This window comes from Trichosurus vulpecula, chromosome 2, assembly GCF_011100635.1.
Source record: "Trichosurus vulpecula isolate mTriVul1 chromosome 2, mTriVul1.pri, whole genome shotgun sequence".
NCBI lineage: Eukaryota > Metazoa > Chordata > Mammalia > Diprotodontia > Phalangeridae > Trichosurus > Trichosurus vulpecula.
The window spans coordinates 31,997,458-32,244,034 of record NC_050574.1 but is presented as its reverse complement, the minus strand read 5'-3'; the positions used below and the strand labels follow the sequence as shown (position 1 = coordinate 32,244,034).

The following is a 246,577-nucleotide window of genomic DNA, read 5'->3' as shown; positions in this document are numbered from 1 at the left end:
GATGCATGGGTCCCTGGAGGGAAACCAAAGGGACCCAAGGTCACAAGTGCCTCTCTGCTAGACTGTGAACTACTCTTTTATCTGAATCTCCACCCAAGTCAACTGGATCAGCTTCAGTAATAATTATAATACAGCATTTATCACTTCATACTTACTCTTCCCTCATTCCTTATTCCTGCCTTATACCCACCATATGCCTTTCCATGGCCCTATGAGTGATGCTTATTTTTAATTTTCAAAGACCTGGCATTAAACCATGTAAACCATGAAACAGAATGTTGATACTACAAAGAACAAGCTATGAAAAGACACTTCCCCTATTCCTTTGAAGGGGGGAGGAGTGCAGTACACAAGCATGGAACATTGTAAGATTTTCTAATGAATTGATTAGTTTTGCTGGGGTCGGGAAAGGTTCTTCCTCTTTTCCTTTTTATAAAAATTCTTTGTTCTAAAGAAGGGAGGAAGAAGGATACTAGCCCTAACACATCTTTCCAGCCTCACTGGACTTTACTGCCTCTTCCTAGCTCACACACACACACACACACTCACTCACTCACTTGCCCAAGCCTTTGCACAGACTTACTCCTCTCCTCCCCCACCCCATCCCCCATCCGTGGAATACATTCCTGCTTCATTTCTGCCTCCTAGAATCCATCTCTTCCTTCTGGAAAGAATTTTCTGAGTCCCTCAGCTGCTGGTGCCCTCCCTCTCAAACTGCTTTAACTACTTTGAATACATTTCTTTTTGTGCATTTGAATGTACATCTCATTTCCTACCTGGCTGCACTCATTATGGACTTCTTAGACTTCTCTGACAGCAGTCTAATTGGATGGTGGAGCCATAGGCTTCTCCATTGCACATAGCTGGTAATAATAACCAACATTCACATAGCACTTACTATATGCTAAGCATTTTACAAGTATTATTTCATTTAATCCTTACAAATACCTCAGGATGTTCCATTATTATCTTCATTTTACAGTTGAGGAAACTGAGGCAAACAGGTTCAGTGACTTGCCCAAGGTCACACAGCTATTAGGTGCCTGAAGTCAGATTTGATCTCGGGAAAATGAGTTTTCCTGATTCCAGGCCTGATGCTGTATCCGCTGCAGCGCCACCTAGCTGCAGGTGCTGACTTGGATGCTGCTGTGGCTTTTCATCCTTCATTCTCAAAATTTGTTGTTGTTGTGTTTGTCCTTCAGTTTGAAGAGGGCCATGACATCAGCGAGATGATGACATAACTTGCAGTTGACTTTGATTTGAGTGAGGGAGGGCTGTGCAAGGTCACCAGCCTCACTTTCTCCTCCAGAGCCATCTGGGTCCAGTGGCCAGATTTCATCAGGATGACTGGAGATGGCCCAGGATGCAATAGGAGACCTTGGCCCTTTTAGGCTAAGGTCTTTTCAGGTTCTCACTCTGAGTGAGGTAATGCTCATTAAAGTGAATAGGTCTCTTAGGAGTCAAGGGATGGCCCCTTTAATTTAAAAAAAAAAATCCAACTCAGAAGGGAAGATCCTCAGGGTTCTGGCCAAAAAGAGAAAGTTACTATTTACATTCACTGAGCCAGGAGGGCCCAAAGAATAGCCATTAAGTGGTGCTTGGGCAGGGACCTAGATGGGACTTCCTCAGAGAGGACCCCGATTGAAGTGCATAAATGAATTAGTCATGTAATCTAAGTCTCCAGACCCACTGGTATGGGACTTTCTCCTCATTGGAAGAGATCAGTGCCTTGTACTTATGTGATAGGCAGGGTGGAATTGCTGAGAGGAGAAAAGAGATGGGCTCTGCTCCCTATGAATTGGCTTTGAGATTCTTCTAGTTTCTTTGGTCTTTGTATTGGCTTCAAGTATTTCAGGCTTCTGGCTTCAAGAGAGCAGAGGGATGATGGCAATCCCACTCCAGACTGCTGAAGGGAGAATAGGGCTGGGAAGACATTGACATGAGAGGAGCTAACAGTCTCCATCATGTCTTGCAGCTTGCTACACGAGAGACTTTGGTAAACTTCCCCTTGGGTGAGATCTGGGACCATCTGTAACTCTGCTCAACTCTTGGTTCCAATGGGAGAACTCTGGCACTCTGTATTGTCTAGTATGTTCTCCTATGTATAATTTCTCTGATTTTTGTTTTGACTTGAATAAATGGGTTTCTTTGTTACCTGCTATGCATGTTCATTGGGGATCTAGCATTTGGTGGGAAAGGAGCCAAACCTAACAGTATCTAAGGGAAAAAATAGATGTAATTCTAATCCAATACCACCTTTCTCTTTGGAGAGTAGAGTAGTAACCAAGCCTTGGAGCCCAACCTTCTGCTTTCCTTTCTGGCAGGAATGAAAGTCTTCCTTGGAGAAGGGTAGGGGGAGAAAAGACTAGAGATGATGTCTATCCTTTCTCCCTTCAAGCCACACAACACCCCCATGCTACATGTAGGCAACAACTGTCACTGCAAAGGTACAAAGTCAACACCATTCTTCCTCTCTTCCTCTCTCTCTTCTTCCCTCCCTTTCCTCTCCTCCCCTCTGAGCCATTTATTCAGTCCACTCCAACCGGCATTTATTAAGCCAGGCTCTGTGTTAGGAACTAGGGATACAAAAACAGGAGGCTGGAGGGATAATTTGAAGGGAGCTGGGATTCCGAGGCAGACCATGAAGAGGGAGAGAATGGCAAGCCCAAGGGCAACCTGGGCAAAGGCGGGAAGGTTGGAGACAGAAGGTTACAGGGAGTTGAGTGGCAGGCTGGCCAAGTCAGTTTAGCTAAAACAGAGTGCCTGAATGGGCAGATGGAATGGGAATAAGTGTTTTCCTGTGTTATCCTTTCATGTTTCTTCAATTCCATTTTTATCACTTGGGGCCCATTTTGTAACTCTGATGTGTGATGCTCTTTTAATTTGCTTTGGAAACTCATCTGGCTTCCTGCCACCACCCTCCACTCATGCACCCCTATAAATGCACACACCTTGGCTTCCCTGACTGTTCTCTGACAGCCTCCCATCCCTGCAACAAAGCCATTGCCATTCAGTTGGCCCACAGTTGCAACACTGGGGAACCCTTCGCTTACACTGCATCCAGACATAAGGCCTATTACCACTCAGATGTTCTGGGGGGAACCTCCCATCCTCTCTTAGAGGTTAAGGAGGAATGTCCCTTCCTCCCTTTGAAGCTGAAGGAATACCCTAGAAAAATCCTAGAAACCTCTCCCTCCACCCCCCCAACAAATCCCCAGCCAGCTGACAATCATTGACAGTCTCTGGGCTGTTTGATGGTCCCCCAGTCTCTGCTCATGTCTAGAGATCCACTGCCCCCTCTCAAAGGGGATCACCTAATCAGTCCCTTATGGGGAATGCCCTCTCTGCCTTCCTATCCCTTGCTTCCAGGACACTGCAGCACCAGCAGACCAGTGCAGCCAGGCCACCCACTTCCAAGGAAGCTTCCTGTAAGGGCTCCTGGACAGAATCCAACCAAACCAGCTGAATGGGTGATAAACTAAGCCTAGATCATAGGTTCATGAACTTTAAGTTCATGAGCCACTGACCAATGTTGAGACTAGGTATTCTGCTGGTCATGAGAGGCTTCAGGAATAGGGAAGTCTCACCCAAACTCCCCTTTTAGCTCATAAGCCATTGTCCAAACCTGGCACTGCTCAGCCAGGCAGCCGTACAGTTACCCTGATAAGCATGAAGCCATGATTCAAAGAGTTTGCTGGGGAATGCTGTGGATCAGCGAGAGGGCCTCTTCTATCCTACTAGATCCATAAGTTACGACCAAACCTTGGGCCAGAACCCCCTGGCTGCCTCCTCAAATCTCACGACATGGCACTATGATCCAGGACTCAAAGATCTTAGGGTTCCAACAGCAATATGGAGCACCTTTACTCTTAGATGTAGGAGGGCTTACCAAGGCTGTGACTAGGGCCCCTGGCAGCCACACTTTCTCAAACATGATTCTTCCTCCTCTCTGAAGAGAGAAGAGGCCAAAACCTGAACCACATGCCTCAGCAAGAGAGAACTTCCCTTCCATTCTACCATTTACATTCATGAGCCACTGTCTAGGGCCAGAACTTTGGGTCCAGTGGTAGGGAACCCTTCCCCTATTACGGTCAAGGCGAGGCTTGCAGCCACTATCAATAGAAAGAACATGAAATAAATCATGCAAGTTAGGTTAGAGTTTGAAGAGCTTTGAATATTGAGTTTGGATTTTTGAGGGGCCTGACTGCATGGAATTTTCTTGAACAGGGTGTGGCGTGATTGTTGTTCCTATGATATCAGGAGTATGCTGTCTTGACTTGAAGTTGAATTGCAAAGTCATTAGCCTCACCCTTTCCTCCAGAGTCATCAGAGTCCGGCGGCAAGACATAACTCAGGATGACTGGTGATGGCGCTGGATGCAGTGGGAGACCTTGGCCTTTTTAAGCTAAGGTCTTCCCAGGTTTCATTTTATCATAAGGCAACACCCATATCATAAGGCTAGGTGAGAATTGAGGCAAAAGTTATCCTAGTTTGGCTAACTCAGCGTTTCTGGCCAGAACAGAAACAATTGCTAATTTCTATGTACACACACTGTGAGCCATCAAAACTCAAATCAGACCTATGCTTTAGGGGGATTACTTTGACATCATAGTAGAGAAATGGCCTAGAGAGAGACCCGAGGACCTGCAGGAGGTTACTGCAGCAGTCCAGGTTTAGAAATGGGTGATGAGGCCTCAACTAGGGTGATGTGGTATGAGTAGAAAGAAAGGGAGGGATGCAAGACATCTTGAAAAGGTCAAATTGACAAGTGTGGCAATTGATTGGTTATGGGGAATGTGGCTGAGGGGAGACTCAGAGATGACTCTGAGATTGCAAATCTGGGAGACTGGAAGGAGGGTGGTGCCCTCTACAGACAAAGGGAAGTTGGGAAGAAAGACAATGAGTTCCATGTTGAATTTGAGATACCTATGGGACATTCAGGGAGAGATGGTTGGTTGGTTGTTGTCCTTCACTCTCAAAGAGGACCAAAAAGACATCATTATGCTTGAACCAAGATTCAGTGTATCTGACTGTGGCTGATCAGGCCAATATGAGCTTGGAATGCTCTACCACAGGTCGAGCACAAATATATTTAGTTGGTGTTTGGCGATGCAGGGCTGGAGCTCAGGAGAGAGACTAGGACTGGATATGACTGGGTTATTGAACAATGACTGTATGTCTTTATATGACTGCTTTGGGAGTCATCTGCATAGAGATGATAACCTATTAATTAAGGGGATTATCGAGAAAGAGTGGTCCAGACTCAGGTGAGATTATGCATGTACATATATATGTGTATATACATATGTGTGTGTATGTGTATATGTGCATATATATGGGTGTATATATATATATGTATACACACACACACACACACACACACACACACATACACAAATCTGGCACATAGTAGGTACTACCCAAATGCTAAATATGATGATGATGAAGAAGAAGAAGAGGAGGAGGAGGAGGAAGACAATGATAGAGCCCTAGAAAACACTCACACATAGAGAGTAGGTCATGAGGGATGTTTCCACAAAGGAAACCCCCGAGCAGTCAGAACCAAAGAGAGAGCAATGTCCAGAAAAGCCAGAGAGGAGAGGAGATACGAGAGCAGATGGCCTTCCAGTGGAGCCTACATAATTATTGGGTATACTAGAGCAGGGAATTTCTTTGAGGTATGAGCTGGACTAGGTGGCCACTGAGATCCTTTCCAACAGAAAAGTACTGTGATTCTATGATTATGTCAACAGTGTTGACAACAGTAAATATGTCCCCTACTCTCCCTGACACTGGTCCCACCCTGGTGCAGGCCCTCATCACCTCATTCCTGGACTATAGAAATAGCTGCTGGTCGGTCTGCCTGCCTCAAGTCTCTCCCCACTCCAATCCATTCTCCACTCAGCCACTAAGGTGATTTTCCTAAATTGAAGGTTGGATCATTTCACCCTCCACCCCTTCATGAAGTCAACTCTAGTACCTTTCTCTTATCTCAAGTATCAAATACAAAATATTTTTGGTATTCAAAGCCCTTCATGACTTGGCCCCCTCCTACCTTTCCAGTCTTCTCACACCTTACTGCCTACGCATAGTCTTTGATTCAGTGACGCTGTCCCCCTGACTGTTCCACAAACAAGACTGTCCAAATTTCCCTCCCAGCATTTTCTCTGAGGGTACCCAGTCTCTGGAATGCTTCCCCTCCTCATCTGTGCCTCCTGGCTTCCTTCAAGTCCCAGCTAAAGTCCTAACTTGTACAATCTCTCTTCCTTTCTATTAGTTTCTTCCCCAATCCCTCTTAATTCCAGTGCCTTCCTTCTGTTGATTATTTCTATTTATCTTGCATTTAGCTTGTTAATACATAGTTGTTTGCATGTTTTACTCTTTCCCACCCCAATTAGATTGTAAGCTTTTGGAGGGCAGGGATTGTCTTTTGCCTTTCTTTATTGTATCCCCAGTGCCTGGCACGTAGCAAGAACTCAATAAATCATTATTGACTGACTGATTGACTGACAGAGATAAAGGATATGGACTAAGAAAAGGTCAAATGATTTAGAGATCATTGGCATTGAGCACCAACTGTGTGTAAGACACCTGGTGCAAGCACTAAAGCCACAAGGAAAGCTCATAGTTCATAGAATTCTTCACTATCAAGTAAGTGGGGTCCCCTTACTGACCTCCCCGGCTTCCTTTAAGTCCCAGCTAAAATCTCATGTCCTACAGGAAGCCTCCCCCAACCCCTCTTCACCCCAGGGCCTTCTTTCTTCTCCCTACTCATACCACATCACCCTAGTTCAGTATTTCCTATTTGTCCTGTATGTATTTGTTTGCTTGTTGTCTCCCCCTTTAGATGGTAAGCGCCTTGAGGGCAGGGACTGTCTTTCGCCTCTTTTTCAATCCCCAGCACTTGGCGCAGTGCCTGGCACATAGTAGGCATTTAATAAATGTTTATTGAGTTGAATTGAATGAGTGCCAGTGGGACAGGGTGGGCTGGAGTAGAGGGAGATAAGGAAAGGCTGAGTAGAGAGATGGTAGCTGAGTTGGACTTTAAAGGCTACAGAGGAATCCATGGAAGAGTATATTTAAACACAACTGATGTGGAGAGCTGAGAGCAACCCAAAAGGCCATTTAGTCTACCCAGCCCCATCCAATCCCATCCAATCCCATCCAGATGAGGTCTTTGGAGCCCAGCCAGGGGAAGTGACTTAAAGTCATATAGGGCCAGGATGAGGGTGAGAGCTCAGCATACTTTCTCTCTCTCTCTCTCTCTCTCTCTCTCTCTCTCTCTCTCTCCCTCTCTCTCCCTCTCTCTCTCCCGTTCTCTTTGTCTCTTTCTCTTTCTCCCTCCCTCCTTCTCTCTACCTTTCTCTTTGTCTCTCTCTTTCTCTCTGTCTCAGTCTCTCTGTCTCTCCTCTCTCTTTCCGCTCTCTATCTCTGTCTTTGTCTCTTCTCTCTCTCTCCCCCCTCCACCTTTTTCTCTGTCTCTCTCTTTGTCTGTCTCTCCTCTCTCTTTTTTCCCCTCTGTCTCTTTGTCTCTCTCTCTCTCTCTTCTCATCTCTCTCTGTCTCTCTCAGTTTCTCTGTCTCTCCTGTCTCTGTCTCTCTGTCTTCTGTCTCTGTCCTCTTATCTTTTCATTTCTTCTTCTCCCCTTACATCCTCTTCCTCTCTTCTCCTTTTTCCTTTGCCTCCGCTCTCTCCTCTCTCTGTCCTCCAGTCCCTCCCCTCAGGTGTTTCTTCCTGCGGGCTGGGCTCAGAAGACCTGGGAGATGGGGTATGAGCTCGTCCCAGTGGATCCCAAGCCATTCTTCTAACAGTCTTCAGGAAGGAGAAGGTGGGAAAGCCTCAGAGCTGCTTGCTTACCTGCTTTCCTGAGTGCTGGAAGCCTGATTTGCTCCCACCTTGTTCCCCAAGGTCTTCCACCACGGCATCCCCCAAGCTGCAGAGCTATCTGACACCTAGGGAAGGGCTGGACAGCCTCATGAAGGAATGTCAAAGTTCCTTCCCCTTTTGGCCTTTCCTGTACCCCTCCCCCAGCGTTCACTCACTCACTCTCCCTCCTCCTTTCTGACCAAACTGTTCTCTTTAAAGACTCTAGCATTTCTAATTCAACAAATGTTTATTAAGCACCTACTATGTGCAAAAACCCGATGATGGATGCTAGGGATATGACAAATATGCCTTCAGAGGGCTTACAATCTAATGGTAGTGGTGAAACATTGAGTATACTCCTGCTACTTTTGGATTTTCTCTTCTTAGATTCTCCCAAATGAACCACGACCTCATAAGGTCCTCTGGGACAGGGAATGCTATTCACTCTGAAGTTGTGTCTCCAATACCTAGCATGGCGCCTTGGCCCTCCAGGGAGAATGGAACAAGCCTGAACCTATGGAGAACTCCCAGGGAGGAAACTCCCTCTACCAATTCATGTGTTCTGCAACTTGTAGTTTTAAGAGAATTAATGATCTGCAGCCCAGAGAATTTCCAGGATTTGCTTAGGGTCACACAGCAAGTAGGCACCAGATTGCAACCATAGATCCTGAGAGATGATTTTTTTGAGCCTTAATAATTATCTTGTGGAAATGCCAGTGTTTCTGGGTTCTAGCATCAGTGCAGCTGCCAGTTTGAGACAGGTCTGATTCCCTGGTTGGCACCCAGGTAAGAATCCATCAATCATAAATGGTCAAAGGATATGAACAGGCAATTTTTGATAAATTAAAGCTATGTATAGTCATATGAAAAAAATGCTCTAAATCACTATTGATTAGAGAAATGCAGATTAAAACAACTCTGATGTATCACTTTGTACCTATCAGATTGGTTAATATGACAAAAAAGGAAAATGATAAATATTGGAGAAGGTGTGGGAAAATTGGGACACTAATGCATTGTTGGTGGAGTTGTGAACTGATCCAAACATTCTAGAGAGCAGTCAAACTCTGTATACCCTTTGATCCATCAATACCACTACTAGATCTGTATCCCAAAGAGATCACAAAAAAGGAAAAAGAACCTACATGTATAAAAATATTTATAGCACCCCTTTTGTGGTGGCAAAGAATTGAAAATTGAGGAGATGCCCATTAATTGGGGAATGGCTGAACAAGTTGTGGCATATAAATATAATGGAATACTATTGTGCTATGAGAAAAGATGAGCAAGCAGATTTCAGAAAAATCTGGAAAGATTTATATGAACTGATGCTGAGTGCAGTGAGCAGAACCAGGAGAACATTGTATACAGTAACAGCAATATTGTTCAATGATCAACTTTGACTCAGCTCTTTTCAGCAATGCAATGATGAAAAATTCTATCCACAACCAGAGAAAGAACTATGGAGTCTGAATGCAGATCAAAGCATAGTATTTTCTCTCTTTTTTTCTTTCTTGTGATTTTTCCCTTTTGTTCTGATTCTTGTTTCACAACATGACTAATGTGGAAAGTTGTTTAATATTGTACATGTATAACCTATATCAGATTACTTGCCGTCTTAGGGAGGGGTAAGGGGAGGGAGAGAGAAAAAATAATTTAGAGCTTAAAATCTTATAAATGTGAATGTTAAAAAAAAACAAAAAAAGAAAAGAAAGAAAAAAAAGAATAAATGAATCAACAAGCATTAATTAAGCTCTCATTTTATATTGGCATACAAAGACAAAAACTGAACCAGCCCCCTGACCTCAGGGAGTTGACATTCTATGTAAGGAGACAATGCCTGATTAATTCTCAAGATGAATTGGAAGGGTTGGATTTGCCCCTTGATGCCTCTTGAGGGATAGGCTTCAGTGATGGCCTCCAACATGATTAGATTGGCTCTGAGAGGAACCACTCTTGGCCGGACCAGTACAAACTCTGGAGAACTAAACATTCAAAACCAGAATCCCTACCCATACCAATGGCTGTTGCATCAATGGCATACTATGCGCAGGCCCCAGCTACAGTTACCACAGACTTACCAAGTCATACCTTGGACTCTCTTCACTAGCCACCATGGTGCCCCACCCCCACTTTCTTCCAATTATACAGCTATAATCAAATTAATTCCATTACTGTACCTGAAGGGGTTTGTCAAGCTATGACTTTGGGGCTCCATTCACCAGCCCTAGAATTTTCCAAGGCAGAATAACACCCACCCCCACCCCCACTCTGTGCTAGGTACTAGCAAAAAAGCAGGTTTGGGGATCACCTTTTTTCTTTTCTGATAAAAGTTCAAAGAATTGAGAGGGAATTTTACTGTTCCAACAGATGGAAGCAGCCAGGGTAATTGTGGATTACCCTGGAAAAAGCCAAATGTTTTTTGTGCTCTCCTATGTGTCCCTAATTAGAAAGAAGTCCATGGACAAAGTCATTCCTGAACATTTGTCACTTAACTTCTCTTTGCCTCAGTTTCCTCAAATGTAAAATGGGGGTAATAATCATATATACCTCCTAGGGTTGTTGTGAGGGCTAAATGAGATAATAATTGCAAAGCCCTTAGCATAGTGCCTAGCACATAGTCAGCACTATATGTTAGCTATTATTATTGGTATTTGCCCCCTTTCGATAGGAAAAAGATTTCCTAGGCCATGTGATCTTGGCTGGAATCAGTATCAGATGGAATCATCTCATTTCTCTCTTGCCTGTTTTATTTCTCCACAAAGCCCTAGCCTTCCTCTTTCCTCCCCACCCTCCATCCCCATGAGCTTTTTGTGTTTTGTCTTCTATTAAATTGGAAGCTCCTTGAGGGCAGGAAATGTCTTTCTTTGGGGGGAGGGAAGTATTTCTATCTGCTGCACTTAACACTGTGTCTGGCACATAGTAGGCACTCAATAAATGTTTATTGATTTGATCTCTGACTTGCAGGCATAGAAGATTGATCTCTTGGGCAAGGCAGTGCCAACCTTGGGGGTGGGATGGGGTATGGTTAGCCCAAAAGTAATTCCAAATTCAAGCATTCTGAGACTTGACCCTAATATATAAGTGGAGGGGGTGGGGGGAGAGTTTGTGGGTCCTCCTTCAGTTTAAGGACTCATGACATGAGGGAGCAGAATACCTATACTTTGCCTTCTCCTATTACAGTAATTTATTTGTACAGTAAAGATCTAATAGGAAGGGGGTTACCTCTCCAGAATCTCCAAAGACTGTTCACCTTTTAGAAAAGTCTAAACCATAGGGTGAACTTACAAGTCACCAAGGAATATTATCAGAGTCTTTGTTAGTGTGTGGGACAGTGACTTTATGCAAAATTAAAATCAGAAGCTTCTCAAGGTAGAAAGTAGGAAGGAATTTTATTATGATCCCACAGGAAAGGGCAACTCGTGCACCAAGAATTCTCTCAGTGTCAGAGCATGCTGAACACAGAAAATTCAACTTCTTTTATAGATCCTAACCACAACTCCCTCTCCTGACCCCCTTCCTCTCTGCTCTAAATCGCAAGCCTTGAGGGTACAATCTGGAACACAATAAATCTACCCAAGTAACAATGACAAACAACAAAAGGTTTGGTTATTTTGACAAGCAGATGATGGTTGTTTTTGACAAACTTCGTCTCCCAATAATTCTTGCATCTACGACACATGACAAAACTAGTCTTTCCCACCATTCTTACATCTGCAATGGATGACGGACTTAGTCTCCCACCATTCTTACATATAGCTGGTCTTCTGCATGACCAGGTTTGCATCTGGCTTTCCAGCATTTATTCTCTTCTCTTTTGGGCCCCTCACCCTTAGGTAAGTATGTGGATGTAAGCATCCTGTGTCCTATTCTCATTCCCAGGGGATCTCATGGTCACTAACTTGTCTTCCTACGGTCACTAACTTGTCTTCGCACGGTCACTAACTTCTCTTACAGAAAAACTGAGCAGAAAGCTGAGATTTAGATTTTATGAGAGGTTTTTCACTATCCCACTCTTTAGTAAGAAGATTCAGTAGAATATCATCCTGTCCCCTGGTAACCCCAAATTCAGTTTCCTTCCAAGAAGAGTCTACAGGGTGATGATAAATTGAAAGAACTCGAGACTCTGGTGGAAAAGTTTTGTTTGGTTGTTGTCTTTCATTCTGGAAGAGAACCAAAATGACATCACTATGCTAGAGTCAAGTTACAGAGTGTCCCATTGTGGCTGATCAGACCAATGTGAGCTCAAAGTGTTCTACCACAAGGCCAGCACAAATAGGCCATGTCAACATTTAGGATGGATTCTCTAAATTTGCAAGTAGAATTAGCTAGAGAGGGGATTATATGGATTACCTATTGCCATTATGAGTAATTTACATATTGTTTTATATAATATTTGTTTATAGACTCCATAGAGTCCTTTGAATCTTCTGCATTTGTTGTGTGGGTGGGGAAAGAAGTGGTGATGTGAAATAAAAGCTATCCTTTTCTAGATATGCATTGGTTACCTTGAGTGCTTGTATAGGAGCTAAAGACTTTGTAACTCACTTTTTAAAAAACCTGGACAAGGGATACACACACACACACACACACGCATACATACACACAAAAAAAGTATATGTGTATGTGTGTATGGATATATGGATATATGTATACATGCATACATATACATATATCCATAAATACACACACACACACATATTCAGATATTTCCCAGAGTAAACCTTACTTGGTTTACTTGGTGGGGACATAAGCCAATTGATTGTTGATCTTAAGGAACTGGTGGAACTGATCCCACATTAGCCCAAAAGTGTGGGAATGGGGCATGGGTTACAGTGTACCATACATAATATTACAGGATTACACCATCAGAGGAGCAGGGGATGGAGATGGTATCTATTTTAGGAAGGTACAATAATAATAATTATTACAATTACATAACAGCAAATAATTCCAGGTCCAGGAGACCCAGAGGTTACATGCACAGAGATACAGAGAGGTCAAGAGGAGAGCAGGGGATGGAGCGGGGTCCTCTTTGGCCAGAGCATCGGTGAAGATGAGTTGTATGAGATAAAGCTGGAACAGTGGGTTTCTACCAGACTGTGGCATGCTTTCAATACTTCAATACTCCATTTAGTAGGTGATAGGGAGTTATCAAAACTTATTGAGTGATATAATAAGAGATGTGCCTCAGCAATACAACATGGCCACAGTGGCCCTATGTGAAGAAGGCAGGGCCCTCTCCCCACCCCCACCCCCATATGCCTGGTGTTCAAGGTCCTGGGAGAAGACTAGGGCACAGGGCCCCATCCATCCTGTGAGCTCTACTTCCGTGGCTGGAAGTCCAGGACACCAACACCCTTTGCGGGGGACAGATCTGGCCTTGTGTGTCCCTCCCCCTCACTGTCTGACCAGTTCAGGCCACACTGACTCAGGGCCTCCCCTCATCCTTGGGCTGAGCATGAGGGAGGGTGGTAGGTTTGGCTAGAGTCCAAACCCCAAGCCTCCTACACATCCTACTCCCTACTCCTGATTCCAGAGGGAATAAAGGGGAGTGAGGGAGAAAAGTACCCAGCTATCATACACATTACTATCAGCTGAAAGGTATGTGGGTAACCTGTGCTCCCTGAAATCACTGGAGAAACCCTAGGCATAACAATAATATTTATTACAATGATAATGCATATATAACAACAAATAATTTCAGGCCTGATGGGAGTCAGGAGCCTTGGGTTCAAATTACAGCTCTCCCATTTAATGAGTCAAGTGACCTGTTGAGTAAGCCCATTCCCTTCTTAGAACTTAGGGCCCATGCTTATAAAATGAGGCTAATAATAGCTGCCATTTAAATAGCATTTAAGGATTGTGAAAACATTTTACAAACATTATCTTATTTGATCCTCCTAATGTCCTGGTGAAAGAGGAAGTGGAGATATATTATCTTTGCTTTGCAGAATTAGAAAGATCTCCCACAAGGCTGCCAAACCCATATTCCAAAACCAGAGATCTTACCCAGCAAGTCACTTGACTGCTCAAAAATCTTTAATGACTCCTTTCTTCCCCTAAGAGAAACAGTAGGTGGTCTGGCCTGGTATGTGAAGCTCTACAACATGGCACCCACCTACCTTTTAAGACCCAAACTCTGCGCCCATTTTCATGGGTCACTGGTAGGTAGCCCTTTACTACATGCTTTTTACTACACCTGCTTTGAGGGTACTCCTAGACATAAAGGTGCTAAAGAGGGAGGCTATGCCGAGAATTTGGACTACATGGCAAAAGGAAAAGACTACTCCCAACCCCCAGGTAGGCCAATGGCCAATGTCTATGTGGGCACCAGTTGTCCCTTCTCCAAGAAGCATTTTCCACAAGGGTGACTTCAATGGCCTACAGCCATTATACCTGGAATGTACTCCCTCCTCACTTCTGACCTGTAGAATACATAACTTCCTGCTAGTTACTGCTTCCTGCTTTATTCCCCTCCAGGTGTCTTGGCTCTCCCGTCTTTTTAAAAATGTTAATAGTATTTTATTTTTTTAAATTACATGTAAAGATAATTTTCAAAATTCATTTTAATAAGATTTTGAGTTTCAAATTTTTCTACCTTTGTCTATCCCCTCCCCTCTCCCCAAGATGACAAGCAATCACATATAGATTATACATAATACAACCACATAAAACATGTTTCTACATTAGTCATGTTGTGAAAGAAAAAATAGAACAAAGGGAAAAGAAAACTATGAAAACCCTCAAAGGAAAACAGTATGTTTCAGTCTGCATTCCAACTCCATCAATTCTTTCTCTGGGTGTGGATAGAATTTTCCATCATGAGTCTTTTGGAATTGTCTTAGATCATTGTATTACTGAGAAGAGCTAAGTCAATCATAGCTGATCATGATGCTGCTGTTACTGTGTACAATGTTCTCCTGGTTCTGCTCACTTCACTCAGCATCAGTTCATATAAGTCTTTCCAGGTTTTTCTGAAATCTGCCTGCTCATCATTTCTTATAGCATAATACATTCATATACTACAGCTTGTTCAGCCATTCCCCAGCTGATGGGCATCCCCTCAATTTCCAATTTTTTGCCACCACAAAAAGAGGTACTATGAATATTTTTGTACATATGGGTCCTTTTCCCTTTTTTGTGATCTCTTTGAGATACAGACCTAGTAGTGGTATTGCTGGATCAAAGGGTATGCAGAGTTTGATTGCTTTTTGGGCATAGTTCCACGTTGCTCTCTAGAATGGTTGGATTAGTTCACAACTCCACCAACAATGCATTAGTGTCCCAATTTTTCCACACCTTCTCTAACATTTATCATTTTCCTTTTTTGTCATATTAGCCAATCTGATAGGTGTGAAGTGGTACCTTAGAGTTGTTTTAATATGCATTTCTCTAATCAATAATAATTTAGAATTGCTCTTCCCTCTTGAAATAACTTGACACTTAATTTATTTAAATATACACTCTGTCTCCTCTTCCCCCCAATAGAACATAAGCTCCGTGAAAGCAGAGACTTATTTTTTCCTTTACGTCTCTGGTGCCTAGCACAGTGTCACTTATCTAAGATCACATAGTTAGTAGGTGATGAAGGTGAGCTCTGAACCTAGCTCATTTCTGGCTCTGGGTCCTGTCACTCTCACAGCTCTGCTGTAAGGTTTAAATAAAATAATGTCAGTGATGGTGGAAGTGGCCTCTCTGTCACTCAGTGTCTGTATTCTCTGCTTGCCAGCATTTATCAGGTGCTGACTATATGTTTTTTTTTTCATTCATTTCTTTCTTTCATTCATTGAACTGAGATGGCATATATACAAAGGGCTTTGCAAACTTCAAAATGCTCTATAAATGTCAGTTATTATTACTGAGTCTCAGTTGGCTTGGGCTGGTTGTGGGCTGAAGCCAAGCCTTGCTCTGGATCTATAAAAGGCAGTAGCTGGAACCTTTGCGGAGACAGCCAGAAACTAGAGACCTAAGAGTGGATCTTGGACCTGCACTGAGTTGGGGGCGGGGGGGGGGATGGGCGAGACAATAACAGCAAATCTGGGGCGGAAGCACAGTGCAATTACGCATGATCTAAGGCCCCAAGAGAGGGTGGCTGGCACTACATGGATGGAGGAGGGGAGAATCACCGTAGTCACCCCTGAGTTCCTAGACCCATCTGTAGAGAGGATTTGTAATAGCCTCTTACCATGAAAGATTTCAGTCAAGTGGTGGGAATTCCTGAACCCCAGCCTTCTGAAGGAGCATCAAGGAGAGATGTTCTGAAGCCCTCCGATAGGGTCCCAGGGCTAGAGATGCAGCAAGGCTCAGAATCCCAGGACAGAGAAGCCAAAACCTAGGCTAGGCCCAGGTTATTCTGAAGGCTCAAGCCTTCAGGAAAATGAGTTGCTTTTCTAGCGACCTCAAGTAGATTTCCTTATGGGGCCAGACCCAAGATTGCCCTCTCCGTGTGAGATCCTTGAGATCAAGGACCCTAGTGTTAATCACAGCTCGTGGAAGGCACAGATCCCTCCTGATTGATTGACTGATTTCTCTTACTCAGTGATTTTGAGTATATTTTCCCGGGTTCATTTATTGTTTGCTATTCTTCTTTTGATAATTACTCATATTTTTATATACAGTGGAGTGGTTCCTAATGTTATACGTTTTCTTAGCCATGTTGGATGTAAATTGTTCCTGTCTTTCTGTGACTCTGCCATAGAATCCACCCAGAGCACTGGAGAACTTTATATTTCTCAATGTTCCATGGGTATCAGGGTAGTGCTGGGGCCATTTGTCTATTGGTTAACCTTCTCTGTTTCCCCTCTCACCAACCTCCTTTTCCAGTCCCACATTCTCCGTACAAGAGCTTTAACAGCAATCTCTGTAAGTGTCAATTTTGGCAATATGCCGAAGACCCTGTAGGCCCATCACACACATCCCCATTGCCTTTTGGGTCACCTGAAATTCTTTTGAGATTGTGGCAGTCCATCCATGACCCACACACAGCCATGCCACACCAAGCAAAGAATCCAGGGGTTAAATCAATCAATCAACATTTATTAAGCTATCCTCTTTCATGCCTTGTTTGATGACAATCACAAGGTCTGGAAACAAAGGAATTGATATGATGCATCTTTCAAAGAACCTGGTATGATTTTAACGTACTTGAGGGAGATAACCTTGTTCAAGGAAAGGTTTAAGGACAGTTTTACGCAACCAAATTAAATGCTTTAAAAAACAAACAATTCGAAGAATACAATCTTGTGTTCTCTGTACCTTGTGATCTACTGTGAGTCTGGGAAGATGTGGACTGCAGGAGAGAATTATTGTGGGGTCATGTGGGGTGTAATATTCATCTTATTTGATAGATAAAGAAACTCAAACTCAGAGATGAGAGTTGACTCACTCTGGATCACAAAGCAGGGAAATACCAGAGGCACCAGGAAAACCCCATTGGGGTCACTAAGGCATGGCTGAACAACAGCGAAGTCCAGATGTTATCATGTCCTCACCGTTAATCCTTTGCTTCATATAGATTGGAGAGATGCTACAAATAGACAATGAGCTTGGACCAGAACTGGAGGAGGAGAATGGGAGAAAGGTCTCAGGCCCTCTCTCACCTAAAGCTGCCACAATGACAAGAGCATGGCTGTGGGAGGTAATGGAGGGAGGGCAATAGCTCTCCTCTGCCAGCTGCTTATCTCCCCAGTGGGCTGCCAGTATGGCACACATGAATGGGGACCTGTCTCTCTGTTGCTTCTTTGAATTTTTCTTTCCTGTTTTTGGATGAAGAAATATTTGATAAGGCTGCAGCCTTATGTACTCAGAAAGGACAGAAGAATGAGCCCCCATGAATATGGGAGCCAGAGGCCATGCCAGACTTTGTGGTGAGCCAAGTGAGTGACAGTAAGGTATAATCTGCCCCAGGGGTGGGGAACCTGTGACTTCGAGGCCAAATGTGGCCCTCTGGGTCCTCAAGTGCACCCCTTTGAATCCACACTTCACAGAACAAATGCCCTCTAGGTCCTCAAGTGCCCTATGATTGAATCCAAACTTCACATAAATCACCTTAAGAAAAGGATTTGTTCTGTGAAACTTGGACTCAGTCAAAAGGCCAAACCCAAGGACCTAGAAGGTCACATGTGGCCTCAGGTTCCCACCCTTGGTCTGCCCAATCACATATGAAATGGAATTAAAGCCCGCCAAGAGGGAATGACAGAATCTCATTCATTGGCTTAGCCTCATTTGGAAGTTAGTCAACCAACATTTATTAAGCACCTATTATGTTCCAAGGGGCAAAGTGGATAGACTGAGGGGCCTGGAGTCAGGAAGATCTGAGTTCAAATCCTACCTCAGATGTGTGACCCTAGGTAAGTCACTTCTGCCTGTTTGCCTCAGTTTCCTCATCTGTAAAATGAGCTGGAGAAGGAAATGGCAAACCACCGCAGTGTCTTTGCCAGGAAAAACCTCAGATGGGGTCACAGAGAGTTGGACATGACTGAAAAAGACTGAACAACACTATGTACCAGGCTCTGAGCTAAATGCCTGGGAGACAAAGAAAGGCAAGAGATAGTCTTTTTAAGCTTTTAATGCCTAGAATGCCCTCCCTTCTCTCCTCTGACTACTGGCCTCCCTGGCTTCTTTGAAATCCCACCTTCTCCAAGAAGGCTTCCCCAGCCCCTCTTCATTCCAGTCTCTTCCCGCCGTGAATTCTTTCCTATTTATCCTATATAGAGCTTGCTTTGTTTATATTTATTTTCATATTGTCTCCCCTGTTAGACCATAAGCTCCTTGAGGGCAGAGACTGTCTTTTGCCTCTTTTTATATGCCTGGTGCTTAGCCCAGTGCCTGGCACCTAGTAGGTGCTTTGTAAATGTTTGATTGGTGTTGGCCTGGAGGCACCGTGCTCCATGCTCAGATGGAGGCCGGGTCAGCTGAGATGTGGTACATGATTTCACTGCTCTTTGTTTCCTTCCTGTCCACTCAGAGCTTCCATTCTCCTTGAGGGAGGTTACATGTCCACAGATGACTGGAAGAACAAAGTTGAACCCTCTTCTTGGTCCTCTCTGCCCTGAGGGGCTGAGCCTGCTCGTGGGCTCATGGTGTTTGCGACATTGTCTGGATTCTCCACCAGGATAGGGCTTGGAGTAGGACCAGAGCAGCCGGCATCTCTCACCTTCCCCCTACCTGTAAGGGATGATTGAATTTTGTTTCCACAGAAATCCTAATGTAAGAGAGAAACTGATTCTGTAGGGGGCGCCCCCCCCCCCCCCCCCCCCCCGCCGTGTTGGCCACCTGTTAATTAGCATATGTAAAAGCAGATTCCCCTTCTTTCGTTCTGAGAAGGCCGCCAGACCAGGTGTGGCCCACCAAGGATGAGGTCCTTTGATTCAGACTTGGTCTTAGATAATGTCTTTCTTTTGGATAGCCTGGGTCCCAATAAAGAAAATGCTGATGGGGCGGGGGTGGGGTGGGGTGGGGTGTGAAATGTGGAAATGAGAGATATAAGCTGGGGTGCAGACCTGCTTGGGGATGCAGTTTAGGTGTTTTCAGATAGGCTCTCAACTCTGAAATGCCTGACCAATGGGGTGCAGGGAGGGAGATTCGAATCCGGATGGGTTATAGAAAGCTTTGTAATTGGCTGGAAGGGCGTGTCTCCTTATGGGTCACCAGCTCCAGCCATCTCTGGCAGGAGAATGATTAATAAAATCTTTCCTTAATTCACTGAGGGCCATGTGGAATTTTTTGGTAAGATGATTATTTCTCACATACCCTCCTCCTCCAGCCCACAGCCTACTCTGCGGGAAGTTGCTCTCAGCCTCTGTACTTCCCCCTGGACGTTGCTTAAGGGTGGATTGTGTAAGAAACTTCCCCACTCCCATCAAACCAGCCTCAGGCAAAAGGAGAAATAGATTGACTCTGATGTAAAGCTTTGGGTCCTGGTCTTCTTATCTAAAAGTAAGGGGGTTGGATTAGATAACCCCTAGCAGCTCTTCTCCCTTTAAACCTCTGATTCTGTGATACAGTATCAATTAATTAATAAACATTTATTAAATGCCTACTGTGTGTCAGACACTGTGCTGAGCACTGGAGATACAAAAAGAGGCAAAAGACAGTCCCTGCCCTCCAGATGCCTACAATCTAATGGGCCTGCTTGCTCCTAAGACCCCAGAACACTTGCCTCCTCTTCCCCGGATGCCGGGGTCCAAGGTACCCCCATATACAAAACAAGCTATATGTAGGATAAATAAGAAACAATTAACAGAGGAAGGCACTGGAATTAAGAGAGCTATAATTAGCATAAGGCAACAGGGGCTTTCTCCCCAGGGTGGGGACCCTCAGCAAAGTGCCCTCCCTCCCTTCCCACTGCAATCGCTCATTCCCATACTTGGCTTCATAGTTTTCTGCGAGTCTTTATCCTGCACAGCCCAAAGACCTCCAGGGTTCTCCTGTCCTGTTGGCTGGCTTTCTCCCTCCAGTTCCTTCTGGGGCACATATATGGGCCTGACCCTCCAGGATGGGCCACCTTCTCTCCTAGGATAATTGTTCCCTATTCAGATTCATGGTCTCGCTGTGCAGTTTTACTAAATCTAAAAGTTGGGAAATGCTCCCTGAAGTATGATGGAAATCAGATTCTCCAGCCCTGAGTCCTAAGGGATGCTGGCTTCATGGCCTGTCCTCGGGCATTTAAAAGACTTGGATTGAGGAAGAAGATGCATAGGCTCCAGGACCAGCTTAGCTAGTTGTGTTTCTCTGGGCAAGTCTTAACCTCATTGAGTACCTTGGGCCTATAACAGTTGAAGGGAGGTTTGGCCCCATAAGGCAGAGCCCAGAGTACATGGGAGAAGGTGTAAGGAGGCTCAAATTCAGGCACCGAATCTGAGAAAACTTCCTAGCAATGAGTTCGTCTTAAAGTGACATATATAGTCTGTGGCCTTGGGTTTCCCCCTCCTTGGGGGTCTTTTAGCAGAGGCTAGTCCACCACTTGTCAGGCATGTTATAATGGAATTCCTTTCAGACAAGGGTTGGCTTAGATGGCAGCTGAGGTTCCTTGCCACTCTCCCGCTCTGTGAGCCTATGATTCCAGGGAAGTAGAGATCTGGACTGGGTGGGAGTCAGGAGAGTTGGGCTGCTTTGATCTGAAGCTGAGCTAGACTCTTTTGGCTAGTTTTGTGTGGAACGAGTGAAGACCTCTCATAAAAAGGACAAATTAAATAAATAGAAATAAGTAGGATAGTGAGTCCCATTTCTCTACTTTTAGATATTTTCCTTTCTATAAGCCAAGCTAGTGACCATAAGGCCCCCAAGGATAAGAATAGGACACAGGATGCCATCCTGTGTATTTACCTAAGGGCAAGAGGCCTGAAAGAAAGAAGGGTTGAGGTGAATAAGTCAGCAACCATAAAATCCTCTGAGAGTAAGGATAGGACACAGGATGCTCACCTCCTGTGTACTGACCCCAGGATAAGGGACCCCCAGCTCGGGAGAAGAATGGATGAAAAGCCGGAAAGCCAGGTGCAATGTAGACGTGCAAGACCAGTTAGGTATAAGAATGATGGGAGACAAGGTGTAAGGTACTGGGGGATATCTGTCACAGATGGAAGGGTGATGGGAGGCATCCGTTGCAGAAGCAAGGGTGGTGGGAAAGGCTAGTCTGCCACAGATGTGAAGATGAGGTAACCAACAACTGGCTTCTGCCTGTCACAGATAACCAAACCATTTGTTCATCGTCATTGTCATTAAGATAGATTTATCACTTCAGATTGATGGGAGAATGGGATAAGAATGGTGGGAAGGTTATGTCTGTCACCTGCTTGTCAAAAATAACCATACTATTTGTTCTTTGCCATTGTCCCTGGGATAGATTTATTGCATCCAGATTGTACCCTCAAAGCTTACATCTTCAAGCCGAGAGGAAGGAGGTTGGGAGGGGGTGTTGTGGGTAGAGACCTATATAAACACCCCAATTCTCTGTGTCCAGTGCACTCTGACACTGAGAGGTACCTGGAGTTGCCCTTTCCCGTGGGATCGTAATAAATTTTCCTTTCTACTTTCACCTTGAGACACCTCTGTTTTAATTCTTTGATTCGTAAATTCGTATCCCACACAGTTATATCCTGTGTGTTTTTCCCCCTTTAGGGTTGGAAGAGAGTAATGCTATATCCCCTAAAAGGCAGTGTCCCGTAATGGATGGAATGCTTCACCTGGAATCAGAAAGGCCTGGGTTCAAATTCTACCTTCAATACATATGAGCTGTGAGACAATGGACAAATAATTTTACCTTCCTGAGCTTTGGTTTTCTCATCTGCCAAACTGAAATAATGATACCTGTACTACCTACCTCACAGAACTATTATGGGGCTAAAATAAGACTAATATATATGATCAGCTGACTGGCCCAGTGGATGGAGCGTTGGGCCTGGAGTCAGGAAGATCTGAGTTCAAATCCAGCCTCAGACACTTACCAGCTGTGCGACCCTGGGCAAGTCATTTAACCCTGTTTGCCTCAGTTTCCTTATCTGTAAAATGAGCTGGAGAAGGAAATGGCAAACCACCCAGCATCTTTGCCAAGAAAACCCCCCAAAATTGGTTATGAAGGTTGGACAAGACTGAAACAACTGAACAACAAGAACAACATAATGCTGGCTATTATTATTATTATTATTATTATTATTATTATTATTATTATTATTATCATTACTTTCCGTGGTCTCACATAGCTATAAGTGTCTGAGGTTGAACCCAGGTCATGAAGAGTTGGACAAGACTGAAGTGGTTCAACAATGTGTCTAGTAGCTGAATTGAGGTAGGTAGGTCTATAATGCTTGTAAGAAGAGAATCATTTCCCCCAAGTGGGTAGTGGTGTTCTCTTAGACTTTAACTCTAGTCACTTCCCTAGGCTCTGACCCTTGGGTGTGGCTTGGTTTTCTTTTCAAGCTGGTAGAAGGAAACAATAGGAACAGTCTAGTTTCTGCTTCTCCCAGCCTCCCATCCACAGAAGTACTAAACTCACGCATCTAGAGGAATCCAGATCTATGTATCAAGATATAACTCAATCAACAATTCTCCTCTGCTTAGCTCTGAGCCCCCATACCAGGAAAGGTCTTAACAGTAGTAAAATCTCTCTGTGTGTGCTTTGCCACCTATAGTTTTCCCCATTTGCACCTTAGATATGAAACACGCACAGATCATTGATGTGGCGAACCACTTTGTCTTAGAAAAAACAGCAACAAAACAAACTCAAAGAAAACAGAGAGATGAGGGGACAAAGGGAGTGAGAGAGTAGAGGTGAAGCTGAGGACGGGAAGGTGAGGAATCACCGGTTCTGTTCTCAGCAATGTTGTCCAGATCTGCCACATGTGCCTCCTATGAAACAACTCAGTCATGGCTCTTGCTATGATGTTTCAGCTTTTGCTTCCTTGCCAGCAACCCTGCCTGCTTGCCTCCCAAGACCCCACCTAGAACACTTGCCTCCTCTTCCCCAGATGCCAGGGTCCAAGGTATCCCCATGTCCATGTGGTGTGCTCACCTCCAGCTCCACATTCTCCTGTTTGGCTTCTCCTTCCTCTCTTCCTCCCCCTCTCTTAGGAATTGGAGCGTCTAGGTCATCAGTCACAGGGTCCCAATGACTGCCCAGGAACTTGAAGAGAGGAACATTGAGGAATTTCCTACCTGCTAACTGGCATTGGTTTCCAACTTATGTAACGCACTATATGAATGTTTGTTTCTGGTCTTCTCTGATAATTTCATTGAAACTTCAGAGAAAGGAAGAAAGAAGGAAAAGGGAGAAGGGAATAAGCATTTGTATAATGCCTACTGTGTACCAGGCCCTATGTAAGTGCCTTATAATTTTTATTCTCATTTAAATCCTCACAACAACCTGGAAGGTAGGTACTGTTATTATCTCCATCTTACAATTGAGGAAACTGAGGCAAACAGAGGTTTAAGTGACTTGCCCAGGGTCACAACAGCTAGTGTCGACCCCTAAACCCCAAACCAGACTTTGTTCTAATAAAGAGACAAATGATTAGGTTGGGTGCATGTTTTTATTTCTCTTACAAGCTGGTGCCATGCATTGCATGGAAATTACAGTCCAGAACTAAGCTCCCTGGAGGGGTCCAGTCTAGAATTGGCTCATCTTAGGGGTTGGGGGTACAGAGCTATATGCAGTGGTGGTGGTGGGTTTCAAATAAATTAACAACCGGTTCTCCACGGAACCTAGCTGAGGCACCACTGCTGGCCACTGATGTGGTGGAGGCTGGCTCCCCCCCACCCCAACAATGGGTTCCCTGAACTCAACCTAAAATTAGGTGCTGGTTCTACTGAACCAGTGTGAACCTGCTGAATCCCACCACTGGTTGTATGCCCTTCGAAGGGTAGGTGTTCCCAAGGGATGGCAATCAACACAGGGGAGGTGGACTATATTAAAAAGAAGGTCCTGGATAAGTGACTTGGTTAGGTCACTTAATCTTGGTCAAAGAGACACCAATTTCCATATCACCTGTCTTGACCATAGAGGGGAATGAATATTCTCCCAGACCTGTCCGGGCAACTCAATGAGCAGGAATAGACCCATTTAGATTAGATCTTAATGTCCTCCTGAAGAAGAAACTAGACTTACTAAGAAAGGGGGATGGGAGAAGCTCTGAGTCTCCCTGATAATGAACACTAAGAAAAATCATTTTTCACACTATTAAGTATCTGAGGCAGGATTTGCACTCCCTGACTCCAAGTCTAGCCTTCTATTCACTGAGCCATCCGGCTACCTCTGTTATATTGAATAACCAACTCAATCTTACTTTATGGAGAAAATGGCGGCCGTTTGCCGCTGTTCATTTCAGAACCCTTTGCTCTCACTTCCATTCTTTCCTCTCTCCCTTAGTCTCCAACAATGAAGTGGGACACTTCTCCATGTTCAGGTCCAGTCCTCTACAAATAGTCATGTTCCTATCTCCTCCTGCCCCTGCAAACTTCCCTTTCTCCCTCCCAAACCTACAACTTTTCCTTATTTACTGGATCCAGAGGCAGCTAGGTGGCATAGTGGATAGAACTCTGGACCTGGAGTCAACAAGACCCTAGTTCAAATTCTGTTTCTGATGCGTATTATCTGTGTGACCCTGGGTAAATCATTTTACCTCCATCCCCCATAAAATGGGGGAAGATGGTGTGGAACATTTTATACCATTTTATATCATTTTTGTAATTTCAATCAAGGGCCAGGGCCTGATTAATGATCAGCTGGACCTGGGCTTCTTTGTTCTCTCAAGTTTGCTCAGAGAATATCTTTTCTCTGCCAACAAGACCAGATCCGGCTGACCTAAGAACATTCTCTCCCCTGTTAGCTGTTAAAGGATGAGACCCTAATCCTGAGAGACTACCTCACTTAATATTCTACGGGTATATACTTCAACTGCCCCTTGTCAACACTCTTATCTTATTGTATTTACAAATCTATTCCATTGAGGAAAATCCTCTTCTTGTATCATGGTTAAACATACATGGGGATCATAAAAGTGAGGTAACACAGGCTTGTTGAGTCCACTGAAAATAATGTATATAAGTTTCCTCATTCCTTTGCTCAGCAGCCAGAGCTTATGCTCTGACTCCTTGTACCTACAAGTAAGCTAGCTTAGCTATGCTTTAAGGGAAACAATAAACAACATGGATTTTTCTATCACCTAGCTTGTTTGCCTCCTTCAACCAAACTTTCAGGTTTAACAATAGTAACACCTTTGTTGTTGTTGAGTCATGTCTGACTCTCCATGAACCCATTTGGGGTTTTCTTGGCAGGGATACTGGAGGGGTTTGCCACTTTTTTTGCCACTTGGTACCAGATAGTTTTGATAATTACCACCTTATAATACAGTTTAAGATCTGGTACTGCTAAATCTCCCTCCTTTTACATTTTTAAAAATTAATTCCTTTGATATTCTTGACCTCTTCTTCTTCCAAATGAATTATGGTAGGCACTTAATAAATATTTATTGACTGAGTGAATCTCTTAATCACCATGTTGGATGATCTTCTCTCTAGACTTCTCAATCTCCTAGAATTCTCTGCAGCTTTTGACACTGTTAATCGCTCTTTCCTTTTGGATACTCTGGGTTCTCCAGATTTTTGGGATACTATGACTCCAGCTGTCTGACCATCCCTCATTTATCCTCACTAGGTTCTGCTCCAGAACACTCCCCCTAACTGTGACTGTCAAGGCTCTGTCCTAAGCTCTTTCTCTCTCTCCAGGCTCACTCTTTGAGACTTCCTCAGCTCCCTTGGGTTTAATTATCATCTTGTCTCTCTCTGCACAAGACTCTTAGATGTATATAGCTGGCCCCAGGCTCTCTCCTAAACTCCAGTCCCCACATCACAAACTGCCAATTGGAGGCTTTGTGCTGAATATCCGACAAGCTTTTCAAAATCCGTATGTCTAAACCGGAACCAATTGCTTTTCACACCCCACAAACCCACTTGTCTACCAAACTTCCCCTTTTCTGTTGAGGGCACCACCAAGGTCTGCCTGGCCTCGGAGCCAGTACCTGCCTGTCTTCCTTCCCTCTCAGGTGCCTTCCAGATTCCCTTGGTGCTTTGCTTCCCCTTATTAGAATGTAATCTCCTTGAGGGCAGGGACTATCTGCTCTTTATCTCTTATCTGTATTCTCCGGTTTAGCATAGTACCTAGAACACCGCTACTACTCACTAAATGCTCTTTTTCTATTTAAGAGAGGCTTGTTGATTGACTGATAGATTGAGATCTGGAGAATTATAATACTGAGCCCTACACATTCAATCCCTGAATTGGCTTGCCGTCTTTTTGGGGAAGCCAGTTATGTCCTCTCTCCACTTAGCCCATCATCACTAAGGGATGAAGAACACTGAACTTGGGGAGGCGGGTTCTGGGGACACTCAGCAGCATGGGGGTGATGGGAGAGAAGAAAACTGGAAGTAGTGGAGAGAGCCCTGACTTGAGATTTGGGAGATTGGAATTCATGGGTTCATAGACTGTTGATCACTGGAAGGGACCAACTAGACCAAGCCCTTCATCTTCCTGGTGGGAAGTCTGAGCCCTACCCCACCCCCAAGACGGTGACTGCCTCAGTGCTGGTATTGGATGTGTGTCTAGTCTGGGTCCTTCCACCCACCCCTGGTTGGGGCTCAGCCTAGAGAGTGTCCAGGGCTGGAATCCGGTCCTGAACTGTTGCATGACCCTAATCTTGGGCAAACCCCTTTCTCTTTCTGAACCTGTTTGTTTATTGTGGCTCTTGAGGCTGCTGGGTAACTGACCCAGGGAGGAACATTTACATTCTGGACAGAAAGGGGGAAGGGGGGGGGGAAGGGAAGAATTGGCCCAGAGTAAGTTTTGTTCCTCGCAGATCCTGCCCCGCTGGGGGATGGCTTGAGTTCCAGAGTCTGAGCTGCAGTAGGTGTAGACAAGATCAGGTAGCCATTCTCTGGTGGGGGGGATGAGGGGAACACCAGGCTGTCTAAGGAGGTACAAAGCACGGGAGGCCAGAAAAACAGAACAGGTCGGTCAAACCTTCTGTGCTGGTCAGCAGCTCGCTTCCAGTTTGGGTGAGGAGACGGGGACTCCCAAGCCTCACCAAAAAAAAAAAAAAAAAAAAAAAAAAAAAGGCGCCATCTCAGATAGTTGCTAGCTGCGTGACCCTGACCAGGTCTCTTTAAACCCCACTTTCCTCATCTATACAATGGAGAGAATAGCATCTACTTCAGAGGGTTGTCAATGAGATAATATCCATAATGCACACTGCAAACCTTAGCTCTATGAATACAGCCCTCTGTATGCTCCTCTATCAGCGGGGAACAGTGTGGCGTGACCGAAAGAACCCTGGTCTTGGAGTTAGGAGACCTGGTTTGTTTTTTTAATTGTTAGCTGTGCATTCATTACCGAATGCCCTCGCCTCTCTGGGCCTCAGTTTCCACAAGACAATGGCCGGACCTTAGGGGCCATTCCGTTCCATTTACAGATGAGGAGAATGCGACCCAGGGGGCATAATTGAGTTTCCTGAGGTTGTGCAGATGGCAGAGCTGGAAAATTTGAGTTCAGGTTCTTAGAGTTCCAATCCAGGCAGTAATCCCTGAGGCTCTTTCCAATCCTAGCAGTCTATTAAAAATGTGACATTTATTTTGCACCTACTGTGTGCGCAGCATCATTTTCTACGGTCTCTCTGAAACTGGAGCTCCGGGTCCTGAAGTTGGACCAAGCTGATGCTGAGACTAACCTGTTCCGAGCCTGTGCTGCCCTCTGGTGGCCAAGACGGGAAGAGCATCTCGTGGCTAGCTGGGCAGCGGGCTGTTTTGGGCACTGCGATGGCATGGGGCTTGGGGATCTGTTATCTCCCCTCGCCACGCTCTCCCAATTTTGCAACGGAACAAACCGAGGCCGGTAGAAAGCAAATTGCACGGTGAGATCATCACTTTAGGTTAATTGGAAAAGGGGAAAAAGGATTCTGTGGAACCAGGGTCTGCCGTTCTGGAGTGTGAGTCAGGAATGCAAAGAAATTGTAGCTCCAGGGGTGGGACAGTCAGGGTCCCCTTGTCCTGCCTCAAGCTTGGGGTCCCTTCTTGGCTACGTAGCTTTTGCAACATCTTTTTTTTCCCTTCCTTCCTTCCCTTCTTCCTCCTTCCTTCCTTCCATCTTTCTTTTCTTCCTTCCTTTCTTTCTGGCAAGGCAATTAGGTTTAAGTGACTTGCCCAAGGTCACACAGCTGGTAAGTGTCAAGTGTCTGAGACCAGATTTGAACTCAGGTAGGTCCTCCCGACTCCAGGACCCTATCCACTGCACCACCAGCTGTCCCCATAACATCTCTCTAATACACCCCCTTTTCTCCTCTGACACTGTGTGCCACCCCCTGGTGCAGACCCTCCCTCACCTCGTGTCTGGACTATTGCATTAGCCTGCTGGGGGGGTCTCTCCCCACTCTGATCCAAACTCCATTCAGCCCCTAAAGTGATTTTCCACAGGTCTGATCATGTCAACCCAACCCGACTCAATCACCGTCCCTGGCTCCCCATCACCACCAGGATCGGCCTCTTTACTGCTCCTCCAGTAAGACCCTCCTCCTCCCAAATCGAGGCATTTGCATTGATTGTCCCTCAAGGCTGGAATGCCCCCCTCCGTCTCTGCATCCTTCAGCCAAAGCCTCACCTTTCCCAGTCCTCCTTAGTCCTTCCCCTCTGAACCGCCCCCCCCCCCATTTATCCTGTCCTATATATACAATACTACATATGTAGTCTATACATTGTATATACTCACTGGTCTGATGTTGCCCCATTAGGGTGTCAGATTCTTGAGGGCAGGGATTGTATTTTTTCCTTTCCCTCTCCATCATTTAACATATTAACATGTTACTATGCCTGGCACATAGAAGGAGTTGCATAAATGCCTCTTGACTTGATAGTAGAGACAGAGGGTCCTGAGAGTCTGGCCTGGGGCAGCCCGGGACCTGGAAGAGCTCTGCCGTTGTGGGAGTGCTCCCCTCACCTGTGCTCAATTTCCTGGGGCGCCCAGGCCTTCACGTAACTACTTTTTGGAAGATGGAGCTGGGGTCCCTCTGTACTTCCTGGTTCGGCCCAAAAATAGACTTGAGAGAGGGCTGGGCCCAGAGTCAGGATGTTGTTGTTCAGTTGGGTCTGACTCTCTGTGACCCCATTTGGGTTTCTTTTTTTTTTTTGGCAAAGATTTTAGAGTGGTTTGCCCTTTCTTTCTCCAGTTCATTTAACAAATGAGGAAACTGAGGCAAACAGGGCGAAGTGACTTGTCACTCAACTAGTAAATGTCTGAGGTCAGATTTGAACTCAGGTTTTCCTGACTTCAGGCCCAGTGCTCTGTCCACTGTGCCACCTAGCTGCCATGGAGTAAGGATGACCTGAGTTCCAATCCAACCTTAGAGACTTAGCTGTGTGACCTTGGGCAAGTCACTTCGCCTTGTTTGCCTCTTCTGTAAAATGGGGATGATAATGGTACCCACCTCCCAGAGTTGTTGTGAGGAGCCAATAAGATAGCATTTGTAAAGCTTTTAGCACAGCGCCTGGCATAGATTAAGTGCTATGTAAATGCTAGGGCAGCTAGGGGGCGCCATAGTGCCCATGGTACTGGGCTTTGAGTCAGGAAGACTAATCTTCCTGAGTTCAAATCTGGCCTCAGAATGTTACTAGCTGTGTGACCCTGGGCAAGTCCCTTTCCCGGTCTGCCTCAGTTTCCTCATCTGTCAAACGAGCGGGAGAAGGAAATGGAAAACCCCTCCAGTATCTCTGCCAAGAAAACCCCAAATGGGGTCGCAGAGAGCCGGACAAGACGGAAACAACTGGACGAGAACAATAACACTGGCTGTTATTAATTACTTCCCCCAGTGTCATGCAGCTTGTAAGTGTCTGAGGCAGGATTTCAACCCAGGCCCTCCTGACGCCAAGTTCAACCCTCTTACACTGCACCATCTAGCGGCCACCAGCCTGCCACACACTGTGGGAGAAAATAGTCAATGCCAATAAAGTAGTCAATGATTGGTTAATAGCAAACTAGTAAAATAATTAATACTGATACTCGGCTCTGCTTTAGTCTCAAATCTGCCAGAAGTGATTTTATTTAAGTTAGTGGGAATCCCTTTCCAGATTGGTCCAGTCCCCCCATGCCTGCCAATAGGACCTGGCCCCAGTGAAGATTTTAGGTAACATTTCTAGGAATCTTGAACAGGGAAAAGATCTCTTAAAATATTGTCTGGATTATTCTTAAACTGAGTAACCAAGTCACTATCCCATGCCTCCTGGACCAGTTCAGTGAAGGGACCTCATCCCTTCTATGGATCAATTCTATCTCAAACAAAACAATTCTTTTCTCTGTGGATCCCAGATCAAGCAGTTCAGGTGGGTGGGGGGTTAATTTTGTTTATCACCTTTAATCCATTCACCTGATGAAGGGCCTTTCTGTCCTGGACCAAAGGGCTTTTCCTAGGAGTACTGAAAAAGATTTAGAAGAAAAAAATTACTTAATATTTTCAGTTTTACTAAAAGCAAGGTTTTAAATATGCTTCCCCAGTTGGCTGAGGGAGTGCCTTATTCCAGTGAAATCACAGGACCCATCTTCATAAAAAAAATAAGTGCTTGGCTCTGGAGAGAGATGCATCCCAGGTCCTGCTGAGCTGGATGGGCCAGGGCAGGCACATAAGTAACTGCTGCTTCTATGATGCAAGGAAGAGCCAGAACCGGGGACCAGCCAGAAGCGAGCCTCCATCTACCATTCTGTGCTCAGCAACCACTTTCCCGATTCCCTCTCCACATCCCTCTGCCTCAGGTGTAGCAAGACTGTGGCTTCATCTCTACCATCCTGGGGCTGACCTTTATCACACACAGACCACTGGACCTTAACTGAGGAACAGAGACCAGCTCCCTCATTTTACAGAAGTGAGATCATGGGCGCAGAGACATCAGTGGACTTGCTCACAGTCACAGAGAGGGTAAATGTCTGAAATGTGATCTGAACCCAGGTCTTCTTGACTCCAGCTTAGGGGCGTTTAAAAGCATTCCATGGTACAGGCCTAGTTCAGTCTCCTCTGGCCATTGTTTATAACAATAGCAATTTATAGTAGTAGCATTTATATAGTCTTAAGTTTTGCTATTAATGGTAGTAATACTATTTATATAGTTTTAAATTTTGCTAATAATGGTAATTTATAGCACTCTTAAAATTTATTATTTATTTATAACATTCATTTAAACTTTTAAATTTCAATTGTTTTATTTTTCTTAATTGTAAAAAAATTTTAAACTTTTTTTCCCCAGATTCTCTCCCTCCCTTCCTCCCCTCTCCTTCCTTAAGAAGATAAGCAATTTGATATAGATCATACCTGTACAGTCACGTAAAACATTTCCATTATATAGAGTTTTAAGGTTTGCTAAATGTTTCATGTTTAATTTTCTGTTCTCACAACAACCCTGGGAAACAGATGCTATCATTACCCGCTCCCGCCCCGCCCCTTTTTTTTTGCAGACAAGAAAACTGAGGCAAGACAGAGGTTAAGTGACTTGTCCAGGGTCACACAGCTCATAAGCAAATGAGGCTAGATTTGAACTTGGGTCTTTTCTGACTTCAGTTCCAGCCCTCTATTACACCAGCCCCCTCTGGTGATGAACCTCCTCTGCCTTAGCTAGGCTGGCCCTAGCATACACAATGTCAGCTGCCAGGCTCACACTCAAAGCCTTCTTAGGTCTTGGGTTCCACTGAGAATCTTGCTGCTACAAAGGACCAGAGGCTAGTGGTTCTGAAGCGTGGTATATAGCGGATAGAATGCTCCTCTCCATGTGGTAAATAGGATTTCTGTGATTTTCTCCTAAGGGAGAGGATCAAATGAAAAAATGTGCCTGGAGAGAAGACAAACAGATCCATGGCAGATCAAGTCACCAAGTATTAAGTGCCTACTGTGTGCTGGGCACTCTGTCCAATACTAGAGATACAAAGAAAAAGCAAGAACGTGGTCTGTGGCCATAAGTCAGGTCTCCTCGACAGGGTGGCAGGGAGAGTACAGCCCCAAGAACACAAATCCAGGCTTGGAAGGCATGGGACCAGGTACCCAGGCATCTGCCCCAGGGATGGCACATGTCTAGGCTGGAGGCAGCTAATGGCAACGGGGTCAGGTGGGGGAAGAGAGCAAATTTGGGGAAATGGCTGGAGCCTCCAGCTGTGTATCCTGAGCTCAGGGGATGCCCCGGCAGCCTGCTCCCTGGTGATCCTGCTGGCAGTGGCAGTGGTGGGCTGCCGGAGGGGCGGTCGAAAGCAGCCCACCACCTTCATCTGCTCTGGCAAGAACCCAGTTTGCTCCTCTGTGCATTTTGTGTTATTTAAAATCCACCACTTCAAATGCGCCTCCTGCTCTCCCCTGGGTGCTGGGCCCAGCAGTTATAGAAGCAGCCCAGCCATTAACCAAAAGATTCATAAATAATTAAAGCTGGGGAAAAAGAAACCAAACACGCTTCTCCTTTGTTCTAAATTGAGGCCTCCAAAAAAAAAAAAAGGAAGAGAGGAGAAAAGGGAGAAAGTTGGCATGAAGGCATCTAGGGTCAGGGAGACGCTGGGCAGGGTACTCACCTATTAGGAGTGGAGATGTCACAACAGCCAGATTCCCTGTCCACCACAGGGGTGAGCACCTCCAGCATAGATGGATGCCATCATCTTACCATGGGACCTCATCCGAGTTCGTCTCTTCGTGCCTGGGTCTATGGATTTGTAAAATGAATAATGGATCTTTTGTGCCTAATTCTGCTTCTAGGAGTCAGTTTGTACATTGGCAAAACGAGTGGGGTCAGGCTAAATTAACCCGTTTCTTCATTGATAAAGAGTATTGAATCAGATACCTCTGAATCCCTTTCAGCTCTGCATCTCCCATGAGTGTCATGGTTAGGTGGGAAAATAGTCCCTTTTCTCTGTGTTCTGGTCAAACAGTGCTGGGAGAAGACTATGGGAATTGGGTTGGCCATGTTAAGAATATCTTGCAAAGATCCCAGTAGGATTGGTCACTTCTGTAGCCAGTGGGCAGTAGATTGGAATTCTGACTCTGCAACTTATTCATGGGACTTTAGGCTTAGACATTTCCACTCTTAATTAGAAAATAAGGGAATTGGGCTAGATCAGGCGGTCTTAACCTGGAATCTGTAAACTTTTCTAAAAATATATTTTGAATACAATTGGTTTCCTTTGTAATGCCACATTATTTTATACATCTAAAAACACAATTCTGAGGAGTCTGAGACACCAAATAGATGAAGAACCCCTGGATTCTATGATCTCTGGGGTGTCTGAGTTAAAATCCTTTGATCATACTGAGTGTTAGTGGCACAGAGACTTTAAGTGGGTCCTTGGTCCCACTCTTTCATCCACCCCCTCAATCATCCCAAATGCTTTATCTGTGCTCTTTGAGCAACAGGAGGAGTGGAAGGAAGCAATTCACAGAGCTATCCTCAGAGGCCACACAATGCAGCCCAAGACTCTCCAGCATGACAGCTGGCACTGCTTTGAGACCAGAGACCTCCAGGGAAGGGGAATTCACAATCTTTAGAGGTAACACTGGAACAGGTCTCATCATTAACAGGTTTTTCCTGACATCAAGGCCTCTGACACTTCCACTCCTGGTTTTGCTCTCTGGGGGTAAGCATCATGTCCGTGATAATTGAGAGGGGAAAGTGAGACAAGGGTGACATAAACTAGTGATCCAACTTGGACTGGCTTATCTTATTCCAAATTTATTTTCCTCCCAGTTGTGGCTTTCTAATTTTTTCTTAAAGTGCTCACTTAATGCAAAGAAATCAGCTTGGGGGCTGACTTTGTTCTACTGGCCACGATTTAGCAACCCCACAGAATTTGGACAGAGATCTGGACCATACATAGCTAGCAGGTGAACCTTTGATCCAGTTCAGGCACTGGATCCTTGGGCCCCTCTTCCCATCCATACACATTCTGAAGGGCAAATGAAAGACAAGTCTGGCCATTCATCACTGGAGCCAAATGCTCTGCATTCTTCCTGGTGCTCAGACTTCTACCCAAACTTGGACTCATAGATGTAGATAGAGCTGAATCAGGGGCCTCAGAAGTCATGGGGTCCAATCCCATCAGATGAAGAGGGAAATGAGGCTGAGAGTAGGTCATTCACCTCAAATGCAGAAACAGGATTGATCTGTTAAAGGAGACCAGCAGAATCCTATCCAGATGATGAGGTAATTCTGAGTGTCCATTTATAGATGAAGAAATTCCATTTGAACAGGGATGTAGCACTTAACTATGTGTGCGCCGGCACGGTACGTGAACCTGGCTAGTTATGGGACACGAGTCTCTGCTGCTGCAAGGGTAGGGTCTGTTTTGCAACATTTGCAGTAACATCCTTTCCTCCTAAACCTGCCCATTCTCCCAACTTCCCTGTGACTGCCATGGGCCCCAGCTATTCTTCCCTGGGCTGACACTAGCTCTATCACCAATCTTGTCACTTCTACCTTCTTGGCATCTCTCTGGATGCCTGCTCACATGACCACAGGGCCAGCTTGGGCTGTTGCTACTGACTCTTTCCTATCTCTGTCTTCTCCTCCACAGGGCTCCACCTCTGTGTCCCACCCACTGCCCTCAGAGGTACTGCTCTACCCCGTCGCCTCCATTTCTTGATTCTAGACACCATTCAAATCCCTTCCAATCTAGAGACCTTTCCCTATTCCACCAGCTGCCAATGCTGATTCCCTCTTGGAGTTCCTTACACCTGTTGTCAATCTTCCACTGCTTTGCTGTTCATCTGTTCTATTAGAAATGAAGCTCCCTCTGAGCAGGGCCTGCTTTTGTCCTTCTTCCTTTCCTTAGTTCTTAGCACAGCAGGAAGCACTGACTGACTTGAATTACCTCACCCCCTTCCCATCCATCACCCAAGGTCCCTCAAGGACTGGGCCAAAAAAAAAAAAAAAAGCCCACTTCCCAAACGTCTTCAAAAGCAGACAACCAGAGGATCTCAGATTAAAAGGCAGAACGGGCCTTAGAAGTGAGGAGAATAAGGCAGCTTAGCTTCCTGAGTGACCTAATGTCACACAGAGAGTGGCAGAGCCAGCATCTGAACTCGGATCCTTAGATCACATCCCTTTCCACTGTACTCAAGTCCTGGGGGCCTCAAATCTTCCAGATACTCCCAGCTTCCAAGAGTGGTTTAGGCTTAGCTTCCAGAAGCAGCGCCATTCCTCACAAGGTGGGAGAGGTACATACCTTGATCACGGGGGAATCTGTGCCGAGGGAGAGGGTGAGATGTGTGTGCACAGAGCTGCTCGGGCTCAGGCTGTCAACCCCAGGAAGGGGCCAAGGGGGCTGTCAATCATCTGCACAGCCCCAGGTATTCTATTTGCCCCACCAAAATCGAAACTTCCCCCAGCCCCCTGGAAGGAAGGCTCTTTTCTGGGGTGGGGTCTCCTCCATGGAAACAGTCATGAAGTTCTGGTTTTTCTGCTGCACGTTTCTAATCCCATCTGGCATGTCAATTTTCCCTTGGATGACCTGCAATTCCAGGAGAACCCCCTGCCAGCATACCCTTTTGTGGTATTTTGAAAATGAATGGGCACCTTGCAGGCAGACCCAGCCGCCGGCCAGCTTCCCGGACTGCAACAATCCAGGCACGGACACGTGGACATTCGCCCCTATTGAGCACATCCCTCATTTCCGGATCAATTATTTAAGTCCCAACATGAGCCTCAAGATGACTTAGCAAAGTCACTTTGTCTAGTCTGTTTAGTGTGCTGGGAGGGGTTACTGCCCTTTCCCCATCTTCCTTTTTTTGCAGAACTATTTTTATTTCCACATTTTCAAGCTGCCTTTGGCACAGACACTTGTGTCCCTTTACATGGGGTTTTAGTCCCAGCTAAATCAATAGAAACTTACCCTCAGGAATGGGGAAAGCCTGAGTTCCGTTTCTTCGTAGATATTCTAGGGGCAAGGGGGAGAAAGGAAATGGGGAAAAAGTCAAGGGGCAGAAGCCTACCAGAGTGTGCTCGGCTGGTGTGGCCTGGCCTTCTCCTGAACCGTGGCTCCCATCTCCCACCTTAGTAACCGCTGACTACCCTTCCCTTTTCAGGGGTATACAAGACAACCATTGCCAGTCCAGCAGCCCGGCCAGGCTGTTGCACTCCCAACCTGAGGCTGTGGGATGGGGAGGGCAGCAGACTCACAAATAACCAGTCACATCCCAAACCCCCTCATGTCAAACTGCTTTATTACATCTTAAATAACAGTACATTTTAATATAGTATCTATCTTGCATCCAGCTTCCTTGCAGTACACTGACTTTAAAATTAAATACAAAAGGTGAAAAGGGGCACGGGGTGTGGAGAGCTCTACCAGGGATTCATGGAGAAAGAACGGGGGCTGGGGGCGGGTGGGGGACAAAGAGAGGTTTCTTTTTTTTTCTTTTTGCCAAGTCCAGGCCTAACGCACGATTACAGCACATTTTTGTACAGAATGTTGCAGAAAAAACAGAATGGAGAGAAGCCACTACAGCTGCTAAGGAGGAGCACTTCTGGATACATGAGAAGGGAGGAGAGTTAACAGAACGATCTACTGTCCAGACGCTGCTGCGTAATATTTTATTATTTGAAAAGAAAACCAGGAAAGCCTGGTCATTACAAAAAGGACCATTCGCTGCCAAGGACTCCTTCTACCAGGGGGTGGGGCTCTGAAGGGCTAACTGATAGAGGGTGGTCCCCAGGAACCTCCGCCAGCAACCGTCCGGATGGGCCGAAAACCGACGGTGGGAGTCGGCTGGCGGAGGGAGTTACGGCTACTCCCGAGCGATCCCTCAGGGGCTTGTGCACAGAGTAGCAACAAGAAGTAAGTAGAGCGGCAATGGTTACAACTTTAAACAGGTTATTTCTGAAAAGAAAAAAAAACACCTAAGGACTTAGTCCTATATGCATTTTTTTGTTTTGTTTTTTTGTTTTTAGCATTTCTACAGCATGCGATTCTAAGAGTAAACCCACCCAAAATGGCAAACAATCAAAAATTGGTTTTAACTTAGAAAGTTCAAGATCATTATTTTCAAAACATTGATTTGTACATCATTTCATACACAAAGAATTGACTGACTATCCAAGCACAGGACAGGCATCTCTCTTGAAAATCGAGGTTCCTGATAGTTGGGGGTGCTGGGTAGTGTTAGGGTATATGAACCGCCCTCCAACTGCACAAAGAAACCCAAAGGAGATAAAAACTGAACTGACGGGGAGAGAGGAGCAGAAGGGTAAAGAAACAGGGGGACGGGCCGGAGTGAACTACTCACAAAAGGGGAAAGGTTCTCGAAACAAGCGTTCAATACCATTAACAGCAGGTGTGTGCTTGGTTGCCTTACTTCTCTATACGCCATATTTTTGTGCAGCAACAATTATCTGAGACGCCAGACAAAAAATAATAAAAAAATCAGGGACTAAATTTACATCATTAACAATCCCAGAGAGGCTGGGCAGGACCCTCTTGTTTGCTTCATAATTGACCGTAAAGTAATCTAGTTAAAAAAGGAAATCAGAAGGTTTTCAAAACCCTGCTACAAACACGACGTTAAATTTTGAAACCGTTATGAGATAAAACAAAGTCCTCAACTTGGTGTGTTCACAAAACAGGATCACTGGTCTAAACTTTAAATAAAAGACAGTGAGAATCAGCTGTGGGCCTGTTTCCTAATTACTCAGGCTTCCCTTCCGGCGAACGTTTTTATTAATAGTATTTCCTTTTTATATTCGTTCAAGACAAAAAAAAAAAAAAAAGAAAGCGATGACAATGGTCCCAAAGGAATGCACAATTTGTTTGTTTACAACCACAGAGATTCTTCTTGTAGAGGGGATTGTGCTCTTTGTTTCAGCAATAGGTGAGGGGAAAAAGATCTTGCCCTTTGGAAGTTCTGAGGGAGACGTGGGGGTGTCCGAGTTAGTATAATTGGGCTGGATATGCCATCACGGTGACTCTTCCAAGGTCGGAATGGTCTTCCAGTCATGGTGGAGTCCATCTGTTATCTTAGAAAAGGAGTTCAGAGAAGCATTACAAACCTGAGACTTACTCTACAGTCAGCAATTTTACTGCCTAGGTGGAAAGACAAAAATCTTCCTGGGGGTAAAAAAACCAAACCCACCTACATGCACCTGTCTGCCCCTCTACAGATTTCTGGTCTACTGCTAAGTTATTTTCAAGTAACTTTACTATTACACGGTCAAATCACCAGTTATAACTTAAAAACAAATCAACAACTAGGAGAATGAGATGGTGTCCTGTGCTGGCTGAAGTCAGTGAAGCTGTAGTACCTAGAGGTGTTAGTTCCATATCTTGAGGAAACTATCCCAGGATCCTGTGGCCACTGCCATGCCATCATCGGTCACCCCCAGGCAGCTGACACGATTATCATGTCCAGCCAAAACACCTAGAAAGCAAACAGAGCTTCATTAATAGGAACCTCTAGGAAGCACACAGCTCATGCTCACGTGCTGGTACAGACCTGCCAGCTTATACATTTGACATTCCATATTCATCTCCATAAAAATCCCATCCCCTTAGAAAAGAGACAGATAGAAACGAACCCTCAAGGCACACGGCACAAGCAGGGATGACTTCATTGGTTAGGGTACATCAGATCCCGGAGGCACCTGTGGCCTTGACTTAGAGGCTTCGCAGATGAAGTCTCAGGTGAATTATACTGGTTTCACATGTCACAGAACTGTGTGTTTTACATTTACCAATCTTCAAATCGTCTACACTATTGCCCACATCCACTACCACAGGCTCATCTTGGGGGTACAAAAAGAGGGCTCTGGAAAGCCAAAAACTTTCACTATAAAGATAGAGCAGAAACTCCACTAAATAACAATCTAGTTCAAGAGGACTCAGGAGTAATTGTCTGCTCCATTTACAAAAACTCACACCTGCAGTGAGTAGGAGGAAGAATTCTGAAATAACAAAAAGTTGCCCTCAAGGTCACTGACATCACAATGATGGCTGGACTCAGTAAACTGCTACAAATATGGTGCTAGGGAGGAAATCATCATTCAAAGTAAAAAAAGATATTTGAAAAAATTAATAAAAACAACCCTTTGATTATCAAGTTATATAAACAAATTCAGGTGCAAACATCCTTTATTTGACAGTATCTCAGGAGTACTACATGTAAAAAGGAGAGCCAAGAATCCATTTATTTGTACTTGAACAAAATCTATTGGGACCGATAAATTCCAGATCAGTTAAATCTGGAGACTGACAGGCGGGTGATTAGGGGAAGCAGACCCCGCTCCCCAACCCCCACCGCCCCTCCGCCCCATTCCCCAACATGAGTCATTGGCAGAAGCAGCCGAGGGTGGTAATTGTTTCCCAGAAGCCTCAGAGACAGGCCTCTGAGCTCAGGCCTGTGGTTCCCTCTCAAGCCTCCTGCAGGCCCAGAAATGCTGTCTGTGGCTGAGCCAGTGGGGACTGGGGACAGCTGACTTTTTAAACACTCCTTATGTTTCAGGGAGTCTGAGAAATGACAGGATGGAATTTTTACTTCGATGTGGGGAACCTCATGGTGGTCGGGCCTTAGGATTCACCTTCCAACCTGGTAACAAGTTCACATTTTGGATATAAAATGTTCTTGTAATGCAAGGAAACATGAAATAGGACACCTTCCATTGGGAGCTCAGATTCACATCTTCACCATCTTTTAGAAGATGGTGTGTAGATTCAATCAGGTATTATTACCAATGAGAAGGGGATTTTAACAGAAGCTGACATGGGAGAAAGGAGGTCTGTCCTCTCCAACCCTGAGAAGACCGGGCTGGAGAGGACAGGAGAGGAGCAGATTTCTACAATCGTGTTGGGCCAGTCCGTGTCCACTCTTAGTGGTGAGGGAGTACAATGGAAGGTTACACTGTTGCCCCACCATGAATTTTATACTAAGACATTTCTATAGTAGCCCTGCAGCGGGGGTCACCTCCGCTTTCCTGGTTTTGCCTCTGACCCAACAAACCACACAACTGGAAATGTGCGTCTTAAATAAAGCAGTGCTCTGGGCACATCTTTCTTTTGCCAAGAATGGCTGCAGGCGCAGATAAGCGTGTGCTGCTGTTAACTGAGCGATACTTTTAGGCCAAAACAACCCAGACAGAGCCTTGTCTAACGTTTTAGAGCCTAATGGTACAGAATGCACATCTGGTCACACTGTGGCAATCACCAAGTGGGGTTGACAAGAACCAGAGCCCAGGGGAGGAGCTGTACATCTCCAGGGCACCTGCAAAGCCCACCTGCTCTGTCGGCTTTGAGTGCGTCCCAGACATTGCAATTGAAGTCATCGTATCCAGCCAGCAGGAGGCGGCCACTCTTGGAGAAGGACACCGACGTGATCCCACAGATGATGTTGTCATGGGAATACACCATCAGCTCCTGGTCAGCTCGGAGGTCAAAGAGCCTACAGGTGGCATCATCTGAACCTGTGGCAAATGCATTGCCATTTGGAAAGAACTAGAGAGACAAATGAGAGCCTGATTAGGTGGTGTGTTCGTCCAGAGATGATGTAAGCAAGTACTCAAAAGGAGACCCTAACTGTGCTTCATGCTGGGACTGTGGTGGGACTGAAATATTCTCCTGTAGCCCTAAGACATCTATGAATCAATCTGATACCTCCCAACATAACTTCTCCTATGATGAACAAGCCAGTGGAAAGGGGCTCAGTGAAGCTGCCGGGCATCTTGTTATAAAGTACGGTCCTACAACTGGAGAGGTTTCCTATTTAAATAGGACACTCTCCCCTCATAAAATGGAACACACTGGAATAAACTTTTTTTTTCCCCTCGAAGCATGTAAGAAGGAACAAGTGAGTCCTCTCACTGTAAAGGCTCTTACGAACAGATTACTAAAATAAGTTGTTGAAACTGGTTCCTTGGAGAAAAAAATACAACAAATGGCTACTTCAACATTTAAATATTAAAATTTTCCATACAGTTATGGTAAGAGATACAATTAAATTCCTTTAACATAACCATCACTAAATTAGATGGCTTTGGAAATGCTAGATAAAAGTGCCATTTTGGCAATTATTGGTGAAAGTGTCTAAAATGGGAGTTGTTTTCCATGACCAAAAAAGTAAAAAGTAATTTCTGAACTTCTAGTTTATTTCCCTCTGCAGCTTTCTAGGTAGTAACAGCTGACACGTTTAAAATTAAGCTGCATATTTTACTAAGAGCAAATGTGGTTAAAAGCTTTAGTGAAAAACTGAAACACACTAATAATAAATTTAGAAAATGTGGCCATTGACAGAGGGTAAAACTAAAAAGATGGAAATGTGCCACGTTCTTACAGCTGATGAATGAGTTTTCAAAAACTGGATTTCTTATTCTGAACCCTTAAACAAAAACCATTGCATTCTCTACAGGCATCCACCCCGTTTATACATTGTGTCAGCAAATCTGGTCTCTTACAGTAAAAAACAGATGACCTAATACAGAAAACACTTCAAAGATGAATCAATGACGTTCCCTAAGACTTCCAAGAACTCATCCTAATTGCTAACAGAGCTGGCTACGAATGACCTCATGAATACAAAGTACATTTCCCCAAACCTAAGCCCACACGTACACAGATGGCGTTGATGTCAGACTCGTGGCCGGTGAAAGTTTGCCGACACATTCCTTCTCGAACGTCCCACAGTTTGGCTGAAGCGTCACAAGCCCCAGAAACAAATAATCTGGTGTCAGGGGCAAGAGAAAGACTCATGACATCCCCAGTGTGCCCAGTGAAGGTGGTTGTCTGTTGGCCAGTTTCTATGTCCCACAAAGCACTGCAAGAGGAGGAGAGAACAGGGCAGACGTTAGTTTCCACCGCTACGCTAAATCACTTAGTACAGCCCATCAGATCTTACTTAAAGCAGACATGTTTTCTATTATTCCCTTTTGAAAATTGTTACTGGCCAGTAACAGATGGACAGCCACAGCTCCAATGAGAACCCAGGGGGTCCTCTGGCCTTGGGAAACTGTCCTTTCTGCTTCTGGCAAGCTCTGATAATAGGCTCCTACTGCTGCCTGTCGGGGGCAGGGGGTGCCCGGGGCGCAAGCCCTTTTCCACATGTTGTTCAGTTTTTCAATCATGCCTGACCCTTCATACCCCCATTTGTGGTTTTCTTGGCAGAAGTATTGGAATGGTTTGCCATTTCCTCTTCTAGCTTATTTTGTAGATGAGGAAACTGAGGCCAACAGGGAGCAGTGACTTGCCCAGGGTCATAAAGCTAGCGTCTGAAGCCAGATTTGAACTCAGGATGGGGCATGGATGGCTCATAGCCAACATTTTTCAAACAGCTATCTCTCCCACCTCACACTTGTGTGGCTGATTTTTTGGACCCAAGCATAAGCCTCAAGATGAAATTCAACAGGAATCACTATGATCAGATTCAGCCCAAAGTTCTGCTCCATCAAGGCTGTCAGATCTCCAATCTGTCACCCAGCAAGCTAGCTCACTGTCATCCACATACAACCTCCTCCACACTGCTGATAAAACTACCCCGCAGCACAGGTCCAAGGCACTCTAGCAGCATTGTCTCTTCAGGGCTCTCAATGAACCATAAACTGCCCAGTCTGCATCTCCACCTTTTCCACAAGAGGAGTATAAGATACTTCATAGGTAAGCAAGATCACAGCAATCCCTGAATCTAACAGTGTAGTAATTTCATTTAAACAAAAAACTGGGATGTTCGCCCTCCAATTCTATGGTACCTTTCTTATTTTCTGAAATCTATGGATTAGGGATGAGACTGTGATGATGAGGATTATTACAGGCCTCTAAAAAACCTCCATAGTTAGTGCTTCTCTGGGCACACACACTGGACTCTTCAGAAAACCATCTTTCTTCCTCAATATCGCTTCCCTTTGTGTCTTCAGTAGTCTTCTGAGTCTGTTTCCTGTCTGTCCTGGAGAATCTGAGCTCACGGGCCTTTCTCCCCCTTCCTCTGACCATCTGCAATCGATTCTTCCCACCGGTAGCTCCCCTCCTCACCCCCTAAGGCTTCCACCCTAGCAGCCAGCTTCTTCCTGACAGGGAGAATCAGAATAGAATTTGGACTAAGTAGATTCTCTACTTAGACTTGGTAGATTCTCTGTGCTGGACTGGTGAGCTGTTTCCCAAACTTCTCACCTATTTCTCCGTTGTCCAAGTGGTTTCAAGTATACTCTGATGCCACCCTCCCCGCCCCGATCTTCACCCACGTTCTACTGACCAGGTTTGAGCTTTAAGGTTTTCTCCCATGTATATACCTTCCTAATATACAATGCCACCCACTACCCCCAGCCTCTCTTACTTATCCTGTTTCTTTTGATCCAGTCTCCTTCAGTCTCATCCGTTATAACAAGATGAGTCTAATTATCTCCTTGCATTAGGACCTATAGTTAACTTTGCTTGTCACCTAAAATTGATGAATATGTGTATAAACATGAGAGGCTGTGCATTTTGCTAGTGGACCCTTTCTTGGATTTGGTCTCCTATGGACTTTGGGGTACCTGCTGCTTTTCTTCTCACACGGCAGATCTACATATGCAGTTTTCCCCTTTCTGATCATTTTTGGGTTAAAGCCCCTTTAATCAGATTTGTAGGGTACCAGGCTGAGACTGTCTCACCAGCCCTGCACAGGGGCCTGTCATCCCCATCTTTTATGATGTAATCCAGAAATCCAAATCCGATTCTCAGAAGCCTGAGAACATCTTTCTAGCCAGATGTTCACTTTCCAAATCAGCTTTTCTCCATGACATTCCTTGTTTCCAATAGGTGGCAGAGATGAAAAGACTACCCAAGCCTTCACAGTCTCTGGCTTCTTGTTCAAGACCTGATAACCTTTGGCAATGCTTTCCAGGCTGCTCCTGGCAACATCATTTTCTGCTCATGTCAAATTCCAGAAATGGGGAGTCATCTGGTTTTGACCCCCACCCTCCAGAAGAAGTGAACTTATATTTCTGTCTTTGTTGGGTTAACACATGGCTGCTTCGGCATTCTCCAGGCACCCCTGACCACTACTTTACTCTTCTCTTCCGACCCTCAGCGGGTGAACTCTTGTCTGACGGTCTCTGTGGAGCTCCAATGGCCCCCCTTCCCTCTTGGCTATACAGGATAGTCTTCCCCACCCTAACCTCCTATGTTGGGCAATTTTTTCCTTTGCCTCTTCAGGTCCTTATTATACTTAACCCCTTACCCCTCTTCTAGTTTCAGGGTCAAACTGTTCCACTGTCTCTGATAACCTGAAGCATGGAGAGGCAGCCCCTGAGCTCCCTTATCATCTCTCCTAGGGATACCGCCCCTGCACTCTGAAAATAGGAGGAAACAATCACTTGGTTGTGGCAGAAAGACAAATATCACATGTTTGATCCAAGCCATGGGAACTTCTACCCACTGTTCACACTGAAACTGAGGTCACCCTGGAAATCTCTCAAACTGCTCCTGAGTTTTTACAACCTCCTAACGTAACATCTTCATACCCTTTCATCAATGGTGAACAACTTGGTCATTACTGAACATTCTTTGGGAACTATTAATGACTGTATCTATGCTGTGAAGAGTTGGCTGGGTGCTAGGGGGTGCCACAATGCATAGAGAACTGGGCCTAGAGTCAGGAAGACCTGGGTTCAAATCCAGCCTCAGACACTTCCTCACTGTGTGACCCTGGGCAAGTCACAAATGGAGATCGTAACAGCACCTATCTTTCAGGATTGTTGTGGGGAACAAATGAGATATTTGTGGACTTCTTCCTTTTTTTTCCCCCAAAGTAAAAGGAAAATGTGTAATTTGGAATCCTTTCAGTAACATAAGTACAGACATGTGCACTAACAAAGAAGTGACATGTTGTCAATATGGGGCTTTAAGGCCACATCCAAGTGTTTGTTTTCTCATGGGTCTGATCATGTAGACACCTATACCTCCCTTCCTCCCTGTCTTACTCTACCACAGCTCATAAAATCCTTACCAACTTCTGACAGCCTATGGCTAAGACTTCCCTAAAGAACAAGCACAGGAGGTAGGCCTTGTGCGACAGTGCCCATGTCGCCAGGCCTTTCACGATAGGCACAGGAGACAAGCAGATGTGCACACTCCAGGTCACTTTCATCTGTCTCACAAAGAACAGTCTCGCTAAGCAAGCTGCCCCAAATTTAGTCACCTCCACAGAATCAGTGACTTTGTCCATTACCCAGGCAGGTTCTTTCTTAGGTTCCCTTCTACAGGAACTGATTTTAATAATAAAACAAGTTTTCTTAGACTGAGTTCTTTTGCCCCTTCCCCCAAAGGACTTACTGATGCATTCTGTTTCTATATCAATAACTTCTGGATAAACCTTTCCCACCTGACCCTGAACTGAACTGCCCCCCCAACCCCAACCCCTGCCCAGTAACAACAAAACTCAGTAAAGTAAAGCTGGCAGTGAGCCCACCATTATGCTCCTGTGCCTACAACCTGGCCCTCCGCCTTGCCCCTTTCTCCTCACTAAGATGAGGAAGGCACGTATGATAATTTGTTCCCTGCAACCAAGACTGGTCATTGCTCTTCTGCCATTTAAGAGAAACCAAAGGTAATATACAGCTTTTAAAATACTATAGCAAAAATTCATTTTCACAAAATCTGATCTTAAAGAATTTTAGTGAAGTTATTTCCCAAGTTGTACTGTGGTAAAGAAAAATACTCAAAAGGCCACTTCATTTTAAGGGCAAAGAAATTTGTGTTAACATTAATTTTGCTACCTAATTGTGTTACTTGGTACAAGTGAATGAAAAAAATGTGTCTCCTTCCCAAGCCAGCTTCAGTACCTCCACAAGGCTCAACGATTCTGATACAGCCTCATCTCAAGCTGTGGCCTGATGGCACTCGGTTCTTGAGCTCTCAGTGGGCACGGACAAGAGGGACAAGATTATGCCAAGCGGTTTCTTGAATTTCTTTTACCCCTCAGCCCTTGGTTACCATAAAGGGCCGGGATCAGGCCCGCACAGTAGGTGGTCTCTCCTGCCACACTTCCAGAGGACTCTACCTATTTACTGCAGTGACTCATGGGTGAAAATAAAGGAGATTTTTGCATTGACATGTCCCAGGTTTCATTACTATTTATATACATCAAGCTGTAGATTTCAAAATCAGAAAAAATGAATGCAGAAAAGCTGATTTCACTTGCACTATTCCATCCTGAATACTTTCATGTCCATTTTCTTTTCTGGTTCTGTGGCCCTGCCTACAATGCCTGGAGCTCCACGTCGCACACAGAAGAGGCAGAGGAGAAGTGCCTCCTCAGGGCCCGTCACTCACCAAGTGGTGTCTCCAGAGCTGGTGACAATTTGATTATCATCCAGGAAGCGGCAGCATGACAAGTAACCTGGAAAACAGAGCACAAAGGCCGAGAGTCAGAGCAGAAACCACACCTCTGGAATGGGCCAGGCCTTCTAAATGTTTATAAAGATTTTCTATGCAATGGCTCTAGTCTGTAGCTGCTCACAGTCTTAAGGTTATTATTATATGACTATAGCCAGGATTTCTAGTTTGGTTTTTTGTATCCCCAAGGCAGAGTTAAAAAAACAAAACAGCCCCCCCGCCCCCCCAACAAACACACACACAACACGATATAGTTGAATGTTTATATATATAGTGTTCCTGGGGCAGAAGCTAGCTTGATCTAGGCAAATGGTGATCTGCCAAGTTAAGATAAGAGAAGTAAGATTACCCGCGATCTGCTGAATACCAGGATAAAATAAAATTTAATTTATCCAAGAAAAAAATAAAATACTTTATGTATACACATACTTTGGAATGTAATATACACACACTGTCCTTTGATTTTAACCACACAAAAAGGATTAAATGCATTCACAAACACACTGAGATGTCCTGACCCAAGAAATGGGCACCAATTCTGGAGCCGTCCTAAACTCTGTTACCCACTGGCCAAGTCTTGTGGATTCTCCCCCACCTTCCTCCACACCATTTCTCCCTCTGTGCCCCTTTTTCCACTCATGTAGCCCCTTTCCTACTGTACACAGGTCCTCAGTACCTGGACCACTAACCGCTGCTCTAGCCCCAACACTGTCACTCTGCTTCCAGCCATCCCCCCGCCCCCGCCTCTAAACATCCTCCACACTGCTTCCTGTGAGATGTTCCTAAAACTCAGCTTGGACCAGGTCACTCCCTTGGCTTCAGAAACTCCAGTGGCTTAGCCCTTAGGATCAAATACAAACTTTTCTATTGGCTTTTAAATTCCATCCCAACCTGGTTTTGATACATTAGTCCCCTTCATGCCCAGTTCTTGGCATCCCTAACCTTACGCTTCCTGTCTTCCCTCCAAGCTTTTGCCTGGAATATACATCCTTCTGGATCTGGCCTCTTATATTTCCTGACTTTCTTCAAAACTCTGCTGAAGTCCCACCTTTTGAGCAGGCAATGTAAAGTCTACTCTGATCCTCCCCTTCAAATGTTATTACCTTGTATTTTTTTGCATCGTGTGTGTGTGTGCATGCATGTGCGTGTGCACTTCTTTAAGCTCCTTGAGGATAAGTACTATTGTATCTTCAGAGCTTTGCACTTATTAGGCTCTTAATAAATGTGTGTCAACTGACCATAAGAACCAGCTAGCCACACTGCTGTGACACTACTCAGGGAAAATGATTTTGAAGGAAGGGCAAAATGCTATATTCTCATATGAATGAACTAGTTTCCAATGCGCAAAAATTCCTATATATTAAAGCCATGAAATTTTTGAAGCGTGTGATCAAAACCCTTCTGAAAATGGTTTCTCCAGACTACTTCCACATTCTGTAACCAGAAACCTCCTCTCCAGGAAGACACACATTCATACTGTTCACTTCAGGACAGCACTTCCTTCAAAATCCTACCCAGATTCTTCAGCTCTTCACCCAGTTACCACTCTTTCCAGGTTTATGATGAAACAAGGAAAAGTGAAAATTTCAAATTACTAAATTTAAATGGACCATCTCAGTCGCAGGTCATAGCATGCAGTGAGCATGACTGAAGTTCGACCCAAGGGTCCCTTCTTACTTTTAGTGACTTATTCTGGAGAGGCTTGCTTAGAAGGATTGAACTAACGGCAGCTTTAGGGATCAAATCCTGACTCGGACACTGTGAAATTGTGGTGGGAAGACCAATGCCGATGGGAATTTCCTTAGAAAAAGGAAAATAAGGGTAGGAAAGATGTAGATATGGTGGTGACCCCAGGGATGGATTTGAGGCTGGGACCTGACTGAACATCATCCTAAATCACGTAGAGCCAAACTGCAGGCCTCCAGATATCCCTAGTGAAAAGCCAAGTGAGGAGGCAGGACCAGGCACAGGAGAACTTACGACCAAAGATCCTAGGGGGGAAAAGCAGGTCGAGCCGTACTGATGGATCAGACTTCACCCTCCCCAATTGGGCCCAGGCAAGGCCAAAGAGGCAGCCGGGTCAGAACCCACGAGAGCAGAGGCCAAGCCCCACCACTGGAATGCTCCAGGCAGGTCCGGAGGGTGGCCTCCAAAGGAGCTCATCAAACCAGGGAAGGCTTAGATGGCGGCTGTCAAGGGGACCCAGGGAGTGCGCTCCTGCACTCTGCAAGCCAAGTTCACTGAGCAGAGCCTGGAACAAACCTCAGAGCAGTTCACAACAAGAAGCTGACTCTTCAGTAACAGGCTGCTGAAGGGAATCAGCCACTTTACAAAGGTGAGCGCGGAGTCAATGTGAGTTTAAATCCTTATGCTGAACTCTCTAGCTCTATGACACTGGGTAACTCGATTGATCTTTCTGAGTGTCACTTTCTGAAAGAGAAGCATGCTGACAATAATCATGATGACGATGAGGAGGATAACGGCAGCAGTGTGCATTCTAGACTGCTTTACAGTTTGCAAAGTCTTTACATGGATCATCTTATTGGATCTCACAACAAGCCTAGGAAGTAGATTCTATGACTATCCCCCTTTACAGATGAACAAACTGAGGCAGGATTTGAACTCAGCCCTCTCTGCTGTACCCCCTCACTGATGCTGCACAGCTTCTGGAAACCCCAATCTGATCTGAGGTCCAAAGAGGGCTGGGCTGCCCATGGTCAGGATGCCCTCCTGCCCCTGCTCCCCGGCCGTCTCGCTATATCTGAACAATGGAAGTTAATGAGGTGATTTCTGCGGGGCCATGGATATTTATTTGTGGACTGAAACTGAGGTACGAGGAGACATTTCTTCAACTCATGGGAAAACAGGGATTTTCCAGGGAAGGCTTCACAACAATTTGGAAATAGAACAAGCTTTTAAAATGTCCTTGAAGTGATAAATACTAACTTAACCTGGCTCTACCTTCCCTTTCTAAGGTCTTTATGTTAAGGTGAAGGTTGCTGCTCACCTTCATGGTCTATATGGGACTTCAGCCAAACAGACTTGACCTGCTTTTTTTCTCTTCTGACTTCCTCAGTAACGTCTGCACTTTCTAAACCATTCCATTCAATTAACCTAAACCACAGACCAACACTTGATGGGTTTACTGAAACTGGCAATGGACCCTGAACAAGGGGGAAACAGAAACTAATGTTGATTAGGAAAACTATTCTCTCCTTCTCCAAGGAAAGTAACATGTCATGAGGCGTGTGCAGAAATTCTGGAACAAATTACCACTAATTTCACTGCTCTCGCGTCAATGTGGATATTGGTGGTTTATTGCAAATGTTAAACATGATTAAGTAATTAAATATTATACTTAAATTATCAATGACAGTATTAAATAGATGTTGAAGCCACCAGCTTGCAGACAGAAAAGGGCACAGGAATGTTGGAGATGTGGGTAGAAAAGAATGCTGTTTAACAGTCCACTGTTTCCCAGGGACCCCCAGGTAGATTTCAGAATGATTTTAACCAAGATGACAGAAGGTGATAGGAACAGAGGTGTTCAGAGCGGGCCAGAGCCCACGGATAGCATCAAGAGGACTGGCATCTCTGTGCCAACCCAATGGTACCTTCGCTCAATTCCTTGTACCTGAACACACTATCAGGAAACCAATGGCAAAAGCAACGCCCTAAGAGTGAAATGCACCAAAGGCAAACAGCAATGATTACTCAGCCCTAGGGTGGGATAAAAATAAAGACCCCTCACCTGTGTGTCCAGCCAGCTCACGACTAACGCGCACGTTTCCCTCACGGGTTTTCAGATTGTAAATGGAGCAGATGTTGTCAAGCCCACCACAGGCCACGTAGTTGCCAGAAGGTGCATATGCGCAGGTCATGACCCAAGATGAACGCAGAGGAATGGCATGGACCTTAGAATGACAGGGACAGATTTTAAGTCTCCCTATCAGCTTTTACTTTATAGGAGGCAGCAGAAAAGAAATGTGTAAGTGTGCACATCATAAGGATCAAAATTACCTTGACAATTATCTGCACACACAGCCAAATTAAGCAATGATTTGATTTACATTTCAGTGTGGTCTATACGTTAGTGGAGAAACCAATTTAGATCCAGAGGTCTACAAAACACCAAATTAAAGCTCAAAAAGAGTGCCCTTGACTACTGTTTCTTTGGTGCATCAACATGATGCTCAATCTCAATATATCACTTGAACAATCACTTTCAAGAAAAACGAATGTTACCAAAATGAGGAATTAAGCGGCACTGAATTCTGGTTGCAATTTAATGTTCTGTTACAAAATACTGCACTTGTACTTAAGAGCTCTTATAAAAGTTGGATCAGACTAAATAAAAGCTTAACTTCTGGTGGTATTACATGTCAATTTTATGACATGTTAAAAGATCCAGAAATTTCAACTTTGTATTAAATTTTGGAATTAGATATGGTCCTTGTCCCTCACTTCCAGCATTTATCAAGAATAAAAACTGTCTTGTGAATTTTAATTTTTGGTCCTTATGGTCTTCTGCCTGCTTTTGTAAACCCAGCCCAAAAAATGTTTCCCACTTCCTTTGGTCAGAATAGCTCTGGGAAGGTGTGCTGGTCAGTCTAATCTCTGTGATATGCTCCTGCAGGGGACTGCCTATGCGGCTAAAAGCAATTTTTAAAAATCTCACCACCTTCACGGCTCCAGTGACTCTACCACTGGATGGCATGTAGGAGGAGTCAAAGACAAGATTTAACTTGCACAGAGGGTTCAGGAATAAACATTCAGTCTATTTTGCACTGCAGAGAATTGAGTCGTCCCATTGTCTCGGTCTCTCTCACCTTGTTTGTGGTGTAGCTATCCCAAATGATGAGTTTGCCATCTTGGGAGGCACTAACTAGAAGCCTGGAGGAAAAATACAAGGTAAATACACATGAGTGCCACAGTAACCAAGAAAGGGTAGTTCGTTCTTACCTAAGGAAAAAAAAACTGCAACTAGAACATTCTATGCATCTATTATAACATCTGAATCATAGGAACCTTTATGAATTGGACAAGCTATCCTACACCAAAGGACAGAGAGATCTTCACAAGTCATCGTACACCATGTAATTCGGGCCCACTATGCAATGTAATTTGTTTTTTTTTCCTTTTAAAAGTTCCTACTGACATCTTTTGGTTGTCAGTTGCTGACATTTCTCTATATCACACACTTCCCCCTTCCTCTTTCAGAATTATTTTCTATGACAGAATTTTTTTTTTTTTGGGAGGGGATACGGAAGTCGTCATAATTCAGTCAGAATGGGCAAAGTTTTGAACATTTCTAATGTTTTTGTGCACTTGGGAAATAGCCTTGTTGTTTTGAAAGACATATTCTATATAGGTAAAACATTTGAAATAATTACTTTTAAAGATAGAAATAGTTTTCCTTTACTTTGTGCTAATCTCCAGGAAAATGAAGGCAAATGGCTATACTGTTGGTGGACCTATGAAATGGTTCAAGCATTCTGGAAAGCAGTTTAGAATTATACTAAAAGAGTTAAACATCTATAGTCTGAGACAGAGGTCCCACTTCTAGCCATAGAAGGTCAAAGCCTAAAAGAAAGGTCATATATATCTCTCTCAAAACATTCATAGCATCACTTTGTGTGGCAGCAAACTGGAAACAGAATATACATCTATTCCCCCAGGGAATAGCCGAACCAATTGTAGTACGTGATGAAAATGTGGGATTCAGAGAAGCCTGGAAAGGCTTCTGTGAGTTGGGGCAGTCCAGGAGGCAGACCTGTGGGATCACGGGATCACACATGTGCAGTGCAGAGGGCCTCAAGGGCATTGAATTCAGAGCAAGAAGTCTGAGGACCAGGAATGTTCAGCGATTTGCCCAAGTGGTAGCTTACTGGCAGAGAGCAGGAGAGGCAGGTAGGATTCGAACCCCAGTCCTCCACAGACCCAGGGCTCCTCCTGCTGTTACAACGCACACAGAAAACACACACACACAGACAGCAACTACAATGCTGATGGCAAGAACAGGAAGCTGAACCCCCACCTGTAGTTTTAGCAACCATGCCTGGCCCTGGAGAAGCCCCAAGAAAACACCCTTCCCTCCTTTCATCACCAAAGTGAAGAATTACAGGTAAGAGGAATATTGAATAACCTCTCAGACATGGCTAATATAGTGATCACTTTTGCTAAGCTGCCTTTTCCTTCTTTCTAAAGCTTTGCTATAATCAATGGCTTGCTGGGGAGAGGAAGAAGTCAGGCTATATCCAGAAAGCAATGTGATCCAAAGACAAAAGACACCCCTAGATGCTGCACTGTTGGTTGAATACAGATGACCAGATGAGAACCCTGGACTGTGAATACCCAAGTAGAATCAATTCTGACCTGGGCATTTCTTTCCACAGAGTTATGGGGGAAAGTTCGTATGAATTACTATTACTCAGAACTGCTGGGGTCAGACATCTTCGGAGAACCAGTAAACTAGATATCAACCAAAATTCATTAAAGTTTTGAGACCTATATACATACTTCCAAGGCCACAGGCAATAGAAAATCCCTAGTGCTTAATTCTCTGTCCCATTCTGACACAGTTAAAGACTAGATACAAAAGGAGCAAGCTTTTAGACTCCCAAATTTCTCCTAACAATAAGATTTTTCTGAGAACGATTTTAATCATGCTCTTTTCCTCCCTCTGGGTAATTGTGCTAATTACCAATGTGACTTTCTTGATGAACAGTTCAGTTATACAAGTCTGGGACTCACATGCTCAAAGATCTGTAGCACCCTCGTTGAGCAATGAATTTTGAACTGAAACTGTAATTTACTTAAAAAAATTTTAGGTATTAGACAAGACCCTTTAACACAATGTCCATCTAGTTCAGAAGAAATCCCTACTTCAGCATTCTTTTAATAAATATGTGCGTCTTTTAAGGAATACTGAAAAGGATTCGATGTCAGGTTTCTTCAGAGTGCTTATCTAGAGATGACCACAAGATTTTGTCACTTAAGTCACAAGAGCCATTTGCCTATCTGCATACTGACTTTGGCAGATGTCTGATTAGGAACAAGAGAAAAATCTGTTATGATTAACCTTAAAATGAACCTAAAAGTTATTTGGACCTTTTTGTACAAGATGAAATTTACTGATTTATTATAGTGTGCAAATTTTAGATCATTTCCCAAAGTTGTTGGGTAGAGATCATATTTCAATGCTAAACATCTGAAAAACCAGCTCTTAAGATAAACTCTGAGTCAAGAGAAAGTCATCTATGCATCACTCATGTAACAAGATAAAACCAAGGGTCTAGTTTTCAAAGTTACATTATAGACTTTAAGCTGTTACTAGTCCATAGAATGACCGAACTTCAGAGCTGGAAGGGACTTTAGTGGTTATCTAGTTTGCCTTATAACCAAAAAAGAAGTCCACACTACAATACAATGGGATTCATCCTTGGCGTGAGCAACTCCTAGGAGAGAGGAAAATCTACTCTTTTGGAGACCCCTAATTATTAGGAATTAGTCTTGTTCTAGTTGGTATTTGTGCAATTTCTACTTACTGCTCTTGGTTATGCTGTTCAGCCCCTGCCACCTCTCCCCAAAATTACTACAATGGTGGCGTACTTGGCGTCCCTGCCTCTCCAGCCCAGCCCCCTCCGTCATCACTCAGCGGCCAGGAGGTTTCCTTGAGTAGGCATCCCCTACTCAATAATTGTCTCAGGGATAAAATATAATGTCTGCCTAGCATTTAAACCCCTTCACAATTGGGTCCTAACCATCCCTATTGGACATTCCTCTCTCACTTTCACTCTTCCAGCCAAACTGGCCTTCTCACTTTTCCCATCTCTGACTCAGAGAACAATCATCACAACAGCTAACATTTAAGTAGCACTTACAAACATTTCATCTTCACAATCCTGTGAGCTAGGCTAGGTGCTGCTATTATCCCCATTTTACAGCTGAGGAAACTGAGGCAAGCAGAGGTTAAGTGACTTGCCCAGGGTCACCCATCTAGTGACTATCTGAGGCCAGATTTAAATTCAGGTCTTCCTGACTCCAAGCACAGCGCTCTGTGCACTGTGCCCACCCCCCTGCTCTTCTTCATGCTGCAGCTCGAACACCTCCTTCCTCACTAGGCTTTTCCTAACCTCCAGATGCTGGCACTCCCTCTGACTACCTGGCATTTGTCTTCTCTGTATTCATTCTCCTGTGTCCGTCATCTCCTCCATCAGAACAGAAGCTCCTTGAGGAGAGACTGCTGCCTCTTCAGGGCACACCTGGCACCTCCCCTCTCCCCATGACCCATCTTTCTTCTTCCTGTCCATCTCTGGCCTTCTCTTCCTCCCCTCAAAGTTCCTCCAAAGGAGCCACTTCTGCAGTTCTTTCAACTCATCTTCATGTGAGGCCCTTTCCTATTAGTTATCATATTAATAAGACAAAGTATATGTCTCCACCAAATAAATTTTTAACATAATTTTTCCTTAGCTCAGGCACAAAAATACCAAACATATTTCTATGTACAAGCATAATACTATCACTCTGCCCTTTTAAAATTAATCTTCTCTTGTGGCTGATAAAATTCTATACTATCTTACTTATAAGATGACCTAAAGAGAGAAAATCAGCTCCTTTTCATCAGATCAGGAAGGTTACCTTTCGTACTGTCTACTAATTAGAAATACCCTTAATACCTTACTGACTGACTGAGTAGAAGACGCTAATCTCTTTATTCTTCTTGAAGGTGAGGAAAGACAATCCTGCTCATCTCCAATCAGAATGTAGCCCTTTTGGGCCTCAGTTTCCTCATCTGTAAAGTAATAAGCCTGGATGAACTCCACATCTCAATTCATGAGCCTAAAAGCTCCAACCAGCTTCAATGGGCGTTACCAAAACCAGTCGCACCTCACACATCCAGAATTCTGTGTATCTGGAAGCCCTAACAGAAACATAGTAGGCAAATAAAAAAAGGCTTATCAGGCAAAACTGAGGTCTGAACTCTTGTACTTACTGATTGGAGAGCTTCCTCACAGCCTACTTATTCTTCATTCATACATAATTCTAAAAGGCCTGATTATTAGACAATGAAAAATAACTAGTACTTTCCTTGCCCTGTGGGGTAAGTCAAGTATGATTACACCCATTCTTTAGAAGCTCTCAAGAGGATGTGATCTTGCATACGATCGCAGTGGTTAAGGCAGAATTTGAACCCAGCTCTCCTCATCTGAAGTCTAGTGCTCCTATCCAGCATCCTTCACAATTACTTCCAGACAAGCACCAAACTTTGGGTCCCACTGCTGCTGCTTCAGCCGGGCCTGCTTTGTTCATGGTCTGCCCCTCTTCTAGGTCCAGCTCCAAAACCACCTACTCCATGAACCCTCCCTTCCCTGACAGCTCCAAACCACAGTGACCTCTCCTTTCTCAGAATGGTATTCCCCAACTGCTGCACTGTTTGGTATCTGGATACTATACACATTTTCTACCTTGAATCAGAAGGGTCCTGAAGAAGGAGGCTGTGTTTATTTTATTCTCCCCCACCGTCCTTAACCCACCACCCAACCAGAGAGATAAAAATAAGAAATTAAGAGAGCAATCACTACCCTGCCACACAAGCAGTAAGTATATACCAATATATCAAAGGGAGGGAAAAAAACCAGTGAGCCAGGTGTGTTTAATTTAAGGACCAGAGCCCTGATTCCATCAATGCGTGTGTAAGATCACTGGCTCCTATGCTCACCATTCTAGCTCATGCTCTCTCAACCTGGGGGCCATGGATAGATTTCAACAACTGTGAACTCGGATGGAGAAATTTTTTTTACATGCTTATTTCAATACATTGGTTTCCTTTGTAATTCTCTCTATTTTATGCATTTTCATTATTACTGAGATGAGGTCCAGAGGCTTCATCGGACTGCCAAAATGTTCCATGACACAAAATAGGTTAAGAACCTCTGGCTTAACTTCTAACTTCTAATTTGCTATTTCTAACCTGCCCTGGGGTTGGCTGAATTGCTAACCCATGAACCAGCCTGACAATTTTTGGTGGATGACCCTACTTCCATTCCATTTATTCAAGATTTTGAAAATGCCAAGGGTAATTTATGCTCAAGTCATGCTGCCAGATGTGAAAGGTTATACTTAAAGGCAATGTATTAAGTTCAGGTCTAAAAGCTAAGCTTTTTCACCTTGATTTCAGAGCATTATTATAAAATAGTAGATGTAAATGCAACCATAGTGCAGGCCTGATAAATTCTAAATGACTTTCCTAAAAACATTTAATATCAGTATCAAATATTACCTGTGTAGTGAAATCCCATGGATAAAAACGAACATCAATAGATTAAAACTTTGTTCTGGTACAAGATGATTATATACTTTTTTTTTTTTGGAGGGGGAAGGCAAGACAATTGGGGTTAAGTGACTTGCCCAAGGTCACACAGTAAGTGTCAAGTGTCTGAGGCCAAACTTAGGGCCGGTGCTCTACTCACCGCACAACCTAGCTGCTCCAGATTATACACTTTGGATAGGAATTTTTCTCAAATTCATGATTCCTGTCCTCATTTTAGTGACTCTACTGAACAGGTTTTAATTTTTCTTTTAGTGAATATCGTGATGAATCGCAATTCTTAAACTATCCGAGTAATATTCTAGGATTCTCAGGGATCTGGTAGAGTTCACTCCTGGATTGTAACAAATTTAACAACAACAACAACAACAAAAAACAAACTCAGATTTTATTATAGATGAGAAGTGTAGACAAACTCATGGGTGGCAAATCTATCAGAAGTTACGGGAAATCAGGATGTTTCAGGGAAATGTCCTAAACCTCTGAGCTTAACATTAAGAATGCTGATCCTAGGAATACAAATGTGGATGGACTATAAGGGTTAGAAATCACAAGAATAATGCTTAGGATTTTGAAATAACAGCAGAATTAAGACCAACTCTAATGATGTAAATGTACTCAAATCAATTCTTGATACCCCTACCGAGTTCCCTCTTCACTTTGACTTTTGAATCCCTTGTCTTAATTACGGGATCAATTAGCATGCAGGAGAATAAAAAATATGCTGTATAAATGGACAAAATGCCACATATTGAGATTACCACAGAAAAGATTTTATGCAGCTAAACAGTGAGACAGATCACTGTAGAACATACACTGACAAATGCAAGGTAAGGACCACCAAGCACAGTACAATGTTTAGAGAACAGTGTAAACCTCAGAATCACTTCACTGGGAAAGGTAGGTGAGATGGAACTTCAAGAAGCCTCAAAAATGGAAGGAAGGGGGGAAGGGAGAAGAACTTACTAAACTCCTATTATGTGCCTGGCATTGTGCCACGAGCTTTACAAATATTATCTCATCTGATCCCTACAAAAACCCTGAGAGGCAGGGGCTGACCTTCATTTTACAATTGAGGAAACTGAGGCAGACAGGTTACGTGACTTGCCCAGGGTCACACAGCTAACCATGTGAGACTCAATTTGAACTCAGACCTTTCTGACTCCAAGCCCAACACTCTATCCACTGCACTAAACAAGCTGCAGAGACCTGATAGATTTGGATAGCATAGACAGGAACCTGAAAGAAAGGATCTGAGGACAAAAGGTTAATGAACGGGCCAGTATGGGATAAATAAAAGATAAAAAATATGTATGTAATGCAATGTATTAATGAAAGTTCCTTCTCATGGGAAGAAAAAGAGAAGATGAACATGGAATATTAATTAGGATTCTGAGTGGCCATCTAGTCCAACCTATACCCAAGCATTATTTCTATAGCATCTGACAAGAATCTTAGCATCACCTTGGATTCTTAGGCTGAGGAAGATACATACTGAAATTGCCTCAAATCACAGAGAATTTGGCAGGAGCTGATCATTCATTATTTCTTGGTCCTGGAGTCGAGAGACTAAGTGGGGTGAAGTGATCAGACCTGCACTTGAAGGAAGTTAGATCAGACAGTCGAGTGGAGAGGAAGGACAGGAGAGGGGAGAGACTTGAGGCACCAAGGTGATGGCAGTGCCAGAGGGGGGAAGGGCATAGATGAGAGATGTTGGGAAGGTAGACCTGATGGGACATGGAAACCCACTAGATGTGGTGGCCGGTGGGAGTGCAGAGGCAGTTAGAGAGATCACAGCCATACATACCTGGAATCAGTGCCCCAATGCATTGCATAAATTTTAGCCAAGTGCCCCCTCAGCGTTCTTCTGGTGCGCATTTGGATCCGACCCACTGGATCAATGTTGGCTGTGATCTATAAAAGAAAATGGCTCTAGATTACACCTGGGAGTGTATAAGACTTCTATGACCTAATCACAACTTCACTCTATAAATGCCCCTTGGCCTGGGGCTGGCAGCTGATTGGCTGCCTCTGAGGTTCTTGTCAAGTCACCGTAGGATCTGCCCTGCCCTGGAATCCTCTCTCTCAGTCATCTCTGCACTGGCTCTGCAGCTGCCACGCTTTCCAGGTCCTTCTTACAGACTCTGGAGCAGTCTCCCAGGTTGTGGGACCTGAAGCTCCCTCTCCTTTGACCATGTTCATCATTTCATTCCTTGCTCTAAAACCTCTCAAGAGTTCTCTTTTAGGACTCCAAATTTAAACTCCTAGGTCTGGCCTTCAAAGCCCTTCACAGCCCCTTACTTATTCAAAACCTACAATGAATATTCAAGGTTCTTTCCTCTGTCTGTGCTCTTTGGTCACCTTTTGCCCTCTGGCAACATTCAACTAATGGCCAAGTCTTGTTAATCCTACCTTCATGATATTTCTCGCTTCCTCCCCTGTCTCTACTTAACACAGTAGTTGAGGTCCTGACATCTCACCAGAAATACGGCAACAGTATCCAAACTGTTCTCCTTGTTTCTAAACTCTCTCTTCTCCAATTAATCATTCACATTGATCACAAAATCATCTTAAGGCACAAGTCTGACCTTGCCAATCCTCTGCTGAAAAAATGAAACAACAAAAACAAAACAAAAAACAATCCCTTCTACCCCCTAGGATAAATTCTCACATCTCAGCTTGGCTGACATTCTCCACAACCCAGCACCAACCTGTCTTTCTGGGTTTTTTTTCCCCTTCAAATTCCTCCTCCATGCATACTACACTCCAGCCGAACTGGACTACTAGTTATTTCCAGAACCAATATTCCACCTTCTGCCCATGTGTATTTGCACAAACTCCTCCATCCTGGGATTATACTCTGCTCATCTGTTTCTGAGAATGGAGACTAACCACTAATGCTCTTTCCCCACCTACAATCACCTAGCATTCACACATCTATGTTAATGTTGTACCATTAGCAGAGAAATGCTCCTCCACTAGACCGGAAACTCCTCCAGGGCAGGGATTGTTTCATGTTAGTCTATCTCCAGTGAGCAGCCCTCTGTGCAGCACAGAGCAGGCACCCCATAACTGCTTGTTGGTTCAGGGTAGGGAGTTTGTAGTTCGTATGTCTGTGCTCTCAGAACCTCAATCAAGCAAGGTCCTGGCACACAGCAGCTGCATCAGTGGGAATGAATTGGCCTGTGCTTGCCCTCTAATCCCCCACCTCCGTCAAAACTGAGCTCAGTCCCTGCCATTTCCATTAGACTTCGGAATTCCAGTATAATATCTTATATGTTATTCTATATTACTCAAACAACATTATTATATCTTATATATTAATAAAAAGGATTTGCTCCTTAAAACTTGGACTCAGTCAAAAGGCTGCACCTAAGGACCTAGAAGGCCACAGGTGGCCTGGAGGCAGCAGGTTCTCCACCCCTGATACAGTCTGTTAATGAGTCCACCTGTGTTAATCTCTCACCTCAACTAGACTGTAAGTTTCTAGAAAGCAAGCACCTCCCACCACTAACACTCAGTGAGCAGACCAAATATGCTGACCCTATATCACCCCTAGCTTAGCAATCTTTTTACAAGTTTACTACCAATTAGAAAAAAAGAATGAAAGTGTGCAGTTGATAACTTTGATTAGTCTCTGTAATGTACATCTGTTATCTCTTCCTACTGCTCAACTTTATTTAAAGGAATTCCCCAAATGCACTAAGACAATTTAAAATCTATCAGCCACACTCTAGGGAATCATGAATATATTTTTTTCTTCATATTTTGGATGAGTTCTTTGGGCCTTTGATAGAAGTTTTAAAGACTCAGCCTTGAAAAGATCTACTAAGACTGCTACAACTTTTCATGACTATTTCTATGACAGGGAAATACTTTTTATAAATTATTTTTATGGGAATAAAAATCTGTTAAAAGTCTCGTCTTACTGCTTTTGAGTATACAAAAGTAACTTTAACTGAGCTTTTCAGCAGAATATTGAGGGAACTTGCATTTAAGTACTAGCTAGGAACAACTTACAATTAGTTTGTTAAGTACACACACACATAAATGGAATTTCTAAAGTTGCACTGCTTGACACATAATAGGCATCAAATGCTTCAATCAGCAAGCATTTCCAGTTTCTACACTGTGCTAGAGACTAGGGATACAAATACAAAATGCCTGTTCAATATTCTGCTGAAAGTTCTGTTCACGTTACATTTGTACCCAAATGTCTTTTTCATGATTAGTATAATGGTAAATTTCAGTTCTGAAATGAATTCGCATAAGTTCAAAGTTAATAAGATTTAAACTTTGCAGTTAGAAGATGACCTTTAGATATTCAAGATTTTAAGTGAGAAAATGATCAACATTTCAACTACATGTTCACCTCTGACTAGTCCACGGACTACCAGTTAGCCAAAGCCAGAGCATCATTACATTTCCAGTAATGTACTAAATAAAGTCAGTCTGTCAGTCTAAAGTGCTGATTTCAGTACAATTTATAATTCAGCTTTTACAGATAACATTTGATAGCTTGCTGTCTCCATGTAGCACAATTATTCAACAAAAATGTTTGGGTAACAAATTCTGCTTTCTTTCTGAACTGTCAAGAGGTTAGCTTAGTGATCAAGAAACATATAAAGTCATATTCCAGATTTAGAAAAAAACTAAACACATTGATATAAATGTGGAGCCTATTTACTGAGGAGTATGTATCAAAGATGTATAAATATTAGCGTTATAAGGGGTACATTTCTAAACTGCCAATGATTTTTAAAGTAGGTGCCATCTTTCACTTCACATGAACAATGCAGCCTCTTTGAAATACCACCTCAAGGACATGGGGAACGTTAAAACAAAACCACTATGTTTTATCCCCAAATCCCCTCTTTGAAAACTAACCTCTCACTCAATTAGCAGATTCTCATACAAAAAAGGAATCCCACGACATCTTGGAAAATATATTTTTGGATAAACCTAATAGTAACAGGCCCAAAACATCACCTGCGCTATCTGAAAGACATGCATCAATCTCCAAGTACTAAAGCAGTTCTCTGTGTAGGTAAAAAGACTTAAACAAATTCTTACCTGAGACAAAGTTGCATCTGCACATGCTTTTCTAGCATCCTGCAAGGGAGAAAGGGGTGGGGAGGGGGAGGGGAGGGAAGAGAAGAGAAAAGAAAATGCACAAGTTTAATTGAAATCCTGGATCCTCAAGCCAACTTCAAAAAGGGCCCCTTAGTCTTCATTTCAATAAAAGCTGATCTCTAGCAGAGGCCCCAACTCTAAGCTCCTGTGATGTTGAGGCTGCTTATGCACCAACCAAGCCTGGCAGACACCATGCTGTAACAGGTCACTTGGACCTTTTTAAAAGCACTTTCACATCTATGTCCACCAGACTCTCAAGACCATACCATGGAGTCTGTAGGGTCAGCCTATTTTATAGGTGAGCAAACTGAGTACCAGAGAGGCACACACAGCTAGTGAATGGCAGAACATCTCAGCTTGAAGATTTTTTCACTGAACTATATTCTCTAAAAGGACAATAGATTTAATTCCCTATTGCTGTTAATTGAACTGCTACCTATCACCCTGTTTCTACTGCAGCGAGTCTTCTCCTGTCGGTCCCTGTGGGTGGGCAGCTCCCCCTGAAGACCTGAGCCCCACCAGGCCCGCGCGGCAGGAGCCTCTCTGAACGGGCTTAACTGGTTCTCAGGTGACACACAGCCCGTCTGTCCATCACTGAGTTCTGTAGAAGCCTTTGTGGTCTGGGAGGAGCAGCAAGGATCTGCACACAATCTTGTGCTCCCACCTGAGGAAGCCTCAGCTCCTGGGTTCGGGGCCCAGCCCTCAAGTCAGTCGGTTCTTCATTTCCTACCAGGCTGCACCCCTTGGACTTTTCTGCCTGCTACCTTCTCTACACTGTTCCCCATCTCCCGCCCCTCTCAGCTTTCTTTCCCCATCAAACTGTAAGCCCCTTGAGGGAAGGTACTGTCTTTCTTTTTCATGGCTGTCAGTGCTTAACAAAGTGCTTGGCAAACAGTAGGTAGGCACTTGATGAATGCTTACTGACTGAAACTCAAAATAACTCCATAACAAAATAAGGCACCAAAGTAGAAATTGTGTATTTTAAGACACTAGTTTTCTGTAATAATTTTATCAGTAGCAAGGCTGTCCTGTTAAATAATTCTGCTTGATAATTGCTTCAAATATGCTCTGGCTGACATTTTGTATCTTTTAAAACTGAGCTGAACTCTGAAAGGAACCCAGTATTTTGGTAAAATAAGAAATGGAGAATAGGAGAGTTTATTTAATATATGAAATGTCTGCAAACTAAAAGGACTATAAGGGACATACTTGAGACAAACTGATGATTCTATGCAGGGCAATTCTATTATTAAAAAAATTAAAATAACCAATTTATATATACAAAATGAGATTGTTTCAAATACTTTCATTTCAAACAATGAATCTAAGCTAATATTTTACTGACTTTTTGAAGGCTCTATAGTATACAATTCTCAGAACAGATACCACAAACCTAAAAATGCAGGAAGCAGGATTTTTATTGGAGCCAGGCTTTGATAATTGTTTAAAAGAATTTAAAATTAATGAAGCCAGGAAGAAATAGTATCCATTTTAAAGCTATTTACACAAGCTAGTACTGTACTTCCATAACTGGATAATATGTAGATAAATGGAGTATTCCTGTATATGAATATATTAGCCAAGAAGGATCTAGTCACTAGCATTTTATTCACAGACCTAGATTCTAAGTTGTGTTTAAAGCACTGCTGATTATACTGGTTTAGAATTTAAATTACAGCAGAATGAAAACATTTAGACCATTAAGTTGCATGTTCACCACTTCTTTATCCTTCTTGGCTGCTCCCTGCCAAACCTGCTAGGCTGACCCGTGTGAGCCATCATTTAAATATGGACGCTGAACTCTGCTCGACTCTAGCGAGGACAGAAATGAGCCCCAAGAGTTCAGAGCAGTTCATCTCTTGTGCTGTCAATGATGTCCCTTTTCCATTTCGGCAGGCACTCAGATCATATTGTCTCAATACACAACTAAGCTTTTTCAAGTTTTCCTAATTTACCAGGTTTTCTTTATTCACAGTAATTGAAGTTACAAGATTTTAAATTAATTTTACACTGAGATTAGCGTGGTATGGTGGCAAGGAAACATGATGAGAGCAAGGGAGTCAAGACAGTTCTGGCTTTGCCATTAACTCATTGCAAATCTGGGCAAATAATCTCTGCATGCCTCAGCTGGATCTTCTGGATAACCAAGGTGTCAAATGATGGTGATTTCTAGGGTCCTTTTTGTTTTTAAAGAGAGATGTCATTCAAAGTTCTAAATGGTTCTCATGACCTCTTCTGACTTAATTCACTAAAAAGGCTGATGTCTATTTGAAGTCTAACTTTGTCTTCTGGGCAATCTAAGAGCCATTTTTACAGTTTGGAAGAAAGAATTCATCTCATGTGTACTTAACTTCTCCCATTATCTCCCCCCAGTCCCATGGTCAAAAATGAGAAGAAATGCAAAATTTCCAGCTGCAGTTTCTACAACAGACATCTGTTAAGCTCTTGTATAACATCTGTGCCTTTTATGAAATTTGATTTAAAATCTAATTTTGTATTTTTGTTGGTTGATGTAAATATAACATGAAAAGGACAGCAAAGCCAAACCATATTCTATCACTACCAGGTAAGGTTTGAGTTTTCAATTTAACACAACACTTACTGGTAAACTTGACACTAAAGCCAGTCGTTACCGGTAAATGTTTAAGATGGCCCTAAACGCCCCCCAAATTCCAATTTCCAAGTTTTCATTGTAAGTTTTGAGATAATTCCCTGTCAGTTTTACCATAAAGGGGTGGGTGGCTGGCAGCTGAATACTTATGACAAGAAGGGGGAAAAACCCTCGCACAAAGCTAATTAAATTAGTATGAAGTAGTATCATTACAGTTCTGGATAAGATTCTAGACTGCCAAAATATAATGGCTGGTGCTTTAAACAGAACTGAAATGTAGCTTAATTTGTCAGGTCAGGGAAAATTTGAGAAAGACAGGGTTTTTAAAATCACATTTTTGTCAAGGGCTGAATGGATTTGTGTACCTAGAAACAAATGAATTCTTTGACCATTTGAAAAACAGATTTTAAACCAAAGACATGACAGTACATATTCTGGACATTAATCAGCATGTGTAAGAGCAGAAAAGAAGGGTTTGAAAAACAAATATTGAACTGGGAGCATATGTGAGCAGAGGCCTCATCACTATAGGCTATAGCATATAAATGCATCCATTTTGTTTTCCTTACTTTACTGAGCTATATTCTGATGTAGTTTCATTTTCAGGTTTTAATACACTTGTTATCAGAAGCAAAGGAATTTTTAAAAGTCTCATCTACAATGACCAAAGTGGTCAAATGACCAGCTTTCCTCCCTGGTTCTCTACTCTACCCTTCCCAGCCTGGATCTGTCCCCTTGCAGTTTCTCTGCATTGGGCTGTAACACCAATAAAGAGGACCGCTGAAGAGAAATGACTTGGAATGTGAAGGGAGCTTACAAAAGTCATCTAGTCTGAGCGCATGGAATGAACTGATGTGCCCCAATCAGAAGAAGTGGGGTTCAGTGACTTATCATGCAGAAAGGAGCAGAGTGGGATTGGAACCCAGTTCCTTTAACTCCAAATCTTGCATGCTTTCCATAATACCATGGATCATTCCTCCCAACCTCATGTCTTATTTTGATAATGTAGATTTCATTATGAACATAGTGTAAAATGACATTCAGTGGATCTACATGAACCAAATAGATGGTTCAGATAAATTCAAGAGACCTGAAGGCTAGCAAACATTTCAGTTTCAGCAAATTTACATGCCCTGATGCTATTTCTATTACTTACTATTACTTACATGCTATTTCTATTACTTACACTAAGATAATAACATCTACTTATAGTGTAAATACCCCTACAAATACAGGGATAGGAGTGAGAAGTGAAGGAAGCCCTAAGTCAACATTTTAGGCCTACTGCCTTTTTTTAAACTTAGCTTAACATTTTTTATATCAGAGGCAAATGTCATGTGAACACAACTACTTTAAAAAGAGGTAATTTTCATTAAGGATTTTAAAAACTACTGTTCAGGCTAAATTTGAGTTTATTTTATAAGATAATATAGTGTCTATGTATCTCTCACTTTATACAACAGATCCTTGAAAAGAGTTGTGAAAATCAATTTATCTGATCTTCAACTGGAAATGACTCCTAATTCCAGGGCTTTAATATTCTTAATCTCTGGCAATCTCTTTAAGTAGGAAATTATACATATGGAAATTCTTTAATAAAGCCCCTCTGATTTATCTGGTTATTTAGGTTTGAAAATGTAAAATCAAACAGATATTAAAATGCTGCATCCAACTGCAAAATATTTTCATCTACATTTTGTTCCTTCCACCATCATAAGATCCCTCGGATAGGTGGATCCAGCTGGTAGTTTGTTGTTGTTCACTTATGTCTGACTCTGTGTGACCCCATTTGGGTTCTCTTGGCAAAGACACTGGAGTGGTTTTGCCATTTCCTTCAGCTCATTTTGCAGATGAGGAAAATGAGGTAAAGGGGGTTCAGTGGCTCACCCACCATCACACGGCTAGCGTGTGTCTGAGGCTAGATTTGAGTTCAGGAAGACCAGAGTTCAAATCTGAGCTCAGACACTTTCTATGTGGTCTTGGGCAAATCACTTCACTCCTGCCTGAAAATGTGGAAGGAAATGGCAAACCACTCCAATATCTTCGCCAAGAAAACTCAATGGACAGTTGGTCCACAGGGTCATAAAGAGTCAGACATGACTAATCAACAACTGGGGAAAGTAGGTGGCACAATGGATAGAGTGAATGCATTTTCCTGAGTTCAAAATCCTGCTTTAGACACTTACTAGTTGTGTGACCCCAGGCAAGCCACCTGACCTGTTTACCTCAATTCCTCATCTGCAAAATGAGCTGAAGAAGGAAATGGCAAACCACTCCAGTATCTGTGCCAAGGAAATCTGAAATGGGGTCCATAAAGAACTGGCTGGTAGCAATATAGAATAAAAAAGCTACGTTCAGGATTGAACAACACAAGGAAGTACTTTTAAATGTTAAAGAAATAAGATCTATGTTTACTCAGGTTATCTAATTCATGAGAAAAGAGATTCTCTAACATCCTAGGAAATTATCTGAGGCCAGTATCCATCCTTGCTTTCTTTTTCTATGCAAACAATCACAAAACTTTGCTGGAAAAGATAAAAATGGCACCAATATCTGAATGATGAACAAGTCTGAAGAGATGCTTAGTTACGTACTCTAATTTGGTTTTTCAGTTGTTCGGCCTCCTGCCGTAACTGGTCAAGCTCACTCATTTTCTGATCTTAAAGATTTGCTTTGCAGACACCTCCAAGACTCACAGATCTGAAAAAAGAAATATGGACACAAAGGATTAATGAATATAAATACTGAATGGCTTAACGAAGGACAAGCAAATGTTCTAACAAGGCTGAGCACAATTCAACACTTTTACGGTTTGGGCTTCATAACCAGCCTGAGTATATGCATGCCAACATATACTATGCCATTGCTCATGGACATGTTACAAAACAGTAACTTAGTTAATAGTCCTGTTGATTAAAAAATGTGGTTATGACTATACATGCTTTCTTTTCACTCATTTTTATTTTATTTAAGAATACTTTCTGGATTTGTATTGCTGAACTTGTGGTAGTTGGTTGACTAGCTTCAAAATGTTCCTGATTTCACTCGTATGAATACTTGTTTGTAATCTCAAGCCCTTATCAGACTATCCATAAGTTGCTGCGGCCGAAAAACAAATTAACTGCCTTGTTAATGAGTTTGTCTGCAAGTAGCTAAACTAATGTTCAGATGGCAGCTTGTTGCCAGGCTCAGATGAAACCTCTCTAGCTTGGAAGAATCTGCCAGAGCTTACAATCATTGGGAACGATTACTAAGAACCCAGAGATGGTGAGACATCAGAGGGGCACTTTAGAAGAGGGCAAAGGATTAAACACAAAAAATAATGAACTCAAGAATAGCATTTACATGGAGTGATGTGGAAATAATTAAACTCTGTTATACATGCATTTAAATGAAACTGAAAGTAACAGGTAAACTATATAGGACAATGTTCATTGGATAACATACAAACACATATATGGGTACTTATAGTCACACACCGGAATATGTACTTGTCTCCCCACTGGAACATCAGCTCCTTGTAAACAGCATGTCTGTCTCATACTGTGTACTTGTATCTTAATACTACACCTGGTACATGGTAGGCACTGACTGAGAATGCTTTTTCATGTCTTGAAATCTTGCACAATGGGTGGGAATAAAAACTGAGAGTCATCATGGGAAATTTGGTGGAGTACCATTACTTCTTCGGAAAATTCAACTTTCTGGAATGTCACCAAGAGATGAAGATAGCACTTAGTTTTGGAATCAAGAGTGATGCAAAAAACAAAAACAAAACAAAAACAAAAACCCACCCCAAAACAAAAAAAGTTCCCGGCAGCCAAAACAGACATGGAATTGGACTAGATATAGATGACTTGAAGATCTTCCAGCTCCAATCACACATTCTGCGTCAAGTCCAAGAACAGCTTTTACCCTTTTTGCACAGGTGAACCTCTCAGGCCCTCTACTTAAATTCTTATTAACTTCATTGCCTGACATATAATAGGCTGTTAAGTAAAACTAAACTAAACCTCCTTATTCTAATTCTAGCATCTGGGGTCCTCTACAATCTGGCTCCCCTTATGTTTCCAGCTCTGTTCCCATTCATATAATACGTTGCAGCTGAACTGGACTGTTAACTATTTCCTAGTTTTATTCTCTCTCATTCTCGTCCATGCATTTGCACGTCCCCCTTTCCAGGGCAGAACCAAGAACATTGAACCCAGATGTGAATCCTGGCTCTGCTGCTTAATGTCTGTTTGACTTTGATAACCTCTATAAATCTTGGTTTTTCATATATATAAAATGAAAGGGCTTGGATGAGATGACTTCTAATCTGAGGTCCCTTTCAATTCCGTCTGTGATTCCGAGATCTAACCGTTAAAATCTTTCCCATTCTTCAGTCCAGCTATCACCAAGTCATTCCTCTTATCTCCACCCCCACACTCATGTCTCTTTTTGATTTCTATGTATTTTCTGCCTCGAATACATGTTCTTTTTCTCCTCCTAGGTGGTAAGCTCCTCGATCTGTTTTTATCATATTCTCAGGGTCTAGGATTTTTGGATATGAGAATTTTAAAGTTCTTTTTTGAGTGCAGGACTGTTGTCCGCAGATGAGTACACTTGAGTTCCCAGGTCTTTTAAAGCCAGCTAAAGAAGTCTGACTAGATGCCTTCTTTTTCCCCCTTACCATGCCCAGTTATTCAAGAACATCTAAATGACTGTTAACATTTCTTCCATCGAGAAGAATTCTTAAAAAAGAATGCAATATCTAGCTTTCAGCACTATCTTCTCAGTTTAATCAAAGATACGAGTGAAATGATTCAGTAAGTTACCAGGGAACAATAAGTTCCTAAGCCATACAACCTAAATATTTTGTTGCTAGCAATCAGAGCACTTTCTACTGTACAAAACGATCCGTTTCTGAGGCTTCATTATCTTGACATCCACTAGCCCCTCCCTCCATAGAGCTAACCCCTCCCTTGGTTTCAAGGACATCAAGCTCTCTCAGTTCTGTCCTAACTTTTCTAACAACTCTGTTGGTTCCTCTTCCTGAATTATTAATGGCTTACTTCAAAGAAAAGGGTTAGCAATGCAACCCACAACCAAAGAGATCTATACCATAATATGTGGTGAACTAGAAAACCTAACATAAGTTGGCAAATTTGGACTCATCAGTATCACGGAGGCTTAGTGGATTAAAGCTCACAATTACAATATGGCCCTGTATAGTTATTCTATATACAAAAGAAAACCTCAGAGGTAAAAAGGAGGATGAGGATATAAGGATGGTGAAGTAGTATTGTTCACTGAGAAGACATACCTGTGAGAAGAAATTCAGAACAAGAATAGAAAACCTATGGGTAAAGATCAACAGAGGCAGAAACAGGAGGAGTATTGTCATTAGAGTTGACTACAGACTGCCTGGACAGAAAGAGGAAACAGATGCAAAATTTGGGAAATCACAAACCTAGCACAGAGGCATGATATCAGCAATGGGGGACTTCAATTATATAAGACTTCTGTTGAGGCTTTCTCCAAAGGAAAGCAGCTAAGAACTTGAACCTACAAAAACTGAAGGAAGCAATGAGGAGATTGAGTCAACAAGAAGAAACTAGTTGCTGGGGTGAAAGTGAAGGGAGAGGCTATGAGGGTAGCTCTTACAACATGTGATAAGGAAGAAGAGGAAAGATGAACATATGTATGACAATGACATATATCCTAGATTTTGGAATATTTCAGGAGAGGAAGCTGGACTACCTTTGAGAAACTGAACACTTCTCTAAATGAGCCCAAGCTTCTCTTTGAATAAAAAGCATATTTTAAAATGATAATAGTCTTCTGGTGACATTATGACTGCAAATCAAGGAATATTAGTTTCCAAAAAAGTGAATTTAAGGCTGACCCTTCAGAGAGGCACATGGGTAAACAAGGAACAGCTGGCTACAACAAAAGATGAATTATACAAGAGAAGCATTGTAGAGGATGGCATCAATAAAACACGACTAGAAAAGGTGAGCCAGTCTCATACTGAGGATAAACTGGTGTCTACCCTATTTTAACAGACCTAGAGGAAAATCCCCTTGGATTCAGGAGGAATCTCACTTGATCTCTTGGAACCTCATTTCCCCCATATGGACAATGTGAACGACACCTGTAGTATGCTTTTTGATGGAATAGGAGACTGGCAAAAATGTTTTGGAAATCAATATGATACTAAAAAAATCATAAGGACTTACTTATCTGCTCAAAATATTCACAATAAGATATACTTGTAATGGTAAAAAAAAAAAGCAAACAGATGCCTAGTAAGAGAAGGATGAATAAATTATAATTTATCAATGAGACATAACAATAGAGAAAAATGGTAAACACAAAGCTTATGAGAAAGTGTTGAAGGAGCTACCGGGAATGTGGCTAAGTGACTTTGAAATCAAAGCTGAACTACATGTGCATTGACTACAACAATCTCTCCAAAAATAATTTAGACACACCTGGAAAGCCTGGGGGGGGGGGGCGGGGAGAAGAAAGCAGCACTATTTCACTATATTGTTTTCTCAATAACATGCCAGGGTTTTATGTCAGATTTTATTATTTACTTTTCATTGTTATTAAGTTTATAATAAAAAAAATTCTACAGTGCCTATGCTGAATCTTATATAGCAATGCAAAAAACACCGATACAAAAATTATGTTTTAGGAAAAGATAATGAGTTTGGTTTTGGACAAGCTGAGTTTGAGGCATCAGAGGGAACTCCAGGAATGAGATGAAAGCACCTTACAAGCCTCCAACAGTACAAGGTACAACAGAGATGTCAGCTGTTAGCGCTATCATCTTCTAGCCTCATGTGTTCAAAGCCTTAGTGGTGCATGCTGGCCAAGTCCTGTTAATTGTGCCTCATACAATTCCCCCCAGTGCCTACTGCCCACATCCTAGTACAGGCCCTTATTACGACTCATTTGGATTATTCCAGAACCTCTTCTCTTCTTACTCCCCTCCAATCTAGTCACACACCACGGTGAGATTTACCTTCCTTAAGCACATCTTATGCATAACAGGATTCCGCAAAAAACTTTCAGTAGCTCTACTACTCACCAAATAAAGTGAAAGTCATTATGATTAATAACTCATGAGCTCTAAAGGTGTGCAAAGCACTTTTTCGAAACAACCACATGGGGCAGGTAGTACAAGCATTATTGTGCACATTTTATAGACAAGAAACAAACTCTGAAAGGTTACCTCAATGAAGTCAACAAGTGTAAAGCCTACTTTTATTAAGGGCCAAGCCCTGAGATACAAAGAAAAGCAAAAACAGTTTCTGCCTTCAAAAAGTTCCTAGTCCAATGTGGGAGACAAGGTACAAACAAGATATATACCGGATAAACTGCGGGTAATCCAAGAAGGAAAGCACTAATAACCAGTAACAGGGACAGAGAGAGGCATCTTGCAGAAGTGAAACTTTCAACTCGGATGAAGGAAGATCAGCCAGGGAAAGAAAGTGCCTGGAGTCACAAGATGGAGGATCTTGTGCAAGACAAGAGAGTAAGGTATAAGAAGACTGGAAAGGTAAGAAAGGTCTGAGTTATAAAGAGCTTTAAAGGCCACCCAAAGATTTATGGATGAACGTGGATGAAGATGGCATGATTTGTCTATGGTCACCCACTTGGTAAAGTCTATGTAATACAATATTGCCTTTCTCACTGCCTCAGATGCTGCACCATCCATTCCCGTCTTACATTTCCAATCTTATTTCACACTATTTACTGGACAAATTGGATGACCTGTAGTCCCCTTTTACATGCCCTGTTTTCTCAATTCTGTCCTTGCTCACATTGTCTCCTATGCCTAGAAGCCTCTCCCTCTCCCCTTCCCAAACCTACGCCACTGAAACTGTTTTGTAGAACTCAGCTCAGATGCCCTTCTTCATGAAGCATTCCTTGATCTAAGTCAATGATCCTTCCCTCCTTGTTCAAACAAACTGTACTTGCTTTTATTTTTCTAACAGAGCTGGGTATGTGTCACAACCTCCTACCAGATAGTAAGCTTCATAAGAGCTGGGACTTAGGTTTTATTCAATCTTTGTATCTCCCTCAGCATCTGGCATAGTACTAGATGACCATAAAGTCCAAAGTGCTTACACACCAAATCTTGAATCTGTGCGTGTGCAATAAATATTAATGGAATAAGTAAGAGTGTGGTTGTTAATGAAAGAAGCATGGAAAGGTAGGTACTGCTGGTGTATTCTATTTAAGAAAGTATCTTCAAACTTAAAGGCACCAGGATTCTAAACATGACCTCTTGTTAAGAATTTTTACCCCCACCATAATAAAACTAACCATCGTCCACTTTACTGCATGAGGCTGTGTATGAATTATGAAATACCATCTGTTCTTTACAATCATCTATTTGAACTTTATAAACTTAACATATATTTAATAGGATTTTTCATACGGTAGAGAAGCTCCATTTCAGGAGCTACTTGTCTTTCTGTCCAAAGCCTAGAGACCAAAACCAACATTTTCCTTGCATGATAGAGCATTAATAAGAGCTATTCACATGTGGGCATCTAATAAATGCAATGTGACATCACAGCTCATCAATGGAACCTCAAAAACTTCCTCTTAAAAACATCAATTTCCCCACCATTGCAGAGTGGTTTTTAAATCACATTGAGCTGAGACTAGGTCTTTTTCTTCTATCAGCTAATGAGGATGTTGAGGAAGAATCTATTGCCAGTCTTTATTTTGAAGTTCAGAACTATGTACAAGCTTACCCTGCTTTGTGCTAAAGGATATACCTTCAAATAATAAAAAAAAACCCAACAAAAAACCAGGACCATGCTTTCCAATGTCCCAGTGCTTACCACAGAGGTTAAAGCATAAAATGTAATGGTTTTATCTTCAGGAATGATGGTGTTGGGAATAATTCTAATCAGGATTATTTTAAGGTCAGGGATAATCTCTTAAAAAGACATATGTGTGCCTGGATGGTTAGCTGAGTTGATTAGAGCATGACTGTAATGAGGTCAAGGTCACAGGTTTGATCACTCTCGTAGGCAGATAATTTTGGGGGGCTACAGATTACACTCTAACTCTGGACAACCTTGTTTCCGCGCTGAGGCAAGGGTAATCATAGAGCACCATGAATGCTGGGGTAGTCTGTCACTACCCCCAAAATTAATGTAATGTCAATATTATATTGAAAGTCAGGTTTTCACCTTCATATGAAGGGCAGTACACAACCACAAAACGGAATTCAATTAAGAAATTGGCCATGACCATTTACAGTTCCCATAAGCTATCACTCACCCTCCACATTCAATCAGGTGCCAATATCCACAACGTCTTTAGCATTCATGCTCTCCTTTCCACTCGTGGTCACCACCTTTCCTCACCTCTTGCCTAGACTACTACACTACTGACCTTGGTCTCCTGCCTACATACTATTGGCCTTTCCAATCTATCTTCCACCCAGCTACCAAATGGTTTTCCCAAAGCAGAGATCTCAAGTGTAATTTGGGAATACTAAGGTCTGACCTAGAAGCCTGGCTTTACTACTCTCTCTTGAGCCTCAATTTTCTTATCTCTAAAACAAATAAGGGAGTTTGGGCTAGATGATCTCTAAAGGTCCCATACAGATCCAGAACAACAATTCTATAAACCATATCATTCTTCAACTCAAAACTCTTCGGTGGTTTCCTACTGTCTCTGATAAGACAGAAAATCTTTAAGCTGGCATTTAAAGCCTTCCTACAATCTGGTTCCTACCTACCCTTCCAGTCTTGTTTGACCAGACTTTCTTCCCTTATTATACTCCCTACTCCAGCTGACTTAGTTTGTTCACGGTCCACTCTAAAACACATTCTTTCTCGATCCTTGGCTCTTCTGTGTGTGGAAAGCACTGGCTGCTCTCTCCTCAGCTGCCTTGTAGAATCCCCAGGGTCCTTCAAGGCACACCTGGGCTGCCACCCTCCTATTCTGCCCCCTTTAAGGTACTTTGTATTACATGTGTATGTGCGTGCTATGCCTCTCCATTAAAATATAAACTTCTTGAAGACAGAATACTCTTTCTTTGCATACTCATTGCACACATAGGAGGCCCTTAACAAATGTTTGTTGTATTAAATTCAAAGGGTTTGCTTCTTACTATATGACCTTATCTTGAAGGAACTTAAACTGTAATGAGGGGAAGGCTATCATCCACCAAGATTTTCTTTTACTGTGGTGTTAAAAAACAAACAAACCCAAAGCTCCATCAATATACATTTCCAAATAGGCTCGCTACAGGAAACTGGCGAGATTAGCATTTTCTATTCCTATAACAAAATGATTTCACTTAGATAAATAGTTTCATATAGGAAAACACCTGTTTTGAAATCTAAAAATACAGCTAAATTATTTAAGCCTAGGTACTCAATAAATAGCAATTTATGATATTTTCACAATGCCCTCAAATAAGCAAGCCAACCTCCAAACCTCTCACAAGCCCTTCAGGTAAAGATAACATTGTACCACAAACAACTATGGATGAGTTCACCTTGCCCCTAGGAGTAAGGAGTTCAACGTATATATACACACTTGGATTTTACTCACTTTCAGTCTGTTCTATTTCTCGTCACCATCCCTTGTCCTCCAAAGCCTTAGGAAAGCTGGACTATCACGTTTATGTAGATGTAGATTTCTTCTCTCTTCCAGTTCCAATGTCATTGTTAAGCTCTAAGAGTGATGAATCAGCGCACTTAGACGGTCAAATCCACTAAGACAAATTCTGCTGAGAGTCTTAGTCTGCTCTCCTTTCTGACCCATATTTATCATCATGTTTTATTTATCATTGCTTTTAAAATATTTTCCATTAGAAACTTCATTCAGCAGTCCATCAGCAAGCCATGGGAATGAAGTGCTTTGCCTCTCCTTGGGCTGTGGTGATGCTCATCCTTACAGTACAAAACATGAAAGTGGCTTGAGAACTGCGTCTGTGAGCCATGCCATATTAATTGTCAGTGTAGTGAAGCTCTAGACAAGACCAAGGGGAACCCCTAATGGCGCTGCATTCAGTGATCAGCTGAGCTTGCACCCCACTCTGGCTCTGTGGGACCTCCTTGTTTTCAGAATCTATAGATTGGAGTTAGTGGGACCAGATGGTTTCCAGATCCAAGTCAGATCCAAGTATTATGATCCTATCTTTTCCTCAGCCACTTCATAGGAAATTCAGACTCTTCTGTAGTTTATTTATTGTCCTAACAAGCAATATTCTCTCTCAGAACCATCCCCCCCTCTCTCTGTCAGCAGTCATGACCATCATAACTATCATCTCTCACTTCATTTCCTGAAATAACTTCCTAATTGGTCTTCCAAGTCATCCCATTCCAATCCATTCTCTATCTTGCTGCCAAAGTGATTTCGAAAATGCAGGTCTAACCACGTCACACCCTCTACTCAATATTCTCCAATGGTTCCTTATTACCCCTGGGGCTGAATACAATTCCTGGGTTTGACACAGAATGCCCTTCAACAATCTAGCCTCATCCTATCTTTCTGGCCTCATTAGCTATCGCTCTTCTTCACACATATCCGAATCCAGCCCCTCTGGCCTTCATCCTGCCCCTACCTCCCATCTCCATGCCTTTGTGCTGGTTATTTCCCATGCCTGAAATGCACTGTCACCTCCCTTCTGCCTCAGAATCCCCAGTTTCCTTCAAGATTCAACTCAAGCACCTCCTTCTACAAGAAGCATGTCCTGATCTCACTAGTTGCTAAGGGCCTTTCCTTCAGATCATCTTGTACCCATTTTATACCTATTTATCTACCACCTGCTGTCCTTCCTTGCTAGATGGTAGCTCCTGAAGTGGAGAGACTATTTTACTTTGTCTGCATCCTTAGCACTGAACAAAGTACCTGGCACATGAGTAGGCAGTGAATAAATGCCTGCTGAGTGATATTCCCAGGAGGTATTCTAGTGCTATTCACAAAATAGGGTGCACCCCAATTTTAGATTATGAATTACTAGTATGAGTTAAAAATTAAGCAAAAAGCATATACCTGCCAAAACAGACACAGGAACTATATGAACATAAGCATAAGACACTTTTTATACAAATAAACTCAGATCTAAGTAAATGAATATTTATTGTTCATGGGTAGGTAAAGACAATATAATTTTTAAAACGACAATTTTATCTAGCCTATTTACTCAACGTTATCCTAATTAAATTACTAAAACATCACTTTACAGAGTTAGAAAAAACAATGACAAAATTCATTTGGAAGAACAGAAGGTCAGGAACTTCAAAGAAATCAGGGAAAAAAGACATAAAGGAAGGAGATTCTGCAGTATCAGACCTTAAACTATACTATGAGGTGATAGTATTGAAGTTAGGAAATAATTTTTGATTATTTTAAATTAAAATTTTCTTGTATAAATAAAACCTGTGTAGCCAAGAATAGAAGGAACACAAAAAATTGGGGAAAAAATTTTCCTAGACAATCTCTCAGCTACGATGTGACTGGGTTGGAATACTGCTGTGGTGTAGGAAATGATGAGGTGCTTGATTTAGAAAAACAAGGAATGATTGGACCTATCAGGGAAATCGCTAAACACCTTAAGAGAAACAGACGATAGGAGGAAACAAACACAGTACAGTCTTACATATGTGTACGTTTATAGACATCTATGCATGTGTGTGTGTATATACATGTATATGTGTATCTATGTATGTATATGCCTATCTACGTTTAACTGTAGCCTTTTTTAGGGCAGGGGTGGGAGAAAGGGGAAAACATAAGTAAAAAATAAGTAAAAAATGCACAGCAGAGAACCAAAGAAAACCTGGGCAGCTTTGAAAACAACATGTAGCATTTATTATGTAGGTTTTCTTTAAATGGAAATTTATTGTTTTATACTGAATCCTCTCTTATGGTCTGCTGTGTTCTCATTTTGTGAGAGTTTAAAATTTTAAAAATTTGCAAAAAAACCAAAATTAATTGAAAATATAAGGAAGCTAATCAAAATGAGGACAACTAAAATAACAGCCAAAAGAACAGAAATGGAATACAGTGAGCCAATATAACTGATTTTCTTAGTTTTTTCTAATATGATAAATCAAAATTATGAATGATATAAATAACATTTATTAGCAAAATCTTAACCTTGCTAGAAAGGTGATTTTCTCAAAGCAGGAACATTTAAAAATTATATGTCATTTAGATAAATTTACCTTTCAATTAACTTTGGCAGAAATTTTCTATACTTATAAGATTGTATGTACTCTAACATACAAACTTGATACTTACTGACCCAATCTATCAATTGTTCTCTTCTATTGATTCTCATTTGCCTATTCTTCACTGTAAAAGATGGCATTCTGAGAAAACTAATCAGAGCTGAAGATACAGTAAGATCAATCAACAGGACTTTTTTTGTTGCTCAGTTAACTGGATAATTTAAAGATGGAATAGACTGTTTTGGCCATTCTGCTGTTACGCTCTAATGCTGGGGTTCATAACCTTTTTTATGTCATGGATGCTTTTGGCAGCTTAGCAAGGCTTAGGGACTTCTTCTCAGAATGTTGTTAAATGCATAAAATACGCAGAATTAGGAAGGAAATTAATTATATCAAAATACATTTATAAAAAGTTTGGTTTTTTTAAAAACCCAGAACAAAAATAAGCGTACAGGCCTTAAGTTAAGAACTTTTGATCTAACCAAAAAATCAGCTAGGCCAGAAATAAATGGGGATGCAGACCCCCCCTCCCCAACAAAACTCTCAGGATACACTTTTTTCCTATTAACTAATGAATTCATCTGTTCAATAGAATGCTCTTATTCCTAAAAACAACAACAACAATCAAATCTTTAATATGTTTAAGCCTCAAGACTTAACAAGTACCAGATAGCATACTACTTAATTCAGTAAAAGGGGAGGAAATAGTCAAACTTTTAATAATATTTATTAGATCACATATTTTAATAATACTGACATTTTTGAAATAGTCTACCCCTAAGAGCTATTACGTCATTATTTCTGAACAGTCTTATGTACACTTGAAGAAGTTACTGTGTTAATATACATCACCTATCCTATAATTATTGTGAGCCTGCAGTTTACTTTAGTTCAATACATATATTTCAAAGGTTTGTGCGCTTTTAAAATCAATCAGAAAACACACACAATCACTCTAATAAATTACTTGATGGACACCAGAACTGCAATTTTACTTACATTTAAGTTATCCAAGTGTAGGTTATTTATAACAACTTTGGTTAGACAATTAACATTTAACCTACTCAATTTTATAAACACAAAGGCTTTTTTTAAAAAGTTAACTTTTCATACTGGTTGTCCTAAAGTTTTTGTAGCTTATAAACTTCTCTTAACTTAAATTCCTGGGCCAGACAGGAAAGGATCTTTTATGATATGTTACTGAGGTTTTGTTTTTTGTTTATATCTGATAACATTAGTAGAAAAGTTATCCTATGAATTTTATTGGCCTAGATATGGGCCTATAAAATGGCACTCATAAAATCTGCACAAATAAGGAGTGATGATTTGAAAGGTTAGGCAGTAAAGTGTTGGCAGTCTGAATACAAATGCAGAAACAATTTTGCTTTAGGGCAAGTCAAACTTGAATCAGCATACTAGCTCCAAGTTTATAAGCCTACCATGAATTTTAATATTAGAAACAAAGATTTCTCATAGGCCTTTATCATCACATCAATGTCACACTTACCTCAGTTTCCCCTGAATCTGGTCCTAGGTCTTCTCAAAACAGATTTCTTGAATATATGAATAAAGAACTATGAATCTATGAATAAATAACAACAGCTTGTTCACCAGGCTCAAATGAAATGGTTGCCACCAGACTGAATATACTAATTGGGTCTCTGCCTCAAGTCTAAATCCTCTTAATCTTGTTGACCAAGATAAAAATCTGGTCATTAATTCTTACTTGCAAAGACATCCAAATGTAAGCCTGGTGGGGGTAGACTGTACTTCAATGACCTGAACTTCTAATTTCGTTTACTTAAAAAGCATAAATTCAGTGCAAGTTAGAAATACAGTATCATGTTACTCATTGCTTTAAACGGGTAACACTTAAAGAAAAACAAAATTATATTTAAACAATGGCTCTTTTATCAGAAAAGGGAAGCAATACAATATACAACTGAAAGAACAGTTGAGTCTAAAGATCAAAGTTCTGAATGTGAGCTCTGACAATTACTAGTCATGTGTCACAGGGCCAGTAATTTTCCCTGTGTCTTCTGCATGCTCAAAAATACTGAGGTGGCTCAGCCTGAGCCTAAAATGTCTGAGTTTTAAACCTCCACAATTCAATCCAACTCTGAGGTCTTTCTGAACCTCTCATACTAGCTACAAGTGCAGGCAGGAAGGAGAGAGGGCAGTTCATTTTGGCTTCCTGCCCTAAGGCTGAACACTGAGTGTGTGCTGGTGTACTTTTGGTCTGGGCTGCATTAGATCCTCTCTGGCGAGGTTTTGCTATTACTTCTGCACAGTTTGAGGTGGTTCTGGTAGAGGAATGGAAAGAAATGGAAAAGGCACACAGGTGTGTCTTTGTGTGGAGTTGTCTACCAGCTGCCTGACTGTTGTGGCTACCGTTCACCTGTAAAGAAGCTCCAACGAGCCTATGCCTCCCTCCGTGGCAATGGGCACTGTGCCTCCAACCTGACCTGCCTTGTTGATGTTAACAAACGTACAGACAGCAGTGGAAGTAACTCTCCCAATTTCTCATCCAAACACTGGCCTGTCTAAAACATCTGCCATGGCTCTCCCCAGCTCCCTTCCCCACTGTTTCCTCTTGGCCCCCAAACTCATCTTCTCCACCCCATGTCCTCACCTTGGTGGGTCATCTTCTATCCTTCTCCAGTTTACCATAGTACCTATGACCCAGCTCCTCCTCCTTATTATCCAATTTTGTAGCCTCCCTCTCTCCCAGTGGATTCCTTTTGCCTGCTTCTCAGCCCAGTAATTCTTATTTATCCTCAATCTCTCACCTTTTATTATATACCTCTACATCATTTCCTCCAGGCCTCTATCCAACTTCTCTTCATCTTGAAGGATACATACCCTTAACTTCTTTACTGATTCACCCTGAGTAGGTACTCAAGCCTTTGTTGGTTGATTCATTCTATTACCATGCTATATGAGAAGAACAGTTTCCCCCTGTAATATGCCTCCCACGAAAAGGCTCAATTCAGACTTCCTTGGAGCAAAATAGCTCATGTATCACAGTATGAACCTAAATTCACCTCCTCTAGGAAGTCTTCCTTGGTTAACATGTGAATATATCAAGCAACTATGATTTCATCCAGTATGGGCTCACACTCTGTGTTTAACTCAAGAAATAAATGCCAGGAGGGTGCTTGAGGTAGAATCTGACCTCAAGTTCAGACCTCTTTCCTACTCTCCAAAGCAGCACTTTCTCCACTGTGCCGTACTGCATTTCCTGTGTTCATCTATCTCTCTACTGGTGAAATCTATAAGCATCCATTCATCCCTCTGAGGGAGGGCATACTGTATGTGACAGTGCGCCTCAGCTAATGGGGGAGAGGTTTCAGTTACTGTTCAGACAAGGTCATTTCAGTGACTATCTTTGTTCTCTGCTAATGCTGTCTTCTGTCCAAAAACAAAACAAAACCAAAAACCAAACTCCAGTAGTGGGGCCCCGTTAACTACAGTTTTAAGAGTGAGGACTCACAGAGTGCAGACACAGGAGTCATTGTCCCCCTGAGAGACAGGGGTGGGGTAAGAGGAAGAGAAGATAATCCAAAGAGATGTCATACTGTGGTATGTTAATTATTCTCTGATTAATATAATTTTAATAACTTATTGAGTCCTCCTTTATTCTTCCCAAGCAGTTATACATTCAATTATTACAAATTATTAATATCTTTTGTCTGTGTATATCTTTCGTTTCCAAACACAACTCTCTTCAATGAACCATCTCTTATATGAAGGAATAAAAGATGTACAGATATATAAGCACTTCAGCAAAACTAACCAACACATGAACTGAGTCTGATGGCATATGTGATGCTCTACATTAGCTGACCCCACCCTGGGGAAGGAGGGGTACATTTCCTATCTCTCTGCTAGGAATATGTTCAGCTATTACAATTACACTGTTCATTTCCATTTTTCTATTGTTTCCATTTGCACGTCTGTAGCCTGCTGGGGCAGCTAGGCCGTATGGTGGATAGAGCACTGGCCCTGTTATAGGAGGAACTGTGTTTAAATCCAGCCTCATATACTTAGTAGCCATATGACCCTCACTTCTGTTTGCCTCAGTTCCCCCATCTGTAAATGAGGGTAACAAGAGCACCTACCTCCCAGGGCTGTTGTGAAGGTCAAACAGGATAATAATTGTATAACAGTGCCTGGCACACAGAAAGAGCTAGATAAATGTTAGCTATTGTTATTCTTATATTGTTTACCTGGTTCTGTTTACTCCACTTAGTTCAAAGTATTCCCAAGCACTGCTGAATTTTTCATATTCTTCATTTCTAATGATGAATAATTATGATGTAATACTCAATTATATTCATGCACCACAATTTATTTATCCTTTCCCCAGTCAATAGGTTAAACTGTATTCAATTCTGCACTCTATTATATAAGCACTTGCATGTAAGTACTTTTTAATGGAACTAATCTCAAGATTTGTTTTGGCTCTAAGTTGTCACTTTTAAAATTTCAAAATATGAGCAACCAAGACTTTAAGGTTGTAGGAAATCTATTCCTTAAAAATAGTCACAACAGAGGTAGGAGAAACTAGTTTAAAACGTTCAGAAGAAGACAGGCTAGTGAGTTCTAGTGGCTTTCCTAGTGGAGGCGAACCTTTTTTTTTTACCCAGGGGGAAAGGTAGGGCAATATTCCTAGGAGTTTTCTTTTTGGGATCTTTTTCAAGAGGCGATTGGTGGATTCTTTCAATTTCTATTTTACCCTCTGGCTCTAGAACATCAGGGCAGTTTTCCTTGATAATTTCTTGAAAGATGTCGTCTAGGCTCTTTTTTTGATCATGGCTTTCAGGTAGTCCAATAATTTTTAAATGATCTCTCCTGGACCTATTCTCCAGGTCAGTCATTTTTCCAATGAGATATTTCACATTGTCTTCCATTTTTTCATTCCTTTGGTTCTGTTTTATAATTTCTTGATTTCTCACAAAGTCACTAGTCTCCACTTGCTCCAATCTAATTTTTAAGGTGATATTTTCTTCAGTGGTCTTTTGGACCTCCTTTTCCATTTGGCTAATTCTGCCTTTTAAGGTATTCTTCTCCTCATTGGCTTTTTGGAACTCTTTTGCCAGTTGGGTTAGTCTATTTTTAAGTTGTTGTTATTTTCTTCAGTATTTTTGTTTTTCATGATTTTCTTGCATCACTCTGATTTCTCTTCCCAATTTTTCCTCTATTTCTCTTACTTGCTTTTCCAAATCCTTTTTGAGCTCTTCCATGGCCTGAGACCAACTTGTATTTTTCTTGGAGGCTTCTGATGTAGGCTCTTTGACTTTGTTGACTTCTTCTGGCTGTATGTTTTGATCTTCTTTGTCACCAAAAAAAGATTCTGTAGTCTGAATCTGTGTCTGCATCCTTTTTCGCTGCCTGGTATTGTTCCCAGCCAACTAAGTGACCTTTGTGTGAGGGTATAACTGCTCGTAGAGACTACTTTGTCCCAAGCTTTACAGGCTATGCTGCTGTTTTCACAGCTACTTCTACACAGTAAGCTCTGCCACAGCAGCGCTCACCCCCTCTCCCCCGCAAGAATTGCCAACCAGGACCGTGACCCAGATCCAAACAGGGCAAAGCTGCCTCTGTGCCAGCAAAGCACTCCTTGTACTCCTGCTCTGATCTGCTGCTTGATTCCTCCCACTGTGTGAGCCAGGGACTCTGGAAGCAGCCTTTAGAGCTTCCTGCTGCTGCTGCTGCCACTGCTGCGCCACCTCCACCACCCCCAAGGGCTGGGGCCGGACTGATCTCACCCCAATTCAGTAGTTTTCCCACTAACCTGCTCTGTGGTCTTTGGCGTTTGTGGGTTGAGAAGCCTGGTAACTGCCACAGCTCAGTGTTTCATGGCCCTAAGGCCTGCTCCATCCAACTCCGGGTCTGGTTGGTCCTGGTGCCACCCACACTGGGCTATACTCCACTCCCAGCACTGTGGGATAGACCCTTCCCAGCAACCATCCAGGCTATCCTGGGCTGGAGATCTGCTTCCCTCTGCTATTTCATGGGTTCCGCAGCTCTAGAATTTGTTCAGAGCCATTTTTTACAGCTGTTTGGAGGGATCTGGAGGAGAGCTTAAGCTAGTTCCTGCTTTCCAGCTGCCATCTTGGCTCCGCCCCTTGAGACCTGTGTTTTAAAGACCATTCTATCCAAGAAATTTCACATTAAGTACTGAATTTGATTTCATTTCTGTGTCTATTATGGATGCCACTGGAAAGGAATGTTGAGATTTTCTGCAATTCACAGAAGACAGAAGCTCCTGACTTTGAGCAAAGTCAAATTAGAAAAGCAGGCTCAACTACCTCAATAGACATTGGGAAAACTCATATCTGGAGAATTTCATTATACCTCAGCTAACTACTGGGGAAAGTCAAAGCAAATTAAAGTTGTATTTTCTGCTCATTTTCTAGAACATTCCCAGAACTGATTTAAGATGCTAATTCCATTCCCTTTTCCCTTATTACCACCCACTTTGCTTTAAGTCATATAGTTGTTGTCATATATATGGGAAGATGCTGTAAATAACTTACTGTGCCAGGAAGAAAGGAACTTTCTGAGCTCCTCCACCTCCATGAGTTGTGACAGATTTGTAGAAATACACAAACTTTTTATACCTTCATCCCTACTTCTTGGGGGCAACCGAGTAACACATATTTACTTAGAGGACTGTACTGAGCTTAGGCTGAAAGGGAAGCACCGGAAGAGAATAAGATCGAATTCCTTTATTCAAAAAGTTGGCACTTAAAATAATGATTTGACAATTCCAAAAGACCATAAGGAAAATGCTATCCGCATGCAGAGAAGGAACTATGGAGTCTGAATGCAAATCAAAGCATACTATTTTCACTTTTTTTTGTTTTTTCTTTCTCATCATTTTCCCCTTTTGTTCTCTTTCTTCTTTCACAACATGAGTAATGTGGAAATACGTTTAATATGATTGTACACGTATAAGCTATATCAGATTGCTTGCCGTCTTGTTCAGTGGGAGAGGAGGGAGAAAAAAATTTGGAACTCAAATATATAAAAGTGAATGTTGAAAACTATCTTTACATATAATTGGAAAAAATAAAATACTATAAAATAAAAGTGGGGGAAAAAAAAAGTTGGTACTTTATTTGGTAAAACTAGCACAAAGGAAAAGGATACCACAGGACAGTGGAAGCAATCTCTACTTTGGCCATACAACCACACTGCACTTCCCGTCATTTTTACCTATTCATTGGATAGGTATCCTTGATTTTACACACACACACACACACACACACACACACACACACACACACACACGGAGATGTGTATATGTATGTGTATATCTATGTATATGTGTGTGTGTGTATCTACACATATAAATAAATAGATATACATATGAATAAAAAAATAAAAGTTTATTGAGGTCTTTTGTTTTTACATCACCTACATTTTCCTACTGGGCCTGGAGACAGAAGGCCCTGACTTCAAATGTGGTCTCAGACACTCGCTAGCTTTGTGACCCTGGGCAAGTCACTTCATCCTGTTTGCCTCAATTTCCTCATCTGTCAAATGAGCTGGAGAAGGAAATGGCAAACTACTCCACTATCTCTGCCAAGAAAACCCCAAACGGGGTCACAGACAGTCGGACACGACTGAAACAGCTCAATGCCAACAATATTATTTTCCCAACAACCTACACTCCACCATAGGGAGGCATTCCTGCTTAAACATTTCTTCCAGAAGCGGTCTGTAGTTCCTCTGTGCAGGCAGAGGTAGCGTGGCTGGCCTCCCTTCTGACACCCACCGGCCATAGGCGAGTTCACTAAACCTTTCAGTACTTGTGAGCAGTGAAATCAACTCAACTAGAAACAGCGACCGTGAGAACGTTAAGATTCCTGCGGGCTGCATGTTGACTTGTTTTCAAAACGTAACGTGATCTACGTTTTACGGTATTTTTACTTATTTTGTTAACTATTTCCCAATGACATTTTACTCTATTTCAGGAGCAGTACAGTGTGCAAGCAGGGCAGTGTGTTTGACAGGAGCTGATATGCTCTAAGAGGGAGTTTACTACACACTGACGACATAAATAGACCCTATTCCTATCTCGCTCTCTATAGTAGGTAAACTGACTTCTCAAGAGTTTATGCATTTTGTAGTTATTTTGAATGGACCTCTGTTCCTATTTCCTCCTGGATTTTGTTATTGCTGTATAGAAATACTATTGATTTTTGTGGACCTAACTTTATACACTCTTACTTAATGAGGTTATAAATTGTCTTCGTTTCTTTGCTGATTTTCCAAGTAAATATTCATGTTATGAGCAAAGAGGGAGAGTTTTGTAGAAAGCCTTTTCTCAATTTCGGAGAAATAATTTGAGAACAATTTGTATAGTACAGATACCAGTTCTTTTAAAAATTTTGTAACAATTAAAAAAATCCACACAGAGTAGGATTTTTTTTCTTTGCTCATTTATAATTTGTTCAATTTACTTTTCTGAAAATAGATTATGTAAGATTTCTTAACTAATGGCATTTTGTTAATTTAGGCACTGTAAGAGTTTGCTGATGACATGAATACCAAAGGGATATCTTAAATTTTTGTAGACAATTCATTAATTCTTTCGAATTCTTGAAATTCAAATTATTGGTAGAAAATTTTTAAAGAATCAATTTTTAATTTTACTAGTTCCAAAATATTTTTTTGCTTCCAATTTATCTGTATTATTTCCAATTGTCAACATTTCCTCTTTTGTGTTTATTTGGGGTTTGTTAGTTTTCTCATTTTAAAAACTGGGTATCCATTCATTAATCATCTCTTTTTATTTTGTTAGTGTTTGTTTTTAGGGCTATAATCCATGAACTTATTTTAAAAACATTTTGTTAACTGTATTTCAATATAATCTATTTCTTTTGTAATTCTATGTATTTTATTTCATGCATTTAAAAATTATTCTGACAAAGATGGCCAGACTGCCAAAGAGATCTCTGATACAAAAAAAGTTTTACGAACTGCTCTAAGGATTGCTTTAGCTAAATTCCAGAAATTCTAGCATGTTTTCTCATCGTTTCTGTTATCTGACTTATTTTGAGGAGTGTGTTAATAACTCTCCATTTTCGTTTGTGCTCCCTGTATTAACTATTTTATTGTGTTATGGTCTATAAAGGAAGCATTTAATATTTTTGCCTTTTTTTAAACACTTCTTTGTAAATTCTTTATGCCTTAGGATGCAGTATATGACAAAACAATAGGCACCAAAATATTTATAGCAAAACTGTTCTGTTGTAGCAAATGGAAACAAAGCAAATCACCACTGACCGGGAGAATGGCTAAATTGTGGTACCTAAATAACAAAATATGACTGTGCTACATCAAAGCATATACAGAGACAGACCCCAAAGAAGAGCTAGGAAAGGGTACCTCCCTAACACTTCTTTGCAAAGGTGAAGGACTGTGCTTGTGGAATACTGCATATGATGCCAGAGTCCTTTTTTGGCTGAAGTTTTTACCCCCCTTTTAATTCTTCATCATAGAAATGGTTGGGGGACAGGAAGAATACCCTGGTAAATGTAGGTGACACAAGAATTTCATTACTATCTTACACCTGAGTCTCTTTTCTCCCTTTTTCTATTAAGATATTTGTGTTTACTGAGGATTGTTCAGTTCACTATAAAAAAGGAAATTAGAAACAAAAAACCCAAAGAATTAAAGGGGGAAAAGCTCAGAAACATTAAGCAGCATATACACTCAGCAGGATATCATGTATACCGCTCCACACTCATAGCACTCCACTACTGTACAGAAGAGACATGCATTCTTTCTTCCAGGCTGGTCATCTGGAAAAGCTAACTAACTGCAGAAAAGTCTGGCTTGCTGAAGAAGCAAGGTACAAGAGAAAGGAGGCATTTGCTGGGAAAGGCAAACTACCACCCCTTTCACCATCACCTTTTAGCCAGCCTTTCACCTCCTGATCTGTATCTGGCTACTGGACCCAGATGGTTCCAGAGGTGAAAGTGAGGCTGGTGACTTTGCACAGCCCTCCCTCACTGAAGTCCAACTCACCTACATGTCATGGCATCATCTCCCTGATGTCATGGTCATCTTTGAAAACGAGTATCAAACAGCAGCGAGCAACCCCTCCAAGCTCAATGGAGACAGCCCAGGACCCTGAGACTACCCTTGCTTCTAAGGTCTGAGTCCCTGTAGCCACCACTGAAATGAGCAATCTCTAAAGAAATGGTCCACCACCAACTGCTGACCAGCTGTGGCCAAAGGGCAGGCAGCACTTCTCCAAACCACTGGTCCTGGGAAGCAAATTCTCTGGAGATGAAACCTGGTAACAGTCTTTGTAGGCACTGAAGCCCTGCCTTCTGGGAAGGAACAGCTACTGAAGACCCAGCAAGAAAATTCTCACCACCAATGTCCCTGGGCTCAACAAAGGGTAAAAAAAAAAAATCAGAAACAGATATAATGATATCAGTGGAAATGGCATAAAAGAAGATACATCACTACTTGCTTTGTCATTGCACCCTAAAGATTGCGGGATCTTCTCATCTGACCTGCAGCTGAAACTTTCTATACATCTGGGATTCACGAAGGCAGCACTAACAGAGTAGGAACTAGCTTAGTATTACCCATTCATGGTAAAGAAATCCTGAGATTGATATCTACACCATTAAGCCACACACAATCCCTATCATTATCTGTGGCAAAGGAGGCCAGCTTGCCTTTACACATATCCTCAGGGTGCCTTTTATGTAATTTGCCAGCAGGAGAAGTAGCAGAGATAGCAATGATAACGCAAGGACCATATTCAAGAGATACCTTCAATATTTAAAATGCTTCTATGTCTATTCTAAAAAAGAACAATCCTACCTTTGAGGTCATGCTAGCATATTTTGAATGCCTCAGCTGTAAGAAAACATGTTGAGAAGAAAAAGGCCTCAGTTTAAAAAGCTATATATATAGAAAAGTCTGAAGAGACCAGAGCCTAAAAATCACCTAAAAAAATTCCTAAATCCTTAGAAAGCAAGCAAAATCATTAATCCGATGTTCAATGTCTATTCTAGTTAGCACCTTCTTCTATACACGTCAGGTTTCTGATATGATTGCGTTCCATTTTTCAAAAATGTTTTGTCATGAAAAATTAGGGGTAGCCTCTCTAAGACCAAATGGCGTGATATAAACAACGTTCCAGGAGTTCAGAAGACAGACATCACTGTGGGGTGGAGTATCAGAGAATGGAAGGCGCTGCATCCCTTCTGAAGTCAAACTAATGAGTCATGTTAAGCAGTCAGCCTGCACAGAGACCGGCTTATCATAACACTTTAAATCAAGGTGCTGAGCAGAGACTTTAGACCACTTGATGATTTTCTAGTCAAACAGTAACTTGTTACCTCCCTTCACAGAGCCAACAGAGCATATTGTCCTGAGAGTGAACTACTATTCAGTAAGAAATTGTCTCAAGAGACACAAAGTGATCTGAACTTCTTGCTCATATGGAAGCATGAAAACAGTGTTATGACAAAGAAAAATTTTTACTTTAAAAAATACTAGTTAACAATTATATTAAATTTACCTGAAATCAGAAGTGCTTCTGGTCTGGTCTGCAATACATGTAAACTTATCTGTAACAAATTAAAAAAGAAAGATTTGTATCTCACTTACAGGGAACACATTACTTTTAATCTTAATATCATTTAAATCTCAAAAACAGAACAGACTTAAGTCATGTAATTGATTGCCCATCTCCCCCCTGCAACTGTTTTGTTCTTCACAATCTAAACACTGGGGGAAATATACAAGACTGGCCTGATACTTTCTTTGGGAAAACTGTTGTGATGTACTTAGATTTTATTTTCACACAGCAGTTATTAAGTCACTGCTTTATAAAGAGAAAAGAAATACTACAGAAAAAAATGCTTAATGGGAAGTCTTGTTAATTGAAAATAAAGATACACTACATTTAAACAAGTTTCTATATAATAAGGCATTTGAAATCTTTCAATCCCTGAATTTAATGGGGTCATCTTACAATCTAAACCTTTTCCCCCAACTCCAAGTCAATGACAACAATCTATAAAACAAAACATAAAAAATAGGACTTAATGTGCCTCACTTCATCAAATTATGGGGGGGGATTAATTTAGCAAAATAAGTCATCATAGAATTTCTTTTATCTAGGAAATTTTCCTTAACCTATTTAACATGACAATTTATGTGTAACTTTTCTGGAACCTGTTATATAAAGTGATCTATATTTACCAACATCTAGCTCTTTCAAGTTAAAAGCATAGCTGCAGACAGAAACCAAAAGATTTTCCTGCAGAAGAGATCTTATTATATATCATCAGTGAAAGTAATTCTTCAAATTAAGTGTATTTCATTGTTCTTGGTAGTATTAAATAGCTAAATCATGATAGTGGATTTTCCTGTCTGTTCTACTAACCTTCATTCTTACCCCCACCAAAACCCCTTTAGAGTACAAACCCCACAAATAACAAAGTGAAAACCATTTCACACAGCTGAATTTTCAATGCTTTATCCTGGCCATCCACAGAATAAAGAAGCATAACGTGCACATTCAAACATCATTATATTATTGCACAAGTGTTAAGGAATTATTAAAAAAACCAAACTACTTATGTACAAATGGAAGAAAAGCTCCAGATATATTAGAAAATTCAAAGTTAGGTTTGCTTTATGTTTGGATTTGTGTATGAGAAATAATCTACCTGCTAATCAGCTATGGCAATGTGGACCAATATGGAAAAAGACATTTTGGGCCATTTCCCAGGTAAAGTATTAATTCTGTGTATACGCATAAAAGGAAGATAGGAATAAATGACTGCTGAACTAAAATACAACAGTGAATTCTCTAGATTTAATTTAGAATTATTCTACTCACATATAAGTAAGCACAGGCTTTTTGGTAATAGTGGGAATGGGTGAAGGTCTGGGAAATTGCAGAATATACTAATTGAACGAAAAATACTACTAGATCTTTTAAAAATTCCATGGAAAAGTAATAATAATAAAGAGAAAAGTAATCATGGGACAATTCTTAAAACTTAAAATTACTTCACTGTGAGTGGGCAGTCAAACCCCAGTTGTAAATAAACTCTAACTCTTAGTTCGAAAGAAAAACTGGATTTTACAAGTAAAGAATGAAACTTCATAATAAGCTGGAGAGTGATATGGTCAGATTAAAATTTTAGGTATATAAATAAATGGGAAAACAAGGCAAACAGTGGTGATGACCTAAACAAAGGTGGCAGCTGAGAGAATAAGACAGACACATTACAGGGAAAAATCAGTAAGACCTAGAATCTTACTGGTTATGGGGGATCAGTTAGGGGTGGTGCTGAGTTTATGAAACTGGGTGACCAGAAGGACAGTGGCTCTATAGAAGGAGTAACACCAAGCTAAAAAAATACTATTACAGAAGGTAAAAGCCCCAGGGTAACACTGCTAAGAATCCTGGGATGCTCCAAGTAGAAACAACTTGCTGAGGGCGAACAAATGCTGTTAGTATCCCTGACATTTCTGGGCCCTCGTATAAGCTCATATTGCCTCATTCCAGTTATGCCTTTGATTATATGGACAGTGATGAACTAAGGACTGCAACAAATGTCTAGACAAGAAGGCTTAAATTTGAGTGTTTATTGTGGTAACAATAAAACAAGGGAAAGACTATTAAAAATATCAGTGAAGTAGATTTGGCAAAAAGATTACATGTTGGAAGTGAGGGAGAGTGAAGAATCAAGACAACTCCAAGGTTTTGATCCTGGATGTCATGATCACTTAAAAGGTAGATTTGGGGGGAAGGAAGGAGAGAAGACATTAGAGATATTTTGGGGATAAAGGAAGCTCAGCACACTTGAGGAGTCAAGCAGAGAGATCCAGCAGGGAGCTAGAAATGGGGACTGGGCCCTAATTTAAACCTGAAGCTCCCACCACCCCGTCACAAGAAGGGATGTGCTTGCAGCACCTCGGAATGCATTCCTGGATCAAATACTAAAAGAAGTTCTCTAACATTAAACATTCTCTTCTGAACATTATGTCTTGATCATATTGTTGTTTTGCAATCTAGTCAAATGCAATAGCAATGCCGTCGTTATTTATGTTTTCATTTTCAAGTAATCTGAGATTTACATCAGCACGCGCTGAAAATAAAATTCTTGTTTCCTTTTTCACTTTACTTTTTCCCCCTAAAGCTGAAGTGTATTTTGATTTTCATTCCAGTTACTTTGTCAGGACCATTTGGTAAGGAATGGTAATGTCTAAAAAAATTTTTTTTTTATCAGACTGACAGGCATGCATACAATCTCTCAAAATATTGGTAGTCTTTGTTATTAAAGTCTGTATTTTTAAAATGATTGCCAATTTCAAAGAAAAATTAAAGTTTTAGTTTCATTTGATGGATAAAAATGTCCATTATGAATAAATATTCAATAAATGTTAACCTTGGAAAAAAATTAAATTCTCTGGGTAATGAACTAATGAAATGAACTGCACAGACCTATGAAGTGATTCAACTGCAGTCATTTAAAAAAACAAAACTAGGTTTTACACTAAAATGTTACTACTGTATAGACTGTAGAAATTTTTTTTTATGAAGGGCAGGTAGCATTCTTTAAAACACACACACACACACACGCCATAGAAACACATGTGAAATCATTGCTGCTATATTTATACAATAATCCTAAACGGCAGGCATTGAGAACCATAAGCCTGGAACCTATTTTCTTGTATTTAAAAGCCTCCCCTCCCCCAGACCTGGCTTAGAGCAATTTTCTTTTCTTTTCTTTTTTTTTTTTTTTTTTTGCAGAGGGGAAGGCAGAGCAATTGGGGTTAAGTGACTTGCCCAAGGTCACACAGCTAGTTAAGTGTGTCAAGTGTCTGAGGTCGCATTTGAACTCAGGTCTTCCTGACTCCAGGGCCAGTGCTCTACTCACTGCGCCACCTAGCTGCCCCCTAGCAATTTTATTTTCAAAACAAATGTAACATTACAAAATAGGGGTGGACCCCTGAAGAAGCTACAAGGATCCTAGTACATACAAGACTCACATTGAACTTGCAGCCCATTAAGTCTCCCTCCCCCATCTGTTATCTAGAGAGGAAGAACTGTATATGTAGGAAGAACACTGGGCTTGGGATTCAGCAGTGAATGGGGTTTGAATAAAGGCTCCTCTGAGATTCCACTTCCTCATCCATAAAAGCGAGATGATAATTCTCGAAGTACTTAACCTCATCAGTTCATTGAGAGGATCAAATGGAATCATGTTTGTGCCCCAGGCAATTTCCTAAGCCTAAACTGATGATCTATCTGCCAATCTTTATTAGTAGAGAGTCTCTATAGCAGGAGTTCCACTAACAAAGTCAAAGAGACTCACAAAAGGAAAACAAAACCAAAACTCACATCTTTAGATAAATATTCTAACCTCTCGGGATCTTTCTGGATACAGACTCAACCAATTTACTAATTGCCTCTCCTTGCTTTTTATTGTCTCCAAATCAGATAAACATTATGTTTTAAAATATGACAAAAAGGAAGGATCAACTCTTTATTAAATTAAAAAATTTCACTGAAGTTCTATAGTATTATAGTATAACTTTGTTCTCAAAAGCTTTATTATAATGAAATGCTACTCATATTGATAATTGTCCGTGCACAGATAAGCTAAACTGTAACCACAGTAGTTAAAGAATTTACTTTTATAGTGAGTACAAACTAAAATGTTAAAAGCAACCAAGACAAGGAAAGTAGAGTGTCTGATGGTTTCAATTTTAGATAAAATATAGTCGATAAAATATAGTCTTGTGAAAGCAATGTTGAAATATTAGACAAAATCCCTTTGAACCATACCATGCCTTAGTATGCTAGAGGATACCTCCTTGAGATTTTGCTGCCAGGGTACTCTCTCCAACAATACTCCAGCTCAAACCTCAGGGTCTCAAAACTACAAGATGATTTTTAAAGGCTAAGTAAAGAAAACAAATTCACAGAAATTAAATTAATTTATTTAAATGCTTGCATTTAAAAAGATTTTGGCTTTCAGTCACTAAGAAGGTGCTAGGAATGCTCTTCCCCCTTGAACTCAATAATTTCCCCTACCAGGAATAAACAAATAGGTTGTAGAGACCTCCTTACAATGGATTACAAAAATACGTTGAATATTTTGTTATAAAAGAGCCTTTCCATCATGAGAAAATGACAAAAAATGCAACAAGGCAGACCTAGGAAAGCAATAAAATAAAATTAAGAGTAGGTGATAATCTGATGATCTTTCATTCAAAATACAAAATGATAGCTCTATGAGGCAAGATGTCAAATAACCTCTACTATCAAAATAGGAAATGAAAGTTGAAAAGCATACATTTTTATGTCCTAATCTTAACTAATTAAGTCAAGGCTCCATTTTCTCCATTCAGTTTTGCCTTGTCTTAAATAGCACCTATTCTGGACCTAAGTTGTCCTTTACTTATATTTGGAACTCTTTTTTCTTGTAAATCCTCAAGAAGGTCTTCAGTGTGGCTTGACTACTTTAAATATGAAACTTGCATATCAGACCTACTTTTCAATTTAAATACAAAAAAAAAAAAACACAACTATAAAGCCAAGTTATATGTTGGGTTTTTTAACTTCATTAACACAGATAATCTAAGGAGCAGCAACTTTCACTAACAATTCCAACTGCTCCTTGCTATGTTTCTGCAATGTAGCTCTCATGTTCCCCTTTACAAAAGGTAGATTGTATCTTGATTACTTAGCATCTATGTTCTTGAGAGAACAGGTATTTTTAAAGTTGCTTATGTTTTTATGTAACTTCATACTAGGGTGGGTGACAGTTCTAAAAACCAAAATCTACAATAGATACATGGGGAAAATGTTCTAAAAAGATTACATCACAAGGTAATCTTTACCAGGTAAGCCAAAATTTTAATCAAAGGCCAAATCTTTTTTAAAAAATCAACCTTCTTGTAAGGATAAATTAAAAACATTGCATGCAACAGATTTCTCTTAAGCTTCATGCTTGTAACTGTCACAAACATGATGTAATAGAAGCATAAACTGATGAGGGCCAACAATTGTCAGTATCACATGAATTAAAATCCCACACCCCTTTCCTGGGATTGTTCTAAGTTTATTCTGGCTAGACTCCAAGAACTGGTCTCTGAATTTTATCAAGATCAACTGCACCCTGATGCCAGGGATATGTCAAATTTTCAAATACTGCATAAGTCACAACATAGGTAAATCCAATTTCAACTTGAATGAGGCTACAGTTGAGTCCATTGGCTAAACTTTTTTTTCCTTAATTTTTAAGCAGCTTAGGTGAACAAGTGCTGGACCTGAGAGTCAAGAAGATCCCAGTGCAAGTCCTGATACATACACTAGCTGTATGGTCTGAAGCAAGTCACTTAACCTGTCTGCCTCAGTTTCTTCATTTGTAAATGGGGAAAAAATTTTAAAACGTAAAAGTCATTTTGTGAAACTTAAACTATTATTATAAATTCTAGCTATTTTTTGAATAAAAATTTCCAGAGGTCACATCCTCAACACACATATTTCGCCTAGTTGGGGAGAAAGGGACAAAACCTCAAAAACTCATTTTTAATTGATATTCATTTTTTATCTCACCTACATTTCTTAATGTATTGCCCACCCCTTTCCAAGAGTGGTCACTTCTAATAGTAAAGAAAAAATTAAAATGTTCCTCATAACTGAACACATCAAAAATGTCTGGAGATACAGAATCTCCCAGTTGTGCAAAGGAAATGAAGAGGGGGGCTTTTCATTTCTTCATAATTCGACAGTTTTCAGTTTTGGTCACTTCATTATTGGCACCAGTCTTTCTATTGATATTGTTGTGATCACTGTGTATAATCTTCCTGGTTTTATTCATTCCACCATATACCAGTTCATGTAAGTATTTCCATGCTTCTCTGGAGTCATAGTCAATTTCTGACACGTAGTACAGTAATATTGTTCCATTTATATACTAAAATTTATTTATCCTGTCCCCATTTTTTGGATGTTTACTTTGTTCCCAGTTCTTTGCTACTAAAACAACATTGCTTTAAATATTTTGTCGTATATGGAGCCTTTCTTTTTGTCACTGTCTGCCTAGAGGTAAATGGCTAAAAATCTCTGGGTCAAAGGGTATCACTATTTTAGTCTCTCCTTTTCCATAATTTCAGACGGCTTTCCAGAATGGCTGGACCAATTAAATTCACAGATCTACCAACAAAGTATACATTTTTTCACAATCCCTCCAATACTGACTATCCCTGTCTTTTGTCAACATTGCTAATTTGCTGGGTATGAAGTAGAACCTCACAGTTGCTTTGATGTTCATTTGTTATTAGTGATTTGGATCATTCTTTCATAGTGCAAACATGTGTGTGTTGGATATCAGACTTTATCGGAGTTTTCAGATATAAAGATTTTTTTCTCCTTTGCTTTTCTCCCTTCTCATCAAAGTTTTGTTCATTTGTTTATGTAAAAGTCTTTCAATTTCATATAATCAAAATACCTTTTATCAATTAAATAAACACTTAATGTTTATTTTATGTTTATTATTTTGTGCCAGGCACTGTGCTACAGGCTAGCGAAACAAACAAAAAAAAAGACAGTTCCTGCATTCAAGGAGTTTACAATCTAATAGAGCAGACAACATGCAAACAACTATATAGAGAAGAAACAGGAAATAATAACCAGAGGGCGGGTATTGGGAAAGGCTTCCTGTAGGTGAGATTTTTAGTTGAGACTTAAAGGAAGCCAGGAAGATCAGTAGTTGGAGCAGAGGAGGGAGAGTGCTATAGGCATGGGGGACATCCAGAGAGAATGCCCATAATGGAGAGATAGAGGGTCATAGTTGTAGAACAGTTAGAAAGAAGGCCAGTGTCATTGGACTGAAGAGTAAGTGCTGAGGTGTAAGGTATAAGAAGACTGGGAAGGTAGGAGGGGGCCAAGCTATGAAGGGCTCTGAATGCCCAACAGAGCATTTTGTATTTGTCCTGGAGGCAATAGAAAGTCACTGAAATTTACTGAGTAGGGGGTGACATGGTCAGATGTGACCTTTAGGAAAATGACTTTGATGGCTGAATGGAGGATGGATTGGAGTGGGGAGGGACCTGTGGCAGGCAGGTCTCCCAACAGCTACTGCAACAATCCAGGAATAAGGTGATGTGGGCCTGCACCACGATGAAGGCAGTGTCAAAGGGCAGGAGGGGGCATATTTGAGAGATGATGAAGAGATGTAAGTGACAGGCCTTGGCAACAACTTGGATTTGCAGGGTGAAAGATGGTGAAGAGTCCAGGATGACTCCTGGATTGTGAGTGTGAGGCACCCTAAATACTCTCCACAGTAACAGGGAAGGTAAAAAGGTTGGAAGGTTTAGGAGGAAAGAGAATGATCTCAGTCCCTCGTCTGGCTAAATATTCATGCGCCCCCTCCCCTGCCCCCCACCATAGCTGTGACAGGCATATGATCCGCTTCTCTAGTTGTTTTTATGACCTGATGGTAACATTCAGCTTCTATATCCATTTGGTTTCCTGTGCATTAGTCTAAGCCTAATGTCTAGGACTGTTTTTCAGGCCCCAGCTTTTTATCAAGTGACAAGTTCTTTCCTAAGTAATTTGTGGTTTTAGATATATAAAACACTGGTTTACTGGATTCAGTTATTTTTGATTCTTGCTTGTCTAGTTTGTTCCATTGATCATCTTTTCTAATTTTTAAGCAGCACCAAATGGTTTTGATGACTTGCTTTACAATGTAGTCTTGACATCTGGAAGTGCTACTTACCATTAATTTACCTTTTAAAAAAAATTTCGCTTAAAATTCTAGATGCTTTGTTCCTCCAAATGAATTGTTTTTATTTTTATCTACCTCTGTAAGATATCTTTTTTTTGGTAATCTAAAATATCTTTAAACAATCTAAAAAACCTAAAATAATTAAGCATAGCATTAAATTTGAAAACTAACTTATGTGATTTAATTTATTGGCATGACCCAGGCATGAACATGGCTAATTAAGCTATTCTTCAGGGAATAATTATCTGATATAATTATTGAGTGTGCTTTAATATTTTATGCATTGTATAGTTCTTTTGAATTTAATTATTTCATTGCCACCTAGATTTTATTATGACACAGAAGAAATGCTGTTGTTTTTTTGTGGGTTTATTTTGTAATCTGCTACTTCACCTGAATCGACTGCCTCAATTAGTTTCTTCACTGATTCCCTAGGATTTTCTAAGTAAATAATCATGCCATGCTCAAATAGTTTTGTCTCCTTTTTGCCTATCATTATGTCTTTATTTTTTTCTCTTGCTTTAGTACTATTGCTAGCATTTCTAGACCTATGTCAAATAACAGCAGTACAAGGAGGTGTCCTTTATGCTTTTTTGTTGGGAAAGTTTCTAATATTTCTCCTATATATAATGCTAGCTTTTGATTTTTCTTACAAATCCAACTTGGTTTAAAAAAAAAGTTTTTTGATAGGTTGTTGGTCTTTTTGCCAAGAATTTTAAAAATTAGTTATATTGGTCTATAGTTTCTTTCTTTATCTTTCCATGGTTTATACATAAGAGCTCTATTTACCTCATAAGAGGGGTTTGCTAAAGAGTGCTTATTTAATTTTTGAGAATAATTCATGTGGTACTGGTATCAATTATTCTTTACAAATATGAAAAAATTCTTCTGTAAATCCATCTGGACCAGGAGCTCCATTTCTTTTCATTTCTTTGCTTAGCATTTTTTTTGATATCTATCTGTCTAATAGTTCTATTTTTTCCAAGTTTGTTGTGATATAACATCCTGGTTAGGACAGACTGGTAGTATTCATGACCTAATCCCCAGAATGGAACCAGCAGGCAGAAATCAATGGCCCACTACCAGGTTGTTGTTGTTGAATTCCCTTCCAAGGCCTATGTCTAAATTTATACCTAAATTTACCTGAGTACAAGTGAACTACTTTAGATCAAATGGGACAAAAAGAATTTCCTAGAATATTCATGGAATCATAGATCAAGGGCTACAAGGGACCTTACAGGTAGGTCATCTAACACCCTCGTGTTAGAAATATGTAAACTGAGGTCCAGATAAATTAATAACTTGCCCAAGAACACAGGTAACAAAATGTTTTCTACTTCACCACAGTGCATTCACCTGGGATTTATTTAAAAGACTTAGAATTTATTAATATTTCATATTGGTAAAATGCTACAAATTTAATAAATTATCCAAAAGGAGTTTTTAAATTAAAAACTGAGATTCATAAGGTGTTGTTTTTTTAAAAAATAAAATACTGACAGGAATAGCTTCTAAATATAAAATAGCTGCTCATTTTTCAAGAAGTTCCCAAGTTTAAAAAAAAATTTAGAGCAAATGCCTAAACCAAAACAGCAATAAACAGGAACTACAGTAGTAGCTATCACAATGACTGGCATGTAGTAGGTACTTAATATTTACTATAGATAAAGCTCTAGTGTGGTCTTAAGGATTATTATGATATTTCTAATAAAAAAAGTTTTTCAATACTTCCATTTAAAAAAAACTATCAAATCTGATAACTGAAAGCCTCCACACTACAAGTCTATCTTCAAGTATGAAAGCAGGGATGTTCAATGGTTTTGACATTATGTACTAACAGAACATTTATGATCTAGTCTATTCAAGTAAGTCTTATTTGAAAAGCTAATAACAAAACTTCACAGTTCAGTTCAATTTAGTGTACTTACATGTCTACTAAATACTAAATTAAAGATACTGTGCAATATACAAAGATGAAGATGAAAAAGTCTCTGTCCTCAAAAAGCTTAGATTTTCCTGAGGGAGAGTTTACCTCTCTAAACAGCTAAGTCAGTCAATACCTCTTCTCTAGGTTTTCAGGACGCTCTCTCCTGGCTTTCTTGCTATCCGACCACTCCTTCTCTGTCTTCCTTTGCTAGATCCTCCTCCAGATCATGCTGCCTAATCATAGGTGTCCCCTAGGGTCCTTCTGGCTCTCTTCTCTTCTCACTCTATACTACTTCCCTTGGTGATGATTCTCAAATCTACCTTTCCTGCCCCAATCTCTCTGCTGACCTCCAATCTTGCATCACTAATTGCCTTTTGGACATCTTGAACCAGATGTCTAAGAGATATTTTCTAAACTCAATATATCCAAAACAGATTTCACTCTATTTCCCACTAAACTTGCCCTGATCCCTACCTTCCCTATTACTGTAGAAGGCAATACTATCCTCCTAGTCCCCCGGCTTTCGATCTGGGAGTCAGCCTGTACTCCTCACTCTCTCATCCCCCCACATCCAAACTGCTGCCAAGGCCTGTCTAGTTCACCTTTGCAGCATCTCTCCTCCAACGCTGCCCTGACTCTGGTATAGGTCCTTATCATTTTACACTTGGATTACTGCAATAGCTGCTGGGGGTGGGAGGTGTCTGCCTGTCTCAAGTTACTCCGCTGGCCAGCTCACCTTCCACTTAGCTATCAAACTGATTTTCCTGAAGTACAGGTGTGATTAACACCCCACCTCCAATCCTACCCCAACCCCCAACTCAATAATTTCCAGTGGCTCCTTCAAAAGCCTCTGTTTGGCCTTTACAGCTATTCCACAAACAAGACACTCCATACCTCTCAGCTTCAGGCATTCTATTCTGCTCCAACTATTGATCTGTCTTCCTTTAAGTCCCCAACTAAAATCTCACCTTCTACAGGAAACTTTCCCCAACCTCTTTTCATCCCAGTGACTTACCCTTTTAACTGTTTCCTTATCTACCTTGTATATAGCTGTTTACATGTGGTCTCCCCACTAGATTGTAAGCTCCTTGAGTATAGGGCCTGTCCCTGGGCTCTTTCTGTATAGGCACTTCATAAATGATCACTGACTGAATGATAGAAAAGTTTTCCTGTAGAAGGTGGGAGTTAAAGTGGAAGTTTAAGACAGGAAAGGTATGTGGGGCAGATAAGGTTATGAAGGGCTTGAAATGCCAGAGAATTTTGTATTTGCTCCTGGAGGACAACAGGAAGCCACTGGAGTTTAGCAGGACAGTGATACCATCAGACCTATCATTAGGTGGCTGAATGAGGTTGAATTGGAGCGGGAAGAGACTTGAAGCAAGCCTAGGTGGGAGTCAATAAGAGTCAGCACAGGGAAGGGTAGCATCAGAGGAGAGATGTGAACTAGATAGGCTTTGGCAACAGCTTGGATCCTGGGGCAGGGGAGGTGGGGAAAGCTAGTGAGGAATAGAAGATGATCCGTAGGCTTGTGAGCCTGGGGGAATGACAAGATGGTGGTACTCAAGAGTAACAGAGAAAGCTGGAAGGGAGAGAAGAGTTTGGGGGTGGGAGGGTAATGAATTCAGTTTTGTTCTTCTTCTTTTTTTTTTGTCAGGGCAATTGGGGTTAAGCGACTTGCCCAAGGTCACACAGCTAGTACATGTGTCAAGTGTCTGAGGCTGAATTTGAACTCAGGTCCTCCTGACTCCAGGGCCAGTGCTCTACTCACTGCGCCACCTAGCTGCCCATGAGTTCAGTTTTGGACATGCTGAATTTAAGATTACTGGACATCCAGGCTGAGATGTCTGAAAGGCAGTTGAAGATGTGAGACTGGGGCAGGACAGAAAGATCTGAGAACGATCTGCACAGAGATGGTAATTAAATCATGAAACTAATAGGATCAACAAGTGAAGCAGTATAGAAGGAGAAGAGAAAAAAGGCTAGGACAGTGCTCAGGAACAACCATTGTTAGTAGGTGTGACCTCGACAAAGATCCAGCAAAGGAGACGAGGAGGGTAGTCAGACAGGTAGGAGAACCAGGAGAAGGCGGGGTCTTGAAAGCCCAGGGAGAAGAGAAGTACCAATAGTGTCAAAGCTGCAGAGAGGCCAAGAAGAATGAGGATCGAGAAAAGACCATTAGATAAGGCAATTAAGAGAGCAGTTGAAGAGAGCAGTTTTGGTGAAATCGTGAGGCCAGAAGTCAGACTGTAGAGAGTCAAAAGGAAGTGAGGAGAGAAGTGGAGGCACCTATTGTAGATGGCCACCTCAAAAACTTTAGCCCTAAAATGCAGAAGAGGTATGGGACAGAAGGATCAAGTGAAAGTTTTTTGAGGATGGGGGAGACTTGGGCATATTTGTAACCAGTAGGAAATAAGCCAGTAGATAGGGAGAGATTGAATATAAGTGAGAGAGTGGGGATGATAGAGGGGCAGACTGTTGGAGAAAATGAGATGGAATGGGATCACTTGTGCAGGCAGAGGAGGGGCCACCTCTTAATGTGAGGAAGGGGTGAAGGAGATATTGGGGAAAGGCATCTGAGTGATGTGGGAAGAGAGAAAAGGAAGCTCTTGGTGAATGGCCTCAATTTTTTCAGTAAATTGTAAAGCCAGGTTCTCAGCTGAGAGCAAGGTGAGTCATGAAATCTGAAGAATGGACACAACGTTAACAACTAGGGCAATCAGGAATTCCCTGATCCCTGCTAGAAGGCGCCACCTGAGTTGAGTCTTGGAGGAAGCAGTTTTCTTTCTGCCAGGCCACAGAGGGATCAATCCATATCACAGCATAGGCAGAGAGGACAGAATGCTGTGTTTGGGGAACATCAAGCTGGCCTTTTGGGATGGAACTGCTGTTGTTGTTTGTCCATTATTCTCGAGGAGGACCAAGACATTCAAGTGAACTGGGTTACAGTGAGGCAGGACTGTGCAAGTCACCAGCCTCATTTTCTCCTCTGGAGTCAGCTGGGTCCAGATATAGGACTGGAGATGGGCCAAGATGCAGTGGGGGGACCCTGGCCTTTTCAAACTGAGGTCTTTAACAGGTCTCAGTTTGACTGAGGCAATGTCCATTGGGCAATTAAGACTTATTAAAAATTAAGGCAGAGAATGGCTTCTTTACCTAGCTAATATATGAATGAATAAATAAAAGTTTTTGAAAGTCAATTTGGGAGGGGAAGACCCTCAGGGTTTCTGGCCAAAACAGAAACAACTGCTACTTACATTCATTCTGAGCCAATCAGTGGCCAAACAATTACCAAGTGGGGCTTGGCCTATGACCTACTGTTGGCCAATCAATGAGAGCCAGAGTGATTTGAGGTTAAGGGTGGTCTTTAAGGAAAAAAAATGGCAAGATGAGAAAACAAATTCTAGATAGGTCGTCCATCACACCACTTCCTAAAAAATAAAAGCTAAACAGAGGAATTTGCACTTTATGCTGTAGGCAAAAGGGAGCCAAAGCAGTTTATTGAGAAGGGAGTGATATGGTCAGACCTGTGCCTCAGGAATATGATTTTTGCATTTTTGTGGATAGGGGATGGTGGCCATGTGAGTGGAAAAAAAGAGAACATAATTTAGCACAGCTGTGGAGGCAGAATCAGTAAGATTTGGAAACTGATTAGACACATGAGGTGAGTGAGAATAAACAGTCTATACCCCTCATGTAGATACCTTAGAAAGAAACAGGAAGTTGTAGTCAGGAGAGAGTGGTGATGAATGAGTTCTATTTCAGACAGGGTGAGTCTGACACGTTTACATGGTTATCCAGTTGAAATGTCCAATAGAGGGCTGACTATGTGGAACTGAAACCCAGGAGAAAAGACAGGCCTGGATATGAGATAGCAGGGCCCAAGACGGTGCTTTCCGGTATACTCACAAATAGGGAGTGGGATACAGATTCTGATACAGTGTCATGAAAATCCGAAGAGAAGAGACTATCCAGAAAGAAAGGGTGGTCATTGTGTCAAATGCTAACGAGGATGAGAACTGAGAAGTCCACCCGATCTTGCAACTGAGACCAGTGCTAAACTCAGGAGTCACTTCAGTTGAGTGATGAAATTGAAAGCCAGACTGCACTGGGTTGAAAATTGAGTGAGAGGAAGTAGAGACAAGTGTAGGTATCTTTTTTCCCTACAAGTTTGGCTGTGAAAGGAATGACAGATATCAATATATAAAATCTACACTTAAATTAAGGAGGTTCCTTAATCTTTTTTAAAAGAGGGAACTCTAGTCCATAAAAGTACACCTTCAGGCATATAACTGGACATAAGGCAAAGAATACAGGATCTCCATTCTCCATTATTTGATTGACTTGATAACACAAAATGCAACCTCTTAAAGGCTTTACTCTGTCAAGGTGCCTCTCACAAACATACCCAAGATCTCCTGACAGAAGTAACTACTGAATTAACTGTGTTTAACTTTTCACTGAGCAGCACTGTCATGGGAAGCATAAAGCAAGGCTATGCGTGTGTGCGTGTGTGTCACACACCAGTGACATCAAGCCATCATTCATCCCCTATAAAAGCATTCTATCTAGCACTGTAAGGCAACAAAGACCCCTGCAATGAGATCCATGAGCACTCAAGACACTGGCTTAGCCATTGTTTTTAAAACAACAAGCCAGAATAGATGAATAATAAACACTGTTTAGATGATGATGTGTGTGACTGGACAAGAAGTCTATCGAACTAGTCTATAAATGTCTTATTCATGTTCAACAGATGAACAAGCTAGTCCCAGAACTAAGTAAGAAGTGCCCAGGCTGGATTGCATTTGGGACACTGTGCAGTGCTCTCAATAATCTCAAGCCACTCCACCACAAATTCATCAAAAATAACAACAGCACATCAATATTCCCCTCAACGATGCCATCTGGCTTCAAATCATGGAATCACACCATTGCTGATGAACAACAAAGGACGATGGAAATGGTGAGTTTTAGTAGGCTACATAATATGAATAATAATAATAAATAACAGAAGCTGACATTTATGTAGGGCTATAAGGTTTGCAAAGCACTTGACAAATATCTTGTTTGATCCTCAACAACCCTGGGAGGTAGGTGCTAGTATTATCCCCACTTTACAGATAAGGAAACTGAGGCAGACAGCAGTGAAGTGACTTGTCCAGGGTCACAGAGGTGACAAGTGTCTGAGGCCAGCTCTGAATCAGGTTTTCCCGACTCCAGGTCTAGTGCTCTCTCCGCTGTACCACATTCCTATCACTGCATGAATGTTGGAGGCATGTGGTAAATGGCATAAAAGACACCAAGGGCATGTGTGATTTAAAAAATGACAAGTCATGGAGAAAGTAAAGGATAAGAGATGGATAGCCTGGCAATACTAAAACCACCAGTAAATAGAAACTCTGAAGAATTTAAGACACAGAAGAATGGCAGTAGATGAAAGGCCGTGGATATGCTGTGATACTCATAGCGCAGAGACTGACCAAACTAATGAGGTCACAGATTCAGTCTTAAGTATTTAAATGTCACTTTATGAAGGGTCAGAAAGATTTTCCCAAGGAATAATATGAATTCTCCCCTCTTTCATCTAGGAGGATACCAATTATGCAATACCAGCTGGGAAAATCTTCCATCTCCCTTCCCAAGTTACACTAGTTACTATATCGAAGAGTATTTCCAATTTAGCAGGTCCAAATATTTTCCTAGGTATGTATCAGTGGCTGCCCTCATAATCTGACACCTTTTGGGAAATTAATGTTTATTTGGTATGGGGATGTAGAAAGGCACTAATGTATGACACCTATGGTTCAATATGTTCAGAAATCACCTTCATGATGTGTATGTATACATACATATATATATGTGTGTGTATATATATATATGTATGTATGTATGTATTTGTAAGTATTTTAAAGGAACCCAACAAAAACAAATTATAACAACATCCTATCAGAAAGTGTATATAATAACTGCAGTATATCTCACTACAAGTGGACTTCTTAAGTAGCTGCTAACTCTGTTCTAATTCAAATATTGAGCACATTCTACTGTACATACATGTGATATATGTGGCCCCAGAATTCATATTTTTGCTATCTCCTTTAAAAATTTTCATAATCAAATGCTCTAAATCACTATTGATTAGAGAAATGCAAATCAAAACAACTCTGAGGTGCCACATCACACCGATCAGATTGGCTAACATGACAAAACGGGACAATGATAAATGTTGGAGAAGATGTGGGAAATGGGAACATGAATTCATTGTTGGCAGAGCTGTGAACTGATCCAACTATTTTGGAGAGCAATTTGGAACTATGCCCAAAGGGTTATAAAACTGCATACTCTTTGATCCAGAAATACCACTTCTAGGTCTGTATTCCAAAGAGATAATAAAAACGAGAAAAGGACCCACATGTACAAAAATATTTATAGCAGCTCTTTTTGTGGTGGCCAAGAATTGGAAATTGAGAGGATGTCCATCAACTGGAGAATGGCTGAACAAGTTGTGGTAGATGAATGTAAAGGAATACTACTGTGCTATAAAAAATGAGCAGGCAGCCTTCAGAAAAACCTGGAAAGACTTATATGAACTGATGCTGAGTGAAGTGAGCAGAACCAGGGGAACACTGTACACAGTAACAGTGACATTGTGCAATGACTGATCTTGACAGACGTCTCTTCTCAGCAATGCAAGGATCTAAGACAACTCCAAAAGACTGTGGATGGAAAATGCTGTCCATATCCAGAGAAAGAAACATGGAGTGTGAATGCAGATGGAAGCAGACTATTTGCTCTCCTTTTGTTGTTTTGTTTCTTCTTCCTCGTGGTTTCTCCCATTAGTTCTAATTCTTCTTTACATCATAACTAATGTGAAAATGTATTTAATATGAATGTATAAGTAGAGCCTATAACAGATTGCACACCATCTTGGGAAGGAGAGAGGAAAGGGAGGGGAAGAAAATTTAAAACTCAAAATCATGTGGAAGTGAATGTTGAAAATGAAAAATAAATTAATTATAAAAAAAACCCAAACCCCAAAACAAAACAAAAAATTGTTTATCATCAGTGTATATGTTCAGTAATGTTTCCTTTTATTTATCTTGCTGTTCTAAGGTACTCCTTCCCCTCCATTTAATTGTAATTATTAAGAAAAAAAAGATAAGGAAATAGCTTTGAGGCACAAAATCTCTTTAAAAATTTCTTTTTCAAAAAAAAAATAAAAAAAACAAAAAAAAAATTAAAAAAAAATAAAAAAAATTTCTTTTTCATTCAATTATACTGTTGAGCTAAAATACAGAGATTCTGCTAAGAATGAGATTATGGTATTCTTCCCAGTCTGGTTCCAAATGAAGCCTATGCATACATTCATAGCGACAGAAGAAAAAAAAATATTGGTATTTAACCCATGAAGTAAGTTCACCAGGTGTGCCATTAAGAATAAAATTAAACAAAAGCGAATGGTGAAACTAACATCTTTTGTTTACCTGATACTAATCCTCTTGACTTTGTTTCCACTAATGTTATTTTTTAACAAAAAAAAAAAAAAAAGAACACAACAGCTATAAAATTTATCAAGGTTGACAGATGGTGCATCTCAATTATTCTTATATTCTTTTAACATTTAACTAAAAATAGATGGACCATTACTTAAATGGCAGTTAACATTCATTAATTTTAAAACCTCAGTTAACTACCTTAGTCAAGTACATCCAAAATACAGCAGTTTCAATTTTCAGGTAATTTCCCTCCTACAGCATACCTCAATCCCCATCCCCCACCCATAACCCCTCCTTCACTCCAGCCTGACCTCGTTTCATCCTTTCTCCTCTGTTTCATCCTTTCTCCTCTAGGAGCTTTTCCCGATTATCATTTCATCTCTTCGTCATCTTTAGTCTCTCACTACCTACCAGTTATTTTGTCATGTCTAGAAATATCTCAGGTTGGCCTCACCCTTGAAAAAGCCTCTCCTGACCCATCCCATCCCCTAAGTTGCCATTTACCCATAGCCCTCCTCCTCCTTTCACTGCTGCCTCCTAGAAAGAACAGTCTAACCATATTCACTGCCTCCACTATCTTCCCACCCACGTACAATCTGGCATTTGATCCAACTCCTCAACAAACTACTCTCTCCAGGTTACCAATCTCTCTCCCTTTTGAAGCTCAATGGTCTTTTCTCAGTCCTTCCAGCTCCACCTCTTTACGACTTGGATACTGTAGACCACCACTTTGCTCAGAGATACTCTCCTTTCTTAAATTTCCTCACACTCTATCGTGGTCCTCTTACAAATCTGACTATTCTTCAGTCTCCTTCGCTTGATTATTTATCCATTTCTTGCTCCCTTAGCATAGGTGTTCCCAGGGCTCCTTCAGAATTAAGTGCTTGTCAGGAGGCATTTTAATGTATTACATAATACGTACCGTATACAATACAGTAGCTATTATATCAATTTAATACACACATTATATGTCAGTACAATGTATTATATTGAGAGAGGCTATTACCGTAAGCGCTCACTTGTCCTGGAACTCATGACTCCCAGAGAAATAGTGAGGATCTTCCCAGGAGATATCCTTTCTTTGGAAATAAAGAGAAACTGCCTATGTTCAGTTTACTGGTTGACCTCCTTCCCAAACTACTTTGCATATTCTCTTCATATGGATTTACATACATGTTTTCTCTCCACTTTTAGAACATAAGGTCCTTGGGAGCAGGGATTATTTTATTCTTTGTACTTGAGTTGCCAATGCCTAATACAGCGCCTGGCCAATAGCAGAACTTAGCACAACACTTTGCAGCTGTCTCCATGACACGTGGTCTTCACTTGGGCCATTACTTTACCTTCTCACCACCAGGAAGTTCCACTCTGTTCCTGGATCTACCCTGGGCTTTGCAAGGCCAGCGTGAACCATTTCTTGCCTGGATGCAGGCAGTACTTCTGGGCTATCCAAGATGTGCTACCCTTTGCAGCTCCCTGACTACTTGTATTCCTGTCCCCAGACATGCAAATTACTCCAATACCAATATATCCAAGCCTAATTTTTTCTTTATCCTTGATCATATATTGTCAGCTGCCTCCTAGTTATCATTTCTTGGAAGTACCAAAGGCATCTCTCACCTTCAAATGTCTGTAACAAAATGTATTGTCTTCCCTCAAACTGGTCCCTCCTCTAACCTTCCTCATTTCTTTGGAGGATATTCTCCCATCTTGCCAGTCACTCAGGATCATATAATTGCCTAGTTGCCATCTCCTCATTTTTTCCACAAGAATATCATGAGATGCTTTAGCAAAAGTTGTGCTAAAATCTAGGTAAACTATAACCACAGTATTTACTGCATGTACTAGTTTAGAAACCCTGTTTAAACGGGAGATCAGGTGAGTCTGACACACACTGTTCTTGATGAAGCCAGGGCAGCTCATTGTGCTCACGGCTTCCCTTTCTAGATGCTCACTGGTCACCTCTATTCGTGATCTGTGGCAGAATTTTCCCAGCAATCCACCAAGTTGGGCTCACAGTCTATAGTTTGCTTCCTATGTTCTTCCTTTTTTTGGAAATCAGGACATTTGTCCTTTTCTGATCTTGTAACACAGTTCCCACTTTCCATGCTCTCTCAGATAACACTGACAGTGGCTCAGCATTGCTTGCTACCTAGTACTTCAGGATGCAGAGGATGCAGTTTATCTGGGGCATGTGGCCTGAATTCAAAGGCAAGGAGCAGTCCCTTACTTTGTCTTTAATCATCTTGGATATTGACTTATTGTTGGTCATTTTGTTGTTATTTTCAGTGCAAAGATCATTATCCATGACAGAGAAAGAAAGAAGAGAATTGAGAAGCTGTTTTTAAGTGTCATCATGCCACCCTGCCCAAGTAAAGGTCCTAGGCATTTCTTTTACCCTCCCTTTTCTGCCAATGTAGCCAAAAACAGTAACAAAAAACCATTCGTTTTTGTAGGTCTTAGCTTCTCCTGACAGCCTCCGCTCATTCTCAGCTTTGACATTCCTGACACTTTTACAAAAATCATGCCATATTCTCATATTCATCCTCTGTTACTTGGCCTTGTTTCCATCTTATGTACTTAAAAAAAAAAAAAAAGAGTATGCAAACACACCCACAAATCTTAAGCATGCGAGTGCTACATGTGTTAACCCCTCTCATGTCACAGGAAGATGAACAGATAGTTTGGGGCTCTGCTCATGTCTTTCTGTCCAAGAATATGAAAATTATTTCAAATATGTCACAAAGACTTTGCCTCAGAAAGACTACAAACTTGGGAAATGGTGGCAAGATAAGCAATTAAAAAAAGATTACTGATACAAAAGTCTCTCACAGAAGTCCTCCTCAGACGCCTTCAGGTACCTGTGCATCCATATCAGACTGTTCCCATTTCTTCCCTTCATTGAAATTGTTTTCCTTTATCTTGAGAATTTCATTCTTGAGCCCCTTTCATATCTCCTGAGTTGGGGGGCATGTCACACTTTGCCAGAATATCTTCTCCTCTGCCCTCAACCTTAGGGGAGAGTAATCGATTCTTCTCAGTGTTCTCATCATTCCCACATCAGAAACCAGTTCCTCCCAGTTAGTGAAAATTGGAAACAAAATAGAATTTTCCATTGCAGAGCATTTTTCTCCACTTTTTTCAAAGATGAAACTATCTTTAAAGCAAGTCAAGAAGTCATTAGCTACTTCTGGGTGAGAGAGAATTCCAACAGATGTTCAGCTAACTGAAATCCCTCATCACAACTCTTCCATGCCTCTGGGCCAAACTTGTGCTGTTTCCCAAATGTACTTATTTCCTTCTCTTTGTCCAGGTGATAAAAAAAAAAAATCACTTTTGTGATTCCATTGATCTCCACTCAAATATTCTTACCACCGTGCTTCCTTCTGGTTCCCAAATTTTCTCACACAAGTATACCTTCTGAACACATAATACAGTTCACCCCACCAAGTCTCATTGATAGTTCTACTTTTCCTCCCTGCTTCAGGATCTCAGACTCCTTGTTTGTTGTTTAGGACATTTTGGGTATTTGTGTATAAACACTTGAAACTAAGGGCTACTGACTCTTTTCCTCTGTTTTGTTTCCCATACACTTCTGGGCATCTCAAATGCTAGCCTTCCTTCATCATAATTACTCTCTACGGCAGGGATTCTTAACTATTTTTGGTCCCACCCCCAGTAGTCTGATGAGGCCTATGGACTTCTCAGAATAAGAGACACATAAAATGCATTAAATGCATAAAAGGCATAGGATTATAAAGGAAAACAATTATACTTAAGTAGGATTATCAAGATGTTAAAAATAAAAAGCAAAAAAACCCCTCAAGTTCACACACACCAGGTTAGGCAGCCCTTCTCTATGGCATCTAGCTTGAGGGAGATACATAAACATTCTTCTCCCCCTCCTTTACAATTTAAAATTCTTTCTGGTTAGATTTGCAAGACACCTGGCTGGCCACATAATAGCTTTTGTTAGATATTCTCTATCTCTGGCCAGGAATATTTAATCTCTGTATTCTAAGCTAGGTCCATAAATTTAAATTCCATTATTAGACACAACCCTCTTTTTAGCCAAGTGTTCATTTCCCAAATCAGATTTTCTCTTTTTTTTCCCCTCTTCCCTTACCTTCAATGGGCAACAGTAAAAAACAAATAAAACAACAAAACCAACCTGTGCCCTTAAGGTCTTCAGTTTCTTACCTAACACTTGCTAATTTTAAGCAATACCCTTTAGGTTCCTTTTTGCCAGTATCATTTGTGTCTATGTGAATCACAGAAGTAGGTGATTATCATACATTCTGAGAAGTTTTGGAAGGTTCTCTGTTATGTCTTGGACAAATGCCCCAAGAAGACGACAGACCCCGGTTGTTAGCAGGCTACTTCAATATCCCTGGGCAGAGAATGACGACCACCTCCCTCCTCTTTTCTTCTGCAGACACAATCTGGATGATGTCTCATCTATTTAGTTACTGTGGCTCTACCATATCATTTTTTGGAGGACAAGCAGTTGTTTCCTTCTCAGAGCATCAAACTCCTCCTTTAGGAAGAACTTCTAAGCTGTTGTGGGGCTCTAAACGTAGAGCTTTCCTTTTCTTTCCCTTTCTTCACTGGGTTAACAATCTTTCAACTCTCCCAATTCATGACAAGGTCAAGTCTCTTTTTCTCTTCCACCTCAGACCCTGCCCCATGTGGAAATGAGCCTACAGCAATGTCTTGGTCCCAGCAGAAATACAAACATTTCACACTTAATACAAATTGTACAATTCCTCATAATCTCCCCTCTGGTTGAAATTTTCAACAGCATTGTATTTAACTGTCTGTGGGTGTTTACATCCCAACCCTAAGCACTTGATTAAAATTTTACAAAACTTTAAAGACTGTTAAAGACTGAAACAGGACAAAACTCCTCTATCACAGACCCTTACATGAACTGAAGAGCAACAGACTTGGAGGAAGACAGCCTGGGTTCACAACCTCACTCTGCCACTGACTACTGACATGACATTTACTCATCTATTAAATGAGGTTGGCTGGGATGACGTATATCCATCCTCTGACGTATGTACATCACTCATGGAAGCCTACTGTACACCTGGAAACCTAGGATTAATTTGACAGTTGAAAAGCAATTCTCTGAGTCTTTTTGACTTAGGGACTCTGAAGGTCATCTGTGCATAACAGGAGCAACTTCTAGCTTGCCAGCATGGACTACTATGGTACTACAGATCTAAGGCTACACTTACTATCTTAATATTGAAAAGAACAAGCGCTCAGTCTTGTACTGGTCTTAGGAATCTCAGTTTCAGTCTGTATGAAGTTTATGTTACTGGCAAGGCAAAAAGAGAGAGGTGTTAAGAACCAATGCACAGCCTCAGCAACACCAAGTATGATAAAATCAGAAGGTACAGGCCCCAAACAGATGAAACATTTGTATTGAACAAACAGGGTTTCCAAAGAAATTGGGCTCACTACCCACTCACTGGTGTTAGTAATAGTGGTCAAGAAAAACCCAGTACCATCAAACCATCGGCTCCGTAACAGTCTACTGCAACCTGAAGTGTAACTGTGGGCAGGACTTGCAATAAGACTCGGGGAGGGACTACGAACACTCGCCCACAAATCTTAAGCATGTGAGTTCTACACGTGCTAACTCCTCTTGAATAGACAGTTTGAAGCTCTGTTCAGGTCTTTCTGTCCAAGAATATGAAAAGTATTTCAAATATGTTATAAAGACTTTGCCTTAGAAGAATACAGGCTCGGAAAATGGAAGAAAAGTATACAACTGAAAAAAGATGACTGATACAAGTCTTTCACAGAAGCTGTCTTTAGATGATTCGCAGAAAGATGAGGAGTGACCCTGAAATCTCAAAGGCTTTATTAGCTGAGGACAAGCTCTGGCCAAGTCCCATCAAAGTGTAAGAGCTTCTTCTGTTAGAGACTTTATAACCCACTCTGCTGCCTGATGACTATTGTAGCTAAGTACAGAAAGGCTCATCATCAGAAGGTGAACCATTAGGAAATGAATTCTTTGTACACGGCAAAGCTCCAAACAGGTAAACGATCCTCTATCTGATGAGACACCATTCTGCTTCTAGACACGGTGGCTGATAGCTGCAAAGGGAGACTTATGACACTAAGGATGAATAACTCTACAAGCTTTAACTTCAGTGTTTGGTACCTTATTTGAACTGCCAAGCATTCAAACCTTACTGCAGAGAATGCAATGCTGGCCATGTTGTTTGAATGTCAAACATAATTGGGAAGGGTGGCTAGAAGATCTCATGTGATAGACAGTACTATAGAAAAAGACATCTAGGACCACTGACATAAACATCTCTCATCTCTATAAAATTCTTAAAAGAATGGGTTTATGTATGCATGGTACCAAGAGTATACTTGGTTAAAACATCATGAAGGGACCAGGAAAGGTTTCATGGATGATCCTTCTACAGAAAACTGTATTTTCACAGTAAGACAACTGAGCATCTGATTGTTAAAGTTTTGCCTATTAATGTTTTGTGCTTCAGTTTGTCCAATGCTTTCTGCTTGAATGGCAAGATAGATTTACGGGCTTAATTCTTGGTCAGGCAGAACTCCAGATGAGATATTTTGCATCCCTTGCACACTTTTCTTAAGGGCAATCAGATAATGAATATGTTTTACGTAATTAAGAGTTCACTGTAGTGGCTTTCATTTAATATGGCTGTCTGAGAACAGGGGTTTCATGACCCTGTAAAATATAATTCAAATTTATGGCATTTTTACTGTGTATAACATGGTGTCTTCTATGCCAGTTTTGTACCTTATAATAGAGGCAGATTGCCTCAGACCACTGTGGTTCTTATTATCAAAATTACGTTTACTTGTATATGAAACAACCACAAGAAATTTGATTCTGTAAAGAACCCTCTTTAGTTGTGGCCCAGCAGTACATATATGGTGCTTATTTAGCAGAATACTTGTGGAGAAAATAAAGCACACTTGATATAAAAATAATTCTTTTATTTTTATTGACATGACCAATGCTATTTTGTGTACCTCATTAAACTGTGAAAACTAGAAAAAAAAAAGAATCATTTGGTAGGAAAAAATGTAGTCTTAAAGCTTTTGCTCAAAGTATCTTCCATGAATGTTAAAATAGATACAACCATAGAGACATTTCTCTGGCAAAGGGTGCTGGTGGTGCCATGGAGGAAGGCCTGTACCATTCCAAAAAGGGCAGCCATCTGATAAGATAATGAGGTTTTGCAGATGTTAACTATTAGCTCATCACAACCCAGAATGCTCCAAGGTCTCCCTCCTCACATAAGACCCCTGGATACAAAAATGTGATCGGTGCAGGGGAAAAAAAAGTGGATAAAGTGTGCACATTGGCCAGATTAAGACGTACAGCTGGAGGGGTGAGTCAGTGCGTTAGGATGTGACCTTGGACTCACAGGCACCAGACCCAAAGTTGAATTGATAGAGAAGAGCAGGCTACATAGCTGGGAAATTCTTTCAATTAATTCCAAGTTGATCCCTGAAGCAAAAGTTTATCTTTATCACCAATATTATCCTAATTGTATATGCAAATCATGCAAAACCACAGCCTCAGAAGAGTCAAAATTTTAGGTGAGTAAAAGTCTACTGCAAACATGGGAGGACTAAAACCACGTAGCAACTCTTTCCCAATGAGGATTTGTGTGCAGGGCCATAACAGGAGGTAGGCTGTTACATAGTGAAGGCAGTTAATAACAGATAAAGAGCATGTCATGTGGGTGTGCGTGTGCCCATGCATGTGTGTGTGCATCCACACACACACACACACACGCACACACGCACACAAGAGGCAGGTATTCTAGTAAGTCAGGTGGGTCCTCCACAAAAGATGAACATGGACAAGGTTGGAGAGGATAGGCTGTGAGCTACTAGAGTAGAGGAAGTGCTCATGAGTCTACTGATGGATGCATCAAAACATGAAAAGATAAGTTAATCCCAGCCGTGCATCAGAGCCTTTTTCGTTATCAAGTCTAATAAGCCCTTCTCACATAGCCCTTAGAGAGCATTAAAATGATCTAGAAAAGTGCTGGAGTCAGCCTTCTGGCATTTCCTCACACTCAATGAGCCCATCTCCCCACTCCATTTATTTGCACTGGTAACATGTTCCCCTTGCCTGGAATTCTGTTTTTTTTTTTTTAAATTTGCAATACCTATCACAGTACCTGGAACCTAGTAAATACTTTAGGGGGAAAAAAAGCAAACATGCTAGTGACCAAACTTATTATACAAATGTCAGAGAAGGTGAGCATAGGGCCAGGCAGAAGACAGATTTATGAATTCTGGAAAGGGAAATAACTTTTTAAGACAGTTTTTTTTAAACAAAGTATGTCCCCCCCACTTTTTTTAAACTTACTCTTTATTTTAAGATAATGGACATTCATTTTCTAGCAACCTAAAGTATATGTTAATAAAAGCTCAAATGAAAGTCATAATTATATACCACTCATTATGTACAAAACCCTTAAGATCCTCCCCAAGTCTCTAGACACCCTTTTCTAAACACACATTCCAATCCACTAGACAAAAGCTATTAACTAACTAGTGGATGAACACCTGCTAACCACTGGCTACAAAAGATAAACAAGCAATTTCAAAAACAGGGACTATGAACCTCGAGAAGAAATTTCTGGTTCAATCCAGATCCAGACTAACTGATTTTCATCTCTACAACACAATTCTAGTAAACTGGATAAAACGATCAAAAGGAAAGGGCTTGCCTATCTGTAGCAGTATATCAGCTAATGTCCAATGCTGAATACCCTAGAAGAAGCATCATGAGAAATCCTCAAAGTTATCTGGTATCACTTAACAGGAAGACTTATACTTGTTTATCTGTATAAGGGCAAACCATTAAACAAAAACCTCTCACGCTTACAACTTGCTTATTGACTGGGGTTTACATCATGATGTACAACTGCTCATGATAAAAGTCCATCCCCTTACCATACGGCATTGCAAAAATGCCCTAATTTCTAATTGGGTATCATGTAGCTATGTAACTGTTTTTTAATCTAAAGTGATCAGAAGCAGCTTTAAAGGCAACTTTTAAATTCAAGAAAATATACTAGTTCTAAACTCATTGCTTTAAGTATAGTTCTTATTTAAAAAAAAAACCCGACATCATGAATTGATTGTTTATCACCCTTTGTTTTTCCTAAAACATGTTAACATTCATGAGTTAAAGAATATTTATGATTACTAATGGAAACTGAAAAGGAATCAGAATAATGCAAGCAATTCTACATTGTTGCTTTTTATATAAAAACTGATTACTGATATATATGGTGATAAAAAGTTGCAAAGTCCTTTCATCACAAACTCCTCTGACTCCAATTTCAGTACTTTCTCCACTGCATCAATGGCCTCTCTAAAAACTGAAGTTGTCAACCACTATGTATTAACTATTTTCTGCATTTTAAAAAAGTATACCATAATTTCACATTATAGCCACAGATTATTTTTTCATACATTGTATCATTTTTGCTTAGAGTTAAATAGAGCCATAGTACAAAACAGTGTTAAAACAGATTTAAGAAGGGAAACAGTGAAAAGGTAACTTAAAATAGTTTCAAAGGATATCCAAATCAAGTGTCTCGTTCCATCTCAGGTACATGAAAGGCAGGTATCAATAGTAAACAAGTACAAAATTACTCAGCAGTAAGCAAAGAAGCCAGAAAGGGTAGGAACACAAGAATATGAATTAATGCTCCCAAGTACAGAAGCAACACACACACAAACACACACGGAAAATGAGTGATTTTATTAAGTAAATACTGCACTCAAAAAATAGGGTAAAAAAAACCTTCTAGGTTTGTTTTTTTTTTTTAAAATTTATTTATTTATTTTTAGTTTACCACACCCGGTTCTACATAATTTTGAGTTCCAGATTTTCTCCCCTCCCTCCCCCCTCCCTCCCCAAGATGGAATGGAATCTCATATAACTATCATGTATAACTTCGCAATGAATTAATTTATACACTAGTCAAGTTGTGGAGAAGAATTATGACCAATGGAATTAATCATGAGAAAGAAGAAACAGAACCAAAAAAAAAAAAAAAAAAAACATTCTAGGTTTGTTTTTGCTTCACGCAACTATCGAAATAAAAATACCCAGAGGGTAATTTTCTAAGTCTCACACCAAGCAGACATTCTTTATGAAAACTGACTGAAAATCCAAACATGTATAGGCCCATACCCAATGGGGAATTAGGGGGCCTCACACTTCTTTGTATATAAAGTCTACCAAGGACCCTTGTATCAAGAACAAAGGGGAGGGTCAATAAATATTTGTTGAATAAATGATTGAAAAATAACACTAAGAGAAATATTGCTAAGATGTACCAGTCACATAATCATGTCCAAAAAGGATGAAAGATGATAAGATCAGCTGACAATCTGCACAGCACTTTGTGGTTTGCAAAGTGTATCATGTACTTTATATCTCACTTGAGACTCACAATTAACTTCAGAAGTAGGTGCTATAGGGCTGGGTAAGGTTATCTTTACTTTACAGCCAAATACATGTGTTCAGAGAGAAGAGACTTGCACGAGATCAATCACACAGTTAGTGAGTGGCAGAGTTAACACTGAAACCTGTTTCCTAGCTCTCTGCTAATGCCCCACTTGCCACAATAAACATCATACCCCATCTCCTGGGTTCCCTCTTGCAGATCTTGATTAGGGACTAGTTAAACTGGATTAGCTATGTCACCCTGGGCAAGTCACCGTACCTGGGAGCCTCAGGCAATTCTCCTAGAGTTACTGATACCATTCTTCTACACCAAACAAAATTACAGGACCCTGGTGTTTTGATGTTAAATTGTGGTTGAGACCAAAACCTATTTTCCAAACCACATTCTGAAAATCAGGAACGGTTTTATTACCTCATTGTTGATATGCTTGAAAAATTTCCATCCCTGACCTATAAGCAGATAGCAAATTAGATTTCCCCCCTTTACTTGAATAATATTAGGTCCACTCTGCACCTCAAAATCAAATGAAAGTCTCATTGCACAAATCATTTGGAGACGCAACAAAAAGTATAACAAAAGAATCTAAACATAATTAAGGAAGTGGTAACCCAATGAAATCGCTTTAATAATATGAAATCTGTTTTAAGAGTAAATAACTAGAAAATCTTTTTAAAGGTTAATTTACCTCACATAGGTTTTTACATCAATGATGTACTCAGTTCTAGACTATCAAAGTCCTCGAGGCGAGCAGAGGTTAACTCCCAAATCATTCATGTCTAGTTTGGAAATATTTCATTAACTTTTTTCTGGAAAAGGGACAGAAGGGAGTAGAGATTCATGATAGCTTTTACAAAGTCAAATGTGAAAATAAATATACACTAACTATACACATACCAACTGGTGATATAGGTGGACTGCAAGAACAGTGAAATGGGCTGTGTTAACATTGAATTTCCTTCCAATACTGCATATACTATTAATCAAGGGTCAAATACCATGTTTTCTCCTAGAAAAGCCTGGGAACTAATAATACATGGGCATGTATGCATATATATGGGTATCTAGTTATGCATACATACAAAATAAAATTAATCTAAATTCCAAAGACAGTTAATAATTAAAAGAAAAGTAGTTTATTTGGATGTACCTTACCCTTGAAAAGAAAAGTATATGGCTCTCCAACATAAATCTCTTTCACAATCATGAGAAAACTTCAAATAAAAAAGTTGTGAGAATGGTAAATTTTAATTACATTAGATAGAATGATACAATGCCTCATTTCTTCCAGAAAAAAAAAAAGGCACTAAATTCAATACAGGGTAAATAGGCTTTGTTGTTATGCCATATGCTTAAGACCATTGTAACAAAATATATGATAACTCTCCCATGATTAGTCTCAAAACAAGCTAATTTTGCTTATTGATAATAAGCCTGATTAAAATTATTAAAATAATTATTAAAATTCAGTAGTTTCTTTCAAATCACCTAAAGCAAACCACAAACTGAGCTCTACATGGGTACTCAGAAAGATCACCAACCATTTTTCTTCTACTTCAGCAGCACCATTCCCAAGTCTACAAAACACTCAATGTTAGATCTTATTGATGTTGATAAACAGAAGGAAAAAACCAACACAAATGTGTGTAATGTCAATTAAGTTGGGACTTTTTTTACTGTTTTAGAATGATAAATTAAGTATCTTTGATTGAGCCTTACTAGGTGCAAAGCACCAGGCCCAAACCCCTAAATACTAGGTGCTAAGCCTATGTGGGCATGAAGCCCTCAGGGTCCTAAGGGGACTTGCTAAGATCAGAGCCAACAGTAGGAGCCTAAGTTCTGGTCACTCAGATGATGTTTGAAGCCTTCCAAAGACTGCATAAAAAGAGAGAACGGAGCTATTTGCTAGGGGCTCTCACTCTTGGAGGAGTGCTGATGTGGAGACTCTGGGCAGCTGTAGTTAAGAGCCCTCCAGCTTGTGAACCCAGATGTTGAGGCCTTCTTGGTAACTATGAATTGTATTTGGTCTGTTTATAATGTATGTTTGTAATTTGTTTGTATTTGCTCCGAAGTTCAGGGTGCTGGCTTTTCCAAACCCTGAACCAAGTGAATGATATTTGTATGTTGGACTGAAATAAGACTGTTAACCCCTTAACATTACTTTCCTTAGTAATGCAGAACAAAAGAACCTGTGCTGGCAGTGTCCTTTTTGTTGGGCCTGTGTTGGTCTTTCACCCCCACAGCAACTGCTAGCCAAATTGTTGCAACAATGTGCCATAAATCTGTGGAAGTAACATATTGTAATGGAAAGAATTGTGAACTTGGGATTGGTTCAAGTCTAAAAATAGCTCTACAGTGGTGACAGTGACCAAATCACTTAAGCTATCTAGCCCTAAGTCCAGTGCCCTCATCTAGGAAAGGGGCATGATTGTAGGACTTGCTTGTAGGAGTGCTGCAGGTAATTTGCACATGTCTAATATTTAGTTTTTAAAGTTAAATGTTGGCTAAATTGTGCCTCAAGCTATATGAATCATTTAACTTAAAGACCAGAAAAAAAAATCCTTTCTATCTCACATTTCTGTAGTCAATACACACACTGTTTGTCTGGTTCTGCCCACTTGACCAAGAATCAATGTATCCAAGTCTTCCGATATTTCTCCAAATTCCTCATATTCACTATTTCTTAGGGTTCAATATCTCCTTTACTTCACACTCCAATTTATTCAGCCATTTCCCAACTGATGGGTACACATTTTGGCTCTAGTTTTTTGCTAGCAAAAGAAGCACTACTACTAATGCTGGTATATCTAAGTAGTTATAAAGTTTTACTTAGTGACTTTCATAAAGTTCAATTCAAAAATTGTTTAAGTGCCTATTATGGGCATGGGAGTGGTGACACAAATATCTAACAAGACTGCAAGGAATAAACATTCCACTTGGGTGATATGAATGACACATTCCTCTCCAACAGCATTAACCAAAACCAAAATAAAACAATAATGCTGAAACAAAACACATCCACACACTATAAGAGAATCTACATTTTAAGAAATTCGTGTCCCCTTACATATAGGAAAAAAAATTAAGAGGAAAAAATGTAATGAATACCTCAAATGACATGACTTTTTGGACAATCTCAATTTTCTATGAATAGCTTTTATTCCCCAGGTGACGGATAATATATACACACTGTGCATGGTAAATTGGTATGGCAAACTCTTTATGAATCTGCATTTTGTGGAAAAAGATATTAAAAGCAAGTGTGCCTTTGAAGAATCATGTAATAAGTGAATATCACTACCTGTTAATTACAAGTGAAAGGTAAGAAGATAGTCCTAGTACAATTTTTAAAAAAATTATCAGCATGTATTTAATTATTATAATTCAATATTGTAGAGGATTCAAGAGGCTTACAAACAGATACAAGCCTAGTATAATACTAATGCTATCCTAATACTAATATAATAATAATAATAATACTAGCAATAATAACAATACCAGTATATTTATGAGAAAGACAAAGCTGGGGAGAGATAATATTTTGATAGGGTATAAAAGTATAGACAAAAGCTTATTAAATCTTTCAAGACTTCTATAAAGATCCCACCTTCTATAAGAAACTTCTTGTTTAAGGTAGTCTCATAGTTGTTTTTATGTTCTCTCTCCCATTATACTGCAACTAACTCCTTGAGAGCACAGGGCCGGTCTCTGAAAGGAAGGGAGGGAGAAAAGGAGGGAAGAAAGAAAGAAGGAAACAAAGCATTTAAAAACACCTACTATGTGCCAGCTGCTGTGCTAAGTGCTTTACAAGTATTAACCTCATTTGATCTTCAAACTGGGAGGCAAATAGTATTATCTCCATTTTACATTTGAGGACACTGAGGCAAACAGCAGTTAAGTGACTTAAAGTCAGGTCTTCTTGACTCCAGGCTCAGTGCTCTTGCCTTTCTTTGTATCCCTAGACCTTAGCACAGTGCAGGCACACAGTAACCACTTACTAAGTGTTTACTGAATTATTGATTAAATTCCAAATCTTGTATTTGAGTTAAAAAAAAAACTATGCAAATACAAGATGGGGAGACATGGGTAGAAAAGCATTCAAACAGAAAAGCTCTGAGTGTTTTAACAGCTTTCAAGGTTCAAGTTAAGGTTGCGATCATTATGGAGCATAAGTTGCATTAAAGGAAGTACTATGTCCAGAACAAGGTAGCTGATGATCTCACTGTACCCCACCTTAGTCATTCCATATGATGTTCTGTTCTGGGCACCAATGTTAAGAAGAACATTAACAAGCAGCCGCACATGTAAAAGAAGATGAGGATGGTGAAGGAATCTGAAATAGTTTAAGATAAATAGAGAATGTTTATGTTCAGCAAAAGAAGACAAGGTAACTGTTGTCTTTAAGCAGAGTGCCTCCAGAGGGTAGACTTGGTACATGAAAGTAAAAATTAGGAGCAAACTTCCTAAAAATTAGAGCTCTCCAGAAAACAGAATGGACTGGCTAAAGAAGTCTCATCCCTGTTGGGTGTTTCACTTGCCTGTCAGCAGCACTGCAGAAAGGATTGGTAAGACTTATTTAAAACAAATTCAGGGTGCAGTAAAAAGAACAAGTGAGGGGGGAGAATGGATACAATTGACATTACCATAAAGATGAACAACTTTGGAAAGATTCAGGCTGCAGAATGAGACATCTATTTTTTGGACATGACCAAGGCAGGAATTTGTTTTGCTTGAGTATGCAAATTTGTTATGGGAGATCTGTTTTTCTTTCCTTTTTTTAAAAATGGGGATTTAGGGAGCTGGGAAGGAGAGAAAATAGATTTATGATTTGTAAAAAATAAGGCTAAATTTTAAAAAGGGAAGGACTGATATTTTCTGATGAGAGCTAGCCTGATGACTTCTGAGGTTCCTTCTAGTTCTAAAAATTCTACAGTTCTATGAAATATCCTAACTTCTCTTAAGAATTCAAGAATTTTTCTCCATAGGAACAAAACTTTACAAGTGAACAGACAGAAGGGCTCAGGTGACAGATCAAATAAATTGTCACATTATTGTGTTAAAATATGTATTTTAAAAATTAAAACATGATTTTAAGAGGGGTTCAATTAAGAATAGCTAGCAATAAAAGCCACCATTTATATAGTGCTTTGTAAAGCACTGCATATGTGATCTCCATTAATTCTCCCAACAACTCTTGGTGAGGTAAGTGCTATCATCTTCATAATTGCCCCAGGTCATACCACTAAAGTTTGAGCTAGGCTTTGACTTCACGTCTTCCTCACACCATTCTTAGATGCTGTGCCACCTACCTGACTTTATTACATTTTGAATATTAATTGGAATTTGTCGTGTTAAATTTATAATGAAAAATTATTTTGAAAAAGAAAAAGTTAAAGAGGTAGTTAACCCTATTCAAAAATTTGGCAGCCAACCTTCATCTTAAACGTTCAAGTTGTGGAGTGTGCTTTCCTCAACAATCTCGTACAGAACCCACATCTTACAGATATCAGAACCCACATCTTACTGCTCAGCAAACTCATGTTCCCAAGTTAAATGATGTGCCCACTCACACCCCAATGTTCTGACTTCCAAGTTCAGCGGCCTCTTCTCTACATCAGAATACCTCACTAATATACACAGGTAACAAGCTAACAAATAAATACAAAACATCAAAAAAGCCCTCTCCTCCTGGATTTGCAGGAACTAACTCCCCTGCAGCTACATTCTGACCAACTAACCACAAATTGGGGGGGGGGGGGGGGAGAAGAGAGGAAGAGAAGAAAGATGGCTCAACAGCAGTTCAACTAGAGACTAGAGGAGTAAGAGTGGGATAGACTAGGCATGAAATTTTAATCTCGCCATTCAGGTTTGGTCCAAGGGCTTGAGGACAAACCTTTAATCACTAAAAGGAAGAGAACTAAGAGGAAGAGACTGCTGAGCACTTTAAACTTGTGTAGAGAAATATTGTGAAACAAAGAACTCGCAAGTGACTGGATAGGGGTGCAGGGTGAGGAACAAGAAGACCAGTGTCACCATCAGCAGAAATAGGGAAGTTAGGAGGAGGAGGTTTTTTTTTTTTTGGGGGGGGGGGCAGAGTTCACATTTCAGAATGAATTTAAAGCAGAACATTTAAATAGGAAATATACAGCAGGCATTTGGAGACTCCAGTGAAACACAGAAAAAGGTCAGGTATACATATGAGGCAACAGGGTATACAACTGACCAGCCTGTTTAAAGATAACTCTCCTAGGGTGCTGAAAAAAAAATCAACACACAGCCAAGACAGCACCCAGAATGTGCAAGGAGGGATTGTTTTGCAATTTTAGGAGCTTGCTCTGAGAATTCTGGACAGTTCAAAAACTGAGTTTTAAGACCAATTAAAAATGCTGGAGATGTGGGAAAATTGAACACTAAAGCATTGTTGGTGGAGTTGTGAGGCGATCACAAGAGCAATTTGGAACTATGCCCAGAGGGCAATCAAACTGCATACCTTTTGACTCAGCAATACCACCACTAGGTCTGGATCCCAAAGAGATCACAAAAAAAGGAAAAGGACTCACAGGTACAAAAATATTTATAGCACCTCTTTTTGTGGTGGCAAAGAATTGGAAATTGAGGGGATGCCCATCAATTGGGAAACAGCTGAGTAAGCTGTGGTATATGAATGTAATGGAATACTATTGTGCTATAAGAAATGATGAACAGGCAATTTCAGAAAAACCCAGAAGGACTTACATGAACTAATGCTGAGTGAAGTGAGCAGAACCAGGACAACATTGTACACAGTCACAGCAACACTGTGTGATGATCAACCATGATTTACTTAGCTCTTCTCAGAAATACAATGCTCCATGATAATTCCTAAAGACTCATGATGGAAAATGCCATGCATATCCAGAGAAAGAGCCATGGAGTCTGAGGGCAGATAGAAGCAGACTACTTTCACTTTTCTTTTTGTTTTTCTGTGGCTTTTCCCTTTTAATCTGTATTTTCTTTTACAACATGACTAATATGGAAATATGTTTACAAGATTGCACATGTATAAACCATTATCAGATTGCTTGCCCATCTTGAGGTGAGGAGAAGAAAAAATATGAAACTCAAAATCTTATAAAAAAATGAATGTTGAAAACTATCTTTACCTGTAATTGGAAAAAATAAAATACTATTTACAAAAAAAAGATCAATTAACACTTACTAAATACCTACTATGTGACATTCCCTGTTAAGACATTTGAGAGATAAAGGAAAAGCAAAACACTTCTTGACCTCAAGGAGTTTCAATTTTAAACAAGGAAACAATATGTATACATGAGTAAATGCAAAATACAGCAAATATATGATAATTATTTTTTTGAGGGGAAGGTTTTGGGGAGAATCAGGAAAGGCTTCAGGTAGAGGTAGTGTTTGAGGTAATACATCATTATTATTCCTAATTGGTTAAAAAAAATGTATTCTGCCTTGTTAAAGGCTGAAGATTGAAAATAAGATGTTTCTATTGTTTTATATCTGATGGCTTTTGCTGACTTCTGTTAAGTTTATCATAAAAGTTTTTTTAAAAACTATGTTATAGATCGAAAATAGCAAACTAAGCCTATTAATCATAAATCAAGGCCTGGGTCCTAAGTCAAATTATGGCTACCGAATTTTAGAGCTAGAAGTCCCTTAGAGATCATTTAGTCTGAAGCCCTCACTGGTCTAAGAGGCAGAAGACCTGGATTCTGATTCTAGTTTTTGATACTAGTTGGCTGACTCATCCTTTTTGGGCCTCTACTATCCCAATAAAATAGGGTAATTATACTCAGAGCCTGGGTCATATATTCATGAGAATCAAATAAAATACATGAAAGAGGTTTGAAAATTGTAAAGTGAAGTACAGATGTAAAGTAGTATTTTATAGATGGGAAAGCTGAAGAGAGGTTAACCAACTTGTCCAAGGTCACACGTGGTTAGTGGCAGGGCCTGACTGATTCTCCTAACTTGTAGGGCACATCTGCTTTTTCTATCACGCTGCGTAACCAACGAAGCACAACCTGTAGAGCTGGGCCTCAACTGGTCAGGGAGTACAAACTTGCATAAAGGATTACTTCCTCCTAGCCCTATGCCATGCTTCAAGTCTATCTACCTCAGAAATCTGTGCCGCTCCCACCCCCCATAGTAATTACATCAAAACCACCCTATGGCTCCGCTCCACTCAATGCTCCGGTGACTTCACAGGCCACCTTTTACTTGGAACAGAAGCTCAATGTGGCCTTGCTGTTGTTGTTCAGTCATTTCAATTGTGTCTTACTCCTCATGACCCCATTTAGAATTTTCTTGGCCAAGATCCTGGAAGGGTTTGGCATTTCCTTCTCCAGTTCATTTGACAGATGAGGAAACTGAGGCAAACAGGGTCAAGTGACTTGCCCAGGGTCACACAGCTACTAAGTGTCTGAGGTCAGATTGAAGTTAGGCTGTTATACTTTGGTTTCTGTATTCTCAGGGCCTAGTACAGTTCTTGGCACATAGTAGGTGCTACATAAATGCTTTTTAACTTCCTCATTTATAAAATAAGAAGTTTGGAGTAGGTAAGTCTGTTTTCACTCAGATTCAATGGTTCTGTGAAATTAAATTCATGATGTTTTCCAAAACATTACTAAAGTAGAAACAGGGTTAATATTTTATTTTGGCAGTGCCACCCATCATACTAACCTTATTACATATGTCAATGGCAATTTTATCTAAATTTAAAAGCTTAAAATAAGCCCCCGTTGCAGTTAATCACCAGTGAGAAGTATTAAGGCAAATGAACAAAAACCAGGCAATATGTAAGAGGCCCAACCACTTGTGATCAAATGTAAGACACACCAAAGCGGAGGAAGGTCGATTCAAGGTTTTAAAAACCTGTGGATTTAAGAAATCTTGACTGAATTTGATTCAATAGGAAAATCAGCACATTGTTAAGTGCTTAACAAATATATTTTCATTCATAACAATTCAAATGCTTAAAAGTCAGTAGAATCTTGTCTTATCTATAACTTTTAGTCGACTCTGTGATGTTCACATGTGGTTTAAGGTGTCAGAACAGCAGAATGGATACAGAGTAGCAGTTCAATTTCTGCTGGACCTATAGTAGGCTGCGACCCCATGCAGGCAAGTCACTTAATCTCTCAATGCCCTAAGATTATAAATTGAAGAGCAGGTACAAATCTGCACTAGAAGAAAACTGTAGGGATTCTTCACTGGGAGTTCCCTATACCAATGAAATCATAGGTCCAGTCCCACCAATCCTCCAAGAAGAGGTGGTCTAATGTGGGACATTGCTACTATAAGCCCTCCCTGGTTCTTTTGCCAATCCCCTTATCGAAGAAGCCCTCAGAGAGAGAGAGAGAGAGAGAGAGAGAGAGAGAGTGTGTGTGTGTGTAGATTTTCTTCATAAAAAGTTATGTTCTTTAGGCATCCTTTTTTAGTATTAAAGTCTAAAACTCCCCCATCCTCCTCTACTTAATGCAGTGAGGACTGATCCATTAATGTTTTCACAATCGTCTCCTCTAAGTATACTCAGTCCAGTCTGGCAGCTCCCATCTCTGTCATCATCGGGGTGATGCCAATTTTCTCTTTAAGCACATCCGGGACTATGGTAACAGTCAGACTCTACTGTCCACGACAGTAAAGAGTATGCTATAAAAACCTACAGATTTTCTCCATCTTTCTTCCCTTTGGTGTTCTCTTTCCAATTGCATCCACAAATGTTCTCTGGACTGACTTTTCATAGTTCGATGATCTTTCCATCCTTTTCATTGTTTTATGAGGCAATCTGGCTCCACTACCCTTTCCTCTAAGACTTTACAAACTGACTTCATATTCTATACCAGTGTTGTTGTTGGCTACCCTAGCTTTCCCTTTTAGGATCTTCAGCTGCCTTTCGAAACTCAGCTCAAGTGCTACTTCTCTCTAGTATGAGGCCTCTCCTGATTCCCCTAGCTACAAATGTCCTCATGTTGCATTTTATCTACCATGTGTACATGTTATATTTACTTATGTGAGTACATGCTGTTTCCCATTCTAGAATGTTCTAGAATGTATTCCTAGAGGTAGAAGCCATTTCATTTGTCTCCATGTCCCTAGTACCCAGTACAGTACCTGACACAGCAGTAGATCCTGACTACAATCTTGATTTTTAGAATCCTTGGGTCCCTTTGTTATGACATTTGATTAATATCAATCTATATGAAATGATAATAGGTGTCAATGTATAGAGGGGTAAGAGGAAGAATAATGTGAAATCACCTAGAGAGAAAGTGTAAAAGGCTTACTATCCTGAGTAAAAGGGGAGCCACGACAGTATCTTGAACAAGAACGTGACATGGTCAGATGCATACTTTAATTTGTGGAACATTGTTACATTGCTGGTGGAGTTGTGAACTGATCCAGCCATTCTGGAGAGCAATTTGGAACTATGCCCAAAGGGCTATAAAAATGTTCATACCCTTTTGACCCAGCAATACCACTTCTAGGGTTGTATTCCAAAGAGATCACACAAGTGGGAAAAGGACCCATATGTACAAAAATATTTATAGCAGCTCTTTTTTGTAGTAGTGGCTCTTTTTGCAGTAGCTAAGATTTGGAAATCAAGGGGATGCCCATCAATTGGGGAATGGCTGAATAAGTTGTGGTATATGAAGGTAATGGAATATTACCGTGCTATAAGAAATGGGGATGATACGAACTTCACAACAACCTGGAAAAAAACCTACACGATATAATGCTGAGTGAGCAGAGCAGAACCAGGAGAACATTATACACAACCACAGATGTATGGATTCTGCGAAAACTAACCCTGATAGACTTTGCTCTTCTCAGCAACACAAGGTGCAAAGGACTCACGATGCAGAATGCTATCTACATCCAGAGAAAGAACTATGAAGTATGAATGCAGATTGAGGCACCCTTTAAGCTCGCCTTTTTTTTCCCTTTTTTTCCTCTCTTGTTTTTGTGGGTTTTTTTGGTTCTGTTTCTTCTTTCTTGTGATTCATTCCACTGGTCATAGTTCTTCACAACTTGACTAGTGTGTAAATAAGTTCAATGCGAAGTTATATGTACAAGATATATCGTATTCCATGCCACTTGGGGAAGGAGGCGGGGAGGGAGGGAAGAAAATCTGGAACTCAAAATTATGTAGAACTGAGTGTTGTAAACTAAAAATTAAAAAAAAAAAGAGTATTAATTTGGCTGGGATACTGGAAAGTAGTTTGGCAGAAATTAGATTTCCCAATATTTTACACCACATAGCACAGTGTTCTAAATGGATATATGAACTGAACCAGAATAGGTAGCTTTCACAGCTACACATAGGGAGGCGCTCCTAACCAAACAGGATACAGAGGTAAGCACAAAGGATAAAAGATAATTTCAATTACATGAGATTGAAAAGTTTTTCCAGTAACAAAAATCAGTGGCACTAGGATGGAAAAAATGTTTGCATCAAATGTTTCTGATAAATGGCTGATATCCAAGATAAATCAGGAACACAAATATGTAAGACCAAAAGCTATTCCCCAATGGATAAGTCGTCAAAAGAACTTCAGGCTATTACAACTGCAACAGTGCAAACAAGAACCACTACAAAGCATCAAAACCGACTGCTGAGAAAGTGTGGAACACGAGCCTGGCTCCCCAAAAAGATCCAAGAAGACCAGTCTCTTGTCCCCCCACTCTCTCCTTTGCAGAAATTGTGGGAGAGGTGTTCACAAGTGTCAGGCTCTGTATGTAACAGACTTTTTCAATGGGCAAATCTTTTTTCCTGAGTATTTTCTCTCCCCCCTCAACCCCCAAAATTCTTTTTTAAAAGGGATAGTAGGGGGAGGGAAGGAATACAACGGGGAATCTGAGCACCACTAAAAAAAGTATCAATAAAAATCTTTTGTTAAGAAAATATATGAAGGTTTGTTCTACATCACTAATAAACAGATGAATACTTGAGGATTATTAATATCACTAAATAATACTATCTTACTCAGCAAGTGGCAAAAGATTAATGAATGAAAAATGCTTACTATATACCAGTAATTGTGTTAAACACTGGGGATACAAACAGAAAAGTGACAGCCCCTGCTCGAAGAGCTCACATTCTAATTAGGGGACACAAAACCTTCAAGAGAGTTCTGCTGCAGGGTGGATGGAAAGACCCACAAGTCCTAAGGGTATAGCAGTAGAGCAGATGGCAAAGCAAGGGTCTTTAGGGAACTATTAGCAGATTAGATGGCAATGCCCAGGAGGTTTGGAGAACGGAGTGGCAGGTAGATAGCAAGGCCTAAAGACCTTTGGGCAGCAGTAGCAGGGCAAATGATAAGAGCCTAGATGTCTTTCGTCTTACTGGAAGAATTAACTGCTTGCTCATTCAAGCAGTGGGAATAGCTATGTGTATAGGGAGTAGAGGTGGGGGTAGAGGCCTTCCCTACTTTAAGGGAGGGTAGGTCTCAGATCTGAATATTAACAAGGATTCCAGATTTTCTCCAAAAGTAGTAAGGACAGGGACACTGGGAGAAAAGCTGGGGGCGAAGTGTGCCCTGTGGCCCTTGACCAGGTTCACTGGCACTCCAATGGGAAAGAGAGGAAGGTGTGCCACCCCTACCCTGGCTGCATGATAGGAATAATCAATGTTAAGAGTAACTATAGTCCAACCATTCTCTAAAGTAACTATGATAAGAAAGTGACTAAAATAACCCAGAAATCCCACTGTTAGGCATATACCCAAGGAGGTCAAGACGAAAGAAGAGAAGCACTTTTTGTGGTAGCAAAGAACTGGAAACAAGCCCACTGACTGAGGAATGGTTCATGAATGTAATAGAATGTTACTAGACCTTAAAGAAGAGATAGAATTCAGAAGGCTGGTAAGACTTCCATGAATGGAGAGAGACTGTAAATATACAGGCTGTAGCAATGTAAATGAGCACAACTCCAAAATGAGCCCTGTATGATTCTAACCAAACTTTTCCTTAAAGAAAATGAGACAATGGACCTCCTTTCTTCCTTTGCTGGGGTGGGAGGCTATTGGTGTGGTACATCACTTATACAGTCAGGTGAAGTTAATGTGTTAAGTTTTCCTAAAGCATGTCTTCCAGAAGTTTCAGTGACTCCCTCCCTACTGTCTCTAGTTAATACATAAACTCATCATCATAATTTGGTTCTAACCCATCTTAGCCCCCTCAGGCATTCTCCATTCCAGCCACACTGCCATACTGGATGTTTATCTATGCTTGAATTGATTTCCACCTTTTCATATTGACAATCATTTACCTGACATTTTCCAATTTTGCTCTTATGTTCACTCTAAAAATTCTATTGTTAGAGCACTTCACTTGGTGCTCTAAATACCTTTCTTAGCTTGATGTACTTCTACAATTGGCACTCCTATTACTTTTGCTTAACTTTGGGGACAACACTACTGTTATGTTTTGGCAGTAACAACCCATCCTGCACAAGTCTCGTCCATATTCGACCATACGACTGGCTGCAGGGAGGGGACCTTCATTCTCACCATGTGATCAGCCCACTTCTCTTCCAATCATATAATTCCTTAATGATAATTTTCGTTTTTGTTCTTCAGATTACCTCACCGCTTTTTTTTGTTGCAGCTTGCTCATATCTCCCATGTGCCACTCTACTGTTCTCTATGATCCTCACTTTTAATTCTCTGGAAGCCACTGTATTCATCTCAATGTCATAGGGCAAAGCCAACAGAAATTAGTATTACAAAGATGTGCCTTTAATTCCATGGAAGGTTTAGGGAAAGTTGATTGCAACTTCCTGAAGAGAATCTAGTCCATTTTCCTCCATGTGTCCAAATCTCAGCCCAATCCACGTTCCATCTATACTATTTGTCCTACATATACTACTGTCTGTCTATACCAGGGATAGGCCATATGTGGCCCTCTAGGTCTTCAAGTGCAGCCCTTTGCATCCAAACTTCACATAACAAATCACCCTAATAAAAGGAAGTGTTCTGTAAAACTTGAACTTAGTCAAAAGGCCACACCCAAGACCTAGAAGGCCACATGTGGCCTTGAGGCTGCAAGTTCCCCACCCCTAGTCTATACTGTTTGTCCTAAATATACAAAATGATGGACAAGCTCTATGGGCTGTCCATCCAAGTGAATGTTGAAATCAGTGAAATCAGCATTTTTCATCGATTTGATTTTTCCCATGTGGATGATCAGGTTGAACTTCTTTGAACGATTATCAATCTTTTCCAGAAGATTCTGCAATGTTTTGAGGCTTCATGTAATCCACAGGAGTATCTGCAGGACTTCACATTCCACAGTGGCAAACACCCACTTTAACAACCTGAAATTGGTGGAATGTTATCAGACATACTGACTACATGTTTTTATGCACCTTCATCTTTTATCAAAACACTGGAAGGTAGTTGATAAAGCAGTTGTGTGGCCTGCATATTCACTCATACCATAAAAAAAATTAGAAAAGATCATATACTTTTCACACCTCTGGCTAGGCAATGAATTCTTAGCCAAACAAGGGAAAAGAAGTTAATTACAAAAGATAAAATAGGTAATTTCAATTACATACAAATGAAATGCTTTTACATGAACAAAATTAATGCAACTAGGATATGAGGGGAATTGGCTGAATAGGAAAAAATCTTTCTACCAAAATCTCTTGACTTCTTGTTTAGTCATGTCTGACTCTTCAAGACCCTATGAACCACAGCACGCCAACACTGTCCATGAAGTTTTCTTGGTAAAGATACTAGAATGGTTTGCCTTTTCCTTCTCCAGTGGATTAAGGCAAACAAGAATGAAGTGACTTGCCCAGGGTCACACAAGTGAGTGTCTGAGGCTAAATCTGAACTCAGCTCTTCCTGAACTCCAACTCCCAAGCAGCCTCAAAATCTCAGTTAAGGGTCAGATATATACACAACTAACAAAACACTTAAGAACAAAAGCTATTCTCCAATAGATGTCAAAGGATATGAACAGTTAGTTTGCAATTCTTTTGAGTACTGCTAACAACAGTAGGAAAGAAAGCTTCAAATCATTACCAACAAGTAAAACACATATCAAAATACCCTTAAGGTTTCACCACTTACATAAATTGGCTAACGTTATAAAAGATCAGACTAGCTAGTGTCAGATGGGTGGTGGCAAGATGAGCACACTAAAGCTGACTGGAGTTATGAATTGGTCCAATCACTTTGGAGATATAGGAAGAAAGTGACTAAAGATCTCCATCTTCTGACCCTGAGATTTCATTGCTAGGCATATGCCCCAAGGAAGTTAAAAACAAGAAATACACCAAAATATTTGGAAGCCTATAAATGAATGTGGAAAATGGCCTATAAGGTCATTATTTTTTTGATTAGTTTGAAAACAAATTATTTTAAGAGATAAAGCAGACATACAAATAGGAAGGAGCTCATTAGACCAAAAGCTGAAATAAAGTTTTTTAGACATAACTGATTTATATGTCAGTAAATATTAAATGCTTAAAAAAAAACACAAAAATTCAACTCATACCACTGTTGTTGTAGCTTATTTGACATAGTTAAAAAAAAGAGAGAGGATAAGAGTCTAGAAGACATTAGTTAAAATTCTGCCTAAGACACTATTATTAGCTGTGTTATGGTAGGGAAATCACTTAACCTTTCTGCCTCAGTTATTCCATTTGAAAAATGGGGATAATAACAGCATCCACCTCCTAGGGTTGCTGTGAGGGTCCAATGAGATAATATTAAGTTCTGTTAACCTTAAAGTGTTATATAAATGTCAGCTATTATCACTAGATGATTCAACATTCTAATGCCAGCTCTCATCATGAAGTTACCTAATATATAGAATTTTGTAATCAAAGAACTAGCAAATCTATTTTAGCTGAGAAATCAAACTCAACACTTATAGAGCAAATATCATGGAGGTAGAAACAACACAATTTGCCACTGAATGGATATGTAGGGTAAAGAGTGAAGAATTGAGGATAATACCAAGGTTGTGAACCTGGGGGTGGTGGTGCCCTTAGAATAACAGGGAAGTCTGGAAGCAGGGTAAGTTTGTGGGAAAAGATAAGGTAATAGGATGTGGCACACAATTCATCCATGCCTGCTGAAGTTGTGCTACTTACTCCTTCCCAGTGAAATAGGAAGGGTTAGGAGAAGAAAAGGGGGAGTGGCAGGCCTCTAGTCTCAGACAAGGCAGGAATTCACCTAAGCTAGTTAGGTTATAAACCTGAGAGGTCAATACCTCCCCCCCCCCCCATCTCCCTACTCCTCCACCAGTAGTCAGGGTAGGGTGAATGGAGAGTTGAACTATAATGAGTGATGGGGGAGGCACGATCATACTGAAGACAAACCTATACTTGGCTGTCTCAGGAAAGCTGGGTGGGCCCATGGTTGATCACATACTTCTTGGGATAAGGAAATGATGAGACCCTGGGGGAACATGCCTCCTCCTTTGGAGACCACTGAGTTCAAGTACGGTGTTAATATATATGTTATAGATTTGACTCCAAAAGGGTTAGAAACAGTACCCAAACTTGGCCAGCCACCTTACATTCTTGCCAGTGGTCTCAAGGGACCTAGGTTCAAGTGTAGACAGCTTGGCCAGCATAAAACTACCATCACTAAAAAATTAATTCAAAGGACCTAATGATAGTAGCATTACCTTCAAATACAAATCCCCCTGACACTGTGAACGGTACATATCTTTTTTTTGTTCTTTTTCATTTTAGTACATATCCTTTTCAAAGCTGATGAAACATCACACAGCAATTTTTCTCAAGTAATAAATGAACTAGCACCTACATATTGGTGCCTGGTATAAAACAAACTATATGGATATTACAACTGAAGAAAGTTTAAAGGTTCTTTTGCCATCCAAGTTGACTGTCCTATTAAAATGCATATTAAGAAAAATAACATACATATCCTCAACACAAAACAAAATTTATATTTAAATCCTATAGTAAATTCAAGCTAATTTACTTCATATCAAACTTCCTGTGGACATTGTCACTTTAAGGATCTAAATCCAATACAGGAAAAGTTCACTAAAACATTCAGGATGATTCTAGTTGAGTCTGTCAATTCCCAATAGGAGTCATACAATGCCATACTATAACACATCACGTTATACTAAGGTGCCAATTACAGGACAATGATATGGGTGTGGATGCACAGAAGTGCGATCCCCCTCACACTGCCAATAACCATATGGAGAAATTCTCCTTATGACCCACCTAGAGCCCTAGACAATCACACTGAAATAGCCTATCCATCTCCCCCCACAACCAATCCAGCTTTCATAGATACTGTTTCTGGTGGCAGATCACACCACTGCTCTGCTCCAAGCCTGTTGATGCCACTCCAAATGCCTAGAGAAAAGCTCAAACTTCTCAGAGTGGTCACTCAGGGTCCGCCAGGATGCAGTAGACCACTCCCCACTTTACTTACTCTCACATTGCTTCCCTTTGCACTCTGTGATTCAGCCTAACTGGACTCAACCCCTAGACACAACCTATTCTCTCCACTTCTTGCTTGTCCTTGTGCAACTCCCTATGAATGCAGAGACTGCTCCCCCTTCCCCCCCATGGCCACGTGATGACATCCTATCCCACAGTGCAAAGGTTATTCTCCTCCATAAAAACCTTTGATCTTCTCATTCCTGCCCCCCCCACATTAGAAATGCCTTCTCCCTCCATACCTCTATTATACATTTATGTTCTAATCTGTTCTGTAGTTTTATGTCACATGCCTGTATAAAACAGGGCATTAAGTCAATTCCTTAATCTTTTTCTTCCCCAGGACATCCTACATGATAGACATTTAGTGTCTGTTGAATTTGAAATCTGTAATTTTCTTTTAAAATAAAGCCTTTAAACTTTGTGTTAATGCAGCACTGGGAATTTCTCAAATTTGTCTCTCAAGAAATCTACATCTCGATATACTATATAATTGTACTAGATTGTATTGGGTGGCAAAGAAGCACAGGGGACCAAAATGGAGACTGAACTGAAAAAAATGGAAATACCCATAAAAAAGAACAGCAAAACTCAAGACTGAACAATATTGTGATCATACCTGTTCAATCCATTATTACCACCATTTTTTCTTAGCTTGAACAAATAAGAACTTGGATTAATGAAATTTATCACTATAGCAACCAATGCCCGGGGGGGGGGGGGGGGGAAGGGAAGAGAACAAGAACGGGAAAGGGTCTCCTACAGAAGGTGGCATTTGGGCTGAGCCTTGAAGGAAGCCAGAGATCCAATCTCTGAACGTGTTGCAGAAGATATATAAACAAGTAGCATTCTAGAAAACCTTGCTACGGAAGGACAAACAATAGATGACTGTAACACTTGATAAACAAGTTTTCACTCTCTAGCAAATATATCAACTGGGCCTCCAACTCTCAATATGAAATTGGCCTGCACTAATTTTCTACATATCCCAAGTGTTGTTTCAAGAATTAATGACAAGTGTGAAGGCCCAAAGAGTAAATGTAATTGGAGGGTAGAGGGGTTATGTATATAGAACTTTTGGTAGAGGGGTGACTTGCTTTTCCTAAAACACTGAAGAGTTTGAGAATTATAATTTTAAAAGAATAAAATTTAAAACTGTTATGTATTAATAAATTGCTATTAGGTTTTCTCTCAATAATCTGATCTCAATGCTTATCTCCTTTGCCAACAGTATAGAAGGCATGATTCATGCCCTTCCATCCCATGTGATCATCGTTTCTGTCCTCCCATCAATTCTCCATGGGCGTCCACCCAGCGTTTGGGATCTTCCTCTAGAACTCTGTGTATGTAAGACAGGGCAAAAAAAAAAAAAAGTCATTACAGAGATGTATGACCAGAAAAGATGGGCTGTTCATATGGGCTAGAAGAAATGATAATTGATGGACAGAGAGGCTGCATGCTCTGACAGAACCCACCTAATGTCAGTCAGTCTGATGTAAAAGTTGTGACTCAAGGCATCAGAATTTCTCTACAATGAAAACTAACATCCCACACCTCTCAAAGGAGAAAGTGAAAGTAATGCTTTGCTTCTGTCATTTTCACTGTTCTTTACCTGAGCATTTCCACCTAAGACTTTCGATCATGTTGAGGGACACAGTTCTGTCTTCCTGAATAGGCCTGAGAGGACCAGGAAAGCAATGACCACTGGCCCCATTATCCTTTTATTCCTGTAAAGCAGGGGGGACCAACTCAAGTAGAAACAGGGGCCAATCAAGAGTGCATAAGGATCCCGTTGGGCTGCATATTGACTTAAGTTTTAAAATGTAACATTATCTACATTTTATTGCATATTTGTTTAGTTTGTTAAATGTTTCCCAATTCAATTTTAACTTGGTTTGGTCAGCACCTGGGAGTGTAGTGGGCCTCTGGCCTGGAGTTTGATACCTCTGCTGCACAGTTTAAAAACGAGAAACTCATTGCTTTGATTGCTCAAAAGGTCAAAGATAGAGGAATCTAAATTGAACATGGGAAATAGAAGTGAAAGTCTGGTTTAAATTGTCAGAACTTAAAACATGCTCTATTTCTTAAAATTCAATAGATTATAGTTGTATTTATAACAAAACAGTAAATTAAATTAGCAAACTTATAGTTGCTGTAGAAATAAATTGTGTTTAAATAAATTACAGCAAATAGTATAACTTTATCAGCTAGCTTGGGTGATGGAAAGAACAGTGACCTAGTAGTCTGAAGCCCTGGACTCTGGTCCTGACTAGCCACATACTAGCTGCTTGACCTACAATATTCACTAACAGGATAATAAGATTTGGAAGTGGAAGGGACCTTTGCAATCATCCTGATGAAGAGTTCTTAACCTTTTTTGGAACAAGAACCCCATTTTTTTTGTTTGTGTGGTGAGGCCTATGGATGCCATCTCAGAATGTTTTAAATAAAACACATTGGATTACAAAAGAAACAAGTTCTACTGAAATAGAAGTAATCACTACTATTTTAAAAAACAAGTTCAGATTCCCCAGGTTAAGAATCTTTGATCCAGACTGCTGTAATCCACAAACACTCCTCAAGCACTCACCATATCTGCTAGGTGCATCATCTCTGCCTTCTGGCTTCCCGGGCTTCCTCCAAATCTCAGCCAAAACTCCACCTTCTACAAGAAGTCTCTTCCAGGTCACCTCACTGCTACTACTGCCTTTTCTACGAGGTTGTCTCCAGTTTATCCTAGAGTGTATCTTGTGTGTATAAACTTGTTGGCATGCTGTTTCCCCCATTACACCTTCCAACTCCTTGAGAACAGGAACAGATTTTTTTAACTGTCATTTGTATCACCAACACTTGGCACAGCACCTGGCACACAGCAGGCACTAAATAAATGTTTGCTGACTTGACAACAACAAAAAACTGTCCCTGCCCTCAAAAAGCTTATTTTCTCATTTTACAGCAAAGGAAACTGAGGCCCAGAGAACAGCACTGGCTTGCCTAAGGTCCCACAGCTAGTGAATTAACAGGCCAAGCTGCCAGGAAAGCCCAGCTCTTCTGATCACCAATCTTGTGTTTCTTCTATAGAATGTGACGCTGCCTCACCTATACCGCTGAACCTGAGAATGAGTTTCTCAACCTGGAAAAAGGAATTATACTAAGCATTCTGCTTAGAAGGCTGGGCGGATGGATTGAGAAATGTGAAACCACCCTGATATCTAAGTGCTACACAACACATGGCATCTTATTATTTGACTAAGCTAAGAAAATGATTTTAGTATGAGATACTGTTAAATGTTAAATGCTACCTATAAAATTTCAATCCCTCTTTACTATCCTTACTCTTCCCTCCACCCCCGCCCCCATGCCTTCAAAATTTCTGGAAATTTTACACTGTAATGGGAGGTTAGGGTGACAAAAGGCAAACTTTCTGTAGGCACTCTTTCTATAGCAAAAAATTAGCATTTTCTCCTCCAAATACAGGGCACTCACTTTTACACTAGAATAGGAAAATGAAATAAAAAAAATTTTTTCCATCCTCTTCCTTTTTAAATAAAGTAATGTGAACACTATTTTATAAAGCTTCAATGTGTATATTGTTGCTTTAAAAGTAACACAGGTTTAACTCACTATAAGCAGTCTCTCCTCTAAAACTATCCCTCAACAGAATAATGTTCCTACTGATACAAAATATAATTTTAAAGATGCTTTGCTTTCATTTCTCTTAATACTTCAACTTATAAATTTATTGGTTCCTCATTTCCAAAAAGAGAGGGTTTTTTGTTTTTTTACTGATTTGTAAAAAATGCTTACATACACTAGGGGAGCTAACATTTAATGGACCATAATATGTAATATTATTTTAGCATAGTTGGTGTAATTCAGGAAGCTTTTCTTAAAATGAAATATGCTGCTAAAATAGGAACCACTTAAAACTATTTTTGTTTTATTTTTTCAATTAAGAGGTATATTTGTATTGGGCAATTTCTACCTAAAATTTTTTTAGACTAAGTGAGACAAAATGTCCATCCGTGAGTCCGTCCATCCATCCATCCAGCCAGCATTTGCTAAGTGTCTTCTCTATTTCAGTAAATGGCACTGCCTTTTGTTTAGTCCACTTGACCCATGCTCCAAATTCCAGTCATCTTTAACTCTTTCTCCCTCATCTCCTTTCATCAATTAGTCACTAGGTCTTGTCCATTCTTCCTCTGTAACATCTCTCTCCCCTACCTCTTCTTTTCCTGATAACACCACCACCTTCCCCACTTTCAGCCGAACCAGCTAACTTGCTATATTCCCTCCCTTCTGCACTCACAAGCTCTCCCCCAATCTTGCCTTGAATAGATAGGCTTCTCTCTGAGCTTCCTCCAAAAGTTCAGCTGTTTATGCGACAAATATAATAATGGAGAATGCTAAATTCAAAAACTCAATAAGGAACCTACATAAGTAAACATTCAACAACTGCAGAAAAAAATGAGGAAGAATAAGAAAATTAGGGAGGACAGGATTAGAAGTAATGATGGGTAAACCTCGGGCTGTGGAAGTGGAAATCACATGACTTTATTTACATTTGGAATGGGCCTTTTGAGACCATCTAGTCCAGTTCCATCATTTTAAAGATAAAGAAACTGAGGCTTAGACTAACACAGAAGGAAAAGTGTATACACGAGCTCACGTAACTGCATTAAACTTCCTAATTATGAGGAATTTTTTAAAAAGCTTTCAATTAATCACCAAATATAAAACAGATGTCCAGCGAAACAAAGGGTGACGTACACTAGCACTGTTATTTTTATGAAATTATAGGAAACTTTTCTACTTTCCCTAAAATTAGAAGTTATACTGGAGTTACCACACAGATAGTTTTTGGTATACCCAATAGGCATATATTTTATAGTCTCCTTATCCTTTTGCCAGACATGCCAGGACAAAGATACGAAAACACACCTATATACACGTGTATAGGCCAAAAAAAACAAGGCACGCGATGTAAGCAAGTACATCATGACATAAAAAACCTTACAACCCTGAGTGTTCTAGGTTTGGAATGCTGAAGACTTCCCACTCTGAGTATTTCTTCAACTTGAACTAATTCATTTTTAAGCCAGAATAACTCTTATTAATGGTAAGGCAATTTCAGACATACAATCTGTTCAATAATGCTTCAGAGAAACCTGATTTTGTCTTTTAAATCAATAAGATTCTACAAATAAGTCTTACTGAAAATGAGTAATATTTTAGCTGCTTATAAGGAAAAAAATTAAGAACACTGACTTGATCACTGTGGCACCTAATGGTGAAGACATTGCTTACAGGATAGCTCAAAGCTTTTTAAAAAAGCTTTTAATATTCTACTAATTCATGGCTGACTCAAATTTCTACAAACTCTCTGTATCTCTAAAATGAGGCAGTAGCAAACTCAGCTCTTAAATCCTATCCCTTGTCCAAAACCAGTTAATGTGAAGCTGTACTTTGGAGATTTTAATTTCAGTGACTTTTAAAACCAGAAAGTTCTCTCCAGTGTTACAGACACCTCTGAGCTCCATTTTGGCAGAGGTCCGTCATGACTTTTTTCTAGCCTAGAATCACTGACATAAATACCTGATAATTCATTATCAGCATATTTTACACTTTCTGACCTGTCAATGCCCCATGTCTACCTGAAGCAATATCAAAAGAAACCAACACCAGTTTTTCTAAGAGTAACAAGCCCAAAGATGATGTGGTTATCTAATACTAATTCAGCTGTATGACCACAGGATTTTTGCTTTTAGTCTTGTCAAAATTTAACTAGTGCTAAAGGCTTTAAAATAATATGGTATGCCATATGGCCAAACCTAGATATTAGTACTGAGAATATCAATTACCAATCCACTAAAGCTGAAAAGCTAAGAGTCCACTGTCAGTAAGAATTTAATCCAATTTAGAGGCCAACATGAGCCAAGCTCATCAGGGGAAAAAAAACCAATTATTTGAAGACGAACATATAATGCCAATACTGCAATACTAAAATAAAGTATCAGCATTACTCATTGAGATATATACTGTTTTAAAAGTCAACCTAATTAGATAATTCAGACAAATATGGGCTCATTCTGTAAAGCATTTTGGAGCTACCTTTTACAGAGGGAAAATGATACTCATTAAGAGAAGTGAAAAGAGTAACTTTAAAAATATCTAATTTTACAATGCTTGAGAAGCTACAAATAAATGTTACTAACAATTTATAAATTCAGATGAAAGTTTTAAAAACATTAAATACCTACTAAACGCAAGGCACGGTGACATATGACCAATGTAACGTGAAGTTACGTTGTTCAGACAGAACAATCCGAACAATTTGAATTTATCACACAGGCTCAGACTTGCCATTCAGCAAGAACCTGTGATCATGAGAAAAGACTGAAAAAAGTTGTAAAATCAGATACTGCATGAACAGGGATACTTGCTTCAAGCATCTATCATTTCATCAGTGTGTACCTAAGCAGACCACAACCTGTCTATACCTTAGCAGATAGTCCCCCAAAATCATCACTTGGTAACCAATCTTCTAGGGATGAGCCTCCAAAACTTAGTGAGGCTGGTCCTCAGATGACAGACAGATGGTCCACTGCTGGACTCAAAGCCTTTTTAGGCTGGTACACCCGGCACAGCTTATACTCTGCTGGCATAAACACATATAGTTTTGCTAAATAGGTATGTACACATAAGAGGGCAGCTAGGTGGTGCAGTGGATAGAGCACTGGGCCTGGAGTCAGGAAGATTCTTGTGCAAATCAGGCCTCAGGCACCTCCTAGCTGTGTGACCCTGGGCAAGTCATTTCACCCTGTTTGTCTCAGTTTCCTTATCTGTGAAATGATCAGGAGGACATGGCCAACCACTCCAGTATCTTTGCCAAGAAAACCCCAAATGGAGTCACAAAGAATCAGAGATGACACAAAGGATACAACAATTACTAAGAAACTGTGAATTCTTCAAGCCTTAAACTGAAGGGTCAAGACCAATTTCCTTAACAAAAAAAGGCAGTGATTTGATTCCAGCAAAATGTCAACGAACTTGTACCGCTGGGTATTAGACTTCAAAAACAGGATGCTACATACTAATCTATGAGTTGGTACTAGTAAGCAAGGATAAATAAAGCGGTTTTAGTCACAAATACAGAACGCCACTTGGCTTTTCCAAAGTCTTACCTTCAAAGAATTCCTGTGTAACTAGAATCACAATCATCTTGGCAGGAAGAGATCTTGGAAACCGTCTAGATGAGAAGAATCAAACTCATAGTGGGCAAGATCTGCCCCAAACTCCCAAGTCTGACCAGAACCAGATTAAAATGTAATTGGGAAATGTTTAACAATAAATAAAAAATACACATAATGTTAATTTGCGGTTTTCTAAACCAACAAGCTGCTGCAGTGATCCATTGAGTTTGATACCATGGATTGGATTGAGTTCAGCCCCCTGTCTAATTCATGAATCTCTCTTGTAACAAGCACCAGATTTTTGAACTTCAGAGGGAACATTAGAGATCCTCCGATATAACCCCTTCATTTTAGAGAGAAAGATCTAAGAAGGTGGAGACTTGCCCAAGGTTCTCGGTCCCTGAACAATGGGAGCCTAAGACTGAAAAGGAAAACTCTTGCTGATTGGCCTCCCTTACAGACAGCCCCCCTTCTATTTGGGGGATGCTCTAATTTATTGGAAAATTCTTATACTGAGTCAAAATCTGGCTGCCTAGAGCTTTCTACCCATTGATCCTGATTCTGTCCTTTGGAGCAATACAGCCCAAATCAATCTCATCCCCATCAACACACAAAATGCTAGTGTTAAAACTGAATGACCCCTCCCTCCAAAAAGATTTACTCAAAAAACACTATTTCATCTTAGAGACTCCTAGACCTCACCGCATCCCCTAGCTCCCTTTCCTAAGTTGCACCCAAAATCCTTACTCTCAAACGAGGGGCTGTCCCACCCCCCATGCCAGAAAAGATTCAGCACTCTATTATGCACTATGTACTAATGTAATGTATGCAATGAAAATAAAAAGAATAACAGATAGTAGGGGTCAACCTTAATTGTGAAAATATTTAAAACTACTATTGGCTACTTTAATAATAAAGTTGATAAGCAATGCTGTTTTACCATGCAACACTACTTCAGACTATTGAATGTCACATTCCTTGCTGTGTATACAACAAATTCAAAATACAAAAACTATACTAACTCCCCCCCAAACTATCAGTAATACACATTACTTCTATAGAAGATTTATGATGTGCTATTTCACTATGACTTTTCCCACCTCCCTTTCCAAAACAAAATATAAACGATTGCCATTTTCCTTTACTAAATGAAAACTATCCACAGAAACATGTTAGCTCAAGCACAATTTCAAAGCTTTTATAAAGTTTCCCAAAAGATGAGTAGCAAAGATCTAGCAACAAGTAGATTAGGTGGAAAAATTCTATATTTGTATTGTTAATAAATTCAGTATGTTTAATCTGAGCTAATAAAGTATTTTAAGAGCTAACGTGAACAAAATAATCAGATATTATATAAACAGTCTACACGATACAGCAAGAGGTAAAAATTCACATTATCAGCTGTTCTAGTTACCATCTAGGTGGAATTTTCAATTGAACTATTTACTCCTCCCACTGGTCTTCAGTTTGAAGAGAAGCCCTTCAAAAAAAATAGGAAGAAACCTAGTCACTTGAGTCACTTCCCTTCTTCCCTCCCGCCTTTGAAGTCTTCTCAAATAATGGAAATGAAAACTAACAAATGCAAAATACAAACAAAACCCCAGAATGTAATTCAGTAAAGCTGTGATGAGAAGGGAGCTTTCTGAAAAAAGAGAAAGCTCCTGCCTTGGTGGAAACGCCATCTTGTTGCAGTTATTGGGCCCAGGCACAGAAGGACCCATTCATTCACAGCAAGGGTGAGGGGAAACTCTCCCACATACACCCGGCCTGGGCAATCCGCACTGGGCCCAACGACTGCCCCCCAGACTAACCCTGGTGTCTATCAGTTAGTGTGGAGAACGAGATCTAAACCCTTCTCAAGTGTTTATAGGTCTATCATTTTAAACCTCAGACCTCAAGACAAAATTGTATTCTGAATCGGCTCTACACTTGGCAGAAAAACCAAGATGTGGGTTAAATCTTTCACGAGGTTAAAAAGACTACCGCTGTAAAAACTGTTATGTCTTGACTTATCCTAGTTCTTTGTTTCTGTTTTAAATCCCCTCCCTCATTTTAGTCAGCTGCCTAATAAGAAAAAAAAAAAACCCAACAGTTTACTAGGTTCTCAGCTTCCTCATTTTATTCTTCCTCTCTTCTTTAAATATGCATTCAGTACCTAAAATTGTAATGTGGAAGTCATTGGTAAAGGAAAAATGCATTTTAAAGTCAGTGTTCTGTGTCCCGAGTGATTTTTCTTACAAAAATTTTAAAGCCACATCTGCTAAAATCTCAACGGATCCCGTACAAGTGACAAACTGGCATCCTGAAATAACCTCTATTAAAAAAAATCCAAAAAAGGAGGGGGAGTTGGGGAGAAGATAAGGTCTGGTCAAAGAAATCCTATTACCCTTCTCACATTGCAAAGTATTTACCGCTTCCTATTCCTTTGTTTACTGGCTTAAAATCAGAGTAACATTTTTTGTCATAGAAAAACCTCACTTTCTAAAAAGAATCTTGAACTTTTCACAATAAGCTGTTTGGGTATTTTTAACTCCATATTCTAGCAATGATTTCCATGGAGACTCGCTCCCTTACTCTGTTCTGGCACACATCCTCCATGATCTTACATATTCCAGTTCCATGCACCCAGAAGGAAAATGCACCACCCTTAACAGATGCAGAAGGCAGAAACTCACAGAAATCCATACGGTGCCCAGAGCTGCAAGCGTGCTTTCTGCTCAAATACCGTCACCTCCCCGTTCGGGTAAACACCCGCTTCATCCCCAATCTGGGTGCTTCTCTTCGGGTGAGGGTTTGCCAACAGCGGACGCCTCCTCTCTTATTAATCAGCTCTCCACCATCACACTACACACCACAGCATTCTTGAAAATCCCCTCTAACTCTCCTCTCTCTGGGGCTGATTTCTGGTTCACAATTAACAACACTACACGCCGCTGCCCGTTTCAGAGTCTAAATGACATTATGATCCAGAACGGAGCCACGATATTAAATGTGCCCAAGAAACACTCCCTCTTCCAATTCTCCTCCTTCCCCCCCCCAGCCGCGTAAGCACAAACCCACCCACTTTTTAGGGGGTACAGAGATGGGGGGCAGAAGTGCTGAAATTGAATTCTACCTCTGTGTGTCTATTTTTACCGAGACAGAGGCAAAAGCGAGCTCCAGCCCCGTGCAGGCGCGGCCCCCCGCGACCCCTCCCCGGCTACAGCCCCGGGCAGCGGGGGAGCCCGGGGAGGGCGCCTGCGGCCACGGGGCTGGGAGGAGGAAGGAAGGAAGAAACCGGGGGGACGTGGGGGAAGGATGCTGGGGGCAGGGAGGCGGGAGGAGGAAACATGGAGACGGGGATGCTGGGCCCCGAGGAGAGGGACGACTCCAGGAAGACGAGACACGGTTGGGGTGGGGGGTGGGGGGGTGGAATCGAGGGCCTGGATGGAAAAGAGAACGTGTGTGTATGTGTGTTGGGGGGGGGGGGTGTCCGGGGATGCTGAGTCCAGAGGGAGGGGCCAGCCCGGCAGGAGAGGCGCCCAGGCGGGGCTGGCCTGGGGGTCGGGGAGCCCCGAGCTTAGGGGCCACGGTGGGGGCTGGGGCCCGATCGAGGGGAGCCCACGAGGCTGGGAGAGCGCGGGGCCTGCGCGAGCGTTCGAGGCAGAGAAGGGGGTTCCGGGGGGGGCGAGCCCGAGCACAGCAGGGGTGCGGGGGGGGGCGCGGGAGAGGGGAGCCTGAGCAGAGCAGGGAACCTGGGGGGGCTCGGAAACAAAGTAGGGTGCAGAACGAGGAGCGTGGGGGGAAGGGAGGGGGCGGCCAAGGTGGGGGGGCGGGGTGGGGGGCTTAGCGGGAGGGAAGCCGAGCAGACAAGGGGTGGCGATGGGGGGTGCAGGGACGAGGCGGGGTGCGGGCTGGGGGGAAGGGACCCGGGAGGGGGGCAGAGCAGACTGGGCGGGGTGCAGGGCGGGGGGGCCGGGGGGAGGGGGTCGGGCGGGGCGCTCACCTCGGCGGGGCCGCTCATGAACGGGCGGGGGCCTCGTCCCGGTCCTGGGGCTCCGGCCGCCGCTGCGGGGGCCTGGGCCTCCTCCTCCTCCGCTGCCACCGGGGCTGGGCTGGGCTGGGCCGGGCCGGCCGGGCTCCCGCGGGCCGTCGGCGTCGGTCGGTCCGTCGGTCGGTCGGTCCGTCGGTCCGCCGGCCGGCCGGAGGGTCCTGGGCGGGCGTGTCGAGGCCGCTGCTGCTGCTCCCCCGCCCCGGCTCGCGCCGCTGCCCCGGCCCTCGCGCTCCCGCTGCCGCTCGCGCTCCCGCTCTCGCGCTCGTCCTCTCGCGTCCGCCCTCGCGCCCCCGGCCTCGCGCGCCCGGCCTGGCTCCCGCCGCTGCAGCCGCCGCCTCCGTCCGCCCCTCAGATCCCTCCAGCCATCGGCGATGGGCGCGGCGGGGGCCCCTGCCCGCAGCCTCGGGAAACCCCACGCACCGCCCTGCCCGCCCCCGCCCACCGGCCCCCTCCCCCTCCGCGCGCCACCACCCCCGCCCGCCCGCCCCGCCGCAGGGCGCATGCGCCGCGCGCCAGCCAGCCAGGCTGCCTGCGGGCGAGCGGAGCTGGGACTGCTGCTCCTTCTCTATTGTACGTCCTCAGCCCGCCTGGGAGCCCCGCCGGCCACCGCCCCGGGCTCAGGAAGGGGGAGGGGAGGGCGCCTGTCGGGGCACCCAGCCCCTCCTCACTTCCGCTCCTTACCGTGCAATCCAACCGGCATTTATTAAGCACCTGCCCTTTTCTGTCCCATACAATGCAATCCAGCAGGCATTTATTAAGCGCCTACTCTCTTCTGTCCCATACAATGAAATCCAACAGGCATTTATTGAGCACCCGTTCTCTGTCCCATACAATGCAACCCTACAGGTATTTATTAAGCACCTGCTTTCTTCAGTGCCACACAATGCAATCCAACAGGCATTTATTAAGCACCTACTCTTTTCTGTCCCATACAATTCAATCCAACAGGCATTTATTAAGCGCCTGCTCTCTTCTGTCCCATACCATGCAATCCAACAGGCATTTATTAAGTGCCTGCTCTCTTCTGTCCCATACAATGCTATCCAACAGGAATTTATTAAACGCCTACTTTCTTCTGTCCCATAGGATACAATCCAATAGGCATTTCTTAAGCACCCATTCTTTTGGGCTCTATACAAGCCAACCAGCTTTTATTAAACACCTGCTCCCTTCTGTCCCATACAATGCAATCCAACAGGCATTTATTAAGCACCTACTCTCTTCAGTCCCATTCAATACAGCACATTTATTAAAGTCCTATTATATGCCAGGCTCTATTATAAGCTGGGGATACAAAGATAGACAAAAACAGTCCCTTCTCTCAAGGAGCTCCCAGTCTCTCCTAATGGGGGAGACAGACAAGATGTCAACAGCTCTGGAAAAACAGAACATACATGCAGGATAATATGAAGGTGATCATTAGAGGGAACACACACACACACACACACACACACACACACACACACACACACACACACACTAAGGATGACCAAGAAAGGCTCCTTGTAGAGGTTGGGATTTGAGCTGAGACTGGAAGGGAGCCAGGAGGCAGAGAAGAGGAGGCAGAGAATTCTGGGCATGGGAAGGACAGCCAGGGAAAATGCCCTGAGAATGGTATTTCTTTTTGTTGTTCAGTCGAGTCAGACTCTTTCTGAAAGTCAATGTTGCAAAAGTACAAAGAACAAAGGCCAACAGGGAAGAAGAGGTAGGAGAAAAGATCTATCCCCACCTTTTTGCACAGGTGTAGTCCACAGGTATGGAAACATGGCATATGTTTTCATACTTTTTTAATATGTTAATTAGTTTTTGCTGATTTTTTTTTCTTCTTCATCTTTAAAAAAATTATGTGGTGGCTCTGAAGGAGGAAAAGAAGAAATAAAGGGACAAATTTAGGCAAAGTAAAAACAAAATATAGCAATAAAAATTTATCTATTTGGTTTTTTTTTAAGATAGGTTGGAACCAGATTCTGAAGTCTTTAAATACTAAACAAGAGTCAGGATTTTCTTCGAGGTAGGTAGGTAGAACTGCTGGGCCTGGAGTCAGAAAAACCTGAGTTCAGTCTGGCCTCAGACACTAGCTAGCCGTGTGACCCTGGGCAAGTCACTTTACTTCTGCCTCAGTTTCTTCAACTGTAAAGTAGAGATTATAATGGCACTTGCCATCTAGGGTTGTTCTGAGGATCAAATGAGATAATATTGTAAAGTGCTTACACGGTACCTGATCCATATGTAAATGCCAGATATTTTTATTATTATTATTATTATATTATATATTATATTTACTATTATTATTATTATCATTTGTTGTTGTTACCCTAGAGGCAGTGGGGAGCCCCTGAAGCTTCTTAAGCAGGTGAATGACACAGTCAAGCTTGTTCTTTAGAAATATTGATTTGGCAGTCATTGGGGAGGACGGAGAGAGACCAATGGAGATGCTACTACAATAGGCCTGGCAATGAAGGGCTGAATCAGGGTATCTATAATGTGAGTGGACAGAAGGGGAACAGATGTGACAGATGTTGAAAAGGTAGAATCAATAAGACTTGCTGTATTGGCAACCAAAAATGGGCTCCTTAGCACTTAGTCAACAAGTGCCCTTGACTAGTTTGGCTTTTTCCCCTGAACTGAATGCTGTTTGTATGTTGGACTGGAGTAAGCTTGTCGGCCCCTTCACCTTGCTTCCCTTGCTTAAGCTGATGGAAAGAACCTGTGCTTTCCCGGTCAACCCCTTCACCTTGCTTAAGCAGATTGAAAGAACCTGTGCTTTCCCCGGCGTACCTTACACCCCCGCAGAAGCTGGATGGTTAAAAGTAGCTCCCGTTGGAGCCAGAGGCTACAGCCACAGCCACAGCTGAAGCAGGAGCTGCCAGTAGCAGAGCTGACCTACGGGAGGAAGCTGAACAAAGACTTCAGGCCAGTGGGTAATCTTTTTACCATAGAGGGGGAAGCATGATTTTGCTTTACGCAATCATGCTTCTCTGTAGCCTCCTGGTTACTCTTTCAAGGCGTACTTATTGGGCCTGGAAGCTTTTGATCAATATATCAAAATGGGGTTGCTGGTTCATGGGTTGGTTACTGTGGAGCCTAAATATATGTTTTGATTCTTCTACCTTCTACTTTGAGAGTTTCTTATATCCGGCGGTTCCGAACCTTTCAGACATGTTTATGATCCTCTTTGAGATTATAAACTCTGCCCTCCTATTACACTTGCCAAACTAATCAGCTGTGGGAATTAATAAGAGTTCCCCATGTCTGGAACAGTCTCCCTCCCCATTTCCACCTCCTGGCTTCCTGGGCTTCTTTCAAGTCTCAGCTAAAGTGGCATCTCCTACAGAAAGCCTTTCCTAGTCCTCCTTAATCTTAGCATCTTTCTTCAGAGGTTACCCCCAATTTGTCCGATCTGTATCTTACTTGTAAATAGTTGTCTTCCCAGTTAGACTATATGACAACAATGTGGCTTGCCACTACTGCTACTGTGACTTTGTAAGACCAATAACACCAGAAGGTCTGCCAATACAGGTTCTTTGATCTGCTTTTCTAAGGAAAGCAACTTTAAGGGGTTAACAATCTCACTTTAATCAAATGTACATATATCATTTACTTAATTCAGAGGGAGAAGCCAGCACCCTGAACTTCAGAGCAAATACAAATAGAAATTACAAACAGAAAATATCAGCAGATCAAAAAACACAATTCAACAGGCAGGCTTTGTCTGATCAAGACATCATGTACATAGTTACCAAAAAGAGAAGCACCAACATCTGGGTTTTCTTCAAAGCCGGAGGGTTCCAGTGGGTACTCAGAGTCTCCACACCAACACTCTTCCAGTGAGTGAGAGACCCAAACAAAGCACTAACCTCTGAGTTTATATGCCCTGTTTAGGGTCAAAGGGCATCACAACCATTCAACTCAAAACCTATGTGAACTAGGCTTTCCCTTGATGTTAGCAGTTCATCAAAGACTCCCGATTTAATCAAAGGCCAGGCTCATCAAAAGCACTTGATTACCTAAGAGCTCTGAAAGAGAAAACAGTGAAAAAAAAGTCCTACCTTAATTGTCAGTACAGACTATGAGCTCCTTGAGAGAAGGAACTGTGTTTTTTTTTGGTGAGTTTTTGTGAGTTGTGTGTGTGTGTGTGTTGGCTTTTTCATTTTTGGCCCTTTTTTGTAACTTCAGTACTTAGCACAGTGTCTGGTATACAGCAGTCACTTAATAAATGTTGATTGATCAATTGATGTCTGAACGGAAGTATAGCTGATAGATGGAGTCACTCCTTTCATCGCAGGTCTTTCAGGGAATATCAATTCTATTGGAGCTATGTCTCTCTGCAACTGATGGCTTGCAACATTCAGTACCTCCTTCATCACCACCAGGAAAAGAAGAGCTCACTTTGGTCAGTTGGTGCCTTTTATATGCATGCCCAGTTTCTGCTCCTTAGCCAATCAACAGGCTCCTTTTTGTTACGCAGTAATCACCAAGAAACAGTCATAGAATGCCCAGAACTGAGTCCTCCATTATTCGTGGCCAGAAGTAGTTTCTCCAAACATCATCTGGACAAGTGGAGGGTTTTATCAGGTAGCACTCACTCTGCAATTCTCCCTAAGAATTGGAAATCAATGCTGAAAACTAAAAATATTAAGTAAATAATAATAAAAAATAAAAAAAATTAAAAAATAGAATTAGCTTTTCATCCTTGCCCAGTTCTCACTTGATCAACTTGGGAAGACCACTTTATTCTCTGTCAAGTATGTACTAGTTCCTAAAGGCACAAAAACAAAAACAAAAGTCATATGATTCTAGGTGATGGAGCTGAGAGGGGCCTTGGAGAATATTCCAAATTTCTCATTTTACAGAGGAGAAGACTGAATCCCAGAGAAGAGAAAGAACTGAACCAAGGCAAGAACACAGGTCTCTGACCCCAGCCCTGGATTTTTCCAGTTCCATGGGACTATATTTTCTGGGCCTTTGTCCTGGACTTAGAAGAAAGATTTTTCTTACTGAGTGGACAAGAAAGGGCCAGGCTTTTGTGCATTGAGCACATTCTTCAGGTGCTCAGGGCACATTCAGGCGCCTTGAGCCCTCGTGGCCTAAGAAAGGATTTGCTTGAAATGTACCGGCTAAGGGCAGCTAGGTGGTACAGTGAACAGAGCACCAGCCCTGGAGTCAGGAGAACCTGAGTTCAAATCTGGCCTCAGATACTTGAGCCTTACATGTGTGACCTTGGGAAAGTAACTTAACCCCAATTGCCTTGCTTTCCCCCCTTGTGTTGGTAAGCAAAAATGGGCTCCTTAGCACTTAGTTCAACAAGTGCCCTTGAATAGTTTGGCTTTTGTTCCCTTTGAGTAATTCATTGAGCTTTACTAGGTGCCAAGCCCCAGGCCCAAACCCCTATTAGGTGTAAAACCTTAGTGGGTGTGGATTGGCAACCAAGGTGGGGCCCAAGGTGGGGCTAACTCCAGGGAGGGCCTAGTTTACATGTCTGGGAGAGCAGAGGCTTTTAGACCACGTGGGTTTAAGTCCGCCTCTTTGTGATGATTCTAGGTCACGTGGGTGAGTCGCATGTGTGACTCACCCCTGACGCTTAAAAAAGATATAAAAACCAGGGGTTGGCTGTCTGTTCTTTGGAGCTCTTTGCCGCAGCAGTGGTGGCGCGTGACTCTGGGCCAGCCCTTGTTCTGAGCTCCTGGGCTGAACCTAGATGTTGGTAACTATAAATTGTATTGGGTCTGTCTGTTGATATTTGTAATTTGTTTGTATTTTGTTCTGAAGTTCAGGGTGCTGGCTTTTTCCTCTGAACTAAGTGAATGATATTTGTATCCTGAATTAAAGTAAGTTTGCCAACCCCTTTACCTTGCTTTCCTTAGTTAAGCAGATCAAAAGAACCTGTGCTGTTGGCAGCTTTCCGGGTGCTGGCTGTGGGTGGATCTTGCGCCCCCACAGAAGCTGCTAGCCAGATTGTTGAAACACCCCTCCAAAAACAAACAAACAAACAAACAAAAAGCAATATACCCCCTGTAAGGCAGTCTAGCTTATCAGATCTCAAACTGTATTGTAAAGTGGTAATTATCAGAACAACCCCATGCTGGCTAAGAAAAGAGTATGGATCAGTGGAATAGATTAGGAACAAACTACATTATAGTAAAATGACCATAGTAATCTAGCATATGATAAACCCAAAGATCCAAGCTTTTGGAAGAAAAAACTCATTTTTTCACAAAAACTGCTGGGAAAACTGGAAAACAGTATGGCAGAAAACAGGTATATAGACCAGCATCTCATACCATATACCAAGATAAGGTCAAAATGGGTACACAATTTACACATAAAGAGTAATACCATAAGCAAATTAAGAGAGCAAGAAATAGTTTATCTGTCAGATCTATGAATAAGGGAAGAATTTATGACCAAACAAGAGATAGCATTATAAAATATAAAATAAACAATTTTGATTATATAAAACTAAAAAGCTTTTGCACAAACAAAACCAATGCAATCAAAATTATAAAGAAAGCAGAAAACGGGGGGAAAAATTTTTGCAACAAATATGTCTGATAAAGGCCTCATTTCCCAAATATATAGAGAGCTAAGTCTAATTTTTAAAAATGCAATTCATTCCCCAATTGTTAAATGGTCAAAGGATATGAACAGGCAGTTTTCAAATAAAGAGATCAAAGCTATCTATAGTCTTATAAAAAAAATGCTCTGAATCACTATTGATTAGAGAAATGCAAATTAAAATAGCTTTGAGGTACCACCTCATATCTGTCAGACTGGCTAATATGACAAAAAAGGAAAATGATGGATGTCGGAGGGGATATGGGAAAACTGGGACACTAATGTACTGTTGGTGGAGTTGTAAACTGATCCAACCATTCTGGAGAGCAATTTGGAACTATGCCCAAAGGGTTATAAAACTGTGTATACCCTTTGATCCAGCAGTGTCACTGCTAGATTTACATCCCAAAGCATCCAAAAAAAAAAAACCAACAGATCTATGTGTACAAAAATATTTATAGCAGCTCTTTTTGTGGTGGGTAAGAGCTGGAATTGAGGGGATGACCATCAACTGGGGAATGGCTAAACAAGCTGTGGTATATGACTATAATGGAATATTATTGTGCTATAAGAAATGACAAGCAAGATGATTTCAGAAAAACCTGGAAAGACTTATGTGAACTGATGCAAAGTGAAGTGAACAGAACCAGGAGAAAGTTGTACACAGTAACAGCAATATTGTTCAATGAAGAATTGTGAATGACTTAGCTATTTTCAGCAATACAATGATGCAAGACAATCCCAAAGGACTAATGATGAAGCATACTATCCACCTCCAGAGAAAGAACTGATATTGTTTGAATACAGACTGAAGCATGCTATTTTCACTTTCTTTCTTTCTCTCTTTCCTTCTTTCTTTCCTTCTCTTCCTTTCTTCCTTTCTTCCTTCCTTTCTTTCTTCCTTCCTTCCTTCCTTTCTTTCTTTCTTTCTTTTTCTTTTTTTGTGTCTTCTACGAAATGACCAATATGGAAATGTTATACATGGTTGCACATGTATAGCTTATATATGATTGCTTACCACCTCAGAGTGGGGGGAAAAGAGAGGGAAGAATAGAATTTGGAACTCAAAACTTAAAAAAAAAGTTTAAAAAATTGTTTTAACATGTAATTGGGGGAAAAACAGAATATATTAAAAAAAGAAATCCAGATGAACATAGAAACATCTTGGAAGTGGAGAATCGGAAAAGTCAACCAGTCGACTAACTAGTTTGACTAACACATCAAGCACAGTGTGGTTCAACTAAGCTCTCTTAGCATTGCAAGCATCTGTTCAGTACAGATATGCTCTAGTAACTTTTATGGATAGCTCCTGAGAGAAAGATGACACTAAACCTGATACTTCCAGAATAGTAAGATGTCCTAAATACATGGGTTTTCCATATTCATATGCTTCCCTGCCAGGTTTCTGAATGTGTGCTCCCACTCTTCTCTACTGATCTGAGAGTGCAACCCAGGTTTATGTGTGTAATAAGATGTATTTATTCTTCCTGCATGTTCCATACTGGAGAACCTGTGATGTTGTTGCTTTCACTTTATTGTTAAGTAAGTGGTTGTATTTATGCTCTGATGTATTATTATTGAAAAGAAATGTACCTCCTGTGTTGTGGTGGGGAAAGGCCACCCCTCCTGAGCCCCTCATGGTAAGCCCCAGAGAATGCCACCTGGAGAATGCGAGGAAGAATGAAAAGGGGTGGATTCAGTCGCTTTAAAAGATCCACTGAGTCAGTGGCTCTTCTTGCTTATTGGCTAAAATGGGGTTTGCTTCATTATCTCAAGCACCAAGCCCTTTCATCATTGATTCACATGTGTCCACTGAGCATCCAGAACGTTCCAGAGGTAGCCTAGAGTACATTTCCATGGATGGCCCATATAAGTTTATTCTTATGCATCCTCCATGGGCCATAAACTCTGATAGCTACAAAATATATAAAAAACCATATGTAATATATATTTAAGATGGAATATAATATTAAATAATAGATCATATGTGATATGTGATATACAATAATAAGTGTACAATATATAATATATATATGCTACATAATATAACACAATTATAACATATGTTATGTAGCACCTACGATTATTATATATTATATATGATAATTATATACTACATAACATTATAGAGCACCGAGGTATCCAACATGTGGGGCTTGAACCAGATTAAAATATAACTGGGAAATATTTAACAAAATTAATGAAAATAAAATAGAACACAGACGATGTTAATATGTGATTTTCTAACTCTACCTTTGCCCCAAAGGTATCCTTATGTATGGTTTTATGGCCCCTGTTTCTATTTGAGTTTGGCCCCACTAATATAGCATGTAGTAATTGAAAAATATAGAAATATAACATAAATATTTAGTAACAAATTATTTAATAAATATAATAATACTAAAAATATAAAAAGTAATATAATACATTATATACTATCCATATACATACATACATACATACATATTAGAAGTAACTGCATACATATCCACACTCATACACGCATATATTACAAAGGATTGGTGAGTTATCTGTATTTGCTCCCTCTTTGAGGCAGCTAGGTGACATAGTGGCTATAGCTCTGGGCCTGGAATCAGGAAGACCTGAATGGAAGGCTTGACTAACTGTGTGACCCTTGGTAAGTCACTAAAATGGAGATCATAATAGGACCTATTTCAAAGGGTTGTTGTGAAGAATAACTCAGGTACTATTAATAAAGTGTTTAATGCAATGCCTGGCACACTTTTGTTGTTGTTTAGTTGCGTCTGACTCTTCATGTCCCCATTTGGAGTTTTCGTGGATAAGATGCTGAAGTAGTTTGCAATTTCCTTCTCTAGCTCATTTTACAGATGAGGAAACTGAGGCAAACAGGGTAAAGTGACTTGCCCAGGGTCACACAGCTAGGAAATGTTTGAGGCTGACTTTGAAAGCAAGAAGATGAGTCTTCTTGCCAGTGCCTAAGCCAGGCACTCTATGCACTGTGTCACCTAGCTGCCTGTATATGGCATACAGTAGGTGCTTAATAAATGCTTGTTTTCTTTTCTTCCCATGTCAATTGCAATGAAATGTCAGGTGCAGATCCCTTCCTCCTCTCCAAAAAAAAAAAGAGAGATAAAACCTACCTCTCCATCACTTGGAAGGAGCTTCCAAGCTGATGAAATCACATGTTCATTAGCGCACTTGAGGACTTACGATAGCAAGGTGCCATAGAAAACATAGACTATGATTATACCTGGGACATGGTTCCTCATTTCACCCCATCTGAAAGTTTGCACCGCTAAGAATTCTTAGCCACCCCAACTCCACTGAGAAACAGCTTGACCAGGTGGTTCTCTCCATGTTGCACTTTTGACTCTCAGGGTTTTCTCTACCAGCCACTGAAACTGATGCACTCCTGGACTTCTCACACTGGAAATACCCTGCTGCCTCCCCATCTGATTGGCTGCTCCCTCCCAGAACCTCCCTTTTAGGATGGATGCTCAGGCCAATCTTGTCCTCATTCCTTACCAGGCTGTACTCCGGACTCTCAAGACTTTTTCTACCATAACCCTGCCTCTTTTCAGCTGCTTTTTGTGTGTTATCTTCCCACGTCAGTATGTAAGCTTCTTGAGGGCAGGGGCTATCTTTCTTTTTGCTTTCTTTTTGGAATATTTGTATTCCTGGCACTTAGCACAGTGCCTGGTACATACTAAATGTTTAATATATGCTTGTTGACTGGGAAGACTTATATGAACTGATACAAAGTGAGGCAAGCAGAACCAGGAGAATGTTGTACACAGTAACAGGAATTTTTGTACTATGATCGACTGTGAATGATGTAGCTATTCTGATCAATGCTGTAAGTAAAGAGGATTTTGTTATCCTTTTTAGAGTTCAGTTTCTCAGGATCCATGGCAATGTCTAGTTTCCAGGTGTTAGATAATAACTCCCAGAATAGCCCCAAGAATCCTAGATAGTAATTCCTAGAATCATATTGCTAGGCAGTCCTACTGAGGCTGCACCATGAGAAATGGGGATGACATAATTGATATTTACTACACTTGCATGGAATGACATATTGCTAAAGTTAATCTGTGAGCTTAATGTTGGCAAGATGCCTTCTTTGTCTGTTGCCCTATAAAGCAAATGGTCACTGATCAGTGAGTGGAGAATTCATGGGGAATCCATGGGGGACCCATAGGGGAATCTCTGTGTGCTTTGACCAGTCCCCATCAAGGTTTGAGGGTATTTAGGGTAGTGCACAAGCTGGAATGCTGTGCCTGTCCCGATTGACCGCATCAAGACACAGGAGTAGTTGCCCCCCCACCCCTCACTGCCCCCTGTAAGAAAGTTGTTAGGGAATGCTGTAGGAGCTGGTTCTCCCGTTATCACCAACCTTCTGAGAAGACTAGACTAGAATAAAACTGATTATTAACCCCTCCGAAGGTGTCCACCTGTCTGACCAGATCAAGAGTGAACCTCTTGGACAGAGGCTGGAGTCTGAAAACTCCAGTGCCTCCTGTGTGTTATCTGTGAAACAAATACAATGATCCAAGACAATTCCAAAGGACTTAGTATGAAAAATGCTATCCACCTCCAGAGAAAGAACTGATGGAGTCTAAATGTAGATGGCAGCATAATTTTTTCTTTATAATTTCTTTATTTTGGGGTTGGGTTTTTTTTTGGCAACATGGCTAACATGGCAATATGTTTTTCATAATTTCATATTTATAATTGATGTCACATTTCTTGCCTTCATGAAGAGTGAGAGAGGCGTGACAGGAAGGGAGAGAATCCGGAACTCAAAATTTTAAGAAATGGATATTAAAAAGAAATAAATGAACGAATAGATAAATAAATAAATGAGTGAACGAAGAAATGAAGAGATGGCAAATCTTAAAAAATGATTGTTGATTTAAGAGAAACTTCTAGACAGGGCTTTGTCTTAGCTCTGACTCCTCCCCTTCTCTGACCCTCATTTTTTTTCTGCTATAAAATGAAGACATTGAAAAAGTAATGGTTCCCTCCCCTTCTCTCTCTTCCCCCCCCCCTCCCATTTCCAAGGACCCTCTCAGCTTTGGATCTCAGGTTGGTTTCTCCTGCTCCAGTCTAGGTTCACATTTCTTTGGGACTGGCAGCTATCAGTGTTTGGGCTGATATCTTGCCCTTCCAGACTTTGCTGGATTCTCTGGAAGTTATAAATGCTAAATACTTTAAATCTTTTTTTTTTGTTTGATTCTAAGCTGGTAATTTACAGGGCTGGCCTGGGCCTAAAAGGAGGAGCCTGGATAAAGTGTGGCTCATGAAGGTATGAACTGGTTAAAATTCTAGGGGAAATTTGGCAGTGTCCCTCAAAGTAAGAAGAGGGAGGGTTACTCCAATCTGGTAAGCTGTATCTTAACACAAAGTTTCTTTATCTCCTTTATTAGAATGTAAGTTTCTTTAGGGCAGGGACTGTCTTTACTTTTTCTTTGCAGCTTCTGACCTTAGCCCAATGCCCCGCAGGTTGTTGTGTTGTTGTTGTGTTTGTCCTTCATTCCGGAAGGGGACCATGACATCAGGGAAACCATGACATGACTCGCGGTTGACTTTGATTTGAGTGAGGGAGGGCTGTGCAAGGTCACCAGCCTCACTTTCTCCTCCAGAGCCCTCTGGTCTGATGAGGTTTAGACTGTGGGAGCCCCCTTAAACTCCCCTTGAATCTTCCCACTAGATGTTTGCCTGAGGCCATAAGCCTTTCATTATTGCTAGGCCCAAATCTCTAGGCTAGGTTACTCTTAACCTAGCCTAGCCCTCTGTTGTCTGGCTAGTTTCCACTCTTGATCCTATCAAAGTGTCTATGCCTAAATCTGTTGCCCTTAAACTAGCCTAGCCTTACTCGTGTTGGTTATCTCCAGGTAGCCTTCAGCTACTTCCCCCCCATAACACCTTTCTCTTTGTTCCTGAAGTCTGACCTCACCCCAGTCCCATCAAGCTCCTCCCTAGACTCCTCCTCAAGACCCTCCCAAAACCCCTCCTCCCATCACCCCAGGACCACCCTAGATCCCTCCCACAACTTTTGTGTATATAAGTTTCATCTTGCCTCCATGACAGTACTCAGATTCCATCTACCTCAGATGGAATCTGTCCCACTTGTGAAAACGAGAGTCACAAAGAGTGAGATTTCCTAAGACAATACCCAATATGGTGAATCTGTAATAAACTTTGTTTCACTTTGGCCGAGAGAAAGCTTGAGTCGAATTCATTTGAGCAGGACCCGGCATGTTGGTATTTTGGGGTCTTGACCACCACTAAAAAACATATAGTTCCCTGACCTCTTCAGATCCAGTGACCTGATATTCATCAGGATGACTAGAGATGAAAACTTCTGGCCCAGGGACCAGTTTACATACCAGGATCCTCCTTATAGATAGGAAGTCCCTAGACCTCCTTTACCCTAATCCCTTTTCACCTAGTAGAGTCTTCTTCCACCTCTCTGCCCATCTTTCGCTGTTGTTGCTGTTCAGTCATTTTAGTCATGTCTGACTCTTTGTGACCTGTTTTGGGTTTTCTTGGTAAAGTGGTTTGCCATATCCTTCTCCAGACCATTTTACAGATGAGGAAATTGAGGCAAACAGGGTTAAGTGACTTGTCACACTGCTTGTCAGTGTCTGAGGTCACATTTGAACTCAAGTCTTCCTGACTCTAGGCCCCACACTCTACCCACTGTGCCACATAGCTGTTGCCCCCCACCATCCCCCACCCTGCCCGTCTCTGGGAACCTCTCCTGACTACCCCAGCCTTTGGTGATTAAATAAATAAATTCTTTCTTTTTTAAATTTAATTATCAAAGTTTTATTGATGTCTTCTGTTTTCACATTGCAGTCATTTCTAGATATACCCTAGTTACCACCAACTATACCACCTATACTGGAGACTGAGGTGGCCATTGACCCTTTTATTAGCAGATGGCATGCCCCTGTTAGTAAATTGATATGTTGCTCAGAGAAGTTGCCTTGGTTTAGATTTTTGTTAAATTTCACTCATGACATTTCTTTCCCTCTCCCGTTCCTTTTCTCTTTTTCTCTTTCTGTGACCTTCTCAATTCCCATGGGTACAATTACTACCTCTATGCATGTGACCTCCAGAGCTATATATCTAGCCCTAGTCTCTTTCTTGGTTTCCAGTCTCTCATCACCAACCACCTATTGGATATTTTGAGCTGCATGTTCCATACACAATGTTTAAAAACAAAACTCATTACTTTCCCCTTAAACCGAAGCTGTGGAGAGGGGGCCATCTCCAGCCATCCTGATCTGTATCTGGCCACTGGACGCAGATGACTCCCGAGGAGAAAGTGAAGCTGGTGACCTTGCACAGCCCTCCCTCACTTAAGTCTAATTCACTTGCAAGTCGTGACATCATCTTCCTAATGTAGAACAAAAGACAAACTATGGAGAAGGAAAATGGCAAACCACTCCGAGGAAACCCCAAATGGGGTCATGAAGGGTTGAACATGACTGAAGCAGCTCACCAACAACAACAACCACCGCCAATCCTACCCCCTTCTGAAATGAGCTATTCTGTTGTGGACACTACCATTCTCTCATGTTTGTGACTTTGTTGGCAAATCTAAGCCACTCACTCTCATTCACCCCACACATCTTGTCATTTCTACATCCCAGCATCTCTCGAATCCATCCCCTTCTCTTCACTAACATGATCAGCCCTCTAGTTCTGATCTCTATCCTCTCTTGCCTGGATTATTTTAATAACCCCCCCTCCCCAATTTGTCTTCCTGTCTCATTTCTCCTTTCTTGAATCCAACCAGCCACTAAAGCGACTTTACCAATTCACAGGTCTGACCACATCACTCCCCCACTCCCCCAGGGACCTCCAGGATCAAATGCAAATGCTCGTGTTTGGTATTTCAAGCTTTTCAAAACCTGGTTGCAACCTACCTGTCCCTTCACCTATTCCATGGTTAGCTGGCTTCTTGTGGTTCATCAGATATAACATTCGATCACCCATCTCCATGTCTTTGGAGAGCTTGTCTCCCATGCCTGGGATGCTCTGTCTTATTATCTCCACCTCTTAGAATCCTTGGCTGAATCAACTCAAACACAATAATTGATAGCTAGTATTTATATAGAGTTTGAAAGACCCTTTACATATGTTAACTCACTGGTGTCTTACAGCAACCTTGTCTGGTAGGTGCTATTTACACACACACACACACACACACACACATCCCCTTTATAGATGAAGAAACTGAGGCAATCAAAGGTTAAGTGACTTGTCCAGGGTCACACAGCTAGCAATGGTCTGAGGTAGGATTTGAACTTAGATCTCCCTGATTCCAAATCCTGTGTTCCATCCACTGTATCACCTGGCTGCCTACAACCTGCTGCAGGAGACCTTTTCTGCTCCTTTCTTCTAGGAGTGACTTCCTCTCTAGGGTCACCTTCCATCCACTGTCTATGTATCTTATATTTGTGTATATAGTGAGATTCTGGATTTATGCTTTCAACCCAGATTAGCATGAGTGGGTCATGTTCTAGAGCAAGGATACCACATCTCCCCCATGGGGTTCTAGAGTTATCATTGAGGGGTAGTGGGGTGTTTCCTATAATGCTATTAGCTTAAATCCCCATTCTGGTGAGATATTCGTAAAACACTTAGCACAGTGTCTGGCACACAGTAGGTACTTAATAAATACCTGTCTTTTTCTTGTTCCTTCCCCAATAGTGGTCCACCCCATTGGTTATCATTTAACCCATTGACATCGGCTAGTTTTCACAAAAGGATATTTGCAGAAAAGATAAAACCAAAACAGAAATATATATACACTCACCCCTTTGAAACTGGAGGCACACTCATTACTACCTTGACTTCTAGGGAGAATAGATTCATACTTTGAGGGTTGCCACTCAGCATTTGGCTACCACAGTTCACTTCTGGATATGACATAGAAGCTGGATGAAGTTGCCTGCCTCCTAGCTATGGGACATAGAGTCTTGGCTACTAGCTGAACTGGGTCAAGTAGATAGCTCTTTGGGGTTGTGCGGGTCAATGGGCCTCAGCTTCCAGCACAGTCTGGTATAGTCTCCCACCCTGTAACATGGTCATCCACCAAGGCCCTTTATGAAAGGAAAGAAGACAAAGACAGGAAATACCTGCATTTGAAACACATGGACTTGCTAAGGAGGCTCTGTACCTGCAGGCCAGCCCTTAAATGCTCACAGATCCATTCTTATACCTTGTATCCAGCAGGAAGGAAAAAGAAGTATGTTTTCTCTATCCAATTCAATCAACATTTATTAATCTTTTATGATATGCCAGGCACTGTGTGTAACACTTAGAATGCAATTTTTTAAAAAAAATGGTCCCTACCCTCAATAAGCTTATAATCTAAAGAAGGAGACCACCCACAAACAAAGCCAGGAATGGGGAGTTGGGGCAGGGCATCACATAGAATTGAAACCAGGTAGGGTAGCAGATGTGAGGTGGAGTGGCCTGAGGGTCCAGTTTCTGCCTTTGATAAAGGAAGACATTGAGAAGGTGATACTCTACCCTCCACACAGAGGGAGAAGAGGCTCGAGCTAGCAGCATGGGGGTGAGGCCAGAAGGGAGGAGTTTTCCTGGCAGGGGCATCTTGTCTAGGAGAGTTGAAACTGTGCAAGATGGAGTGGGGCCTTATTGTATGCATTCCCAGTTCATCTCAGCAGACAATCAAAAGGGCTTTTTCTTCCCCAAGAAGCAAGTAGAGAGCCTGGGCCCAGAATTCCACTTCATGACAAACTCCCAGAAGTAGGTTCACCAAAAGCTCCTTCTCCCAGTTCTAGGCCCACTTTGGCATCTCCCTTTCAATGTTCCATGCCACACCCATTGGAACAGAAGCCCCCCAAGGGAAAGAACTGTTTTTGCTCTTTGTACACCCAGTACCCACTGCAGCCCATGTTCAGTCGTGTCTGAGTCTTTGTGACCCTGTGGACCATAGCATGCCAATACTGTTGGTGGGGTTTTCTTGGCAAGGACACTGGAGTGGTTTGCCATTTCTTTCTCCAGTCATTTAAAGCAAACGGAGGTTAAGTGACCTGCCCAGGGTCACACAGCTAGTAAGTGTCTCCGGCTGGATTTGAATTCTTGTCTTCCTGACTCCAGGCCCAGTGTTCTATCCACTTAACCATCTAGCTGCCTTGGAATCTTTGATAAGGGTCTAAGATATACAGAAAACTAACAGTATATAAGAGCAAAGGCTATTCCCCAATACAAGTCATGAATGGTTAGTTTGCAGTTCTTTTAAGTGCTGTATGAAACCTCATGAAAAAATGCTCCCAATCACTAAAATGAGTGAACTGCACATCAAAGCAACCCCGGGTGTCTGAGGCTAGATTTGAACTCAAGACTTGGTGGTACGATTGGATCGAGCGCAGGCTTTAAGTCAGGAAGACTCATCTTCCTGAATTCAAATCTGGCCTCACACATTTACTAGCTGTGTGACCCTGGGGAAGTCACTTAACCCTGTTGACCTTCATTTCCTCATTTGTAAAATGAGCTGGAGAAGGAAATGGAAACCACTCTAGAAAACCCCAAATAGGGTCACAAAGAGTCAGACAGGATTGAAACCACTCAACAACAAATTTCCTGATTTGATTTGAACTGATGTGTTCCTGATACCAGGCCCAACCCTCCATCCACTGAACCATCTAGGTACCCCCAAGGCAAACAGACGTTAGGTGTCTTGCCCAGGGTTATCCAACCAGTAAGTGTCTGAGGCTGGATTGGTTTGAACTTAGGTCTTCCTAACTCCAGGCCCAGCGCTCTATGCACTATGGCACCATCCAGCTGCCTAGCACAGCCCATAAGAGCACTTAATCCATGCTTGTGGATGGATTGATTTTTGTCTTTGTATTCCTAGAACCTGTTACATAGTAGGCACTTAGTAAATGCTTAATGACGGATTAATGACTCTGAGGTTGCAAGCCTTTGTAAACGGAAGGATGATGGTGTACTTAACAGAAATACAGGAGGTCTGGAGGAAGGCCAGGTTTAGGGGAGGAGGGGAATAATCAATTTCATTTTCAATGTATTGAGTTTGAGATGCCAGTGGGATATACAGATGGAAATATCTAGAAACTATGCAGTATTATAGCACAGGAGAGGCAGAGGGGCTGCTTATATGGCTCCATCTGGAAGTCTAAATGCAACGAGCTCTCGTCAGCATCAAGATGGTAATTGAGCTCATGGGAGTCGGTGAGATTGCAGTGAGAGAAGACAGAGAGGCTGGTGAAGGCCCAGCACCGGCCTTGGTGAGTGCCCCTGGTCAGTGGCACGTAGAATGTGCCTAGCAATGGGAATACAAATACCAGCCAAAAGAAAAACAGTCCCTGCCCTCAGGAGTTTATATTCTAACAGAGGGAGACAACACATAAAAAAAAAGCAGATGTGTGTATGTATATGTGCATGTACATATCTATAGCTATAGAGAAACATAACTAAACTTTATTGTAGCCTTGGGGGGAAGGATGAGGGGAGGGAAAAAAAGAACAAAGTAAAAAAGTGCACAGTAGAGAACAAAAGAAAACTCACAAGGAAGCAAAGAAAAGATGGACAATTCTCAGCACAACATGTATTATTTATTATACAGGCTTTCTTGAAACGAAAATCTATTGTTATATATTTTGAATCCTCTCCTATGTTCTGCTATGCACACGACATGCTTTTTTTTTCTTTCTTACTTTGTATTTAAGTTTCCATATTTAAGTTTATGATTTCTTTTGTTCCTTTTCTCTATTCTGTATTTGTGTTCTGGCCCTTGAGTCTAAAATAAAATAAGATTTAAAAAAAAGCAGAGAATCAGGAAGGATGGGCAAGGGCATAGATAGAAAGGTATGGAGGAACAGATTAGAAGGGAACATGGCGCTTCCTCAGATAGAGATTCTGGGAAGGAACTTGCCAATCAGAGAAGGGAGTTTTAGGGCCGGAGACAGCTCCTGTGGGAGAAAAGGGCCAGGGTGGAATTGGAAGAGTCCAGAGAGTCAGGATCTGAACCAGGTTAGAACGAAGTGACCAAAGAGGACCAAGAGAGAGTAGTGCCTCAGAAGCCAAGGAAGGTAAGCTTCTGTAGATCTACAGTGTCAAAAGAAGACAAGGAGGTGGAAAGGGGTATACTAAGTAACCTTGGGAAAAGCCATTTCAGTGGAAGCATGAAGTCAGACACCAGGTTGTAAGGGAGGAGCGGAGAGAGGGAGAGGGGAGTGGATGCTAAGTCTACACAAACTCTTTTGAGGAATTTGGACTGAAAGGGAGAACAGATATGTGATGGTAGTTTGAGGGGATGACAAATTCGAGTAAAAACGCCCTCCTTTGAGCTCCTATAATAATTATAAATCTTTTGTTTGGTTGCTGCCTTCTGGGGCTAACTAACTAGATAAGGAATGTCTTGTTTCCCAGATGGGATTGGAATGTACTATAAAGAATGTCGGACCTGATGTCTTGAACTTGGATTGGAATCATTCCCCTGGCACTGCTTTCTTGCCCCCATTTAGAAACCCTAACTTCCTTCAAGAGTATATGGCCATTCATGAGGCATTTACCCTCTCTTATTAACCTCCTCTGTTATGAAGATTAGATAAGATAATTGAAGCAAAACATTTTGTTAGTCATAAAGGCTTGGTTTATACACCTGGACTACATGAGAGATTTTAAATTTTCTACCTACTTAATAAAAGGTATTTCTTTTGTTAAATAGTTACGTAGACAATTTAAAGAGATGCTGTGATAAAATTGTTGTTTTATCACTTAATTATTTCAGTTGTATCTGACTCTTTGTGACCCCTTTTGGAGTTTTCTTGACAAAAATGCTGTGATTTGCATTTCCTTCTCCAGCTCATTTTACAAATGAAGAAACTGAGGCCAACAGGGTGAAGTGACTTGCCCAGGGTCACACAGCTTAGTAAATGTCTGAGGCTGGATTTGAACTCAGGAAGATGAGTCTTCCTGACTCCAGGTCCGACGCTTGATCTGCTGTGAGCCAAGGATGTTTGGGACCCTTTGCCTTAAAGCCTTACATCTGTCACTTATTACTATAATTAGCCTCTTCAAGGGACTTTAGAAAACATCTAGACCAATCCCCTTATTTTATAGATGGGGAAACTAAGGCCCTGAACAGGGAAGAGACTTTTCCATGGATCCGCCATGAGAAAAAACAGGAGAGCCAGGATTTGAACCCAGGTTCTGTGACTCCAAACTTAGTTCCTATTATACTATGTCCCTTTTGATATATACCTCTTTATGTATCCCAGCACTTAGCACACATAGTAAATGCTCAATGAATATTTGTAAATGATACTATCCAAATTTGGCATTTTATCTTCCACTTCCAAGCCTTTACCCAGAATGCTCTGCCCCTGCACTTCTTAGAATGCTTAGCTTTCTTCGGGACTTAGCTCAGACACCATCTGCTATAGGAACATTTTCTGATCCCTTTAGTTGTTTGTAATTATACTGTGTGTGCTTACCTATGAACAGGCAATATGCCCCTATTAGAATGTAATCTCTGGGAAGTCATAGACATTAAAAAAAACTCCCAGCAACTCTGAGAGTGCTTTGTATACAGTAGGTGATTAATAAGTCTTTGTGAAATTGAATTAGCTCAATTTCAGGACCAGCTGGAGCTAATAGTGAAGCCACTATTATGCCTAATAGTAGATGCTTAGTTAATGTTTATGGATGATGCCAATGCAGTGCGATACAACAGAAAGAATATTAAACCAGAATGCTAGTATCTGGATTCAAATCCTGATTCTGCCACTTCCGAGCTGTGTGAATGTGGGCAAGTCATTTTCCCTTGCTAGACTTCAGTTTCCTCATCTGTGAGATGAGAGGGTTGGGCCCGAGGAATCTGAACCTGAAGCTCTCTTCCAGGGCTGGATCTATGATCCCCCCATCCCATGATGCTGTGGATGAGACATGTACGGGATGTCCAAATTCAGCATATTCAAAAGACACTGAGAGCATGCACAGGTATGCTGTGACTGTCTACTTACTGTGTGGTGAGGTCAAAAGACTGGCTTCTAAGTTAGAAGTTGATGCGTGCAGAACATTTATTAAACACCTACTATGTGCCAGGCACTGTGTACTAAGCACTTTACAAATCTTACCTCATCCTTGCAAGAACCCTGGGAAGTAGGTGTTATTTTTATCCCCATTTTACAGTTGAGGAAACTAAGGCAAACAGTGGTTGAGGGACTTGTTAATTATTATTAATGTCTGAGGCTCGGGTCTGACCCCAGGACCAGTGCGCTATCCACTGTACTGCCTACCTGTCTTCTTTCCCTTAGTACATACTTTTGTGGACTTTAAAAGGTTGTAGAAACAGAAATCCAATGATAGGAGTCTAGGAGGATTGATCGGCTTGACCCAGAGTAGCACTGGACCGATGGCATTCACAAAGGAGAAACCCAGCCACTGGTTATGCCATGTTGGAAGTGAATTTGGGGAGGGGGGTGATTGCTTTGTAGAAACTGCTTTAGGTTTGAGCCCTCTCTCCCTAGGCATCTGGGGGTATAAGGAGAGTGTGAACTCCTGGATGTTGGCTGGGAGTGCTTTGTAACTTCTGTTTTTGACCAGCATAGTCACCAGAAGAAATTCTCCTTTGAGGCAGGACTTGTCTTGGCTGCTGTAGAGTCACTGCTACTCTGGGTTAAGCTGTCTGCTGGTGCTTCACCAGGCTCTGCCACCAGCAAACTGCGGTACAGACTGGTTCCTAGACCTCTGGTGGGTCTGTCTTCCCACCTTTCAAAGCTCACAAGGTTAAAGCCATCTCCAATATTCTTTTACCTAAGAACAGGATTCAACAGGGATAGAAACAATAGCTGAATCGGATACTCACATCTTCCTATCCACTGGGTGAGAGAACACAAGGTCCCTCCCCTACCTAGAGGCTTACAGTTGTTCCTCTCACTCGAACACAGCCAGAGAAGAAAGAGATCATAGAACTCACCCACCGCTGGTCTTTTGCAGATACACTTAGTTCTGGGTCAGAGCCAAACAAAATGCCTTTCACACTACAGATGCTCTGAGATGGGGCACAGGGTACTTCCAGAAGCAGGTTAACAAGGTCTCCCCCTTCCTCCCCCACACACATGGATGGGCTGGCACTGGATAAGAGCATGCTGTGCCGATTATGAAGACTGGACTCCCCCTGGCCAATCCCCCATTATAGAGATAAATACTTAAAAGAGATCTAGGCAAACTGCTAGAAAAATGAGGAAGGAAGGACCCTAACTACCTGGTGGCAACAGGAAGGTTGTCAGGTAAGGCTTCATGGAGGGGGTGAGCCTTGAAAGGACGAAGTGCAGACATCAACAAATAAAGAAAAGGGTCTGTGAAAGCTGAGATTTCCAAATGACACAGAGGCATAACCAATATTCCCCCTGCCTTCCCCTCCCCGCCATTTTCCCTGTTCATTCCAGTTGATAGATTTTCACTGTGAGCTAAGACTCACATAGAACAACTTTAATCAAATCTACACTTATCCATCTCTGCCCTGAGCCCAGTGGAGTCTTGGGCTGGGTGGACAGCTACCAGTACTGGTTGTCCAGCTGTGCTCCAGCTTCCTTTCCCTCCAGGTCAAAAGAGACAAGGTGAGGATTCCACTGTGAACTCCTGCTAGGGAAATTGGCAGGAATTCCTCTCTGCTTCCCCAAACAGGAAATCCCATCTCTGGTTCCTTTCCTAATTGAACATAGAAACCACAGCCCCTGGGTCTAGTAACTGAATCCATTCCTCCTCCTTCTGCTGTTAAGTTGTTCCTGCTTGGGTCAGATGCTATATTGTGACATACGTTACAAAAAAAATTACAACAACTGGTTTAAACTTTCTTCCTGTCTTCCTTCCTTCCCTTCTCTCCCCTCCTCTGTCTTCCTCTCTCTCTTTCTCTGTCTCTCTCCTCTCACACTTTTTCAATTCCCTCTCCCTCCTTCCTCCCTTATCCCATCTCCCCTCCCCCTCTTCCTTCCTTTCTTGCTCTTTCTTTCTTCTTCCTTTCTTTCTCTTTTTAATTCATCTTTCTTCCTTTCTTTCTTCTCTCTTTCTTTCTCTTTTGAATTCATTTTCTTCCTCTCCTTCTTTCTCTTTTTATTTCATCTTTCTTTTTCTCTTTCTTCCTTTTTAATTCATTTTTTCCTCCCTTTCTCCTCTTTCTTTCTTTTTAAAATTCATTTTCTTCCTCTCTTTTTTTCTCATCTCTTTTTAATTCATCTTTCTTCCTCTCTTTTTCTTTTTAAAAACAACTGCTCAAGTGAAGGATATTGAGTTTACTTTTACAGCTGCCCAGGCCAGCCAGTTCTGTTACATCCTCTAGCTGGCCCGGATATCATATGACTGCCTGCCAAATGACTTGTACAGAATCCGTGCTGTTCCCGAGTACATCCATTTTTATCCATTCTGCTCACATGAGCAGAAATTTCTTAAGGTGTCTCCAACAGAAACTTCTGGTTAACAGGCTTATGCAAAAATGAATTCCCTCAATGTGGCTTTCAGAATACTTCTGGCCTTTTCAGCCCCTGTGTCCAGGGATGCTTGGGAAATCGGTGGTGTCTTAAATATTTTAAACTGCCATTGCCTTTTAGCAACCGGATCTGGATTTGTATGCTGTTTTCTGGCTGAGTGTCCTTGGTAGAAGGAGGGAGGGATGTAATCTTGGGAGGGACTCGTGTGTCACTGGGACAAACCACAGCCTGGCTGGTTTGAGCCTTTCTCTGCCCACACAACAGGCTTATAGTAGGGGAGAGGTCACAGGAAGCGGCTTGACCAGGGTCTGTGCCTTGGAGCTCGAGCCGGTGCTTCTGACTAGCTGAACAAGGAAGCAGAGGGCTTAGGGAAAGACAGAAGCATTCATTCCAGTTTGATGATCCCAACAAGGCAGGCCAGGAGCTAAAAAGGGCACTACCCAAAAGGTGCCAGAAGGAAGGAAAATCCAGTACACACATCTCCAGTCTTTCCAGTGATAGAAGGGGAGGCATGGTCTGGCTTCATAAGCATCTTATTCCGGCTTTGGACAGAGAGGAGGAAAGCATGGGAAAGAATGGGAATGCCTGGGGTGGTCTTCAGGTTACTGAACTTTCAAGAGCCCCAGATTGGACCTCTTTGATGGACTTCCTGAAAAGAACATCAGGTCCACTGTTGGCCTGCCCTCTCTTCTCTCATTATCTTTGGGTGGGCAACATGGTATGGTGACAAGAGCTCTGGATTCTGAATCAGAGGACCTAGGTTCAGTTTCCAGCTCTGATAATCACTACCTGTGTGACCTTTGGTAAATAACTTAACCTCTCATGGCTTCAGTTCCTTCATGTGAAAAGTAAGAAGATTAAATGTTCTCCGACCCTTCCAGCTTCAAATCTACACTCCTACCATATATGAATGTATATTATATTTATCTCTGTATATGTCTTAATCTCACTCTTAATAAATTATAAGCTTTTTGAGGGCAGAGATGCCATCCTTATTATCTCCTCCAGGACATATAGTCAAAGGCAGAATATTAACATATTGTCAATGGTGCCAGAATTGATGGGGGCAAACTTTTGATGGTGGGGGGAAGAAGGGGCAGGAGCCTCCAGGCCAAGGGCAGCCACATGTGTAGTTGTGCCATTTTGGGAGAAGGCATGGTAACCTCAGCCCAGCTGCATGTACCAGCAGAGGAAGATGAGGCACCAGAATGGTAAATCATTGGGGGAGGGTAGCACATCTTGCTGAATATCAGCTTCCAGGGGCAAAGCACCATTAGCCAAGTGCTAGTTACTGCTCTGCTTTTCAGTGTGTTTTGCAAAGTGCTTCACAAATACTGGTTGAATAAATGGATAGTCTTTTTGCTTCCACCACTCCTCTGGTCATTTAAATCACGCTCATGCACAAATCTTCAGTGTCAGACTTGTATGGACTGATTTAGAAGGAAGCCAACAAAATCGGGTGAACAACCCAGGCAATGATTATAATAATGTCAACGAAAATAACACTAAAAATCGTAATAACTTTAATTAATTAAAGTGACTGATTTGTAGAACAGATGATGTAACAAATTTCCTTTGTTTGGTAGAGTGGTAAGGGGCTGCAAGTATGAAATGTTGTATATATTGTTTGATGTGGTTCATTTTATAGAGCTGGTTTTCACTGGTGAGCCTTGAGTATATATATATATATATATATATATATATATATATATATATATATATATATATATATATATATATTGGCAAATGACTAGTACAAAAAACAAAAACCATTAAAAATCTTGAAAAAAATCCCATATGATTTTAGTAGCACTATTGTATAAATTCCTGATCCTGACAATCAAGAGCCATTCCCCCCACAAACTGAATTTGATTTATCCACCTCGTAGGTTCCCAAAGTGGGTGATACCACCCTGGGAGGTGTTGGAACAATCCAGAGTAGGGGGAGGCTCTAGTAGCCTCAGGTACAATTGGGGGGCATTGAATAAAAATAAGGGGGTGGTGGAAGCATAAGGAAAGAAGAGAAGAAAAATTTTAAAAACCGTTCATATGTGTTTCATCTGTTGTGTAACAGAGTTAAAGTCATAGAGATTACATTATTTTCCAAATAAATACACAAAATGCAAGTTATAACCCATCAATGGTCAAATCCACCAACAAGTCTTAACAAGAAAGTGTTGGCAGGCAAGCGGGTTGGGAAGTCCAGCATGCATTGGCAGGAATATTTGTGTGTAATGACTTGTTTATAATAGAGTTTACAATACTATACAGTTACATGATGCAATATTGCATCACTGAAATTTCAATACAGGAAAACCCCACAAATTTATGATAAATTATTAAATTTAAGATGCATCATTTCAAAAAAATTGATATTTTTTGAAATGATGCAAATTTTGAAAAAAAAACCACTAAAGGTTTAAAGAAAGTAGATTTCCAGGGCTGCGCTGATTGATTTTTTTAAAGGAGAAAGTAGGCCAAATAAGTTTGAGACTCTCTGATTCTAACCTATCTCATAAGATACCTTAAAAAAAACCAATCAATTAATTAACATTTATTAAGCACCTACTACGTTCCAGGCACTGTGCTAAGCACTGGGGATACAAAAAGAGGTAAAAGATAGTCCTTGCCCTCAAGGAGCTTCCAATCTAACAGAGGAGACAACATGCAAACAAATGTGTACAAAACAAGCTATATAGAGACTAAATAGGAAATAAGGATTATACCTTTTTGTGTACTCTTTTTCAACAGAACTGGGCTACTATGCCCATTTTCTTTTTCTTTTCTTTTCCTGCCTTCTCCTGATCTTGTCCCTTAACTCCAAAATGGATTACTCTCATCTCCATCTGTTGAAGATTCTTGCTTCCTTCAAGCCCAACTCAGATGGCACCTCCTTCAGGATGCCCTCTCTGATCTCCCCATGGTCCCCTGATGAGAGTAATCTCTTCCCTCTCATGGTTTTCAAACCCCTTTCCTGGATTGCTCCTTTGTCCTTGTATCAGAGTTATTGGTATACAAACTCTTTCTGTCTCTCCTCATTAGGCTATATACCCCTTGAAAGCAAGATCTGTACTGTATGTAGCTTTGCGTCCCCACCACAAAGCCTTGCAATGTTTGTTCATAGACAAAGATGTGCTAGTAAATGTTGAAAGACAGACTCCCCAAGAAATGTGCACAGGACACCCTTTTAAGTTTAATGATTAGCTTTTCAGGCATTTAATTTAATTATTTTGTCTATTTAATTATTAGCTCAGCATCATTAACATTTTTCTCCATCACTTTCTTAAGCTTAGACAATCAACAAAACAATAAATCAGGCCCCGATTTGCATCATTTGCTAGATTCTGAGGTGCAAATGTTCACCCTGAAAATTTAACATTAGGTTCCGGGGAAGGGAGCATGCCTGATTACCCTCATTACGCAGGTAATAAGTAGATGCGGCAGGATTCTCTCCAGGCCTTTTGACTCTAAGTTCCATCTTTCTTTCATCCTCCCAGCCCCCCTCCTTCAACTAAACCTTTGCTTCAAATCCTAATCTGGTGAATTGGACTGAATGCTTTGCCTGAAGCATCCAAGAATGAGAGTCACTGGTGTTGGAGCTGGTAACGCAGAAGAGTAGGCAAGAGAACAGAGAAGTGTCCAACAATGTTGGAAGGACTGTGAAAAGACAGTGACCCTCACTCCTACATGGCCAGGTGGAGTGGAGAGATTCATCATCCTTTCTAGAAAACAATTTGGAATTAAGTCACTTAAAGGTTTCTGTCCTCGGAACCAAAGATCCCACTCCTGGATGTTTACACCAAAGAGGCTGAAAACAAGGAAGGCCGGGTATTTACCAAAACGAACGCTGTGGCCCTTTCTGTGGTAGCCGAGAGCCAGAAACAAAATTGATCCTTGCTGATTAACAAATGGCTGAGCAAAATAACGGAATGTTATCACACCCTAAGAAATGACAAATCTGAGGGGTTCAGAGGAACTTGGGAAGACTTCTAAGAATAGGTGAGGAGTAAAGGGAAAAAAAACACCAGAACTGTGTAGAGTGAGTTCTAACACTGAAAACGGAAAGAACAGACAACAAAATGCTGAGAATGAACAATATTGGTGCTTCCCCCTAAAACGAACAAACAAACCAACCAACAAACAAAAGACAATGAGGAGATGCCCCTTCTTGTTTCTCTGCAGAAATGGAAGACAACGCAGGCATGGGGTACCATATGCATACAATATCTGATTTTCTTAATACATTGATCAATTTCCCCTTCCTTCTTTATAGTAGGAGAAGCCTTCTTAGGGAGGGGATAGTGGTGGAGAGATACAGTGAGAAATCTAAGCGGTTGTTAAAGATGTCGTTAAAAATTTATTTACAACACGCACAGTGGCTGTAGTATCATGAAAGAACAGAACCAAGCGTGAAACCCAACTCTGAGGGATTGTAATGACCAATCTTGACCCCAGACAAGAGATGATGAGGCCATACATCTCCATCCTTTATGTAGAGAGGTGGGGTGGGGGAGAAGGGGCTGCTGTGGGGTTTCTTTGTGTGGCTTCCCCTCATTTAAGGTCTTTGAGCCATATTTAGAGGGGATTTGTGTTCAGGTACTAGGAGTTGTCCACCTAGGGTCAACAGACCATAGATTTCGTAGATTTCAGGGGGGTCTGTGAACTTGGATGGGAGAAAAAAAAAGACATCATTTCAACTAAACTGTAACTGAAATTTAGCTTTTCTTTCCATTATAAATGCAGGCGTCACATAAGATTCTGAGAAGCGGTCCACGGACTTCAATTCAGACTGACTGCCCAAGGGATATGGGACACAGAAAAGGTGAAGAACTCCCTGGAATAGATGTCCCTTCCAAGTGGAGAATTCTGGGACTCCGAGGTCTTCTGAAGAGGGAATGCTGATTGGGTTGGGGGAAAGTGGGTCTGACTGGGATGTAAAAAATAAAGACCTCAATAAAGATAATTGAAAATAAACACTGATGTCCGCTGGAAGCTCCAATGGTCGCTTGGCAGTTGGCGTGCGCAGGCCATCGCATCCACTTGGGTCCCAGTCCTCTGTCCCTAGCCTGCCTTTATTCAGAATCTCCCGCTTCCATGGGCCCTTGCTCCCCAGGCTCTCGTACTCTCACACAGCCGATGGAGCTGTGAAAATCATTGTTTCCAACGTCCCCAGTATGAAAAAAAGGGCCTTTGTGTGGAACACAAAGGGCCTCCTTGTTAAAATTAGGAATATTCAACATAATATCTCAGCCTCAGACTTTCTCAAAGAGGGAAACAATAGCTTCTGTGCTGTTTTGTTTGTCAATCTAGCCTTGAAATCCAAGGCCAGTCTAGTTCAGCCTTGGCTGGGGGTGGGGAGGGGCCAGCTCCATAAGCTTGGAAGGAGGCGGAGCTGCCTCCAGCCTTCCACCTCCCACCCACCTTCTTCTGCTCTGAGCCACGCACGGAAGCTGCCTCAGGAAGGGAACTTTTAGGCTGGTGTGTTGCCCGAAGACGTGGATTCGAATCCTGACTCTGACACCTACTACCTGGGTGAGTTTGGGCAAACCATATTGCCTCTTTTAGCCTGAGTTTCCTCGTCTGTAAAAGGAGAGGGGTTGGATTCACTGGGCTCCTCACGTCTTGCTGATCATGATCCTAACACGTGGCTTCCCTTTCCTCTTCTGCACAAAGATTGGGTTGGTCTCTGAGGTCCCTCTCAGGTCTATATTAAGACCCCATGCTTCTTCCCCATTCAGGCTGCTGCTCTTGTTTCTCCTGAACAGAGAGAGGGGAGTCATTACTCTGGGGTTTTCAGAGAATCACAGAATCTCAGAGTTGGGAGAGGGAGATGCCCACCGAGGAGCCGAACCTGAACTGGAGCAAAAATCTCCATAGTAACACACTGGACAAGCGGTCAGTCATCCAGACTCTCCCCACTGAGGGGGACCCCATTGCCCATGCTCCTGGTCCCGCTCTCTGAAGCCAAGCAGAGCAAGACTCATCCCCCTTCCAGATGTCAAGAGCTGGAGCACAGCTGCCATGCTTCCCCACTCCACCCCCACCCCACCCCGGTTTAAACTTTCCCTGCTTCCTAGGGTCATAGATTTAGGGCAGAAAAGGACCTTAGTGTTGGCACGAACCCGTAACTGAAATTTTGCATCTTCTTCACTTATTTAGCATGATTCTGAGAAGGGGACCCTAGGCTTCCCCCTGGCTGCCACACGGGTCCATGAGGCAAAGAAAATGAAGAATCCCTTTTGTGGTTCAGTTCTTTCAGTCATGTTTGACTCTGAGTGACCCTATTTGGCAGAGCTACTGGAGTAGTTTGCCATTTCCTTCTCCAGCTCATTTTACAGATGAGCAAATTGAGGCAAACAGGGTTAAGTGACTTGCTCAGGGTCACACAGCCAATAAGTGTCCGAGGCTGGATTTGAACTCTGGTCTTCCTGACCCCAGGCCCAGCGGCACTACCGACCTGCCCTGAAGGATTTCTGAACTTGCCCAATGCTAACATTTTATGGCTTATAGGATCACAGACTTAAAGCTGGGAGGGACCATAGTCTAACTCCCTTATTTTACAGCTGAGGAATCTAGATAACTTGGCCAAGGTCACACAGGTAACCAGCGGTAGAGCTGGGATCTGAATCTAGGCCAGAATCTAAATCCAACTCCAAATCCTGCCGGCTTTTTCAGTGCCCTCAATCCTCACCTGGCATAGTCTTGGGACCCTTTGCTCGAGTGGCTCCCCTCTGCATGACGTAGAGAGGTCAGGTCGGGCAATGCGCTGAAACAGTTCTTGGACCTGCTTCTCCTCCCTGGCTCCATTTGGGCTAGGTGACCCAGCACAGACAACTACTCATCCTCAGATTGCCATGGGTCTGAATTATTCATGTGGCTGAAGTGCTCGGAGATTTCTGAAAGCAAGGTACTCAATTTAAGAAGCTGGCCAGTTGGAAGGATGCCGGGAAAGCTCTTATTGACACCAGGGCTGGAAATTTGCCCTGCCTGGGCTCAGTTGACTGAGGAGAGGAAAAATTCCTGAGCCCCATGTTCTGCAGGCCTGGGTGCCCCTATCTGGGTATCACACGGTGTAATCAAGCTAGATCTTAATCACCATGAGGCAGTGTTGGGGCAGCTTGGGAGATTGGTGCCAGATACCTGAGAGAAAGAGGCAGTGTGGAGCCAGAGAACCAAGCTTCCCATTTACCTTGGGCAAATCACTTCTTTTTGAACCTGTCTTTCCTCTTCCATAAAATGAAGAACTAGATGCCCTCTGTGGTCTCCCTTAACCTATCCATCTATGATCTTAAGTTGCAGAGAATCAGAATTTCAGCTGAATCAATCAGTGAATCGTTATTTGTTAAGCACCTACTATATGCTAAGTGTGGGGATACAAAAAGAGGCAAAGACAGTCCCTGCCATTGAGAAGCTTATGATCTAATGTACAAGGCAAGCTATATGCAGGGTAGATAGGAAATAATTAATAGAGGGAAGACACTGGAATGAAGAGGGGTTGGGGAAGGTGTCCTGTGAGAGGTGGGATTTTGGTTGGGAATACTCTATAACATCTCTATAATTGTCCTAGCTAGTCTTTTTTCCTACTTTTGAAACTCTGCTGCAGGGAGATCTCCCCTCCTTTCTCATTCAAGATAGAAGGGCTGCTCCCTGCCCACAGCCCCACTAAGTAATGCAGTAGGTTAGCACATAGTAGGCGCTTAATAAAATGCTTGTTGACCTGACTAGATCTGCCCTGTTCCTTATCCTCAGAGGTGGCACAGTGGATAGAGCTCCAGGTCTGAAAGTCAGGAAGACCAGAGTTCAAATGTGGCCTCATACACTTACTAGCTGTGTGACCCTGGGCAAGTCAATTAACCCAGTTTGCCTTAGTTTCCTCATCTGTAAAATGAGCTGGACAAGGAAAAGGCAAACCACTGCCAGGAAAACCCCAAATGACATCATGAAGAGTTGGATATGACTGAACAATAACAAAAAGTATTCAAGGTTGTATGCAAATCCAGAGTCAAGGGATCATAGCTTTAGAGCTGGAAGCAACCTCATAGAAACCAGCTTCCTCATTTGACAGATGAGGCAAAGTCAGGCAAAAAGAGATTAAGTGACTTCCTCAGGGTCACGCAGCTAGCAAATGTCAGGCTGAATTTGAACCCACGTTCTACTGACTCCAAGTCCAGTACTCTATTCTTAGTGGCCACTGGGTCTGTCAGAGTTCCTTGACTTTTAAAGATTTCTTGAATGTGCCCATCCGCTAAGAAGCATACCTAGCCTCACCCCTCCCAGAAAGCAGTCTCAGGAAACCTCAAGCCCATAATAATAATAGATTATATTTATAATAAGCCTTCAGATTTACAGACTATTCTCCATACATTCTCTCATTTGAACCTTACAACAGTTCTTCATGGCAGGTATTATTATCCCCAGTAGCTGAGAAAACTCAGGCAAACAGAACTGAAGAACTTTCCCAGGGTCACAGTGTGGAAAGTGTCTATTATACAATCTGGGAGAGCTGTTCTATGGGAAATATAAAGGCAGATAAGGCAGCATGATGCAGTGGGAAGTGTGATGTATTTGGAGGATGAAGATCTGAGTTTAAATCCTGACTCTGCTGCTTACTACTTAGTGACCTTTGGTAAGTAAGTTCCTTCCCCTCTCTGTGCCTTTGTTTCCTCATCTACAAGATCAGGGCAGGCTAGGGATTCTCGAAGGTCTCATCTAGCTCTAAAGTCATGGAATCTTTTTTCCAGTCTTTCCTGTTTATCACTCCCTCATGTCCAACTTGTTGCCAAGTCTTGTTCATTATATTTCTGGGATGTCCCCATATCCATCCCCTTCTCTCCATCTTACCACCACTGCCCTATTTCAGGCCCTCTGGACCATTGCAATAATCTTCTAATTCATCTTCTTGCTTCTAGTCTCTCCATCCTCTAGACAGCTGCCAAAGAACTAGCCCTAAAGTGTAAGTCTAACCATATTACTCACTTGCTCAAGAAACTTCAATACCTCTCTGTTGCCTCTGGGATAAAATACAAATTCTGCTGCCTGATGATTAAAGCTCTTCATAGCTGGCTCCAACCTTTGCTTCCAGGTCATCACTTATTGGTCCTCTCATAAAAGCTAAAATGATTGCCTTCCTCATAGAATCTTTAGCTTTCTTCAAAGCACAGCTCAGGGAGTATTGTTTCCTGTAGGAGGCTTTTCTTGTTCTCTTCACTGGGGAGTGCTCCGCTCCCTCTGGATTACTATGTATTTTCTTTACATGGATTTCTTTTGCTTCTCTGTGTGCATGTTGTTTTCGAGTAAAATTTAAGCTCTTTGAGTGTAGATTGGATTTTTTTTTTGTCGTTTTATCTCTTGCCCCTAGCTGAATGCCTGGCACAGAGAAGGTCCTCAATAGAAGCTTGTTGAATTAATTGAATTAAACTCTGGGTCTTAAGAGATAAGAGGATTCAGGGGACAATGATCACAAAGGAGCCTCAGATGACCCTGTAAATCCCTAGCTTGACATCCACAGGTAGGACAATCCTGAGTGAACCTGTTATTTACTCTGACTTTGGCAGCAAACTTGGTCTAACTCAAGGGGTGTGAGCCGGGCCAATGTCTTGAGGAACCAGGTCCCTTCCTGGGTCAGGAGCGTCAAGAAGTGGGTGCCTAGAAAGAAGTTTGCATAAAAGAGCCCCTGGAGACCTTGGAGTCACAGGCAGCCTTGGAATATTCATGTCTTTTCTCCTTCCCTGAGAGTGAGGCAGGGAGAAATTGTTGGGCCAGCAAATTGGTAGAACAAAGTAAAGATGGGTACGGTAACGGTAAACTCAGATTTCTTTTTAATAACTGTTTTATTGGTATCTCTTATTTTTAAACCAATAAACAAATTTTATAAATATATTTTATTAATTTCTTGTTTTTACATCGACTTATTTTCCAATATATCTCTCCTTCTCTGCTCAGAGAGCCATTCCTTGTTACAAAGAATAAAAAAACATGGAAACCATCCCCTGCCCCCAGTACAACTACCTCAACACATTGAAAAAAATCTGACATTATATGCAATATTCCACACCCACAGGGGCCCCCATCACTGAAAAAAAAGAGAGGGATAACTTCTCATTTCTTTTCTTTGGGGCCAAGCTTAGTCATAATTTCACAACGTTCAGTTTCAATTGCTTAGTTCAATGAACAAACGTTTATTAAGGTCCTTCTGTGAGCTGGGCCCTGTGTTAGGCACAGATGATACAAAGACAAAAGTCAAACAGTGCCTGCCCTCAAGGAGTTTACATTCTTTTGGGGGGCACAACATGTACACGTGTGAATGATACAAAATAGACACAAGGTGGTTTTGTTGGGGAGAAGGAAGGAAATAAGTATTTATGTAGTTCCTACAATGTGCCACGTACTGTGCTAAACACTTTACAAATATTATGTCATTTAATCCTCAAAACAACCCTGGGAGGTGGGAGCTGTTATTATCCCCATTTTACAATTGAGGAAACTGAGGCAAATAAAGGTTAAGTGACTTGCCCAGGGTCACACGCCTAGTAAGTTTCTGAGGCTGGATTTGAGCTCAGGTCTTCCCGAAAGAATGGAGAATGGAGGCAAGTAGGTAAAGGCTTTCCCCATTGAACTATACTTTGTAAGGGATAGGGACTATACCTGGACTTTTGTTGCTATAGGGAATTCCCAGGTGAGGAAACTCCTTTTGCCAATGCATCTTGACACTTAACCTTACAGAGCTGCCATTGAGGGAAGAGTCTAAAGCAGTGATGTTAAACTCAAATAGAAATGGGGCCCCCAAACCACAATGAGGATCCTAGAAGGCCTGACTTAAAAAGCGACAAATTAACATTATGTTCTGTTGCATTTTTGTTTATTTTTCGTATTTCCCAATTACATTTTAATCTGGTTCTAGTCACCATGTGTTTGATATTTGTGGCCTAGAGCGCAGAGATGGTTAGGATCATGATAGGATGGGGAGATCACACCGTCAGTATATATCAGAGATGGGTCCTAAGCCCAACTCATCCTGGAGTCAAAGCCAGGTCTCTCTCCTGTTGCCATAATGCCTCCCTTGTGACAGAAAATCAAAAAGAAAGGAGAAAAAAAAGAAAAATAATTCAGCAAAACTATTCAGAATGTCACCTGAGTCTAAAAGTACTTGCCAAGTTACATACCCAGATACCCCACCTCTGCTAAAAAGAGAGGGAGGCGTATGATCTCTCAGCTGTTCTTGGGGAACAGGCTGGGATTTATAATAACCTGTCCCATTCAGTTTCATGTTATTGTTCCTTCTAGTGGCATTCTCTCCTTCATTGTGTGTCTTATTTTCCTGGTTCTACTGAATTCACTTTTGGGTCAGTTTGTATATGTTTCTCATGCTTCTCTGAATTCTTCCTATTTCACTCCATTCACCCATAGCTCCCATTTCTATCTATCTGTCTATTCTATTATCTATCTATTCATTTTATTATCTGTCTTCTATCTATCTATCCATCCATCTCTCTCTCTCTGTCTATCTATTCATCTATCTCTATATCCATCCATCCATCCATCCATCCATCCATCCATCCATCCATCCATCCATTTGTCTATCTATCTGTCTACCCATGCGTCCATCCATCCATCTATCTCTATATCTATCCATTCATCTATCCATCTATCTATCTATCTATCTATCTATCTATCTACCTATCTATCCATCCATCCATCCATCCATCCATCCAACTATCTATCCACTGGACCACTTTCTTTCCAATGTCTCTGTGAGAGGCAGGTTATGAAAGTCCTATGGCCACAATCTTCCAATAGAGGAATGACTTGTGGAGGTTTATACAGCCACCAAGTATCTGAGGCCAGATCTGAGCCCATAATCACACCACAGGGTCATAGTTCTGGAGTTGGAAAAGACCTTTGAGGCCATCCAGTCCAACCCTGTTGTTTTATAGGTGAGAAAACTGAGGCCCAGGGTGATTAAGTCACTTGCTTAAAGTCATATGTCTAGTAAGTGTCCAAGGTGGGATTCAAGCCCAGTTCTTCCTGACTCTATTGTCTAGAAGAAGCTGAGATGGTACAGTGGTTAGAATGCTGGGCCTGGAATCAGGAAGCACTTAATTAAAATCTAACCTCAGACGCTTATTAGCTGGGTGACTCTGGACAAGTGTTTTACCCTTTCTCAGCCTCAGTTTCCTCACCTGTAAAATAAAGATAATAATAGACCAAACTCTCGGGGTTGTTGAGAGGATCAATCCGGATGACATTTGTGAAGTGCCTGGCACATAGCAGGCACTATACGAATCCTTATTCTCTTTCCCTTCCATAGGAAATGATGAAATGTCCAGTTTCCAAAGAAACTGGGAGACCTCCATGAGCCGATGCGGAGTGAGGTGAGTAGAACCAGGAGAACAATTGATATAATGATAACAACATGACAGAGAAAAAATAACCAATGCAAGGATAAGCCGTGAGCTCGGCAGACTGAAGATAAAACATGCCACCCACTCCCTACCCAGGCAGGGGATGGATTTAAAAATACAGAAAGAGATAGACATTTTTGGCCGTGGCCAGCACAGGGAGCATTTTGCTGGGCTCTGCACATTTGTCATGAGGGCTTTTTTTTTTTCATTTTTTTATGTTCGACTGGGGGAAGGAGATGGGAGGGATAAAGAATAAAGACTTTTAAAAATAAATAATGTTAAGCAAATCAATCGATACATTTTAGAAAATGTTTCTAAAACACTTTTCATCATCATAGTAACCGGAATTTAGATGAGGCTTTGGTATTTGCAAAACGCCTTATATTTATCGCATTTGGGCTTTTCAACAATCCTGTGAAGTAGGTCCTAAAGGCATAATAATTATAGCTAATATTTATACTTCATTTTTAGGTCTGTTCCTTATCGTACAGATGAGGAAGCAGAGTCTTAGAAGAGTACGTACTGGCTTGCCTGTGGTCACACAGCTAATGAATGTCAGAGGGAAGACTGGAATCCAGCTGTGTCTGACATCAAATCCACCACTCTCCTATAGGCATTTTAATTCCCATTTCCCAGATGAGAATGGTGAGTCTCAGAGAGCTTAAGTGATTTGCTCACAGTCCCACAAACAGTAAGTGTTGAAGGTTGGATTGGAACTCAGGCTGCTAAAGTCTGCTAATCCTAGAAGAGGGAGCCCAAAGACAGAAGGTGGATCTCAGACACTAAAAGCAGAACATTATTAGCGCTAAAAATAATTGTAAGGATCGCAAAACGCTTTACATATGTTGTCTCTATCATATGATTCTCACAACAACTCCATGGAGTGCTATCATTATCCCCTTTTTATAGATGAGGGGACTGGGCCTCAGTCTAATGACTTGCCCAGGGTCACACAGCTAGCAAGTATCAGAGGCTCTGCAATGATCCATCAGGCCCTAGCCCCTCCCTGATGTTCACTCCCTGGGACCAAGCTGCATTGGCCCTGTGCTAAGTCTGTCTCTGCCTTTGTTAATAGCTCCGCTTATAGACTTCTCTCTTGAGGGTCAGTGGAGCCTTTGACATGAGCTCAATGCTGTTTGGGTCCAGGCTGTTTCTTCCTGCCCACCCCGCCCACCTCATGACTTGTCTTTGGGGAGCTAGACCGGGCATGGAAGATAAGACCCTCTGTGAACCTCACAGGGTGTGGCTTTCCCCTTGGAAAATTCTCCTCCAGACACCAGAAAGAAACCCCTAAGGGCAAAGGGGAGGCCAGAGCCCAGTTCCCAGGCAGAGAAATAGATGGTGACTCTCATGCCCCCTGATTAATTCCTTCCTCAAACTGGAGTCCCTGGTTCGAGGACATGACCTTGTTTCCTTTCCCAAACCGGCAGCCGGCAAACATCCAGAGCCCGACTCCAATTCCCCCTCCCCCCCAACCTGGGCCTGATGCTCCCAGCCTGGACTTTCTCCCACCATCAACGAAAGATAAGAAAATACCACTTGTACTTTGTCTCCCCTCAAGCCTGAAGGATGGCAGGCTGTGGCTGAACTTTGATCTTGCCTTATAAGAGATGTTCCAGCCTGAGACATCTGGGAAACCAGAATCCTGGCATCGTGACACGGAAGGGGAATTAGAGTTCATCTCAGATCACTGGACTTGGAGTCGGGAACACCTGGGTTCAAATCCAACCTCAGACGCATCCTAGTTGTGTCACCCTGGGTAAGTCACTTAACTCAGGCTGCTAATCATCTCTCAAATGGGGATAATAAGATAATAAGGTTGTTGTAAGGAGCAAATGAGATAAGACCTGTGCTTTGCAAACCTTAAAGCTTTATATAAATGTGAGCTATGATTATTATTTTTATTGTTCTAATCACCAGCAAAATGAGGGGCTTAGATTGCATTGACCCCAAAGGGACTTTCTGCTCCATTCATTGTGTTTGTTCTCTTCTTGCCTCAGCTGACCCCATGCTAGGTTCGAGGTCCCTTCCATCTCTAAATCCATGAGCCTATAACCCCCAAAATGCAGAACCATGGATTTAGAGTTGGAAATCACCTTAGTACAGCTCCTTTGTTTTAATTAATTATAATTGTGATCGTTAGAGCTCTAACATTCGTTGGCATAGCACTTTGCACATGCACATTATCCATCCCCTGCCCCCCACAACAACCCTGGGAGGAAGGGGCTATTATTATTCCCGCTTTATAGATGGGGAAGTTGACAGAGACAGGGTGAAGTGACTTGCCCAAGGTCACACAGCTAGTAAGGGTCAGAGGCTGGATTTGAACTCAGGTCTTTCCTACTTCAGGCCCAGAGTTCTGTCCATTGTGCCACTGAATAGAAGAGACAGCTATCTAGTACAAGCCCTTTATGCTATAGATGAGGAAACCGAGTCCCAATGGCAGGGCCTTTGGAATACCAAAGGAGAGTCTGCGAGACATCCTTCCACTTGGCAGCAGCATTTTTGTCTTGACTTTAGAGAATGTGTGGATTGGTGCAACTCCATTCCTTCAGGACGTCAGAAGCAGCTCCTTGGGGGACGTTTCCAAGGGTTTCTGTTGTGAGCTGTGGGGTCAGAGGACATGGGCTGAAACCCCGGCATTGCATCATGCTTCCTCTGTGGTCCTGGAGAGGTCACTTAACCTCAGGGCCAGAGCTTTCTCATCCGTAAACTAGTAAATGTTTGAGATCACATTTGAACTCGGGTCTTCCTGACTCCAGGCCCCCGTGCTCTTTCCACTGAGTCACTTCTAGACTAGACTAGAGCAGGACTCTTTAACCTCCTTTGTGTCCTAAGCCATCTGGAAGTCTGGTGAAGGCTAGGCATCCCTACTTTCGAATCAAATCATGGGGGAGGGGGCATCTAAGATCCCTTCCTATTAGAACAGCAAAGCTGAGAGGGCCCTTAGAAAGGGGGATGTCAGGGCTGGAAGGGGCCTGGGAACAGGGAATGTCAGAGCTGGGAGGGGCCTTAGAACAGGGGATGTCAGAGCTGGGAGAGACTTTAAAATGTGGCATGACAGAGCTGAAAGGGTCCATGTTCCATAACTTTCAGGGGGTTTTATGAACTTGGATGGGAATATACATACATACACACATGTAATTTAATATATATTATTTAAGATATATGTATCAATTATTTAAAAACACGATTTGATTTGAAAGTAGGGATGCCTAGCCTTCACCAGACTTCCAGATGGCTTAGGACACAAAGGAGGTTAAAGAGTCCTGCTCTAGTCTAGTCTAGAAGTGACTCAGTGGATAGAGCATGGGGGCCTGGAGTCAGGAAGACCTGAGTTCAAATGTGATCTCAGACATTTACTAGCTGTGTGACACTGGGCAAGTCACTTTACCCTGTTGGCCTCAGTTTTTTCATCTGTAAATTGAGCTGGAGAAGGACGTGGCAAACCACTCTAATATCTCCGCCAAGAAAACCCCAAATGGGGTAAAATGATCTCGTAGAAAAAAGGCAAGAAAAAGCTTTTACAGCGGAGGGGAAGTGAAGTGACTCAAAGAGGGAATAACATGCACATGCAATTGGGTATACAAACCTATCTTACTGCTGAGTGAAGTGAGCAGAACCAGGAGAACATTGTACACTGTAACAGCCACAGTGTGCAATGACTGACTTTGATAGACTTAACTCTTCTCAGAAATGCAAAGATCTAAGACAACTCCAAAAGACTCATGATGGAAAATGTCATTCACATCCAGAAAAAGAACTATGGAATCTAAATGCAGACCGAAGCATACTATTTTCTCTTTCCTCTTTCTTTCTTTCCCTCTTTCTTTCTTTTTCTTTCTTCTTGTGATTTTTCCCTTTTCTCTTTTGTTCTGATTCTTCTTTCACAACATGAGTAATGTGGAGATTTGTTTAATGTGATTGTACATATATAGCCTGTATCATATTGCATGCCATCTTGGGGAAGGGTGAGGGGAGGGAGAAGGAAAAATTCAGAACTCAAGATCTCATAAAAGTGAATCTTAAAAACTAGAAATAAATAAAAAAAAGTAATGCAAAATGAAAAAAAAAAAAGAAATATCTCTTACCCTACAGGAAAGTAGTAGGAGAAGGGGATAAGAGAAAGGGGTGCGTGTGTGATAGAAGGGAGGGCAGATTGGAGGAGGGTTCGGTCAGAAGCAAAACACTTTTGAGGAGGTACAGGGTGAAAAGAGTGGGAGAATAGGATAAAGGTTGGGGGGGGAATAGAATGGAGGGAAATATTGTTAGCAATAGTAACTGTGAAAAAAATTTTGAAGCATATTTCTCTGATAAAGGCCTCATTTCTCAAACATATACAGAACTGAGTCAAATTTATAAAAATAAGAGCCATTCTCCAATTGATAAATGATCAAAATATATGATCAGTTTTCGGATGAAATAATCGAAGCTATCTATAGCCATATGAAAAAATACTCTATCTCACTATTGATCGGAGAAATGAAAATTAAAACAATTCTGAGTACTACCTAATACCTATTAGAATGGCTAATAAGACAGAAAAAGTAAATGACAAATGTTGGAGGGGATGTTGAAAAATGAAACTTTAATGTACTGTTAGTGGAGTTGTGAACTGATTTAATCATTCTGTAGAACAATTTGGAACTATGCCCAAAGGGCTATAAAACCCTTTGACCTAGCAATACCACTATTAGGTCTGTATCCCAAAAGAGATAAAAAAAACTGAAAAGGAAAAGGACCTGTATGTACAAAAATATTTATAGCAGTTTTTTTCTCTGAGGGCAAAAAATTAGAAATTGAGGGAATGCCCATCAATGGCTGAACAAGTTATGGGATGTTGGAATACTATTGTACTATGAGAAATGATGAGCAGGATGCTCTCAGAAAAACCTGGAAAGATTTGCATGGGCTTATGCAAAGTGAAATGTACTGGGTACGAAGTAGTGGCAATATTGTAAGATGATCAGCTGTGATGACTTAGCTGTTCTCAGTAATACAATGATCCAAGACAGCTCTGAAGGACTTGGGATGAAAAATATTATCCATCCCCAGAGAAAGAACTGATGGTGTCTGAATACAGTTTGATGCTACCTTTTTAAAAAAATTTTATTTTTCTTGAGGGTTTTATTTTGCCTGTTTACTTTCACAGCATGACTATTATGGATATGTTTTACATGATTACACATGTATAACCTATATGGAATTACTTGTCCTCTCAGTGATGGGGGTGGGAACATAATTTGGAACTCAAAGTTTTAAAAAGGAACGTTAAAAATTGTTTTTACGTGTAACTGGGGAAAATAAAATACTAAACAATTTTTTTAAAAAAAAGAAGAAAACCCCAAATGGGATCATGGAGAATTGGACACAACTGAGATGACCCAGCAAAAGCAACAACTCTAGTCTAACTTTGTCATTCGATAAAATAATCACAGCAAGTAATTTATAGTTACAACACACTTTCATATCCATGATCTTATTTACTCCTTTCTTCCTTCCTTCCTTCCTCCTTCCTTCCCTCCCTCTATTCCTTCCTTCCTTTCCTTCTTTCTTTCCCTTTCTTTCCTTCCCTTCTTTCCTTCCTTTCCTTCCCTCCCTCCCTCCCTTCCTTCCTTCCTTTCCTTCTTTCTTTCCCTTTCCTTCCTTTTCTTCCTTCCCTCCTTCCATTCCTTCCTTCCCTCCCTCCCTCCATTACTTCTTTCCCTTCTTTCCTTCCCTTTCCTTCCTTTCCTTCCCTCCCTCCCTTCCTTCCTTCCTTCCTCCCTCCCTCCCTCTCTCTCTCTCTCTTTCTTTCTTTCTCTCCCCTTCTCACTTTTTCTCTCTCTTTTTTTAAAATCTTTTTTTATCTCTTTGCATAATGACTATGCTTTGGCTCTACAGGGCTAGGCTTGCTACATCTCCCCCTCAGGGTGCTAGGCAGTATCCTAAGGTGCTTCTTTTCTCTGCCATCGGCTTGAGCCCTCCTTAGCTGTGTTCCCCTCCCCCCCGCCCCTCCCCACTGCTCAGTTTGTTAGGAGCTGTGATTAGCAGTCCAGCTGTATTTCACCACTTCATGTCAACAATCCAAGGGACCTCTACTTCAAAAATATAGCAAGAACAAATGTACAGACACCTCCCCTGGGAACCTCTGCACCATACTCTGTCCAATATCTCTTCAGTCTCTGGGGCACTAGGCTCAAAACTTAGCTCAGGTGCTACACAGCAAGTTCCCATCCAAAGGAAGTGTGACTGTTGGGTAAGTACTTCTGTTGGGCTGTAGTCTCAAAGTCGTGCCTTGCTCCTCTGGGTACCAATGCTTCACTTCATTCTTCTCTTGGCTCCATTCCTGACTTTCTGGATGCTTTCTCCCCCATGATTCCATTAGCGCATCTTCTCCCTCCCCCTTCTCTTCCACGTGTTCTTCTCTCCTTAGACTATAAGCTCCTTGAGGCCAGGGACTGTCTTTTTGCATGTATTTGTATCCCCAGTGCTTAGCATGGTGCCTGGAATATAGAAGGTGCTTAATAAATCCTTGTTAACTTGACTGGTGCTTAGATGACCTTCCTCAATCCCAAATCAAAAGACAAGAAAAAGCAAAGAAAATTGACTTCCTACCTCTGAAGGACGCAAGGTCCATAGAGCTTTCCAGACCAGGTGGAGCTGTCTATACAGGGGTTTAGGACCTTGGAGCAATTAAGCATAACCTCCTCACTCTTAGGTGGGGAACTAAACCAACTTGACTTGGTACCCATAGACCCCTCAGGGAAGGGGTATGGGGCAAAATGTTTAACAACCAGCTCTCCAGCTGCATTATTATACTCTTCTCCATCACTTTCTTAACTTTAGCCATAGGTTCTCAAAGTGGCTGATATTGATCCCCTGGGGGGTACTGGAACATCCAGGGGGTGGTAGTAGCTTCAGGTGCAGTTGGAGGCCATTGAATAAAAATAAAGGGGTGGTAGAAGCAAAAGGAAAGAAGAGACTCTGTTGTGTAACAGAGTTAAAGCCATAGTGATTACATTATTTTCCAAATAAATACACAAAATGCAAGTTATAAACAATCAGTGGTCAAGTCTGCTGACAGGTCTGAACAAGCAGGTGTTGTGCATTGTCAGGAAATCCAGCATGCGTTGGCAGGAATATTTGTGTGTTACGACTTGTTTACAAGTATGATACTACACAGTTACATGATACAATATTACATCATCAAAATTTCAATGCAGGAAAAAACGCCACAAATTTATAGTAAATTATTAAATTTAAGATGCATCATTTAAAAAATATATTTTATATTTTTTGAAATGATGCAAATTAAAAAAAAACTTTAAAGGGTTAAAGACAGCATATTTCCAGGGGGTGCATTGAGTAATTTTTTTTAAAGGGGGTGGTAAGCCAAATAAGTTTGGGAACTTCTGCTTTGACAATCAGGAAAACAGCCAATTTTTAAGGTTTACATGCTCATCTAGTGGGAACTGGTTCTAGGATACCCCTGCCTCAGGTACCAAGGACTCACACTGAACATACACTGGGATAAAATTGGGTCCTTTGTGTTTTTAGGGACCCCTAAAGAGAATCTCCACTAGGAACCTTAAATTTTGGATGTTCCAGTTTGAAGGATCATAGGGAAAGTAGGTATACGTGTGTGTATATATCTGCACATATGTGTATATACACATACACATGTGTATGTGCTTACACACATACACACATATACACATTTAGTTTTTCTGACTGTGACCCCATTTGGGTTTTCTTGGCAAAGATACTGGAGTGGTTTGCCAGGTTTTACAGATGAGGAAACTGAGGCAAACAGGGCTAAGTGACTTTACCAGGGTCACACAGCTAGTAAGAACCAGATTGGAACTTGGGTCTTCCTGAGTCTAGGCCCAGCGCTCTATCCAGATATGTATATGCTATAAGTGTACAGTATGCTCCCTCAATGATTCCACTGAGGTTATCTTGCAGACTGTCGAATTTGTTGATTTGTTGAATGTTTAGATGGAACACTTGCTGTATCACTGAATCTTTATTGATATTGAGCCTAATGTTCAAATCTGCCATCAGACACTTAATGGCTGGGGGACCCCGAGCAAGTCATTTAACTGCAGCCTGCCTCAGTTTCCAAATCTGTAAAATGGGGATAATCATAGCAGCTTCCTCCCAGGGTTGTTGTGATGATCAAGTGAGATATTTGTAAAGTGCTTTGCAAACTTTAAAGTGTTATGTAAATGCTAGCTATTATTATTATTACTATTAATGTGGGGGGAAATGCAGTTTGCATCATGATAATAATAATAATATTAAAATATCTAGCATTTATATAACACCTACTATGTGCCAGTAACTGCACTAATATTACCACATTTCCCCATGTATAAGACGCACCCTTCTTTGAAAAATTTGGGGTCTAAAAACTGGGTGCATCTTATACAGTGGTTGTAGATTTTTTTTACTTGCATTTCCCGCTTTTTTGCGCTCGTTTTTGTGCTCGTTGTTGCAGATTTTTTTACTTTCATTTCCCGTTTTTCACGCTTGTTGTCTTTGTGCTTGTTTCCCATTTGTTACCGGTATATTAGGTTACATTTTGCCACATTCTGCCTGGAAATGGCTCAGAAAAGATTTTCGTACAGCGCTGAATTCAGGTTAAAAGTGATCCCATTTGCAAAAGTGAATGGAACTTGCGCTGCTGAACGCAGCCGAGACTGGCTATGGGAAGAAGAAACCCTGCTGAAAATGCCACGGCAGAAGAAGGCCATGAGAGAGGCGAGTCAGCAAAATGGCCTGATTGAGAGAGGGAATTGAAGATATGGATGGAAGAGCAAAGGGGGATTGGAATTCCTGTGTCCACAAAGATGGTTCAGCACGAGGCAAGAAGAATTGCTGATGAAAAAGAAGTTACTGATTTCAAAGGAGGACACAGTTGGTGCTTCAGGTTTGTGAAACGGAATGGACTAAGCATGAGTACACGCACCAGACTTGCCCAAAAGATGCCTGAAAGCTATGAGCGGATGAATAAAACTTGAGTTCAATAACTTTATGTAATACATTTTTCTTTCCAAATTTCGGGCCCCCAAATTAAGGTGCATCTTATACATGGGGAAATACGGTATCTCATTTGATTCTCACAAAAAGCCTTCATTATTAGGTAGCGCAGTGCATAGAGGGCTGGGCCTGGAGATAGGAACACTCATCTTCCTGAGTTCCAATGTTCTTCAGACACTTACTAGCTGTGTGACCCTGGACAAGTCACTTCACCCTGTTTGCCTCAATTTCCTCAACAGTAAAAGGAGCTGGAGAAGGAAATGGCAGAAAACCCCAAATGGGGTCATGAACACAAACTGAAAACAATTGAACAGCATTATTATGATCTTCATTCTACAGTCGAGGAAACTGAGGCAAACAGGGTTAAGTGACTTGCCCAGAGTCACACAGCTAGTAAGCGTCTGAGGCTGGATTTGAACTCAGGTCAGTGTCTAGTTGAGAAATGTTTACATTTTTCTTTTTTTGTGTAAACAGACCTAGCTAGAATGCTTGCCTTATTGTGAGATCCTGCTGCAAATTCACGGGGCAAAGTTTGCTCCTTTGCCTAGAAACTCTAAGTAAACAATCTCTAGGACTTAATTCCTTTTCTTGGGACCCTTATCTGTCTCTGCGGCTTATTTGACTTATTCTGACTATTCTTCTTCCTGAACCTACTTGTCCTGTCGGTGAATCCGTGTGGACCGCCCTTACAGGGACGGCGATCCATTGAGAAAAATTTGGAAGTGCCCTTCGGAATGAGGACCCAAACATGCCTCTAGTGGAACTAGGAGAGAGTGACTTTTGAGACTTCAACTCAGCAAAGGACTCACATGGCCATCATGCCCCATCTGGGCATGAACTTGGGGGAACCTACGCTGGGTTGGAAGAGAGTCTATTTCACTAGAGACTGAGATGGTCTATGGGAGTGTATGCCCTGGAGGTTCTGGAGAAATGCCTACATTTTTGTTCTTTTTCTCTCTCTGAAGTCAATATCAGCCTCAGTTTCCTCATCTATAAAACTGAGGATAATGAAGGCACCTGTCTTACATGGTTGTTTTGAAGATCAAATGAAACTCTCTCTCTCTCTCTCCCCCCCCCCTCTCTCTAGTGCATCTATATATGTGTATATATACACATATACACACACATACATATGTAAAGAGCTTTACAAACCTTAAAGCATTACATAAATTCTATTATTGTTATTTATCATTATTTTCCTTTTGTAAAAGCCAGTCGATGTTAAATGGAACTGAGCGCTAGACACAGGCTCTTAACAAATAGCGGGGAACACAGCCAGGCCCCACAGAGATACCCCAGAATCTGGGGATGCTCCTCTGCAGCCCTGATGTGACAGGCCCTGGCTCGGATTCGTCTGTGAGTTTGTTTCCTGAATTCTCCCGGTTGTCTGTCCTCCTCTCCAGAATTCATCAGTTACCTGCAATCCCCACATCCTTCTGACTGGGGAAGACATCACACCTCACATGTCGCTTTCAGCCTCTGGGAAGGGATGGCTCTTTGTCCCCAAGGGAACATTGCAGGTTCCCAGGGGAAGAGAGACAGAACTTTTTAGCTGGTGAATCTCATTACCCAAAGGGTCTTAATCCATCTGTCTACTCACAGGTGGCCTGACAATGTACATACTTGTTTGACTTTTAAAATGCAATCCCTAGTAAAATGGAGACCTGACTCTCTCCTTCAAAATAAGCAAAAGTGAGGAGTGAGATTAGAGCCTTGGGGGACAGGGAATGTAGGCAATGTTGTCAGTCCTGTCCAACTCTTCATGACCCCCTTTCAGGGTTTTCTTGGCAGAGATACTGGAGTACTTCACCATTTCTTTCTCCAGCTCATTTTGCAGATGAGGAAACTGAGGCAAACAGGGTGAAGTGACTTGCCCAGGGTCACACAAACTAGTGACTGAGGTCAGTTTTGAACTCAGGAAGATGAATCTTCCTGACTCAAGGCCTGGTTCTCTATCTACTGCACCACCTAGCTGGCCTGGAGTCAGGAAGACCAGAGTTCAAATCCAACTTCTGACATTTACTAGCTGTGTGACCTTGGGTAAGTCGCTTAACCTCTGTCTACTTTAGTTTTCTCAACTGCAACATGGGGATAATAACAGCACCTACCTCCCAGGGTTGTTGTTGTGAGGATCCAGTGAAATAATATTCTTATTTGTTTCTTTATTTATCTTTAGTTTTCAACATCCACTTTTGTAAGATTATAATTTATAAGATTTTATAATTATAAGATTATAATTTTATAAGATTTTGAGTTCTAAATCCCACCCCCTCTGCTCCACAAGGCAACATGCAATCTGCTATAGGCTGGCTATATATGTACAATCACATTAAACATAGTGAAATAATATTTTTATTATTTAGATTATTACTATTAGGTGCTTAACCTGGTACCTGCCACCTAGTAGGTGGCATATAAATGCTATTATTATTATTAATTACCCTTTCTCAGTATTTGGAGAGGGGATGTACCTCTTTTAGGGGTTTGTGATCAGAATCACAGTATCTCAGAATCTCGAGAGTCCATTTTGCCTGAATCATCGCTAGGAAAAGGATTTCCTCTCTAACAAAGGTCATCTAGCTTACAGACCTCAGATGAAAGGGGACCCATTACGGTCTCCAGGTAGGTCATTTCCAATTCTAGACAGCCCTAATTGCCAGTTTCTGCTGACATTAATTCCCAAACTTCTGTCTCCTAGTTGTGCCCTCGGGGACCAAGCAGACCAGGCTAATCCCCCTTTCAAAAGCCAATCCTTCATCTGCCTCCTGGCATTGAACTATGGCCTGAATGCCCTCAGGAGCCTTGCCAGAGAATAAATCACCCTCCAAGTCAGGACAGATTGAAGAGCTCACAGAGAGTGTAGTCAGCAGAACCAGGAGAACAATTTATACTGTAACAACATTTAAAAACTGAATAATTTTCAAAGACGTAAGAAATCTGATCACCCCAATGATCACCTATGATTCCAGGGAGCTGAGGATGAAGAATGAGGATGAAGAGTGCTGCCCACCTCCTGGCAGAGCCGTAATGGACTAAATATATAGAATGACACACGTATCTTGAGACGTGGCCAAAAGGGGAATTTGTTTTGGTTGACTATGCAAACTTGCTTCGTAAGTATGCTCTGGGGCACTCTTCCAGAGACAGGCTGGCAACATCTCTGTCTCAGGTTGTTGGGGTATCCCAAAGGTATTGGGGAATGGGGAATTCTTTACTGTCATTGACTTGAGCACTTACTGAGTGTGATTCTCTCATTGTTAGGGTCCAGAGACCACCACCTCAGTTCTATCTAGCCATTTAACATCTGACAGCTTTTCACAAAGGGATAATTACTTCAAAGATATAGCAAGAACCAAGCACAAAACAGCAAGAATATTTATTCCCAACATCTTGGGGGCATACTCTCCCTTACACCAGCTTGGTGTCTGTGAAGAGTAAGTTCAACTTAATTCACTTCATACGTAGCCTTAGTACCACCAAGTTCTTGTTCAGATGTGTCATGACCACTAGATGAACCCGAGTCTCAATGACCACTGTTCCAGGTGCTTGAATGTTGTTTTCCAAAGTCAGTCCTTACAGTTGGGAGCTGGTTGCAAACCTGAGGTCTCTGGAACTTTGGGATATCAAGGCACCCTCTGTATCTTTCAAACTCACAGTCTTGGAGGTTCCGCTGTCTAAAGCTAGGAAAAAAAAAATAGATGCAGAGGCCTCAGAAGGGAGAAGACTCTAAGCCCCTTATGGCACAGCTTCTCACCAAGATCCCCCAAGAGCAGATGAGGAAGTAGCAGAAGTGGACAATCCCCTTTGAATGCCCCAGCAGTGAACTAAAGGGCTTCCTCTTCCAAAACAATCAGAAACACTTACAGAATTCCCATGCTGGTCCACAGTCTCTTCAGGGTACTCCCCTCATATCTCATCATGTTCCTTGTTACTTCCAATATATAGAAAACTCTCTGTTTGGCTTTTAAAGTCTTTAATAACTTAGCTTCTTCCTACCTTTCTAGTCTTCTGGCACTTTACTGAACTAGTTGTACATTGTGATCCCATTAGATTGTAAGCTCCTTGAGGGCAGGGACTGTCTTTTGTCTCTTGTTGTATCGCCAGCATTTAGCACAGTGCCTGGCACATAGTAGGCACTTCATAATATTTATTTATTTGTTTATTTTATTGATCCAGTGACCTAGCTTCCTTTCTGTTTCCGAAACAAGAATAACAAAAAAGCTAACATTTATGTTATATTTAATGTGTCCCAAGTACCATGCCAAGTGTTTTATAACTATTATCTCATTTGATCCTCATAGCAACCCTGCAGTGTAGACGCCATTATTATCCTTATTTTACAGATGGGGGAACATAGGCAAAGAGATTAGCCCAGAGTCACGTAGATGGCCACACTCCATCACCTGACTCCAGGCATTTTCTCCGGCTGACCCCTCATGCCTGGAATGTTCTTCCTCCTCATTTCCATTTCCTGGCTTTCCTAGCTTCCTTCAAGTCCCAGCTAATGTCCAGCCTTCTTCCAGAAGTCTTTCCTAGTTCTCCTTAATCTTAGTGACTTTCTATTGAGATCACCTTCAGTTTATCCCATCCATATTTTGCTTGTACACAGTTATTTGCACATTGTCTCCTTCCCCATTAGACAGTGAGCTTTGCTTTCTTTTGTACCCCCAGCACATAGCACAGTGCCTGACACATAGTAGGTGCTTAATAATTGCTTGTTGCCTTGCCAGGGCTTAGCTGCTCCACATGGAGAATTACATCAACTGAGCAAGTTGACAAGGCCTTCACATGTGCTAGACCCCTGTTATATTTGTTACATGTGTTTTGTTGTGTTTTTGGTTGTTTTTTTTTCCTCTAGTGGTAGGAAAGGAGGGATGTGGAAGAGAGAAAAGGACAGCTTGTTAATTGAAAAGAAAATTATTTTTTAAAAGAGTGCTGATAGAATCACAGAATCGCTGAATTAGAAGGGATGACAGAGGCCATGTAGTCCTACCTACACCTGAACAAGTGACCTTTCTACAACATGCCTTCCAAGTCTGGTCCTCCATCAAACCCCAGAGCATATCTGACATTTCCTGACTTAAAGACATTACAACTACATTGGGAAAACAAAACATGTTTAGGAAAATTTATTGCTGTGTCACAAGGCAGTGTATCTGATGATTTAATTCAATTTGAGCATTCATTAAACATTCATTTTTACTTTGTTTTCAAGAATGAGTCTCTCTGTCTCCATCAGCCTAGAAGTACAGTGGCCACTCATAGGCTCAATCCTAATACTGATCCATGTGGAAGTTCTCTCTATCTACATAGATTTCTAATCCCAGTCTCAGTCTTGATTCTAGCGGGTTTGGGGGATTGATCAATCCTCCAGCGACATGTCTCATTATTTACTAGGCTAGTTCTTAGATAGGGTGGCTAGGTGGTGCAGTGGATAGAGTGGATAGAGACCTGATTTCAAATCAGGCTTCAGACACTTACTAGCTGTGTGACCCTGAGCAAGTCAATCCCCAATTGCCTCAAAAAACCAAAAAGTGAGTATACAACATGTCTTGCATATTCTTCATTCACACAGCCACCACTTTGATTCAGGTCCTCATCACCTCACACCTGGACTATTCTAACAGCTTTTGAACAGCTCTCCCAGCCTCAAGTCTCTCTCCCTTCCAATCAATCCATCCTCCACTCAGCTTCCCAAAGTGATCTTCCTAAAGCAGAGGTCTAACCCCATCACCCCCACCCCTCCTCACTCCATAAACTCCAGTGGTTCCCTATTATGTCCAAGATAAAATAGAAAATCCTTCATAACCTGGTCCCTTCCTCCTTTTCCAGTCTTCTTACCACTGTTCCTTTCCACGTACCCCATGGTCCAGGGATACCGGCTGTTGCTCTTCCTGGAACATGACACTATTTCCTACCTCAGTGCCCTTTATTTTTTTAAATTATATTTCACATTTATTTGTTCTGAATAAATGGATACATCTCTTGAACAGAGTACAGGAGAGTACAAGGACTCAGACAAACACCAATCCTTTTCTTGACTCCCAATTCGAATCTCCAGCCTGGCTCTTCATTGGCCAGATGCAACCCCCTGACTGCCTACATCATGCCCTCCTCAAACGCTCAGTGCCCTTTAACTGGCTGCCTCCAGACTTACATACAAACGTAGGGGAGTATACATATCCATTCCAAACTTCTGTGCCTGGAATGCTCTTCACCTCTGCCTCCAGACTTCTCTGGCCTCCTTCAAGACTCTGCTCAAATGGAGGCTTGTCCTCATATCCCATCTGCTAGAGCCTTCCCTCTGAGATTACCCTTCTGTTCACCCTGTATATATCCTGTATGTACATAGCTGGCTGTGTGCTATCGTTCCCACGAGAGGATGAGCTCCTTGTGGGTGAGAAATGTTGAAGGATGAGACGAAGTCCAGGAATCCCAAAACTGGAGTTTCCAGGCAGGGTCATTGAGGGAGGGTACCCCTCAAGGACCAGAGTACTGCAGAGGGTTGGGGCCATCTGGAATAAATTCACGATCTCAAGTATTCTTTAAGTCAAGGTGGCAAAGATATATTGTTATACTTTTCAGCAGGAAGAGTTCTTAGAGAACCTGCAGTCTTACAGAGGTATAGGTAAAGTTTATATAGGATATTCTGTGGTAAAACATGTGCCGAATATGCTAATTAGGTGTTTCATGGTGGGATTAGGGAATGGTTAAGGGGTGGTCAGTTCTTAAAGGAACATGTACTTTTTGTATCTACTGCACAGGTATCTTACCCAGAGTTCACTGGGAAATAGCCCAAAGGGGACACTACATGGAGGTGTAGTTTTAGGCCTGAAATGTCACTCAGTCAACTGATGGTCAGGGCTGACTGGGAAATACTCAGGCTGCTTCCATCAATGTCTTGTTAGACAAGATAAATGTAAGGGAGTATACATATGTCTAGGTCTAGCATGCATATGATAGGTCAGTGAGTAGTAAATATCTCTATGACCCAGTACACAGCCAGTTCAGCAAGTACACAGCTGGTTGAACTAATAAATTCTATAGATACAGCTAGTCACTGTATCAGGAAGAGAAATAAGTGTTTTGCTAGGGCATGCTGTCCTGTTTTACTAGAGAGAGACTGCTAGGGACAATGTTTTGAGGCTAGGGAGAGATGTGATTTTGGAACTGGGGTCCAAGTACAGGTGCCCAACCACCCCATCAGGACCATCATTTTATTTTATTTTGCTTTCTTGGATCTCCAGCACCTAGCACAGAGCCTGACTTGTTTGTTGACTGACTGGTCGGCAGTGTGGAATGCTGCCAAAAAGTCATCAGGGATAAGGATTGAGAAAAGACCATGATATTTGGCAGCTAAGAGACCACTCCTGACTTTCAAAAGAGGGGCTTCAGGAGGGTAGGTCAGAAAACAGATTGTGCAGAGTCAAGGAGTGGATGTGGCTTGAAGAAACAGAGAGAGCAAGCGTTGACTTTTCTTTCTAGGATTTTCATGGGAAAGGGAAGAGAGCTACAGACAATAGTCTGAAGGAAATAGAGAGTGAGTGGATCAAAGAGAATCAGAGAAAGGGGAAAAATCAGTGGAGGAAACCCAGGTGGACAGGGATGGGATCATGGTCACAGAATGGCCGGGTTAGCCTTAGCAAGGGAACTGGCAATCCCATATTCTCAAACTAGAGCAAAGAGGAGAGGATGGGGAAAAGACGCAGAGAAGTTTTTGAGGTGTGTGGGAGGGAAGACGAGGGAGTGCATAATAATGGCCTTCGTCTTTTCAGTGGAATACCGGAGGAGCAGAGAAAACCTGCTTACAGGGGAGGCAGGAATGGAGCTGGGGACTTGAAGAGAGAAACTTTGGAATGGCTGTTATGGAAAGTGTAGACGTCAATCAGGAATGAGGTAAAGGATTGCCATGTGCCACCGAGGGTTCATCTGAGGTTAGATCACATGAATTTGTAGTGGGCCCAGAGCATAGGATTCCTCAGCTATGCAAAGGAAGGAGCACGTAAGGGGGTTGATAAGAGTGAACCAGTGCTGGGTGAACCAGCCCTGGAGTCAGGAGGACATGAGTTCAAATCAGCCTCAGACACTTACCAGCTGTGCAACCCTGGGCAAGTCACTTAACCCTGATTTGCCTTCAAAACAAAGAAAAAGAAAAAAGAAAAGCAATTGAAGCAAATGACATTGGGAAATTGGACAGTGTTTGAAGAATTGTATTTTTTAAAAAATGACAGCTGGGTGGTACAGTGGATAGAGTACCAAACCTGGAGTTAGCAAGATCTGAGTTCAAATCTGACCTTGTGTGACCCTGGGCAAGTCACTTGACCCCTATTTGCCTCAGTTCCTCATCTGTAAAATAGAGACACACTAGAGAAGGAAATGGCAAACCAACCATTCCAGTGTCTTTGCCACATAGAGTCGGGCACCACTGAACAACAATTGTACATAGTAGAAACTTAATAAATGCTTAAAAAAAACCAATGGTGTGAACAATGAAAGGACTAGAAGTCAGAGGGTTCAAAGGTGGTGGATCCCACCTTGTTGAACTGGCTAACTATAGCATCTAAACAGTGAAGGGAAGAAGATAAGGTTATAACAGAAATGATTAAGATCATGTTAGGATAAATGAGGCAGAGGGAGAGATGGAAGGAGACCGTGACTGGAAGGGATTCCAAATGTTGGTGATGCCCCAGTTGGGAGTGATGGATGCCTTGCAGTCCTATCTCCTAGCCCCAGAATTTTTCTTGGCCATTGCCGGTGCCTGGAACTCTTCTTCCTCATCTCTACTTCCTAACTTCTCTGACTTCCTTCTAGTCTCAGCTAAACTAAAATCCTGCCTTCTGCAAGAAGGCTCTCCCAGGCCTCTTAATCTTGGTACTTTCCCTCTAAGACTACCCCCCAGTTTATCCTGCGTATGCCTGTTTATACGTAGTTGTTTAGATTTTGTCTCATCCCTCACCCGACCTTGAGCTGCTTGAAGGGAGGACCGTGGTTTTTGTCTTTCTTTGAATCCCCAGCACTTAACGCAATGCCCAGCACATAATAGGCTTTAGTAGATGCTGCTTGAGTGATGGTCAGGTCTGAGGCATGCCTGCCCTTGTGACTGAGGTAAAGTGAAGATGGAGTCACTGGGATTGAGTCTGGAGGCCAGTTTTTTTTTTTAAGGGTAATCAGTGTGAATACCAAAGTTGAAGGCAGAGGATGGGGTGGGTAGACAGACTAGAAATCAGATACAGAGAGTGATCTGCAGAGGGGTAGATGACAGCAAGAAGGAATGAGACAGAATCATATGCGGGCTAGAGTGAACTTCAAAGGAGGAGAGGTTAGTGATGGCAGCTGACAGAGGGTTTGGAAGGGAGTGGACCAAGCATGACAATGGACTTGTATGGAAAGCATTTTCTAAGCTCTTTTGTTGTTGTTGTTTAGTTGTGTCCAACTCTTCATGACCCCATTTGGGATTTTCTTGGCAGAGATACTGGAGTGGTTTGTCATTTCCTTCTCCAGCTCATTTTACAGATGAGGAAACTGAGGCCAACAGGGTGAAGTGACTTGTCTAAGGTCACACAGCTAGTAAGTGCCTGAGGGCAGATTTGAATTCAGGAAGATGAGTCTTCCTGACTCTGGGCCCAGCGCTCTATACACAGCACCACTTAGTCCTTGGTCTGTGCCAAGTATTGTATAAACACTGGCGCTCACTTTCTAACTGGGGGAGACAACATATATAGGAGAATATAGCTGCAGAGTGGATGGCAAGCTCCAGGGATCCTTGGGTTGCACTGAGTAGAGGTTATGTCTCAGCCCCTCCCAAGGTCTACTCCCACTGCAGAGCATCCTCTGTTCCTCTAAGTAGTGCTACCAGCTAAATCCATGACAGTGCTCTGCAGGACATTCTCAGCATCCATCTGTTTAGCCTCTTTGAATTCCTAGCTCAGTTCAAATATTCCTACAAGAAGCCCATCCTGATCTCCCCAGGTGCTGTGCCCTAATAGTCAATAAATCAACAAGCATTTATTAAGTACTTGGTATAGTGGATAGAGAACTGTCCTTGGAGACAGGGAAGTCTGGCTTCAAGTACTGTCTCTGACACACCCTGGCTGTGTGACCCCGGCCAAGTCACCTCTCAATGCTCTAGGCAACTCTATGACTATAAGCTGCAGAAAAAATACCACCCTGCAGTGGGGGAAAGAATTTCTTCATTGTGGAATGAGAAAACCCATTCTCTGTGTCAGTAAAATCATAGGTCTGGTTGCTATCTCTATCCCTCTGTGCCAGGCACTGAAGATACAAAAACAAAAAAGAAACAGTACTTGCCCTCAAGAAGATTACATTCTATGGAGAGGAACACACACATATGATAGATAAATAGATAGATACATAGAAAAAAGAAAGATTAGATAAAAAATAAAAGGAAGAAAGGTAGCTAGAAAAATAGATAGGAAACAGAAAGATAAGTTGATAGATAAATAGAAAGACAGAAAGGTAGATGGATAGATAGGAAGATAGAAAGAAAGGTAGGTAGCTACGAAGATAGATAGAAAGAGATACAGGAATAAAGATAGAAAGAAAGATAGGTAGATGGAAAGACATAAACAGAAAGAAAAAAAGGTAGCTAGATAGATAAATAGAAAGATAGAAGGAAAAGTAGATGGATAAATAGAAAGATGAAAGAAAGGTAGATAGAAAGATAGACAGTAAGAAAGATACAAAGATAGGTAGCTAGAAAGATAGATAAATGGAAAGATAGGAAGAAAGAAAGATAGGTAGATGAAAACAGATAAAAAGATATATAGGAAGAAAGAAAGATAGGTACATGAAAAGATAGAAAGATAGGAAGAAAGAAAGGTAGATGGAAAGATAGAAAAATATTAGGAAGAAAGAAAGATAAGTAGATGAAAAGACAAATAAGTAGAAAAATAAACAGGAAGAAAGGTAGATAGAAAGAAAGAGAGATAAAGATAGACAAGTAAATACAAAGTAATTTGAGGGGTGGTGGGCGGGGGAAGCAATAATTACTGTAGGAATCTGGGAAGGCCTCTGGGAGGAGGTGGCAGCTGAGCTGGACCTTCAAGGACACTAAGAATTCTTACAGGCAAAGGGAAGGAAGGAGCATCTTCCAGTTATGGAAAATGCCTTGTGCAAAGGATGCCAGATCAAGCCAGGCTTGAAGGGACCAAAGAAGCCATCGACTCCATTCTCCTCACTTATCAAATGAGAAGACCAAGGCCAAGGATTTGCCCAAGGTTTTACAGGCAGGAATAGCAGAGGGAGGACTTTGGTCCTTGGTCTCTAGAACCAGTGTGCCTCCCATTGTAAAGGGTAGAGAAGCAGAATATTGAATATCATGGCTTCCTTCAACTCCCAGCTCAGGAAGCCCTCCCCAGACCCTCTTCATTCCAGTACCTTTGCTTTGTTATTTCCTATTTATCCCATATATAGCTGTTTGCAACATAGCCGTGAATGTTGTCTTCCCCATTAGATCGTAAGCTCCTTGAGGGCAGGGCTGTCTTTTGCCTCTTTCTTTAGCCCAGTTTAGCACAGTGTCTGTCATATAGCAGGCACTTACTAAATGTTCATCGATTAATTGATCGCTGGAACTTAGCGAGAGTGAAGGGGAGTGATGTGTTGCAGACCTGGAAGGGAAGGCTGGAGCCAGACTCCCAAGGGCTTTGCATCAGTAATTTTGCTTCCCCTTTTGTGTTTGTTGTGAGGGAGCATTCTGTGGGGACCAGGGAAGCGGGCCAGGGAAGTCTCAGAGTCTATCCGGGAATGATTGGTGTAAAAAGCAAAACAAAATGCATCAGGGAAACTTTGAAAGACGCTAGGAAGCCCACAGCTGTACGGCCTCCTCCAGATGTGTTCTAACCAAAGCAGAATAACAGGACGATGGTCTGGACCCCACATTTCCCCTAATGAAGCCTAAGATTACATTAGCTCTAATGGGAATAATGTATTTGCTCCCATTAAGGAAGAGCATAGGTCTGGCTTTGTTGTTTGTTTGGTTTTAAAAATTTTCAATAGAAAACATTAGAAATAATAGAAAACAGGACTCACATTCTCAACAACCAACGTGATCATATCCTCCTGGAGTCAATGTTGAAATCTATACATAATCATGGAGATAAATACATAATTAGTCAGTCAGTAATCATTTATTATGTACCCACTATGTGCCAAGAACTGCTTGAAGTGCTTTGCAAACATCTCTTTTGACATGAAATTAATAAATAAGCATTTATTGTCCAGCTCTTTGTGACCCCATTTGGGGTTTTCTTCACAGAGATTGGAGTGGTTTGCCATTTCCTTCTCCAGCTCATTTTACAGATGAGGAAACTGAGACCAACAGGGGTGAGTGACTTGCCCAGGGTCATACAGCTATTGTGTTTGAGGCCAGATTTGAACTTAGGAAGATGAGTCTTCCTGACTCCAGGTCCAGCGCTCTATGCATTATACCTACTATGTGCCTGCTATGTGCTAGACATTGTAAGAAGTGCTTCACAAAGTGCTTTACAAACATCGTCCCATTGTAGATAGTGAGAATTAATAAATAGCCTTTATTATGTGCCTATTATATGTCAGCAGGAATTGCTGAGGATGCAAAGAATGGCAAGGTCCCTACCCTTGAGAAGCTCACCTTTTAACGGAGGAGACAATATGTAAATATCTATGTGTCTACAAGATATATGCAGTGTAAATGGGAGGTAATCATAGAGGGAAGGCAGTGACAGTGGGGGAGGGGGAGGTGACTGGAAGAGGCCTTTTACGGAAGATGAAAGCTGAACCGAATCAAAGCCAGGGGAGTAGAGATGAGGAGGGGAAGCACTCCGGGCATTGGGGACATCCAGTGAAAAGACCCAGAATTGAGTGGTGGAGGGTTGTGTGCAGAGAAGAGCAGAAGGCCAGATTACTGGAGCAGAGAATGTAGAGAGGAATAAAGTGTGAGAGGACAGGAAGAGTAGGGGGTGGCCAGGTGAGGATGGGCTTGGAAAGCCAACAGATTTTCTGTTTTTTTTCTGGAGATCATAGAGACCCACTGGAGTTTAGGGGAGGGGTACATGGTCAGACCTGTGCTTTAGGAAGATGAGTTGTTGTTGTGTTTGTCCTTTGTTCTCAAAAAGGACCATAACATCAGGGAAATGATGACATGACTTGCAGTTGACTTGGATTTGAGTGAGGGAGGGCTGTGCAAGGTCACTAGCCTCACTTTCTCCTCTAGAGCCATCTGGGTGCAGTGACCAGGATGACTGCAGATGACCCAGGATGCAATTTTTGTTAGCTAAGTGATCGATAGATTGTGTGTGTATGTGTATGTATGTGTGTGTGTGTGTATGTGTGTGTGACAAGGCAGGAAAGCCAGTGCAGCAATCCAAGTGTGGGGTGATGAGGGTCTGCACCAAGGTAGTAGCTATGGGAGGAGAGAAGAGACATATATGATGAATGCCGTGAAGGTAGAATCTATAATATTTGACAACAAATTGAATTTGTGGGGTGTGTGTGTGGGAGTGAGGCTTCAAGGAAGATACTGAGGTGCTGAATTTGGGTGAGTGAGAATGTGGTGGTGCCCCTGATGGTCACGGGAAAGTTGGGAAGAGGGAGCGTTTGGGTATAAAGAGGAGTTCTGTTTTGGACATGTTGCGTGTGACATAACTATGGGAATTCAATTCAAGATGTGTAAAAGGCAGTTGAAGATGGGAGACTTTAGCTCAGGAGGAAGATTAGAGCTGGATAAATAGATCTGGAAATCAACTGCATAGAGATGCTAATTGAACCCAAAGGGAACTGATAAGATCACTAAATGAGATAGTATAGAAGAAAAGAAGAAGGCCCAAGACAGAACCATGAGGGATACCTACGGTCAGAGGGCATGATCTGGAAGAGAATCCAGCATAGGAGGCAGAGAAAGAATGGTCAGAGAGGTAGGAGTAGAACCAGGAGAGAAAGCTAGAGAGAGAGAGAGACAGAGAGACAGAGACATAGAGAAAGATGAAAAGACAGAGAGAGAGAAAGAGAGAGAGAGAGAGAGAGAGAGAGAGAGATCCTGAAAGCTTAGAGAGAAGAGAGTATGGAGGAGAGAGTGATCGACAGCAGCAAAGGCTGCAGAGAAGTCAAGGAAAATGAAGGTTGAGAAAAGGGCATTGGATTTGGCAACTAAGACATCAGTGGTAAATTGGGAGATGGCAGTTTCAGTGGAATGGTGAGTTTAAGGTTAGGAACTGGACCTGTGATCTCATCAGTTGAGAGAACACTGGGGAGAAGTTCAATGACTTTCCCAAGGTCATGCAGCTCATATGTGTCAGGGAAAGGACTTGAACCCAGCTCTTCTTGGCTGTCTCTCTATCCACTATGCCTTGATGCCTCACTTGGAATCTTCCCAACAAGAGGAAGCAGGGAGATGGAGACAGGGTTGGTCCAGGGCTCTCTATAGCTGAGGGTTCACGAAGGGACATAAGAACAGCTGACATTCTGATGCTTTGGGTGTTTGCAGTTTGTGTATGGATAGACATAATGCCTACATTAAATGTTCATTCTGTTGCTCACTTTTTGAAGCACTGTGCTAAGTGCTGGGAATGAAAAAATAAGAAAAAAAAGACAGTGCCTGCCCTCAAGGAGGGCATTAGAATGGGGGAAGACACATAAAAGGGAGATGGAAGGGGGTATTTGCACAGGGGTGAAGTGGAAAAGGTCAGAGAGCCAAGAGCTTAGATAAATGAGCGTGGATGGCCCGAGTACTTCCTTAAATGGTGGCTCCCATCGGTGGTCTCCAATGGTTGTCCCCATTGGATCTACCAGTTGAATGAAGGCATCATAAGAGTGGAGGCATCTCCACAGAGAGAAAGAAGGCTGCTGGAGCAGAGATGGAAAAGTCAGGAGATTCAGGAGCAAAGCAGGGATCATTTGAACCTCAAACAGGAGTCAGAGGACTGGGGTTCCCTGGGAGGGAGGCGAATCAGGTTGTTTGATTCCCATTTTACAGAGGAAGGAAGGTGAGATTGGAGAGACAAAGCGACTTCTAAATGCTCACACAGATCATCAGTGCCTCAGAGTCAGGATTTGAACCCTGCTCCACGCAAGCTGAGGAGCTGGGACACTTTTCCATGCCCATCCTTGATACTCATGGGATCGCGGAGCCAGTGGCAGGACATTCTTTGGGCATATGGCCACTGTTGGATTAAGCCAGAAGCCGTGGGAGCGCCCAGCCTCACTTGCCCAGGCTGTCAGCTCTGCCAATCGGCTCCAAGTGCAGCTGGCAGTGTACACTCTGCCGTCGATCGGCCAGGATTAGCCCCCCAGGCTCTGAGGTTCCAGCTTCCCCTAGGGCTGAGCTCAGGCCGGGGATGAGTTAGCACCTCCGCTCACGGCTCACGGCTCACTGCTGCCCCAGCAGCACCCCAACTCCCCTGCATCTTCTAAAAGGAGCCTCGTCCTTCCCTCTGAGCACCCCTTTGACTGGGTAATCGTGAAATCCTGGCTTCATACACCTGGAGAGACAAAAGACCGAGCATCAGCTCCCCGTGCAGGCTCTCCTCAAAGACTTCAATTAGACACTTTGAAACTTCATTATCATGGAAGGTGTTAGACAACTTTCATTTAAAATGTGTCCCTTTTTAATGAAGTGGGCGGCGGTAGAACAGAAAGGCAATCACGACAAGGAAATGAGGATTTTCCAGCAGCTACAAGGTTGCATTAGCTGGGGGCATGCGCTTTCTCAAAGGTTCCCCTCGAGTCGACACGCACGTGATCACGCATCCACACACGTGTGCCCATCTCCCGGCACATATGTACTCATGCCTCGGCAGTCTATATCTTCATGTGTGTTCTTCTATGTTCATACACATGCAATCCATACATGCTCACACAGGATCATAGATTTCGTCTTGGAAGGGACCTTAGAGGCTGTCTTGCTGGATTTTACAGATGAGGAAACTGAGAAAACGAAGTCACACTCTAGATCTTGTAGGTAGGAAGTGACAGAGGCAAGTTTTGAACCCAGATCCTTCGGCTCCAAATCCGGGGTCTTTTGGTTACATCACTTTATCTCAACATCGGCACATATAAACAAATTTACACGTACTTACACACAGTAATCTTTATAGTGCACTTAGAAACAGCCACACATCTACATGTACACACATGTGTATTTACACATTATACACATACACACACACACACACATATATATATATATATAAATACACAACAAGCATTTCTTAGTGGCAGCTAGATGGTTCCATGGATAGAATTCTGGACGAAAGCAAGGAATGTCTGAGTTCAGATCTTGCCTCAGACACTTAACAGTTGTATGACCCTGGGCGTGTCACTTAACCTCTTTTTTCATGCTTGTAAAATGGGGATGATACCAGCATCTACCCTTCAGGGCTATTGCGAGGATTGAACGAGATGGTATTTGTAAAGTACTTTACAAACCGTAAAGCACTAAGAAATGCTAGGGATGATTATTTCTATTATTATTAGAAACAAAGATAATAGCTGTTATTATCAGCCACGCATTTAATACGGGGATTCAGAGGAAGGCAACATCAAACATGCCTGTTTGTACACTCATTTATGCCCGAATAAAACACCTTCAACCATTTTCAAATCCACGTGTTTATACATTTATACGTGTATGTTAATATATGTGTGTATACTCAAACAATGCATTTCTGTACACGCTGATGTATTGCTGCATGTGTAATAATTACAAGTGTTTACACACCTACCCAATGTACTTAGTTACACATAAGTGTACCCACACACATATTTACGCAGGTACCTACGCATAGTGGAACCAAGACAGTAGAATGGGAAAGAGCTCTGGCTTTGGAGTCAGAGGACTTGGTTCCAATCCTGTCTCTGCCTCTTGATAATTGTGTGACCTTGAGAAAGTCACTTCCCATCCTCATCTGTATAATGAGGGTGTTGGACTCAGTGGCCTCTGAGATCCCATTTAGCTCTGGATTTATACCCTGTGATCTACACACAGGTAAGTACCTGTATATCTGAATCACCTCCTCACATAAACACAGCCCTATGTTAATCAGTAACATTTATTTAGCACTTATTATATACCAGGCTTTGTTGTGCAATTATGTTGAACTCTCTGTGACGCCATTTGGGGTTTTCTTGGCAAGGATACAGTGGTTTCCCATTTCCTTCTCTGGCTCAGAAGCAGTTAGAAATGCATGACTGTGGCTCAGGAGAGAGATGAGGACTGGGTATATCGATCTGGGAATCAATCATTTGCATAGGGATGAAAAGGGAACCCATGGAAGCTAATGAGACACCCAAGTGAGACAGTATGGACGCAGCCTTGGAATGCCATAGTCAGGGAGTATAAGTAACAAGCAAGGAAGAGAGAGAAGAAATAGTTACAGAGATAGGAGGAGAATCAGTAGAGGGCTCTGTCACTAAAAATTAGGGAAGAGACTCTTCAGAAGAAGGATCCACAGATCCAAACTGAGAAAAGGTCACTGGATTTGGCAATTAAGTAAGAAATCATTGGTTGCTTTTGAGAGACCAGCATCAGTTGAACATTGCAGTCAGAAACCAGGATGCATAGAATTTGGAAGGTGGCATCTAATCAGTGTAGACAGCTTTCTCAAGGAGTTTGAGGAGGGGAGGAGAGATCCAGGACCATAAGTAGCGGGAATAGTAGAGTCAAGTGAGGGATTTTCCTGGAGGGGAAGAGATACAGGCATGTTTGTAGGCAGCAGGGAAGGAGTCAGTGGATAGAGAGATGGAAGATTATTGACAGAGCGGCGGTGACAACGGGGGCAATTTGCTGGAGAAGAAGAGAAAGCATGGGTTCAAGGGCACATGTGGAGGGATAGGCTAAAGATAGAAAGCTGGCTAATATTTGCCATTAAGGGACAACTAGGCAATCAACACATGACTTCTTTGTTCATCCACCCGTCAATAGCCAGGATTAACTGTTGGTTTAAGTAATGTCTTTGCTTTGAATACAGCTGTCAGACACAGGACATGTTTAATAAGCCTGGATTCCTGATATGAAACACAAAACTCAAGGACATGCAAATCCCTTTTGTTTGCTAAGGGTCAGGATGAAGGCAGAAGCCTTCCTTGAGTTTGAAAAAAAATAGACTTTGGGGCAGAAATACAATTCCTGCATGCTCTAATTATTCCTCCCCGCTCTGACCTTTGGCTATTAGCTAGAGTTTGGTCTGACCTAGAGAAAGCCTTATCACAGCCTCAGCCCAACCCCTCAAGCCCTCCCTGTCTTGGGGGAGCCTGGGAATCATCTACTCCTTCCCCCTTGGTGAAGGGGAGTGCGGAGGAGGGGAGAAAGGGCTCTAGCTCCTTGGATCTCCTTCCCTCTCTCCTGGTACAGTGGAAAGAGAAGAATATGGGTTTTGGAGGTAGAGAACCTAGGTTCGAATGCTGCCTCTGACACTTGTGACTTTGGGCAAGTCACTTCCCCCTCCTTGGGCCTGTAAAAAGGGCGGGGGTTGAACTAAATGGTCTCTGAGGTGCCTCCCAGTTCTAGAACGAGAGCCCTAGGATCCTTCCCCTCCCCCAACCCCACCCATAGCACCCACTGCGTCTTTCACGTTCCTCCTTTCCCTGGTTAGTCTCAGCGGGGTGCCTGGCAGAGTGGAAGGGAGGGATGGGAGTTGGGGGAGGGAGAGGGAATGGATGAAGGCGGGGGCGGGCAGGAAGGGGAGAGGGAGGTGGAGGAGAAGCAGGAGGGGCAGACCCGCCTCCCCGAGCGTTTGCTTCTTTATTGATCGGTCTCCATCTGCTCGGAGAGACCACTACCTGTGTGCAGAGCCACACACCCAGGGGTCCTCGCTGAGCCCCAGATGGCATCAGTCCAAGCTCCACTTCGGAGCCGTTGGCACAGGCCCCCAGCGTCTTCCAGATGGTGTCGGGGAGGTGCGGGTCTCCCTGCCCACCCCTCCCTCCCTGCTTCCTACCCCACCTCTCTCCCATTTCCCCTCCCTTCCTCTCTATCCCTGTAAGAAGGAGGACGTCTGAAGCATCAGCGCCAACTTGAAATAACCCAGCTCCTCCACAGGGAAGGGCTTGCCAGAGACTCCCACAAGGGGCGGCTCACTTGGCCCGGGAGCAGACAATTGTTTGGGACCGGGGGCTGTCCTTCCTCTGAACAGTCTCTGCAGAATGGCCCATTTTCCCATCCTACCCACTGCTTCTCTGGGGCCCAAGCAACGTGGGGGCTGGGCAAACCCTGTTCCCAAAGCCTGGCCACACTAGCAACCTAGTCTGGTGGAGAGTGGGGGGTGGAGTGGGGCAGGCGACGCTGACATCCTCCCCCTCCTCCTTCCCCCCTCCCCCTCCCTGTAAAAATCTCTGAAAAGGGCAGGGCAGGGCAGGTGGGTGTCAAAGCCTCAGGTCTCCTTAGTTACCCTGGGAGTTATTACAGGTTGCCTTCTTCTGGTGGAACAAAGGAGCTATTTTAGAAGCTTCCTGAAAATAGAAAATTCAGTTCAGGAGGAGGGGGGCTGGTCCTGATGCCTTCTTCCGTCTTCCTTCTGCCTTCTTCCTGTAGACAGGGCTGGGTCCAGGTGAGAAGAGAGCAATTTGCCAGTCGGTGTTAGGATTGGGGTGGGGGACTATTCAAAGTGGTGCAACGGATTTGTAGAGAGATTCAGAGTCAGGAAGACCTGAGTTGAAAGCCTGCCTCAGATGCTAGCTTGTGTGACCCTGGGCAAGTCACTTAACGTGCTAAACCTCAGTTTTCTTATCCATAAAATGGATACCTCCCAGGGTTGTGGAGAGTTAAATGAACTAGCGTATGTAAAACCTTCTGCAAACTTTAAAGTGCCGTACAAATATTAGCTGTTAATCCTTGAGTCTGAGCACAATCTCTTTTTATTAAGCAAAGAGCCTCTCTTCCTTCTCTTGCCCTCGAGTCCCTCCCTCCTTCCTCATTGGTCCTCTTCCCACCTCGAACCTGGGGTGTCTAGGATGGAGCCTTGGGGGAGGCCCTCATAGTGGGTATGACACAGATGAAACATTAGCAAAGGAGATGGTGACAGAGTAGCTCCCCCTAAACACCCACTGAACTTTTATGCTAGGCATCAAGTTTGGGGCTTTCTTGGGGTACTTTTTCTTGGACTTCTGACTTCTTCTTCTGAACCCCTACTTCCTGCTGAGGAATACTACTGTATGCCGACCAACCTGACATGAGCAATCGAGAAGTCTGCTTGTATCTGGGACATAAAGAAAAGCTCCCGGTGAATGGTCATAGCTTCTGCGTATCTGGAACTGTAACTAGGGTAGGGTGAATGAGGCTTTACCCCAGGGGCCTGACATTTGAGGTGGGGCTCTTCTGGCTCGCAGTAACTACCGTTCCTGCGTCTCATCTCGAGGTCTTCTGCTGTCTGGCCACCCCCAGCTTCTCGTCCTCAAGGTGCCCCTCTCCTTGGACCCACCCAAGGGGGAAGCTTGGTGTAATAATGATAAGAAAAGCTAGCAGAGATTCTTTGTTTTCATATCCCTCGAACTTAGCACCATGCTTGGCACATAGGAGATATTTAATAGAAACTTCTTGGTAGTATTGCAAAGCACTATATAACGTATTGGAGGTACAAAGGAAAAACATCCTTAATCCCTGCCTTCAGTGAGTTTGCATTCTACTAAGGGGTTACAACCTATACTTTTTTGTCCTTGGACAACAACCAGAAGGCAGCTAGGTTGTGCCTTAGTGCATAGAGGACCAGGCCTGGAGTGAAGGACTCATCTTCTTGAGTTCAAATCTCGCCTCAGACACTTACTAGCTGTGCCACCCTGTTGGCCTCAGTTTCCTCATCTGTAAAATGAACTGGAGAAGGAAATGGCAAACCACTCTAATAGCTTTCCCAAGAAAACCCCAAATGGGGTCACGAAGAATTGGACACAACTAAAAAATGACTGAACTACAACAAAATGTGCCAGGCACTGGGCTGAGTGTTGGGGATACAAAGAAAGGCTGAAGACAGTCCCTGCCCTCTTGGGGTCTCAATAATGGGGGAGACAACAGGCAAAATAACTATGTATAAACATGCTGTATCCAGGATAAATGGGAATGGAGGGTGTTTAGTCTGGAGAAGAGCCCACTCAAGGAGAGCATGACAGCAGATAGCCTGTACTTAGAATCCTTAGGAATAAAAGCACAATAACATAATGAAAAAAAATTAGGTTTTGTTTTTTTAAGGATGGCTTTTTGAGGCTGGGAGCAGTTTGCAATGATTGGAAGAATCCATTTTATGACTTGCTATTAAGGATGAGAGAATTTTTTTTAAACACTCGTTTCTGTGGGTGCCTCTCTCACGGATGTTACTTAACATGCCTATGGTGGATGCCTAGTTGGACAAAGGGTCTTTAAGGTGGAGTTTTCTTGCCCAAGAGCCAATAAATACCACAAGCTTCGGGATTCCTTCCGCTTCTCAGTCAGTTATGTTGAAGATAATAGAATCATAGACTTAGAGAATGTTAGAACATAGAATTGGGGGCTTTGGAACATAAAATATTAGACCACAAAAGGACCTTAGAACATGGGCTGTTGGGACACACAACACAGAGCACCAACGTGGGGAAAGGCCTTAGGGCATTGGACATTAGGCGATTACTTTTGAAAATGTACCCTAAAGCCAAAGCTGGATGGTATCAGAGTTGACCACTGGGTGTGGCTGAATACCAAAGCTAAAGGAAGAAACATCTTTCTCTTGAAATCGCGACCCTCTAGGAAAAGCTATGACACGTGAAATTCTTTTTTTGCTACAAATTTTCTCCCTGGATTTTTAGAGCTTTCATCCTGGCTGAAGGGAAAGCAGACTGACATCCTGACCTCTTTCCTTTCTAATCCTGCCAAGCCTTTTCTGCTTCCCCCGACTTTTAGTACTATATAATAGGACATGACTTTTTATTTACTTAATAATAATAGCAAATATTTCTATAGTGCTTTAAGGTTTGCAAAGAACTTTATTTATTGTAAACGTATTTATTTATTATCTCATTTGAGCCTCACAACTACCCTGGGAGGTAGGTGCTATTATTATGTCCATTTTACCGATGAAGAAACTGAGGCAGAGGTTGAGTGACTTGTCCAGGGTTATACAACTAGTAAAAATCCCAGTCTGGATTTGAACTCAGATCTTCCTGACTCCAGGCACATGACTCTAGCAATGGTCAAAGTCAAAGTTTTAGGACGATAACGGGGCCTTAGGGATCCTGTAGCCCTATTCCCTCATTTTACAGGTGAGGCTACTGAGTTCAAGGAAGGTTAAGAGACTTGCCTAAAGTCACACACAAGTTGTAAGTGACAGAATCATTCTTTTTTTAAAAATAAATCTATTTATTTTTAGTTTTCAACATTTACTTCCATAAGTTTTAAATTTTCTCTGCCTCCCTCCTCTCGCCCCTTCCCAAGATGGCCCGCAATCTGATATAGGCTCTACATATACATTCCTATTAAACATATTTTCACATTAGTCATGTTGTATAGAAGAATTAGAATGGATGGGAGGAACCATGAGAAAGAAAAAAACAAAACAAAATGAAAAAGAGAGCCAGCCAATAGTCTGCTTCGATCTGCATTCAGACTCCGTATTTCTTTCTTTGGATGTGGATGGCATTTTCCATCATGAGTCTTTTGCATTTGTCTTAGATCCTTACATTGCTAAGAAAAGATAAGTCTATCCAAGTTAGTCACCACATAATGTGGCTGTTACTGTGTACAATGTTCTTCTGGCTCCGCTCACTTCACTCAGCATCAGTTCATATAAATCTCTTCAGGTTTTTCTGAAGTCTGCCTGCTCATCATTTCTTATAGCACAATAGTATTCCATTACGTTCATATACCACAACTTGTTTAGCCATCCCCCACTTGATGGGCATCCCCTCAATTTCCAATTCTTGGCCACCACAAAGAGAGCTGCTATAAATGTTTTTGTACATGTGGGTCCTTTCCCCCTGCCCCTTTTTTTGTGATCTCTTTGGGATACAGCCCTAGAAGTGGTATTGCTGGGTCAAAGGGTATACACATTTCTATATGGCATAGTTCCAAATGGCTTTCCAGAATGGTTGGATCAGTTCACTACTCAACAAAAATGTACTAGGATTCCAACTTTCCCACATCTTCACCAGCATTTACAATTTGACAGAATCAATTCTTGAACAAAGGTGCTCTTGCTCTGTGCAGGGAATAGGGTGCTGGGCCTGGAGTCAGGAAGACCTGAGTTCAAATTCAGTTTCAGACATTTACCAGCTGTGCAACCTTGGGCAAATCGCTTAACCCTATTTGCCTCAGTTTCCTCATCTGTAAAATGAGCTGGAGAAGGAAATGGCAAACCATTCCAGGATCTTTGCCAGGAAAACCCCAAAAGGGGTCATAAGGAATTGGACACACCTGAAACAACTGAACAACAAAAGTCACCTGCAGAGAAAGGATAATTAAACCTTTGGGAGGCGATGAGATCGCTAAGGGAGAGAGTGTAGAGAGAAGAGAGGAGGGCATGGGAAGAAGACCTGGGGAACATCTGTGCTTAAAAGACAGAAGAAGGATGATGAAGCAGTGAAAGAGACTGATAGGTACACAGTGACCAAGAAGGTGGGAGGAGATCCAGGAAAGGGCAGTGTCCTGGAAGTCAAAGGCAGGTGTAGGATTACAGAAAGATACTCATGGGTCGCCATGAGCAAGCAGGAGCTCGTCCAGAATCCGGCAGGCCAGACTAACCTCACAACCTGATTTAACAGGGTTCGGACCAATAGCTTAGGGGAATGTGGTAGCTGGATTTTAGAAAAGAATTTGACAACATCACTAATGGAATCTTCATGGACAAAATGGAGGGAGATAGGGCAGCTAGGTGGTGCAGTGGTTAGAGCGCCAGGCCTGGGTTCAGGAAGACCTGGGTTCAAATCTGACCTTAGACACTTAATGGCTGTATGACCCTGGGCAAGTCGCCTTACCTCTGTCTGCCTCAGTTTCTTCAACTTTAAAATGGAGATCACAGGAGCACCCACCTCTCAGGGCTGTTGTGAGGACCAAATGAGATAATATTTGCACAACTCCTAGCACATTGCCTGGAACATCTGTTCAGTCATATCTGACTCTCCGTGACCCCGTTGGGGGTTTTCTTGGCAAAGGTACTGGAGTGGTTTGCCATTTCCTTCTCCATTTTACAGATTGAGGCAAACAGGGTAAAGTAACTGGCCCAGGGTCACACAGCTAGTAAGTATCTGAGGCTGGATTTGAACTCAGGAAGATGAGTCTTTCTGACTCTAGGGATGGTGCTCCGTCCACTGTACCACCTAGCTGCGTGGCGCATAGTAGGCACTTAGTAACTGCTAGTTGTTGCTGATGGTTACTACCATTACTACCACTACTACTGCTGCTGCTGCTGCTACTGTTAAAGATGATGGTGCAGTTAGGTGATTGCATTGAATATTCTCCAATAATGGACTGATGTTAATTTGAGTAGAGGTCTAAAAGTATCCTGCCCTACGGATCTGTCATGTGCCCTGTGCCAGTCAACTTTTTTTATCACTGACTCAGATAAGAGGATAGGTGGCCTACCAACCACATTTGTAGATGCCACAAAGCTGGGAAGGATAGCCAAGCCATTGTCCAACAAAGTCAGAATCTAAAAAGTTCTCGATGGATTAGAGTGACGGGCAGATCTAACAATAGGAAACCAAATAGGAGGAAATGTAAAGTCCCATGCTTGCGTTCAAAAAATCAATTACCCAAGGACAAGAGTTCATGTGAAAATGCATAACCTCAATAAGACTCGGCTGTGGGATGTGGCATCCAGAAAAGCTCATTTGATCCTCATTTTCACTAACAGAGGTATGGGGTCTAGAGCAAGTTAGGCAATATCCATCCGAAGGAACGGACTCAACTCTAGATACTGTATTTTTAGGTACCGTTTTGGTCAGGACATAGACAAATCCCAAACGAGGCAACAAAGATGTTGAAGAGGCTGGGGATCCGGGGAATGTTTAAAGGAGTCGGGGGACGGGGCCAGAAGACTTAGCAGGGACAATGTGCTAACTTGAGATACAGGATGACCCCAATGTCCTAGTACAGTTTCAAGCTATAAGATTAGAAGGGCTTTTGCGTAGAAGAAGAGGCTGCTAGTTAGTGTAGTGGATAGAGTGCTGGTCCTGGAATCAGGAAGACCTGAGTTCAAATCCAGCCTCAGACTAGCTGTGTGACCCTGGGCAAGTCACTTCAGCCTGTTTGCCTCAGTTTCCTCATCTGTAAAATGAGCTGGAGAAGGAAATGGCAAACTGCTCCAGTATCTCTGCCAAGAAAACCCCAAATAGGATCACGGAGAGTCAGACACGACTCAACGACAACAATACCACGTGCCTCTGTGGGTAGAACTAGAAGCCGTAGATGGAAGTAGATTTAGGTTCTGCATAAAGAAAATAATTTTTAACAACTAAAGCTATCCCAAAGTGGCCTGGGCTGCCTCAGAAGGTAGTGAGCTTCCCGTCACTGATGGCCGCTTAGTGGGGATCTTATGGGTGATTCTTCTTGGGGTGCAGGTTCGATTAGATGCCTTCTGAGGCTCCTTTCAGTGGACTCCCATCCATCATCCTCTGATGTGTACGGTCCTTGCCATCCCTTCTAGGGAGATACCGAGGTGAATAAGGCAGTCCTTACCCTCAGGATGCTCACAGTCTCGCAGGGGAGATGAGGCAGGGACACAAGATAACCTTGGCTCGGAGTGGGGTGTGATATATGCCCCTAAATGGGTGCAGACGTAGTGCTGCGGAGAGCAGAGTGTGGGACGGTGGAAGGAGAACTGGATCTTGGGTCAGACCTTTGTCATTATACCACCTTTTTGACTTTGCTTCTAGGGGCCTCAGGTTCTCTACCTGTAAAATGAAGGGTTTGGATGAAGTGGCCTCTTAGGTCCCTTCCAGCTTTACATCTCTGGTCCTCCTTCTGACTGGGGACAGGTGGAGATCAGGGAAGGCTTCATGGAGGAGGCTATGTTTGAGATGACTTCAACAATGGCTAGGATTTCAATAGAAGGGAATCTGAGGACAGTCTGAGCAAAGAAGGAGGGAAGGATGGCACAGATATGTTCAGGGCACACTGAGTCACACAGTACAGGATGCAAAGAAGAAAGGTAATGAAAGAAGGAGGGAGTGAGCAGGAGACCCCACAGGGCCTCGAATGCCAGGGTAAGACTTGTTCTAATATATACATTATCACGTAATATATACATTCCATTATTTATATTATTATTACATCTTCTTGTCTCCATCGTTAAAATATGAGCTCCTTGAGGCAAGGGCCTATTTTTTGCCTTTTGTTTCTATTTCCATCACCCAGCACAGGAACTGGTGCATAGTGGGTCCTTAATAAGGACTGGATTGATTGGCTGCAGAGAACAGCATTTGGAGAAGAGAGGAGGGGAGGGGAGGGCAGGGGAGAGGAGGCAGGCAAAGGGGAACCATGGAAGGTTTTTGAGCTGGTGTGACATGATGAGAGCAGTGCATTAGGAAGGGGGCTGTGTTAGCTACCCAGAGGAGGGAGTAGAGAGGGAGAACCTGGAAGCCAGGAAGGAAGGCGGGAGGCTCCTACAAGCAGGAAGGAAGTGGCAAGGGAGGGCATGGGTTATGGGAAAGGGGAAGGGACGACGGGAAGAGTCTTATACAGCTCACTCACTCCCCTGTGCATCCTGGGGAAGCTGAGTGTTTACAGTAAAGGGGGCCAGACTTCATGTTAGAAGACACAGGTCTAAATCCCGCTTCTGACCCTTAGGACCTGTGTTGTTCAGTCGTGTCCTGCTCTTCATGACTCTGTGGATCACAGAATACCTATACTGGCTTTGGGATTTTCTTCCCAGAGATACGGAAGTGGTTTGCCATTTTCTTCTCCAGCTCATTTTACAAATGAAGAAGCTGAGGCGAGCTGGGGTAAGTGAATTTCCCAGGGTCACACAGCTACTAAGTGTATCCAAACTACTGGATTTGTACTCAGGTCTTCCTGACTCCAGGCCCAGCCAGTCTACTGAGACCTCTAGCTTCCTCCTCTTCCCTATATGGCCCTTGGCAAACAATTTTGCTTCTCCATGCCTCAGTTTCTCCTTCTGTAAAACAGGGATAACCCACCTCACAGAACAATGCTTCTGATGCCTTAAAAGTGGTATCTAAACAAGACCTATCAAGGTTCTGTACTTGTCCCATCACTGGCTTGGGAATGAGAGGCCTTAGGTTTAGATGCCAACTCTGGCAATGACTCCTTCCAGGACTTTGAGTAAATCCCTTCAACCTCATAGGCCTCATCTATAAAGTGAAGGGGTTCGTGGGCTCTGTGTGTGTATGTGTCTGTGTGTGTGTGTGTGTGTGTATGTGTGTGTGTGTGTGTGTGAAATGATGTCTGAGCTAGCACTCAGGACGCCCGGGTTCAAATCCTAGTTGCCCATCTAGTCAGCGGTGTGACCTTGAACAAGTCTTTTGTACAGGACTCATTTGTAGAATGAGGGGCCCCGAAGGGCTGATTTCTGAGAGTTTTTTTTTTCCAGCTCTAAATTTATGGACAAACATCTCACACCTGAGAAACTCCAGAGGTGACATGGAATGGCTCAGCCGCCAACATTTACATGATGTCAAACAAGCGGCCCAGGCTCAGTGATATTTCCCAGGCTGCCTCGGGGGCTGGAGGAGAACAGCACTCCACCACTGTCCCCCCCCCCCCCAAGCTTTGAAGGCCTGGGGGCTATCTTTTCCTTCCCCAGTCATTTGTTCTTCTTCTGGAAAGGTTTCTAAACTCAGGGAAGATTTTCCTGGGCCCCTGGGCTGGAGGATCCCAGAATGCCAGAGTTCAACTGGCCCCTTCCCATCTTTGTAGTCTTTTCAACCGTTTCTCCCCTCCAGGAACGTGGTTGAGCTGTGGCCCAGCTACACTGGCCTCATTCATGCTTCTCCCATTTCCCTGCCTTTGCACTGGCTGTCCCCCATGCCAGGAGTGCCCTCCCTCTTCATGTCCATCTTTCAGAATCCCTAGTTTCCTTCCAATGTCATCTTCTGTAGGAGGTATTTCCTTTTAATTCTACCTTTTATCCTACTCTATGTATGTCTGGTAGAATGTAAACTCCCTGAGGGCAGGGATAGTTTTTGCTTTTTGTTTGTGTCTCCTGCTTAGTACAATGTATGACACATAGTAGGTGCTTAATAAATGCATGTTGCTGATGATAAAGGGTCATCCAGCCGTGGTGTGAAGGCCCTCTCATCTCTCTCCTTGCTCCCCCTCTTCCCCAACTCATTCCAGAACAACTCAGAATGTTAGGAAGCTTTTTCTTTTAGCAAACCCATTGCTTCCAGGCCTATCCTCTAGGGTCAACAGCCCTGCAGATGTTAGAAGGCAGCTATCATGTCTGCCTTGGTTTGGGTTTGTTTTTTTTTTTCAGACCAAACATCTGCAATTTTAATTTCTTTTTTTGAGACTAGGCCTTTCTATATCTGTTAGGCTGGGTAGGCACCGAATCTCCGGCCTCCTTCTTTTCCCACCTGGACCAGTCCACCCCTCCCGGTGGCTCACTATTCCCAGTGGCTTGCCCTCATGGTGCCAGATTTAGTGAGGACACCCGATGGGCTCCAGCCCTCCTGCAGCTCAGAACTCTTGAGCTCAAGCAATCCACCAGGCTTAGCCTTTCCAGTAGCATGGACTGTATGTATGCACCACCATTCCCAGCTTCAATTTTTTTTTGATATATCCTCATATGGCATGATCTTGGGACTTTTCATGATTCTGGTTGCTCTCCTTTGTATACTTTCAAGAATATTGATGCCCTTACTAAAATATGATGGCCAGAACTGTACACAATCCTCCACCTGTAGTCTGACCCGGGCAGAGAAGGGAGAGACTCATCTCTTCCTTATTCGTGAATAGGACACTTCTCCTAATGCAATTTACAGTTGCTTTAGTTTTTTTGGGGGGCTACCTCATCACACAGCTGAGTCCTACTGAGCACGGGGTCTGCCGAAACCCTAAGATCCTCTTCAGGCAAAGCGTTCGCTAACCAAGTATCTCTCATGTCGTAACTAGGTGTCTTCTGGTCCCTGCCAGCCCTGGATTTTCCCAACAGCAGCCTCTCTTCCCTGGGGTGTGAGACTCAAGGGGAGACGCCCTTGTGATTACTTGGGTTGCCACAGTGGCTGGTCCCAGGAGATGGGGGTGAGGGGTGGGGAATCTGTGCCACTCCAGCAAAACAATCCCAAGATTCATGAGACAGCTGTTGTCTCAGCCCTGGCCTGGCCCCGGGAGCTCTGGAGACCTGCTGTTGCATCAGTGGAAGATTGTTTTGGGAGCACCCTTTCCCCCCAGGTATCCAGGCCCTTCATCACACCACTTAGCAGCCTGACATGGCAGGACGCATGGATTATGCTGATCTGCCTCCAAGGCTGTCTGAGGGCTCTTTGCCCCTTCCAAAGCCTAAGACTCCATTCCTGCTATTGCTGTTCAGTTGTGTCTGACTCTTCATGACCCCATTTGGGGTTTTCTTGGCAGAGATACTGGAGAGGTTTGCCATTTCCTTCTCCAGCTCATTTTACAGATGGGGAAACTGAGGCAAACGGGGTGAAGCAATTTGCCCAGGGTCACACAGAATTTGGTGTTGAGTCATTTCAGTCACGTTCAACTCTCTGTGACCCCATTTGGGGTTTTCTTGGTGAAGACACTGGAGAGGTTTGCCATTTCCTTCTCCAAAGACTCCACTCTGGTGGGAAAGAAAGGAAGGGAAGGGAAGGGGAAGGAAGAGAAGGGAGGACAAGGGAAAGGAAGGTACTTCCAGGGGCATCTGACATGATCCTAGACTTTAGAGTTAGGAGTCACTGAGACCGATCAATCGCTTCATTTGACAGGAGTGACTCTGCCCCACAGGGAATCAGCTGCCAAACTGGGATTCAAACCTATGTCCTTCTGTAATTGTCTTCTTCTAGACCTGCCTCCGTCTGGCCCCCATTTACCTGGGAAGGCCAGGCAGTGCAGTGCAAAGCATGCTGGCTATGTATTCCAGCTCTGCCACATCCTTTGGGACCACTTCCCTCTCTGGGTCTCAGTATCCCCATCCTAAAATGAGGGGGTTGGCCTGGCTAGACTCTGAGGTCCCCTCCAGCTCTACAGCTGTGGCCCATTGGTCCCCAGCCTTTCCTCCCACTGTACATATTCCTGGCCTGCCATCTCTCATTCCCCTTGCCTTGGCTCACAATGTCCTCCATCCCTGGAACGGGAACCTTTATATCCACTTTTATTGATTTCAATCTCTCCCTTCCTAGGGGCAAGGATAGAGCACCAGACTTGGAGTCAGGAAGGCCTGAGTTCAAATGTGACCTCAGATACTTACTAACTGTGTGACCCTGGGCAAGTCACTTAACCTCTGTCTGCTTCAGTTTCCCCATCTGTAAAACAGGGGTCCCTAGGGTTGTTGTGAGGATCAATGAGATGATAATTGTAAAGCCCTTAGCGTAGTGCCTGGAACACAGTAAGTATAAATGTTAGCTGTCATCTGCTTCTTAGTCCTTTGAGACTCGCCTCCCCTCCCCCATCAGGTGCCAGCTCTTTACTTCTCTTCCCCACCCCCACCGCTGCCAAGTGAAAGTAGTCTCTCTTTCCTCAAGTCTCTCAATGTCATCTCCATTAGACTGGAAGCTTCTTGAGGGCAGGTTCATTAATATTTGTCCACCCAGTGCCCAACAGGGTTCCTGGAACACAATAGGCGCTATGTGTGTGAAATGTAACTGACCTTTCTTTCACTGGCCACTCCCAAGGCTGGGATGAATGATCAGACCAAAAGTCCCCTGACTTCCTGTCCAGGAGGACTTTTCCCGGAGCCTGGGTGTGGACAGACTGTGGGGGGTGGGGAAGGGGAGAAGGGATGGAGGCACAGAGAGAGGCAAGAAGGGAGACAGACAGATAGGCAGACAGAGACCTAGGAAGAGGGGCAGGGAAGGATGGGAGAGACAGACAGAGACAGAAAGAGACCCAGAAAGAGGGGTGAGGAGGAAGGGGGGATGGAGAGAGACAGAGACAGAAAGAGACCCAGAAAGAGGGGTGAGGAGGAAGGGGGGATGGAGAGAGAGATATACAGATGGAGAGAGAGAGGGAAAGAGGCAGAGACAGAAAGAGACACTAAGAGAGACAGTGGAGGAGGTGGGGATAGGGAGACAGACAGAGACAAAAAGAGACAGAGGACAGAAAGAGACACAGTGAGAAGGGCAGTGGGGGAGGAGAGAGAAAAGGGATAGGAACTGAGATAGAGAGAAAGAGGGAGAGAGGGAAAGGGACAGACAGAGACAGAGACAGAGTTTGAAAGAGACCAAGAAAGAAGAGATAGAGAGACAGAGAGACAGAGAGAGAGCGAGTTTGGGGGTGGGGTGGGAATCAAAGTAGGCCTCAGAACCAACAAATGAATGGATGGATGGATGGATCGATGGATAGATGGATGAAATGTCATTTATTAAGGGCTTGTCATATGCCAAGTACTACACCAAGAGCTGGGGATATAAAAATAAAATACAGCCCCTGCCCTCTGGGAGTTTACGTCCTAGTGGGAGGGAGACAACCCTAGAAGGGAATGGTGTCTTGATCACAGACAAATCTTCCAAAGATATTCTTGTTTCTCAGTTAGATTTAAGGGGACGAGGTCCCTTGTTTTTCTTCTCCCTGCTCCCTCCCCGAGGCTGACCCGAGATTAGCCCAGATCCTCTGGAATATCCCCCTCATCCCCATCCTCCTCCCAGACTCCCCCTTTGGCTCACAGATTGTTGGGGCTGACAAGGGCCCTCAGATCCCTCTCCCTCTGCTGCCTTTTACAAATGGGAAAATGGTGCCTTATAGAAGGGAAAAACTTGGCTAAGGTCCCAGCCACAGAAGCAAGCCATGGCGGGTGGAGGTGGCGGGAACTAAAGAACTCCAGGCTACAGTTCCTCTTTGTCCTCTCCATCCATTCCTATAGCTCCTCTTGGGTTCTCAAACACCTTCTGAGCCCCAGGGCTCACCAACTAGAGAACACAGAATTCTATTTCCTGAAACACAGAAGAGAAAGGGCCCAGAAAAGTATCTCCCCTCAACCCCTACATAGACACTGTCCAATCGCTTGACCCCCAGAGCAGGAGGAAGCAGTGCTTTCCTAGAGAAAGGTAGTTTTTAGGGGTCAGGAGGATGGGGTGAGGTCTCGGTGCTTAGCTTTCTTCTAGAATTAGTAGCCCAGTTCCCTGGGAGCTGGCTCTGGCTGCTGGTCCTTGGGGAAATCGAGAAGGAGCAGGCCTCCCTAAAGGCTCTCAGGCCTGTTTTTGTAAAGAGAGTCTTTCCCTGAAGGCAGGGCCCAGGTGATGCAACTTTTGCCTGAGCCCTGCAATGGAAGAGGGAAGAAGGGCTTCGGGCTCAGAACTGATGAGTCCTGCAGACCTCTCCAAGCCTGCTGGTGCCCCAGCTCCAACACCTGACTAGGAACTGTGCCACTGTGGGCTGGCCACTGGGGCCTCAGTTTCCTCCTCTGTAAAGTGAGAACCACCTCATGTAGAAGGGGGGTGTGGAGAAAGAGCTTTGAAAGCCTTGAGGCACATCACCATCATCATTCTTCTGGAGTCCCGTCTCATGGGGCTGATCTGGGCTTTTCTGGCCCACTGCCTCCAGAGCTAAACACTGACAGGTTCTACCATATTTGAAAATTCTAGATTTAGAATCCACTGAATCCACCCCCATCCCCTTTTACAGGTGAGGAAACTTAGCCCAGCCAGGCTCAGGTTCTGATGGTAAGCATCAGAGGTAGTCTTTGAACCCAGATGCCTGCACTTGGAATCTGGGAGAGCTAGGTTCGAACCTCACCTCAGCTATTTACTATTTCTCTGACCCTGGGCAGTAACCTAACCATTCTTACCTCACCTGATAAATGGTGATTATAAGAGCACCTGCTTCTTATTGTAGACATCGTGGCTAGAGGCATACGGCCTTGAAGGCAGGAAGAGCTGGGTTCATGAGTTGCCTCTGACCTATCCTGGCTAGGAAGTCACTTAACCTCTCAGTACTCAAATGTTCCCTCAGATGCTAACCCGAATCTGTGGAGGGAATTTCCTTGCCTGGGAGTTCCCAACACTAGTGAAATCTCAGGCCCTATCTTTACTGTTACTACTATGACCCTGTATTTAGAGGCTCTCCCAAAAGCCATCTCCTCAAGGGGTCGAGATCAGAGTCAGTGATAGGAAGAGACACTCAGATAAAATCACTGATTCTTGAAATACTGAAGTCTAAAATATGGACATGGTTGATACAGGAATTTTTTTTTTGGTCATCTATGTGTATTTGTTACAGGGGTTTTATTTTTCTTTTTAGGGGGAGGGTGTGAAAAACTAAAAAAGAAAATTTTTGATAATAGAAAAAATATAATTAGATTTTAAAATTATTGAAGTCAATTGCTTGCCTTCTCAATGAAAGGGGAGAGAATTTGGAACTCCAAAATTAAAAAGACAAGTGTTAAGGACTATTTTTGTGTGCCATTGGAAACAAATATTAAAAATTAAGAAATCAAGTCTATTATTCCTAGTAGCAGCTGATTGGGCTTGGGTCAGGGGGATGCAGTCAGTGGACCCCTGACAATTCAGGCCACGCAATCTAGTTCCAGAATCCCAGGGCATCTGCCCAGTGTCAAGGGGCCAAGTCCCTGTGGCTAGAACCATAGCTAGGGCTTTGGGCCCACATGACAAGCACCTTGAAATACATCTTACATTGTTTGGGGGGTAGGGGGAACCATTGGGCTTGCAGCTTCATGCGGCCCTCTAGATCCTTGAGTGTGTCCAAGTTTTACAGAATAAATCATTTTATTAAGGGGCTTTGTTCTGTGAAGTTTGAATTCAGTCAAAGGGCTGCACTTGAGGTTTAATGGGCCACATGTGGCCCCAAGGCCAAAGTTTCTCCATCCCTGCCTTGGACAAACAATGACCTCTCCAATCAGCTTTACAATGAGGCTGCAAAAAGAATATAAGAAGAGATTCAGATAAATTCAGTTGGGCAGAAGGGAGGATTCATTTCTTTAAGGGCTTCTAGCTACTGAAGAAATACATGGGTTAAATTTTTGCATCCTCTAATTGTGGTGCCCTGGGGAAAATGCCCTGATTGCCCCTCCCTAGTTTCAGCCCTGCCTGCTGCTTTTTCTCCCCTTGCAGAGAGAGAGGCCCAGGAGGCAGTATCCCCTGGGAAGGAGGGAGCCAGTGGGTAGGAGAAGGAAGGAGACTTAGAGCCAGGTTGTGGGGGGTGGTGGTGGGGAGGCTGGGCTGCCGGCTGTTCCTCATTCAAGTCACCTTTTTACTGCCTGAACACATTTACTGAGGCAATTAAGGAGCTGCAGGAGATGGTGAATGAGACCAGGCATGGGGTGGTCGGTCCAGCTGCTTCGTATTGAAGACGATGTTGGTCAGCTGCCAGGACCTGTCAGAGACCATTGAGCTCAACCAGCAGGCTGTGGCCAGGCCGTGTGACCTTGCTGTTTTTCTTCTCTGGGCTTCTGCTCCCTGACCTATGGGCTGGGGTGACAGGTTTGCCCCACACCTCCACTTTTCCCATCTCCTAGGTTAGCTGGGGGATAAGCCATCAGCTGACAAATGGGGCATTGTTTTGGAAACTGACGCTCTATGCCAACATGGAAGCCGGAGTGCTAGATGGGATCCCTGGTGGGCCGACAGTTCCCAGGAACCTCTCTGGGTGACGTCTATGAGAGTTGCAGGCCTGGCCCCAGTGGGTCCTTCGGGCAGAACACTGAGAGTATCTGCCCTCCTGGGTCGTGAGTGATGGAATTAGGCCCTGTAGAGGCCTAGGTTTGGAGCTGGACGGGATCTCAGAGGCAATTGAATCAAACCATCTCATTTTACAGAGCAGGAAGCTAGGGGCCAAGAGAGATGGAGGGATCTGCATAGGGTCACGGAGCTAGTAAGTGTCTATGGTGAGATCTGAACTGAGGGCTCCTTGATTCAAGGTTAAAGCCTTATATTCTATGCCATATGGTATCTCTCTTTTCCAGCCCTATAGCCAGTACCCTGGTTCATGGCCTTGTTACCTCCCAGGTAGATTATTGCAAGGACCTGTTCATTGGTCCCCAATCTAGCCTCTACATAGCTTGGTTACACGGCTTACAGAGCAGTCTTACTGTGGTCTGACCAGCTCACTCCCCTTCTCGAAAACCATCTGCTCCATGTGGCTAGTATGGAAATATATTTTGCATGACTTCACATGTATAATCGATATCATAACGCTTGCCTTCTTGAGGGATGGAGGGAGAGAATTTAGAACTCAAAATTTTTAAAAATGAATGTTAAAAATTTTTAAAAATATAATTGGTAAATAACATGGGCAGCTAGGTGACGCAGCGGTTAGAGTACTGGGTTTGGAGTCAGGAAGACCTGAGTTCAAATCCAGCCTCAGACACTAGCTGTGTGACCCTGGGCAAGTCACTTAGCCCTGTTTGCCTCAGTTTCCTCACTTGTAAAATGAGCTGGAGAAGGAAACCTCTCCAAGATCTTTGCCAAGAAAACCCCAAATGGGGTCATAGAGAGTCGGACATGACTGAAACGACCGAACAACAACAACAAGTTTGACAAAATAAATAAAAATATATTTTTAAAAATCTACTCCCTTAACCTTTACCTCTTAGTTTCCTGGACTTTCTTCGAAATTCAGCTCTAATCTCATCTTCTGCAAGTTATGGTGCCTCCTGGAGCCTCCCCTTTTAGACTGCCTTCTAGCTACTGTGTGGGTATGTGTGCATACATGTGCATACACACATACATGTATATATATATATATACACACAATCTACATCATATATGCCTAATTATTTACATGTTGTCTTTCTTATTAGACTAGGAGCTTCCTTGAGGGCAGGCACTGTCTTTTCCCTTTCTTTGGATCTCCTGGTACACAGTAGGTGCTTAATAATAAATGCTAGTTGATTATTGGCAGACTAAAATCACATAGTTATTTAACTTGGTATGGAATGTCCTCTGTGATGCCAGCCTCCTTCCCCAGTCTTATTGCCCATTATTCCACTGCCCTAGGGGGCAGCAGAGTGGATCAGGTGACCTTGGAACTGGAAAAAACAGGGGTTCAAGTCTCACCCCTGATACATGCTGGTTGTGTGACCCCGGACAAGTCATCTGCAGTGCTCCAGGCAGTTCTCTGCGACTATAAGTTGCAGAAGATGCCCACTGGCATTGGTAGAACAAATTTCCCTATATCAGTGAAATCATGGGTTCAGTACATTACACACCAGCCAGATGGACTTAATCCCCCGCCCCTAATTTTGCCTTATTCTTTCTAACTCTCAGGTTCCTCATCTGGAGCACACTTTTGCCTTATCTCATCCTGTTTTGGTCTTTTTCCTTTGCTGCCACCTCCTCCGTGAAGCCTTCTCTGATCTCCTCCTGAGCTGAAAGAGATCTCTCCTCCTCCAATTTTCCTCTTTAGCTCTCTACCGTGTATGATACTTGTCTGTGTGCATAGTGTAGCCCTCCTCTCTCTCCTTTCAGTAGACTGTAAGCTCCTTGAGGACAGGCACTATCATTTTTCACCTTGGCACCCTCAGCCCCAAGCATGGTGCCCTGAACATTTTGATCCCAACCTTTGAGAAGCAATGTGGCATAGTGGAGAGAGGGCAGGTCCCAGAGCCAGGAAGAATGGGTTCAAGTCTCTCCTCTGACACGTACTGGTTGGGTCATGGTGGATCAGGCATTTAACCTCTTAATACCCGTACACAGCTTTCTAGCATTGTAACAGGCAGAGCAGTAGACCTATACTGATGGAGGGAGTGGCCCCTCACTGGGACATTCCATAGATTTAGGTAATCACAGGACTGGTCCCTCAATCTGGGAAGCTCTCAAGGCTGATTGAATTAAAATGAATCAGGTGACTTCTCCTTTCCTTGTGGTTCAGATTCTCTTTGCCGAACAGAAGGCTGCCAATTCTGTTCTTTGGGCCACCGTAGGGCATCAAAGGATGTGAGCCCCAATCCTAGTTCATCCATGGACTACCTGTGTGACCTCTCCTTATCTGTAAAGGACTAGACAGGCTAGATGAACAGCTCTAAATCTAGAGTCCTTTTCCTTATGACCATGGGCGTGGGAGATGGGGGACTCTGCTGGGGAAAAGGAGCTTCCAGGTCTGAGCCCTGAGACATTGGGTGCCTGGCTGGGTCTTCAGAGGTTTTCTGACCCCAATCCTAACTCTCCCACCATTCTGCTCCTGGGGTCATTCTCAGGACACGGGTCATCTGTGAGGTTCCAGGATTCAGGGAGGTCAGCCCTGGCACTTGGCATCCACCCCAGCAGAAGGAGGCATGTAAAATGTTTGTAGCTTTCTACGCCTGCCCCATCACCCCACTGAGGACCAGGGAGGCAAACCTGCATCAGGGGCTGGGTCTGAAAGGGGCCTCTAGGAGTGTGTGTAGGGAGAACTCAGACCCCTGCCAGGAGCAGCAAAGTAGGATGTGCATTTATGGCCGATCTGAGCCTGGAATCAGGGCTGTGAGCCCTTGGAGGGAGCTGGGGAGAGGGCAGGTGGGAAGAGGTGTAACTAGGAAGGTCTCTTTCCCCCCTAGGGCACAGAGTGGAATAATGGGCAATAAGACTGGGGAAGAAGACTGGCATCAGTCAACCACGGAGGGCCTTCCATACCAAGTAAAACCACAGTCCTAGCCCTTGCTTTTTCCCTTAATCTCCCTAGCCCAGTATCCAAATGAGCATGAAAAAATAGGGAAGTATTTGGCTGCAGATATTGGAGGGGGTGGGCAGAGCCAGGATCATGTTGTGGGCATCTGGTATTGGTGGTTTGTCTAGTCCCCTCACCCAGGCCAGCCCATCCCTGCAAGCTCTCCATTTCCTCTGGCCATCCTCTCTGCCCACCTCTCCTGTCTACCTCTTTTTCTCTGTCCACTCCTTTCTGTCTATATTTCCTAATGAATCTGTTTCCATCTGCCTCTCTCTACTTCTCTCTATCTATTCTATTTCCCTTTGTTTACTTTCCTCTACCCATATCTCTCCATGTACCTCCCTCTGCCCATATCGCCTTGTCCACTCCCCTCTGCCCATTCCCCTCTGCCCACCTCCCTTTGCCCATTCCTGTCTGTGCACCTCCCTCTCCCTCCTTCCCTTTGCCCACCTCTCTGTGCCCACTCTTCTGCATCTACCTCTTTTTGTTCTTTCTCTCTCTACAGCCCTTCTCTACGTCTCTCTACAGGGCAAATCACTTAATCTCTCTGGGTCTCAGTTTCCTTATCTGTAAAATGAGGTGGTGGGAGTAGGTCAAAGGTTCTTCAAGTATTTGTGAGTGTGTGTGTGTGTGTGTATGGGCACACACATGTACCATGGATGCCTGGGGCAGTGTCTGGTAAAGCTTATGGATCTTTCTTTAAAATCATGTTTTTAAATGCAGAAAAGAAAATCCATAGGATTACAGAGGAAACCCACTGTATTGAAATACGGTTATCAAGATTTTTTTTTAAACAGGCTCCCAGCCCAGGGGAAGAGCTCCTCGATTAGAGGGTCTCTGAGGTGTTGGTGATCTCTGGCTCTGATCTGTGTCTCTCAATGTGCTTCTTTCCATATACATCTTCCTCCTCTCCCTTTCCAGCTTTCCCTGCCTACCTAGGCATGGAGTTCTGCATGGATGACACGGATGACACAGAGCCCTGTCCCTCAGAGAGAAGCTGGGATGGCAGGATTGGGACCCGGGAGCTCTGGCAGCCTGATAGTCCCATCAGAGCCCCTGAGGCTGTCAGGCTCTCTGAGTGCAGGTGTAAATGATAGAATCATGGGGTTATAGTATCATAGCTAGAAGGGACCTTGGAGGACACCTAATCCAATCCTCCTTGTTTTAACTGCGCCCGAAGAATCTAAGTGCCTTTTCCAAGTTCACACGGTGGGGAATCCTGAGACCACAGCTGGGAGGGACCTTGGGGGGCCATCTGGCCCAAACCCATTATTTTACAGGTGAGGAGATGGAGGCCCAGAGAAATGAGGTGGCTTTCCCAAGGTCATCTAGGTACAAAGGGGGCAAAGCCAAGCAGTGTAAACCCAGGTCTGTTGCTTGCAGGTATGAGGGCTTTGTTACCTGGAGAATTCCACGAGACTTATCGAGCACTTGTGTTCAGGAGAGAGGGAGAGAGACAGAGACAGACAGACAGACAGACACACACACACACACACACACACACAGAGACAGAGAGAGAGAAAGAGGGGAGGGGGAGAGACAGAGAGAGATGGAGAGAGACAGACAGATGCACACACACAGAAGAAAAAGAAGGAGGAGGAGGAGGAGAGAGGAGGGAGGGAGGGGGAGAAAAGGAAAAGGGAGAGGGAGGCAGATCTATTCCTTGAGCTCCTGGGGAAAGGTTCCACTGAACTCTGGGGGTTAGGTTGAGGAGGGGAGACCAAGGACAAAATGGGTTCTAGGTTCATAGATTTAGGTCTAGAAGGTATGTTGGATGATGCCTGGCATGATCTAAATCACTGCTTCATTTTACATATGAGGAACCTGAATCCTAGAGAGGTCAAAGAACTTTCCCAGAGTCCCATAGCTAGTAAGTGTCTGAGGAGGGATTTGAACTCAGGTCTTCCTGATGTTGCATCCCCTCCTCTAACCAGCACACCTCACTGCCTCTCAAGGATACCACACCCAACAGACAAGGCTTCCATACACACTTTCCTCAAGCGTCTGGGCTTCCTAATTTAATGCCTTTAAAGAGACAGGAGGATAGAAGGATTTGACCAAATGGAGGGAGACTCCCTTGGGCTTCTAAACAGGGCAGAGCAGGCAGAAGGAAAGCAGGAGCAGGTGCAGAGTGTATACAAAGCATGTGCAAATCTATGCAAATCACCTACAGCAGTCCAGCCAGGTTTTGATTAGTAAATTACTTGCATCCTTGCCCTGTTTGCACTGGGGCAGGAACCCTCTCCAGAGGAGTGTGAAGGTAAATAAGATCATTATCCTTATTTGGACCCTCAACACTTCTTCTTTAACCCTATTATAGCCAGCCAGCAGCAAGGGACAGAGACAGAGAGAGAGAGCCTCGAAGGCAAGGAAATAGGGTTTCAAATCCTGTTGGTGACACCAACTGGTTATGTGACCCTGGGCAAGTCACTTAACTTCTCAGTTAACTTAGAAGCAACTACCTAAGATAATAAATGCTTATTGTAGGGAGGGTGCTGATCCGTACTGGTAGAGGGACTTTCCTCACCAGGGAGTTTCCAGTGCCAGTGAAATCACAGGTTCAGGTCCCCTATTTATGCTCACATTACCTTTTGATCATCAGGAAAATCCCATGATGGAAAGCAGGTTGTTTTCTCATCCTGGATTGGGGGTAGGGGGCTGCCAGAACCCTAATAGATGTCCTCATTACTGCCTGCCTCTGTATTCACCTCTTTCTATTCATCTCCATGGAGGCATTGTAATCCAGTGCAAAGAATGCTGGATGTTGAGTCAAAGGACCTGGGTTCAAATCTTGACACTGCTACTTGCCACTTGGGTGACTTTAGACAAGTTCCATCCACCTACAATATGTCTGCCAGCCAGTGCTCAGAATACAAAGAAAAGCAAAAACAGTTCTAGCTCTCAAGGAGCTCACATTTTACTGGGGGAGACAATGCACAAATAGCTATATGTACAAGACCTATCTATCTATCCATCCACCCATCGATTTATCATCTATCTATCTATCCATCTATCCATCCATTTATCATTTATCTATCCATCCACCCATCGATTTATCATCTATCTATCCATCCATCCATCCATTTATCATCTATCTGTCCATCTGACCATTGATTTATCATCCATCCATCCATCTATCTATCATCTATCTATCTATCTATCTATCTATCTATCTATCTATCTATCTATCTATCAGGAGAAAGTGAGGCTGGTGACTTTGCACAGCCCTCCCTCACTTAAATTCAATTCACTTGCAAGTCATGGCATCATCTTCCTGATGCCACGGTCCTCTTCCAGAACAAAGGACAAAGGTGAATGACAACAACAATATCTATCTATCTATCCATCCATTTATCCATCCATCATCTAATTTATCCATCCATCCATCCCTGTCTATCTGTCCTATCTATCCATCCATCTATCCATTTATCTAGCTACCCACCCATCTATCTAGTATATGCATGTACATGTGTATACATATGCACAAATATATATTATATATGTATATCTAATATATATACAACATACATATATAGTATGAGCTCATTTTGAGGCTGGGGGAAATTTAACGGTGGTCCTTAAGGTCCATATAGTTTCCTACTCTTCAGCATTAGGGAATTTAGTTTAGTCAAACAGTTATGAGTTCAGTCACAATTTCTCTGAGCCCCCAGTCAGGAAAATTCCCGACATTTAGGCAGAGGTGGGCTCCGTGTCTCACATTACACCTCTATCTGTCTCTAGTTAACCCCTGGCCTTGTTGTGGTTGAGGCATATTTCAGTTGACTGGAAATGTTTAGATAATGAAACAGCAGATGTCATTACAGTTTCCGTGGATAGATAGGCACTAGGAGGGGAAGTTGGGGAAAGAGCTGATCTTTTTGGGGACTTCCCCTAGTCTGTGTCTTCTGCTCTAAGAAGCCTACAGAGACCCTCCTCTATTTACATTCCTTGTCTGTCACAGCTCTGTCCTACCTTTGCTCCTTAAAGGTGTCAGTCAGTCAGCCAATAAGCATCTTTTAAGTGCCTCAGGCACTGCTGAGGATACAAAATGATAGTGCCTGCCCTCAAGGAGCTCCCAATCTAATGGTGTTCTAGAAAGCCACTTGCTCTAATTTCTGGAATTCCTTCTCCTTCTATGCTTATATACAGGACCCAGAGGGCCTAATGACATCTTCCAGCCAGGTGTCCCTTGTCATGTCATTTTATCCAGTGTCTTTCAAAGAGTTTTTATATTTAATCTAAAGGCTTTTGAGCTGTTGATTCTTGTTCTCACTTAGTAAGGATAGCAGACCTAGAAAGGGATGGCAGTGGTTTTTAACCCCAATCTTACCCAAGGTAATCTCAGAGAGGAATACAGTAGCTATGAGAAGGTCAGACAGAATTTAGGATTTGAGGGCCAAGGGGGACTCAATCAGACCCTCTTCCAGTCATTAAGAGACCTTCAAATATTTAAGAAAACTCTCATGCCCCCCCCCAAACTAAACCCCTAGTTCCCTTAGCCTCTTTTTACATGGCAAGATTTCAAGGCCATTTCCCATCTGGGGTACACTTCCCTGGATGCTCCCCAGCTTATTAATGTAAAATGTGGCCCTCAGAACTGGACACGGTCCTCCAGACACAAGACAGAAGAGGGAGGGGGCACGGCCTTCCTCGTTCTGAACACTCTGCCTCTGTTTAATGCAGCCTGAGATCCCATGAGGTTTCCTAGCTTCCCTATCAGGCTGTTACCTCATATGGAGTTTGTGGTCCACTGAAACCTCAAGATCTTTTCCCAAACATGGTCCCTCTGCCCCTATTTTGTAATTTTAAAGTTAATTTATTTTAACCTATGTAAAACTTTGTACTTAGTCCTGTTGGATCTGGCCCAACATCCTAGTCCCTCGAAGTCTTTTTGGATCCTGATACTGTCACCTGCAAGTATTAACTTTGCCTCTCCGCTTAGGATTAGCAGCAGATTTGATGAGCATACTATCTAGGCCTTTATAAATTGATAAAACGTGGACAGGCACAGGGCCAAGTACAGGTCCCTGAGGCTTTGCACCACTGAAAACTTCCTTCTAAATGGACATCAAACCATTAGCGAATACTCTTTGGGTCTTTGGGGATGGCCATTTGACTACTTCTGAACCTACCTAATTGTGGTATCATTAGCCTGAATCACTCCATCTTGTATGGAAGACTAGCTCCAGAGGCTTCATCAAATGCTTTGCTAAAAACCGAGGTGAACCTACCTGCAAGCATTTGCAGGCAACCCATCTAGTTACTCTGTCCAAAAAGATAAAAAGTAGGTTAGCTTGGCACAGGGGTGTGCTTATAAATACTTAACAACTATTTCTCCAGGAAAAAAATGTACACAACACACTTTTGAGTTTAATCTATATTACTAACACGTTTTCTGTCAGTGAATTGTATCCAACTCTTCATGACCTCATTTTGGGGTTTTCTTGACACAGATACTGGAGTGGTTTGTCATTTCCTTCTCCAGATCGTTTCACAGATGAAGAAACTGAGGCCAACAGGGTTAGGTGACTTGCCCAGGGTCACACAGCTAGTAAATGTCTGAGGCTAGGTTTGAACTCAGAAAGATGAGTCTTGCTTGTTCTAAACCCAGTCTCTAGCCACCTAACTGTTAACATGTTCTCTGTCACTTTTTAAAGTCTACATCAATGGTGTCTAACTCAAACAGAAACAGCCCCTAAACCATATATAAGCATCGATCTGGGTCATATATTGAGTTAGTTTTTAAATGTTATATTATCTATGTTTTATTGGATTTTTATTTATTTTTGTTAAATTGCTCCCAATGACATTTTAATCTGGTTCAGGTGCATTTGGGAGTGTTGTGGGCCCCTATCTCCCATGTCTAGACAACCAAAAAAATAATGAATCAAGCTCTGATTGGCAGTATTGCCTATTTCTGATTGAAAACTTCACAAACCTACCTTTGCTCATGATCTGTTCTTGAGGAAGCCAGGCTGGATCTGTGACCACTCCTTCCTTTTGTAGGAGTCTATTAAGAAACTGCTAATGATGCCTTTTGGAATTTCTCAGGCTATTAGATTTGAGCTTACTGGCTTATCTAGCTTCCAGTCTCTTTTTTCTTCCACCCCCACACCCCAGCTTTTCGAAAGTCCAGATAAGGTTCGTCCTTTTCCGTCTCTGGCATTTTTCGAAGACCACTGACTGGGGCTTAACTATTATACCTGCCTGGTCTTTCAATATTGGAAAACGTAGTTCATTGGGCTGAGGGACTTGAATTCATAAATATGATCTCTTAACTATCCTTCTATTGATCTTGGGTTTCAACTTCCACTTGCCCTGTTCCCCCTCATCTTTCTAGCTCAAAGATCAGTCTCCTTGGCAGAGAAAATGGAACCGAAGTGAGATTGTAGCAGGATGTCTTCTCTCTTCCATCAGTTATCACCAATCCCATCAACCTCTAGCAGTGGTCCTCTCCCTACTTTGATGCTTCCTTCCCCTCCTCCCCCACAACCCTCAAATCCACTGCTCTTTTGGTTGTCCTTAGATTCCTTTTCCATGTTCAGCTCATTCTAACACAATTCCTACCAAAATGGCTCCAGGCTACGGCATTCGTCTTCCATTCCCTTCCTTTGCTTCCATCTTCTTTCATTTCAAAACAAATTTGAGTCAATTAGCGAGTTTCCTGTGCACCCACATTTGTTTCTTTAGGCAACTCCCCTCTTCCAACTCCTTCTAATTGTTTTTCTTAGTCTCTCTAGGATTTCATCCTTGAGAGATTTCTAATATTTCAGTCTGCCGGATCCCACCTATCTCTTTTTCTGACCTCTCTGAAATCCCTTCTTCAACATTCAAGGGTCTGTATTAGCCTACTTTTCTTCACTCCATCACAGATTCTAAGATGGAATGGCCATTCCTCTTCTTCCCCTTCTTTTCCTTCTTCCCCTAGGGTTTCCGGCAACCAGTTCCTTCTTCTTAGTGAGAATCAGATCAAGAATAGAATTTCCTCTTGTTGGTTCCTTCACCTTTTTCAAGAGCAAAATGATTATTAAGGAGGGTCAAGAAATTATTTTCTGCTCTGCTTTGCATAGAAGGACAAGAGTCTCTCATCCTGATTATATCATACCCCAATCTTCCCCCAGACTCTCTTATTTAATATTTTCTTTATTCTTTGCTTATATATCATATAATATTACATATTACACTTAGCTGTATGTACCATATCCGGAGATGTGCTGGAGAAAGTTTGCATTCTCAATGCAAGCCTGTGCAACTCAGAAATCGACAAATACTATTAATTGGGGCTTGATTTGTCAATTATCTAAATTTAAGAAAGTGATGGAGAAAATATTAATAATTTAGATTCCATTTTAAAATATCTCATGCATATGACTTTTTTTGGGAGATCTGATTATTAAATATTCACTAGCACCCTTCTGAATTGCTATCTGTCAGTAGGCTGTGGGTTCTGGGAGGTCAGTGTCTCATCTAAATTTTCTCTCTCTCCTGGTAACTAGCAGAGTTTGCTTGAAATAAACACCTAGAACGGATTGAATTGAGGACCAGAGAGGATATCTTATAGTTTGCTAGAATGTCCCAGCTGGATGGGCATTTAGAAATTGCTGAATTCAATCCAGCTCCTTACACAGGTGAGGAAACTGAGACCCAGAAAATGAGATGAATGGGATCGCAAGGCTACGTAGGAATCCGGCATCAGAGCCAGGCCTGGGACCCTCGAACCCTCCCAGCCCTTCCTGAATTGGCAAATAAAGAGATGCCTCACCAGGGCTGCTGGTCCCTAATTTCTGCTGGGCTAGAGGCCAGCAGGTGAGAAGGGCTTTCTCCACCTGCCAATTTTCTTTCTGCCTAGTCAACTCTAGGCTGTGGTTAAGGCACACCAGTGACACCTGGTGGTGTTAGATGAGAACTGCAGCCTGCCTGGTGCCACAAAACCTTGGACCAAGAATGAAGAGGGTAGGGGTTGGGGGGATGGGGTGGGCTCCCTCTCCAGTGCTCCATTCCACGATCATCAGGGACATGGGGACATGGAACCATAGAATGTTAGAGCCAGAAGGGGCATTAGGGTTTTGTTTCGTGTTTTTACTTAAAAAAAAAAAGCAATCTGTGTCTTTTTCCCCCCCATGCTAGAAGAGACCTTGGTGGCCTTCATTTTGCAACTGACAAAACTTTTGATATATTTCTCTCTCACAAGGGTGTGCTGGAGTCAGCTCTGAATGGAGAGCTGATTGTTGAATTTGTGTGAGAACGTACACCTTGGAAATTGGCGAATGCTACAAATTCGGGCTTGATTTATTGTTTTGTTATTTGAGTAGACTTTAGAAAGTGATGGAGAAAAAGTCATTCAGGAGGAGAAAAATGTTAAACTTAAAAGTGTGTTGTGAATGCATTTTTTTTTCCAGAGCTGGTTGTTAAACATTTCCCAGCATACCCCTTGCTTCTCCTCTTCCTGCCAATAGAGACCTTGTAATACAGAGCAGATTTTTTTTTTTAAAAAGAGAGAGAGAGGAAGCAGTTCAGCAAAGTTCATCAATAAATAAACAGCATGGCACCAGAAGGATCAATGGTCTGGGGGTCCCAGGTGGTGGTTGTTGTGGTTGTTGAGTTGTTTCAGTTGGGTCTGACTCTTCGCGACCCCATTTGGGGTTTTCTTGGCAAAGATACTGGAGAGGTTTGCCATTTCCTTCTCCAGCTCATCTTATAGACGAGGAAAGTAAGTCAAAGAGGGTCAAGTGACTTATCTGGGGTCACATAGTAAGTTTCTGAGGCTGGATTTGAATTCAGGTCTTCCTGACTCCAGGTTTGGCACCACCCAGCTGCCCCTAGAGCCCTACATAAAGGCTAATTATTGTTATCCCCAGTGATCAGCACATAGTAAGTGGTTTAATAATTACTTGTGGGATGAATAAATGAATCTAGTTCTAACCATTCCTTTTATAGAGAGGAATAACGGAGGTCCAGAGAGGGAAGGGACTTGTCCAGGGTCACTTAGAACAGTGGAAGGCTATTGAAGCGCCATTGTATTTATATCATGATGTTATTATTTATTTATGCTGTTTGCTTATTGATACATGTCGTATTGTAGGCATTGTGCTTCTGAGTGGAGGTTCCAGGCAAACATGAAATGGAATTGGGAATAGACCCCCGCCTGCTAACTTTCTCCCTAGGACTCTTTCCAACTCCCTAGCTTCTTGCCGGCTGTGAAAGTCAGGGGATATAACTGTCTGAAGTCATATTGAAAGCCTTCTCTTCCAAGCTGCCCTTAGCCTGGGGAAGGGGTCTCACTGACCGCTGCTCCAGCCCTACTAGACAAAGGCACCATCTGGAGGAATTGGGGGAGGGACCATCCTCATGGGGGATGCTTGGACCCCAGATGGAACCCCTCTCCTCCTGAATGACTTAGATTGTTTGCATTTCCCAGCACAGTTTCTGGGACCTTATTAGTATAAATTTCCTGCATCAAGGCCGAGCTGGACAGTGTCTCAGGAGGCCAGACAGGAGGCCTGCAGCCCCTCCCTCCTCTCTGTTCTCTTCCTCCTCCCAGATTCTATTTAGACACTGCTGCCTGCTGAGCCCAGGAAGGGGAGCTATGATTTTTCCGCTAGGCTTGGTGGAAAATTGATGCCTGGCCCCCAGTCTGGGCTGGAGTGAGGAGAGGCCTGGAAGGGATGCTAGGAGGGTCAGCTCCTGAGGTTTCCCTGGCACAGGGGACTTTGAAGTGGCTGCCTCCAGCCGGATGAGGACAGGGCTGGCCAAATGGGGAGGGGAAAGGAGGAACAGAATGGAGAGAGGGGAAGAGAAAGGATAGATCAAAGCTCTCTGTTCTCCTATCCCCACTGATCCAGGGTCTAGGGGCTATGCCCTCCATCACCCTTAGAACAGAGAATGGCAGAGCTGGGAGGGGTTATTGTTGTGGTTTGTCTTCCTTCTTAAAGAGGACTATGACATCAGGAAGATGATGCCATGACTTGCAAGTGAATTGGTTTTAAGTGAAGGATGTCTGTGCAAAGTCACCAGCCTCATTTTCTCCTCCGGAGCCACATGGGTCCAGTGGCCAGATATAGATCAGGACTATTGGAGATAGCCCAGCTGGAAGGGGCAGTAGAACAGGGAATATCAGAGTTAGGAGGGCCCTTAGAACAGGGAATGTCAGACCTGGGAGGGCCCTTAGAACGGAGAATGTCAGAACTGGGAAGGCCCTTAAAACAGAGAATGTCAGAACTGAGAAGGCCCTTAGAACAGGGAATGTCAGGGCTGGGAGGACCTTAGAACAGAGAATGTCAGAACTGGGAAGGCCCTTAGAACAGGGAATGTCAGGGCTGGGAGGACCTTAGAACACAGAATGTCAGACCTGGGAAGGCCCTTAGAACAGGGAATGTCAGGGCTAGGAGGGTCCTTAGAACAGAGAATGTCAGAACTGGGAAGGCCCTTAGAACAGGGAATGTCAGAACTGGGAAGGCCCTTAGAACAGGGAATGTCAGAACTGGGAAGGCCCTTAGAACAGGGAATGTCAGAACTGGGAAGGCCCTTAGAACAGAGAATGTCAGAACTGGGAAGGCCCTTAGAACAGGGAATGTCAGGGCTGGGAGGACCTTAGAACACAGAATGTCAGACCTGGGAAGGCCCTTAGAACAGGGAATGTCAGGGCTGGGAAGGCCCTTAGAACAGGGAATGTCAGAACTGGGAAGGCCCTTAGAACAGGGAATGTCAGAACTGGGAAGGCCCTTAGAACAGAGAATGTCAGAACTGGGAAGGCCCTTAGAACAGAGAATGTCAGGGCTGGGAGGGCCTTAGAACAGGGGATGTCAGAGCCGGGAAGGGGACTTAGAATAGAGTATGTGGACGCTGCAATGGATCTTAGAGCAGAAAATGATAGATTATATAGCATAGAATATTATAATTTTGAGGGACCTTTGAAATTATCTAGTCTAAATCCCTCATTTCACAGAAACTGAGGCCCAGTCAAGTTAATAATAGCTAATACTAACATATAGCACCTACTACGCGCCCAGCACTATGTAATCCTAGGAGGTAGGCGATATTATTTATTCCCAATTTTACAGTTCAGGAAACTGAGGCAGGCATTGATACAGTGACTTGCCCAGCTGTGAGAGTCAGGGGATAAAATCACTAGCTGTGCGAACATCTGTGGATGGATTTGAACTGAGGTCTTTTTGGTTTCCTACACCTCCACTTCTATACATGAGTATACATGTATGTATTCATATACACGCCCCGATTCAGTGAAACCAGCACTTGGTAGGCACTCTCTACGTGGAAGGCACTCTAGAAAGTCTTCCTCTGTGGAGGCGACCCCCAGATTTGGGACGCTGTGCCAGCTGGGGATGGGCTCTGGCAGATTCTGCCAAGCTGGAGGAGTGTCTGGGACAGTTTGGTCAGCAGACTGTCTCTCTCTGAAGAGCTTCCTCCATATGTGCAGGGAGCAGCCTGGTCACTGGAAATGGATGATGGGAGGAGATACCAAGACAAAACCCCAAACAGTACGTGCCCTAAAGGAGCTCTCCTGGGGGGTACAACTTGTTCCCAGATAAATACACTCAAAATAGTTTGAGGAGCAGGAGAGTATTAACAACTAGGGGGCTAGAAAAGGAACATCATAGTAGATGGCATATGGACTGAGCCTTAAAGGACCCCAAGGACTCTCAGATGCAGAAGCAAGGAGAAAGTGTGCTCCAGGCTTGAGAGACAGCTTGAGCAAAGGCGAGGAGGTGGGAGATGAGTTGTGGAGGAAACAACAAGTTGGCCAATTTGGAGTGGAATGTGGAGTGTGTGAAGGGGTGTAATGTGAGAGAAGTCTGGGAAGTTTGGTCTGAAGTGGATTGTAGAGGACCCTTGACATTAAGTTCAGGAGTTTGTATTTTTTTCTAGAAACAGGGAACCAACAAGGATTCTTAAGAGGGGTGTAACTGGGTCAGACCTGTGCCCCTTTAGGAAGATTATTTGGTAACTGTGTAGAGAATAGATTGGAAAGGGGATAGACTGAATGCAAGGAGGCCAATTAGGAGACAATCACAGTAGCCTAGGAGAAAAGAAAAGTGGGACTGAGCAGGGGACAGGCTCTATGAGTGAAGAGGAGACTGTGCTGGGCCTGGAGTCAGGAAGACCCGAGTTCAAATCCAGCCTCAGACGCTTACTAGTTGTGTGACTTTGGGTAAGTCGATTAACTTCTTTCTGCCTCAGTTTCTTCAACTGTAAAGTGGAGATAATATTGGTAGAATGTGCTTAGCACATAAGAGGCTTATAAATGCTAGTTATAATGTTCTTATACTGGGAGCCAAGAGATAAAAAAGAGAGTTGGAGTTCAAAGGAGGGAGAGAAATCTCTGTGGGCCAGGCTGGGGAGGGGGACTCAGGAAAGGAGGTGGTAGCTGGGCTAGGCCTTGCTGAGTGGGTAGGATGGAGCCCAGTGTGACACTGTACTCCTAGCCCTCATTGAGAGCCTCAAGCACAGCCCCACTCACCCGTGGAGGACCGTCCACACATGTGGACATGAGCACACACAGAATGCAGGTAGAAACATATATGTATAGGCATGATGGGCAGGGGCTGGGGTCCAGCCTGCCACTGTCAGGGCTGGGCAAGTGGAAGCTGGCACCACCTTGGATTCCTGGACCGATCTCAATCTTGCTGCTGTCCCTGTGGGGCCTGGGCTTCCTTCCAACTCAGCCTCCTCTGGGGCCCAGGGGCCTGTTCCATCCTCCCCCTTACTTAGGTTTCTGACCCTGGGGATGTTGGTGCCCTACTTTGGAGGAGGCTTGTTCCTTTGTTCATTCAACATGTGAGCTCACACTCTCACAGGTGCCAAAAGGGCTAAGAAGTCCGTCTTGCTGGTTCCCTGGCCTCAGGGAAGCTTACAATCTAACGGGGAGCCTGGGAGGGTGGCACAAGACAGAGTGGGACCAAGAGGAATAAAGAAATTTGGAAGTTCCGAGAAGGGAGAGGGAGCCGTGGGCTGGAGGGGGAATCTGGAAAGGAGGCAGTGGCCACTTGAGCTAGGCCTTAAGGGATGGCTAAGATTTCACCACGAGGGGATGGAGGGAGGGAAGATATTCCAGGCAAGTGCTTGAGAATGCTAACAGTCATCCCCCCCACACCCCCCCATGACCCCATTAGTGCTAATGCTTTCTGCATCAGCAGGTTTCAGCCTTGGGCCAGTGGTCAAGGGAATAAGCATCTTAACAGCTTTTTATATCCCTAGTAGAGAGTAGGGGCTGCTCCCCTTATATGGGGACAAGAGGCCTCACCTGTCTTGTCAATAGCCCTGGAGCCCCAAAGGGACCAGAACAGATATCCAGCCCCATTGCCTCCACCCCCAGCTGTCATTGTGTGGCTCACTCCCTTACTGTCGAGCCGGAAACTTAGGGAGCCTAGAGTCTAAGATGTCAATGCTGGGGGCGTGTGTGTGTGTGTGTGTGCGCGCGTGCGCGTGCGTGTGTGTGGTGAGAGGAATCTGTGGAACTTTTTTCCTAGACACAGATCCCTTGCCTTCCCTTGGCCATAGGGAGAGGGGCAGTCAATGTCTGGGGTTGTTCCTCCAGCGGGGCTCCAAGGTGTGGTATGGAAAGAAGAAGAGTCTTCTACCACCAACTCTGAGTCACAGCTCTGGAAATGGCCTCCCCTCCTCCAAAAAAAAGACCCCCCCCAAACCCAAAACAAAACAAAACAAGACCAATTGCTTCTCTTTTCTCATCAGAGACAGGTGTGTGGGGAGCCCCAAAACACAGAGGGGAGGGAGATCTGAACTCTGGCTCAAGGCCAATGGGACTGGGGAAACTGAGGTCAACAGCCCTGTGGGTGGGGGAGGAAGAAAATGAGTCCTTCCTGAAGAGGGGAAGAGATGTTGTTCTCTCTGTGTCACTAAAAATGGGAATAGCTAGGTGACCCAGTGGAAAGAGTGCCAGGCCCAGAGTCAGGAAGACTCATCTTCCTAAGTTCAAATCTGGCCTTGGACATAGCTTAGCTGTCTGACTTTGGGCAAGTCACTTAACACTGTTTGCCTCAGTTTCCTCATCTGTAAAATGAGCTGGAGAAGGAAATGGCAAACCACTCCAGTATCTCTGCCAAGAAAATCCCAAATGGGGTCACAAAGAGTGGGACGTATCTGAAATGAGTGGACAACAAGAAGTCACTAAAAATTCTATTTCTAGAGAAAGAGAGGGTGGGCAGATGAGCACAGGGTAGGGGGTATCCTCATATGTGTCGAAATTAGTGTTTAAATTTCACCTTCTGTATTTGAGTGAGGTGTGTCTTTGAGCTTGTGGTCTGAGCATGAGTCTGAGTGGGATCTCCATTACCAGCCAGGGAACCTTAGCTGCTCTTGGGACTCATTCTTGGTCCTCAGGATTCAAAAGGAAAGATCAGCTTTCCAGGAGAAAACCCAGAATAGCTGGGGACAGTCAGCCCTAGGGAGGGGCTCTGGTTCAGATGACCGCCAGGATGGAGCGCCTGGACCCTGGGGAGCTGGGGCCCCACCTGCCTCCTCCTATAGAGGATTTTCCTAGTCCCCTCCCCGTTCCCCCTCTCAGGCCAGGACTCTGAGTCACTTAGAGGTCAGGGCTATGAGTCATTCAGGAGCAAGGCCTCCAGCAGAAGGGGAGCTGTTCTCTCACAGGAGGGCCTTTGGGAAGTGGTAGTGATGGGAGCTTCCTCTGACACTGCTCCCTGATGTCTCCTCATGATAAGGGCCTAGCCTGGAGAATAGAGAGGCTGGGTTTTGCCTGGGGCCATGGGAGAGAGAGCACACACAGTTTCTGGGTCAGTTTCCAGGTCTCAAATCCTGAGGAATCCCCATCATTCTCCCACACTGGACCCCTAGAAGAACTCATTCCTCTTAGCCACCCACATCTAATCATTTCCCTAGACCTGGTCATTCTACCTTCCACCTGTCCACTCTAAAATATATGTCCCATTGCCATGGCCTCTATTCTCTATCCTCAGGCTCCCACTAAGTCAGCCCTTCATCTCATCCATCCCATCCATCCATCCATCCATCCATCCATCCATCCATCCATCTCATCCATCCATCCATCCATCATCCATCCATCCATCATCCATCCATCCATCCATCCACCCATTCATCCATCCATCTCATCCATCCATCCATCTCATCCATCCATCCATCCATCCATCCATCCATCCATCCATATATCTATTCATCCATCCATCCATCCATCCATCCATCTATCTATTCATCCATCCATCCATCCATCCATCCATCCATCCATCCATTCATCCATCTATCCTTCCTTCTTTCCATTTAACTCGCTATCCATTTATCATTTTATCTATATTTATCTATCATCCATCCTTCTGTCTATTGATTCACCCATCCCTCCTTCCTTCTTTCCATCCAAATATCTGCCTATCTATCCATCTGTCATTTTATCTATCATTTATCTATCCATTCATCCTTCTATCTGTCATCTATCTCTTGATCCATCCATCCATCCGTCCATCTACCCATCCGTTTAACAAATATTTATCTCTTTTTGTCTAGGCTATTATGATAGCCTCCTAATTAGCTTCTGGCCCCTCCCTGTCATCTTTCCCACAAGGGCAGTCAGATCAAATTTTCTAAGGCCCAATTAATTTCAACCAACATTTATCAATCACCTCCTGCATGCAGGATCTTGTGCTCAATTGGGAACATGAAGATGACAGTAAAATCCTTGCTTATTCTTGCTCATTAACTTATCAACTAATTTTGGAAAGATGCATCCATGTCCAAGTATGACAAACGATAGGATATGACAAGGTGAAATTAAATTCTAATCAGTGAACACTTATTAAGTACTTGCTGTGTGCTAGGCACCGGGGAAGATTTTAAAAAAAGGAACAATGCTTAGGCTTAAGAAGTTTACATTTGACTTGGGAGAGGGCAGGAGATGTCAGGAATCTAGAGAAACAAACACAAATCCAGGGATCAGGAGGAGACCTATGGTCACATTGCCAATGCAGGTTGGCATCTTCTCTGACACCTAGAGTCTTAGCGGGTCACCCCAGGCACTGCCCAGGTTCACACACAGCTCATATCTGAGATAGGAGCTGAAAGCACTCTAAGGTTAGCAGAATATTTTAAAACTAGGATCTCATTTGAAATTCACAACAACCCTGGGAGGCAGGTGCTTTAATTAATCCCATTTCACAGGTGGGGAAACTGAGGCAAGCAGAAGTTAAGTGACTTGGCAGCCACTTAACTATGAGGTAGCACAATGGCTAGATCCTGGAGCCAAGAAGACTTGAGTTCAAGTGTGATCTCAAAACCCTCACTAAGTGAGTGACCCTGGTCAAGTCATGTCACTTCTGCCTGACTCAGTTTCTTCATCTGTAAAATGGGGATAATAGTACCTACCTCCCAGGGTTGTTCTAAGGATAAATCGAGACAATATTTCTAAATTGCTCTGCAAGCCTTAAAGTGCCAAGTAAATGTTATTTATTATTATGATTACTAATTATTATCGTTCAAAGTCACACACAGCTAGTAAGTGTCTGAGGCCAGATTTGAACTATGGTTTTCCTGACTCCAAGCCGATGCTCTGTGCACCGTGGCACCCCCTAGTGGCCTTCTACCTGAGCTGCCCTTTCTTCCCAGCTGGGAAACCTGCTCTCTGATATTGTATTCTAAGCCTCGGTGTCTGTATATTCAAAGGAAGCTCAGGAACAAGACAGCACTAACAATTGGGGGTGGGGGATGAGACAGAAAAGGCATCTAAGAGACCTGGCAGGTGGGCTGTGCTTAGAGGGAAGTCTGGGATCCAAGAAGGGGAGGGGAGGAGGGGGGTATTCCAGGAATGGATAAAGGCAGGAGATGAGATGTCATTTAAGGGCAACAACCAAGTCGGCCAATTAGAGGGGGTTGGATAGTGGGTGAAAACTATTAGACATTTGAGGGGAGGGAGGATGTGAAAAATTTTATGGAAGAACTAACTGGGTCCTGGAGGAAGGAAGAGGGGAACAAAAGAAGGGAAGGAAGAAAGAAAGGAAGGAGGAAGGGAGGGGAGAAGGGAGGGAGGAAGAGAGGAAGAAAAAGATGGAGGGAGGGAGGAAGGGAGGAGGTTGGGAGGAATAAAGGAGGAAGGAAGGATAGAGGGAGGGAAAGGAGGAAGGGAGAGAAGGAAGAAAGGAGGAAAGGAAGGAAGGAGGGAAGGAAGAAAGGCTCGAGGGAGGGAGGGATGGATGGACTGTACATGGAGATGGACAGGGAGAGACAGGATGGTTGGGCAGAGTAGGGAGAAGGCAGGAAAAGTACAGAAGCTCCAGAGTAGCCGAGTTTGGTACACTATGCCAATGTCTGCTATTTCTAGGGTACTTTAATGTTTGCAAACATATTAACTCATTAGAGTCTAACAAGAACCCCTATCAGAGGTATCATCTTAGTCAATCAATCAATCAATAAACATTTATTAAGAGCCTACTACATGATGGGCACTTTTTCTCCTTTTTTCGTATTTTATTATTAAATATTTTTTAGTTTTCAACATTGATTTCCACAAGATTTTGAGTTACAAATTTTCTCTCCATTTCTACCCTCCCCCCACTCCAAGATGGCATATATTCTGATTGCCCCTTTCCCTAGTCAGCCCTCCCTTATGTCATCCCACTCCCCCCCACCCCCTTTCCCCTTACTTTCTTGTAGGGCAAGATAGATTTCTATGCCCCATTGCCTGTATATCTGATATTATTTACCGGTTGCATGCAAAAACAACTTTTTTTTTTCTGAGCATCTGCTTTTAGGACTTTGAGTTCCAAATTCTCTCCCCTCTTCCCTCCCCACCCATCCTCCCTAAGAATGCAAGCAATTCAACATAAGCCACACATGTATCATTATACATAACACTTCCATAATAATCATGTTGTGAAAGACTAACTATATTTCCCTACATCCTATCCTGTCCCCCTTTATTCAATATTCTCCCTTGACCCTGTCCCTTTTCAAAAGTGTTTGCTTTTGATTACCTCCTCCCCTGATCTGCCCTCTCTTCTATCATCCCCCCCTCTCTTATTCCCTTCCCCCCTACTTTCCTGTAGGGTAAGATGCCCAATTGAGTG

At 42.5% G+C, this 246,577-nt stretch overlaps 1 protein-coding gene across 1 annotated transcript; it reads right to left on the bottom strand.

The window, feature by feature from the left end:
* Window positions 1-36,564: 36,564 nt before the first annotated feature.
* On the bottom strand, window positions 36,565-143,791 carry GNB1 (G protein subunit beta 1). Its single transcript, XM_036745073.1, has 12 exons — window positions 143,773-143,791; window positions 89,539-89,587; window positions 67,371-67,476; window positions 62,106-62,144; window positions 58,840-58,946; window positions 51,532-51,595; window positions 50,454-50,616; window positions 46,640-46,706; window positions 41,951-42,152; window positions 40,621-40,837; window positions 38,656-38,771; window positions 36,565-38,370 (listed from the first exon to the last, which is right to left on the bottom strand). The coding sequence occupies exons 3-11, from the start codon at window positions 67,425-67,427 to the stop codon at window positions 38,665-38,667; spliced, it is 1,023 nt and encodes a 340-aa protein (XP_036600968.1). The 5' UTR covers window positions 67,428-67,476; window positions 89,539-89,587; window positions 143,773-143,791; the 3' UTR covers window positions 36,565-38,370; window positions 38,656-38,664.
* Window positions 143,792-246,577: the final 102,786 nt, after the last annotated feature.

Excerpts from the sequence above, each read along its gene's own strand:
- GNB1 (XM_036745073.1), bottom strand. The coding sequence starts at position 67,427 with ATGAGTGAGCTTGACCAGTTACGGCAGGAGGCCGAACAACTGAAAAAC. Across the intron at positions 58,947-62,105 it reads CAGATGCAACTTTGTCTCAG|ATCACAGCCAACATTGATCC; the intron begins GTAAGAATTTGT and ends TTTCTTTTATAG. Across the intron at positions 38,772-40,620 it reads ACTCAAAGCCGACAGAGCAG|GTGTTTTGGCTGGACATGAT; the intron begins GTGGGCTTTGCA and ends TTTGCTTTCTAG.